The 252,076-nt window shown below is 38.7% G+C and overlaps 3 protein-coding genes and 1 long non-coding RNA gene across 4 annotated transcripts; 1 reads left to right on the top strand and 3 right to left on the bottom strand.

Annotated features, from left to right (window-relative positions):
* Positions 1-35,464: 35,464 nt before the first annotated feature.
* On the bottom strand, positions 35,465-36,190 carry LOC134540571 (uncharacterized). The gene is made up of 2 exons (XR_010076462.1): positions 36,053-36,190; positions 35,465-35,960 (listed from the first exon to the last, which is right to left on the bottom strand). It is a non-coding gene; the product is annotated as an uncharacterized LOC134540571 (long non-coding RNA).
* Positions 36,191-66,704: 30,514 nt separating this feature from the next.
* LOC134540817 (tribbles homolog 2) lies at positions 66,705-205,214 on the top strand. The gene is made up of 5 exons (XM_063383765.1): positions 66,705-66,924; positions 67,143-67,658; positions 113,732-114,021; positions 199,060-199,255; positions 201,442-205,214. Exons 2-5 carry the CDS (start codon positions 67,365-67,367, stop codon positions 201,676-201,678), a joined length of 1,017 nt encoding a protein of 338 aa, XP_063239835.1. The 5' UTR covers positions 66,705-66,924; positions 67,143-67,364; the 3' UTR covers positions 201,679-205,214.
* Positions 107,531-108,436, bottom strand: LOC134540911 (uncharacterized). Its single transcript, XM_063383984.1, has 2 exons — positions 108,364-108,436; positions 107,531-107,706 (listed from the first exon to the last, which is right to left on the bottom strand). The coding sequence occupies exons 1-2, from the start codon at positions 108,434-108,436 to the stop codon at positions 107,531-107,533; spliced, it is 249 nt and encodes an 82-aa protein (XP_063240054.1).
* Positions 205,215-212,926: 7,712 nt separating the features above from the next.
* Positions 212,927-247,952, bottom strand: LOC134540874 (NADH dehydrogenase [ubiquinone] flavoprotein 1, mitochondrial). The gene is made up of 9 exons (XM_063383896.1): positions 247,434-247,952; positions 244,969-245,039; positions 238,660-238,804; positions 236,285-236,378; positions 233,274-233,472; positions 231,981-232,211; positions 228,501-228,733; positions 226,241-226,559; positions 212,927-213,638 (listed from the first exon to the last, which is right to left on the bottom strand). Exons 1-9 carry the CDS (start codon positions 247,531-247,533, stop codon positions 213,555-213,557), a joined length of 1,476 nt encoding a protein of 491 aa, XP_063239966.1. The 5' UTR covers positions 247,534-247,952; the 3' UTR covers positions 212,927-213,554.
* Positions 247,953-252,076: the final 4,124 nt, after the last annotated feature.

The following is a 252,076-nucleotide window of genomic DNA, read 5'->3' as shown; positions in this document are numbered from 1 at the left end:
TTGGTACGTAATGGCTATTAACATTGTTTAAAATTTTTACCTGTTTGTCTAGTCGTCTCTTTGTTTGTTCCAGGATCAATTGTAAACTACTTTACAGATTTTGGTATAACTATATTTATTAGTAAGGTTTTTGGGTAACTGAAAAACTAGGTTATATATAGACAGGACCTCACCCTTAGGGGTGAAATGGTTTCAAGGTAATTAATTAAATCTCCGAAACTAATCAAGCATAAGAAAATACATTAAATAACAATAATAAACACACCAAATATAGCCACGCATTGATTTTACTATCTCGTGAAATTCAACCTCTTAGGGGTGTAAAAGTGTTAACTATTCTATTTAAATGAAATATTAATAAATCCGAATATATTATAACTAGAAGTTTGAAACTAAGACCGAACAACCTGCATGTAGAGTTAAGGAGCCTGCCTACCTGCCGTGAAAGTTGTGATGTAGAAGTTCAGGAGAATCGTTTTTTCACAGAAAATATTAGTCATGAGATTGTGTGTTTCACATATAAAAGAGATTATGGTACCTCACACTAAGGATAAATGGTTTCAGCTATATCAGTTTCTTTAGTAATTAGAAAATAGGGACTTAACATTGCAAAGTAGCGCCTTTTCCGGCTTGTGTTATGCTGTTTTTTTTTTGTTATATTTACTTGAAACCATTTAACCTAAGTAGATCTATCCTTTATCTTTCGATCCCGCGACTATTTGCACCTTGTTACAACTGAAATTGTTTTAGAAAAACGGTTTTTTCTACTACGTGTTTTGCGTGAATTTGCTCCCCGACTTGTGGCGCCGCCACGGCCGCTTGACCTTGGATGATGTGCCGGGAGGAAGGGGGACCTCCATGCTGCCTCTTCTTCCCGTCCTCTTTCAGTTGTGCTTCGCTCGCCCGGACTGAATACCCACCCCGGCTAGGCCGGGCCTGTGGACACCAGACCGGGCTGAGTACACGTGTATTCCACAGTTGTGCTTCGCTCGCCCGGACTGAATACCCACCCCGGCTAGGCCGGGCCTGTGGACACCACACTGGGCTGAGTACACGTGTATTCCACAGTTGTGCTTCGCTCGCCCGGACTGAATACCCACCCCGGCTAGGCCGGGCCTGTGGACACCAGACCGGGCTGAGTACACGTGTATTCCACAGTTGTGCTTCGCTCGCCCGCACTGAATACCCACCCCGGCTAGGCCGGGCCTGTGGACACCACACTGGGCTGAGTACACGTGTATTCCACAGTTGTGCTTCGCTCGCCCGGACTGAATACCCACCCCGGCTAGGCCGGGCCTGTGGACACCACACTGGGCTGAGTACACGTGTATTCCACAGTTGTGCTTCGCTCGCCCGCACTGAATACCCACCCCGGCTAGGCCGGGCCTGTGGACACCAGACCGGGCTGAGTACACGTGTATTCCACAGTTGTGCTTCGCTCGCCCGGACTGAATACCCACCCCGGCTAGGCCGGGCCTGTGGACACCACACTGGGCTGAGTACACGTGTATTCCACAGTTGTGCTTCGCTCGCCCGCACTGAATACCCACCCCGGCTAGGCCGGGCCTGTGGACACCAGACCGGGCTGAGTACACGTGTATTCCACAGTTGTGCTTCGCTCGCCCGGACTGAATACCCACCCCGGCTAGGCCGGGCCTGTGGACACCACACTGGGCTGAGTACACGTGTATTCCACAGTTGTGTTGAGGCCGAACGGCATATTTTTCACCCATTCATTTGAGGAGGAAAAAGGAGGTAAGTATTGATTTATTTTAAAAAAACAAACATTTCTTCAAAACTAAAAAAAAAATGGACGTAACACATTTGGTAAGAATAATGAAAGATAATAAACCACTATTATTTTTTTACCACTTTGCTGCATGGTGCATGGTGCATACTTCCAAAACTTTTCTTGTAACTACCAAGTCATACTTATGCAGTATACCATAGCCACCTGCCTGGCAGTGTACTTTTGCCATAGACAGGCGCCACAACTATGCTCTGCATTTAACTAGGATGAGAGCTGACTAATGTAATTTTTTATTAATACTTTATTTTTTATGTTTTTTATTCAATAAGACTTGTAAGTGGTAACTATTTGTATACAGCAAAATGTGAGATGCGAACATCTTTATGCCAACTTCTCTGCATACATTTTAAAACAATTTAACCAATAAGATATGTAATTAACTTCAGTAAAGTAGATGACTTGTGTTTATGGTGTAATCACTAGGATAGGTTTTTTTTAAATACAATACATAGTTATATAACCAATATAATGTGTGGTTTCATCATCATTTACATAACTTGGAGAATGTACAGTCGATGAGGACGAACCTTTAAGGCTCAAGAGCGATGCTGATTTGCTGCTGTCGTACCAACTCCAATTCGTTACGCTAATTGAGGACTTGTAACGCATCGCGCGCAGAGGAGGGGGAAGCGCCGCCATTTTGAAGTCATTTTGCTGCATTTCGAGACTTCCATTTAGTATAACTTTTGACTCGGAGAAGCTACGACGTTCGTTTAGGTTTCAATTGTCAGCTGTTGTCAAAATCTATCGTTGGCATGTATAAAACATTAGTGTAAACTAGTAAGAGTGAATATATATGGTGTTAAAATAAAATTAATAATCATCCAAAATATATAATGTCGGCTTATAGGCGACTCTTAGTGTTTTTCAAAAATGATTTTTTTATGTGTCCCTGGCAGAGACCAGTGGTGATGGAGTGTGTTTAAGGTGGGGGGTGAATAGTCCCGAGATGTGGTGAGTTCAGGTGCGGCCGAAGAGCTTCTATAGTCGAGCGGCGAGTCGGGCCGAGGTGGGCTGCGGCCGAGGGTCTTGGGGCGAACCTCCCTCGAAGCTTTGAATATATATACTGTATAGAAGTCGCCAGCCCAGGTTAAATTTTCTAATACGGTTTTGAGGTAGTTGGTTAATTCACCGCCGCAATCGCCACCATCTCTAGGGCATCGACTTGTGGTGGTCCCTAGCGGTCAAGTTTCGAACTCTTCAAACACCCCTTCCCCCTCCCGTTGAACGACGTTGAGCTGCAGTGAATGATGGATGAGGGGTGCGGGGAATGACAGCGGGCGACAGCGCTGCGCTCTAACGTGTAAATAACAACTAAGACGATACAGGGCGTTACGGCAGCGCACTGCAGCGGTGAAGTTCCCAAGCTGCTCATCATACGCTTTTGAAAAACGTAGAGTAAATCCTATCCACTCGCGACTTCTATACAGTATATATATTCAAAGCTCGAAGTAAGGCTCCGGGGGCAGGCGGTTGGGGAGGAATGTCGATGGAGATGAGGGAGTGGGGGTTTGACTTGATGGGGGTAGAGGAGTTCAGTAGACGGTAGGTGATCTGGGGAGTAGGGGACAGGGGGAAAGATGAAGGAGTGGAGGGGGCTGTAGGTCGGACTAGGCTCCACTGGGCCAGATGAGAAGTACCCCAGTTGATATTCCAGTAGGGGCTTTTCTTCCTTACCCTGCCTGGAGTGTCTTCGACCTGACCTCTTGCTTGGCATGAACGAGAAGGGACTCGAGGAAGGGGGGAGGGGCAGGCGAGCAAGAAGGAGCCTAGTGTGTAGCTAGAGCGAAATCCTCGAAAGGCCACTCCAACGACGAGGGAAAGAGGGAGAGAGGAAGTTTTTTTTTTTTTTTAGTTAGGATGAACTTGGTCATCCCTGAATACAAACACCCTTTATTTACAAAGGTACAAACACAGTTTACATACACTTAACCCGACGGCTAGTCCGTCCCTTTAAGCAATACATCAATATAAACAACAATAAGAGCATACATAACACAATACACAAAACATCACAGCAATATTACAGGGAAAAATATAAAAACCCTGCGTTAATCTAATTGGTACAGTACATCATAATGCTGCAGTAGGTACTCAGTGGTTAAATATACATCAATATAATAAACATGGCATTAGATAACATTACATAATCAGGCAAACATATTATTTTAGCAAAGGGACAGCACACTCAATACAAAATACCAAAAGGCGGAAGCGGCGCGCAGTAGGGGTACACCAACACAGGTTCCTTGCAGCGCGGGCTGCATCTTCGCTCACGGGAGCAGGAGGCACTCAGCACATGTAGAAAAACACACAGGCCATGACGCGGAGGAGCACAGCTGGCCACCACACAGTACTATGACGGGGGGGACAGCAGGTGGCTGCACGCTAGGGCTAGGGCGGACGTTCGAGGCTGAAGTCTCGGAGGCGCCGATGAGGGTGCCAGACGGTCGGGTCGTAGTCAGCCGAAGACGAGACGAGGGGGTGTTAGTGGCGCGGCGTGCGGGAGTAGAAGTCCCGGGCCAGCGACGTGACGAGATCGCTGGGATGAGGGGAGCCGGTGACCTCGCACAGCTCGGGAAGAGGAGTGCGGACAGAACGGCCGGCGACGTGACGAGATCGCTGGGATGAGGGGAGCCGGTGACCTCGTACAGCTCGGGAAGAGGAGTGCGGGCAGAACGGCCGGCGACGTGACGAGATCGCTGGGATGAGGGGAGCCGGTGACCTCGCACAGCTCGGGAAGAGGAGTGCGGACAGAACGGCCGGCGACGTGACGAGATCGCTGGGATGAGGGGAGCCGGTGACCTCGCACAGCTCGGGAAGAGGAGTGCGGACAGAACGGCCGGCGACGTGACGAGATCGCTGGGATGAGGGGAGCCGGTGACCTCGCACAGCTCGGGAAGAGGAGTGCGGACAGAACGGCCGGCGACGTGACGAGATCGCTGGGATGAGGGGAGCCGGTGACCTCGCACAGCTCGGGGAGAGGCGTGCGGACAGAACGGCCGGCGACGTGACGAGATCGCTGGGATGAGGGGAGCCGGTGACCTCGCACAGCTCGGGAAGAGGAGTGCGGACAGAACGGCCGGCGACGTGACGAGATCGCTGGGATGAGGGGAGCCGGTGACCTCGCACAGCTCGGGAAGAGGAGTGCGGACAGAACGGCCGGCGACGTGACGAGATCGCTGGGATGAGGGGAGCCGGTGACCTCGCACAGCTCGGGAAGAGGAGTGCGGACAGAACGGCCGGCGACGTGACGAGATCGCTGGGATGAGGGGAGCCGGTGACCTCGCACAGCTCGGGGAGAGGCGTGCGGACAGAACGGCCGGCGACGAGATGGAGACAGTAGTTGTAGGTGGATGCGATAGGCCGGAAACAGATCTAAGGAACATAGGCTCACACCACGGCACCGTACATCAGAAACAAGAGTCTAGCGACAGCAATGCTACCGTCCTGCAACTGGCAGCAAATGCCGATCCTCTCCGAAGTTGGCCGATCGGGAGCGCCTACCCCCTGGATGTTTGATTTCCAAGTATCTTTAATGTAACTATCCTAACCAAATCAACCGTCCACAAAGTTTTAAAGTATTTATAATGTAGCTAACCTAACCTAATTGACCATTAGTTATGTCCTTATCTGAAAATTACAATTTAATTAATAAATTTACTTTTATTTGCATTCATTATTCAAATATATTTATTACTTTTGAAATTATACGTGCTCGTATTTATTTTTACAAGTACAAAAAAAATTCGCATGTGCCGGGATTCGAACCGGCAACCTTACGATAGCGCCGCTAAGCGCTCAGCCACGAGGCCATATTTGACGAAAAGAAGTTTCAGATGACATATATGATCGTGCCGCCGGCCCCGGAACGAGCGTAAGCGGTGCGGCAGTTGCAGGAAGGTAGTTGCTGTCGCTAGACTCTTCTCATCAGAATGGGGAGGACGAGCGTGCGCCAGAGGAGAAGACGGAGTGAAGGAAACAAAGACAAGTAGAGCTCAGATACCATTTGGACTATTTTTTACCTAGATTGTTTAAGAGTAAGAACTCTCTGCTTGATCGATTTTTTTTTCCTAGCCTAAGTTAATTCTAAGTGTGTAGGGGAGGGTCCAGGTTAGGGGAGGACCTAAGTGTGTCTCAGGCCGAAGCCTATACACTCTACCATGCGGGTTTTTAACCATGCAGGACAAGGGCGCGAGCATCGTGTGCTATTGGGGTTTACTGGCCAGCCATGGCTGCGATTGGCGCCATAACTGACGCCCCATTGGTCGCCTTTATGTCCCCCAGCTTTACAAATTGGTCAGTGAGACACCATTATAATATACTGTTATACATCATATCACAGCATACTGTATATTATTAAGTAAATATTTACAACCCTTATATATATTACATATGACAAATAATTAGTGCCAGAGTTCATTGCGGCAAAGGCACAATAATTATTTAGTCTGTTTGTCCATAAATCTGTTGTTGCCATCTATGGGTGCTTGCTGCACTAACGTCCCATAGAGGTGCCAGTTAGGATATGTGTATAATGTCTTTCAGACTGGGGTCTGTTCCTAAAACGAGCGGTTTACTGGCCGAGGTCAGAATAAGGGATAAGACAGATTATAACATACATAAAAAAAGTATTTTATAGTTTGTATAGAAAATATTACCTGTTACGTTCAAGTATTCATGTACAACACACGGCCGTGTCCATGACACAGTCATGACATTTATGAATGGACGATTCTTAGCACACTCTCTCTCTCTTCTCATGTCGACGAGCATTGCTGTTGTTCGAGAAAATCTTTCCGCAGTAACACACAGCTATGCACTTTTGGTGTTCTTCATTGGCATCCGTCGAGGTTTCCTCTGCAAAAGGCACTGAATTCCATTATAGTCTCTTCCAGTGTTTTCGGTGACTACTATGAACCTTTCATTGGTGTCTCCGCAGCTGTTGCTGTCGTTGTCATCAGGATCTCCTCTGCAGTTCGGTTTCGCTTCCATTGGGGTATGCACCGTAGATTGTAGGCCTTCTAGCGTGATAAAATAAATACACAAAATTCTGGTTTTTACTAGAACTCTATACTTGTTCAACAAAGGAGAAGTTCACAAGAGCTGGCAGAAGCTGTTTTTCTAATTTTTAATTCTTTTTTTATATTATTCTCATGTTTTTTCTGTGATTTTCTGATATAATGGAAAATGTGTGCTATATATCTCCGTGTGCCCCTGATTATTCCTGCCGAGACTTTTGCTGATATTCTACTAGTGCTTCTGGCTATTTCTGAGAAATCTATGTCTGCAAGATTTTTATTTTTTTTTTTTTTTTACTTCAAGAGTCACGCAACTTTTCTGATGTGACAACGTCTAATAAATTGATGAACGCCGGCTGCAAGCACAAAAAAGTACCCGTAATGCACATTGTACCGTTATGCTGTGTCCTGTTATGCTCATTGTACGCTTACGCCGCATCTATCTCTCTTCCACTCGATTGGAACAACCATCGATTTGACTTTTTCGAGGCACATTAAACTTGAAACACTTCTATTAGTTTCCTACTTTTCCTATTATCGTCCTATCCTTAACAGAATAACACAGAATGGAAGAAGTTAAATAGAAAACATGTATAAAAGTTATAGTTAAAATAATCTGTTCGTTAAAGTAGTAAACATATTTGAATTAATAAGTGCAAATAAATGTAAATTTATCAATTAAATTGTAGATTTCATTTCACTCCTTCTTTGTATCCATACAAAATAGTGATAGTTAAATAAAAATGATTCAATTTTATTCATAAAAGTATGCAATCATTTCATTAATGTTTTGTTATGACGTTGTCACGTTAAACTATCATCCGTAAACCAATTTTACAGACAACCAATTTTTTTTGCATTCCATTTAAATTTTGAATATGAAGGAAGAACTTCCTTCCCCTTTGTGTCTAGTGAAAGCCTTCCTTCTTTTGTGATCGTTAGTGAGCATCCCGCATCCCACATAAAATAAATAAATAATTTTTACCTTAACACAAAATGTAAAGACCTCTGTTGGCAAGAATTGGGGCTATTAACAACAAGTACTTTTGCATGAGATAAATTAACTCCGCAGCTGAATGGAGTCAACGACAGTTAGAGTCTAGTCGTAGCCCCGTATAATTGTAGCCTCGTAGGATTATATCCTCGTAGACTTGTAGCCAAGTAGTCTTGTAGCTTCGTAGCCTCCTATTCTTGTAGCTAAATAGCAGCTAGGCCTAAGACATCGTGAGACAAAGAAAGCTGAAGCCAAAAACTGCTGGAGTCAAATGACTGTTAAAGCCATAGACTGTTGCAGGCCTAAAACATTTTGGAGCCAAATATTTTTTGCATCATTGTCTGTTGGAGCCAATAAATTTAGGAGTCATATGACTGCTGGAGCCAATGACTGCTGGAGCCGATAACTGTTGGAAGCATTATATCCTGTCGTAAACTTGACGAACGCATCCTTTTGAGTTGAATGTACGTAAAAATGTACATCGTTTTCGGTAAATGTCCGTATACAAGAATGTAGTATCATATCCGACTGATGGGACAGAGCCATTCTGATGAGATCGTATTTTACCAAGATGCAATTTCATCCAAATTGGTGTCCTTTTCGTTTAATGTTTTTTTTTTTATTTTTAATTTTTACTGTGCTTCCGAATGTGCTTATAAATGCACTTCCTTTTTTTTCGAATATGCATTTGATCAAAAAATTCAAATGGAGTCAGTTGGAGTCAAATGTAGATGGAGCGGTTGGAGCAATTAGAGCAATTGAAGCACTTGGACCTATTTAAGCAGTTGGAACAATTGGGGCACTTCCAGTCTAATGTTCCAGGGCTGTTGGGAACGTATCAGCACCTGGCATAAGACATCTCTCACGAGATAGCATACCCCACCTCCATATTTTCCAGGAAAACCGCTCAGAGCAAAACCTCGGTCATTAACAGTGTCTCCTCAAACACACCTCGCTCGCCGGCGAAAGGCCTGCTACCGCCATCTCGCGGCGATAATGACAACTACATAACTTAAGTCCCGCGAACTGTAGCAGCCGTCACATCTCCTCTCCCTAGTTACCTTTTAACCCGACAGAGCGCGAACCAGTTGGTACCATAAGGACCAGGCTTATGCTAGATCCCCCTCGCAGGACTTCTGTGTAGTAACACCGAGTCAGTACCACATGTTCCCCGACAGAGCGTTCTGTTTTCAGAGCACGATTAACCCCCGATGGCCCGTAAGTTCCCATTAACCTTCGTTATTTATTTACATGATAATGTCTTATAAAACGATGAACGCCAGCTGCACACACGAAAAAGCATGACTCATTGTCATGTTCCACCTGAGCCAAGCTTGCAGTAACCGGCCATCCACCGTGGGAGAAAATCTTCTATAATATCCCTCCTCCCCTGTCCTCATACATACCAAATACATTTACTGCGGGCTTTTGAAAAACAGCAATATAAAAAAAATTGATTTATTTGTCCAATATCGACTTTTCAATTTTAACAATTTATTGACAATGATTTGATTTCAGTTTATTGCTATAACTAATTGTTCGTGATTATATTTAAACAAATTATTTCAATTAAAATTGCAAAAACTTTTTATAATATTCGAAAATGAATAAGTATTCAATTTTTCATCAAATTTTTCTTATGACATTATCACGTAAAATTATCGTCCGTAAACCGACTTTAGAGACAACCCTCCAACCCCTTTTTTTTTTGGTTGGCATAGCGAGCCCTCCGTGCGTTATTTCCAGCCAATCAGAGCCTAGTTCTCCGACTCCCTAAGCCTCTGTGCCTATGGCCCAACTTTAAACTACATGCAACCCTACAGATAGAGAGGATCGTTCTCCTGTCACCACCCCGCGGTCGCAACTCGCCGGAGTTTATCGACCGCGAATTTATTCGCAAGTTATCTAGCCGTGACTAAATTAAGGGATCTGTTCACTAATGTTGGGTACTGTTCCCTTATTTTATTTAATTTTTTTTATTATTTTCTTGTTGGCTAATCGCCATTAGTTCAGACTACTAGTTAATTTCGTACCATGTCACGTGCTGGGCTACAGCGACCGCTCTTGCAGCTTCTTCCGAGGGATTGATTCTCTTCATCCCACCCCCAAACTGGTTAGTGAATAATTCAACGTCCTTTTGGGCTATAGTTGCTTCCCCATTTGACCTTTTGCTCTAGCTTCTCAATTTGTTTTCTATTCTTGACCACCGGATCCCTTGTGGTTGGTTCCAGTGGGGTGTAAGCATTAGTGCAAGATTTGTGCAAGAATTAATTGAAGAGATGGCTTTTCTCTGGCTCGAGCACATCCCTGAAGCCTAATAAATTAATGCCTATCCCTCTGGAGTGAATGCTGCAAGTACCTCCTACTTCTAGCCACCGCCAGTGAACAGTAAACAATTTAATATTGTTAAATCAAATATTATGTATAAATCCGCACTGGTTGGACTAACAAATAATTCAATTTATTAATTAAATGTATTAATACTATTTTTATTTGTAAAACATGATTGTTATATTTGTAAAATTTGTAATCTATTTGTAGTTGATAACTTCTAACGGTCTGGGCCCCCACCATTAATTCTGATCATTGGAATTCTGTAGTTTCTAAGATTATCAAAAGAAAATGATGAACATTATTATTAACAATAAAAAGGGTAAGCATTAAGGACACACCCTTTTTTATTACTTCAAATGCGATCCACTTTTAAAGTTTTTATCGTGAGAACTAAGCTTGTAGAAGGGGGAGGGGGGGGGGGTTATTTCATCCTTGTGTTCGTCTGAGCATACTGTTGTTGGTTACGCCAAACTTAAAGCAGTTTCCAGCAGGGCTTCGATAACAAAATTTACATAAAGTTATATTTAACCACAGAAGGCAGTAACAAAGTTTGCAATGGTTGCTGGTATTGTAAGGTTAACAAGGTGGTGGCTTCATATAAAAATTTACAGAATTAAGATGTAACCAGAGAATACTAACTAAACATTATATTCTTAAAATTTGTCAGCACCCACATTTAGCACCATTCTGAGAATTGGTTTATCGATTAAGTTATCATATTTATTTTGTGTGTTATAATAGAATCTGCTGTTCACATGCCCAAACGTATGCTGGTAATAAAATGTCTAATTAAGAGCTGAAATAACTGTAGTTGTAAACAACCCACAAATAATCCCTAAATCCATGTTGAACAACTGTAATAATTTTATAAAAAGGGTTGGTCTCTTACTATCATAAGTTAGGTGTTTTGGAGTATAGAAGTTAGTAAGCAACAAATAGGCCTATTGAATTATTGGTGCATTTATGGAGGATGGATTAAAAGCATCTTGAGATACACTTAATTTTAAGCCATAGGTTGATGACACCTGTTGGTGCTCCCTCCGGTCACTTAGGCCATTACTGCCCATTGCCGTAGTGTCGACGTGTGCAGTTCAGTGTGCCGACCGGCCCGCGCCGCAACGATATATCGATAGATGCGAGATGGCGCTATCTATGCAGGACGAGGGAAAGTTTCGCCGATTTATGGATATAAATTTGGTAACAATTTACAGTAATACTTTTAATAACCTCAGAAGGCTTGTTTTGTCTGCATAAAATTTTTCACTGTGCAATTACGCCAAACTAGTTGGCCTGTCCGGTCTTTCAGTTTTGGCGCGCGGTATTCGCGCGGGAATGGTCCGGGCAGCTGCAAGCAGCCCGTGGCCTCATGAGTAGAACTCAACCCCCCGGGAGGGACGCACGCGCCGGGACACATAGAGCCTTCGCCAGCAACTCGACCCGTGCCAGACGAGCTTCTTTCACTCACCCGACAGGTCAGATACTGGGCAGCACCATGTACGAGAGTGGTTTGTTGAATAAACCCCGCGAGGGTACTTCATACTTTATTTCCGTACTCTCTGAACATTCCTGTAGTGACTAATTACTGTGTGTGTGACGCCTGAGACGGCCAGTAAGGGCACAAGAAGTCGACTCTGCCAACGTACCGCTGCCTCCAGCCACGTGGCCAACATCCCCCCTGAGATAGTCTCGTGTATCAGTGCAGGAAATCACTGATTGGCTCCGGGCACAACCGCAATAGTTCAATACGGATCCACGAGGCAGTGGGTTGGATGTTAAGGTTATTTCTGAAGTGATTAAAAATAATATATTTACAATAAAATAGTTTTAAAAATTATACTTCAGCCCTACAATTATTTTTACAATTTTTTTACAACATTTTTTTATTTTTATAATACACCCTACCTACCTCAAATAAAATATCATTTCAAATTCAGCTACTCAATACATATGTATATCATAAACTTTACTTCATAGAAATTATGAAGTAGCTCAAATATCATTTTGTTGAATTCATTGTAGATATTTAATATTTGAATGATTAATTAAAATCAAGATCTACTAAAAGGGTGAATATTACATTCCTTCACACGCTAATTTTAAATGCCAACAAAATTAAATTTATGTGTGTGTAAGTAATAGGTCACTGTTTCAAAGATTCACTAAATAATTTTCACGAATAGAAGTGACGTCCCCTAGCCCTAAGGTCCCTAGGTCCCTATCGAAGTATGTCCTGAACTTGCCCCAATTGCTCGCATAGCTCCAGTCGGAGAGAGAGTGGAGTTCAGGCCAACATTGCAGGGACCGGAAAGTGTAGGACTGGGAGGGGTTATGGTAGAGGTTGGAGGATCTGGTGGAGTTAGGCCTAGCGCACACAGAGCAACTGCTTTGCAACCACAGTTGCAAACCAGTTTGGCGCGCAACCTTTTGGTGACCTCGGCAATGTATTGGAGTGGGGAGACGCACACTGCGCGACCGGTTTGTGACGATCTCAAACCAGTCTGAAACCAGTCGCTTCCAATCGTGGGCCCGCGGTTGCAGTTGCGTTGCAGACTTCAGTCACACGTGATCACGGGGTGTTGTGTTGTTGTTTTGTTGGTTTTTTGACGGCCGCATATTGTTAAATTAATATGGGTGACCAAGAAATGAACATTAAGCTAGTTGGAGAAGTGGAGAAACATGAAGCACTGTACAATTACAAACTCCCAGACTATTCACGGAAAGATGTAACGGAGAAAGCATGGAAAGAAGTGGCAGCTGAAGTAAATATGCCAGGTAAGAAAAGGTTTTATTTTGTATTTTTCAGCGAAATATTGTTACTTAGATTCAATTTGAGTACAAATCGGTGCAAGGCACAATAATTTTTGAACGGGTGAATGTTTTACGTTCAATTTTACAGTGACCCTTATAAATTAAATTAGTAACCTAATAACTTTACTAAAGTGATAATCATACCATCAGTTTATAAATAACCACATTTTTCGTTAATTTCTTTGTATCCATCACAAATCTATTGTATAGTTTTTTTGTAATTTTAGCTTAAGTAAGGGTAGTTACACTGCTGCTTTCCACTGCCACGGTAAACTTGCAGAAAGGAAATGATTGGCCAGATAATTTCTCAGAGCAATCGCTGATGATCCATTGTTTACCACCAAGTCTCTTGTTTCAATACCGGTCGGACGTTGGGCTAGATTTTCACGTTGAGATATGTCTTGAGGCCTGTACTCAGCTCCTTCCTGCTTTCGAACAAAGTTATGTAGGATGCAAGCTGATCTCACTATGCTATTTACTGTTGAAGAATCACGACATCGTATTGGCCCATTTAAGACTGCAAACTTTTCTGTTGCCATTCCAAACACACATTCAATGGTTTTCCTTCCTCGGCTCAACCTGTAGTTAAATATTCGTTTAACATTGTCCAGTGTTTTACCTGAAAAAGGCCTCATAAGGTTCCGAGTCAGTGGGAAGGCTTCGTCTCCTACGAAATAGTATGGGAACGGTACGTTTTTTTCATCATACCGCAATGGTGATGGCAAGGGGATATTATCACCATGTGCCATCCAGAAGTTCATTACGCTTGCTTTGAAAATGCCTCCATCACTGTTACGCCCAGCATAACCTGGCTCAATAATTGTAAAGAGCCCATCGGCATCACAACATGCCAAAAGTACAGTTGAGTGGAAGTGCTTGTAATTGAAGTTTTCAGATCCAGTAAGTGGAAATTTTTCAATTCTTATGTGCTTACCGTCCAGTGCTCCAATGCAATTTGGAAGGTTCCATAGCAGCTCAAAACGATCAGCAATGTGGTTGAACATATCTTGAGTAGGAACAGGCATGTAAATATCCCTCAGTACGTTCCAGATAGCTTCTGAGGTTTCCTTGATAATTTTTCTAACTGTACTCTCACCTCTTGCAAAATATAAGGACACTGCCACAAATGTTTCACCAGTTCCCAAATATCTGCAACAGAAAAAAACATATAGGTTAGGTGAAACCTATTAAAATTATGATAATTTAATAGGTTTTACATAAAGAAAATATCTAATTTTTCATAAGATTTTATCTTTTTTTGTTTCAGTGCAAGATTGCAAAGAGAAGTGGAGAAATCTACGAACTGTCTTAATGAGAAGAATGAAACCTTCCCCTAGTGGTTCTGGGGGGAAGAAAAAGGCATACTACTTAGAAAATGCCATGCAGTTTTGTCTGCCATTCATAAAAACAGTAACTCCCCCCTCCCCCCTCTCCGGGAAACTTGCCTCCACAACCCAGCAATACCCAGTCTACAGTTCCTGAAATTGAAGGTTCTGAAACCCAAATTGATGACCCCATTCAGTTGGAAATCGATCCTACAGACGAAGGCCACTTTTCCCCAGAAATGTCTCCCTCAATTTTAAAGCATTCCCAACAGGCAGTGGAAATGCAATCCACAAGTTCAACATCAACCAATAGGCCTACTCAAATCCCAAAGAGAAAAGCCAAAAGTGCTGCGACCATAGCTATGACCAAACGGTAGCGGAGTACTTCAGGCAAAAAAGGGCAAAGCTACTATCAAAACCTGAGGCCGATGATACCAATCAGAAAATTGATCGACAGCAGGGGATCAAGATGTTCCTGCTCAGCTTGATTCCAGAATTAGAAGAATTGAGTGATTTACAAATCAAACGTTTCAAGCGACAGGTGTTGAGAGTGATTGATGACATAAGTTTCTCGGGACACCATCAACAGCAGCCACGGTCCTCATCAGGCCTCACCATCCTCACCTCACCGACGATGTCCGACTCAAGAGATTCACAAATAGACTTGACTCACATGTCGTCTGATGTAAATATCCAAACTGCAGATTTTTATAACGCTTTTTCACAAGGTCTTAATAGCTCAAACATGTAAATACTCAATATAAGTACTCAATGGTCATTTCTTATGTGGATATGTTTTATTCTTATGTAAATTTAAAATAACAATAAAGTTGACTTATTAAACTTACCTCAGAGTGATCAGTAATCTTTCCTGTGCTGGAATACATTCCCTCAGGTGTGTGTCCATCTTCTCCAAGGAAGGGCCAACCAGTCTTGTTAGTTCCAAAAACGTATCTTTTGTCATTCGGTAAAAAGATTTAAACTTCCTATCTGACTGAGACAACTCTCTAGCTGCTACAAATAGCCTAGAGTTCACATTATTTCTTAAATAAGGGTGGACCCAATGCTCTCTTTGTGTCCTTCGCCGCCTTCGGTAAAGATAGTAGTTAATGACATCCTCTTCGTCTGAGTCTGATGACATGATAAGCACAAATTGTCAAGGCAATGCCTTAAAACACAGCGAACTAGGCCTACAAAATACTCCACTAATTACGCAACTGATTCACAACTGACCCGTTGACGTGTGCGGACAGAAGTTTTGTTTCAGTTACAAACTAGTTGCAGATGCAACTGGTTGCCGACTCTAGTTGCAGAACAGTTGCTCTGTGTGCGCTAGGCCTTAACATGGAAAAGCACTGGATGTCAGTTTCCACAAGCGGGTTTATTTCGCTGAAGCCCTATCGCAGCCTGGCCGACACGTTGCAGGACGACCGTTCTCCCCTACCGCGATCCGGACTCCCGAATTACAAAATAAGGAAGACGCGATCTTGTTGACGAGATTTATTACTGGAATGCCTGTCACAGCCTGGACGACCACGTCGTGAGACGGATGTTTCATCCACCCTGCGACCCGGACTCCGTAACATGTTAGTTCTCGCAGAGTGGAGTGAAGCAGGTCTGCTCCGCGCGGCAGCCTGTCAGCAACTGTCACTCTGCCTGACCGCGCGCACCGTTATGCGCAGGCTGCGAAGAAGGGGAAGGGGAAGCAGGCCGGCGTGGGAGAAAACGCGAGCGTGCGGCAGGCCAGGCTACGGATCTACACGCTAACATAGGAATAGAAATATTGTTACATACATAAAAATACAAATACAAATACAAATGAATGACACATTACAATACACAACATGATACAAAATACGTGGCCGTTCGTGAGGGGAGGGACGCGGGCGCCCGGGCACGCCAGGGGGGGAAGGAGGCAGTCGGAGACTGGACTTGGGAGACGGCAGACGTCTCCAAGACGGTGAGAGTGGGACGGGCGCGGTGTCTCGCTTTAGTTCAGGCCTTGCCGAGGAGAAGGAATATCACTTCTTACTGTCGTATTGTCATTCAGGCGAGTGTGTCACCTCGTCATTCAGTCGCGGTTTGCAGTTTGTCATTCTTCTCGCGTGCGTTTTTCTCCGGAGGTTTGCGAGTCGCGGAATACTGTTGTGGACTGGATATTCGCCCTTGCGTGTACAGTGAATTACGGGCCCTCCCGGGCACTGTTTTGACCGGTCAGTCATTCAGCTTATGGGGCGAGTCATAGAGAGTTCAAGTCTTAGCGGCGTGGGTATTGTTCATCACGAATGGGACGTCCCGTATTTTTCCAATACAGTATAAGTGCGCGGAACCAGGCTTCGCCCCACAGAAACAGTCACAGGCGGAAACACGGCCGCCCCCTGTAAAGGGTTCGATTTATCGTGTATAAAGAATCTGGAAACTGTCTTCGAGTGTGTCAATTGTTATCCTGGTGACTAAGTCCCTTGGCCACGCGGCCGAACCCCCCTCTACCGAACACTGAGTAGCCGGCAAAATAATATCATTTCAGGGGCTAGTCGATCAGGCGACGACAACTATCACTGCACTGGTAATGCAAGAGAGGGTTCTGACGAGGCATAACGGCATGAAGGAGACGGAGAGACACTTGGGTCGACGTCAAAAGCAAACACAAAATATTGAGCACAATAGCTGACCACCTCGCTTTTTATAGCAAAACCCAGCAGCAGACTAGCCTTCTATCAGCTATTCCAGATCCAGATATAAACAAACAACATGGCAGCTATAGCCAATGAGCTATCCTTAAGTACCTATACATGATCGAAGATACTAAGCATTAAAGGACGTTTATCATCTGTCCCCCAAATTATCACATTATGCATGAGATGGTTAAAATCAAGTTTCAAGTTGTTTCACTAGGAAAAATTAAATTGTTTGAAAGACTGACTAGAAACATATGTGTATACATATTGTCTATCTCGTTTTAATTTTCCTTTGCCAGATTTATACTATCAAAAAAATTAAGCAATTTTGTGTTCTTTCAGGAAAAAAAAAATATGGTGCAAATTTAATATTTCATGGTAGATTAAACTGATGTTAAAGCTGTCTGTTAATTAGTATTTCAGTATTTCAATCTTATAATACATTTTTATTTGCAACCATATATTAATCCAGTATATTGAAAGATTATATACTAGCCATGCAACTGAAAGACAAACAATCTTTTAACATATATGTATATATACATATATAAATAATTTTGTTAATGATAGGTAGAGGTTTCTACTCGAAAATATGTTAGACTTTCGGTTTAAACAGTAAATATAAGGCAATAAATGTGATAAAATAGTTGTGCAGAGCAGTAATATAAAACAGTATAATTGCGCGGCATCATAAACTGAAACAAACATGGCTTCCTTGTTAATTCACTGAACATCCAATTGGTATGTTCTCTAGTAAAGCTAGGAATGCGCGTAGCTGGCAATACACAAAGTAGTTTTAGACTATTAAACTAACAAAATTATATGCGTATATATACAAGAATGCATATAAATTGTGCGTCATTATTATTTTTTAAGTAGTAAATATATTTTGTTTGAATAAAATCGTAAAATAAAATTAATACCGATGATGTTAATAATAATAACGCTAATGATTAGTTCAACTGTACCTATTAATATAAAATCAATTATTATTCAAAATAATAACATCTTGACTCTTTAATATCAATTGGAATTATTTGAATATGGATTCACTTCCATTATTGTTACTGTGATCCATCAGCTGCGCGGCTCCTGGATCAGCATCTCTTCACCCCCAGCAATCCCTCACCCCCCCTCCACCCAACAAGTAGCCGGGACCTTCAAGAACCTCCGTGTTGGCGGGGTCCAGCATCGTCATGTTCTTCATCTTTGTGTTTATGTTCTGTACAGTGTTCTTGTCAACTGCCTTGTATGTATCTTTATGTATTAAATGATGTTTTTGTGTGTGGGCCCCTAGGGGCCCCACTTGTTAAAAAAAAAAAAAAAAAAAAAAAAAAAAAAAAAAAACTTCCATTATTGTTACTGTGATAATAGTAGGGATGCAACATCGCTCTTAAAAACATCGATATCACGAACATCGATTTTAGGGATGTAACATCGCTCTTAAAACCATCGATATCACGAACATCTATGTTCTAACGAAAAAGCATCGATGTCAAAAAACATCGTTCTGACAACCGATACATCGATGTTTTAACCGATGTTTTTAAATATCAGGAAAAACATGCCAAAATGATTTAAATTCTAGTATGTAGCCAAAAACCATACCTACTACAGGTTCCTGACCACAATATCCACAACCCATTTAGAGTCGTGTCTCATGCAGAACAAAAACATGTATGTATTAAAAGCAAAGTCTGCTACCAAAAACTTAAAAATCCGCATGAACTACTTGACCAGCTCTCAGTAAACTTCAAAGAGTTGTGGACAAATTTAAATGACTACAACTTCACAACATTAGCAGAAATAAAGGTAAACATTAAGGAAAGAAGCAATATGCATAACATGGCAAAATTTAAATACTTAAGTATTTTCACTTGACTTTTAATCCCTAACGAAAAAACAAAACGGTAAAAATGACAAAAAAATCATACAAAGAAATATAATATTTACATTTACTAAAAAATGGAAGAAAATTCTCTGATAAAAATTACACAGAAGCATCACAAAAAAAAATAAGGGTTACAGTCAAGGTCAGAGTTACAGTTATGTAAAAATAGCTGTCAAAATTATCCAGCAACATTAATATAAAATATAGATGTGCCCGTCTTTCTTTAAAAAAAGAAAGAAAAACAAAGCATTTATATCTTAAAATGAATTTTGAGAAAATAGTTTCAATAAACACCTATTTATATTAAAACAATCACTAATCTAACAGCAAACATTAAATGCTTTTCGTAAGCAGACCCCCACTCGGATGTCTTGAGTAGTTTTCAAATCACGTTGTTTTTTCCTGAAGCTCTGCACACTGTATGTGTGCCCGAGCAGACTGCAGTCTTAAGACACAGGCTTACTTAAAATAAAATTATCCTTGTTTTTTATGTCATTAGTTATCATTTAATGAATATATTGTAAATAGTACAGATCATGAGAGATCTATCTATCCAAAAACATTTAGTTTTCAAGAAACTTTTTTTTAGTTTTCGATACTTATAAAACTTACATTTGTAAGTATAAATAAATGTTGTAAATGCTAAACCAGTTTGGTTGATATCCTTATCATTTTTTTCCAGTATTTTAAGACGTCTAAAATCATTTAAAAAATAACTATTTTTTTACACAATTTATTTTTAATTGAAAAAAAAAATGGAAAAAGCATGAAGTGTATGTGCAGGTTAAAAGGTAACATTAATTTTCTCGATAGAGCTAGCGAGACCGTATCAGTACCAATCAATAGCTTGTATGTACAACAAGCTATGAAATTGTCCATAAAGTCTCGCTGCTTTTCCCCTTTATTTTTTCAACATTTATAAGAAAATTCTTATGTTAACAATTTTTTTTAACGGTATATATTTTTTCCAAATGATTTTACACATCTTAAAGTACTGGAAACAAATTTATACTGAAATCAACCAAATAGTTCAATAATTACAACATTTTTGATACGGTACCTACTTATAAATGTAGGTTTCTATAGTAAGTATAAACAGTTAAAAAAATTGTATCTTAAAAACTAAATGTCATATCGTAATGTATTTTTATATATTCAATAAATATTCCTGAAATGATAGCCAAAATATTATAATAAACTAGGGTAATTTTAATGATGAACGATGTCGATGTTTTTGGACATTTTCGTCGATGCATCGGCAATGTATCGCTCTTGAAAACATCGATGCTAACATCGATGTTTCATGAACGATACATCGATGTTTTGAAAACATCGATGTATCGTTTGCATCCCTAATCGATGTTCAAACGAAAAAGCATCGATGTCAAAAAACATCGTTCTGACAACCGATACATCGATGTTTTAACCGATGTTTTTAAATATCAGGAAAAACATGCCAAAATGATGTAAACTATGGTATGTAGCCTAAAACCATACCTACTACAGATTCCTGACCACAATATCCACAACCTAATTACAGTCGAGTCTCGTGCAGTACAAAAACATGTATTAAAAGCAAATTCTGCTACCAAAAACAGCCTATTTCTGAAGAATGGAAAAGCCTTTGATCTGTGTATCGTAAGTGAGCACACTATCTAGGGCGAAAGAGCGTTTGAGTGTAGCAGAAGCAGAAGTAAAGGTAAACATTAAAGGGCATGTCCATAATGTAAATGTATGTAAAGCTGGCCGTCTGTTCTGGGTTTATGAGTGTCAGTGAGGCGGGATGATAAGCGCGACACTCGCTGGTGCTTCTAGCGCAGTGTCTCCTCTGGACTGGCGCGTGGTTTTCTCGTCGTCACAGGATAACTGAGAGAACTGAGCGGTGACCGTGACATTATATGGCCGAGAAATGAAGATAAAGGTGTACTGCACTGCCCTTAAGTGGTTTAAAGATTCTGTATCGGTTGTTTTATCCCTAAAAATTACTCCGAAAACACGCCTTTTAGCCATTTTCACTCTACTAAAAACACATTTTAAAAACTTAATCCGAATTCAAAAGTACCTTTTGGCATTGAGCGAACACTTAATTGCTTTTTGTAAACAGACCCCACTCTGATATCTTGAGTAGTTTTCAAATCACGTTGGTTTTTCCTGAAGCTCTGTTCACCGTGTGTGTTCCCGGGCAGACTGCAGCCTTAAGACACAGGCTTACTTAAAATAATATTACCCTAGTTTTTTTATGTTTTTAGTTATCATTTCATGAATATATTGTAAATAGTACAGATCATGAGAGATCTATTTATCCAAAAACCATTGCAATACGACATTTAGTTTTCAAGAAACTTTTTTTTAATTTTCGATACTTATAAAACTTACACTTTTAAGTATAAATAAAAGTAGGTAAATGCTAATCCATTTTGGTTGGTATCCTTATCATTTTTTCCCAGTATTTTAAGAAGTCCAAACTCATTTAAAAAATAACTATTTTTCTACACAATTTATTTTTAATTAAAAAAATAGAGAAAAAGCATGAAGTGTATGTGCAGGTTTAAAATGTAACATTAATTTTCTCGATAGAGCTAGCGAGACCGTATCAGTACCAGTGGCGTATCCAGAATTTGTGTATGGGGGGGTGTTAAGAAGCATGCCCCCCCCCCCCCCCCCGAATAAACCAGGTTGTCCGGGGGTCCTCCCCGGGAAAATTTGGATTTTAAGGTGTAAAATAGTGCTATTTTAACAGTTTTCGGTTGTTAAATTTAAATATTGTAATGGTAAAAATTTTATTCATTTAAATATGAAATTTGTTTGAGTGATGAATAAGAAATTAATTAAAGATTTGGTGCTAAGGGGGGGGGGGGGTTGACCCCCCCCCCCCCCCCGGCTAAGCCCCTGATCAGTACCAATCAATAGCTTGTATTTACAACAAGCTATGAAATTGTCCGTAAAGTCTCGCTGCTTTTTCCCTATATTTTTCAAAATTTTAAAGAAAATTCTTATGTAATCAAATTTTTTTAACGGTATTCATTTTTTTCCAAATGATTTTACACATCTTAACGTACTGGGAAAAATTTATACTGAAATCAACCAAACTGTTTAGTATTTACAACATTTATGATACCTACCTACTTAAAAATGTAGGTTTTTATAGTAAGTATAGACAGTTATAAAAATTGTACCTTAAAAACTATATGTCGTATCGTAATGTTTTTTTATATATTCAATAAATATTCATGAAATGATAGCCAAAATATTATAAAAAACTAAGGGAATTTTAATGATGAACGATGTCGATGTTTTTGGACTTTTTCGTCGATGCATCGGCGATGTATCGCTCTTCAAAACATCGATGCTAACATCGATGTTTCATGAACGATACATCGATGTTTTCAAAACATCGATGTATCGTTTGCATCCCTAGATAATAGTGAGTAGCTGATACCAGAATTAATGCGATATAAGAGTATTCGTATAGGTTACTTCACTCAGTGATGTCACCACCGTCTTAAAGATGTTTCAGGTTTCGTTAGGCACGTACTTTGTTAAAAAGGTATCAGGTTTCTCTTTCCATACTACATCTTCGTAGTCGAAAAAAGTATCGGTGTTTGAGGTGCGTTGTTACAGCAATATTCGGTATCTGTTCCAACCTGTTAATGATTAGAGGTGGGTTGTTACAGCTATTTTCGGTTTCTGTTCCAACCTAATACTAATACAGTAATGTACTAGCAACAAGTAGCTGATATTTCTGTATCAGTTAGAGCAGTAGCGGTCCCAGGACCGTGCGACCAGAAGGAGAATCTGATACATTATTTATCACGCCCGGTAATTCTCTAGCTATGTTACTCTCATGTCCGCCTGATACAGCCAGTATCAATCAGTTCAACATTCACTGCAGTTCGTCCTGGCCGTGTATTACCATGTACATTGTTGCGGGCTGTCATGCTTTGTACTTAGTTAGTATCTTTATAGTGAAATAAGGAATGGATAAGTGCAGGAAAAGGACTTCATTTGTGTGGAATTTTTTCACGGAAAATAATGAGTTTGCTAATTTAAAAGTGTGTAAACAAAAACTGAGTTATAAATCATCAAGCGAGAAAGTCAAAAAACTTGTTTTTGTAAATGCCAATAAGAAATATTGTAAATAGTGACTGAACTTGACTTATTGTGTCTGACCGATGTTCCCGAACATCAAACGTGTAAGTTAAGAAAATAATGCAATACTTACTTGTTAAATAGTGACTGAACTTGCAAAGTGTTTTTTTTTTATCTATATTAGCACTGCTATCTGCCTGATGTAACTCAAATGTCTATTGATATAGTATGCTCACTAATGTACCTATGTTTTTTTATTTTTTATTTTTGATAAAATCGTAATCTTTTAATGTATGAAAACACTAGTTACTAATTGTTTTCGAAAAAATAAAGTCCATATGTTGATTACATCTGTTATTAGGGTCAACTGAGAATTTATTTGCATTTTCATAGCTGTTAGGTGCACAAATATAAATATTATATATTTTATTAATGTACTTATTAATATTAAAATTTCATTAGTTTTATTATTGAACGAGACGGTGCACGCACTGCGCACTGAGCGTACTTTGATGTGGGACAATAAACCAAACGACTTGTAACAATTTCGCTCTGCGCCTCTCCTTCAACGCCTTCCCCTGCGCTTCCTCCCCTACATTCTTTCCCTTCTTTATCACTTATTCGTCGTGCCGTTCCCTCCCCTTTCACAAGCTCCGCCCAAGTGACCGTCATCTGCGATCGGGTTCTGCGCACATTGGCCATAGTGTTGTTCCAGGCGAATTCTAAACTGATACTAAAGTACCTGATACTTTAATAGTGTACTCGTTTGCAGTTCCCGATACATGCATTTATCAGTTACAAAGTATCAGGTTGATACTTTGCGACCCACCTCTATTACTGAAACAGTAATGTACTAGTTACAAGTAACTGATACTTCTGTATTAGCTAGAGCATTAGCGATCCCAGGAAGCAACAAGTTTTCAGCATTCTCGTTACAGGTTAAAAGCTCCGCGTACGCAGACCGTGCGACCGTAAGGAGAATCTGATTTATTATTTATCACGCCCAGTAATTCTTTACCTCTGTTACGCTCATGCCTGCTAATACAGCCAGTATCAATCAGTTTAACATTCACTGCAGTTCGTCCTGGCCATGCATTACCACGTACATTGTTGTGGGCTGTCATGCTTTGTAGTTAGTATCTTTATAGTGAAATAAGGAATGGATAAGTGCAGGAAAAAGACTTAATTTGTGTGGAATTTTTTCAAGGAAAATAATGAGTTTGCTAAGTGTAATTTGTGTAAACAAAAACTGAGTTATAAATCATCATCGACTAATCTGAAGAAACATTTGAAATGCAAACATCCAACAGTACAGTTACCTGATCAGAATCACGATAGTTTAACATCACTATCACTGTCCAGAAGTAGGAGCGATGATCGACACTCGTACAACTACCCACATCTCAAGAGAGTAGTCCTAGAGAAGTTTGCTACAGTAGCTACCTCTGTACCTTGTGAACGATTGTTCTCAAAAACTGGAATTATTGTGTCTGATCGACGTTCCCGAAAATCAAGCGAGAAAGTAAAGAAACTTGTTTTTCTAAATGCCAATAAGAAATATTGTAAATAGTGACTGAACTTGACTTATTTTGTCTGAGCGATGTTCCCGAACATTAAACGTGTAAGTTAAGAAAATAATGCAATACGTACTTATTTGTTAAATAGTGACTGAACTTGCAAAGTGTTTGAGTATTCATTAGCAAATGAATACATTGACAATTCGGAGAGATTGTTTGCAATTATTTTATTCGTCAACTGACTACAATATGCATAAATTAACACGAACGACTACTTGACTGTGTTTACATAGGCCGGCCATCTTGACATTACTGGTCTATATTCATGACATCCTCCCTTTTCCAACGAGTCTATTCCAGTGCTATCTTGACAGTCTGACAATTACTAATTCTACTTCTAAATACACAGTACCCTAGGCTGGTATTACTTTAACTTTACATTACATGTTCATTTTGGATGGAGGAATCACATATCATCCGCTGCGAGTCTGCTTAGGGATAGGTGTGTCCATGCTTGAGTTCCTTTGGCTGAAACTGGTGTTCGTGGCAGGGTTCCTATGCTGGAGGTTTTCCTTGAACCCCAGGAAGTCCGGAGAAGTGCTCCTATCCGACGTGTGTGGTTGTGCCGCTTCGCCCGCTGGGTGTGGTGTCACTTCCTCTTCGTCCTTACTATTTTCCCTTGGAATGTGCGGCATTCTCCGATGTACGTGGTTGCTGAGAGTCACGGAGGAGGGACCCGAGGGTTTGATGAACCACGAGTTTCTCCTATATCTACCAGTGGGTGTGTCGATGATGTACGAGCGTGCCTCTGGTACTGGTTGAACAATTTTTGCAGGAACCCAATTCCTGTGTGCTTCCCGGTAAAGGACTTCGTCTTCTGGTAAAAGAGTAGGTGGCTTTGATTTGTTTTTGTTGAACGTTTGTGTTTCTGCTTGTCGTAAAAATTTGAGGTTATTTGCAACACCTTTTACTAGTGCTGGTAGCAGCAACTTCTCACTGGTTGGAAGCAGCGTTTTTGTCCTGCGGCCCATGAGGCGTTGGGCTGGAGAGCCAAGCCTTCCTCGAGGGGTGTTCCTGTGGTGCAAGAGGGCAAGCATTGTGTCTGTCATGTCTATGCTGCATTTGCACAATACATTTTTAGCCTCTTGGACATATCGCTCCGCTAACCCATTTGAACGGGGAAAATGGGGGCTGGAGATGCGGTGTGAGAAGTTCCACTCTTTTTGGAATTTTCCAAATTCAAAGGAGGTGAACTGTGGGCCTCCATCAGTCCTAAGTTCGTCTGGAATCCCCTGTTGAGCAAACCATCATTTCAGTTCCTTGATAACTGATCACTTGTAGTTGATTGTAGATGTATAAAATCAAAGTAGCCTGAATAACTATCTGCTATGACGAGGAAGTTGTCACCCTTTGTCTGAAATAGATCCGATGCCACGTACATCCACGGACGAGATGGGATGAGTTCTGCACTGAGGCATTCTTGTGGAGGGTCCTGTTGTGACCGGTTGCAGGTAGCGCACTTTTGGACAAATTCTGTGATGTCCTGCGTCATTCCTGGCCAGAACACATGGTCCCGTGCGAGCTGTAAGGTACCTAGGATGCTCTTATGTGGACGATGTAAGTGTGACAGCACCAGTGATTTCATGCTACTTGGGATGAGGGTGCGCATCCCTTTGAAAATTATGTCCTTGTACACTGCTAAAGTTTCTCGATAAGTCCAATATTTACACAGGCATTCTGGTAGGAGTTCCTGTTTGGACGGCCATCCCTTCAGTATAGTTGCCCGTAAGGTGAATAGATCGTCACAATTGTTATTGGCTTCTAGCAACTCCATAGTGCGCTCCTTTGACAATGGCATTAAGACATGGATTTCAAATGTGGTTGGACTGTCTGTTTCTGGAATGTTGTGGCAGTCTCTGCTTAATGCATCGGCTATGTACAATTGCGCTCCTCTTTTGTACGTTACTGTGGGGTGATATGGCAATACCTCGAACAGAATGCTTTGCAGTCTGGCAGGTGCGTCCAGGAGTGGCTTTTTGAAAATGGCCTCCAGAGGTTTATGGTCAGTCTCAATTAGTAGGTTTGTGTATCCCCAAATATAATGGTGAAATTTTTTACATGCTGTTAGTATGGCCAGGGCTTCCTTTTCCATTTGGCTATAATTTAGCTGAGCCTTTGTCAGTGCCTTTGATGCATAGGCAATGGGCTGATCTTCTTGCATCAGAACTGATGCTACTGAGTGGCTGCTTGCATCTACTGATAAGGTAAATGGTTTGTGGTGATCATAATATGTTAATACTGGGGGATTCTTGAGGCAGATTTTTAGTGTCTCGAAGGCTTTATTCTGCTCTTGTCCCCAGTGCCAAGCGACATTTTTCTCCAAGAGCTGTCGCAGGGGTGTCGATATTTCTGACACCTTTGGTATGAACTTGGACAAGTAGTTCACCATGCCAAGAAATCTCTGTAACTCTTGCACTGTTGTGGGTTTCTTTATTTGCTCGATAGCATCCACTTTTTCGGGGTCTGGCGAGAGTCCTTGTTGGCTTATGATGTGACCCAGGAATTTGACTTGCTCTCTATTGAAACAGCATTTACTGGCATTTAGCTTCAGCCCCGCATCTTTGAGTTTGGATATTACAGTCGTTGTAAGGGATTCCAGTTTTTCCTTATGTCTTGCAAGAGATGAGTCATTACTTGCTGAAATTCCTCTGGAGCTGAGGCTAGGCCAAACGGCATGCGTTTGCAAGCATATCGGCCCCAGGGTGTTGCAAAGGTCAAGTATTTATAAGTCCTTTCTGATACTTCTTTTTGCCAGAATCCTTTTCTACAATCTAATAGTGTAAAGTATTTGGATTAATTTAAGCGGGTCGCAATTTCCTCCAGCGTCTGAAGTGGGAAGTGCCGTCTTTTCAGGTTTTTGTTTATGTCAGAGGGATCAATGCATATTCTAACTTGACCTTCCTTGCGTACAACAGCCATGAGCGAGACCGCCAGGGTGGGTTCAGTAATGGGTGTGATGATGTTGCCATTTACCATACTGTCAAGCTCTTCTTTGACCTTGTCCCTTATAGGATAGGGTACTTTCCGAGGTGGGTGTACTTTGAGGTAAGGTTGGTCTACTAAGTCTATATCATAAACAAAACCCTTAAGGCGCCCTATACCCTCAAATAATTCATCACATGTGTCCACAATTTCCATGTGTTTAACAAACTGTAAGCTTTCACATGTTTTCCTTCCAAGTACACATTGGTGTCCCTTCTCGACAATCAGAAACTTAATCACTACTACTGTCTTTCTGCTCGTTACTACTGTTGAGTGTATTTCACCCAGCACTTCCACTGCGTCTTTACTAAAGGACAAGAGGCACTTGGTTTTTGATGGGACAATTTCCAGCTTACATTTGTGAGCAATGGAATCAGTTATGACATTGCACTGTGCGCCAGTATCTAGCTTGAAGTTTACCTTGTATTTATTTTGTAGGGTCAATGTTTCCATCCAGTCAAACTCTGCTTCGGACCTGGCCAAACATGACACTAGAAACACTTCCTCCGAGTCTTCTAATTGGCCGGTGTTCTGCTGCTGTTCTACTTGTGAATTCACACTTGTAAGTGTTGTAACTTGCCTGGAATTGCACATGTGTGCAAAGTGCCCTAGTTTCTCGCATTTTCTGCAAGACTTCCCAAACGCCGGACATGATCTCCTTTGATGGGAAGTGCCGCACCTGGAACACTCAAACTGTGGTGACCGATTCCTTTCTGTTCCTCTTGATGAAGGCCTTCCTTTTCTATGTCTTTCCATGCGGAGGGCTTCAACTGCTGGTGCATTATCCGTCTTCATCGTTAGTAATTGCTGTTTTGTTAGTTCTGCAGCTCTGCAAATTTTTAGTGCCTGGTCAAAGGTTAACTTTTCTTCAGCTAGCAGTCGTCCACGTACGGAATCCCTGTAAATGCCCACCACTATTTTATCCCTCAAAAGGCTATTTGTCAATTCCTGGAAGTCACATTTTCCCCCTTGATTTATGACAGAAGTCAGGAAATCATCAAAGGGCTGGTTGTCCATTTGCACAATCTTGTTGAAGATATGCCGTTCATAGGTTATGTTCGATTTAGGAGAGAAATATGCATCAAATTTTGTTTTGATCTCTGTTAAATTTCTTTCTTCTGCCTGTGTGAGTGAGAAGGTATTATATATATTAGCTGCATCTGGGCCTAATATTGTCATGAAGGTGGCAACTTGTACTTCTGGACTTTTTTTCATGAGGTTAGTTGCGACAGAATACCATTCAAACTGTTTACTCCATAATTTCCACGCATTCGCCATACCTTGTTCTGTAATTACTAATGGTTTGGGTGGTTTTAAGCTTACCCCCGACGATTTCTTATTAACTGTTCACATTAGTTGTATGTTTGTTTAACTCTTCATAACACACTCCCGGGTTTCGGCACCATGTATTCATTAGCAAATGAATACATTGACAATTCGGAGAGATTGTTTGCAATTAATTTATTCGTCAACTGACTACAATATGCATACATTAATACGAACGACCACTTGACTGTGTTTACATAAGCCGGCCATCTTGACATTACTGGTCTATATTCATGACAGTTTGTATTTTTTATCGATATTGGCACTGCTATCTGCCTGATGTAACTCAAATGTCTATTGATATAGTATGCTCACTAATGTACCTATCTGTTTTTTTTACTTTTAATTTTTGATAAAATCGTAATCTTTTAATGTATGAAAACACTAGTTACTAATTGTTTTCGAAAAAAGAAAGTCCATATGTTAATTACATCTGTTATTAGGGTCAACTGAGAATTTATTTGCATTTTCATAGCTGTTAGGTGCACAAATATAAATATTATATATTTTATTAATGTACTTTTAATATTTAAATTTCATTAGTTTGATTATTGAACGAGATGGTATTTTAGCTTTGCTCCCTAGATCGTAGATTCACATATCTATCACACAAGGTTGATGGCTCTAGAACCAGTGTCCTTGGTCTTGTATCGCTATTAGCGTACTAGCTAGAGTCTTCAATCTTCGCAAGAAGCACGCACTGCGCACTGAGCGTACTTTGATGTGGGACAATAAAAAAAACAACTTGTAACAATTTCGCTCTGCGCCTCTCCTTCAACGCCTTCCCCTGCGATTCCTCCCCTACATTCTTTCCCTTCTTTATCCCTTATTCGTCATGCCGCTCCCTCCCCTTTCACAAGCTCCGCCCAAGTGATCGTCATCTGCGATCGGGTTCTGCGCACATTGGCCGTGGTGTTGTTCCAGGCGAATAGGCGAATCTTAAACTCATACTAAAGTGCTTGGCACATGAATAGTTTTCTCGTAAGCAGTACCTGATACAGGCGTGTATCAGTTAAAAAGTAGCAGGTTGATAATCTGCGACCCACCTCTAATCGGTGTTCTCTTTCCACGCCTTTCTTAATCTGCAGAGCTACAAAGAAAAGCTATCAGATAAATTACTAGAGATGAGCGGTATTACCGATAACTGGTAAAAATAATGGTTACGAAAAATAACCGTTATGTTACGTTCCTGAATCTCTAATAACCGGTTATCAAGAACGAGAGAATCTTACTGATGCGTGCTTTAGAGTAACCTATATAGGTTACTCTAGCGTGGTTGAACACATCGCCCGATCTAGCGAGTAAATACAATACTATGATTCTTTTGTGTAGTAGCTAGCAAGGAGAATGCTAGGTGTCGCCATATGTGCATTTATTTTGCGTAAAACCTGCTGAAACGAAATTTTTTCTTATTAAGAGTTATGATGATTGGACATAATAACACTAATCAGAGTTTTGCTTATTAATTTACGATACCATGTCGAGTAATCAAAACTTATTTGCTATAATTAATAACGAAAATTTAAAAGCCTTTCTTGGAAAACGTTCATATAAAGATCACATACCGTTATATCGATTTAACGAAAATGTCGATATCATATTTTACCTTACAGTTCTCGGTATTTAATAACCGTTTAGCGTTTAGAAGTTCTTGGGATTTGTTGAACATATACAGTTCTTGCTATCGATAGTATCGATTTTCAGACAGCTACAAGTGTTTTAATTAAACTGTCTAATAGACATTATCTATTCACAGGGGCTCCCCCTTCACAGTTCTCGGTTATACAACATTCGTTTAGCAGTTTATTTTTTATCTTCTTTAAATAGTTAATTTCCAATTACAAACTGCCTTCAGTTTTATTTAAAGTATTATTATTTTCGGTAATGTAATAACGTCCCTCTGCTTTAGGTCCCTGTTTCCCCGTTTGCGTAAATGCCCTGTCTTGCCCGTGCAGCTCTCGCCAGTGAGGTGTGGGTCCAGGCCAACGTGGCCGGAACCGGGAAATACGGGACCTGGAGGGAATTTTAGGTGAGGAGGAAGAATGGTAGGCAGTTCCAAGGATAACTCGGTGTTGAATGTTCCACGAGCTCCTTTTACTGTCGCTTAGAGAGCCTGCCGCAGCCTGGCGGATCCGTCGCGGAACGAGCGCCCTCCCCGCTACGACCCGGACTCCCGGAAGAAAGTCTCGTCCGTTAACACGTCCCGACACAAACTGGGAAGTTATTCCCGTAACAATGGCCCCGATTAAGATTGCTCCGTAATGATGCGCAACGCGTGCGCGTTCCGTCACGTAAAAGTCTCGTACCGACTGCGAGGTTCAGCGGTCCGTAACCGCGCGTACACGGCCTATGACGGTCGTCTGGTGATGTACCGGAAAACTCGTAAAACTCAACAGGGTGAGCGATTCAACGGATGCAGCTCTGCTGCAGCGACAACCCGTGAAGTTACACTGTCGTCGGACCACGGACTCAAAAGACGCGCCTCACGAGCAGCGCAGAGCGGCGTGCATGTCTGTCCTCGATCGCGCCCTGAACACCACTGCCCATAAAGTAAATAAAGTACTAGTACAGAGTGGACACTCAATGCTATTGCAGTTCTACGTTTTTTTTTTATTCAGAAATGCTCTAGTTGCTATACAAAAACGCAAACTTGACAAACATTAAAACGAAGTTGCAATGGCTAAAAACCGAGATAAAGTACCCTCTGGAGCAAGACTTACGTTTCAAATTATAAGTAAATTTTAATTTAAATACAACATTGATCGTAGAAAGTACAATTTGCAGTAATATGCTTAAAACACTAATTTGAATAGTAGGGAAATTTGCAGCTTTAACTGAATGTTGGCGAGCTTCTGACTTTTTCCGTGCATGCACTAATATTTATAAAAATATTGATTTTATTTATTTTTTTCCCCTTATAAGGAAATCATTTAACTAAATATCGGTAAACGTAACATAAAATGATTTAGGAGAGCAATATTTTTAAAACAATAAGTAAATTTCTTACCTTCGGGACAGTGTTTGCCTTAACCTCATTTCGGTTAAAAATGTTTTGTTTACGTATCATAACATTTGTAAAAATGCATATAACATGTAACATATTTTCGGATTATATTAAATTGCTGCATTTTTTTATGTCCAAGAAACAATTTCTGTTCTAGTAGAATCACGTTGATTGAAGTTAAGGTTAGGATTTTCGTAGGTACCTACCGAATTGCATTACAAATCGCAAACAAAACTAATGCATAAAAAAAGTGCAGAAGTATTTAATCATTAACACAGGCAATGTGTATTTCTGGCAAATTTAACTGCCTAAGTTGTACAATTTTCCCACAAAAACTGAAATGAAGCTGTTACCAATGGCATTTAATTCTTTATGGATTAGGTGAAAGTACAAATCATTCTCGTATCTTCACTTCTTGAGACAGGTGTATAGCAATTGTTAAGGGAAAAAACCCTTAATTTCAACATAAAAATTTAAAAGACACTTCATTTTATCGCAACCCTCACCTCGGTAATTGTTCCGTATCACGTATCCAAGTTTATCCCTTGATCCTGTTGGCATGATCATGTATGATTTATCGGATGGCACATGATGCTTGCTGTTTTAATTAATGTTAAAACAGCAAGAATCATTACCACAGGATCATGACATTAGTATCAAGGGATAGACTTGGATACGCAATACAAAATTTTTACCCACACCTCCCTCTCGACCTAAAAATAAAATTCATACAAAACATTTAGACAAATTAAAGTACATAAGTAGCAAGTTTGAGCAGAATTTGAGACTCATTGACATTTAGAACAGTACCTAGGTATTAATGTATTGTGTGCTTGTCCTCAACGTGCGACTACACACTGCCTAAAAAGAGGAAATTCTGTAGGGCATGAAAACAAAATGCTCATCACTATTTTAATAACACAAAACTTTTATTTTGTTTCGTTTTAATAATTTACACATACCTAGTTTCGTCAAGCGGAAACTTAAAGTAAAGTTAATTATTATTATCTATTATCTTGTTGTACCAGTAGTTAACACAACACGTAGCCGAATCAGGCATGTTTCATAACAGTGATTTATAAAGTAGTTCATGAAATCATTGATATTATTTAACGAGATTACTATTTCAACATGATTGAAACAAAATTTCCTTAGAATTTTTTTATTAAACCTAATATTGCTTAATTCAACGCCGACGCCATTAATTATGGTGTTGTTAGATAAACAAGTGGTTCAACATGCCAACGAAAATTTGATTATTTTCTTTTAGGTAAATATATTATTTTAATTTCAACAATACCAATTTATGCCATAAATTTGATAAAATGTTAAAACAAATGTAATATTTATTTAATAAACGTGGTATTTTGATTATAATTTTCGTGCTCAGATGTTGGATAAAACTGTATAGCAACTAGAAAAATGCGATTGCCTTGCCCTATGAAGTGTCCCCCCCCCCCCCTTGCCACTGCCCTTCCCCGCCCGCCAGCGGAACGACACCCGCGGGCCGCGGAGGAGGGGAGGAGAAATCGGCCGGCGTGGGAGAGGCCCACCCCGCGACGCGCCAGGCTGCGATTACATTACTGGCACGGCGAAACACTTGAGAAAAATCACAGAATTATTTACACAACTTAGCGAGACATTAATCAAAAAGCGAATTTACACATCAGTTAATTAGTTACGATTACAAAATATACACAATTGTTGAGGCTCGTGATCGTTTAAAAACTACATAAAAAGCATACCTATTTACACACAAAAAGAAGCCCACTGGCACACTAGGCCGCACGCGGGTGCGTCCCTGACCGTCGCACTACACAGTCGGTGCACTAGTATTGCAAGAGAGGACGTTGACGAGGCATAACGGCCTGAAGGAGCCGAGGAGACACTTGGGTCGACGTCAGTACTAATGTGATGTTTTAAAGAGCTTTTGAGACAACCAGACAATGAAAACTAAATACAACAGACGGAAAACAAGTGACAATTTGAATGTTTTTATTCCGGTCAGTACTGAGCATGCACTGTGCAAAATTTGTAAGCATAAGTTGTGTTACAAAAGTACAACAAATAATTTACTAAAACACTATCGTCTGAAACTTCCCACTGTAATTTTACCAGTGAGCACACCTACATCAACTACCAGCACTGCAATTGCAACAATTATTTATCTAGCGAATGTAAGTAATAATTATTTTTGAAATTAAAATTACAATTGTTAGATTCCAGTGTTATAAACCGAACCAACCATTCAGACATTTCTTGTGTGAGCGCGGAAAATATTTATTTCTAATTAAAGTTTCATATTACTAGGTATTCTGAAAAAGAAAAATGATTCTGTAGATTACTAGGTATTCTGTAGATGCAACTATTGCGTAGCCATACCAATGGTGCGACTTGCGGAAAATTTTTATGTTTAATAAACAGGGGGTAAATGAAAAACAATTCAAAATATTCCTACTACCCAATTCGATTTATTTAATTTAAAACTATCTTAATATTATTTTAAACCTTGGTCCAAAGCATATTTTTATACCACCACAAAATAGAGAAAGGGATTAAAAATATTGTTCGAAGTTCAACAAATTCATAACTAGGTACTTTAGAAGGAACAATATTTTTGTTAAAAAATTTTTTTAAACATGGATGCATTGATAACTAAAATAGAAACATTTTTGCTGCATAGAATACGAGAAAGTGTTTAATCGATCATTTTAATATTGGTGAACATAAAGAATGTTTTGTTAATTAAAATTCAATTTTTTTTTAAGAAGTTTATAGAAGTTACCAGAAAATTTTCAGAAGAAATAGTTACTTCGGAATCTACCTATGGCTGTAGGCTGTACCGAAAGGAATTGTTTTGTGGAAATTATAGTTTTTGCATAAGTAATAATTTTTTATTTCACAGAATTACAATTTGCCTGTCATTTTTTAATTAATAGGTACTCTCATATTTGAAATATGTTTCAGAATTTCACTTGTGATGATGAAGCCTTTGAAGATGAACCTGAGCAGGTCAGTGAATCTGACTTGACTGTGATTGTGCTACCTGATAAAGCTTCTTGCAGTTCGGCAGGCAATGCAGATGCAACAGCCGAACAATTGGCATTGCTTGTTGCGACAACATGTAATACTGGGAAAGCAAACAGCTGCCCTCTCACTTCATTCAAGCCTTCTCATCAAGAAAAAATATCTTCATTTTTACCGAAAAAAACTGACAAGGGCGAAAAAAAAAAAAAAAAAAAACATAGATGACAAACGTATGAAGCTTTTCACGAAAGACTTCCGGCCATTTATAGTTGCCGAGGACGAAGGATTTAAAGAATTTGTTTGTGCATTAAATCCTTCCTACTGTGACATATATTTTGACTGAAAGGCATTCATCCGTTTTAGCATCCTACATAACCTCAATGTGTGGCATTAGAAGTTACCCATAGACATTATAACATATGAAAGTTTCAGATATGTCGGATCGTTTACATTTACTGTACTACCTATGTTAATCAAAGGATTTGTATAAATTACTATAGGGAAATAAGAACATATTGCCATTTATAACAAACATAATATGTTCAAAAGAATTAAGACATATTGACATAAACAACTGGGAAACAAAATAACACGCAAATATCAGATTGGTGCTGGTTGTAATTATAGGCCTTTGTAAAAACAACAATGTAAAACAAACATCAACAAAACAATTAACATATTAACAGAACATTATTGAGTATTATATATTAAGTAACGAGCTCGTGGACAACTAGGTACGTACCAGTATTTATATTAGATTTAAGTAAAAACAGTTTAAGTTACTGAACAAATATTATTAAAAAAATTAATTCATCTAACAAATATTAAATTATTGAAGTCTTCTTATAATTCTTTCTTCAGTATGAAAATTAATTGCCGGAAATGTTCCCAAGTGTAGAAATCCGTATAATTTCGTTGATTCAAGTTCAATAATAGAAACTTGCATGATGATCACGCAGAAGTTGAAAACAGTTACATAACCTTAAAATAATAATAATGAAATTTCTGGCCTTTGTTTTGAAGAGGTCAATTCCCAAAAATGAATTTAGATTCCTGGAACACCAAAGCCAGGATGAAACCCATGACTCGAACCGCTATGGAATGAAACCACAAAAATATTAACCTCCATTCATAAAAAATAATCATCATGGGATACACTTTTCACACAGACGAAACATTTACTCACACAAAACGGCGGTAACAGATAGGTTGTTACATTTTATGAAGGTTTTTACATCCGCACCAAAAAATTACAGGCCAAATGGCCGAAAAGAAATTGAAAAAGGCAAGTTAAGTCTTTTTCGTTTGGCACGACAGAAATCATAGAGTTTACAATAAGTAGAGGGTATACAAACAAAACAAAATATTCATAGAACCAGTATTGTAGTAGTTAGTGTTTCCCTTACACTTTTGATTATAATAGAAACAAACACATTTAAGACATTATTAATTAAATAACTACACAAAACTTTAAGTTAATGAAAACATGTAAAGATAAATAAATATTAAATACAATCTTTGCATAAACTATTTTATATTTATTTAACGTGAAATATTAAAAAAATGCGAATAAATTAATAACTCATAAAATCACGAGTGCCATTCCTAGAAACGGCACACTACCAACTTCCTTCCAGGCATGTAATTTCAAAAACCTCACTACCATCCATGTACGAAGAATGTCTTGATAATATGAAGAATTTAATTAAATTGGGGAACAGTTTTTGAATAACTACTGACTGTTGGACTTCGGTAAACACTGACAGTTATATTGCACTCACTGTACATTTTCTCAACGAACAGTTTAAATTGATCTCATTATTATTAGTGTTCAGAAATGAACTTCTCACACACAAGTTAAAAATTGGTATCTGAGATTAAGAGGATTGTTACATATTGGGGGGGGGGGGGGGGAGATGAGGATAAAATCCTCATAGCAGTATCGGATAATGCGAGTAACATAAAAAATGATATTTCTAAGGAATTGAATTGGTAACATTTCGGTTGCTTTGCACATGCAATTAATCTGATAGTGAATGATGCTCTACAAGAAAAATATACTTTGGGAAATAATAGAAATATTACATACCTAATTATGAAAATATGATCTATATTCTGAAATGATGCCAATATCTGTTTTACTGCAGTTCTTCCCAATTAACTTGGTATACAATTTACACTCGTATGTTACTAGGCGTTATGATGGACTACATCTTCCGTCCGTCCGTCGACAAGCCGAGCAATTCTTAATCATGCGCTGGTCTGTTTTTTTATTTAAATTTCTAATATTTCTAAACTAAATTAAAAATATTGTTGCCCATTTCGAGAGAAGCTGTGCATCAAATGAAATGTTGATGACATGCCAAAAAAATCTTGAAGGAAAACCATTGAAATTAATTCAAGATGTGATTACAAGGTGGAACTCTACTTACTTCATGCTAGAACGATTTATGAAACTAGAGACTGCCATAAGAAGAACTATTGCTCTATTGGACAAAGATCTTTCTATACTAACAGCTGATGAGTGGAAGGTAGGCAGTCAACTGTGTCAGGGTTTGAAACCTTTCGAAACTGTCACAGCTACTTTAAGTGGAGATAAGTATTGTTCAGCATCACTTGTAATTTCACTGACAAATGGATTGCAAAATGTGTGTACCAGTTGCGAAAAAAAAACTTAGATGCTTCATGAATGAAAGTTATTGAAAACCTGCAAAGAGGACTTGAAAAAAGGCTTAGTAATATTGAAAACAGTACTACATTATCTGTATGCACATTTTAGGATCCACGGTTCAAATCAATTGCATTCTCTAATGCAAAAAGTGCTGAAAATATAAAAAAAAAGTTATTTTTGCCTTATCGAGAAACTTAACAACTGCCATGAAATCGAAGTCAAAATAAATGCATTCTCATAAAACTGACACTAAATCATGCCACCAGCCCCATCTGACCAGGATGACGAACTTTCAGTGTGGCACATATTCGACAAAACTGTGGCTGTAAACAAGCCCAGGGGAACACCTACATCTCGGGTTTTGGTTGAAGTTCAGCATTTCGATGAAGACATTCTTTGAAGACAGAGCAGCCCACTGGAATGGTGGAAAGACAATGCTCACATTTTCCCCCAATTATCTACATTGGCTAGAGAAAGGTTGTGTGCATTGAGCACATCTGTCCCATGCGAAAGGCTTTTCTCAAAAGCTGGACTAATTTTGTCAGACTGTAGGAGTAGATTGGGAAAAAAAACTGAAAATGTTTCTATTTTTGAACTCGAATGCAGGCTGGTCAATAAAATAATTCTCCTAATATTTGGGTGATTAAAACTGCAAATAGGATATGGTATGGTTGAAATATTTATAAAGATCTGTGATCAGAAGTGTGTTTGTAAATTTAATATCATTGAATCATTGTGTATCAAGCATATTTTATGATTTTATATAATTCATTGTTTATTATTCAAATATTCAGTATAGTGTCACTACTCACTAAAATTAAGAATTATATTAGTACCTTTGAATTTGTCAATTTTAAAACCATAGTTTTAAGCTGAATTGTAATATGTAAATTTGTTGTATATCTGTTTAGTTTATAGAGATTGAATAATAGTAAATATATATATACAATTTGGCTTCAATTTATACCATGTAAAATTGCTATTACCATGCTTTAATTTTGAATTACATAATCGTTCAAATACTTAATCAAAGAACACACGGTTTTAAGTTCAATACAGAAAATTATATAAATAATGCTCTGAAAATTCACGATACTCCAGAACATTGCTCTTGTGTTAAGAGGCCTATACAAACAGTCTTCAGGGCATGATTGTATGGCCTATTGTTAAGAAGAAATTGCAGCTTACCATTATAGATAAAACTGTCATGTTTTTTTTTTTGTGTGTATAGGGAAATGATGAATGGGTCGATCTATAAATTAAATAATGCTTTTTAAAATTCGTAACATAGGTAAAATTATATCCGAATGTGTTGTTTTACACAGCTGTTTTATGTATCGTGTGTAATACATACAAAAAAAGTAGACACACACAACGATAGAGTATTAATGGTTAATTAAAATGGTGTAAAAAAATACATAGGTCACCACTTAAAAACTCCCAGCATTCTTCTACGACAAAATGCATTTCCGCACATTTATTCTGCCGGGAAGTGTCTCCCTCGCGCGGCGTATTCTTCAGCCGGCTACTGGAGCCGAGGAGTGGGGCGAGCGCCTGCTGTGAAGGCAGCGGAGGGGAAGTTCGTCTGACGGCTGCTCGGTCGCCTTATCAGCGCGTCGGGTATCGCAATAAGCACATGTGTTCACAGGAAAAGTGTCTACCGCTGAGGCCGCCTGGTCGGGAAGTAATAAATTCTAGGATTCAGGAAGTTATTCACAGAGAAAACCTCAACCATTTCACCATATCGCACGGCGAGAAGATTCAGTAAGGCACACTCGGAGCCAAGTGGAGGTTATCTGTAAGCGGAAAAAGTTGTGCGACTGTTATTTTTACCCCTTGTTAAATCGATATTTGGCTTTGTAACAGCATCGAGAAGCCTATTGAATTATTGGTGCTTTAATGGAGGATGAATTAAAAGCATCTTGAGATACACTTCATTTTGAAGCCTTAGGTAAATGACATCTGTTTGTGCTCGCTCCGGTCACTTAGGCCATTACTGCCCATTGTCGTGGTGTCGACGTGTGCAGTGCAGTGTGCCGACCGGCCCGCGCCGCAACGATATATCGACAGATGCGAGATGGTGCTATCGATGCAGGACGAGGGAAAACTTCGCCGAATTATGGATATAAATTCGGTAACAATTTACAGTAATATTTTTAAAAACCTCAGAAGGCTTGTTTTGTCTGCTAAAAATTTTTCACTGTGCAATTACGCCAAACTAGTTGGCCTGGACGGTCTTTCAGTTTTGGCGCGCGGAATTCGCGCGGGAACGGTCCGGGCAGCTACGAGTGGCCAGTAGAACTCACCATTAGAACTCAACCCTCCGGGAGGGACGCACGCGACGGGACACGTGGAGCCTTCGCCAGCAACTCGATGCGCGCCAGACGAGCTTCTCTCATGCACCGGACAGGTCAGCTACTGGGCAGTACCATGAACGAGAGTGTTTTGTAGAATAAACCCCACAAGTGTATTTCATTGTTTATTTCCGTACTCTCTGAACATTCCTGTAGTGACTAATTACTGTGTGTGTGACGCCTGAGACGGCTAGTAAGGGCACAAGAAGTCGACTCTGCCGACGTACCGCTGCCTCCAGCCACGTTGTCAACATCCCCCCTGAGATAGTCTCGTGTATCAGTGCAGGAAATCACTGATTGGCGCCGGGCACAACCGCAATCATTCAATACGGATCCATGAGGCAATGGGTTAGACGTCAAGGTTATTGCTGATGTGATTAAAAATAATATATTTACATTAAATTGGTTTTAAAAATTGTACTTCAGCCCTACAATTATTTATACATAACATAATACACCCTACCTACCTTAAAGTAAAGATCATTTCAAATTCAGCTATTCAATACATAGGTATATCATAAACGTTAGTTCATAGAAATTATGAAGTAGCCCAAATATTATTTTGTTGAAATTATTGTAGATAATTAATATTTTAAAGATTAATTAAAATCAAGATATATTGAAAAGGTGAGATATTTCAATCCTTCACACGCTAATTTTAAATGCCAACAGAATTAAAATTATGTGTGTGTGTAAGTAATTGGTCACTGTTTAAAAGATTCCCTAACTAAGCTTCACGAATAAATGCAAACACAAAATATTGAGCACGATAGCTGGCCACCTCGCTTTTTATAGCAAATCCCAGCAGCAGACTAGCCTTCTATCAGCTATTCCAGATCCAGATGTTAACAAACAACAGGGCAGCTATAGCCAATGAGCTATCCTTAAGTAGCTATACAGTACACGATCGAAGATCTAAGCATTTAAGGACATTTATCATCTGTCCCCCAAATGATCACACTATGCATGAAATGGTTGAAATCAAGTTTCAAGTTGTTTCACTAGGAAAAATTAAATTGTTTGAAAGACTGACTAGAAACATATGTGTATTCATATTGGCCCTTTTCGTTATTAATTTTCATTTGCCAGATTTATACTACAAAAAAATTAGGCAATTTTGTGTTCTTTTAGAAAACAAAATTATAGTGCAAATTTAATTTTTCATGGTAGATTTAACTGATGTTAAAGCTGTCTGTTAATTAGTATTTCAGTATTTCAATCTTATAATACATTTTTACATGCAAACCATATATTAATCCAGTATGTTGAAAGTTTATATACTAGCCATGCAACTGAAAGCCAAACAATCTTTTAACATACATGTATATATACATATATAAGTTAATGATAGGTAGAGGTTTCTACTCGAAAATATACAAGACTTTTGGTTTAAACAGTAAATATGAGGCAACAAATGTGATAAAAGAGTTGTGCAGGACAGTAATATAAAACAGTATAATTGCGCGGCATCATAAACTGAACCAATCATGGCTTCCTTGTTAACTCACTGAACATCCAAATGGTATGTTCTCTAGTAAAACTAGGATTGCGCATAGCTGGCAATAGAGTGAGTCAGAAGCTATATTAGATTGAATAGCTTTAGACTATTAAACTAACAAAAATGTATGCGTATATATACAAAAATGCATATAATTGGCGATTTATTAGTATTATTTAGCTATTAAATACATTTTGATTAAATAATTCGTAAAATGAAATTAATACCGGCTATGTTAATAATTAACATGCTTGCTATTAGTGTAAATATACCTATTTATAAAAATTCATTACACTACCTATACATTCACTCTATTTTGGTCAAATCTTAAATAATTTTCTGAGTGGTAGAATTCCACTTTTCGTTATCGTTACTAGCTAGTAAACATTATAATCTGTTTGCCATACCACACTAATCCATCAATTATGGAAATTTCTTTAATGATAATTTTAGTTTCGATTGTAAATGAAATAGTGATGGGCAGAACGGTTCTTTTGACCGAACCGGTACTTTCGGATCAGTTCCGTGAAAGATTCGTTCAGAACGATTCGTTCATCTCGGTCATTTCGTTCTTTTCTGTGAATAGGATCTGGCTCTTTTATCAGGTGTCGTAACTCGTTCATCCTTTAGAGTATTGGCTACGTGTTTGCTTCCAGCCTCCCCTCGTTATCGCGTGACCCGATAACGAGAAAAGGCTGGATCGCGTGGGTGGTTATATTTATCTACTCTGCATGGGTAAATGAAATTTCAAACGTCTAGTTGTATAATGACTGTTATAAAATTATTGACTGTTGATCGCTGCAAATGCTTCATGCAGTGATTCTATATAATACGGGAGCATTAAATCTAAGAATGTTAGGTACGAAAGTGATCTTTCTTAACTTTAATTTGTAATCGCACTATTATAGCTAGTACTTGAACATTGCTTTTCGTAGCCAGTGAATCACAGTTGCGTATATGAAACAAGATTATTTATATTGTATTACTTTTTAAGTTACAAATATTAATATACAGGCTATTTACACTCTAGAGAGAGTAAAGTGTTTACATGTAGACCAACACATTTAGAGAAAAAAAGACAAAAATTGAATACTACTACTGCGATTCAGTATGAAGAGAGAAAAATGAAATAGGTACATTAATTAACACCTAAATGGTAAGTGTGAACATTTGTAGTTACTTTCCCTGTTATTTTTAATTCATGTTTTTTTTTTCCCCCAAATTTGTGTATGTGAATGTGAAAACGCAATTTTAAACCACTACTTAACAGTTGACATTTTCAGGTATAGATACTTTTCATGTTACCCTATTTTATTTGATCAGTTATCGTTTGCTCTTATGAACATGCTCACGCTGTGATTACTAATTCTTCAGACTCCTGACGTCATGAATCATTTCACGAACGAATCAGACCGGGCGCGTGGCCGCTTCTCTCATCTCGTTCTCTCCGCGTTTTCGTTCTTCCGAATCTTTCAAGGTACCGGCTCTCAAAGAGCCGGTTCTCTCGTTCTCTCCGCATTTTCGTTCTACCGAATCTTTCAAGGTACCGGCTCTCAAAGAGCCGGTTCTTTACATCGCGAACGAATCGCAAGATTTCGTTCTCTCAAAGATTCGTTCTTTTTGAACGAATCGTTAACGAACGACCCATCACTAATATGAAACTATATACAATTTGATTAATCGCATGATTATGATGCATTGTCAGAGTGACAATGATTGAAACCTTTGACATAATTTAACTCATATTTCGCTAAAATTTGATGTGTATATGCTTTATTTTAACCTACCTGCCACTTCTTAATAGTGTTAGATAATCAAGAATTGGTTAAAATTTCGACCGCGAGCAGATAACTCCGTCTTTCGCGAATAAAGAACTATTTCGGGCTATCGGGAAATAAGAACTGTTTCGGTGGATCGCGAATAAAGAACTCTTTCGGGCTATAATAAAAAACTGTTTCTCTCGATCGCGAATAGAGAACTGTTTCGGTCGATCGCGAATCGAGAACTGATCTGTCGATCTCGAAATTATAACTGTTTATGTGATTGCGAGTACAAAAATTTTTACTTCAAATATTAGCAGATAGCTCTGTTCGGTTTATAACACTGCACTCTAACACTTGTAATTTTAATTTCAAAAATAATTATTACTTACATTCGCTGGATTAATAATTGTTGCATTTTCAGTGCTGGTAGTTGAAGTAGGTCTGGTCACTGGTAAAATTACGAGATGTTTCAGACGATAGTGTTTTCGTAAATTATTTGTTGTACTTTTGTAACACAACTTATGCTTACAAATTTTTAACACAGTGCATGCTCAGTACTGACCGGAATAAAAAAGTTCCAAATGTTACTTGTTTTCCGTCTGTTGTATTTAGTATCCATTGTCTGGTTGTCTCAAAAGCTCTTTAAAACACCACGTTAGTACATTACCGAAAACATAGGCGTGCGCACGGTAGGTGCCACAGGTGCCTTGGCACCACCATTAGGGTTAACGTTATTTTATTTTTTACAAGCAGAAATAATACATACTTACAAAAAACCGTATTATTTCCAAAAAAAATATGTTTTCCAATCGTGTCGAGTTACAGATATGTGCTCATAACACTATCAGTATATCAATTATCAATCGAACCAACTATACACACGGAAACAAGCCAGGTGCAATTACTTGTGTTGTACACGCGGGCCGCGTCTACGAAACTTCTGAAATGTAAATACTTCTCCTAGTTCTCCTCGAATTACATAGAATGCGCGCTCGGTGTCCACTGTTCACTCCACTCGGCAGGCGCACGGAATAATAGCCGCCGTCCGCCAGGTAGCACTACTGTGTAGTGTTTACTCTTACTGTTTACTCATCAGTTTACTGTTCTAATGAGTACACGAGTACAGCCTGTGTTTGTTACGTGGATCACTCATTAATTAATTATCATTTTATTTTCACTAGTTGACAGTTGTTATAGTTCGTTAATTGCTGTATATATCTGTCTGTAGGATGTATAAATAGGTGATTAAAATTAAAAAGCCGGATCCCGAAAAGGATTACTCGATGACTTATATGCCGTAAAACGGGGTGTCTTTAGCCACCCTGAGGTGACTTTATACCACATAAAGAAAAAAGTTTAAATTCAACTAATTTAATACTTATTATGTTAATTCATATTTATTATTCATGTGTTCGATAGATACACAAACTATTAAGTGAAAAATATGTATGAGTCCCAATAATTATATTTTTTATGTTGGTTATACTGCTTGTTTACTTACTTGTTACATTGCATGTATTTTGTTTTTATCTGAAACTTTTATCTGCCGTTTAACCTAGTTATAATGCTGTGGGCTTGGTAAGTGTTTAATTCCATTATTTATTTGTTTGACTTTAGGTTTTAGTAACACATTTTCATTTATTCTTTCATTTGTTTGTCATACTAGCCTTTAACCAAAAATATGTCTTTAAAATAGCTATTTGGGGTGTCTTTGTCCTGAGACAAAGTCACCCCATACTGATAATATTTTAATTGGATTTTTAAAAAAATATTTTTTTTTTTGTGTAATGTGTGCATTCTACATGAACAATAACTTTATTATTTCATTATTTCTTACTTTACTGTTGCAGAAGAAGTGACACCATCATAAAATGCCACGTGTGTACAAAAAAAGGTGGGAAGTAGGAACTACTGCAACTACACCTCAGAGACACTTGAAAAATACCTTCATGCAGTGAGAAATGGCACTGTCAGCCAACCAAAAGCCTAAAGAAAGTACAAAATTCCTATAGCCAAATTAAAAAATAAATTAAAGAACAAGCACGGAAGAACTGTGGGGGGTCAGAAAGTTTTTTCTGACAATGAGGAGGAAATTTTTGTTCAACACCTGATTAAATTGTCAGAATTTGGTTTCCCTGTTACTGAAGATGATTTCCGACAAATGGTCAAGCAGTACATAAACAAGAAGGGGGCAAATATTTCTTGCTTTAAAGACAACACACCAGGGGCAGATTGGGTAAAGCGATTCTTAAGGGATCACCATGAGGTCAGCGTTCGAATAGCTCAGAATGTAAAGAGGGCAAGGGCAGGTGTTTCAGCCGAAACATTATCAAATTACATTGACCATTTGAAGCAGGAGATAGATGGTGTTCCACCATCTAATATCTGGAATTATGATGAGTCCAACCTTACCGACAATCCTGGAAACAAAAAAGCCATTTGCAGGAGGGGCATGAAGTACCCTGATCGAGTTTGCAACTTCAGCAAAACATCAACATCAGTGATGTTTTGTGGGAGTGCAGAGAGAAATCTGCTACCTCCATACATAGTTTTTAAAGCTGAACACATGTTGTCATCCTGGATTGTTGATGGTCCAAGTGGAGCAAGATACAACCGGTCAAAATCTGGTTGGTTTGATTCGACAATTTTCGAGGATTGGTTTCAGTCATTGTTTCTTCCTGCTGTGAGGCACTTACAAGGACCCCTATTTCTTGTTGGTGACAACCTTTCTTCACACATCAGCATGGATGTTTTGAAGATTTGTGAAGAGAAAAATATCAAATTCATATGTTTGCCCCCCAATGCAACACATATTGCGCAACCACTTGACGTGGCTGTGTTTGCCCCGATGAAGCGTGCCTGGCGCAAGATTTTATCGGAGTGGCGGGAGACGTTAGAAGGACACAAATACGCCACTATTCCCAAAGAAAAATTACCAGCACTGCTGAAGAAACTGATGCTACATTTGGAGGTGAGCATTGCAGCAAACCTTCAAGCAGGCTTTGAGAAATGTGGCATTTACCCACTCAGCAAGCAGAAGTTGCTTGACAGGCTTCCAAATCCTGATGTTGTAGACCCTGATTTGATAGGTGCTGCTTACATGGAATCACTTGAGTCCAAAAGGAAGGAGATAATTGGTGATGCACCTCGCCAGAGAAGAAGGAAGCTCACCATAACTCCTGGACGAAGAATTAGTGTCGTTGATGTACTACCTTCTGTTTCAGCACCACCACAACCATCCACATCACAGAAGAGAAGAGCTCAGCGACTCATCTCTGAAGACTCATCAGATGAAGACTCTGTAATGGTCATAAATTCGTGTTTTGGCATTTATTCTTCTGAAGATGATTTCAATGACTCTACTCCGCAACAAAAGGAGATAACACAGCAGCAAAATATTGAAGACATTTGTGCAATTGATGACTTTGTGATCGTGCTGCACAATGGCAACAAGTACCCTGGCAAGATTGTGCAATTTGACAACGATGGTCCCACAGTCCTATGCCCTGAAAAGGGAAATACATCATGGCATTGGCCACAACACAAAGATGAGATGCACTACAACTGGGATAGCGTTTCGAAGAAAATACCACCACCAAAACCAGTCTCAAAAAGGAGGAATAATATGTTCTTGGTTCCCTAACTTGATATTTTTGAGTGAAATTTTCTTCTTCTGTATATGGCATTCTTTATTCGCTGTGTTATTCATTCTGATGTGTTATTTATGTTGGTATAATTTATCAGCATTTTTTTTTAAATTGTCAGTGTCTTTGAAAAATTTGCAGAAAACCTACAATTATGTCATTAAAAGTTATAATTATTATGTATTCTTGCCTCACAAACATGTTTACTTAGGTTAATAAACATTGTTTTACCCACTGAAAGGGTCACTTTGTCTCACATGTAAGTTTTCAATTGTTGGGATAAAGTCACCCTACCTCAAGGTGCCTTTATCCCATTATTTAAAAAATTAATAAAGTTAAGGGGAAAAATTTAAAAAAGGAAATACACTGTGAAATCGATTCCTCAGAATTCCTACTGTAAGAATAAAATGTTACTTTAAAAATATTATTATTATTATTTCATACATTTATTTTAAAAATAAAGAAAGAAGTGGCAAAAAACGAGCCAAAGTCACCCCGCTTTAGGCTCGGGTCCGTGAATGATAGGGCTGTTGTGTAATCTGGCACCACCACTACTGAAGTCCTGCGCACGCCTATGACCGAAAATAATAATACTTTAAAAAAAACTGAAGGCAGTTTGTAACTGGAACTTAACTATTTGAAGAAGATAAAAAATAAACTGCTAAACGAATATTGTATAACCGAGAAATGTGAAGGGGGAGCCCCTGTGAATAGATAATGTATATTAGACAGTTTAATTAAAATACTTCTAGCTGTTTGAAAATCGATACTATCGATAGCAAGAACTGTGTATGTTCAACAATTCCCAAGAACTTCTAAATGCTAAACGGTTATTAAAAACCGAGAACTGTAAGGTAAAATATGGTATCGACATTTTGGTTAAAATCGATATAACGGTATGAGATCTTTATATGAACGTTTTCCAAGAAAGACTTAACTATTCATTATTAATTATATAAAAAAATTTTTTTTGATTACTCGACATGGGATCGTAAATTAATAAACAAAACTCTGATTAGTGTTATTATGTCAATCATCTTATCTCTAAATATGAAAAAACTTCGTTCCAGCAGGTTTTACGCAAAATAAATGCACATATGGCGACACCTAGCATTCTCCTTGCTAGCTACTACACAACACAAAAGTTATCATCATAGTATTTCGTCGCTAGATCAGGCGTTGTGTTCAACCAAGCTCAGTTTATATTCTCTCGTTCTTGGTAACCGGTTATCAGAGATCCAGGAACGTAACGTAACCGTTATTTCTTCGTAACCATTATTTTAACTGGTTATCGGTAATACCGCTCATCTCTACTATTATCCTTTAGTTTATATGTTAATTTATTGATGTTTTATTTATGTATTTTAAAGTGAGAGTGACCATACAAAGCTTAATTTAAGTAAGAATTATTTAGTGTTACATTTTTATCGTCATGATTCTCCTTCTGTCCAGTGATGTTAGATAGACAGTGCTTCTGTAATGGTACATTGGTAAATATATAGTACATAAAAATAAGTCTAAAACTCTAGAAATTTTGAGTTTTCATTGCTCAACACATGATTGAATTTTACACTAATGATATAAAAAGGCCTATAAATGGTATATTTATATATATAAATTAGCTCATGCTTTTAAAATGACAAAATTATGAACGTTTGGCACTGAAACACTGGCACAATGATTATTCACTATCAGAATTAAAAGAAAATATGTCTGTGACAGTTGGTGTGTTATCGTATGTAGGATGTTCCTTGGAATCAGATTCGTGATACAGGTGTGTTCCTGTTATCCTCTTCAACATCTCGTCAGATGGCTGGAAATTACTGCAGCAAGCACCAGTTTTTTCTTTCACACACTGTGATGCTAGCACAATTCCATTAACAGTCTCTGTTACAAGACGATTCCTGGTCTTGGTCTTGATGAGATTTATCTTACTAAATATGTGCTAATAATCAGCATTCGAGTGGGGAAGAGATAATACTGTGAGAGAAAAATTAGGCAATGCACAAAACATTATCATCTTCATTCTTGAATTTCAGCAACTTATCCCAGAACTTGTCAGGTTCTTCCTTTTTAGCGATATCATCTGCTAAAGTTTCGAATGGTAGGCGCCTCTATTCATCATCAATTTGTTGCATTTCGCACATCTCCATAGGTTTTGCTCTCTTCACTTGGTTTGCAAGATCCAGACGAAATGGGAGTTGTAATGCGTTCCTTCTGCGACAAAGCTTTCTTTGGATGCAATACAGAAATGAAATCATACATGGGATCTGCAAAATCAAATTGTCGTTTTATTCCTTGACACTCTTTTATGAAGAAGTCTCGACATTTCGTCCGTAAGTTTTCGATCAGATCGGGCCTATCTTGAACACTTTGCTTATTTATTTCTGTCATCACACCTACACCAAGATAGATGTTTTGAAATTGCAAAAAATGCTGTTCAGACTCCGGACAGATAGACCACAGAAGTGTGTGTGCTACATAGTCTTGTTCCATATATGCACAATGTAATTCCTGGTAGGAACTTGCCATCTTCTCTTTTAGAACAGTAAGTAGTACTTTTTCAGACTGGAAGTACTTATTCACTGAAACAAACTTTGGAAGTACCCACTTCAGGAAAAGATAAAATAATTTCATGAATGGGTCCCGGAGAGCATTGAATATTTCTTCGGCAGCAATGGTACGGTCTTCTTGCCACTTATCTGAGAAGAATAAAAGCAATGCCTCCCATTGTTCTATTACTTTCTCCACTACAGCAAAAAAAAAAAAACAGCCATCTAGTTTGTGCAGGGTGTTATAACTTGTGCACCTTGATTTCCATAAATTTTTGGAAATCTGAAAGTTGAGATTGCCGTTTTGCACTGCATTTCATGTAGTTGTATGCTTCACTTGCAGACCGATGAAGAGAGTGGCAAACACATTTCATTACAATGATCCCTGGACAAGATTTTTTCAAATGACTTGCCACCGAATTATGTTCGCCAACCATTGTTTAAGCATAATCTGATTCAAAAACGATTATATTTTCATTTGGAATGCAATAATCAGAAAAAAATTTCATTATGATCTCGTACAGATGTGCTCCTGTTGCTCCTTGCTCAGCAGAGGCTGCATCACAAGATGGAAACACTTCTGCGAGATCCCAAAACTGGCTTACCACTCGCCCAATAAACGAATCATAAAAATGCACCACAACACATGAAGTTTTTGTAGCACCTATATCAGTTGATTCGTCTGTCAAAATAGAAAACTTTACCAGCTTCAACTTTTCTGAAAGTTCATGTTTATGTGTAGCACCAATAACATTTTTCACAACAGCAGTAGCCTTATTTCTTTTCATGACCATGCCTTGGGCTATTTTAGAGTCAGGGAAATTCAGTTTCATTACTTCTACTAAATGATCCATCGCAGAGAAAGGAATACACGATGATGTCATCCAGGTACGCTAGGGCGAACTGCCCGATGTAGCTCTCTACCACTCGGGTCATCATGCACTGGAAGGTGGAAGGGGCACACTTCAGGCCGAACGGCATGGTGCAGAACTGGAACCACCGCCCATCTGGCACCGCGAACACCGTCTTCTGCAATCCTTATTTCTGCTTCTTTTACCTGCTTTTGATGAGGTGTAACAGATTTACTCTGGTTTAAGAAAAAACTCATACAGTTTACTGATTTCATGTTCGCATCCTTCATAGATTTTGAATGTTTGCCCGAGTTTCCATGCAGTTTTAAAACAGATATGTCAGCTTTCATTACAACATTACAAATTTTACATTTTGCTTTAAAACAGTCTCCCAGGAATGGACTCACCCACAGTTACATGTCATCCAATTTTTCCCATTCCCGACGATATTTCTGAACACGTTTTTTTTATCACTTTTGAGAGCACATTTTTTCTTAACAGGAGAATGTACTCCAGGATCATCACTATCTTCTCCGCATGAACTCATTATGTTAGCACACACTACCTCTAATCTCTAAACACAACACTAAAAAGGCAGCTAGCAATATAAACTTTTGATAATTCCGATAATTCCGACTTTATAAAATATTATTACGGAACAGATATCACTCAACCGGCGAGGCGAGGTAACTAACTACTGAAAACAATCAACAATGTACTGTAATTCGTTTCATGTTCAGTGTGATAAGCTTTCCCGCGTTTCCTTCCCCCTTCCCTTTAAGATTTGAGCAACGCGGGAACTGCCGTCATATGATCTGACAGTCCCGGCAGCCCAGTGGGAGTATTATATTACAGATAAGTAAGCAGGCGTGTGAACAGGCGACACTACGAAATTAGAATATACACTGGGCACATTTTATCTACAAGGAAGCCGATATGGCGAATATAATATACAAAAATAATCACCAGAAACCTAATGGATAGTAAGATTATGGTACATTTGCGTACCATGACGACCTCGCCATGGTACATGGTACACTAGGTCCAATTATGATACAAGTACCATGAAAATGGTACGTCTAACAACCCTGCTTCTGTCTGGTACCTCATATCATTCTATGTTATATTAGAGCTAGAGGTAGAGGTGGGTTGTTACAGCAATTATCGGTATCTGTTCCAACCTGTTACTGATACAGTTGAAGTGGATGCCACTTCAAACCGCGCGCCACCGACAGCCTCCGTTCCTTTCCCCCTCCCACACTGCCGCCGCCTTCCCCTTCCTTCCTCCCCTTTGCCGATTACAGTGACGTCACTGGGATTATAAATTGGTGGGCCCCCTGTGGCCTTGGGTCTGTTCCGGTCCGGAGGTGTCGCGACATGGTTTTGGTATGTATGCTCAAGCAGTCGTAACTTTAAATTAGTGTGAAGTGGCCATGCTCTTGTTGTTTAGGTAGCTTAAATTCTCCTGAGGTTAGGGTTTTATATTCTAAATCCTGTTTCGGCAGCCACTTTTAGAAAATTTGGTTTTGGTTTCCTGTGTCTGCTTCGTTTGCTTTGATGTTAATTTTCTGTTTGATGTACGACTGCTGCGCGATACCCGAACCATGGCGCGACACCCCCAGAATTAATATTCACATTCTTATTGTTGCCTTAAGTATCGATTACATTGACTGGCCCTGCTTGTACAAGAATGTACATTTTATTCATTGTTGTTGGCCGTAAATAGTTGCTCTATTTTATCACTTGGCTATGGCCATTGGATCGGACAGACCATGAGCACGAGCACCCTGAATCTCCTCGCGAGGAGCAGTTAGTTTGACCAACTCGGTTCTGTGTCATAAATTGTGTTGTTTTTATGAGTTAGTTTGTTAAATTTGGCTTGCTTTGTATAGTAATGTAGGGGTCTCGTTAGGCGTTAACCTCTTGATATATATTTGTATACGTTGCCTATGGCTTGATATTGTCCTCACGAGCGGGATTATTATATATGAACTTTTATATTTATTGCAATACTATGCGAATATTTGTCATGACTATGTGTCGAAAAGTAGTCTCGAATACGATGACTTATACCTCTAAATGCATCATAAATGTGAAAGGTTAATGCAATTTCATATTGATTATAAACAATAAATTGTATAATTATTTTTGTATATTTGGTTGTGTTTTACGTTTCCATCCCTTGTTCACTAAATTTCACAACATGTTTTACTTTCTGCCATGACCCATTTAGCTGGGTTTTATTCAAATTTATTAATTGTATAATTTTGTTTGTAGCTGCACAGTAATGTACTAGTTACAAGTAACTGATACTTCTGTATCAGCTAGAGCAGTAGCGGTCTCAGGAAGCAACAAGGTATCAGCATTCTCGTTACAGGTTACACATCCTCCGTGCCGTCATCACCAGCGTAAAAAGGTATCGGTGTTCTCTTTCCACGCCTTTCGTAATCTGCTTCCCCCCCCCCCTTCACGTCATACTTCATTCCCCCCTTTTCGACGTTAAATAGTATTTCTCACTCTCTTCCAACCTCCCCTCCATGTTCTTACTTCTCTCCAACAGTAAAAAAAAAAAGCTCCGCGAATGCAGACCATGCGACCCTAAGGAGAATCTGATACATTATTTATCACGCCCGGTAATTCTCTACCTCTGTTACGCTCATGCCCGCCTAATACAGCCAGTATCAATCAGTTAAACGTTCACTGCAGTTCGTCCTGGCTGTGTATTACCACGTACATTGTTGCGGGCTGTCATGCTTTGTAGTTAGTATCTTTATAATGAAATAAGGAATGGATAAGTGCAAGAAAAATACTTAATTTATGTGGAATTTTTTCACGGAAATTAATGAGTTTGCTAAGTGTACTTTGTGTAAACAAAAACTGAGTTATAAATCATCATCGACTAATCTGAAGAAACATGCACAGCTGATCAGAATGAAGATAGTTTAACATCACTATCACTGTCCAGAAGTAGGAGCGATGATCCAGACATCGCAAATACCACACTCTACCTCAGCCAAAAAAAGATTCGGCCAGATATAGGAATTCCTTCTACAAGCAGTTCGTCGGTTCCCAAACAAGCTGTGTTGGAAAGAACCAATGTGCATGACTGTAAAGTAAGCAGTGGCGTAGCCAGGATTTGTGTATGGGGGGTGTTAAGAAGCATTTCCCCCCCCCCCCTGTATTAAAGCGGGGTGGTCCGGGGGTCATCCCCTGGGAAAATTAGGATTTTAAGATGTAAAATAGTGCTATTTTAGCAGTTTTCAGTTCTTAAATTTAAATATTGTAATGGCAAAAATTTTATTAATTTTAATATGAAATTTGTTTGAGTGATGAATAAGAAATTAATTAAAGATTTGATGATAAAGGGGGGGGGGGGGGGTTGAACCCCTAACCCCCCCCCCCCCCCCCCCCCTTGTTACATCCCTGAAAGTAAGTGATTTTGTTGTAAGAAAACTTTCTGTTTCTGCTAAGAAGAAAATTGATGACCAACTGTTAAATTTATTTACTGTAGATTTTCAACCATTCTCAGTTGTTGAGGACGAAGGATTTCGAGGATTTGTTTATGCACTAAATCCGTCGTATACATTGCCAAGTAGGAAAACTATAAGAAACACATTGTTACCAACTGCTTATGAAACTGTGTACAATAGCATTCAAGAAATATTAACAACTACTGAAATTAGTTCTGTCACACTAACAACAGATTGTTGGACTTCGAAAAAAGAAAGCCCATATGTTGATTACATCTGTTATTAGGGTCAACTGATTATTTATTTTCATTTTCATAGTTGTTAGGTGCACAAATATAAATATTATATCTTTTATTAATGTACTTTTTAATATTAAAATTTCATTAGTATTTTTATTGAACGAGACGGTGTATTAGATTTGCTCCCTAGATCGTAGAGCCACATTCCTATCACCTAAGGATGATGGATCTGGAAACAGTGTCCTTGGTCTTGTATCGCTATTAGCGTACTAACTAGAGTCTTCAGTCTTCGCAAGAAGCACGCACTGCGCACTGAGCGTACTTTGATGTGGGACAATAAACGAAACGACTGGTAACAATTTCGCTCTGCGACTCTCCTTCAACGCCTTCCCCTGTGCTTCCTCCCCTACATTCTTTCCCTTCTTTATCCCTTATTCGTCGTTCCTGCTCCCTCCCCTTTCACAAGCTCCGCCCAAGTGACCGTCATCTGCGATCGGGTTCTGCGCACATTGGCCGTGGTGTTGTTCCAGGCGAATTTTGAACTGATACTAAAGTACTTGATACTTGAATAGTGTACTCGTTTGCAGTACCTGATACATGCGTGTATCAGTTACAAAGTAGCTGGTTGTTACTCTGCAACCCACCTCTATCTAGAGGTGTGGACGGTATTTCTTCACGGCCCACACCACTGCTAAGGCACTCATGCTCGTTGCTGTGGTACCGCTTTTCCGCCGAGCTGAACTTCGCGCTGCGTAGTCCACCACCTGTCTCTCACTGTGGTCGTCCACCTGATACAGCACTACTCCGGTGCCCAGGGAGCTTGCGTCCGTCTGGAGGACGAGTGGGCGCTCGGGGTCAATGCGGGCCAGAGTGTGGCACCGCGTGAACATGTCCTTGATGGCCTCAAACGCCGCCTGAGCGGATGTGCCCCAGTGATAGCGGACTTGCGGCGATAGCAGGTCTGTTAGGGGCACGATGACCTGGGAAAAGTTTGGAATGTAGTTTCGGAGCCAGTTTAGCAACTCGATGATGTGCTGCAGCTGCTTCCGGATGGCGGGTTTTCTGCCATCTCGATCTGTTGGAGGTGACCTATTTGGGGTCGGTTCCCCTCCGCGTTGACCACGTGGCTCAGGAAGTCGACCTCGGTGGCTCCAAGGTGGCATTTGGCCGGGTTGGCTGTCAGGTGGTTTGTGGCCAACCGCTCCAATACCAAGGACAGATGGCAGCAGTGGTCCTCCCAGCTCTCCGAGTACACGATGATGTCATCCAGGTATGCTAGGGCGAACTGCTCGATGTAGCTCTCTACCACTCGGGTCATCATGCACTGGAAGGTGGAAGGGGCACACTTCAGGCCGAACGGCATGGTGCAGAACTGGAACCACCGCCCATCTGGCACCGCGAACACCGTCTTCTCTCGGTCCCTGCGCCGTATGGGCACCTGAGAAAGCCGGAATTCAGGTCAAGAGTGCCGAAGACCTGGGCCCTTCCTAAGCTGGCTGCGGCTGCCTCGACGCTAATCAGGGGGGGATGGGGGTGCTGACGGTCATGGCATTTAACGGACAGAAGTCCACTCAGAACCGGTTGGTCCCATCTTTTTTGTACAATGCATGCATTGTACCGGCTGTGTGACAGCTCGATGACCCCACTGTGCAGAATCTCGTCCACCTGCTCCCGGATGGTCCGCTGCTCGTGGAACCTGTAGCTGCGAGGTGAGTCAAACACTGGGTTATTGGTCAGAGTGGGTATGCGGTGTTCGGCGACGGTGGTCCGCCTTAGGGGCCGTTTACAGCAAACACTTCGGGTAGGGTGGTGAGGACCTTGTTTACCTCAGCCTTGTATGCGGGGGGACGTCGTGGTGCATGTCCGCTAGGGTCAGTATCATGTCCTTTTGGAGGGGCGTCTGTCCTAGGGCGTACACCACATATCTCTCCGCCCATCCCGGGTTGAGGTGGGGAGGTCCCAGCTCCAAGACCGCGGCTTGCTGGGCTAGCCAGGGGAGTCCAAGCACCACCTCCTCGCACAAATCCTGCACTTCCACTGCGGACACGAGCAGTTAAATTCCTGGGTACTCACCACGATCTCGGCGTGTCCCAGCATTCGCCCAGCGTGTGTGGTGGTGGCCAGGCGTAGATCGCCGCCGCCCGGGCACAACACGCCTGCGGGCACAAACGAGGGGAGCAAGAATACGTCGCTCACTCCGGTGTCGATGAGCGCGGCGGCTGGCCGCGCGTTGAGCTTCATGGGAATGCAAAACAAGTTGTCCAGCAGCCCAGCTGTCCCAAGGTCGGGAGGGCGTGTCCCTCTGTCCCTCTCCGAGTGTGGGGCTGTGGGCCTGTGTGGGGGGGGGGGCACTAATCCCAGTACCCCGGGAGCCGTTTACCGGCGCCGGCGAGTTGGTGCATTGCAGCGGGGGTGGTATGGGGGTGTGTCCTGTGTTGCCGTGTTCCGCCGGGCTTCCAGTGTGCTGTGATTCCCTCGGGCACTCGCGGCTAGGCCGCGCCTGCAGGCCCGCTGAAAGTTTCGCTCTGTTTCGCACGCCTCCTGCATGTAATCCACTACGCAACCCGGGTTCGCAAAATACACACCGAGTCGACGTGAGCAGCGATGAAATTAAAAAAAGGTTAAGGTATTAAAATGACTGCAGACGACCGGTCGGTGAAACAAAGTGAAAGGCTCTTCACGGACACACGTCTTGACCCGGCGCGGAGTGGTTGGAGACTGCCCAACATGGCCGCCTTGCAAGGGAGGGAAAGTTTTACCTTCTTTGTGAGTCGGGGCCAAAAACTTATATTAATTTAATTTACTCTATTATAATCTAAAAACACGTTCCAGGTGCCCAATTAAAAGGTAGCACCTGGTAATTGGGTGCTTAAGGCTTAACAATGGTTTTAGAGTATTTAATGATTTAAATTGTGACATCAATTTGGCGACTGTAAATTTACTAACATGTTGTCTCACTGTGAATTGTTTTAGAGGGATTTCTCCTAGCCTGACTCGATCATAGTCACAGGCACTTTAATTAAGGCCAGTGGCCGTGGTGAATGTTAATGAGGTTTGTTGTCTGCTCCGTGCGTGCGGTGCTCGCACGGAGTGGCTACGACGCACTTGTTTCATGTCGGGTAATTAGTAATTTTGTCCTAATGGCTTTTCCCTTAATTGTTTTATGGGTTCGAACCCCCGGGGTTCCGTGCCATTAAGTTTCTTTACGTCTATTGGGATCACACCCGAGGCGCTCGCCTGACTCATTCCCGCTGGCATGGGGGTGCACTCCGAAAATGGGATCGGGTACTAGTGGTGCGGAGCACGGGCTTAGAGGCCATGGTCGCACGACGTCTGTCTCTCTCTCTCTCTCTCTCTCTCTCTCTCTCTATATATATATATATATATATATATATATATATATACACACACATTATAAATATATATGTTAGCTAAGTTTTTTATATTAATACTAATTTTCGAATGTATCTTTTCTTGTATGTGGGATGTTGGGTAAGGTTTGGAATTGGTCTAAATCATTGCTGCAAACATAAATTTAAAAAAAGTTTGCAAATTATGAGAATATAGGATACACTCTTCAGAAAACCTCAAAACCTATCTCTGCATCTGGGCTCAGATCAGTTGCTAATCCGTTCTGCATGTTTAATACACGCATGGTAGACTGTAAAAGCTTGGGCTAGGAAAAAAATAATCTCAGTAGGTAACTTTAACCTGATGATGGTGACTGTAATTTTTAACCGAAACGTTGGTGATACATTCGCTTTAGATGTGGCTACAACCCAGAAGCCAGGCTACTTCAGACAATAGTTGAGAAAGACTTAGATCTTTATTATAAATTTATATTGTCAAATTTCAATGATTTGAATCATTACCGTAAAGTATATAATTAAATGGAAAGCTAGGAGTTAATAAATACCTAGGTCGTTTATAAAGACTATCTTAAATGAATAGATATTTTTGTAAGTAATTGTCCTTTAGATTAATTTAATTTTTTTTTGGAAATAACTACAACTATGGTAATACTTTCAATAAACCCTATGTGTTATCAATACGAAACTACAAAAATTCAACCAATTTTGAGTTGTTTTTTTTTAATTCTCTGTAAACGAAGGACACCAATCATAAGTTTGCATATTCGGGCCCGCTAGTACCCCCTAAAATTTGTGGAACACTGTACCTCTCTTCCCTAACCAAGCAAGTACTAACACAGTTATGAAAGTATAGTTGGTTTTATTGTTTCCACAGTGAATTGTGTGCACTAACTGAAAGCTTATGATACTTGCACATCATCTCTGTTTTGTCATGCAACCATGGTTATAAGCGGAAACAAAAGTCCGGAGTGGGCCGGTAACACACAAAACCCGTCTGGCCGTGTGCCATGTGGCACAAGGCTTTCACAAAATAAGGGGTTAAGGTCTCCCTTTCGAAAATTTCAGGGCGTTCGTAAAACTCGAAAAAAAATGTTTTACAAAGAATGATTAACTATTTAAAGTAATGAACAAAGTCTACCAAAATAAATGGTGGAACTCAATAGGAATTGGTCCATACCCGACAGTGGCGGAACTGAAGTGGGTGCTTCAGAGACACCATTTCCATGCACAAAGAGGGGAGTGATTTCACACAAAATAAACAAATTTAAATATCTCACTGCTAATCTGTCTTGCTGTTGTTTACAAATATATTACATGCCATGGTTAGCCATATTGTTTGTATGCATTTACAATATAACCTAAACATTTAAATAAATTAGCACTGACGCCATCCCCACTGCCTGTCTCAAAATTACTATATTTAAATTACGTGAACAAGGATTTTTTTGACTCGAGGGCGGGGTTCTTTGCCTCGTGGCTGCATGCAAGGACGCGTCGATCAAGGACTCCCCGGGCTGTTTAGGCCACCCAGGATGCCGTAATTATTAAAAAGCACACGTAAATGTAACTGGTTTTATTGATAAGTCACATGATACAGTACTTCACTTGGTACAGTACATCTTCACGTAACTGGCCGTATCACCGTCTACCTTCTCATCTCCGCACACACGTCCCTCGATTGGCGGTACTGATTCACGTCTAGCGGAATTCCTGAGGACTACCTCACCGAGGGTCGCGGGCTACCCTGAGATTGATAGTGGTGACGATGAAGGCACGTGGAGAATTTAGCTTTTAAGGAGAGTGGTAGTCCAGATGGTGAAATATAAGGATAGCTTATTAGTCACTTAATAAATGGCTTAGACAAAACACTGAAATTATACACTACGCCAGGCTGATGGCGGAAACTAATCCTAACATCAAGGGTTCGTCCTCATGGTGGCGTGGGGCCACGTTAAGCTGGGTGCGGGGCGGTGATACCTGACGTGGAACTCACTCGCGGCCGCGGCACATCCCAGGGACTGATGCGTTAGAGAATCAATGTTCGCTTTAGGCGCAATGCCGCCCCGCGTGGGCAAAGTTCAGTTCTCCTGACGGAGTTATTAAGGCGTGAAGCGCTGGCACCTCGGCGGGCTGCCCAAAACAATAGAAATACGTATTACTCTAAACGACTCGTGGGCGAGTCACACACATTTAGTAAAAAAACCGTACGACACGTCATACGGTCGATTTAGGGCCGGCCGTAGAGCGGAAGAACACGGATTTGAAAATATTACCTATTGAAGGTACATGCTGATTTTGGCGTGAGAGGTGAGGGCTCCACGTGCGCGGAGCTGCCGGCCCTGATGAGTGCTGGAAGGCTACTGACGATTCTCCTTGGCAACCTGGCCAGGGAGGGGAAGAATTTCCGCGGGAAGCTACGGAGCGCGGGAAGATGTTGATGGCCAGTTTTGTGATATCAAAACATTTACATTAACATTAAATAATTATTTAAGACTATTCAATACATAAAAGTTTTTAGTTACTTGTTTTAATTATAAATGCATGTGCACTATATCTCAGTTGCGCATTGCCACACCTGGCCAGGTGCTTTGCACAACACAGCCGGCTGTAACTAGCGTCACGCCGTTCGATACACTGCACTTCCTACGCTGCTCGGCACGTGCAGGCATGTTCGTTATACATGCTCTAATTCAGGTGTTTAGGACACATAACGGCCTGTACTCTCAGAGGGAGCACCGACGGCGGCGTCAGCACATTAACATTTAAATGTCTAATGCAATAATGCTCGGAGGCGTGTCCGTATCATACCCACCCGAGTTTTGCAGGTAAATGCCGGGCTTTGTTCTTCAAGTGCACGGGGTTGACTATGCAGACGAATTTTGTCCCACTCCTTCAAGTCCAGTACTTCGTCCTGTACATGCGGGTAGCAGGACAGCAGGTCGGGCATCTGATTGTCCTTGCCTGAAATGTGTTCAACCTCAAAGTCAAATGACTGAAGGAACATCGCCCAGCGAAACAAGTATCCTTTCTGTTCCTGCAGTGTATGCAGCCAGGTAAGATACCGATTGTCTGTCAGGAGGATGTACTTCCTGTCTTCTAAGTGGGGGCGATATTTTTTCACTGCTTAAACCACAGCCAATCACTACTGCTCGTTACTGTAATACCGAACTTAGCACTCGCATAATCAACTACTAGTCTCTTCCCTTGCAAGGCCACGTGAAACAGGATGGCACCTACTCCCAGTGCACTCGCTTCTGTTTGTAGGAACAATGGGCATTCTTGGTCAACGCGGGCTAGCGTGTGGCAGCGCGTGAACACGTCCTTGATCTGGTTGAAGACTTGCTGTGTGCTTGGGTTCCACCATTAATGCGTTTGGGGAGACAGTAGGGCCGTGAGTGGCGCGATTATGTTAGAGAAATCGGGGATGTAGCCGTGTAGCCAGTTAATAACTCCTATAAACTGTTGTAGCTGTTTTTTTTGTTCAAGACACCTCAGCTTCCGCGATGTGCGAGTTGAGGGCGGTTTCCATCCCCGCTGATGATGTGGCCCAGGAAGTCTACCTCCCATGTCCCGATATTACATTTCCCTCGGTTGGTTGTCAGGTTGTGGATTGCTCACCTCTCCAACTCTAAATCCAGATGACAACAGTGGTCTTTATAGGTCTCTGAAAATTCAATTACTTTGTCAGTGTGTGCAAGGGAAAAATGACCGATATATATTTCCAAATAGTCATCATGGCCTGAAAAGTGACTGGTGCACATTTAAGTCCAAAAGGTTTACGTCGTACCGACCATGGCCTTTAACCCCGTGCTCCGCATCGCCAGTACCGGATCCCATTTTCGGAGCGCACCCCTAGCCCAGCCAGAATGAATCAAGCGAGCGCCCCGGGCATGACCTCAATTAACTGAATTAAACATCAGGACACGAAACCCCGGGGGCTCGACTACGGAAAACAATTCCCAAACGAGGCATTAAGACAAAATTAATTAATCACAAGCAGTGAGCAAGTGCGTCGTAGAGACTCAGTGCGTGCATGACACACACGGAACAGAAAGCAAACCTCGTTACTAGCCACAGCGGCTACTGGCCTTGATTAATTGGCCTGTGATAGAAGTCTAGCCAAACTAAAGAAATTCAAACCCAAACAGTGCACATTGAGACAATTTATAGTTAAATGTACAGTTGCCAACTTGGTGCCGCTTTTTAAATTATTAAATCATTGAAAACAACTGTTAAGCCTTAGGCAACTATTTACCAGGTGCAAAGTATTAATCAAGCACTTGGAACATGTTATTTACTGATAGTATAACAAATTAGGTTATTATAAGTTTTTGGCACCGACTCACAAAGAAGGTGAAAGTGGCCTCCCTTGCGAAGCGGCCATCTTTTGGCAGTCTCCAACCACTTCGCGCCGGGAACAGACGTGTGTCCATGGGCAGCATTCAAGTTAGTTTCACTGATTATTTTTATTCTTTTTATTCTTATTTATTTTATTATTTTATATTTTATCCTTTTACATATTAATTCACCGCTGCTCACATCGACTCGGTGTGTATTTTGCGGAACCGGGCCTATCCCGACTGTATTCGTTGTGATACCGCGCTGCATATCGGATCACGAAACTTACTGTACTAGCCGACTCCAGCGAGAGATTTTTATTTAAGGACGCCGTGCATATGCCTGCCGGCTGCACTATCACGTAAGTGTTACTCAGAACTTAGGAGCCCGCTCATCGAGCCCCCCCACCCCCCTGCACCCGTTAACTTTCGGCACTGGCCGTCTCCAGCGAACATTGACCCACGTCCCGCGAGACTGCCGCGGTAATCATTTCAGTGTCGCGTAGTGTTGTGTTTTTTTTTTTGTTTTTTGATCGCTTTGTAAGTGTAACTGTGTAACCGCTAGATGTTGCCAAGTGTTGGTGAGAGTGTTTGTAGCAGGACTGAACCGCAGAGCGAACATTTAGAGCGTACCGTGTACCCACGCAGACCCCAGGTGAAGCTCTTAAATTAAAATTAATTCTCGCCAACTTGTGTTAGAATCATTTCCGTAGTCTTCCGTCCTCCACACGGCCGAGCGGCCTTCACAGCCAAGGGAAAACCATTCAGGTTAGATTTCAAGCCATGTACCTGGCGGGGCATGCAGGGCCAGAGTACCCACGACCCGACATAAACAGCCTAGCAGCCTGCTAGCCTGGCGCCCCTCCGGACAACAACAGCATCGCGAGGCCCATAGCGCCCATCAGGTACCTCCTACGCCTTTCACAGAGGTCGGGTGACGGCAAGGTATGGTGCGGTACTGGAATCACCTGCCATCTGGCACTGTAAATACAGTATTATCCCTGTCCTCCCATCGTATGGTCACTTACCTGTGGCTGGATTTCAGGTCTAGAGTGTTAAACATGCAGGCCCTACCTTGTCCGACATCGGCCGTTGATCAGGGGCCAGAAGTCAGCACCGAACCTCAGTGGTCCATCTTTCTTGGATGCTATCCCTATACCATCATTGTAAGGACTGCTGGAGGGTTCTATTACTCTGTCCTGTAGCATTTCTTTCACTTGTTCTCGAATTATGTGTTGCTCCTGAAACCTTAGAGGGGAGGGGGGGAGGATGCCCTTGTAGATAGGCTGATAAGTGGTGATAGGAATGTGATGTTAAACCACTATAGTGAGCTTCAGTGGGTAAGGTTATAGTAAACACATCTTGCTGCTCACACAGCACCTTGTTTACCTAGTTCTGATTCTCTGGGGGGCACATTGTGCTGTATGTCGCTTAGAGTTGACGCCGCCATCAGTGCTCCCTCTGAGAGCACAGGCTGCTATGTGTCCTCAACACCTGATCAGTGCCGTGCCTCGAACACGCCTGTGCGTGCAACGTAGTGCAGTGCCCCGAACGGCATGACGTCAGTCACGGCCGCCTACGTGTGCAAAGCACCCGGCCGGGTGTGGCACTGCGCAACTAAATAATTTGTTCATGCATTCGATAAAACAAACAAAAACTAATACTTGTAAAATAACTAATAATTAATGTTAATTTAATAAGCATTTTGTAAACAAAGATAATTCACAAAACTGGCCGAAATCATCTTCCCGTGCTCCGCAGTTTTCCCGCGGAATTTTCCCCCTCCCTGGCCCCAGTGGCCAGGGAGGTTAGTCAGTCGCCATCCAGCACTCGTCCGGGCCGGCAGCTCCACGCATGGGGAGCCTTCACACTTCGCGCCTTCCTCACCATTAACATGCAATAGGTAATTATAGCCAAACAGTTTCTATAGCTCCCCGGTCGGCCCCAACCGGCCGTGCGATAGTTCGCGCGGTCCTTCAATATAATGAGTGACCCGCCATCGGGTCTTTTCTTGTACTACGTAATTTAAATCAGTGACCCTCCGTGGCACCGGCACCTCACGCAATTGAAACTCCCGACAGGGAATTTGTTCATCGCCCACGTGGGGCGGCACTGCGCCAAACGCGAAACCAAGTGTACGGACGAATCAGCAACTGGGACGTGCCACGGTCACGGCCGCGATATCCAGACGGATTCCGCCGTGACCGTACCCAGCATAACGTGGCCCTCGCCACCACGCGGAGTAGCCGCCATTGTGTGACCCGCACCCGGGACTAGCCATAGTGATTATAGTGTATTGTTTTGTGTTAAGTAACTTTGTAAGACCAACCGTAAACGTATCTCGCGTTACGTCACAACTTTCACGTGTGCAGGAACCGACGTGCCGCTCACTCGAGCATTCATTTCGCAACTCGCCGGGTAACTACTCCTCTTAATGTACTAGTCGCCGGACCACCGAGTGACGATAATGAGTACCGCCAAGTGAGGGTGGTGTAGGCAGAGTGGAGGTCGACGATGATGCGGCCAGTTGCGTGAGAGTGCCATATGTAACGTGTGCGACGCAATAAATCAGTTAAAATTACGTGTGTATCTTTTCTACTATGGCGTCCTGGGAGGCCTTAACAGCCCGGGGAGCCCTATGCTGATGCGTCCCTGCCTGCAGCCACGAGGCCAGGAACCCCGCCCTTGAGATCAAAATTAACCAACACCCCTTTTATTAACGTAACGTCGAACAGGCAGCGGGGACGGCGTCAGAGTTAACACGTCGCCACCTGACAGGGGGCTTGCCCCATCGTGTGAACTGTGAAGTGCTCATTTATATCCACATTGATGCAGGCGGGACTCATTTACAGCACTGCATTATGCTTTGCTACCTATGGTTGACCTTGTATGAGCTCCTCTCGCAGGTCCTGTACTACAACTGCTGGATGTAAGTATTTAACAGCCTTAGGCTTATCTTCACATCCGTGTGCCTTAGCATTTGGCCAGCTTGCGTGGTTGTGGCCAAACACAGCTGGCCATGGTGTGGGCGTATCGTCCCGGGCAGCACGATAGCTGGGTGGATGAACACTTTGCTCACCCCAGTGTCTATCAGTGCAGGTACATGTGCACTACCCACCTCCACTGGAATGCGTAGTAGAATGTCTGCTGTCAGTATCAGCTGTTTAGGGTAGGTTGCGGCACTTCTGCGGTCCTTGCGCCGATGGAGGCTGTGTTTCCTGCGCGAAGTACAGGGAGCTCAGGAACGATTCGAGCTGAGTGTTGTGGCTTTATCCCACAGTGAATAATCTCCATTTTCTTAAATGCTACAATGGTGATGAAATTATAATTAACATTTACTAATTAAAAAAAAATAATAATGTTTGAGGCAAACATCGAGTGGATTTATATCCACCTGTCACTATGGACGAACACACATGCAAACTCTATACCCGCACGGTTGACTATCGATTTATCGGCCGCAGGGCCATCCCACACAGTTGCATCTTTGACTCTGGGCGCGGTCTAGGGATGCGTTCCACCAGCGGGGAATAAGAACTGGCGGGGTGGGGTACCTTTCTGCCACAGGAGGTACGACGTCAAGCTCTTGTTTGAATATTTTTTTCTTTTAAGACTTCGAAAATTGATTATTCTGATGTGTTTCTGGTTAATTTGTGCTATTATATGAGTATATTAATATGTATTTACGATTATAAATATATTTACTGCCATTTTTGGTGGCTTGGAATGGATTGTTGTATTATCATTACATTATATATTAAAGTTCAATATTAGTTATATACTTATATTATTTAAATATAAGTTATTTTTAAGTTATAAACTAAAGTTAAACATCCTCGATTCTGGATTGTGTATGGATTCTAATTTAAAAGCTGAAATGTTTCCATTTTTATGTTCAGTAGTAGCCATGTGTCCGGTTTTTCAAGTAGTTTTTTGTAACCAATTTCACCATGGATAAAAATATTACGTTATATTACGAATTCAAAACGATCACAAACAGAAAACAATTTCAAAATGCAGATGATACCTACGAACACAAAATTTCAACTCAAATAACATGGCCGTTTTCTCGCCCTTTTTTGTTAGTTGGAATTAACGGCCACTAATTCAATCATAAAATGGATAATATGCTCGTCGACGTACAGGTTAAGTTTATAATTCTAAATTTTTTCAGTCGTAAACCCATCTTTACAATCTGATGCCAGTGGGTACTTTCCGCCAGCGCGGCACATAGAGGACAGTACTGAGAACCGAGCGTTGATAATGACCACGGCAGTGTGACGTTAACGTCAACTTATGTCCAAAACTATGTTCTTTAAATTGTTGAGCTGCAAAAAAATTATAACCTATAGAGAGCTGTGACTAATACCATTGAATATATATATTCAATGCTAATACTAAATTAGTAATAATATGATGTTTGTGTTTAATATGATTTAATATCTAAATATTAATACCTCAATGGTCGCATAAAATAATTTATTTACTATATTATTGATCTGGTAACAGCTGGCTGTTTAAAGAAAGCATATGTTAATACTTTATAATATGTGAAACTTTTGTTTTGTATTTATAAATTAAATTTATACATAATAAATGGGATGTATTTTTGATTCTGCTATTATTACTTTTTTTTAAAAAATCCTTTTTTGCTTCATAAAATATTTGGCGCACTTTGTCACAGCATTTTTTTGGAATGAAAATGTTGAATATTCTATTGATAATGTACACATTGTGAAACTTAAATGAGGAAATACGCAAACGTCAGTAATACTGATAATTTATCATGAAATAAACGAGAAATTTACTCAGATTTCGTAGTAGGTATAAATAATGCGTAGAATGTTACACAGTGTGGCTACACAATGGAGTAAAAAATAGTTCTGATTCTAGAAAAGTTTATTTTTTATTTTTGTACATATGAAACTATTTGTAACCAATTAAGTTCTAAATTAAATTTTGTTTTAAAACTAATAATGTTATTTTTTTGAAACCTTTGAGATTTTTAAGTAGTTTTATATTTGTTTTAGCGTAGTGATACAAATTGCTTTAGTTGTGTTAAGAATCGGTTAACCAATCAGGGACTACCAAGCACTCCACTCGTGTACAGGCTGTCAGTTGCACAATGGCGTGCGAAGTGTTGAGTTGGTGTAGTGGAAGCTGTTTCTGAGCGACGAACCGGCCCAAAAGTTGGCCAGCCGGGAAGCGGAGAAGTTCTCAGAGGGCCAGACGAACATCCCTCGTAGTACCGACTAGCAAATTTTTGGAAACGACGATCTCTCAGGAACAGACTTTCCAATCAAAACAAGTAAGAATACATACACACAACCTGCTGGTTTTTATTTATTTATAAATATTTGTCCATCCACTATCGTTTATTGTTTCTTACATTTTTAAAATTATTTTGTAATTCAGAAATCTTTGTCAATGCAATGATTATAACTGTACGCCATTGTGTGAGTACTTGCGTCATAAAAATGGTTTGAAAATTGTTCGATGTTCTGATTTTTTTTTTTTTTTTTACAGATGTTGGCTGTGTTAACCTCGTAATTTCTAGGAGTATGACTTGCTTCACTGGATTACAAACGAAGATTCGACTGTCATGAGATACTGTTGCGTCATTATTTCGCGCGAGTGCTTTACAATTTGAGGCCCTGAAGTTGTAAAGTTGAAGTGTTTTTTTTTTTTTTCCACCGAAGACCGTGCGTGCGCGCGCGTAGCTAAGTTGAGGTTAAGTCAGCCGGGGTTATGACGTGTGTGGTGTCTAGTCGAGTGCAAGTGGTAGCCGCCGCACCGCCGCCGCCGCGACTCAAGCATGGCCACGACCAGCCGCAGCCGGGGGCGGAGTCCCCGGACGGCGTGGAGTGCGACCTGCCCCAGCCGTGCCCCGGCCTGCCGCCCTCGACGCCCCTGCCCCCGACGGCGGGCCAGCCCCTCGCCGCCTCCTTGGTCGGCAACAAGTACCTCATCCTGGAGCCCGTGGAGGGCAGCTCGCTGCACCGGTGCGTCAACGTCCACACGCAGGAGGAGTACGTCTGCAAGGTGAGTCTGTCGCAGAACACGCACTTTATTTATTTATTTTTAACAATCCACCTCTAGATCCCCTTGCAAGCATTTACGTCTGTGAGTCCCCAAACCAATTTTCTATCAGAACAACTTTTTCTATTTGTTTATGTATATTTAATAATACCCCTCTAGATCCCCTTACAAGAATGACACTTGAGGATGTGGGCTTAGTCATATTAACAAAAATATGCATACATGCAGTATACACATACATACATGTACATTAGGTTCACACCACAAATTCATCGATACTCCCCCAGGCATGTAATCCCGCTAGGGCGTGATCCTGGTTAGGAGAAAGATTGGTCTTTTACATGCCTGACACTGTTACCAGTGCCTAACATGGGTTCCGAGAACCGGGAAATAGATTCGCCATTTCCAATCGCAGCATGTTACTGGAGAGCGCACGGCTAGGTCGAGAGGTTGAGGAGACCCATCCCAACTTCGGCCCCACCGACCCGCCCCCAGCTCCGCCGTAAACCCCCAGACCTCCAACAGAGCCAGCCCCCTCTGTGGGATCTGAGCAGCACTGACACGGAACCATACCTCTCACATCCCTGGGACCCCTCGGTCACCCAGTTGCTCGTGATCCAGCCGAGGCCTATCCAACCTCTACTAGCTCAGCAGGCTAGTACCCGAGCTTAAGTAGCTCAACACTTCCACTCGTCAGTAAATATGTAGTTGAGCGGTATTTGCGAAAAAAAATGTTAAAAATCTGAAAATATTTTTATTGTATGCTCTTCAACTTCCTGTTTTCATTTAAAGCGGCAGAGATAATAAATTCCAAATACTTTAGGAGATATCACCGTTCTTATTTGGCTATACAAGACTAATCATTCGATCGTCACAATTTTTTTTATTGCCATGTGCTTGTGAATGCCTAATTAATGATAATGGTCGATTAGGTCAGGTCAGTTACATTATAAATACTTTGAAACTAAGCGTACATTAAAAATAATATTAATTAATTTTGATAGTTCTTTAGTTTCAAAGTATTTATAATGTAACTGACCTGACCTAATCGACCATTATCATTAATTAGGCATTCACAAGCACATGGCAATAAAAAAAATTGTGGCGGTCGAATGATTACAGTCTTGTATAGCAAAATAAGAACTGTGATATCTCCTAAAGTATTTTGAATTTATTATCTCCGCCGCTTTTAATGAAAAGAGGAAGCTGAAGAGCATACAATAAAAATATTTTCAGATTTTTAACATTTTTTTTTTGCAAATACCGCTCAACTACATATTTACCTTTTTTAGTGTTACCGTCTAACATCAAGACAAAATACATATTAATAAAATTAAATCAAAAGGCCTGTATTAAATAATGACACTAGTGAACAGTGTGTCATTTATCGTGTGTTCAAGCGAATCCAAGTCCATCTCTTGATCGTAGTGAAATGAACCTGAATACATTGACCCTGTTTGCTTTTTTAATTTATTACATCGAAAGATCCTGGATACAACAAAAATTGTGATGTAACAATGTGTAATGATTGTATTATAAAATCAGATAAAATTCCGAAAATTATTATTTTTTACTTCCTAACATTGTTTGTATTGTAATATCATTTAGGAAGAGGCTTCAGAAATTGGTAGATCATGCCATCAGGATCAAGATATAAAGTTTTAATATTGCCCATTGAGTTTACAATACAGCAATAATATCTAGCGAAAGCATTAATTATTCCTGAACGGAAGAGAAATTACAAAAGAATAAAATTTAAAAAATCGGACATGTAACATTCAATTAGCGTGTATGAATCAATACCACACATCATAATCAAATAGGACAATCAAACAAGTTCTGTTAGAACATCCTTCCTACTCTCTGATAGAATTCTTTGACCTAATAACAGATAAGAAAACTAAACTCTGGTAAATTTGATTTAAATACATCACAAAACGAGGAGAAAAATATTGAGTTTATTAAACCAACTCTTCACTCTGAGCTTTAGACTTCAGTTTATACAATTTCTTATGTACCCATGTTTTTTTTTTTTTTTTTTAAATTTCTCTTTCTTACTTTTGAATTGTAAAAGTACTCTGTAATATTTCGTTTTTGTGGTTGTACAGTTTCTTTGTATATATGTATATATTTGTATTAATTGACTTGTTCTATATCCCGGAGTCCTTACCTCCATATGGGATCTACAGAACAAAAATTGAATAAATAAAAATAAAAATACAGCAGGGTGCCACACAAGGTGGTGATAGAGAAGGTTGGAAGTCTGATAAGAGGACGGTAGGGTGGTGACTTGTACAGGGGACTTTGTGAGGGATAGGGAACCGGGTGAAGGTGGGAATGGAATGTTCAGAAGGGGACGTACGACAGGGGGCACCGCAGGGGAGCGATATGTGGCCCTGCTGTTCCTAATCATGATGAGTGATGTTGGGGAGGAATTGGCTTGCAAACTGAGACTGTTCGCTGATGACCGCATGATCTGTGAAACTGTGGGGGAAGCGGCACGCCTGCAGGAAGACTAGAAGAAGCTGTAAGTTTGGTCGAGGGCAAGTGGAATGGGGATAAATACCAACAAAACGAACATGGACGGATTTACAAGGAGAAGGAAGGTTGCTAAGGGGGAAGAGACTCGGGAGGCAGGGCCATACAAGTACCTGGGAGTGGCCCCACAGAGCGACCCAGGCTGGGGCAAGCAGGTGCAGCGGGCGGTAGAGGGCTGATTGCTGGGACACTGAAGGGGACAGGATGGAGAGTAAAGGAGAAGGCGTATTCACTGTTGGTGAGGCCAATGCTTGAATGTGCAGCGTCAATCTGGGACCCATACCTAGGGATATAAATTAAGGAACAGGAGAAGGTGCGACATAGAGCGGCCAGATGGACGGTGGGGAGGTGGAGGGAAGGGGCGAAGGGTGAGACGCATAGGCCATCGGTAGAGACCTGTAAAATTCGCGATTTCAAATCCCTAAAGGATAGACTCCATGATCCTCTATGCACTCGTGCAAATTACATCTGCTGATTGGTTACTGACTCGTAACACCTATTGACTGGAATGATCGTGATTCGCTAATTCTTCTGTTAAAGATTTTTCTTTGGCCCAGAGTCCTTCAGATAAACTGTGGCCCAATCACTATAGCAATATAATGTCAAAAGTATTTGGACTCCATCCCAGATCGCGAAATGAATCCGCAAATTTTACAGGTCTCTAGCCATCGGTGATGAAGGAGCTGGGGTGGGACACACTTCACAGGAGGAAAGTAGAGAGATTGGTGAAGTTGACAAGGGGCGAGGGGGGCGGGGGACACTGGGAGACAGGTTGAACAAAGAGGTGTACAAAGGTAGGAAGGATCATGGGTGGAAGATTCAGAGAGAGTGGAGAAGAACAGAAAGAGGAAGACAAGTATTCCTGGTGAGGGAGTGGAATGGGATTGAGGGAAAGATACTGGATGTGAGAAGAGGAAAGAATCAGAGGAAGAGGCTTCAGAAATCGGACAAGTAAGGACGGGGCCTTCGTGCCAATGGGCAGAAACCCAATCGCAAGTTTAACCATCTATAAAAATCAATGCTCGTATTGCGAAAACACTTGAGTGCATGTGTTGATTAAACGGAGCGAGAGAAACTTGTTTTCTCTGTCACAAGAGGTTTGCAGTGAGGTTTTATTTTTTTTTTTTCTTGAATCGCTCTGTCTAGCTGTTTTTATTTGTGAATCAAATTAATCTGAAACTTTAAGAACCAATACATTTTTTTTTTGTTTTAACATATTTTTTGTATTTTACAGTTATGTATTTATTAATAATAGCAAAACATTCATGTATTGAAAATATGATAATTTCTTAAGCGTGATGACTTATTTGAGAAAAATAGAGGAAATAAACTGGAAATTGTATTTTTTTTAAACCTACTTCATTTAGAATAACTCTAAACAGTCTTTTTGAAATATTAAAATATCACTAACCCAGCCTTCCAACCTTTTGCACGATTTTATGTACAGACAATTCATTTCATTATGTACATATGCATATATATACCCTGAAGTGGAGGTGTGTAAACATAACAATGTCTGTTCAATTCACAATGGCAGGAAATTGTGAGTTCACTCTGGAATGCGACTATCATAAGTTTGCAATATATTCTAGCAAGTATTTATTTTATTTTTAAATCTCTTGTTGACTTATAGCAAAATATTAAGTAAGGATTAAAATTGTGCAGGCTACAAAATATGGTTGTACCAAATATTCATTATGATACACAGACTTGCACATCTAATGGATGACAAAAATGTTCCCGGCACATAAAATCTATTACAGTTGCAAATGTGACCCATTATTCTTCATGAATATGTCAACATTCCACTTCCATACATAACACAAGTAACTAGCTTTGTCATCCTAGCATATGTGATTTTGGGTTAACTTTAGCTGAACTAGCTTTCCTTAGAGTTTTTTTTGTAACTCATTTAGCTTTAATTCCACACAAATTATTTTATAAAATCAAAGATACTAAAGGTAATATTGTTTTAAAAAGAAATAAGCCTGCCAACCATTTAATTCCCATCATTTTTCTCACCAGTCAAACTAAAATGGTTGATAAAGTCACCTGGCAGTTAAAGTACAATAATTTGTGGAATAGATGTTACCTAACCTAGCACTGGTGCGCTGACCCGTGTTAGAATAAAAATTCCTGAACGGGTGTTTTTGAGTTCATTGCCATCCTCAGCAGTTTCATAAAATGACATCGTAGTGTTTCAAATGGTATTCTGTTAGTTTACCGCTAAAATGTTTGGTTAGGGTAGTTCCACTGAAAATACCTACTAAATGCAGTTTTGTGAGACATCGAAAACGTTAGGTGAAAAATAAAATTGAATTAGTTTGTTTTCCCTTCAGTTGCCTAAAAAAAAATAAAAAAAATAAAAAAAAAAAACTGTGCGGAAGTCACTGGGAATTACTGCTAATCCCATAGTAAGTGCATGAAAGCATTCGCTGATAACCTATCGTTCGTGGGTGACTCGCACAGGAACTCCGCTAATCTGGCACTGCGAGAGAATCAATCAATGGGCTTAACTGCTCAGCTGTACTCGGGGTGAAATTTTAAGTGAATGCTGTCCAGACAAGAACTAGGTTAAGTTATTGTCTGTGTTGTCTGCAAAAAAAGAAAGGTAACAAAAATTTATAAAATTAATTTTATTAAATCTCGACATTTTTTGTTATGTTAGACTGTGCAATATTGCAAGTATGTTACCAGTCAGCAGTTGGCGAGGTTTGCTTGGCTGTAATAAAAATACTGTAAAATCTTGCTAACGGTTAATTAGGAATTACTTATTTAAATGTAACCATTTTTTCTGACAATTTTATGTTGTTATTAATGTATGTAGTCATCTTAACTTACCCAATTGTAAATAAAACAATGAACTACCAGAAAGTAGTAAGTATATCACTGATGCCATTTTACGGAATAATTAGAAAAAAAATTGGAACTAAAATAAAACTCATCAATTTTTTGCATTGTATTTGTTTTCCAGATGCACATCTTTCCTTAGTAATTTACCTTGTGTGAATTATGATTTATAACAATTCTATCCACACACTATTCTCAAGTAATCTGCTGTACAAGAAAATGTTAATGCAGCAAAATTTTTGGTAATAGTTCTTTATTGCACGCCCAGTTTATATCAAAGCTTATTAATGCATATCTTCAAAATAAAAAAATAAAAAATTTGGTAAATCCACAGTTTCAAATTACAAATATACTCAACTGCTTACTTTATTTCAATAGTTTATGTTAAAAAACAAAACATTTGCTCCAGGGAACTATGTTCCTCAAAGTTTTGTACAAATTTTCAATTTGTACTTTTTTTTTTTTGGTATATGGTGTGTTATGTTTCAGTGTCAAATGTTGTATTGACTCTCATTTCTGTGTTATTTCAGTTTTATCACAATTTTTCGTGAAATATTGTCACTACTAATACTACCTAATCTAGTAGTTCAATAGACAATATTAGTCATGTTTATTATCTTCTTCCACTTGATATGTTCTGAAACAACTCTGTAGTTACTGCTATACAGAACTTAGGTATATTTGACTTTTGCTACCTACTAAACAAAAAATCTCAAGTATGTTCTATGGTCCAATTTTGAATGTTGGGGGTGTGGGGGGGGGGGGGGGGGAGAAACACTTTTTTTCTTATCCTTTTACAGGGTTCCTACGCCTTATTAATATCCTTAAAAGTCCTTAATATGTCTTTAATTGAATAAATGCTCTTAGAAGTCCTTAAATTTCATTAGGAATTCTTAATAAAGACAGTGTGAAAGTAATGGATGAATCCAGACATTTTAACTTAATTTTTTTTCTGACTTGGCAGCAAACAACACTTTGCAAATGCCCAGTTAATGGTGAATTTTGGACCACATGATTTTATTTTATATAAAAAAAATAAAGTTAATTTTTCACTTTTCTGTATATACCACTTTTTAGTAAAAAGTTTTTTTTTTTTTTTTTTATGTTTTACTGTATTGTGTTGTAAACTTATATAAGTAGGTAAATGTAATTTTATGATCAAATTAATTAATGCTTGTGTTAGATATTTGTTCGAGAAATAATTCTGAACAATTGGAGGGAAATAAAAGGGTTTGGGAGAATGTGAGGTAATCTATAAGAATTGAATTTAACAAAAAAATTATTTGTTTTGCATTAACAATTTAATATTGTTCTTTTTTCTTAAGTGATTTTGTGATGATAAAAATAGTTTTCTTCTTGATAGTGGTGCAGGCGATGAATTACTTGTGATTGCACAAGAAGGTACCAACATGTTTCAATACTGTTTCTATATTGTGATGAAATGAATTTTTTCATACAAAAAAACTATTTTTGAACTATTTATGAATATTTATATTACAGCAATATTTTTAAAGAATTATGAATGCACCCCACTTAGTGCATAAAGTTTACAAAAAAAAAATTCAGAATTCTGTGCTCACAGCATTGAATTTTCTTCAGTTAACACGTTAACAGGAAACAAATGGTTAAGTTTTGCACAAGACTTGACCAGTAAATGCGTTAATTTTTAGGGTTTGTGCTTACTTCACCTTCACCTTGAAGATTTTGTAAGTTTCATGGCGTAAAACATTTTAAGGTTCAATTTCATTAGTTGTATTGAATTTTTTTTTCCTGCCATTACCTATGGATTTTAACGAAAGAATATTCTTATAAAAGAAATTTTCTGTCAGCCACTTAGCTGTGAAAACCCAGAAGATGAACTTTATAGTGAGTGACTACAATGTGATTAGTCAGGCAAAAATTTAAGGTGTTTGCCTGACTTCGCGAACAGAGCAAAATGTTTAAATTTAGTCTAGCAAAAAAAAATTTCTAAAAAATCACAATGATGGGCACTTTCGAAGAAATTGTCCTAGATGAAAATAATATAATAGCGGATGAAGTTAAACACAATGGCAAACATTACATCATTTTTATGTATTTTTTCACATTGAATCCTGAAATATATTCCTGTATCCACCTTCTTAACGGTCTTCCACAAGAATTGTCAGTTTCGGCTGATGTAAAAAAAAGCATTGTGGGTTTGTTTACTAACTGTACTCATTAAGACATTTTGGTTTTTTTTAAAATTTAGAGTAGATAGTAATTTGGAACAAAACATATTTAAATGCATTCATGAACTATCAAGCACTTGCTGTATTGAAACTCAGGACCTGCATCTCTGTGCTGTGCTCCGATTTCTGTTTGCGGCCAATCAGCACATTACGTCAGCGCCATAGAATAACTGACATTTTTAATTTTTGCATTTCAAATATAAATAAAGTGAAACTTATTCGACTAGTACTGATTTGCAAGGAAATTCTTTTGTAGTTTATTATTCCTAAACGTTAGACAAAACCGTGAAATTAAAATGCTTGGATTTATTTGAACAACTGTTTTTGTAAATAATAGCTGGCCAAATTGAAACATTTGAAACGGAAATATATTTGGAATGATTCGAACGGCTGTGTTGAGTGTAAATAATAGCTGACCAAATTCAAACATTGGAAACAGAAATCTATTCGGAATTATTCGAACGGCTGTGTTGAGTGTAAATAATAGCTGACCAAATTCAAAAATTTCAAACAGAAATCTATTCGGAATGATTCGAATGGCTGTGTTGAGTGTAAATAATAGCTGACCAAATTCAAAAAAATTTCAAACTGAAATCTATTCGGAATGATATTTAGAATATTTCGAACGGCTGTGTTGAGTGTAAATAATAGCTGACCAAATTCAAACATTTGAAACAGAAATCTATTCGGAATTATTCGAACGGCTGTGTTGAGTGTAAATAATAGCTGACCAAATTCAAAAATTTCAAACAGTAATCTATTCGGAATGATTCGAATGGCTGTGTTGAGTGTAAATAATAGCTGACCAAATTCAAACATTTGAAACAGAAATCTATTCGGAATTATTCGAACGGCTGTGTTGAGTGTAAATAATAGCTGACCAAATTCAAAAATTTCAAACAGAAATCTATTCGGAATGATTCGAATGGCTGTGTTGAGTGTAAATAATAGCTGACCAAATTCAAAAAAATTTCAAACTGAAATCTATTCGGAATGATATTTAGAATATTTCGAACGGCTGTGTTGAGTGTAAATAATAGCTGACCAAATTCAAACATTTGAAACAGAAATCTATTCGGAATTATTCGAACGGCTGTGTTGAGTGTAAATAATAGCTGACCAAATTCAAAAATTTCAAACAGAAATCTATTCGGAATGATTCGAATGGCTGTGTTGAGTGTAAATAATAGCTGACCAAATTCAAACATTTGAAACAGAAATCTATTCGGAATTATTCGAACGGCTGTGTTGAGTGTAAATAATAGCTGACCAAATTCAAAAATTTCAAACAGAAATCTATTCGGAATGATTCGAATGGCTGTGTTGAGTGTAAATAATAGCTGACCAAATTCAAAAAAATTTCAAACGGAAATCTATCCGGAATGATTCGAACTGCTGTGTTTTGAGTGCGAATTCAGCTTCGACTTATGTACCGTGCTATGCATCTGTCAATGTTGGCTTATCGCTGTAACTGTCCGTGGGTAAATACTGTGTTGATTGTGTCCGGGGTCTGTAGTCAGTCCTCATATTATGTTTTAGTCCCGTGCCGTGTTGAAGCACTGATGACGTATCGCCGTTGCTTCTCTCGGTCGCCGTTATCGCGCCTATGTTTTTCATTGAGGGAGAGGTTGGTGGGTCGAAGGGGGGGGGGGAGGGATACGTGTTCACTGATGGTTGGTACTCTTGGTGCTGCGTAGCACCGCCCCGCTGCTATCCAAGGTCGACGGCGCGTACTCTAGCGACTGTTACCAGACAGCTCCGTGCGGACTGGGCAGTGTTGCGTGTTGCGTCATCCTCGGTCACGTGGCGCAAAACGCGCGACGCACATCCCCCAAGCAGGGATGCCAACTTTAGGTTTTCCCCTCCAAATTAAGTGGGAACCAAGATGTAAAGGTTTGTTTTAGCGGGTACATTATTTAAGAAAAAAATTATTTTTGAGGGCGTGAAATGAAAGTGTATATCTTGAAGAAAAAAAAAACCATCAAACACAAGTGGCGCTGGTGGCTGAATTTCGCACTAAGACCAACAACAACTTGGTCAGGAAAATTCCGTTTTTTTTTTACATGCTTTATATTAGCTTCACCTGTATGTTTGTCTGTCCGTCTGTAACTCTTTCGACTAAGAGTGAGTGACTCATCACTGTAAAATGTCCCACCCTTTTCATTACTTTCGTTAGCCGAGCGGTCTAAGGCGCGCGACTTCTGTGACGTCAGTGTTTCGGATTCAGCGATCGTGGGTTCTACTCCCGGCCACGCCGAAAAACAAAGAAATGTTTTTTTTTTTTCCCGGTAAATTCTAAGATTATAACCATACATCTAACTGTAAATGATTCGGAGAGACTTTACCATTTCTTTGTGACGTTGCAACTCCAGATAGTTATCTCAGATGGTAATAGGTAGTGTCGGTAACTCATTTCCCTATGATAATTATACATAAATATAGTTTAAAAAACTAAAAAAACATGCTTTTAAAGAATATCAAACTAAAAAGTTAAAAATAAATATAGTTTAAAAAACTAAAAAACATGCTTTTAAAGAATATCAAACTAAAAAGTTAAAAATAAATATAGTTTAAAAAACTAAAGAAACATGCTTTTAAAGATTATCAAACTAAAAAGTAAAAAATAATTTTAAAATTAAATTTATGACACTAGTATATAAGCAATACTAGTATAAATGAGAAAAAAGCATGGGGCGCTTAATATTCAAAAAATATGGCACAAAGCGCCTCAAGCTTTTTTCTCATTTATACTAGTATTGCTTATATACTATTGTCATAAATTTAATTTTAAAATTATTTTTTACTTTTTAGTTTGATAATCTTTAAAAGCATGTTTCTTTAGTTTTTTAAACTATATTTATTTTTTTACCTTTACCGTTCAACGTTTTCACGTTGTAAGTTGTGTCCGTTAGTTTGTTGTCTACTCGCGAGTTTTATTGGTTTGCAAAGTAAGTCGTTTTTTTATCTGTGGTGCCAAGGAATAAAAAAATAAAACACGAATAATAATTAATTATTCGTGTTCAAATCTTTTCCAGAATGCTATATATATATCAGCAAAAATATACGAAATGCTGGGAGACCGATCCGGAACTTCAATGTTAGTAAACGTGTATTCTTTAAACAGAAATTTAATTCGTACAGATATATAATTGTAGATACTGGATGTTATTTTTCAAATTCATTATGCTCTGTTTGGTTAGAAAAATAAGGAAATGTAAACACGCATAATCTATATTGAAAGTGAAAAACGAGGTTAAAGAGAAAATAATTTTAGCTCTCAAACGTGGTGTACAGTGAACACTGTAGAGGTTTTTGACGTGACAACGTCTAATAAATCGATGAACGCCGGCTGCACGCACGAAAAAAGTGTCCCGTTACGCTCATTGTACGCTTGCGCCGCATCTATCTCTCTTCCACCCGATTGGAACAACCACAACCATCGATGTGAGTTTTTCCAGGCACATTAAACTTGATACACTCCCATTCGTTTCCTACTTTTCCTATCATCGTCGTATCCTTAACAGAATAACACAGATTGGAAGAAGTTAAATAGCAAACATGTATAAAAGTTATAGTTAAAATAATCTCTTCGTTAAAGTAATAAACATATTTGAATTAATGAGTGCAAATAAAAGTAAATTTATCAATTAAATTGTAGATTTAATTTCACTCCTTTGTATCCTTACAAAATAGTGATAATTCAATAAAAATGATTCAATTTTATTCATAAAAGTATGGAATCATTTCATCAATGTTTTGTTATGACGTTGTCACGTTAAACTATCGTCCGTAAACCGACTTTACAGATAACCAATTTTTTTTTTTAACCGGGAGGGATGTTGGATTCGCGAAGTTGGCTACACTGGCGCGCGCGGCAGGTTCGGGACACTGACTTGAGTCGCTAGCGTCGTTTGCGCAAGCGCCGAGACCTTGTCTCCTCCCCACCCTCTGTCCATCACCCTTCCCCTCTTTTCCCCCCACTCTTCCCCCATACCACCTTGTCTTCTGACGTCATACGCCCGCGTCGTGAATACTCGGTCGTAGCGCGGTTCAGATCTTTTGTTCGAGTGTTTGCGCAAAAAATAAAACATAACCTAAAACCTAACCTAAACTAACCTAACCACTGTCAGAAAAATCCTGAACGGCTGCTCATCCAAGGGGCAACAATTCAGACAACCTTTCAAAAACACTACTGTCAGAAAAATCCTGAAGGGCTGTTCTTCCAAGGGGCAACAATTGAGTTCCTCCCCCCCCCCCCCCCCCGCATTGCTTTGGGTGGCACTGGTTGTTTCGGGGGCGACTTTTTTGTCGTTTCCCCGCCGGGCTGCCAGCCAGCCTAGTGTTACTGTGCTTGACAGTGGTAAAGAGATTATGGCCCAGTCATGCTTGTTCCCCCCCCCCTTCCCACTCCACTGTCGACTTGGATGAGACTTGCTATCAGCGCTGCTCAAGGTGGGTTTACGATTGAAAATTAAGAATTAAGACTTAAGACTTAGTCGTGTACTTACCATATGACTATGTAAACTAGTGGAATGGTTTATGATTGTCGTGTGTGAATTTTGACGGGTTATATTTCATATTTTTCGTTAAGACTTAAGGGAAGCGACCAATCACAACAAACCGGAACCTTTCAACCGGAAGTTTATGTCTTATTATTGGACCGAGCGAGGCAGTATTTTGGGTTAGAATCCGTATATTTGTCATTTGTAATCATCATCCATTTCGAAAAATATATATCCCATTTGTCAATAACCTATTTCAAACCTGCTTCTCCATTTCGAACAATGGCCGACCATGTGTTTCGTGCTGCGATTGGTTGGAATTAACGACTTCTATGTCAATCGTAAACTGGAAAATGTAGTTTTGACTTAATCGTGTGCTCGATCAAAAGTTATAATTCTTAAGGAAATCGATCGTAAACCCAGCTTCAGTCACGGTAGCACGCGGACAGTGCATGGCCAGTGACAACTCGTGTGTTAACAGTTCTCTTGAGGCGAAGGCCTCGCCATTATCTGTTCCTCTGAACCGAACATGCCCGTCACGATTGCGAAACTTCACAAAAGGGTTCTAAAAAAAATGTAGTTCCAATATATGCGTGCAATTAAATTTTTTTACTTATGGTGTTTTTTTTTTCGAGAGAGAGAAACAGGTACAAAACACAGACAGATTTATTTTTGACTCAACTAAATAATTTTTTAGATTCTTAAATACTTTTAACATTTTTTTTTTTTAGTAAGTTACTATGTTATGTTTCGATGAAAGAAAAAAAAAGCGAACTTCAAGACTCAATTTTGAATTTAAAAATAAATTGCCAAATATGGTCTTAACCCGGCATACTTGCCAACTTGTACGATTTACCCGTAAAATGTACGGAAAATCGTGTTACAGTACGATTGTACGGCCATATCTGTTATTTTACTGGCTATGCGACATTTTACACTATTTAAATAAATTTGGAAGTTTTTGGTATCGTATCACCGACGGGATGTCAGGTTCAAACAAAAAAAAATCCGTTTCTCCATTAGCTGCTACAAGCTAATCATCGCGCAGGTTCATTGGTTTGTTTACCTTTGTAGGCTGTTTGTTTGCAGACTTTGAATAAGTGTCCAAAATGGCAGTGTTTTTGTTTGGATAAAAAATTTTAAAGTTATATAATCCATAGTTCTTTTTTAGCTCTTATAAAATCTACTGCTTAGTGCTACATGAATAAATATTTAGAGATGCGTATGTTGTAATTACCTTTGTGGCATCAGTACGAACATATTAATGTTTGCTATATGAGCGGGAAAACCAAGCAGTATGTACTTTCAGGCATTCAGAGCCGTGTATGTGCAATATTTTCTGTATATTATAAAGGTAGTATGTATGCTTTCTGTATGGTTTGTATAGTGATATAAGCATTGTCTACGACGGAATTTTTTTTATTAAAAATCATGGCAAAACAACGAAAACACTACAGTAATACGTAAAATGGTGACGAAAACAAGGAAATTCAGAATTATTTGTGAAAACTAAAAGCGTGGATAGTGCCATCATTATAAGTGAGTGTTCGCGAATTTTATTGTCAAACATAACCTACTAAGAAAGCAACTGCAGCATCACTCAAGCATTTCCCTTAAGGAAAAGATAGTACCTACCTAAGTGTTGTAAATAAGTTTATATATTTTAGTACACACCTAGATATGAACAGATGAATTGAGTGCAGGTGTTGATGGGTGCAATATTGTGTAAAGTACTATTAGAAGATGTGTGTGAACTATGAAATTTACAAACCAGATTTTTAAGGTTATTTAAAAGCTATACTATTTTTATTATTTTTTCTGAAAATATTTTGATTTTGATATTATAAAATGTACAAAAATTAGTAATATTCCAGGTTTAGTCGTAGAACAAACAAATTGATATGTTTGATTTACGGCAAAATTAACCATTTAAATTTTTATACTGGATGGGAATTTCAAAATTTGGCAAGTATGTTAACGTTAATTTGGCCCTGAGGTACAGAAATAATAGTGTGTGATGCGTGGTAAACAATTTAAACTACATTAGTATTATAAGTATTAGCCTTTTGCGAAAAAAAAAAATTGGTTATCTCTCTGTGATGTGTGCAATATTTTTTAACTTAAGCACTATTTAAGGCCGGTATTCCAAGAACCAAAAATGAAAAGGGTTTAGGTGTGTAATATGCTACAACTGTACCCTAACATAATTCCTAGTGCACGATAGGACACGACCAGTTTTTTTTTTTTTTTTGGGAACGTATTTTGGGGTCCTATTCGTTGCCGGATATGTTGCCCAAATTCCACGCACGCCTAGAGAATAACTGTTTGGTTGATTTGGCCCAGATGGCGGGCCCGCTTGTGCCAACCCTGAACTAGGAACGGGTCGTTACCACAACGCCGAACGTGCAATAACGCCGAATACCATAACGCCGAATGCCAAATTGACCGCAACGCCGACAGCTAGAAAACTGCTGTGTACCACAACGCCGAAATACAGTAACGCCGAAAAATGTTGCTGCGGGGAAGGGGGGGTGGGGGAGGCGGGCCACAGGAGCAAAATGAAAAACAACTGAATGAATTTTTGTGTGCTAACCTTACCTAACCTAACCTTTGTGGCAGTCCTGCAATGACATTTTTCGGCGTTGTGGTACACAGCAATTTTCTAGCTGTCCGCGTTGTAGTCAATTTGGCATTCGGCGGTATGGTTTTCGGCGTTATTGTACGTTCGGCGTTGTGGTACGTCCCCACTAGGAACCATACCAGAGTTTGTCCGAAAAACCACGATAAACCAGCATGGGATTAGCGTCACAGCGAGTCGATTCCAAGTCATCCGTCTTAACCACTACGATGCCTCGCTCCAAGCAGCTCTGTAAATGTTTTTTTTTATAACCCGGTTTAAGTTTAAACGAGATATTTTTACTACCTTAGTTACTTTGGTTCTCAGCATGTTTAAATAAAAGTCATACACATCCCTCTCATGTTGAACCATTACAACATTATAACCATTACAACATCATAGATGTTACATGTTGAACCATTACATCATAGAACTGTGGTCCAGAAGATCTGCACTTCTGACCGGGACTTTAACCACATGAAAAGAAGAGTATTCTGGGTGTCGCAAAAAAAAAATGGCGTTTGCGACGCGCGCAAGTGAGTAGTGAGAACAGAGCGTTCCAGGGACAGTAGTGCGCGTACGAGGACAAACAAGGCGGGCGAGTTACTGCCTGGTCAACACATCCTGCGACACGTGTAAATGCAAGAGTATAGTCACGTTAGTATTTCCATTTCGAACAGACATCGGGTGGTGAAACAAGGGACTTGTGTAAATGTTATTGATTAGTAGATACATGCAAAATTCGCGGTTTCGATGGTCTTCAGGATAGACTGCACATACCCCTGTACACTCGGGCAAATAACGCAAGTTCATTGGCTGCCGACTTGTATGTCGTCTCAGCTGGTTTGTCTGTGATTCGATCCTTCTTTTGTTGAGGGTTTATTACTGGTTGAGATTCGTCCAGATGAACAGTAAGCCAATAGCAAAATTATCTAAGAGGTATATGTGTTTGAATTCTAGCCTATCACCGAATGAATCCGCGAATTTTGCAGGTCTCTATTGATTAGTCAAGACGTTGAAATAATTGCTTTATCCTTCGAACCACGCGTTTCTCAGTATCGTGAGTTTTCGGAGCGGTCTGTGTACTTGGAAGGGAAGCCTTCTTTTCACAGACGAGAGAGCCAAACGCCCGATCGTGGCGATCGTGCATCTTCGGTTTTATTTTTGTTCATTGTAAATAAATATGGCGGTGTTGATAAAAAAGATACTAATAGTCAATTAGGTTAGGTTGGCTACATTATAAATACTTTAAAACATTGTGGACGGTTGATTTGGTTAGGATAGCTACATTAAAGATACGGGGGGGAAAAAACATGAACTTCGGGTAACTTCGGGTTTTGGCTCTCTCGTCTGTGAAAAGAAGGCTTCCCTTACTTGGAAGGGCTCCCCCCTGACGCGCCTTTTCTTTCTTTGTTGTGACAACCTTGTGAAGTCGAGTCCTGTATTTTTTTGTGTGGTTGGTACGGACCGGTCCGGCGGGGCAGGTCTCAGAGTGCGGGCGGGGTTGCCCGGCGACTGCCGCCACCTGCGCTGACGCAACTATCCCTGTTCTCCTGGCGCGTCCACACGAGTCTCTCTTCGCTTGGTCATGACACACACACACACTATAACACTAACACACTATAACACACAAACACTTAACACACAAACACACACTGACACACACACCTAGACACACACACCTAGACACACACACACCTAGACACACACACACCTAGACACACACACACCTAGACACACACACACCTAGACACACACACACCTAGACACACACACACCTAGACACACACACACCTAGACACACACACACCTAGACACACACACACCTAGACACACACACACCTAGACACACACACACCTAGACACACACACACCTAGCCACACACACCTAGACACACACACCTAGACACACACACCTAGACACACACACCTAGACACACACACCTAGACACACACACTCTGATACACACACACCTAGACACACACACCTAGACACACACACCTAGACACACACACCTAGACACACACACCTTGACACACACACACCTAGACACACACACACCTAGACACACACACACCTAGACACACACACCTAGACACACACACAGATACACACACAGATACACACACACTGACAGCGCCAACATATTTGTGTGAAAACCTGGCGTCGTCATCACGTCAGTCCGATAGATGGCAGGCGGTAGTAGGTTTGCCGAGTATGAACAACATAGCTGGTAAATACACACGGTACCAACATTGTGATAACGAAAATAACTTTATTTCTTATCTCTTGGAACAACTTTTAAAATCATGCAGATTTATGATAAGATTCACACATCCGGTGCTTCAAATTTCTTGAAAAGAAGTGAATCGTTCGATTTTAACGATTTATCCATGAAGTATTGCGTAGTTACACCTCTTGCCGCTAGGTTATTTTTCACTCACTCGCGTGTTTTGTTGTTAGAGAGTGGTCCTGTGTTACTCTCGTGTATTTCCTTGACATATGAGCCCCCCCCCCCCCCCCCACCACCCTACTACCACACAATAATTTAACGTAGACCAAGTGTAGCCAAGGAAATAAAATTTTGAGTATGTAGAAATATAGAGTATTATGACAAAAGAAAGACACTGAACTTTGCAAGAGTATGCAGAAAAAATACACGAATAATAGTAAAAAAGCTTTCTTTTTAGATATAATTGATTGGCTTTGTTCCCTGTATTTTTTTGACTACGTGTACAGACTTGATACCAGCCCACAAACCACAAGGAACGTTCACAAGCATAGAAGTTTAAGTCTTTGGCCGTTTTCGATCAAGTACGCAGTTGTGTACTTGAGACCTCGTGTAACTTCACTTGCATTTGTGGTTTATTGGATTACTATGATTAACCAAAATTACTCAGTCTTTTTTTGACGTGACAACGTCTAATAAATCGATGAACGCCGGCTGCACGCACGAAAAAGTGTCCCGTTACGCACATTGTCCCTTTACGCTGTGTCCCGTTACGCTCATTGTACGATTGCGCCGCATCTATCTTTCTTCCACTCGATTGGAACAACCATCGATTTAACTTTTTCGAGGCACATTAAACTTGAAACACTCCCATTCGTTCCCTACTTTTCCTATCATCGTCCTATCCTTAACAGAGTAACACATGTATAAAAGTTATAGTTAAAATATTCTCTTCGTTAAAGTAATAAACATATTTGAATTAATGAGTGCAAATAAAAGTAAATTTATCAATTAAATTGTAGATTTCATTTCACTCCTTCTTTGTATCCATACAAAATAGTGATAATTCAATAAAAATGATTCAATTTTATTCATAAAAGTATGCAATCATTTCATCAATGTTTTGTTATGACGTTGTCACGTTAAACTATCGTCCGTAAACCGACTTCACAGAGAACCAATTTTTTAAATCTATTACTGTCACAGGAATTTAAGGAATTTGCTACAGGCATGTACTTCCGGCGAGTTCAGACACGGCTTATGTCTTGGTTTAAAAAATTACGTAAGAACGCCAGGCGCGAAACGTGCAACAGCCGCATTGTTTGAGTACCGGTTTACAAACTAAGCAAGGCGCAACAACGCAACGCAAATATTGTTCGACTTCCAACTGTCTTGTGTTTTGCCGTGCGTTTCAGACCGTCATATCTCAAACAGAGGAGTGCAGAAAACGAGACGTTATGTGCATGTTAGCCCACGAAATTATTTTTAGTATAATCAATTTACAATTGTAATACTTTCGTTCAGTGAAAGATTATGACACTTTTAAATCAAATTATTGACAATTTATTTGTATTTCATGATGAATATGAATCATAAAAATACCAGGGTAGACATGTCTTTCAGCTGTTTTACAATTTTTAGTTATAGGGTTGGTGTCGTCTTTCGACTTGGCGTGCTTTATGAACGACTGTTATTTTGATGTTTTGGTTGTGTGTTACGCTGTTCCTTCGCTGCATTCCTGGTAGTTTATAAATCCGGTCTAAAGCCTGTTTTTCAAGAGACAAATGTGAGGATTCAGCGCACCATAGGACACAACCAGTCTCTTTTAGGGAACGGATTTCGGTGTCCTATCCCTGGGAAGCCTAAGATGTACATGAAGTTCTGTCCCTGCCCGAACACGCCCGAATATTCACCTTCGGCCAACCTCGGGTTTATTTATATATATTTATATTTCTCTGTTTATTTTAATGTAGCTATACTAACCTAACTAACCGTCCATAGTGTTTTAAAATGTAGCTAACCTAACCGACCACTTTTAATATTTGAATTCATTTTTCCTGCGCAAAAATAAAACATCCCGAGGTTGGCCGAAGGTGAATATTCGGGCGTGTTCGGGCAGGGACAGAACTTGATGTACATGTTAGGCTTCCCGCATACGTATGTACCATGCGCACGACTTGTGCGTAGTCGGTTTACAGTTTAAATATTACGGTTAATTTCAGCCAATGAAATGTTCGCGATGTATCAGACATCTGTTGGCAGCGTTAGTAACTATCATCTACCAAGTGATTATTCCGTGACATCCGACCAGTATTTTTTTATTTAACAATTTAAGCTAGTGACTTAAAAGTAATCGCATTAATTAATTTTTAAAAGCAAGAATTACTGCCAATTTCCTACCACGATATGATTGATAAGTACAAACCGTTTTTCTAATCCCGCCAAAATGGCTTCATACTTTGTTCTCGTTGGTTGCTGCGTCATGCGTCCGTAACAGAAGTAAAAATATATTAATCTCCCTTTTATGCGCACGACTGTCCTATGCGCTGTTGTGAATCAGTATGTTCGAACCAGAGACTAGGAAAGGATATACAGATGGAGTGTTGGCCGTCAGACATGAAGCAATTTTGACGTGACAACTCTAATAAATCGATGAACGCCGGCTGCACGCACGAAAAAGTGTCCCGTTACGTACATTGTCCGTTACGCTGTGTCCCGTTACGCTCATTGTGCGCTTGCGCCGCATCTATCTCTCTTCCACTCGATTGGAACAACCATCGATTTCACTTTTTCAAGGCACATTAAACATGAAACACTCCCATTCGTTTCCTACTTTTCCTATCATCGTCCTATCCTTAACAGAATAACACATATTGGAAGAAGTTAAATAGCAAACATGTATAAAAGTTATAGTTAAAATAATCTCTTAGTTCAAGTAATAAACATATTTGAATTAATGAGTGCAAATAAAAGTAAATTTATCAATTAAATTGTAGATTTCATTTCACTCCTTTGTATCCATACAAAATAGTGATAATTCAATAAAAATGATTCAATTTTATTCATAAAAGTATGCAATAATTTAATCAATGTTTTGTTATGACGTCACGTTTAACTATCGTCCGTAAACCGACTTTACAGACAACCAATTTCCCCCCCCCCCCCCCCGCAAATACATTTTCTGATTTTCACATACCAATATGGCTGACGTTTGTTTGTATTTTTATCAGCTGTTATAGCGTGCTTTCATTAAAGGCTGTTATTAGATCAAAATATTACCGGTCAATATGTTTATGTACATTAAAAATCCAAAACTAATCTTCATAATACAGATGTAATAATGAGAATATATTTTTTAAAAATTTAACCTCCAATACAGGTACAGTTGATACATTTGTAAACAAACAACCGCCATATTGGTACGTGTAGTAAGTAGCCTACACTGAAATTCTCCTTGCCTTTTTGTTTCGGACCTTATGCTCCGGCTGTGTTCCAAATAGGTAAAAATTCGTGCTCACGTACTCGCTCTCGGAAGTGACGTCACGAGAGTGTTGTTCCATATAGTCGAGTGCGAGAACGAGAACGAGTGCGCATATCGAGTGTTTTTGAATGCATGCTCGTTGCATACTCTGGTAACCATTGTTTGTTTACGTTTACGTCTGGACTATTGATCTAAACAATGGTAAATGAACAATGCACGTTTCATTTAAGTAGCTGTTCGTAATTAAACAACACGCGATGTCATGTTATCTGTAAGACGTGGAACAAATATGCAACAAAGATTAACAAGTATGATACCGGTAATAGCACGGAAATTGACCCGGAGGTACAGGTTAGGTTAGTTAATTTTAACATGATGAAACATAAACATATACATACATGAATTTAGGTGATGGATTAACCAACTTACATGTCTTAATGAAGCAGTTTGCATTATACATTGTTGTAGGAAACCTCATACGCAAATAATACCTTAACCTACTACATGGGTGTGTTTACTTTGGAGTATGGTTGTGTTCCAAATGGCGAGTATGCATGGAGCATGCATTTTGCACGCAAGGAATTGTGGGTGTGAGTATGAGCACGAGAGCAAGTGCGAGTGCAAGTGCGAGTGCGAATTATTTGGAACACAGCCCTCCATGTGTATATTTACCCTAATCTCTGATTCGAACACATGGCGGTCAAATGTCCTGTGCGCATGATCTACGTAACTGTTATTTTTTTTTTATGATAAAACAGTGTTAAGTGTTCTTCGCACAGTTGAAATCACTTTTACTATGTAACTAGTCCGTCAAGTAGATAAATTTATATTACTAACGTAAAACTTTGTACTAGAACCACTATCCCGAGTTTTTTTTTTTCTTCTGGTAGTTACGGGCCCATCCAACAGATGTCGCGCCAAACATGGGTTTCAGTTTCCACTGCAGGAGTCGCACTTCTGTGTCTCAGGTGTGTTTTCTCGGGAAGCCATCATTTCACAGACCAGAGAGCCACACCCGAAGTTCATGCTCGCTTTTTTTTCCCCGTTCTATCTCATTGTATAAACCGGTGTGGCAATAAATTTTGCGGTCGATTAGGATAGGTTAGCTACGTTATAAATACTTTAAAACATTGTGGATGGTTGGTTATACTAGGTAAGTATAGCTACATTTAAAATACTGTGAAATCATTTTATGGTTGCTTAGCAAATAACTTTTTAATATGTAGCTATCCAGGGCTAGGAAACCGTTTACATGATTTCACAGTAGGTATTACCAAATCAACCGTCCACAATGTTTTATAGTACCTATTTATAATGTAGCTAACCTAACCTAATTGACCATTAGTTATCACGAGTTGTCCAAAATAAACATTCACGGAATATTGGGCGTCCCGAGAATATTTGTGGAAGGCAAAGACTTCCTAGATTTTATACGGTATGAAAAATATACAAAAATATACAAATACAATTAGGTATTTTCCTCTAAAACAATTAAAGATAAATACCGTTGCCTTGTTTATGGTCTTTCCTTTTATCAACACCGCCATATTTATTTACAATGAACAAAAAAAAACCGAAGATGCACGATCGGTAGGGACCGGAAAAATTCGCGGGTTCAATGACCTGTAGGATGAACTCCATAGTTCTACGTACACTCGGTCACATGTGACAAACTCATTGGCTGCTGTCTTGTGAGACGTCCCAACGTAGCAGCCTGTGATTCGATACAGCTTTGGTTGGGTGTTTCTCATTGACTCAGAATCATCTAGGTGAGTCGTGAGACAATAACAGAGACTGCATTGCGGTATAACAATTTGTATTTTAGCCTGTCGCGAAATGAACTCGCGAATTTTTCCGGTCTCTAACGATCGGGCATTTGGCTCTCTCGTCTGTGAGAAGAAGGCTTCCCTGTTCGGTGGCCCAGGTGTGTTGTCTTCTCCCTGCTGTGCGCCTGTGCGCTTCTTGCGCCGACCTGCTCTGTGCCCAGCCGGTGCCGGTGTACCAACTCCCGCCGACAATAACGCGGGTGGGGTTGGCCAACCTGGCCCGTTGCTGCAACTCACAAATACCGAATGTCGACATTTCGCGGCGCGGATTGGTAACGCCGCTTATGCCACACACACACTCGCTCCCCTCCACAGTGTTGCCAACACTTGCAGCCAACTGCTGTCCCGTCGGTCGTTTCATTTTCCTGTCCGTTTTCACGGTAGCACACCCCTCCCTTTTTTTTTTGTTTCGCCTCAATTTTTTCTCAACAAATATTTTTTTCTAATAATTATTTAATATCGTTAAAAAAAAAGCCAAAGTGTTCATAGGCCTTCAGTAAAGACCTGGCAATAAAATGTGACCCAACAAAAAACTAAAGAGCCTGACGGGATATAAATTCACAGGAAAATTCTTTAATGATGCCCGCCTTGTGAACTTTAAACTTAATGCTTCGTCCATTTTTGATGTGTGAACGTATTAGCTCTCGGTGAACGGTATTTGTTAGGAGTAATTTCGTGATTGTAAATGAATTCGCATGGGGCGGAAATGTGTAATCACGGTGCTGACATTTGTTGCTGATGGCGCGTACGAAGTTCGCAAAGCCAAAGGAAAACTTAATAGTATTAAACTATGTATAGTCAGTATTTTAATAAAATTCCTTGTCGAAAATCATGTTCAAAGTGTTTTTTTTCTTTTATTTGAACTGTTTTGTTGTATAGTTTAAAATTTCAGTCTGCGAATCCTAGCGGCGGTTGCGGAAACTACTTGTGATTCGCGTCCAGAAATGTATTAGAAAAAATCATTTGCGTACATTCATAAAGCTGGGCATTATTTTAAAGAATTATACGTTAACTTTAGTATCAATAGTTTAATAGAATAAGTGTATTGGCACATGAGAACACGTGAAGTTGCTCGTTTCTGAGCTTAAATTTTACAACTCTGGCGAGTACTGGAAAACTTGATCACTTTTTTAAATCCACATATCCACATATTTAGCCCCGTGGATGAATATTTTAAAAGTGCCACCATAGAAGTAAGCTTTGTATCATTAGCCAGCAGTGTATGCACGGGGTGTTAGAACAATCTGAAATGTTTCGTTCGAGGCAAACAGGTTTGACATACGCCTCTGATTGACGGTTGAGTGTTGAGAGTATAAACAGTCCCTTGCGAACAAATGCGTGATGGAGGGAGTATGTTGCTGACACAAGTTCGTGTAATATTTTTTTACCGTCTGCAAGAAAAAAAAAGGGGGGGGGGGTTGTCTGTAAAGTCGGTTTACGGACGATAATTTTACGTGGTAACATCATAAGAAAACATTGATGAAAAATTGCATACTTTTTAATTTTCAAATATTATTTACAGTTTTCTGCAAATTTAATTTAAATAATTTGTTTGAATATAATCACGAACAATTAGTTAAAAAGCCCGCCTCAACCTGTTTGATATTATAGATGATTTTCTCGCACGGTGGTTGGCCGCCGGTTCTTGCACGCTCGGCTCAGGCGAAACGTGACAATGAGTCATGCTTTTTGTGCGTGCAGCCGTCGTTCATCGATTTATAAGACGTTATCACGTCAAAAAAAGAACATTAACAAATAAATATTTTGTTGTTTCAGAATTGATGCTGGCGGCTATTCTCTAAAGGAGGCACGCTTGCTCAAATAAGTAGGACTCACAGCACGTTCATTTCGATGGACACTAGACAGACAGTCTGTCTTGGAGTATGAACGTTCTGTGCATCAACTGCAGTGTGACCATACGTTTTTCTCGTTTGTAAAAAATGTTTACTTGGCCCATTCAGGTCAAGATTTTATATTTACAGTAATTACAGATAACTTGTAGACTTTTTTCAATTGTTTAACTTTCATGAAATGAAAAATATATACAGCGCATACTTTTATGCTTAATTAGCTGCCGAAGTTACATTTTTAAGGTTTTTGGGTTGTCAAAATAAAGAGAATTAAATTTATTGCAGAACTGAAACTTTTAAGGTTTAACTGCAATGCCCCTGGCAACTTCAAGAAAGGTTTGAGTTTCTTCCATTTCAAAATTCTCAAATTTGTTACGATTTTGACAGCCAAGAAACATGAAATGAGTTTTTGTGATAGAAATGCAAACCATATCATGAAGTAGCCACTGGCATTGCAGTTAAACCTAAAAAAAAGTTTCAGTTCTGCAATAAATTAAATTCTCCTTATTTCTACAACCGCAAAAAATTAAAACTGTAACTTTGGCAGCTAATTATGCAAAAAGAAGTATGCGCTGCATATATCTATCATTTCGTGAAAATTAAACAATTGGAAATTTCTAAAAGTTGATCAGTGATTAATATAAATATAAAATCATGACCTGAAATGGGGAGACACCCCCTTTAACATTACTGGGAAGCCTCCTTTCCTTACCAGACGCGAATTAAGTTTCAGAAAAGAGGCAACTTTTAGGTCGCAAACGTGAAGTAGTTCGGGCGTTCCGTGTGAATGAGTCCTAGATCCTGTACTCTTCTTGGTTAAGGGGGAAGCCTTCATTTCACAGACGGGAGAGCCACATCCGAAGTTCATGCTCGCTTTTTTCCCCGTTATATCTCATTGTATAAACCGGTGTAGCATTAAATTTTGCTGTCGATTAGGATAGGTTAGCTACATTATAAATACTTTAAAACATAGTGGGTGGTTGGTTATATTAGGTAAGTATAGCTACATTAAAAAATACTGTAAAATCATTTTATGGTTGCTTAGCAAATGACTTTTTAATATTTAGCTATCCAGGGCTAGGAAACCGTTTACATGATTTCACAGTATCTTTAATGTAGCTATCCAAACCAAATCAACCGTCCACAATGTTTTAAAGTATTTATAATGTAGCTAACCTAACCTAATTGACCATTAGTTATCATGAGTTGTCCAAAATAAACATTCACGGAATATGGGGCGTTCCGAGAATATTTGTGGAAGACAAAGACTTCCTAGATTTTATACGGTATGAAAAATATACAAATCCACGAAGTACGTTTCTTCAATTAGGTATTTTCCTCTAAAAACAATTACAAATAAATACCGTTGCCTTATTTATGGTCTTTCTTTTCATCAACACCGCCATATTTATTTACAATGAACAAAAAACACCCGAAGATGCACGATCGTGCGTTTGTCTCTCTCGTCTGTGAAAAGAAGGCTTCCCCTTGGTTGAGCTCGGGATGAGAATGTGTGGCGAGTTCATGTTGTTTTTCCCGGCCCAATCCGGCAACACGGGACGGGACAGGACGGGACATGGTTGGTGGGAGAGGTGGTGTTACGTATCTACTCAACCGAGGCTGCCCGCTGATCGGCCGAGAACCAAGGTCAGGCACCTGGTAACTGGTCTGTTCCCTCCCCCCCTCTTCTCCCTTTGTCTCTCTCAAGGCCAGTGTTGCCAGACGCCTGCCAGAGTCACACACTCGCCTCTCAGGTACCGGTACACGGTTTCGGGGACGCACCACAACGCCGAAATATCACAACGCCCTAAAATGTCATTGCAGGACTGCCACAAAGGTTAGGTTAGACTAGGTTAGGTTAGACTAGGTTAGACTATGTTAGGTTAGACTAGGTTAGGATAGGTTAGGCTAGGTAAGGTTAGGTTTGATTGTGGTACTTCGGCGTTAAGGTACATTTAAGAAACACACACAAATTCATTCAGTTGCTATTTCGGCGTTGTGGTACGCAGCAGTTTTCTAGCTGTCGGCGTTGTGGTCAATTTTGACATTCGGCGTTATGGTAACGACCCCACGGTTTCCATTCCCCCTCCCCTCCCCCTCAAACTTGGTACGTTAAAATACCAGGATTTTTTTCCCCTTACAATATAAAACATACTCAGATTATTAAGCTAAGTGATCTGTAGAATTATTTGCTTAATTCACGTTGCGTTTTATACCCGTTACATTGTTTTTTTTTTTATTTTAGTCTTGACTTGTATGTAATTACGTCAATTTGAAGTGAAAACTTCTTTAGCCGCGTTGAGCAATTTTTGTTTTTGGTAGGGGCAAAACTCATGGGTTCGCGTCACCGACATGCTAGCGACGTGTTGCGCCAGACTGGCGAATCGCAGCGGCCTGTTTACATGTATACGCATATATATACACTAGTACATTGTATATACTCGACTGTATCATGTGCGTGTTGGACTCTTTTTTGGATGGGTAAAATCTTGTGAGTTCGCATCACCGACATGCTGTAGTAGCAGTAAGTGAAGTTGATTTGACCACGTGAATACATGACCTAGGTCTGAAATAACTGGTCACTGGTAAGTCATAGCTAGGTAATGAATTTTGACGTAATTTTTTCATACCACTAATATCTGTTGTGACTAAAAAATTATGTAAGTATAAATTTTATCATGCTGACATCGTACTGATATGCTACCAATTTTTTTTCTTACGTACGTTTGACGTAGAAGCGATGTCATATTACACATTCAAAAACAAAGTTTTAAGTTATCACTTCTGTTTACAGTCCCCATGACTGGCCTTTTTATTTTATGGGAGTTGGGATGGAAAGGGAAGGTAAGGACTAGTCAATGGGTATTTTACTAATTATGAATGGCGTGTAACTATGAATTAATATACTGTTAATAAGCTACTTGGTGATAAAGTTTTGTTTAGGCGTTGTACTAGGATACTAAGCTAGATACCAGTATTTGAAATGTGTCTGGTGTAATAATTTCGTATGTACTCGCAATCTGGCAACATGGCACAGCCGGCTCCGTTGTAGAATGTCAAGGCCGCATGGTCCGTTCTGTGTGGGTTGCGGGGGGGGGGGGGGGTGAAATCAGATTTCGATTTCACGAAATTAATATTTGTGAACATTTGGCTAAAATATTTATTTTTCCCTAGAGTGCGTTTCTGGCGAATAGTGTGCTGCATTCCGCAAGATGATAAATGTTTCATTAAAAAAAAAATTGGTTGTCTGTAAAGTCGGTTAACGGACGATAGTTTAACGTGACAACGTCATAACAAAACATTGATTAAATGATTGCATACTTATATGAATAAAATTGATTCATTTTTATTTTAATAATAAAAGAATAAATACTTGAAATTATACTAGTAATCAGATTTTTAAAATGCAAGAATAATTATTAACTTTTCACTTCACTTTATAAACAGTCGACGAAACAGTTCACGTGTAGATGTAAGTTGTGTGCTGCCGCTGTCTTTCTTCTCCTCGGACGCATAGGCCAATCGAGTGGAAGAGAGATAGATGCGGCGCAAGCGTACAATGAGCGTAACGGGGCACAGCGTATCGGAACAATGAGCGTAACGGGACACAGCTTATCGGAACAATGAGCGTAACGGGACACAGCGCAACGGAACAATGTGCGTAAGGGGACACTTTTTCGTGCGTGCAGCCGGCGTTCATCGATTTATTAGACGTTGTCACGTCAAAAAAACACGAAAACCACAGTACTTGCTTGCTCAAACTAATGTTCCGTGGCACATACTCCCAGGTTATCTTACAGTTGACGCATGTTACGGTAAAGTCCCGAAATAAGCATCAATACTGTACACTTGAATCACGTGTAAATTGTTCCTGAAAATGTTTTTAGCAATCTAACGTGAAAACAGAACATTCTTGGTAATTAGTTTTTTTATTCTATCTTTATTTAGTTCAGTTATTTATAACCTAGAAAAAAATTCAGCACTAGGACAACAACAGTTTTCTTTGGTTAAGAAACTGTGCTTAATGAAATATTGTGCATACCCTTGTGTTCCATCTTCAAGACTGTCTATGCTGTTACTGACAATGCTGTATGCAGTGAACTATTTCTTCAGCTCCGGATTCAGCCTGGGGAAATACTTCGCGTTTGAGTCGTATGTATGTTTTCAACACTACACTTTAATCTCGTAGATTTTTTTGACGTGACAACGTCTAATAAATCGATTAACGCCGGCTGCACGCACTAAAAATTGTCCCGTTACGTACATTGTCCCGTTTCGCTGTGTCCCATTACGCTCATTTTATATTGCTATTTGCTAACCTGAACCTCCTAGCATTGCGACGGAGTCTGTGTCGTAATTCTGTTTTCATGCATTTCAATGTAACATTTTCATTGCTCTTTGCTAACCCGTTCCTCCTAGCATTGCTGCAGAGTCCGTGGCGCAAATATATTATTTTTGACTGCATCTTGGTGTTGGGTATGCCATTTTCCTTCACATCATCCTTCAAACACTCCCATTCGTTTCCTACTTTTCCTATAATCGTCTTATCCTTAACAGAATAACACAGATTGTAAGAAGTTAATTAGCATACATGTATAAAAGGTATAGTTAAAATAATCTCTTCGTTAAAGCAATAAACATATTTGAATTAATGAGTGCAAATAAAAGTACATTTATCAATTAAATTGTAGATTTAATTTCACTCCTTATTTGTATCCATACAAAATAGTGATAATTCAATAAAAATTATTCAATTTTATTCATAAAATGATGCAATCATTTCATAAATGTTTTGTTATGACGTTGTCACGTTAAACTATCGTCCGTAAACCGACTTTACAGACAACCAATTTTTTTTCTTTCAAACTTTATTTTGATTGAATTATTCTTAATTGTACCATAAATGTGTGGTTGGCAAACAAAAGTTTTATGCGTTTCACATCCGTCCCTGTGCTTATCAGGAAACGTTTGCGAAATCGGCGATAACTCACGCAGTAAATATAATCGCCCTAACACGCTTTTACGCAAGAGATGGCAACATGCGAGGTATTTATCTGTGGCGAAGAACTGAAAAAAAAAAAAAAATTATACTAATGGCTGGAAGTGTTCACGTGACACAGCTGTGGTTTTCACGTGACACAGCAGTGGTTTTCACGTGATAGCTAAATCTCGATAAGCCTTCCTGTTAAGGAGAAGGTATTGTCTAAAACGTGTACCGATGTTCTTAATGCGCAGTATCGTATTTTCATCGCGTCACTAAAATTTGCGCAGTTACCTGGTGTCTATTAACGTGCTCTCTTATACACGGTGATAAGTTTTCGCCTTTGTAATGATGACTTTAATATTTTAATTCGAATTAATGTAGTAGTGAATATTTTCATATAATTGCATTTTTTTTTTTAGTTTAATCTTTGGGGGAAAACACATGTGTTATCTTAGTATTTAAAAAAAATTGTTTACCGTGTCGTGTCTCTTTAAAATAAAGAGAATGCTCATTAAGTTCAACTATTAGCAATGATAAAAAGTTTTTGATATAAATTTTGTATGGAAATTTTATACTAGCTGATTTACTCGTGCTTTGCTAGACATAATACACTACTCGTTGGTTCTCCTATGTATAAGGCATTAATAATTTAATATCAGTTGCCAGGAGACGAAAAAAGAAAATCAAAAATGTACTAGCGAAATTCCATCATCAAGAAGTACCAGAATTATGTTTTAAGGGGCACGAGAATTGGGAATGGGGGGGGGTGGTTTTCCGAAAGATCACGTAAACGTTGACATTCCATTGTTTTCGGAGGTCAAATATGCAAAATTTTGGTCAAGATCGGAGTAAAACTGTAGATTTGTGTAAAATCAAATAAACTGCAAATCTTCTGTGTATATTTGGTATCACATTTGAGAATGTAAAAAAGAGTTTCGTAGCTAGACTGGCCAGATTGCGTAGCATCGGTGCCCAACAAACATTGTTGCTAGTAGTTGCAAAGTTCTGCAACATAGTGATTGGCGCCTAGCATGGCGGCCTTTAGCTCAGTAGCACGATCTTCGTTTTCTCGATAAGTATATTTAATTTATTTCACTATAGCACCTATCTATATAAATAAAATGTGAATGTTCGTTCAGAATATTAAATCTCGGAAAGTTCTTCACCGATTGTTTTGAAATTTTGACACAAACGTTGCATTCGAATACGCGCGTGTTTTTTTATATACCTATGTCACAGGTATGTGAAGTTAAAAAAATATATATAAATGAATTTTTGTGTGTTTGTGTTATGTTACGTAAATATATATAGTTAGGTATATATAAACTTTGTTAGAGGTACGTATATAGATATATAACGAGATGTAGAGAGATATAGATAAGGAGATAGATTGGATATGGGTAGAGAGTTAGAGAGGGATTTATATTTAGAGAAATATAGTGACCTTTATAGAGGGACATATGTAGAGATATAAGGAGTAATAGAGAAATGCTTTGTTAAGTGTACCTACTTCAAATAAATTACAAACAAAAAAAATTGAAATGGGTATAACAACGCATGCAAAACTGTGCGTGTTACTGTTTCCTCAAACAATTCTGCCATTTGGAACACGCCAAATCTCTGAACGAAATATGAAGTTCTTAACAGGTAGCGCTATCTATGCAGGGATTACCTCTTCAGCGCTCTCTGCGCTGCTGGTTGAAGGCACTCACAGCTGACTGTATGGAATACTAGTATCTATTTTTTTTGTAACCAGAGCATGCTCACACAGTGTCTTATTCTTTCGTTCATCTATCTATCTATCTATCTCGGTTCTATTTTTTTTTATGGGCGGTAGGGACGAATCATCTCACAATTAGGAGAACCGAAAAACGAGCCCGGCAACGTATATTGCACATTGCTCTCTATACATCTCTTTGGCCAAGTGCCTATTCTCTGTCCTTGTCGCGTCAGAAACGTTTCACAACAATGTTTCATGAAAGAAGGTTGCACTAAAATTCGGCCTTGTAATTTTACTCTCGTCGCCGTTTCACGTCAATGAAACTTTTGTTACCGGATAAATCCGCGAGATCCCCATGTCTCTTGTGTGTTGGTGATCCAGCCAGGGTTGCCGAACCTCGAGAAAAAGTACAGACGCCGTGAAGTATTTACGGGCGGTCGTGAATGAAGCAATATGTCGTCAACGCAGAAAATCGAAAGCGAAAACCGTTTTTTTTTTCTTCTCTCCCTACCGTGCGGGGGCGTGGGCGCTGGGCGATGTTCGATTGTTGCATTGTCGGGCCCGCAGGTGTTGCAACATCTGGCCGCGCCCTGGCGCTGCGATCGCGGGTTGTTGCGAGACGGCAGTGGATCCACACGCTTCTCGGAAACTCCAGGGCGTTTCGAAGGCGCATCTCGCCGTTTCACAACTTAAAACTAAGGGGCGACTGAAATGCTGCCCCTTGGAAGGGCAGCCCTTCGGGATTTTTCTGACAGTAGTGTTTTTTGAAAGGTTGTCTGAACTGTTGCCTCTTGGATGGGATCCTCTTGGATGGACAGCTCTTCAGTATTTTTTCTGACAGTTGTTAGTTTGTAAAGCGACTGGAAGGACAGCCCTTCCAGTATCTTAAAATGTGTCTATTTTCGTAATTTTATAATCCTGAATTATTTCCTCTTGGAAGGGCAGCCCATCAGAATTTTTCTGACAGTGGTGTTTTTGAAAGTTTGTCTGAATAGTTGCCCCTTGGAAGGGCAGCCCATCAGGATTTCTCTGACAGTTAGTTTGTAAAGTGACATAACCTAACCTAACTAACCTAACCACTGTCAGAAAAATCCTGAAGGGCTGCCCATCCAAGGGGCAACAATTCAGAAAACCTTTCAAAAACACTACTGTCAGAAAAATCCTGATGGGCTGCCCTTCCAAGGGGCAAGTTTTCAGTATTATTTAAACACTTAAAGAAACATGTTTTCAGAAATTGGATGTGCTGCCCTTCCAGTCGCTGTACTAGCAAACCATTGCCAGAAAAATACTGAAGGGCTGCCCTTCCAAGGGGCAACAATTCAGCTCCCCCTAAACTAATATTCGGAACTAAGCTGCATGCTCATTTTAGCAGTTCATGAAAATTTTCGAAAAAAAAAAAAAAAAAAAAAAAAAAAACATTTATTTCGGCGCTCTATATTTTACTGCGCTCTGTTCTTCTCGAGAAACAACGTCGGGACATCGCAACTGTAGCGACGATGCGACGACATTCACGTCGGGACCAGGGATGCCAACTTGGGGGTTTCCCCCCCAAATTTAGGGGTAACCAAGATGTAATGGGAGTTTGTTTGTAGGGGGTACATTTATTTAGGAGGATTTTTTTTTAGCGAGTACATTATTTAAGAAATTTTTGTTAGGGCTTGAAGTTAAAGTGTATATCTTGAAAACAAAGTGAAAAAAAAAAGAAAAAAGAACAGCAACACAAGTGGCGCTGGTGGCTGAATTTCGCACTGACCAGCAAAAACAACTTGCTGGTCAAGAGAATTCCGTTTTTTACTTTTACCGTTCAACGTTTTCACGTTGTCAGTTGACCGTTAGTTTGTTGTGTACTCGCGAGTTTTATTGGATTGCAAAGTAAGTCGTTTATGGTTTTTTTCTGTGGTGCCAAGGAATTTAAAAAAAAATAAACAAGAATAATAATTATTTATGTTCAAATCTTCTCCAGAAAGAAAAAAAAATCTTCAAAAATATACGAAATTTTGGGAGACCGATCCAGAACTTCAAGGTTAGTAAATATGTATTCTTTAAACCGAAATTAAATTCTTACATATATAAAATTGTAGATACTGAATGTTATTTTTCAAAATTATTATGCTCTGTTTGGGTAGGGAAAAAAAGAAATCTATGGTTCAAGAGAGAGAGAGAGAGAGAGTATGTGAATGTGTGTATGTATGTATGTGTGTGTATATGTGTGTATGTATGTATATATAATATATAATATATATAGCTCTCAAACAGGATGTGCAATGAAAACATTATGGGTTATTAATCGAAATCTAGGGGGATTTGAGGTTGGTCGTAGGGGGAACATTCTGTAGGAGTTGGCATCACTGTCGTCGAGGCCCTGTCACGCTCTCCAGGTTTGAGGGTTATAGCGTCATAGAAAACCTCATTAGCGTAGCCGTGTTTGTCTGTCAAGTTGGATGACTTGAATTCCATCAAATATTTTACGTATAGGACGGGTTCTGAAATAGGTATGTTGGACGCAATTGGCCAATCGAAATCGTTCCCAGCGAAAACAAATGACATCCGTTTCCGTCATGATTCTCTGAAATGGCGAAAACACGGGCCTTTGAAGATGTTATAAAAGTGAAATAACCAAAATTAGGTTTATATCATTGTCGGACGCCATTTTATGTGTAAAAAATAAAACTATTTTTCTATATCTTTCAAAAATCACAGCCATTTTTTTATTATATAACAAACATTCTTAATTAAACTTATATGTAAAAAAATGCATAGGTATAATAAGCTCATAAATTTCATCCAACATTGCGATGCAGTATTTAATTTCAAAATTGAGATTACAATTGAAAAGTTTTAAGATAGCTCAGACCCAAAAATAAAATTTGATAGTGTGACACGATTAAAAAAAAAAAAAAAAATTGGAGATGGAGAAAATTGGAAGCTATTTTCCGTTCAATACTACCTTTCGACTCTGTTCTCGAATATATTTGGAAACAAATATTTGAACAGCAGGACAGGACATTTACGGAGTGATAGGACGCTACCAGAGAACCAAACAAAGCACAAATCGCCGTACAATCGGTGAAGTAGCTGTGAATATTAATGGTGGTTTGCTCCTTTTACGAATTAGAATTTCTGTCGTAAAAACAGTCATTTTGTAAAAAAAAAAAAAAAAAAAAAACCCAAACCAAACTTCCGCAAATATGGCGCAACAATTTGCTGAAGACAAAAACGCTTCAGACAATAACCATTTTATCATGCAAAACATGGCCACCTCTTGATTTCTGCTATTAGTGCTTTCTTCGTTTTGGCTTGCGTGCTTTGTTGCCAGATATACCCCATAGAGCACAAAACCTTTATACGCAACTTTATGATGTAGGTAACGAAAACATTTAAAAATTTTATTTGTAAAAATTTGGTAATGTAAAAATTTGTAATTTTATTATATTTCATAAACAGCATTATCTGATAATATAAGATTTTTTATTTTTAACGATATTTATTTGAAAGGCGCCATCTTTGTTTCACCAGTTTTTTTTATTTATTTATTGTTTTTATTTTACTATAGAGCATAATTTCATGGATTGCGTCACGCTCTGCATTATTGTAAAGAATTGTACGTTAAATTTCGTGTCCTAGTTTCGTATTTATGAGTGTATCTGCAACATGTGAACACGTTGTTTGCGCGTTACAGAGGTTAGATGTCACGTTTCTTTTGGCGAGTTCTGAAAGACTCGTACACATTATTTTTTTTGACGTGGCGTCTAATAAATCGATGAACGCCGGCTGCACGCACGAAAAAGGATGACTCATTGTCCCGTTACGATTTGTCCCGTTACGCTCGTACGCTTGCGCCGCATCTATCTATCTTCCACTCGATTGGAACAACCATCGATTTGACTTTTTCGAGGCACATTAAACTTGAAACACTCCCATTCGTTTCCTACTTTTCCTATCATCGTCCTATCCTCAACAGAATAACACAGATTGGAAGAAGTTAAATAGCAAACATGTATAAAAGTTATAGTTAAAATAATCTCTTCGTTAAAGTAATAAACATATTAAAATTAATGAGTGCAAATAAAAGTAAATTTATCAATTAAATTGTAGATTTAATAATTTCACTCCTTCTTTGTATCCATACAAAATAGTGATTTAAATAAAAATGATTCAATTTTATTCATAAAAGTATGCAATAATTTCATCAATGTTTTGTTATGACGTTGTCACGTTAAACTATCGTCCGTAAACCGACTTTACAGACAACCATTTTTTTCTATTTTTTTTTTTACAGAAACATTTGCCACTAAACGCAAAACTGCGCAGTTACACGCGCGAACTGTAGCGTGAAAATTTTGATTTCGCGCGCATCCAGACACCACTCCACTGGCCGAGAGGGCGCGCGATTCCAGTGACGTGACGTGACGTGACGTGACATGACATGACTAGGGACCGGAAAAATTCGCGGGTTCAATGACCTGTAGGATGAACTCCATAGTTCTACGTACACTCGGTCACATGTGACCCACTTATTGGTTGCTGTCTTGTGAGACGTCCCAACGTAGCAGCCTGTGATTCGATACAGCTTTGGTTGGGTGTTTCTCATTGGCTCAGAGTCATCTAGGTGAGTTGTGAGCCAATAACAGAGACTGCATTGCGGTATAACTATTTGTATTTTAGCCTATCGCGAAATTAACTCGCGAATTTTTCCGGTCTCTAGACATGACACATGACATGACACGTTAACGCTAGTCTACAGTTAGCTATACCAGTGCCGTCAAGTAATGCTTAGGGGCGGGCATTTTTCGCGAATAAAGCTGAACGCCTGTTAGACTGCAACAAGGTATTCGCGCACCAGCGGTTTCTTCCTTGTGATTGGCGGCCGTCTGCGAGAGAAGTCGTTGCCTTATTTGACCGAGCCACTCAGGACGCGTTTGCTTCCTGCTGAATTACTGTGATTTGTGTTTTAACAATCGCCATGTACCTGAAAGAAACTCGCACAATCACGAAACACAGACGATAATACAGTGTTTAAACTTTCAGCTGGTCTCGGAATCTTTTAGCGAAATATGCATGGCCCTAGTAATGCTGATTTTTCGCAGACATTACTGATGTGGATGTCCAGTTACGGAAATAACAGCGAAACCTCATTAATACAGACCCTGTTAATACAAAACTCTCATGTTAATACAAAGTGTTTTCACAGTCCCTAGTAGTTACATAGGAGTTATAATGCAAATGATTTTTTTACTGCAAAAGTGGGGTTATTATTTAGTTTCAACTAAAATAATACTAATGTTATTATTTTGGTCCAGTGTAGTTTTGAGGGAAAAAAGCCTAGAAACTACATATTTTTCGAAAAGATGGTATTTCATTTTAGGTAGTTTCTAATCCTTTGCTTTATTCTTCTATAATAAATCCTCTAAAAGTAGTACAATATAAATTATGTTAAAAAAAAACTCACACACCACATTTGTATTGGTGCTGTATAAAATTGTGTGCAAGTTTCTTGTGTTATATGTGTATTGTATTAAATGAAAAAAAAATACACACTTACTTGAATTTCATTTAGAAATAATATATAATTGTGATTCAGTTTTGCAATAATTTGGGTTATACAAACCTCGTTATTGCAAAGCGACCAAATTATAGTCCCTTCAGGTTTGATTGTACAAAGTGTTTTTTTTTTATTAAGGAAGCAGAGAGACTTAACGATACGTCAGGAATATAGTGTGTCTTATGAACTCTTCGTGAAATAAATTTTCACGTATATAGCCCGTTCATTGTTGGCTGCATGAATGAGAGAATTATTTTGGGGAAATCCAGTTCATATAACTAGGTGTGCTATAAGAAACAATTTCACGTATAGATTCAAGTATTGAATATTTAATATAAATCCGGAAACTTATTTTTGTTTTTATTTAAACATATGGCGGTTCGTTGACTGTAAATTTTTAAATGGTTAATGGTGGTATTAGCTCATATGTGTACGTCTGAAAATTGGCAGTACTGCGACACGCATTAACTACCAGAGATTAGGAAAGGATATATGGAAGGAGCATTAGCCATCAGACATGAAGCAATTTTTTTTCCCCAATTTTGTTTCTTCATAATTTTCACATAACAATATGGCGGACTTTTTTATGTTTGCATCAGCTGTTCTAGCCTTCTTTTACTAACGACTGTAGTTAAAAGCTGTTCAAAAGTCCAAAAACGAATCTCGTCATACAAATGTGATGACATGAGTTTACATTTTTCTCCGATTTAACCTGCAATGCAGGTACAGCTGATTCATTTGTACGTGTAGTACCTACACTTTTGGGTTCACCCCCCCCCCCCCCTTTTCGCGTCTAGAATCGGACCTTATGCTCCGTCTGTATATTTCCCTGATCTCTGTTAGCTGCCGGTTGTTCACCAAAAACACTGTTTGACAGAACAGCATAGGCGTAGAGACACGTGTGTCAGTGGTAGTGGTTTTGAGAACTGTCAGATGCGAGACGAAACACGCGAGACAGACGATTTGACAGAACAGCATAGGGGTAGAGACACGTGTACCAGTGGTAGTGGTTTCGAGAACTGTCGGATGTGAGACGAGACACGCGAGACAGAAGAGACAGACGATTTGACAGAACAGCAGAGGCGTAGAGATACGTGTGCCAGTGGTAGTGGTTTTGAGAACTGTCAGATGTGAGACGAGACAGACGATTTGATAGAACAGCAGTGGCGTAGAGACACGTGTGCCAGTGGTAGTAGTTTCGAGAACTGTCGGATGTGAGACGAGACACGCGAGACAGACGAGACAGACGATTTGACAGAACAGCAGAGGCGTAGAGATACGTGTGCCAGTGGTAGTGGTTTTGAGAACTGTCGGATGTGAGACGAGACACGCGAGACAGACGAGACAGACGATTTGACAGAACAGCAGAGGCGTAGAGATACGTGTGCCAGTGGTAGTGGTTTTGAGAACTGTCAGATGTGAGACGAGACAGACGATTTGATAGAACAGCAGTGGCGTAGAGACACGTGTGCCAGTGGTAGTAGTTTCGAGAACTGTCGGATGTGAGACGAGACACGCGAGACAGACGAGACAGACGATTTGACAGAACAGCAGAGGCGTAGAGACACGTGTGCGAGTGGTAGTAGTTTTGAGAACTGTCAGATGCGAGACGAAACACGCGAGACAGACGAGACAGACGATTTGACAGAACAGCAGTGGCGTAGAGACACGTGTACCAGTGGTAGTGGTTTTGAAAACTGTCGGATGTGAGACGAGACATAACGAGACAGACCACGCCGCTGACTCGGGCGGAAGTGGTGGCGGGTGGGCGGGCGACGAGTCCTTGTCTGCGCAGCCTCCCGTTTCCGGTCTGAGGGACGGTTTCCCATCTCCGCTTCCTGCTCGGCTCGGCTCGGCTCGGCTCGTCTTCATTCATCTCCGGGGACGCTGCCCCGTGCTTGTTAACTCCCACGCACCCGTAAATACTTACTTCCTGTTTCCTTCTATACCAGCCACTGGGCTTCCCTACGTTCTTCGAGCGGTTCTTGCAAGAAAGACTGTTTCAAGACGTTGTTTATGACACACACACACACACCATGTATGTCATAAGTAGAGACCTGCAAAATTCGCAGATTCATTGACCTCCACAGTCCTTTAAATACTCGCGGAAACGACACCTGTTCATAGGCTACGGTTAGTGTTTCCCATTGGCTCACAGTTCCCCGGATAAAATGTGGGCCAGTCGCAGAAGCGGTACGAAGATATAGTTGTTTTTGATGCTAGCCTATCGCGAAATGAATCCGCATATTTTGCATGTCTCTAGTCATAAGAAACCTCGATAAAACATTTTAAAAAAATGAATATACAAACACACAGAAAAAAAAGCTTAGATCGGTCGAAGTCACAAAATTAAAAAAAAAAAAAAAAATTGGTTTGTCTTTAAAGTCGGTTTACGGACGATAGTTTAACGTGACGTCATAACAAAACATTGATGAAATGATTGCATACTTTTATGAACAACATTGAATAATTTTTATTGAATTATCACTATTTTTTATGGATACAAAGGAGGAGTAAACTGAAATATACAATTTAATTGATAAATTTACTTTTATTTGCACTCATTGATTCAAATATGTTTATTACTTTAACGAACAGATTATTTTAACTATAAATTTTATACATGTTTGCTATTTAACTTCTTCCAATCTGTGTTATTCTGTTAAGGATAGGACGATGATAGGAAAAGTAGGAAACAAATTGGAGTGTTACAAGTTTAATGTGCCTCGAAAAAGTCAAATCTATGGTTGTTCCAATCGAGTGGAAGAGAGATAGATGCGGCGCAAGCGTAAAATGAGCGTAACGGGACAATGAGTAATCCTTTTTCTTGCGTGCAGCCGGCGTTCATCGATTTATTAGACGTTGTCACGTCGAAAATAATAATTACATCACAGACGGACAAAATGGGCCAACAGCGACGAGACAGTAGCGCGTATGCAGTTTTAAACTATTTCTTGATGATGGACCATCGGAGCGTAGAAAGATCGAAGCGTTCCGACCTGAAGCGAGATAGTAAATTACGTAAAGTGCCATTCACGACCTGGATATGTTTTTTTTAGGCACTAAAGTCCGGATAATGTTTCAATTTTTTGGTTGAAGGGCCTTCAAAAAATTGTTTAATTGCATGACATTAAAAAAAAAAACTCTTAGACGTCGTCTGGGATATGTTGTATTTTAGCATGAAAATCGATTGTGTTTTATAACAGGATCCTGCCATCGTCAAATGGAAAGGCGTCAGTGGTCCAAGACTGTAATTTGGCCCTTTTGACAGCTAAAAGTGCATCTGTCAGTTTATTAGTCCTCCGTATTCTAGTATATCTACAACCCGATGTGCTCCTTTCTCGATTCTTCCCCACATTCCTCTCCTCATTTTCGTGCCTGTGTGTTTCCTCGTGTTATTTCTGCGCGCCACATGTTGCAAAAATTTATATTTAGAGCGTCGGCCTTTTTTTCGCAGGCCGGCGCCGAAAGCGGGCTAGTAGGGCAGTGTAACGGTTCGTGCGTGTGTGGAGATATAGCACTTCCTACCTGGCTCTCTCGCTCTTCCTGCGTATCAGTCTATCTCTTACCCACTCGGCCTCTCTCTCTGGCTTCTTCGTCTTCTTTATACATGCTCTCTTGCTCTCTGTCATCTTTATACATGCTCTCTTTGTCTCTGACTTCTTTATACATGCTCTCTTTGTCTCTGTCTTCTTATTATCTGCTCTCTTTGTCTCTGTTTTCTTCACATCTCCTCTCTTTGTCTCCGTATTCTTCATTTCTCCTCTCTTTGTCTTTGTCTTCTTTATATCTGCTCTCTTTTTGTCTCTGTATTCTTTATCTCTGCTCTCTTTTTATCTTTGTCTTCTTTATCTCTGCTCTCTTTGTCTTCTTTCTCTGTGGTGCCTATGTGTCTCGTTTTATCTTGTGCTATCTTTTTGCCTTTTCGTCTTCCTTGAATCTGGCATATATATCTCTTTCTCTGTGGTGCCTTTGTGTCTTGTTTTATCCTGTGCTGTCTTTGCGTCTGTTTCTCTTCGTTGGCTCTGTGTAGGTATATCTTCTTTTACACTGGCATGTATATAACTTTTCTCTCTTTGTCTTCTCTCCCTCTGTGTTGCCTTGTGTGTGTGTGTTTGTTTTATCCTTTGCTGTGTTTGTCTCTGCGTGTGCTCCTGAGGTATTGAGGTCGGCAGACGGCTGGCCGTGGGCCGGGGGCGGGTATCGCGGCCAGGACCAGGGGCGGGGGGATGCGCCCTCGTTTCGCCAACCCCCTCCCACTTGCTCCCCCCTCCCTACCTCATCCACCTGGGTCCAGTACACTGTCAGCTAGGCGCTCCTGCATTGCTGTACCTGCTCTATCTCTCTGCGTCCTCGCCCCTGTTCTTATCATCCTTCTCTTTGCTCTCTTTTGTCTTCTTTCTCTCCGCTACCTTGTTGACTTGTTTCATACTGTCTCTCCTCGCCCCTGTTCTTATCATCCTTCTCTTCTCTCTTCCGTTGTCTTCTTTCTCTCCGCTACCTTGTTGACTTGTTTCATCCTGTGTGTCCTCGCCCCTGTTCTTGTCATCCTTCTCTTTGTCTTCTTTCTCTCCGCTACCTTTGTCTCTTGTTTTATCCTGTGCTGTCGTTGCCTCTATTTGTCTTCTTTGTTTCTGTGTTTGCTCACCAGGTAATATAAAAATTTATTCCCCCCCCCCCCTTTTTTTTTACACTTTAATTATCATGTACACTTAATTAACCAGGAAATTTAGCATTCACGAAAGCAAGCTTGTATGAACTGTACTGAACGTACTGAACCTTGTTTTTCGAGTTGTGAAAGCCCAGGCAAGTGTAATTACAAACAATTTCGTGACGTATCCCCATTAGATAGATGATCATGGGTAAAAAAAAACTGTCGATAAATTTTGAGACGAGATATATGCCGTGGTACATTTACGAGTAAAAAACAATGATATTTATGTAATAGTAAGAAAAAGTCGATAAAACGAAATAACCAACCTGGCCACAAAAAATATAAACACGTATTTGCAATATGGCGCAAAAGCTGTATTCATATTTCATGTTTCTCTAAAGTTGCTGTAATATTTAATACTTATTGTAACTTTGAGTAAATTAAAAATGCACACATGCTAAGACCAAATATTAATATCTGTAAGTTTAAAGTATTTTTTATAAAGTACAACCAACATCCTGAGTAAAATAAAATGTATCATAGAAACGTGTACAAGTAATTTATAAAAGAAAATAAACTAGGTCAACATAACGTGTGTCCTTGACACACAACACTTCAGACCTTCACAAGATATAACAGCTCAAGAATAATTTATGTATGCATGGTCATTAAAAAAAATTATGGGGAAGGGGGGGGGGGGCGCTTTCGCCTTGTCAAGGATGTGTGTGTGTTTGTGAAGCCTGATGATAAGTTCGACATTCGCTGGTGTCTTAAGCACAGTATCGCCTCTAAGGCGCACATGAAATGGTGTGCATGGGACAAGTATGAGATTTGAACGTTATCCATGACATAATATAGCTAAAGATCTAAAAACACTCGTTTTAGCGATCTTCACTCTTGTAAAAAAAAATGCAGTTTAATACTTATTACGGTAATTAAACTACTTATCCGCCCTCGCTGTATCATTTAATGCTTTTAGTAAACAGATTGCACTCTTGACATTTTCAAATCGCCCGGTTTTCTTCTGAAGCTCCACACATAATTAAGTGTCCCCGGATGGAAGTAAACTTGAAATTGTAAACCTAGGTAGCGAACGAATAACATGTGTTCTCATTTTGCAAAAACACTACGAAACTCGGCCACGAAAATTTAACGTAGAATGCTTTTAAAAAAATTGGTTGTCTGTAAAGTCGGTTTACGGATGATAGTTTAACGCGACGTCATAAGAAAACATTGATGAAATGATTGCATACTTTTATGAATAAAATTGAATCATTTTTATTGAATTATCACTATTTTGTATGGATACAAAGAAGGAGTGAAATGAAATTTACAATTTAATTGATAAATTTACTTTTATTTGCACTCATTAATTCAAATATGTTTATTACTTTAACGAAGAGATTATTTTAACTATAACTTTTATACATGTTTGCTATTTATCTTCTTCCAATCTGTGTTATTCTTTTAAGGATAGGACGATGATAGGAAAAGTAGGAAACGAATGGGAGTGTTTCAAGTTTAATGTGCCTCGAAAAAGTGAAATCGATGGTTGTTCCAATCGAGTGGAAGAGAGATAGATGCGGCGCAAGCGTACAATGAGCGTAACGGGACAATGTGCGCAACGGGACACTTTTTCGTGCGTGCAGCCGGCGTTCATCGATTTATTAGACGTTGTCACGTCAATAATTCCGAGCGTGATAAATACACATGTAAATTGTGTTTTCAACCACATTTTATAGACGCGAAGCACATGTAGTTTCCGCAACCGCCGCTAGAAATTCGTCGACGTTATTGAAACATTTGATTAGCAGACAGAAAATTTAAACTATACAGTGAAACTGCTCCGACTAAAGCGAAAAAAAAAAAAAAAAGAATTTAAACAATACCAAACCCCCGGCTCTGTACCTGATTTTCGACAAGGAATTTCATTAAAATAACTGTCCATCTTGTTGAAATTTACTAAACGATTAATGCCATAAAGTTTCCCTTTGGCTTTGTGAACTTTTTGTGGTTCGCGCCATCCGCCACAGTTGGCAGCACCGTAGTTGTCGCACATTTCCGTTTCGTCTGACTTCCGTTCCATTCACGAAAATACTCTTGCCGAAAGCCGTTCACCGAGAGGTAGGATGTAACACGTCCATTATTGAAAACTAGTCAAATAAGTTTAACGAACTCAAAAGTTAGAGCAAACAATTCGTTTCAAATTCAAACCATTTAACAGTTTGAATTTTTTTTTAAAAAATGAACAGTGACGCCAACCCCACAAGTCCTTAATGACTCCTACATTCGAAACGCCGACGAAATAAGTTATTTGGCACGAATTATTTTTAAACTGGTAAACTAAAATCAGATTTCTTCATCGAAGTCACATTATTCAACATTAAATTTACTTCGTTTAATGTAGCTTTTTCACGTATGACACAAGCCTTCTCCACGGTCTTCAATACAGCCGGTGTAGACCCTATCTAGCGACGACCCCCTGCTTGTCTCTTGGTAGAATTATTATTCGTGAATTTATTTTAACTGCATGTTGTCTGATTGGCGGGAGTCGACCCGCCACTGATGGCAGCCACGGTGCACTCTGAGCAGAGGGGGGTAGGGGAGGGGAGAGTTCGTAGCCGTCGCCTGCAGGCCCGTAAACAAGTTGCGCAAAAAAAATGGCGACCTCGTCTAAATCGCGGAGTGACGTAATCGCAGGCTTCGGGCCGTTGTACAATCGCCCCCGTCGCGCGGAGAGGGGATGATAACACCCCCCCCCCCCCTCTTCCCGGGCTGGCCTGCGGGCGACAGTGCCTCTCCGCATGGCAAGGGTGTACGCAGGATTTCCTTTCCTTTATTGGAGTGGTAGGGGTGAGGGGTTTCTATATCCCTCTCCCCCTTGCAGGGCCGGCGCGTCCATACAGGCGAACTAGGCAACCGCCCAGGGCGCCAAGTAGCTGGGGGCGGCGCAGCACGACACACAACTGATATAATTATGTTTAACGATTATTGCAACCAGGTGAAAATGGATTTTTGTAACAGTTTGGAATGTTTATATTGATATAAGTAATTATTTAAAGTCCACGGTGACCTGTTTATGATTTGTAATAAGTAAAAAGGAAAAAAAAAACACAAGCCTGCTTACATTTGATTGTTGACAAAATATTAGGCTTACGTGATGTATTTTGAGGCAAGGACGATTTTGTTTGGGGTGTCCTGCCGGGGGGGGGGGGGGGTCATTAAGGTTTTTCGCCTAGGGCGCCAATTTACCTTGCACCGGCCCTGCCCCCTTGGCTCTTGTTGCTGTTGGGTGGAACTTGGGAACTAATCACAGGCTTGGGTCAAACGCCTCGTGATACTCCTGGGCTGGAGTTTACTTTGAGTAGACCACAGGTTAGCCGCCTAGCTCTGATAGCTTGCAGGGCATAGCAGTTCTTGTCACAGGCGACGGGCGTGCATCAAAGCGGGGGTAAGACGAGCCTGCATGCTGGCTCGCAAAGACTCGGCACAAATCAGATCTGGCGCTGGGAACGGATTGGGGGAGACTGGCCTGACTAAGGTTAAGTGGGATTGTGCAGAGAGTGGAAAAAGTTTTAAATTTTAGTTATAAAATTACTGATAAAATTATGGTTCAAAATTTAAATTTAAAATTGTGCCAAAAAATGCTAATTGGCGGCACATCAGGAGTGTTATCTGTTTCAGTGAGGCGGACCCTCGCTAGTATTTCTAGCACGTTATCGCTTCTAAGCGCAAGGCTGCGAAATGGCGCACGGTCTTCTCGTCGTCCATAGGACGACTATGACATTCGAGCGGTGACAGTAACATTATATGGCCCAGAAATGAAGGTAGAGGTGCAATGAGAGCTTAAGTGCTTTCAAGAATCTGTACGAATGTTTTTCATGACTATAAATCACTCTGAAAACACAGTTTTAACTCTTCTGAAAAATACTGTTTTAAAACTTAATCCGAAATTGAAACTACATTACGGCCCTCAGCGAAATATGGAAAATGCTTTTCGTAAATAGTCCCATCTCGGATATCTCGAGTAGTTTTGAAATCACGTTTTCCCTGCAGCTCTTGCGCACCATGTGCGTGCCCGGGTAGGCCGGGGCCTGAAGGTGGAGTGGATGTCAGTGATTTTTAGTTAATATAAAGGCAAATTTAATTTCAGACCTGGTATAAACTCTGAATGTTTATTCATGTGCTGTATAGTTTGGAATTAACCGCTTGCAATGATTGTTGTGGCTGTAAAGGTTATATCACTCCTCATTTTCACCCGATAAAGTCGGTTGGTGGGAACTTCTACATGTCATGACTAACCAATCTATCCCCAGTGTGCGTCTTCTGTAATCGAGCTCGCGGGACCATCGGCGAGGGTGGCGCGCATGCATTGATTGTTTGTGGGTGTCAAGGTTGCCTCACTCTTTTCTCTCTTTTCTCCCCCTAAAAAGGGGTGGGGAGCTGCGTCATATGGGCGGTGGGCTGCGACGTAGGGGAGGGGAGCTGCGACGTAGGGGCGGGAGCTGTGACTAAGGGGTGGTGGGTGGGCTGCGACGTAGGGGTGGTGGGCTGCGACGTAGGGGCGGGGGGCTGCGCCGTAGGGGCGGGGGGGCTGCGCCGTAGGGGCGGGGGGCTGCGCCGTAGGGGCGGGGGGCTGCGCCGTAGGGGCGGGGGGCTGCGCCGTAGGGGCGGGGAGCTGCGCCGTAGGGGCGGGGAGCATCGCCGTAGGGGCGGGGGGCTGCGACGTAGGGGCGGTGGGCTGCGACGTAGGGGCGGTGGGCTGCGCCGTAGGGGCGGGGAGCTTCGCCGTAGGGGCGGGCAGCTCCGACGTGGGGGCGGGGGGCTGCGCCGTAGGGGCGGGGAGCTGTGACTAAGGGGTGGTGGGCTGCGACGTAGGGGTGGTGGGCTGCGACGTAGGGGTGGTGGGCTGCGACCTAGGGGCGGGGGGCTGCGCCGTAGGGGCGGGGAGCATCGCCGTAGGGGCGGAGAGCTGCGTGATGTAAGGGCGGGGCGCTGCGACAGGCCCCGCCCACGAGTCCCGCCCCAGTGGTGGAGGCCTGTACGCGAGCGCGCGCCCCGGGTGTTGCAGGTGGCGGGCGGCGAGGGCTCGGCGCTGCTGGCAGCGCACTGCCGCCTGGACGCGCACCCGCACGTCAGCTCGCTGCACGAGGTGCTGCACGGGCGCGGCCGCATGTGCCTGGTGTTCCCCGTGTCGCACGGCGACCTGCACTCGCACGTGCGCGCGTGCCGGCGCCTGCGCGAGCCCGAGGCGCGGCGCCTGTTCCGCCAGGTGGCGGGCGCCGTGCGCGCGTGCCACGACCGGGGGCTCGTGCTGCGCGACCTCAAGCTGCGCAAGTTCGTGTTCGCCGACCCGCTCAGGTACGCCCTCTCAACGCCCACTCGTAAACATGCAGTTTTTTTTTTACACCTTGTCAACAACATTCTCACTTAATTAACCACGAAATTCACCACTCACGAAAGCTAGCTTGTATGTGAGTGCATCTAGTCACTTCAAATTAGGTACATGCGGTATTTTGACGATTGTAAACATTTGTAAAAGTATAATAACTGAGAAATAAAATCTATAAAATATAACCTAAGAAACTTTACGTTAGTTATATAAAGATGAAAGTTAAAAAGAGCAATTTATTAAAATTCAATATTATGTATAAACAAAAAACGTATAATTTATTATAAATTATAACATTGTTACGTGAATAAATGAAAATATAATTAAATAAAAATTAATTATAGTTAAAAATTAGTCAAATTAGGCCTCTAATTGGTTTGTATTTTGTATTTATTATATTGACAACTATGTTCAACTCACTGCTATATTAAAAAATTACCTTGCCCGGGGGCCGGGGGTGGAGGGGGAATCGAAATCCCGACCTTCGCGTTATTAGCACGACGCTCTAAGGTTTTGGAGTGGTTGTTTGGAAAACATTGCAGTCGCCATCATACCTACTGATGGTGGTTGTTACAAGTTCTTTTGCCAGCAGACCAGCTACTGTGATTGGCCCACCGCTGCAGCCAATCTGGAACAACTTGTAATTATAACCTCAGTGGGTAACTTACCCTGATGATGGCGACTGCAGTGTCGACCGAAACGTCGGTGATGTATTCGCTTTGGACGTGTCTAAAACCCAGAAGTCAAGCTACTTTAGAAAATAGTTGATTATATTGAGGCACTATTTAAGGTTCTTTAAATGTTTTCTTGAAAAAAAAATATATATTTTTTGTGACATCCTGCCTTATGCCTCCGAAGTACACACATATATATAATTCTGTGTTACAAGTAGAACATTACACCTCAAATTTCCACTTTAAAGTAACACAATGGAAGTTCACACTGGAGTTTTCGCAATTTTAAAAACGTTTTACGAAAAAAATACTGTGAGATTTTATATTTTTCTCTCTACTTTGGTCGTTACGCCATATCCATCACACCCCTTCTAAAACATCGAGCGCCCCACTCCAGAGCACTACACTCTTTTTTTTTTATTCGCTATACTCTGATGAGCATGCATGGTTCGTACTCTCTTGTCCATCCAAAAATTAAGAATTTTTTTTACTATCCATTTACTTCATAGTCTTCACCACTATCAAGAGGTAGAAAACTATTTGTAATATAACAAAATGCATCAAAAAAATTTAAATGTTAGTGAGATATTACTTTTCGTTGGTTAGTTCAATTGTTACAGATAAGACCCTATTGTCCAGCATTACCTCTGTAACACACATCTAACCCACTTGTAGTGCTGATCTGAAATTCTTAACCTTAACATTTTATCACGAATTACATTGGGAGTATCACGTTGTCCACATTCCAGAAAGTCGAGGAAAATCAAAAGAAAGTTGTTACTGGTGAGGGAAATTCGGTGATTTTACTCGAAATCCTGGTAAAAGTGATGGGAAATTCCCGAGTCATGCTCTAGTGTGCAATCCACCCAGACTGTGAGAATTTTTTTTTTCCTGATGGTGTTTTAGCGAAGGTCTAGTCATATACACTGTAAAACGGTGTCCAAGATTCTGTTTGGAATTTTTTTAAAAAAAGTGGAGACAGAGAATGGGGCCATCTGTGGGGATGGTGGAGGTTGGATTTATTTATCTTTGAAATTATCTTTGAAAGATTTGTGCAATGGGAGTGCATGACTTGATGTAAGCTTTTGGACATACGCCATTGCTAAGCACATGTATGTATGTCTGTGGAAGAAAACTACAAAAAACCAAAAGACAAAAAAAAAACACAATTTACGCAAAAATTGCTGTTGTCAACAGGATATATACACCACATGATATTCCATAACAGGAATATGGTCAACAAACAAAGAAAAAAAAATGGATTTATTTTATTTATTTCAGAAAAGTGTAAAAATAGGTGCAGTGTAGTGAATAAATGAACAAATGTTGTCCAGGGAAGATTTTCGGGGGAGATGTAAGGTCACATGGAGAGCGAGGCTGGAAGAGACTTGGACGGGTCGTTACCACAACGCCGAAATACCACAACGCCGAACGTACAATAACGCCGAACACCATAACGCCGAATGTCAAATTGACCGCAACGCCGACAGCTAGAAAACTGCTGTGTACCAAAACGCCGAAAAAATGTCATTGCAGGACTGCCACAAAGGTTAGGTTAGGTAAGGTTAGCAACACAAATTCATTCAGTTGTTTTTCATTTTGCTCCTGTGGCCCCCCTCCCCGCAGCAACATTTTTCGGCGTTACTGTATTTTGGGCGTTGTTGGTACACAGCAGTTTTCTAGCTGTCGGCGTTGCGGTCAATTTGGCATTCGGCGTTATTGTACGTTCGGCGTTGTGGTAAGGACCCGACTCGGACCAGGTCTAGCGGATGGTGACGTCACCACCGGCTAGGCGGTCCAGGGGCAGAGTGCGAGTTCCAACTCGCCGGCTTGCACAACGGGGCGGTCGGGGCGTCGGGGCGTATGTAGATGTGCCTTACAGTCGGCCAGTTGCGCCATCTTCCCACACATCACACACACACACACACACACACACACACACACACACACACACACACACGAGGCGGCGAGGCGGCCACTGGTACTGCAGCGTCACCAACACAGTCCATCATTTTGGAAAACAAGCGGCAGGCGAATGTGTTCATTTCCCCCCCCCCCCCTCACCCCTTCTCCCAATTTTTCCCAAAGAATGAAATTCTTCTACGTACGCTCCTGGTCAAGATAACATTAACTGTGTCCCAAAACCCAATTGTCAAGCCGAGAATGAACGACTGTCCTGAATTTCTGGAATTAAAAAAAAAAATTGATCGTAATTTTTTGAGTTTAATATGCAATTTTTTTTACCTTTAAAAATTCTAAAACCTCCAACCCTTTTCACCAGATTGTTGAATACTGTGCCTACAAATTTATATTTGTTACGCAATTTTTGGAAGAAAAAAAAACCTACTATTGATAACAATACAAACTTAAATCAACATCCTTTTTTTTTTTTGGGTGGAGGGGGGGTGGTAGGATTGTAACTTGGGTAATTCCCACCCGAGGCAAGAACTAATTTTTACGGCCACGTTTTTTTTCGTTTTTCAAACCAACCAATCCAAAACCTGTTCCGACGACACCTCATTATCACCGCCACGCATTAATTCCACTAATCCAAACATTTTTTTTGATTCACTTAGATGGTAAATAAATAGATTTATTTGCAGTCATTTCATTTATTATACATCGCAAGTTGGATAGTACGCAACAATTACCAGTTTTTAAATACTTGATATACAGTATGTATGTTTCAAATGCACTACACATTTGTATAATATTTAATTAAACAAAATTCTACAATAACACCAGACTTGTCCCTGATTAAAAATAATTTCATTTAAATAATCGGGTCCAACAATGATTGTATAACTTGATATAATCAAACACATATGCGTACAGCGTTCCATCAAAAAAAAAAATTTCCCCCATATAATTTGCAATATACTAGTTTTTCAGATGCAACATGGAAAGCGTATACCAACCGTGATAAGGACTTAGACATGCCGAATGTGTATTTCAATTTTTTTTTGACGTGAATACGTATTTTAAAATTGCTTCCATAGTGGGAGGCAATTCAAAATACGAATGATAACAAAATCGGGGGATACAGTTTGGTGTTGCAGCGTGTTGCAGCTACATAACTATCATCTTCATCCCAAAATTTAATTTTACCTCTGGATAGCTAAAGTATCAAAAAATTCGTTACGCTAAGTGAGGACTGTGACGCATCGCGCGCGATGGAGGGGGAAGCGCCGCCATTTTGAGGTCATTTTGCTGCGTTTCGAGATTTCCATTTATTATAACTTTTGACTCGGAGAAGCTACGACGTTCGTTTGGGTTTCAATCGTCAGCTCTCGTCAAAATCTATGAATTGCATATATATAACACATTAGTTGTAAAATAGTTACAGTGAATATATGTGGTGTTAAAATAAAAAATATATATCACGTATTTTATATTTTGTATGGGAAATATTACCTGTTACGTACACGTATTCACGGCCGTGTTCATGGCGGGAAGCCTTCTTTTCACAGACGAGAGAGCCACACCCGAAGTTCCCCGAAGTTCATGCTCGCTTTTTTTTTCCGTACCACAACAGGTGTATTTATCTGGGGGGGAAAAATTCGCGGGCTTTAGTCTCCAAATGCGCGGGTTTAACTTATAAGATGTCATTCTTAAAATTAGCAAGAAGTGATTATAAATACTTTAAAACATTGTGGATGGTTGGTTATATTAGGTAAGTAGGTATAGCTACATTAAAAATACTGTAAAATCATTTTATGGTTGCTTAGCAAATAACTTTTTAATATGTAGCTATCCAGCGCTAGGAAACCGTTTAAATGATTTCACAGTATCTTTAATGTAGCTATCCTAACCAAATCAACCGTCCACAATGTTTGAAGGTATTTATAATGTAGCTAACCTTACCTAATTGGCCATTAGTTATCATGAGTTGTCCATCCTCAAAAAACAATTACAAATATATACCGTTGCCATGTTTATGGTCTTTCCTTTCATCAACACCGCCATATTTATTTACAATAAAAAAACACCACAAATGATTAATTGAACCCAAAAAAAATTGGTTGTCTGTAAAGTCGGTTTACGGACGATAGTTTAACGTGACAACGTCATAACAAAACATTGATTTTAAAAACGTATGTAGTACGCCATGTGTATTTCTTATAGTGGTAGGCGGGAAATTAAAAACCGTACCGATTGTGCTGAAAATCGGTGGACGATCGTTAAATTACATAATATTAATAATTCAAACGACGAAGATATGATTGAAAAGTCAAATCGAGGGTGGTTCCAATCGAGTGGAAGAGAGATGCCACGCATGCGTACAATGAGCATAACAGGACACAACCATGGTGGGACTTCCGTAGTGGGACAATGTGCGTTACGGGACACTTTTTCGTGCGTGCAGCCGGCGTTCATCGATTTGTTAGACGTTGTCAAGTCAAAAACCCGAAGATGCACGATCGGGCGTTTGGCTCTCTCGTCTCTGAAAAGAAGGCTTCCCGTTCATGACACAGCCACGCCTTTTTTTTTTCCCTCGTAAAGCCCAGGTGCTCCATGCACCACGTGATTGGAGAGGCTGTGAGGGCCGGAAACATCTGCCTCGAAACGGGCCGGAAGTCGGGTTGTTCGGGCCCTTTTTGTGTACCCCTCCCTTCTCTCTTTCCACTCTCAGAACCCCGCAGGCGCCCCTTTTCGGCGTTTGTTACACGTTTCCTGTGCCCCCCCCCCCTCCCAACTCTTTTCGCTTGTTCCGTCTTCCCTTTTCTGCGTCCTCAGATACTATTGCTTGAATCCGTGTGTGAATTTGGCGAGTGACTGGTTTTAACGTAGTAGCGCCTATTTTTTTTAAAATACTATTTGCTGTATGTTTAATCACTTTCCTTTTCATGTATGTCTTTGCTTAATTTTTAATTACTTTAAATTAGTTATGGTTGAATCTTTTGTAATAGTTAATATTTGAACATTAAGTTAAAAAATTTTAATTTGTTCTCTTGATATTTGGTCAACATCTTCTTATATCATGCTTTATTTTTAATATTCCACTATTCGATGTGATTGCAGAAAAGTGGTTGAGTGTAAGAAAAGGCGTGCCGCTTTAACTTCGCTTCGCCACCAATAAAGACGATGAATAAATTAATAAATAAATAAAATAAATGTCCTGTAGGCTACTTCGTTTCCTTTTGCTCGGAATTGGTTTTTCGATGAGTAACAGCTTAGCTCTCGGTTGTGCGGCTCTTGGTCGGAGTAATTTCTTGAATGGAAAGGAAGTCTCGTGGATCCGGAATATGTAAGCGCGGCAATGGCGGCTTCAGGATTACTTTTCGGGAGGGGCTATCGCACAAAGAAAGGTCGTAGTTGAAAAAAAAATTAAAGTGATCAGATATTGGCCTCGGAATATTATTTACAAATTAAAGGGTTTCAAATACATAACCTTAGTAGCTCCATGTAACTTTTGATGAGATAAAAGTTCAACATATGAAATTAAATATTTAAGTAAACATAAACATACACTAATCAATAAAATTGGTCTCGGGAGGGGCTACCGCCCCCACCGCCCCCCCCCCCCTTCTGGAACCGCGCTTGAAGCACGGTAATCAAAGGGAAACCTTATAGTGTTTTACTGTTTAATGAATGTTAACAAGATGGGCTGTATTTTCGTAAAATTCCTTGTCGAAAATCAGGTCCAAAGCCGGGGTTTAGTAATTTTTTTCCTTTCAATTCTTTAAAGCATTTATCGTAGCCGTTTAGTCATATATATTTTTAATTTTCGCTCTGCAATTCGTCGAATGATTCGATAGTCAACGGAATTGCCCCGGCAGCGAATTCTAGCGGCGTGTGCGGAAACTACGTGTGATCCGCGTCGAGGAACGTAAGTCGAAAACACGATTGGCTTCATCACGCTCGGTTTTAATTTTTTAAGGAATCCTGCGTTAGATTTCGTGTCTCGAGTTTCGTATTATAACTGTGTTTGCGACATCAGAACACGTGAATTTGCTCGTTCACACAACTTCACACGTGTTAAACAAATGCGATGAAGTTAAAGCCAAATACTAGACTCTACAAAACAATATTTAAAAAAAAAATTATACAGTTTTGTGAACCATTTAATTTTTAAAATGCCAAAATAAGTTTCAGGATTTATATTTATGTTAATTACTTTACAAAACGTTTGTTTACTTTCCTGTTGCAAGAGACAGATTTATTGTGAGAAACGCTGATACACAACGATATTTCAGGCGTGTCATTAATATTCTCTTGTTTCCGTAACTGTGTTACTGAAACAAAAGTGATTACGTTAAAATCCGTAAAACTTGCCAGCTTTGTGGTGACAAGGCTGATACACCAACGTTTGCGATCGAGACGGAGGCTTGATCGGACAACACCGTAGCAAGTATGCCATTAACTATGTCGTCGCAGCAGTAGCGGAGCGGGCCTAGTGGACAACAATTTAATACACGCTCGAATTCCGACTCGAAAGGGCGGTATTCCAAGAAGTTCTGTTGAGGTGACGAATATGCACCGACTTGTTGGGACACGACTGTAACCTAACTCGCGGGCCGTATTCTAGGACGTATCCAAACCGAATCCCACTAAGGGAACAAATCGTCAGCCGTTTTAATAAACCGTGCCCTGCGCGAGGCTAGGAACTGGTTTCAACGCATTCTGGCGTACGTTGCGCATCCGGGAAGCCTAAGATGTACATCAAGTTCTGTCCCTGCCCGAACACGCTCGAATATTCACCTTCGGCCAACCTCGGGATTATTTATATATATTTATATTTCTCTGTTTATTTTAATGTAGCTATACTAACCTAACTAACCGTAACCTAACTGACCACTTTTAATATTTTAATTAATTTTTCCTGCGCAAAAATGAAACAAATCCCGAGGTTGGCCGAAGGTATTCGGGCAGGGACAGAGCTTGATGTACATCTTAGGCTTCCCTTACGCATCCAACGGTACGATTGTTCGGGGGGAAAAAAATACTAGAGATAGCAGCACCATAGCATAAAAATGGAACTGACTTTCTAATGTTATCAAAAAATATATATATATTAAGTTGCGTTTATTTCTTATGACCGTCAAAGTGTACACAATATAATCCGTTAGTATTTTTTTGTCTTTTATGCATATATATATATACACACACACACACACACACACACACACACGGTTTTTCATTTTGTAAGATTTGCATTTTTTTTTGTTTTTACGTCCTTTTGGATTTTTATATTTTATTCTTATTTTGTGGTCGTCTTAATTTCTTGCTGCTTAAATCATCGGTCCATAGCACAGTTTAAAGTGTTTGTTGTATCCACGGCAGGCGTTATAGTGTGTTTTATTATGTATCATTTGTCCTTTTGTGTTTATCGATTATAACCTCCGCAAGAAGAGACAATTTCGTCTGGAATTGCTGTTTGTTTGCTTCGCAAGGTTTGTGTGTATTATTATTCCATTGTGTGTGTGTATATTTGGCCTTACGGCCTCTTAATCACTATACTTCACTACATAGTATAAAACAAAGTCGCTTCCCGCTATCTGTCTGTCACTATGTATGCTTAACTCTTTAAAACTACGCAACGGATTTTGATGCGGTTTTTTTTTTAATAGATAGATTGATTCAAGAGGAAGGTTTATGTTTATAATACATGCATAATATAGTAGAGAAACACTGATAATTTTAGAGTTTTCTAATGTGATGTAAATAAACACATTTTTTTTGCGCTTACATTGCAAACGCTGACTGAACCCTACGAGATCGATCAAAATAATGTACTACAGTATTGTACACCTTAAAAAGGTCTAAAAAAACGTCCGCGATGGTATATGTCTATCTCTCATGGATAGCCCACAATAACCATTTTTTATCCTTTACGTTTTACGAGAAATAATGGCTTATTTACGAAGCGATTTTAAGCAATACTGAGAGATTGGCCTTCATCCGTAATAAACTAAATTGAGAGCAGAAAGTTATTATTATTATTAAATCAATATTACATAAAGACATTCTGCAGTATATTTAGTATCAGCTTTGCACGGGTGCAAAGCTGATACTAAATATACTGCAGAATGTCTTTATGTAATATTGATTTAATAATAATAATAATAATAATAATAATTTTATGCCTGGTCCACGCAGCCTGGTGGACAGCGAGGTGCTAGGACGGGAAGCCTTCATTTCACAGACGAGAGAGCCACACCCGAAGTTCCCCGAAGTTCACGCACGCTTTTTTCTCCCCGTTCTATCTCATTGTATAAACCGGTGTGGCATTAAATTTTGCGATCGATTATGATAGGTTAGCTACATTATAAATACTTTAAAACATTGTGGATGGTTGGGTTATATTAGGTAAGTATAGCTACATTAAAAAAATACTGTAAAAGCATTTTATGGTTGCATAGCAAATTAACTTTTTTAATATGTAGCTATTCAGGGCTAGGAAACCGTTTACATGATTTCACAGTATCTTTAATGTAGCTATCCTAACCAAATCAACCGTCCACAATGTTTTAAAGTATCTATAATGTAGCTAACCGAACCTAATTGACCGTTAGTTATCATGAGTTGTCCAAAATAAAACATTCACGGAATATGGGGCGTCCCGAGAATATTTGTGGAAGACAAAGACTTCCTAGATTTTATACGGTATGAAAAATATACAAATCCACGAAGTACGCTTCTTCAATTAGGTATTTTCCTCTAAAAACAATTGCAAATAAATACCGTTGCATTGTTTATGGTCTTTCCTCTTATCAACACCGCCATATTTATTACCAATGAACAAAAAAAATAAATAACCGAAGATGCACGATCGGGCGTGTGGCTCTCTCGTCTGTGGATAGAAGGCTGAAGGCTTCCCGAGGTGCTAGGACCACCGCGCGCGAGGGTTTTGATGGGTCAGGGGGGCGGGGTCGGCCTGCCCTGCCCGGAGGTAACGGTGCGGTGTCGGGCCGAGGATGTGTTATGGTTTACGGCGCGTGTCGCAAGGTAACGGCGGGTCCGTCCATGGCCGTCCATGGCCGTCCATGGCCGTCTGGCACACACGCACGTAGGCCACCGTCCATCGGCCATCAGGTCCCGCCGGGAGACCCATTTCCGAGACTGAGACCTGGTTTTTGACGTGACAACGTCTAATAAATCGATGAACGCCGGCTGCACGCCCGAAAAAAGGATGACTCATTTTTTCCCGTTACGCTGTGTCCCGTTACGCTCATTGTACGCTTGGCGCCGCATCTATCTCTCTTCCACTCGATTGGAACAATCATCGATTTGACTTTTTCGAGGCACATTAAACTTGAAACGCTCCCGTTCGTTTCCTACTTCTCCTATCATCGTCCTATCCTTGACAGAATAACACAGATTGGAAGAAGTTAAATAGCAAACGTGTATAAAAGTTATAGTTAAAATAATCTCGTCGTTAAAGTAGTAAACAAATTTGAATTAATGAGTGCAAATAAAAGTAAATTTATCAATTAAATTGTAGATTTCTTTTCACTCCTTCTTTGTATCCATACAAAATAGTGATAATTCTATAAAAATGATTCAATTTTATTCATAAAAGTATGCAATCATTTCATCAATGTTTTGTTATGACGTTGTCACGTTAAACTATCGTCTGTAAACCGACTTTACAGACAAACAATTTTTTTTTTACTGATTTTCAATATGTGTACTTATAGCTATCCGACACACGTCCAACCTAAAGTCCAATTGTTCAAACATTTCACACTTTGGTTATCACGTCCGGAGTAAGGGAAGTAATAATCTATTCAATTCTGTGTCTGAACTCTGGCAAATCATTAGGTAGCGGCGGAACGTAGACACGATCTTTTATAAACACCCAAAGAAAAAAAAAATATCGCACGGCGTTTGTCAGTTGAACGCGGAGGAAAGCGAAAAAAGAGCTCTGATGTCTTGGCCATTACGACCAATTCAACAGTCAGGTACTTGTACGTTCAACCACGCTCGTACAAAGAGATTCCAGTGGGGAATGTTTGCCAAATAAAGTTTACCTGTTCATCCTCTATAACTGATTGGGGAAAGAGTACCGTTCTTTCGCGGTGCAAGAGAGAAAAACAACAAAGCAGTATTCGCGCATGCGCTTAAACTTAAACCGGTTTGAGTTAATCTCTAACTGTGACCTTGAACCAACGCTTTACGAAGCTTACAGTTGGTACTGTAGGATTTTAGTACTGGGACATAGTTTTACGGGCGTGCTGTACATGTCGGAGGATGTCTGAGGATGTAACACTTCATCCAGACCATCATCTGTCTCCTGTAAATTCCTACACGTATAATGCATGCCGATTTGCATCCCGCATGAATGCGCCCAGGTTTTTTTTTTCCCTGTGTCTATGCAGGTTTTACCTGGGCCCAACCTATCTCTAGTTATAGTCTAGATTTAAGAGTGAGGGGAGTTAGTCATGGCGCCAATCGCTGCCATGGCTGGCCAATCCCCTCTCTAGCACACGATGCATGCGACCCTCTCCCTGCATGGCTAATCCCAGCATGACCAGGCGTGTAGGCTTCGGCCTGAGACGCACCTAGGTCCCTCCCTAACCCGGACCCCTCCAAAAATACACTTAGTTTTAGCTTTGAATATATATACTGTATAGAAGTCGCGAGTGGATAGGATTTACTCTACGTTTTTCAGAAGCGTAGGATGAGCAGCTTGGGAACTTCACCGCTGCAGTGCGCTGCCGTAACGCCCTGTATCGTCTTAGTTGTTGTTTACACGTTAGAACGCAGCACTGTCGTCCGCTGTCATTCTCCGCACCCCCCATCCATCATTCACTGCAGCTCGAGGTCGTTCAACGGAAGGGGGAATAGGGGTGTTTGAAGAGTTCGACACTTGTCCGCTAGGGTACCACCACAAGTCGATGCCCTAGAGATGGTGGTGATTGCGGCGGTGAATTAACCAACTACCTCAAAACCTTATTAGAAATTTTAACCTGGGCTGGCGACTTCTATACAGTATATATATTCAAAGGTTTTAGTTAGGTTAGAAAAAAATCGGAGCATGTTGGAGGCTCCACAGCGCACGTCGCAGACGGCAAGCCTGGATCCCCCCCCCCCCCCCCTTTTCTCCTCTTCCAGCGGGCTGACATTGGCCCAGCGGCGTGCTATGTGTGTCAAGGCGCGCTTCGAGGCTGGCTGCGCATTGGCCCGCCGTGTCACTTGGCAACTGCAGCCAAGTTGGCAACACTTGACTACACTGGCCACACAGTGTTCCCCAACGTTCTGTTTTCTTTCGCGTCTAAAGGCCCCCCCGCCCACCCGGACCTTTGAATATATATACTGTATAGAAGTCGCCAGCCCAGGTTAAAATTTCTAATACGTTTTTGAGGTAGTTGGTTAATTCACCGCCGCAATCGCCACCATCTCTAGGGGCATCGACTTGTGGTGGTCCCTAGCGGACAGGTGTCGAACTCTTCAAACACCCCTTCCCCCTCCCGTTGAACGAACTTGAGCTGCAGTGAATGATGGGGGGGGGGGGGGAGAATGATAGCGGGCGACAGTCCTGCGCTCTAACGTGCAAATAACAACTAAGACGATACAGGGCGTTACGGCAGCGCACTGCAGCGGTGAAGTTCCCAAGCTGCTCTCATACGCTTCTGAAAAACGTAGAGTAAATCCTATCCACTCGTGACTTCTATACAGTATGTATATATATATATATATATTTATTTATTTATTTATTTATTTATTTATTCAAAGCCCGGGCACACACACGGTGCGCAGATCTTCAGGAAAAACAACGCGATTTAAAAACTACTCGAGATATCAGAAAGGGGTCTGCTTACGAAAAGCATTTAAGAGTTCACTGAGGGCCGAAAAGTACTTTTGATTTTGGATTAAGTTTTTAAATTGTATTTTCAGAGGAGTTAAAATGGTTAAAACGCCTGTTTTCAGAGTAATTTTTAGGCGTAAAACAACCATTACAGATTCTTGAAAGCACTTAAGGGACTTGCATTACGTCTTTATCTTCATTTCTCCGCAAAATAATGTTACGGTCACCGCTCATATGCACGACGAGAAGACTGCGCGCCAGTCCAGAGGAGACACCGCGCTAGAAGCACCAGCGAGCGTCGCGCTTATCATCCCGCCTCACTAACACACACACACCCCTGACGAGGCGGGCAACTTAACATCTTAGCTCTCGGTTAGGAGTCATTTCGTGAATGCAAAGAAGTCTCGTGGGGCGATCCTGCCGTCTGTGACGCATGGCCGCAAAACCAAAGTTCACAAAGCCAAAGGAAAAACTTTATAGTATTAAATTTTTAATGAATTTTTAACAAGATGAACAGTATTCTTATAAAAAATTTCTTGTTGAAAGCCTTTGGTTTATTGTTTTTTTACAAGTCTTCGTTTTTTGCAGTCTTCTAATCGTTTTGACTCTATAGTTGACGTCGTTTCTCCTTCAACGAATTCTAGCGGCGGGTGCAGAAACTACGTGTGATTCGTGTCCAGAAATGTAGTTGAAAACACAATTTGTGTATATAATTATCACGCTCGGCGTTATTTTAAAGAATTGTACGTTGAATTTCGTGTCCCAGTTTCGCATTATAAGTGTGTTTGAAACATGTGAACACATGAGTTTGCTCGTTACTGAAGTTACATGTTGCACATATATGGCGAGTACTGAATTGAATAGCCCACAATATTTATATATATATATAATATTTTTATGGCACTCAGTTTATCGTGGAAGTTATAGCTACCGGAATATGCTGTCTTGGTTTCAACAGTTTGTATATCATAACCATTTTAGATTATTCGGACTTAAAAATATTTTCCTTTGATATGACATTAAGAGCCGTGTCGACCTTGGCACTCATACAGTGTGCAGAGCATAAGGAAAAATTACATATGGTTTGAAAACAACTGAAGTTTTCCTCTTTTTTTAAATTTAGTCTATAAACTAAATCTTTAAAATAATGAAAATTGCTAGCTACGTATTTTGAAAATAATTTTTAATAATAAAAAACTCAATTTGGATTCCTTAAAGCACTCGGTGACTTGCATTACAACTTTGTTTCCTTTACTTCTTTTCGCTCCGCGCTACCAAGGTGTGTGTGGTTTTGCGTAATGCCGCGCTACCAAGATATATCTGGTTCTGCGTTGCGCCACGCTACCAAGGTGTCTTCGGCTCTGCATCGTGCCGCGCTACCAAGGTGTGTGTGGTTTTGCGCAATGCCGCGCTACCAAGGTGTATCAGGTTCTGCGTCGTGCCACGCTAACAAGGTGTGTTCGGTACTGTGCCGCGCCGCGCTACCAAGGTGTGTTCGGTGCTGCGCCGCGCCGCGCTACCAAGGTGTATCAGGTTCTGCGTCGTGCCACGCTAACAAGGTGTGTTCGGTACTGTGCCGCGCCGCGCTACCAAGGTGTGTTCGGTGCTGCGCCGCGCCGCGCTACCAAGGTGTATCAGGTTCTGCGTCGTGCCACGCTAACAAGGTGTGTTCGGTACTGTGCCGCGCCGCGCTACCAAGGTGTGTTCGGTGCTGCGCCGCGCCGCGCTACCAAGGTGTATCAGGTTCTGCGTCGTGCCACGCTAACAAGGTGTGTTCGGTACTGTGCCGCGCCGCGCTACCAAGGTGTGTTCGGTGCTGCTCCGCGCCGCGTTACGAAGGTGTGTTCGGCGCTGCGCTGCGCCGCGCCGCGTGGCCGAGGTGTGGCCGGCGGGGCAGCCAAGGCCTGCGCGTGGTGCAACTTCCTGTCCGTGAGACAGACCCCGCTCCCCGCTCCCCGCGTCCTGGCGTGACGAAAGCACGTCGGCCGCGGCGAAAATGTTGCGGTCCTCCGCGGCGAAGGTCAGTCCTGCTCGCTCTGCCCTGCAGGTGGCGTTTATCTGAACAGGGCCGGCGCGTCCATACAGGCTTTGAATATATATACTGTATAGAAGTCGCCAGCCCAGGTTAAAATTTATAATACGGTTTTGAGGTAGTTGGTTAATTCATCACCGCAATCGCCACCATCTCTAGGGCATCGACTTGTGGTGGTCCCTAGCGGACAGGTGTCGAACTCTTCAAACACCCCTTCCCCCTCCCGTTGAACGAGCTTGAGCTGCAGTGAATGATGGATGAGGGGTGCGGGGAATGACAGCGGGCGACAGAGCTGCGCTCTAACGTGTAAATAACAACTAAGACGATACAGGGAGTTACGGCGGCGCACTGCAGCGGTGAAGTTCCCATGCTGCTCATCATACGCTCCTGAAAAACGTAGAGTAAATCCTATCCACTCGCGACTTCTATACAGTATATATATTCAAATATACAGGCGAACCAGGCAACCGCCTAGGGCGCCAAGTAGCTGGGGGCGGCGCAGCACGGCACACAACAACTGATATATGTTTAACGATTATTGCAACCAGATGAAAATGGATTTTTGTAACAGTTTGGAATGTTTATATTGATATAAGTAATTATTTAAAGTCCACGGTGACCTGTTTATGATTTGTAATAAGTAAAAAAGTAAAAAAAAAAAAAACACAAGCCTGCTTACATTTGATTGTTGACAAAATATTAGGCTTACGTGATGTATTTTGAGGCAAGGAAATTTTTTTTTGGGGTGTCCGGCCCAGGGGGGGGGGGACATTAAGGTTTTTCGCCTAGGGCGCCAATTTACCTTGCACCAGCCCTGATCTGAAACGATACAAATGGAAATGAAATAAATCCACATATACCGCAATGAGTCGGAAAACTAATATAACAAATAAAATCACTTAATACAATACAAATTGAATAATTATTTGTACCTAAATGTAATAAAATTAATAAAATGAAGTAATATTACGTGGAAAAAAAATCAAATGAACCCATATATAACTAAATAAACGTACTTTAATAGAATCGAATTTCAATGATTAAATGCTTGAATTGTAACGGAATAAATCAAAGAAAAGAACTAAAATGTGTGGTAAAATTTCCTAACTGTACATTTTGATGTAAAATAACCGAAATAATCTTAAACTATACAGATGGAAATGAAATAAATTTATCCGGCACTGTCGACACACGGCCATGCCGAAAGTCAATACAGTTTCAGTGTCCGTAACTGAACCTCTCATTCCCACGCCATTACCGTTCTGTGAGTTGCTGTGAATCGGTAGGTTGGAAATCAAGGAGCGGTCTAATCTTTGTGCACACGATCAGCGATTACTCTTGTTGTTTCTAGTGATGTGTAACATCTTAGCTCTGGGTACACAGTATTTGTTGGGAGTGACCTCTGTGAATGGAATGGAAGTCGCATGGAACGGATTATCTTCAGCCACGGTGCTGCCATCTGTCAGGGGTTGGTTGTGAACAAAAAGTTCACAAAAAAAATTGGTTGGTCTGTAAAGTCGGTTTACGGACGATAGTTTTGACGTGACGTCATAACAAAACATTGATGAAATGATTGCATACTTTCATGAATAAAATTGAAACATTTTTATTGAATTATCACTATTTTGTATAGATGCAGAGAAGGAGTGAAATGAAATCTACAATTTAATTGATACATTTACTTATATTTGCACTCATTAATTCAAATATGTTTATTACTTTAACGATTAGATTATTTTACTTATAACTTTTATACGTGTTTGCTATTTAACTTCTTCCAATCTGTGTTATTCTGTTAAGGATAGGACGATGATAGGAAAAGTAGGAAACGAATGGGAGTGTTTGAAGTTTAATGTGCCTCGAAAAAGGTTCCAGTTGTTCCAATCGAGTGGAAGAGAGATAGATGCGGCGCAAGTGTACGATGAGCCTAACGGGACAATGTGCGTAACGGGAAACCTTTTTCGTGCGTGCAGCCGGCGTTCATCGATTTATTAGACGTTGTCACGTCAAAATATTTAACAATCCTAGGAAGTACACGTTTGTTTCTTTGACGTGGGCTGGGGTTTCACCCTTGCATGGTAGAGGGAACCAGTGCTCTTCCTACAATGTCATTCTTGACTTCTCTCCCTCTGTTCGCTTTCCGCAGTAGCGACATATTTTTTTCGCAAGTGGAAAACGTGTTGGACGTCACCTTATCTTTTAATTCCCTCCCATCTCCCTTTTTATTTCATTTTCCCAGTTTTCTTTCTCATTTTGATTTCTGTCGGTTGTCCATTATCATCTCTCCGCTCAACGCCGTGTTCAGATACGCTGACTTGAAAATCAGTCATTCTTATCTCATTTTGGCTCTTTCTAACTGTGATTTTTCTGCCTTCCTCTTACTTTATCTCAATCTTTTTTTATCTTTGTCTTTTTATCTTTCATTTACTTTTTTTTTCTTCGGTCTCCTTTTTTTATTTCTCTCTTTCACGCTTTCTTCTGTCCTGTATTTGATATATTTCTCACGTTTTCTCTTTCTTGTTTTATCGCTCTACTTTGTTTCTCTTCGCCTCTCGACAAAGACGCGCAGTAGCAGCTGACGTGAGCCAGCAGCCAGCAGTACGTGTCGCTCATCACGTGTCACACGTCACCGGGCGTGACGTCACTGGTTAGTGAGTGGCCGCCAGGTGGCGCAACGCCGTAGCCTCTTTGCTCCGTCGCCGCCGCCATTTTGGAGTTCTTTGTGTCAGTGCAGTATCTCTGCTAGCGAGGCGGGATGATAAGCGCGACGCTCGCTGGTGCTTCTAGCGCGGTGTCTCCTCTGGACTGGCGCGCAGTCTTCTCCCAGTGCATATTAGTGATGGGTCGTTCGTTAACGATTCGTTCAAAAAGAACGAATCTTTGAGAGAACGAAATCTTGCGATTCGTTCGCGATGTAAAGAACCGGCTCTTTGAGAGCCGGTACCTTGAAAGATTCGGAAGAACGAAAACGCGGAGAGAACGAGATGAGAGAACCGGTCACGCGCCCGGTCTGATTCGTTCGTAAAATGATTCATGACGTCAGGAGTCTGAAGAATTAGTAATCACAGCGTGCGCATGTTCACAAGAGCAAACGATAACTGATCAAATAAAATAGGGTAACATGAAAAGTATCTATACCTGAAAATGTCAACTGTTAAGTAGTGGTTTAAAATTGCTTTTTCACATTCACATACACAAATTTGGAAATAAAAAACTAAAAAAACAAAAAAAACCGTATGAATTAAAAAATAACAGGGAAAGTAACTACAAATGTTCACACTTACCATTTTTGGGTTAATTAATGTACTTCATTTGTTTCTCTTCATACTGAATTGCAGTAGTATTAAATTTTTGTCTTTTTTCTCTAAATGTGTTGGTCTACATGTAAACACTTTACTGTCACTAGAGTGTAAATAGCATATATATTAATATATGTAACTTAAAAAGTAATAAAATATAAATCATCTTGTTTCATATACGCAACTGTGATTCACTGGCTACGGAAAGCAATGTTCAAATTCAAATACAAAAACACGTACGTAATACTCTAAAGGATGAACGAGTTACGACACCTGATAAAAGAGCCAGATCCCATACACAGAAAAGAACGAATTGACCGAGATGAACGAATCGTTCTGAACGAATCATCTCACGGTACTGATCCAAAAGAACCGATTCGGTCAAAAGATCCGTTCTGCCCATCACTAGTGCATATGAGCGGTGACCGTGACATTACGTGGCCGAGATACGAAGATAAAGGTGTAATGCAAGTCCCTTAAGTGCTTTCAAAAACCTGTACTTGTTGTTTTACACCTAAAAATTATTCAAAAAACATGCGTTTTAGCAATTTTGACTCTTCTAAAAATACATTTTAAAATTTTAATCAGAAATTGAAAGTACTTTTCGACCATCAGCGAATTCCTAGATTCTTTTCGTAAGCAGACCCCCCACTCGGATGTCTTGAGTAGTTTTGAAATCGTGTTGTTTGTTCCTGAAGCTCTGTGCACCGTGTGTGTGCCCGGGTGGGCGGGGGCCTTAATGGCGCCCGCCTCGTCAGGGGTGTGTGTGTGTGTGTGTGTGTGTGTGTGTGTGTGTGTGTGTGTGTGTGTGTGTGTGTGTGTGTGTGTGTGTGTGTGTGTTAGTGAGGCGGGATGATAAGCGCGACGCTCGCTGGTGCTTCTAGCGCGGTGTCTCCTCTGGACAACACAATCTAAGGGATGATATGTTATTCATAATACGGAAGTATTAGTTATATCCAGTATTTAAAAAAAAAAACTGTTCAAATTCCTGCCCTTTCGGAGTTTGTGCATTAGTGAACCTTTCCATATTTAAGTTTTATGTATCTTTCAGGAGGCAATAAGGGTAAAGTTACGGTGATGATCGTGTCCATAAAAAAAAGGTGAAATGTAAATACATAAATACGCTTTTTGAGTTGCGATTTATTTCAAGGTCTGAGGACCATGCAACGCAAAAACTAGGGAGACATTAGCTGTAAGTCGGACCACGGTAAGAAATAGTCTTTCTTCGGAGTCCACTTTAAAGCAGTCGCGACGGCGGGTTTTTTCTCTCGCCGGAAGGAGTTGTTTTCCACGATGAAGTGTTTGAATTGTTTTCGTCTCGCGGTTTTTGTTTTTCGTGGCGCGCCGCAGTCTCGAGTTCGTGACTTCGCGCCGCCGGTTGTCGTTAGACGACGTGTTGTCCCGGGAAGTGCGGCTGTTTGCGTGTCGCAGCCGCCCAGGGTCTCCACAAGGAAAAAATATTTCGTAACAACTTAGGCGAGAAAAAAGTACTAGATTAGAAAAAAAAAAGTACTAAATTATAATTTGTTATGGTTTTTAACAATTTAGGAAGTTATTATGACATTGCAATGCTCAAAGTTAAATATCACACCACACATACATACATTCCATATTTTTTTTTTTAAATAATTACGCTTAATAATAAAACATATTTGAGTTACAATAATATTATTATATTAAAGAAAAATGTACTAGATCTGTACTAAACCACTAATAAAGTTATAAAAGTACTAGATCTAGTAGGAAAGCACTAATAAAGTTATAAAAGTACTAGATCTAGTAGGAAAGCACTAATAAAGTTATAAAAGTACTAGATCTAGTAGGAAAGCACTAATAAAGTTATAAAAGTACTAGATATAGTAGGAAAGCACTAATAAAGTTATAAAAGTACTAGATCTAGTAGGAAAGCACTAATAAAGTTATAAAAGTACTAGATCTAGTAGGAAAGCACTAATAAAGTTATAAAAGTACTAGATCTAGTAGGAAAGCACTAATAAAGTTATAAAAGTACTAGATCTAGTAGGAAAGCACTAATAAAGTTATAAAAGTACTAGATCTAGTAGGAAAGCACTAATAAAGTTATAAAAGTACTAGATCTAGTAGGAAAGCACTAATAAAGTTATAAAAGTACTAGATATAGTAGGAAAGCACTAATAAAGTTATAAAAGTACTAGATCTAGTAGGAAAGCACTAATAAAGTTATAAAAGTACTAGATCTAGTAGGAAAGCACTAATAAAGTTATAAAAGTACTAGATCTAGTAGGAAAGCACTAATAAAGTTATAAAAGTACTAGATCTAGTAGGAAAGCACTAATAAAGTTATAAAAGTACTAGATCTAGTAGGAAAGCACTAATAAAGTTATAAAAGTACTAGATCTAGTAGGAAAGCACTAATAAAGTTATAAAAGTACTAGATATAGTAGGAAAGCACTAATAAAGTTATAAAAGTACTAGATCTAGTAGGAAAGTACCAACTGTGGAGACCCTGCAGCCGCCTGCCTGCAGACCCCAACACTCCAGGGGCACCCTCTCCTTGTAGACGGGGGGGGGGGGGGGGAGATCACTCGCCGGAACAAGTCACCGCTACTCGATCAAAACTGCCCAGCACAAACCAAGAGCCCGCGCCCTTGGTTCGATGCCACACCCGGACACAGACAGGCGCAGACAAGCGCAGACAGGCATGCGGGGCGACTGGTCTGAGCCCGGGGGGAGATGGCTCCACCAGTTTGTGGGTTCTAGGAAGGTTTGTTTGACTCGAGGTCTCTTTTTGACCTGTCAACACTCGGGGCGCCCTTTTCCTTGAAGCAGCATGGCGGATGGTCGTTCTACTCGCGGGGGCAAGTTGCTCTCAGGTCACTCAGGTCATGCTCTCGATGCTCCTCCTCTCGATGAAGAGTTGCGAGGGCAAGTCGTCTGCTGGTTGTTTTGGCGCGACTTTCACGATGGAGTCAGTATGTTATCAAGCTACATTTGGTGATGACGGTCATATTTTAATTAGATGACGACATTGAAGCGGAAAAACATTTCAATATAACTTATTTGGCGTCCTTTATTAAAAAATCACAAGATTTGCAATCGTTTCCTAGTACAGGTTAGCTTATGCATACCACAAGCGGTTTAAAGTGAAAAAGCAATATTTATATAGGTATTTTTACCTTCTTCAAGCTCTCTCATAATTTGTAGTCCAATATATGGTAAATCAATAACAACTTCATCTTCATATGAATCTTCATTTCCAAACAAATTTCTCACGATGTCTGCTATATTTTCCGCCATCATTGTTTTACAACAAACAGCGTTTTCTTCGTGTATTAAAAGTTACCGACTCTTTTTGCCCTCAGGTCAACTCGCTCCCAACTCTTTCAACTCCCGAGGAGCACGAGATACCTCGAGTCAAACAAACCTGGAGTCTCGGCGGACTGGAGACAGTTTGGAAACACGCTGGCTGTTTCCGTCTTCCTGCCGTGTGTCGCAATGCCTCGTCCGCGGTGTTGTTGCTTTGGGAGTGACTGTTGTTGCTGCGAGCGCGTTCTCACTTCGTTGTATTAGTAGCAGGGTTGGAGGGGCGAAAAAAAAAAAGTTATTTTTTAACCTAACAATCTGTTGTTCTAATGTTCGCAAGCTTTCACGGCCATTGTCTGAAGTAGCTTTGGCTTCTGGGTTGTAGCCGCGTCCTTGGCGAATATAAAATAACCGACGTTTCGGTGAATTATTCGCTCAAGGACGCGGCGACAACCCAGAAGCCAAGCTACTTCAATCTGTTTGATTTTGAAGTTATACTTCTAATGCGACTTCCAACAAGGTTGCGTTAAACGTTTAACGCTACCATGGAGAATTATTTGCATGCAATTAAAAACTATTTTTTAATGATGCCAAAGAAGTATAACGTCTCACGCGCGTACCTAAGTACACGCACCCTTTTTTTTTTGTTTAAACCAGCCTTTTTTTATCACATCAGTTATTTTTGGTTCTCAGCATGTTCAACCAGAAAAATAACTGAAATCCAGCAAATCTGTAACCAACATAAAGGAGTATTTCCTCACAGGAGGAGGATTCTCCATAGAACGGGTGTTTCTCACAGATGCGGGATTTACAGCACAGTCGGGAGATTTCCCACAAAATAGGATTATTTTTTTAAAAATAATACATTTTTAATTTCCTCTTTTTTAATATTTTGACTACAATTTTAGAGTAGCATTTAACTGGGTATGATTTACATTACTCAGATGATTAAAATGATAAGGTCTTGATTAGTATATTTTTTATTTTTTCCCGTAAATTACATTAATCAGCAATATATTGTTATAAGAATGGAATTAGTACTTTTAATTAAAATTTATTAAGATATTCTATTCATAAATACTAAAAAAAAAAAAAAAACACTTGTTCTAAACCATGGTTTTGACTGGTTTAAATCAGCCAACCCTGATTGGTAGTATGCTTTTAGGGTGTACGCGCCTTACAATAACACAGCGCCCTGGTAGGCCAATTGCGAGCGTGGGTTTCCATTTTCGCCGAGTCGAACATAAAAAAAATGTACAAGAAACATTCAACCTTTTAAATGTTTAATTCATGAATAAAGTTTCCAGAATCAACACACATTGTTTTTTTATTTATATAGCAGACCTGCCAACTCTCACGATTTTGGTGTGAGGCTTACGATTTTAAGGTCCATCTCACGCCCTCACGCCAAAATAGTGTTTCCTCACGATTTTTCGGGGCCCCAAGATTTTGTTTGTAAAAGTTACAAAACAAGTCTTACGAAAGCTTACAGTAACGAGTTTCCATCAATACTCGAGTCACGTAAAGGAAGCAATTTTGCGTTTTGTAGCGTGTGCCGTGCTGATTTTTCTATCTCGCATAGTGGAAGAGGAGACATTGTGAAACATGTCACTACAAAAAAACACAACTAACACGTGAAGTGTATTGCTTCCAATAAAAAAAATTAATTTTGCTGTGAACAGTGATAATAATGTTACACGAGCAGAATGTTATTTTACATCTTTTTTAGTTGCGGCCCTGCATGATCACTATCGACAGCGCTAAATTATGTTCAACTAAATTAAATCTGCAACCTATAATTTGTTGAAATAAATTTTGAAGCAGAGACCATGTAACATATGTACAGGTGTGTCACTTAAATTTAAAGATTCTCATGTGTTTTTTTTATATCTAACCTTTATTTATGGGTCTGAAAATTTTTATCGAGTACCTCATGATTTTTTAAATTTGAATGTTGGCAGGTCTGATATAGTTACGGTTTAAAAGTACAATATTTTGAGAGAATGGTTACAGGATATGTACGCAGGAAAAAAAATTGACCTAGTAAACTTCGGTGGTTATCAGTGTTTGAAAATTTTAATTTACTTTATTTCCTATAGTATTTTTCTTCGAATCTTTTTCGTCGAATATTGAATCCTTCAAGTACCAAGTGTTTGATGGTATTTGAGGATATGATTCGCCCATCTGTAACATATGTATTTATATACTGTGTGTATTTATATATTTGGCAAGTGTTCGGAGGTCTGTGAACCATGTTAAAAAAGACTACGTGGAAACCATATTGGCGATTGCGATACGCAGTCTTTATTCAAAACGTGCCTTCAAAAACCTTCTCGTCACGGAAAATGCGCGCGTGTTTTTATCACACTTCAGAGGAAATTAGTGCTTTGATAAGAGAAGTTGCTGGCGGAAGTTTCGTCAGTTTTTTTTTCCTGCCGGTGGTGTTCCTGGTAATTTGTTTTTTTTTTATTTAGGGGGGGGGGGAGTTTTATCTGACGCAAGAACCATGCGTGGGCGTGGTTGGTGGAGTTTTTCCAAGGGCTCGAGTGACGTCATCGGGAATCTGGCCGACTGTCAACACCGCGAGGTCGTGTCTCTCTCTCTCTCTCCCTCTCCCTCCTTCTCTCTTTCCTTCTCTCTCTCTCTTATTTACTCTTTCCTCTTTTCTCTTTTTCTCTCTCCTCTCCCTCTCCTCTTTCTCTCCTTCTCTCTTTTCTCTTTCTCTCTCTTTCTCTCTCTTTCTGTGTGTGTGTGTCCGCGCGCTCACACACACACACACACACACACACACACACACACACACGCACGGTGACTAGGTCTCTAAAGTCACGATGTAAAACATTATGATGTACATTGGCCGTTGTTAGTTTACACTGTGTGTCATGAAAGAAACCTTTGAAGATCGGACAGACATAAGATGAATACAAAAACACACACAAGACAACCCAGCAAAAAAAAGGGGGGGGGGGGGGGGGGCTGGTTGTCTGTAAAGTCTGTTTACGGACGATAATTTTACGTGATAACGTCATAAAAAAAACATTGTTGAAAAATTGCATACTTTTTAATTTTCAAATATTATTTACAGTTTTTTGCAAATTTAATTTAAATAATTTGTTTGAATATAATCACGAACAATTAGTTAAAAAAGCCCGCCTTAAACTGTTTGATATTATGGAAGATTTTCTCGCACGGTGGTTGGCTTGTTCTTGCACGCTCGGCTCAGGCGGAACGTGACAATTTTTTTCGTGCGTGCAGCCGGCGTGCATCGATTTATAAGACGTTATCACGTCAAAAATAAATAGTGCGTGGAGTCCCTCCGCGCGGAAGAAGTGAAACTTCGTAATGTGGAAAAGAAATTAGGAAGGGGTAGAAATTGATTTTTAGTGAAATCATATTGTTTCTTTAAGACAAACTTTGTTAACATTGCTTACAATTCACAATTGATCGTATCTTTTAATTATTATTTTCGAGTGGAGAAATATCCCAATCTATAACATTTACAATGGGATTATGATAACTAAAGTAAGATACGAAATGTTTGAGTTCTCTTTTTTTTTTTTTTTTTTTCAATATTTCTTGCAAAAAACTGCATCAATGGTAGTTCCCCCTTTGGTTTTCCCGACGCTCACACTGTTTACTTCGCTGTATAGCAAGAATACCACGCGCATGTGCTTGGGATCTACCGACTCACTCTCTTTCTCTCTCTCTCCTACTTTATACCTTTGTGTATCTTTCTTTCTCTCTCCCTCTTGCGTTGGAATATTGGACGCTACTCGTTGCTAACGCTCGCGCTGGCCTGTAACAGGTAAACTACGCGCATGCGTTCGAGTGCCACGCATTCACTCTCGCTCTGTCTCTTTCTATTCCCCCTCCCCAGGAGCGTTGCTTTCATACCCCTTCCATGGTAGCGTTAAACGTTTAACGCAACCTTGTTGGAAGTCGCATTAGTAGGGACCGGAAAAATTCGCGGGTTCAATGACCTGTAGGATGAACTCCATAGTTCTACGTACACTCGGTCAAATGCCGCCCACTCATTGGCTGCTGTCTTGTGAGACGTTCCAGCGTAGCAGCCTGTGATTCGATAAAGCTTCGGTTGGGTGTTTCTCATTGGCCCAGAGTCATCCGTCTGAGTTGTGAACCAATAGCAGAGGCAGCACTGTGGTATAACGATTTGAATTTTAGCCTATCGCGAAATGAATTCGCGAATTTTTCCGGTCTCTACGCATTAGAAGTTTCACTTCAAAAAAAAAGTATGTCAAATGTTAAACGCGTAGACGGCACAGTGAGCTCCGTGGAAGTAAACTAGTCGGAACATCGCCACAGCACAGACGAACACTGGGCTGACAACGAAGGAACAGATGCAACAACACATTGTGCAACACTAGTGACAGACAGAGGAACCCAACGATCATCACAACGACAATACAGATCACGAACATGCGAGCCCAGCGTTGGAATCAAACTAATATTCTTGGCCACACGACAACACAGACGAAAGAAAAAAAAATAGGCTTCTTAAAGACGCTAAAGTTGCGACGTTTCGGGAACTGTGATCTGTTCCCGCCTACGGGCACATTTGACATTGTCTGTCTGTGATTGTGTTTTATTCATTTTGTGACGTGACAACGTCTAATAAATCGATGAACACCGGCTGCACGCACGGAAAAGTGTCCCGTTAGGCACATTGTCCCGTTACTCGGTGTCCCGTTACGCTCATTGTACGCTGGCGCCGCATCTGTCTCTCTTTCACTCGATTGGAACAACCATCGATTTGACTTTTTCGAGGCACATTTAACTTGAAACACTCCCATTCGTTTCCTACTTTTCCTATCATCGTCCTATCCTTAACAGAATAACACAGATTGGAAGAAGTTAAATAGCAAACATGTATAAAAGTTATAGTTAAAATAATCTTTGCATTAAAGTAATAAACATATTTGAATTATCGAGTGCAAATAAAAGTAAATTTATCAATTAAATTGTAGATTTCATTTCATTCCTTCTTTGTATCCATACAAAATAGTGAATTCAATAAAAATGATTAAATTTTATTCATAAAAGTATGCAATCATTTCATAAATGTTTTGTTATGACGTCACGTTAAACTTTCGTCCGTAAACCGACTTTACAGACAACCAATTTTCTTGTTCGTTCGTTAGGTTCATAATCATTATTCGAGGAAGAAAGTTTCGCTCGTAATTCGAACTCGTCCCAGAGAATCGAATTTGTGGGGGGAAAAAAGGAGGGGGGGGGGGGGTTAGTGTCATGTGAACGTGGAGGCAAACGAAAAAAAAGAGCTATGTCGTCTCGACCATTACGACCAGTCCCAACGGCCAGGGACTTCGACGTTCAACCACTCTCGTTCGAAGGAATTTCATTCCATTGGGGAGGGGGCTCTAAAACTGTTTCAGTGGCTCTTTAATTGTGACCTTGAAACAACACTACAACGCTTACAGTTGAAACTATTAGTTGGGACATTATTTTATGGACACACTGTGTGTGTTTTGTTTGTGTGTGTTTGTTTGTGTGTGTGTGGACTTAGGATATCATCCGAGGACTTGCGCATGATATTTCAGCGTGGATCCGAGGACCTTTGGCAATCCGAGGACCTCCCCCAGGTCCTCGGATTAAAAGACCTCGGATTCACGCTGTTCTGTCAACCTAGTGTGTGAAAACATGATTTTTAAATTTTTTTTTGAGGTCCTCGGATAGACCGTAGAGAATCAAGTATGTAGTGTGTGTGTGTTACCACCACGTCGCGCTAGTATCGTTGTCACTTACACTCCTTTACACACGGTGTGTATCCCATGTTTCTCAACGCTCCAAACGAGGACATTTCGCTCGAGTTTACACACATCTAATACACATCTCCGTAGTGTCTAACGCTGGTTGCGAGGACGTGGTGGACGTCTCTCATTTCACACATTACGAAGCCACAGACGCATGATCCGAGGACCTTAACTGGGTGCCATTTCAGGCGTATACATGTAAGCTGTGCTACATGAACAATTAATTCTTTATTACGCGTTACTTTACAACCTTTATCTTACATTCAAATCATAAACTTCTTAGTAGGAATATGTATTATTAGAAATAGGCCCTATGTATTTTTAATTTTATTTGGAAGTCATAATTACCCTAAGCCTTCGAACATGAACATTAAAACATAAAAATAATATTTTTAAAAAACCGAACGGACCTAAAAAAACACAACAAAATACTATAGGTACTAGAAATCGAAAAATAAATAATTACAATCATAATATTTTATTAAAATTATAGGTAATATGTTTGGATACGAATTTTCACATTGTAATTGTATAAACAATAAAATTGTATAAACAATACAATAAATTGCAATGTGACAGTTCTTGTCCAAACATAATTATTACCTATAATTTTAATAAAATATTATAATTGGTAGGTGCTACCTACTAATCGTTTTAAAGTCGGTGCCAAACCAAATATTTATATATATGTATATGTATGTATATATATGTATATTTATATATGTATATATATAAATATATATATATATATGTACCCATGTGAAATGCGGACCTATAACTTCAAACACACAAAGGCATTTACACTGTAATCAGAAGACCTTGCATTTTCTGGTGTTAAACGAAGAACTTGTAAGTATAGTGTGTTAGATGATATAAATGTACCCATATGAAAAGAGGACCTATGGCTTCAAACACACGTTGGTATTTAAACTGCAATCAGAAGACCTTGCATATTCTGGTGTTAAACGAGGACTTGTAGGCACAGTGTGTTAATATGATATAAATATACCCATATTAAGTGCGGACCTATGGCTTCAAACACACGTTGGTATTTACACTGCAATCGGAGGACCTTGCATATTCTGGTGTTAAACGAGGACTTGTAGGCACAGTGTGTTAATATGATATAAATATACCCATATTAAGTGCGGACCTATAGCTTCACACACACGTTGGTATTTACACTGCTATCAGAGGGCCTTGCATTTTATGGTGGTAAACGAGGACTTGTACGTTGTACGAACAGTGATTTTATATGTTATACATATGTATATATATATGTATGTGTGTGTACGTATATATACACCCAAATGGTGTGTGGACGTTTTAAGCTTGTTCAATTTAGCCTACTGGATGCGGTTAAACATAAAAGTTGCAACCATTTGAATACAAGAGCTGAAATTTGCGTTTTCCTGGAATGTATAAAACGCTGTTTTACAAACGAATTTTGCCTTCTTAGTTGTTATTTCAGATTCGTGTAGTGCAGTCCATACACGAATATTTTCGGACATTCACTGCAACCGTCTATACAAGTTTACTTTATCGCCGATGTCAGTAAGTAAAAAGTCAGGGGCATCAAATAGTCTATTTTTATGCTTCTGAACGCTTTGACTTAACCAATGTTTTTTTAATACTTCTGGCAATTTGCTTCCTCCCCCCCTCCTCCATCATACTGCTCATCCCTAGAAAATAAATAAAAATAATTTACGTAACCTACGTTGTTTCATTAAACAAATATATTTTTTGGGAAAAAAGTTTATTATTGAACAACATATTTCTTAAGATAAATTTACCGCCCCGAAAATATTTTACTGTGTGTTTCATTACGTTCATGGGAATTTGATTATAAATATGTATTTTTACGAGAAAAAGTACAACACTACTTGCAATAGTTTTATAATGATGACAAATTATAATTTTTATGAAACTTGCAAATGGTATTTCAGTGAATGTTGTTGCTATCGTTTCTCACAGTGATGTTCAAACGCAGTCTGTTTTATCACGGCTCGGGAACACCGTAAGGATCACAGTATTCTTCCGCCTTAGCGTTGTGTCACAAGTGGCCATACGTAGCGAAAACACAATATGGCCGCCTTTGAGATAATAAATGTATATGTAAGGATAAATAAACAGTTATTCAGATATTCTTGAGAAATTCTCACTTTCACGCCTTGGTAAAATAAACAGAATAACTTTGACATAGACAACGCTGTGTAGTTCTGCAAAATTACACCTATAGATACTTGTGTTTGCGTATCATAATAATATGAACTCAAATATATAACTAAGTAACTTCCATGAACGTTTGTAGGACTTGAACTAAACTCATTTTTGCCGGCCTCTTTACGTATTTTATAGCAAAAGACCATTCGGGAGATGGTTTGTGACGTACTTGACGTAAGTTAGATGAGATCAGTTTTTAAAACGTTCCCATTTTATGTTCCCGGCATCAAGTGGTGAAGTGATTGATATCAACAATTGTATTAACTTTGGTTTTAACAGAACAGCACGTGTATTAAAGTAGGTTATTTATTTTGAGATATGTAGTATTTAATCACATAAAGTAACTCTTTAAAGGAGATAATAATTAATGGCTTTATGGTTATTTCAACTGTCAATAATGACACCGCATGGCTAACATCATCACTGCTTTCAGCCTGTGGCCGGGTCCAGAAAACATGGATGCCAATCCTAAAATATAATGTTTAACAGCTCCCGCACTAGACGGCCAAGTTGCCGTGGCCAGTTCGCCGCGACCTGAGAGTGCGTGGCAACTACTGAGAGAGCACACACTTGTCCGCGGCGGCCAGGCTCAGGCGTGTCGCTACGACTTGAAGGTGGATGCAGACCATGTCATTTGTGTGATTAGTCGCCTAGTGTGCGGGAGCTGTAAGGATGAATGACGAGAATATAAAAACAAATAACTTACCCGTGCGAATAAAACATTTTATCTTGATCAGACATCGAATGGTAATATAATAATGGGGTAGTATGTAAATGCAAGTATTTATTAATGCAAAGTATTGAAAATATAGTACCAACAGATTTTGGCCGTATCGAATATTTATTTTTACACTTCTTACAGTTAAAATCTTCAATAACAATGTTAGAAGTTATAATGTGATAATCGTTTACTTTTTGGCTGTATGTGCCTGATACAAACATAAATAGGCCTACCATTGAATATACGAACTCGTGAAAAAACCACGTGGTAAAGAGGTTCTGGGAAATATAAACCTGCCCTTTAAAGCGTCTGACCTTGTGCTTTATTAATGGTCATTGTTATGCCTACTTTTCTTGGGAATTATTTCCTCATCATTTGTAAATACATTCCTCATCATTTGGAAATACAAAGTTGTATAATAAATTGTGAGTATAATGCGGAGTCTATGAGCAAAGTTGCTGTGTAAATGCAAATCATACATTTTGATGAAGTACAATGGGAGATTTAGCGTAACGGCAAAGAAACACCTATGAGAAATAATATATAGCCTAACAGCAGACAATATCAGTGTTATTGGGGTTTAGATAAATATAAAGTAACATTGCAAACTCTATATAAATAAGTAATGAAAAAATTAAATAAGTTATGTTACAAATTAAGTTATAAAAGTATGTGGAACTTACTTCGGTTAATTCGCTTCAACAGCTGTCATGCATGTAAGATTATTTATATAGCTATGGCAATCTCAAAAATGGCGTAGACTTGTGACCAAAATAAGGCATTTATAAACATGTTTTTATAATAATTTAATTCAAAACATTAATTTTTGTAAATTGTCTATATACGTTATTAAATCATTAATTTTGAAGTTGTAAGGAAGGTATGGCGAACTGACCAAAAACATCTTTGAGAAACTATCTATCTATCTATCTATCTTATCTATCTACCTATCTATCTATATATATAATCTGGGCGACTAGATCTTTTCATTATGGAGACCTGGATTTCCTGAAATAATAGAGTGTATTGTTATTTTTAGTCGAATTTTTTTAAAATAAAATAATGGCTTGTGAAACCCTAGAAAAAAATACAATCTATGAAATAAACATAACTGTAAAATTATTGAAATCATAAAAGAAAAAGCAATATAATTACTAAATATTTTAACAAAATAATAATTTTAAATTATTTTCACATTAATTTAAAAATTGAAAACGAAAATAGTTATGAATTTCTTTCTTTTATTTGGTTATTGTAGAGGTTTAACTTGACTGATTTTTATAACTTTACAATCAATTTTTTCTTTCCATATAATTTTATTTTAAAGCCCATTTTTTATGAAGAAAGTTAAAAATTTTAAAACTAAATATTGTTTTTTTTTTTTACTTTCTCTGTACTTCAGGTCACCATAATGAAAATATTTAGACGACATAACAAACCCCGTTGTATTCTTTGAGGTCGCTCAAATTCTATTTTTGTATTTATATTTTCGTGAGTCATGCACGTTGATACTTTTCCTATCCTCTTAAGAAGATTTCGAAGTCGCATGGTTGAATCATTCGAATCCAGACCGGCTGCCGGACAGGTATCCATATGCAAAATAAATCTTCGCACCGTTATCACCATTGTGATTAAAGAAACTGAGAGTTTCAAGAGCTTTGTAGAGGAATGGCGTAAATATTTATTTTATATTTAAAAATGAAGAATTTCCAAATAGTATAGGTTCCAGACTAGTCATTTAATCAACTTAACAGTCAAAACACAGAATAAACACAGCAAGCACATTTCTAATGGAGACATAGAGGGCCCGAGGCTCCAGCACGCGTCTGGGCGCAGTCTCAGCAGGAGAGGAGGCGTAGGCAGGCTGCGTTGCTAACTCCTTCCTGGAATGTTACCAACCCTTTCGCAAGGTCATCCTCTCACGTCTTCTTCTCACGCGTTGCGCGCGTGGTGCAAAACTAAGACTTTCCGAATAACATGCATGTTTGAGAAATGTGTTTCACTTACACATTTAAATTTTCTGCTGTAGTTCTTAGGAATGTATTTTAAAATTATTATTTACCTCTCTTTAAGTTATTTTATTAATAATAATTGTTTAGAAACAAATTTTAATTCATAACATGATAATGGAATGTTGTCTATAAATTATTTATTTGTTATTATAATCGCTCTTGTTTATAGCCAGCAAAGGCACACGAAATATACCAATCGTAAATAATGTAAGAAACTTATCTACTTAAAAGCCATTAAAAAATTTAAACCACTAAACCTATTTGTTGTTGAAATTTATGTTTTTAACTTCTCACTAGATAATGTTGTGGTACACGGACGTGTTAATACGGTTAACTGTTGGAAACAAAACTTGCATAACCTTTTGGTTTTCTAAAACTAGCCCCTAACAAATAATTTTATAATGAATAGTATTTATTACACTCGCGCTATAAAAAATTGGACTAAAATGTGTACTAGAAAATAAGTATATTACTGAAATAAATACAGTGCATTTAAATAACTTAGCAACTGTATTGATCTGTTAAGTTGCGTTGACATATTCACCCCCGCTTATCATAAAATTATTTACTTTAATTTAGTAATACTAACTTTAGGTATGTTGAATAACACTTTTATAGTAATATTTAAAAACGTGCTTTTAATTACTCGCATTTGTTTTATAGTTAAACTGTTAAAAAATCAGATTCGAAATACAAGAGGTACGCACAATGTACCATTCGTTACTTAACCACAGTGATTTTAATTAGGAAGGCCGGTATTTCTGTTAATTTCCACTTCGCATAAACGAAGGAAACGCGTAATTTAACCGACTGTTCCCTATAGATTTGATCATTTACAAAGGTAAGTAAAATAATATACAGGACCAAGGAAAATTTTGGAAGTAAAAAATAAAATTTTCAAAGAGAAGATAAATCAAGGATCATGATTGTGAAACGAAAGAAAATATTTATTACATGTGTTGATATTATCTATAATAGGTAATATTTTCCTAAGCCATATTAATTATTTTTATTTTTTATTTGTAATGTATGACTGTTATTATATTCTTCTTTATATGTAGGAAGCTGAGATACCATGGAGAAAATCTCATTTAGTAACCAACCTATGTAAGTGTTTTATTGTTGGAGACTATTGCTGGTGTATTCAAGGAAATTTTGCTCCATTGACATAAGTACGTCTATTAATAGAGAAAGGATTTAAGATCATGGATATATGTGCCGTTAGTGGAATGAAGAAGAACTTATGCTATCCAGTGTGAGTAAGAATTCAAAAAAACTTCGGCTGAAGGTTTATCACGAAAAAATAACCCATAAATGTACAACTGATGGTTATTAGTGCTTTCCAAATATGATATACGCCTTTAAGTTGGAGATGAACAAATCGTTTATTGCAAATAATAGATCAAGTATTAAGGATAAATGCGTTTATTGTCTGCATAAAGTTTAATTTCAAAAATTCTGCAGTCATAACAAAACTCGTCGCTGTCAACAGGACGTATTCATAAAGGTATCTTCATAACTAAATGCTGGTCTCTTATTACAGATGCCAGGTTAATTTATGTTACAAATTTCTGTAGAGATTTTTGTCATTTTTAATTTAAAGTAGAATCCCGGCGGACTCGCAGAAAAACTAATCTAATTTCTCCGACTAAGCACCTGGGGATTGGTCATTAAATGTAAAGATCAAGGCTTGCTGCGTCCTACAGCGCAAATCAAGTGCACAGCCGAAGAGTTCGTGGCGCTTCTGCCGCGTGCCGTATCTAATTGCTGTTGGTTCGGCCGGTCGCACAGTCAGGAGCGAAGTAAAACCACGGCTAGACTATGTGTGCCTATCTTGCTACTGGGTAGGTAGCTGGTGACAGCTTACAAACCTCTCCACTCCCCTCCCCCAACGAACACAATAAACTTATATTACAGAAAAACAACAGGACCCGTCTTAACTCCACTACCTGTGATCTTGAAGCCAAGCCGAGCCCGGCCTGCGTATGTTGATGACTTCATTTTTACGATATTTCTCTACTATAAATGCTATTTCTGTAGATTTTATCTTTAGAACTCTCTTGCATTTGTAGTTCTCCTACAACAAAATGAATGTAGACAGCTGCGAAACTGCTAATAATTAACACTTACGCAACATTTTACGCCCGTTATATTACACTTTATAAATATCAGTTACACATATCTGTGACAGAACAACACACGCAAAATAAATATTATATTCAATTAGCAGTACTACCATTCAATGGTACTACCTATTAACCAATACTTATTGAGAGAAAATGAAAAATAAGCAAGGGGGGGGGGATGGGGAAGAATTAATATAGCGTGTAAGCCTGAGCCTGGCGATAGTGGGCTTTGAATCACTTGTGTGACTTGTGTGCCGACTCGGTGCTGTGAGGAGTGAAGTCTCTCTTGGGGGATCGGCTCGAGCATCGCAAGCCAGAACATCACCAGTGACTTGTGCAATCTGTGGTGTGTTCACCATGGAATGCAGTTGTTTTGATCCGCGGGAGGAAAAGAAGGGTGGGCATGAGAGCGACAGATTGTTTTTCTGGAAGTCCCTCGTGAAAGCCGCGTAGTGCTTGCTGTATGTAATAAATAGCGACAAAAGTTTTATTATCTGTTTAAAATATAGTTTCCTCAAGGGTTGATCAAACACGAGAGAGCCCCAAGTAAACCCACCGAGCGTCGGCTACATTCACCACATTTCTTAGTTAGGAAAATTAATAATTTTTATCCAGTCCGTGCTTCATCAAACCAAATTTTTTTTTAATACTAAAACCTGTGAAATGAAATGCAAGTACACGGGTTGGACGAATGTTAACTTTAATTTTATACTAGGTCTATAATGTACACGGACGCAAATGAAAAATTTTGCTGTTAGTCTGTAATACATTGTGAGTGGGAATCGCAAACACATTTTTTACCCCGTTGAAGGAAAGCCCTAGATCCGTCCTGGGCATGGGTTGGATTCCTCGTCAATAGAGTGGGATTTTGTATTATGCCTCTGTTTAAATAGGTTGGGATGAATTATGGATTATAGCTATTAATTTGTAAGGGATTGTGTGTAATCTTTGAAGCACAAAAATCAAACTTTCTTTTTCAAGTTTTTCACATAAATTTCACGACGTTATGTGACAGTGTCACATGAAAACGCTCTTATCTTTGTGTTAATATATATGAAAGTTTGCAAGTCATCTAAAAATATAATATAAGTTACATTTTAAGAATTTTTCATTATTTAAAATTTTTTTAGCGACTCTGATTTTTATGAACTTCGTAAGTAACTGTCACCAAAACTACGTAGCACACGCGTTATATGTAGGTATTTAGTTAAATTTGTAAATAAAATAAATATTATTTATGAGTTTTTATTTTACGTAACAATATAAAATGAATAAACAAATGAAAATTGTAAACTATTCATACTGTGCAGTTTAAATTGGTTGAAATAAAATGAACAAAATATTCTTGGTGTTATAAATTACTTCCAAAATCTGTTACAATAAATTGAAAGAATTCCAATACTATTCATGTTACTGATGTGGACGAAGTGTGCGTATGTGTGTTATGTATGTAGTGTTATGTAGTGTGTTATGTTTTGTATGTACAGACTGTTGGAAAAAGCTAAATTATTAGTCATGCAATAGACCTTTTGTAATATTTGAAGTTTAAGAATATACTTAACAAAATTATGAAACATGTATTCTATGAAAAGGCTCCATTGCTTAGCATATTATTATTTTTTCCATGTTACAATGGTAGTGTTATTCTGCAGCTGTCACTAAAATAGTTTTATTTTTATATGATAATTTAGTCCTAGTTTCAAATCTAAGTAAACTATCTGATGATAATTTATTTATTATTTAGACTTATTATGTTATTGTTACTGGAAAATTGTTGGATATGTTTATTATTAGATTATTTTTAAACATGACTTGGTTAAAACGTCAAACAGAATTTTTCACAGCGTGTGAATTTTACAACCAGTAACAAGTTGACTTTTATCTAAACAAATGTTTTTCATGTACAATCTTCAGGTCATAGAAAATAGGAATGAGATAAGCTCATAATAATAAAACAACACTTATTTATTTTAAAGCAGACGGAAAGCTAGTTTTGTTAAGTTAACTATCGACTGACTTCAGTCAAAAATGAAACTAAGGCCGGCTACATTTTTATCTCGGGCGTAGGTATAAATTTTGTGTGACCTATTTCTCAAAGGGGCTGAAATTATTTGTAATGAATTGTTTCAAACCCATTGTCTATACATTTAAAAAATCAAGTATTGTATAAAATATATTTTTATAAAAATGTTGAACTTTTTAATTGGCAAATATTTTTTTCTAAAGATAGCTATGAACTGTATTATCGAGCGAGCCTGCTTTTCAGTCTAAATGCCATGTATTTAATTATTAGATGCAAGCTTGGTTATGTAGCTGTGGCAGTAGGCCCTAATATATACTTAGCACTGGAAATTAGAACTTCTATGGCAATAAAGGTTAATGAAAATTTTAAATAAATACTATCCTTGCATTTACTGTAAACTAAAGAAGCTTATCTAAGATGAGTAGTATCATTAAAAATGATTATTAATTTCAAAATTTTATTCTCTATGATAACTAAGAAATAATATCATATACCTGAAACTTAAATAAGTACTTTGAAACTTCACGTTTAAAGTGTTTAAGAAGGCGTTGGTGATGCTTAGGTATTTAACCATTTTTGTCAAAAAAATAATTTATATCGGCATGAAGGATGGAAAATCTAAAGCGAAAGGTTTTAAGTTTTTTTAAAATAATTCGTTAAATAAAGGTAGAACAAAAAAAAAGTGTCCTGGAGCACAAGTCAGAATCGCAGAAAGTCTCCATCTAACACCGTGTGGGCCGCGCCAACGGCGTTAGGGCCATAACTGTCCCGGCGCGGCGGAGTAACGGGAACATGGTTGGAAGTCGTGATGTCACGGGGAAGCCCAGGGGGTCGTCACAAGATAGGTCTCACGATGTGCTTATTTAACACTAACGATTCGTCTGTACTAATATCAAAATGCCATTCACATTTAGAGTTAAATTATATATATATTACACCCAAGAAAATAAAGTTTACTATTCAAGCTTTAAGGAAACCATTTAACAAATGGTTTTAAATAAAAAAAAGTAAATCAACAAATGTTACACGGTCAGGGTGAAGTCCTTGTAATTTTTTTAATCGAGCTCAAGAAAATATCGTTTTATTTGGCAAACGTCTGGCTTATGAATTAAATAAAAAATAAACAGGATGCATAGATGTTAAATAATGGGAATTGCATCAAATATAAATGAGCAGCGTTACCTCGACAAAAATTTGTATTTCAATACAGACATGTATATTAATATTTTTGTGCCCATGTGTATATTAATGTAACAATCGAGTGTTTGAAGGCACTAATTTTAAATTCCTATTTGCATTTTTACGATATTTATAACAACTTCTATCAATAATGTATTTCAATATATGGGAATTTATGTAAATTAATAAAGTTATTTTAGAACCCAAAGATGTTAATGGAGTGTGAATCAAGTATTTTATAATCTAAACACATTTAATCTGTAATAAAACATTAAACAAAGACTTAACTTTTTTGACATGAATATCAAGACAAGGAAATACAACGTAAGACTTTTTTATTTAAACGTATATGTGTATTAAAGTACCAAATCCTGTACTGGATGAATTCCGAAGAAAACCTAGAATTTAATATATTTTGGGTCAAAATTAAATCATTTGGTTTTATGCTGTGTTAGTAGCGTCAGAATCATTTATAGCCGATAGTAGCAGAAGGAGGGGGGGGGGGGACAGAAATCATGTTTATTCTAAGGGTGAAATCTCTGTCTACTTTTATATTCCTTGGGCTGGTTTTTAGCAACATGCGGTCAGACAACACGTGCCTTCCTGCTAAATTACTGTTGTTTTGGAAATCTTTGAGTTTTTATAGAAGCTTTAGTAAAATAATTATTTTACCGTTAGCAGCTGCTCTCTTGAGAGATTTTGTGTTTTCAATTGCTATCGTGTCAACAAGAGAGCGCTTTACAGTTCTCTCGTTGGATGAAACAAAAGGTGATGCTAGAATGTGTTACAATCAAAAGGAAGACAAAGCAAGTAATAGGCACAATTACAAACTCCGGATTTGAAAATTTAAAGAGAATGGAAAAATCTGGGTTTCAAGTCTGCTGTTGTGTTAGGGGATGATGACGTCAAAGATAGTGGAAAAACCGTAAAAATTTATCCACAGTAACCTTAACACTTAAGCAGACAAACATCGTGTGATTAGAAAAAAGTGTACCTAAAACATACATAATGTTTTTGAAAGTATATATATTTACACCAATTTAGATATTCGTGGCGGAGTGAAAGAGTGTGTTAGGTCATGGCTTAGTAACTTAAGGTTCGTATCTATACGCGTGAGAACTCGGTATGTGTCCGGATAACCTTGAACGGAACGCCCTGGAGGCGGAGTTTGTAGCTGGGGGCGTCACCGTTCTGGGCTCGCCGCGTATCTACAGTAGGTAGGGAGGGGATGACGGCGCGTTACCCCCCCCCCCCCCCTCACGCTTGGACAGTCGGCTGCAGGCGCCGTGGAGGAAGGAGGGCTGGTCTCCACCGCCAGTTCTGAGAATGTACCTGTGTTTGGCTTTCGTCCCATCAGTTGTATGCTACTACGTAGGCTATGCACATTAGACCTAGCCCAGGAATATAGGCAAATGACTATAATCTATGGCAAATTTGTCGAAAGCTTAACTTTTGCACAGCTGTACAATTTAATTTGTCTAACAACATATCAAAACTTTACCGTTTAAAACTGAGTGTGTAATGTCAAAAACGTGCAATGAAGACATTGTTGAAATTTATACGCAGTGTACTGAAAAATTATTTCCCGCTCACACAATTTCTGTCACAGAAATTGAACAACAATAATAATACAAACTGAAAACTTCATGCTAAGGACGTATACATGAATTGACCGTAATTTCTATCCAACGCTACTCTGTAAAGCGATAAATTCCTGAAATTAAAGTTTTTTGTTATGGTTACTGGAAATTAAATATTATTTGAAAATATTCGTACGTCCTTGCAAAATACATGCTAAAGACACACTTCTAAAACTGTTTTTGAGATTTCCCTCTGCTTTACCTTTGTGTGACATGTAGCTGACCTTGTATTATATTAAAAATATTCATGTTTCTTATTTATAGCGACATAATTCATTTTATCATCGGAAAACGTCAGGTACTTCAGTTTTCCTTCGTTCGTGGTTTCTCTTAGATCCTTTTCGTATGCTGATGCTGGGCACTTTATTTCCACTATTGTATGACTTCCAATGAGGCCATCAGGTGCAGCACCGATGAAGGGGTGATTTTATTCTGCTTCAATTAACTAAAACTATTATGTGGAAACAGAAACAATCGGTGAATATTCACTAATTCATTTGTGAAATATTGACACTTTTAAACGAAATCTGTTAATATTCACTGTTTTAACATACATTATTTTCACAGATTCAAATAGTTAAAACTGCTTCATCCATCTTTGTGAATTAGTGAACTTTCAATAATTCAGCTTTAGAGTGTATGCTGTCAAAATCATACTGGCGCAAAATTAGAACTGTCAAAAATTAGCTTTTTTTTTTAAACTGATACAGAGGTAATACATATCTTTTTGGATGTCTGTGTTCTGGCCGTCACATCTATATCCATGCTGATAAATTGAAACTGAGATAGACGCAATTGGATATTTAGGTATGTTAACTTATACGAATAGATTACAATACGAAGAATAAAAACGGATATAGAACAAATGTTACACTACTGTTACAGAATGATAGTAGTGAAATGTAGGCCTATATTTACTTAGCTACCTACAGAAAGTGAGGGAGGGTAAAAATGTCACAGTGAAAGTATGAAACGTGCTCAGGAGGAAAGACAAATAAAAAAGAAAGCAAGTTAATGATATGAATAACTGTGCCCCTGCGAAACTTACTTATTACGAGAGGTTCCTTTTGCCTGTGCATACTCAGTCAAGTAAGATATACATATAAAATTTAATTTGTATATGTAATTTGGTAAATTAGGAAGTTATTTTTTAATTTTATTAAATAATTTCAGATATCCTAAATCTGTTACAAATAACCAAGGTAAAAAAGGATTTAGTTTATGATGAATTAATATGTTGGGATTTTTGTAAATTTCTGAGTTTTCTGCAATTACGTATTTTGCAGAAACTTGATATTGTATGCCTTACTTCATTTTTATGTGTATATATTAATATATATTTATTTATACGGTAGAATTACGCTAATCCGGACGCCGCTAGTCCGGACATCCGGTTAATACAGACGAATCTTTAAAAAAAGTGTTGTGGCACAGAAAAACGAGAAATTACAATTCTAAGAGAGGGTCCGCTTGCTCTCAGTCGCCTGAAGTCTTATATACATATGTACTTTATGATGAATAAACGTTAGTTTCATCAATTATATATATATATATATATATATATATATGTGTGTGGGTCATTCCACGCAAAAGGGGAAATTTCATATCCCAGCCTCATTTCTTAAATAAAATATTGTCCAATAAACGTGACAATTTTTTTAATAATGTACTATAAATTGTTTTAAAAGACAGTAAACTTGAAATGTCAGATAATTTAAAAAAAATGTATTTAAAAAAATAGTTTAGCCTGGAAATATCATTCCCTCACTGTTCCCCAACCACAGTTAACATGTTGTGACACAATTTCTTTTTGAAAGTTATGAGCAATGAGATTTCATAATTATTAGGGTTAATCCAAACAATTAAAAGTTTTAGAAAATGTGTACATTTCATTTTTCCTACCTATCGTCTTAAAAATAAAAAAAGTTAAATTATGTCCCCATGTTCGGGTATCATTCCCTCACATCTCGATGTTAACTAATTTTCTGGTCAGTAGATGCCTATGAAGTCCATTGCTAGTGAGTCAGTACATAGCTATCTTAGTTGTTGATGTGAAGCTGTGATAGTTTCAGGCTCAATGGTGATTATTAATTTTTTTATAAATTCAATAAGTTTTGAAATTTAATGAGTATTTTTTCTACACATCATTCCCTCACAAATCATTAATCAGCTGTAAGTAAAGTAAAAAATTTAGTTTTAATAGTTTTACGTAACAATAAATGGGTATTTCCCCAAACTGTAAGGAAAAGTTTAACAAGTTCAACCTGCTGTGTTTGAGGAACAGTTAACTACAATTTCATCATTCCCTCACCATCATTCCCTCACTATGAGGGAATGATGAGTGTTGTGAGGGAATGATGTCCAATGTACACAAGAAACCATCGGACTTGGTAAGAGAGCTTTGTTGTTGCAAAGACAATTTAGCTTGTCTTCAGAGAAAATGCAATGCTTGCAAGAGCAAGACTATTTACTATGAAATCATAGATCCTGAGCAAGAAGTCAAAGTAAAAAAGTGGATGGTAAAAGTGCAATGGATAGAGGTTAAAGGCCAAAAAAAGAAGGTAAGTAAACCATTAAAAGAAGAGTTTATTATTGATGTAAGATCATTGGTAACTGAGCTGGAAACTATCTTTCCTAGATACCTTCTCCATATAGGAAATATTGCACACCAGTACAAGACTCTAAATGCAGCAAAAAATCGGTTGGATGAAAGTTCTGCATTTATTCATATAGACTTTAGTGAGAACTATAATTGCAAATTCAGTGAAGAAATACAGGCTGTTCATTTTGGTGGAGGAAGGGAACAAATTACCCTTCACACTGGTGTATTTTATCTTAAACAAGAAAATTGAAGGCAAACTTTCGTCCTGTGTCAAGGCACATCCATTTTATTCATTGAGCAAGTCATTGAGACATGATGCATTTTCGGTTTGGGCTCATCTTAAGCCTGTTTTCGAGTGGGCATTCCAACAAAATATCAACTTGACAAACATACACATACAGAGTGATGTGAGTTGTTACACAGTATAGGAATAAAACAATGTTCTGCATATAAAAAAAAACTAAGTCATATATTTCCCAACATTTCAATTTTTACTTGGAACTACACCGAGTCAGGGCACGGTAAAGGTGCTCCTGATGGTATTGGGGGAACGTTGAAATGAACTGCTGACCGCATAGTTGCGCAAGGCAAATATGTTGAAAATTTTGAGTGCCTTACAAATGTACTGAAACAGCATTATCCAGGTGTGAAGATTTTTGAAATTCAACACAAAGACATTAGTGCAATGGAAGATCTAGCCAAACATGCAGGAAATGTTAAGTGTTTCGCCGGCACATTGAAAGTGCATCAGGTTATGTTCAATTCGGCTTTTCCAGTTCTACATTTCAGAAGTTTAAGTTGTTTTGAATGCAAAAGTGAATGCTCTCACTTCCACTTGGGCAAAGGTTTTTAACTTGAAACATCTGCAGCTACCAGTAATGTAATGCAAGACAAACCAGAAAGCAAAACATCTGGTCCTTCTTCCAGAAACCCCAATAAAGATACTATACTTTTTCTACCTACAGAGACTGACAAATCTGTTTTGTTAGGCTCAAAGAAAAACCTCCGATATGAAGATGTATATTCATCATCGGATGAAGATGATAATCTAGGGACCAAAAACTCTCTTCCACTCGGAAGTTTTGTCCTAGTTCGTTTTAGCAGTGACAAGAAGAAAAAGAACACAACAAAAAATTTGCCAGTTCCTGGGAATTATCCAAAGTTGTGTAAAAAACAATGAAATCGAAGTCATGTTTTTGAAAAATTCTTGTGGGGACAATACATTATTTTATGTAGATGAAAATGATGTATGTTTTGTATCTGTTAAACAAATTGTTGCCACTTTCACAACTCCTATTGTTATTAACAAAGGGTGTAGGATTTTTTATAAATTTAAAGACCCAATTCGAGTCTTCTAATGACATGCCAAGGCTTTATTTTCCCTTCAGATATTGTAATTTGTGGTAAGATAAATATAGTGTACGTAGTTTGTAAAACTAGATTCAAATTGTAATTTAAACTTGGCATAGCAAACTCACGAGACTGATTACATGCTGTTTTAGCAACTGATTATGCTTAAATTAGTATTTTAATATTGAAAGTTGTACATTATTCAATTGAAAATTATGTAACTTTGGTTAAGAAACAAACATGTTGCCAAGGAAACCAGAATATCAGAACCGAATCATTCCCTCATTCTACATTTATCATTCCCTCACACGTCATTCCCTCACCCATCATTCCCTCACATCAGAGAGAAATATTTTATTTTATAAATGTGTTGAAATTCAATATTGTTCACTGCCCATATAAGTAGTCAGTTACTGAGGTCTTCTGGTTCACTTTGACTAAATAAAAACCATTTTCAAAAAAATTTTTTTTACAACTGTCTCACAATATATATTTGCCCTATTACATGGAATGACCCATATATATACTTTTTGGCTATAAAGCTTGTTTTTGAAACATTTTAAAGTGGTTTTCGTTTCATCCGGACATTCGGTGATCCAGACAGGGTCCGGTTCCGACAAGTCCCTATTAGCGAGACTCTATCTACTGTATATAATAATATTTTTTTGTTATGGAAGTTGTATTACCTGCGATTAATCTGAGACTACATAGTTTTAAAACGTGGACACACGTTGATTTTTTTTTAATTTCAGAAAAGAGCAGATTTGTTATCAGAACTAGAATTCTATCATAGGTTATGAGCATGTTATAGATAACATCAATATTATGAAACACTTAATTTTGAATTATGTCCTGAAGTTTTTGACGAGTTACAAAAACACGTTTTAATGGATTTCTGGCATGCTGCAAACTTTAAGGTTTTGGTTACATCAGATTTCGGTAAACGTTTTAGGTGTACTACCGGTCCTGAGTAACAGAGAAGGTATATTACAAGTATTTGCCAGTGATAATTCCAGTTGTATACAAAATAAAATAGCCGAACAAAAACATTGCATTTTTTTAGTGACTGAAATTAATTGCAGTAGGTTATTGCAAAACCACATTCTAACTCAAATTATGTAGGAAGACGGTATGCACAGAATCTTATATTTTTGCAACTTCAGTTTTTATTTGGTTTGACAAATACTTTATAATGTGTTTGAAAACAAATAAGAAAAAAAGGTTGGTAATTATATGTAATGTGCCAAGTCCAGCAGGCTGTGGTGGAATTCTACCATGCCATCACACGGGGAATAATCATTGAGAGAAATGTTTACAATAATTAATGGCAATCATAAACAGAACAAACATGAGACGTAATATTTTCATCCTAAAATATCACGAGGAACATTTTCATAAGGCCTTGTTTTAAAAAATTCATAGGCCTACGTATCTACATAGTTCTCTTATTGTTGCTGATAATAACTACCACATCGCCACGAGCACTGTTCCATTAACTGCTCATGTGCTGACCAAATAATAAGCCAAAACATTGAAATTGTTATTGCAACTACGGTAAAAGGATTATTTTATATGGTAGTTAATTTTTTAGATTCCCCATTTTTGCTTTTGAATAGCTATGGTAGACCGAGAAGATGTTTAACAGACAATTATGTCCCATGACCTCTTTAAATACTCATCCACATGTAAATAGTAGGTCTTACATACTCTACACGGTTGATGATCGAGGAGTTACACACCAGTTTCCATATTTTTTTCCCCCTTATAAAATATCGTCATTTAAAACGCAACAAGTCAGTACAAAGATGTAGGTACGCAAAGTAAAACAACAAAAGGGTAATTTGGTGATAATAAGTCAGCAATTACTAGACCTGCAACTGCATAAAACTTCCACTTTATGTTTATACAGTAATTACATCGTCACTTTTTCTGAAACTGTGTGACACAATAATTCCAATAAACAATACCTCATCTTTAATATGAGATGCAGACAAAGTTTTAGAATACACATTGTACTACTTATCACACAATATTACAATATGTTCACAATAACAACACTAAATGTCTGCATAGTTACAGCACTATCACACATACATTGGCATACTATTGATAAATTACAATATTAAATTAGCCTCCTAATTCTAACGCTTTGTAACAGATTATTTTGCGTTCGGCTTCTCTCTTATCACAACACTTGAATACATGGTTATTTATTCATATTCGTAGGCCTATTCATATAGCAAATGTAGCCAAATTGAAGAATCATTTCTTTCTGGCCTGCATATTCAAGGAAAATGATTCTTTTTCTCTGAGCGTTAATTTAACTTTAATGATTTGTTTGAAATTAAATTCAAAGTAGTATTAATTATATGCATAAGCTTTTGCAGAGATATTATGCTGACTTATTGTGCCAACATATAATGCATACAGAATGTCCTGAAACGGCAGTATAATAAAGCACACCACGATATTCCTGGACAAAATTGAAGACGAAAATGTTAGTGGCAAAATGTTGTACGGCAACATTTTTCGCATGCAAAGTGACAACACATCATGCCGGTTATTCCTCTCTTACGCTCAACAAATATAATAAAACTACCGTTCTAGCGAAAGATAATTTTTGGACTGACCATAATTTGAACCCGCGTACTCTGTTAGTATGAAACCTATTGAGCGCAAGAGGCGACTAACCGCATGCTGTGTTGCCACATTGTGTGAAAAAAACAGAAAAAATTGGTTGTCTGTAAAGTGGGTTTACGGATGATAGTTTAATGTGACGTCATAACAAAACGTTGATGAAATGATTGATCCAGAAGAAAATGAAATATCATATTCGGCCTGAGACTTAGCCGTAATAGGTTTTTGCAACCAAACCATTTAGGCATTTAAAATATTATATCCTTTGAGGAAGAAATTTTTTTAAAATATTTCTATCTTTTGTATGATAAATTCTACCTCTGCATACTTTTATGAATAAATTTGAATAATTTTTATTGAATTATCACTATTTTGTATGGATACAAAGAAGGAGTGAAATGAAATCTACAATTTAATTAATAAATTTACTTTTATTTCTGAGACGCACTTAGGTCCCTCCCTAACCCGGACCCCTCCAAAACACACTTAGTTTTTAGTTAGGTTAGGAAAAAAAAATAATAAACAGGACACATCCGTAGTGGGACAATTTTTCGTGCGTGCAGCCAGCGTTCATCGATTTATTAGACGTTGTCACGTCAAAAATGTTGTTATTTTGCCCACCATTCACGTGCGGTGTGCTTAATTTACGGCCGTTTCAGGACTTCCTGTACATAGTCTATAGTTTCTATATAGTCTATATATATTATTAAGTCACACAAAATATACCCTAGCCTACTCATTTATGAACATGTCATCATACAATTGATAGTTATAGCCACCTAATACTATAATCCAGTTTAGAATACTAATTAATGCATCACAGGATTTGCATCAAAATGCAAAATTAAAACACTAAGTGATATATATTTGGAGGAAAGATAAATTACTCTTGTTACATGACATCGGTGAACAGCATCCAAAATCCTACAATATTGATTAATAAACATTTACTCCTTAGAAAAACAGTTCTGCTAAGGCAGTTGTTTGTGATCTACAAATAATGTACATAATATTATAAACTTAATCAGGTAAAATGACTTATATGTCAGTCTACTACTTTTCCTATGCGCAGCATGTTCTTGCAGTCCCGCAGACTGTTACGGACTTGTTTGCATAATTTATTTCTTGTTGGAAAATGGGTCCCTAATCTCCATATTACATGTATGTCTGGGGTCGACAAGTTCTGGGAGCAAACATTCTTCATAGAACTTGACCAATTTAGGTTCCATTTCATTCTTCCAGAATATATCTACTCTTTCTATTCTTATAATAACCATTTCTTGTTCTTTTGATGTCCATATACCGAAAAGGCATACATTTTGATCTGTTATGTGGAGCTGTCCTTGTATTTGGTAATAATATTTGTTACATTTTTTCAGTTGTAATTCGTTTCCAACAAGTGACAGATATTTTATTTTCCCTTCGGCAACTGATTCCGCAACGTTTCTGCCAGCTGCTGAAGAAGGAAATTTAATTTCTACAAGCCCATCTTGTCCTTCTAGGGCGTCAGGTGTTGCTCCTAAAAAGATTCGTCTCAAGCCGAACGCTCCGCGCCCTCGCTTACACGCTCGGCTCAGGCGGAACGTGACAATGAGTCATGCTTTTTCGTGCGTGCAGCCGGCGTTCATCGATTTATAAGACGTTATCACGTCAAAAACATGTACGCCAATTTTTATTTTTTATTTTTAGGTTCAAAAGATAAGTTATATCAATATTTAAACCCAGGTTAGCACAGTTTAGTTAGTTATTCGGAGATAAAAGCATATTTTATTTATAATAATTGGTTTGCGTTATAAAAAAAAGGAACCTATGTCTTGACAATGCCCGTCTGTAACACAGTGGCGAGGCGTGAGGTTTACATGAGGGGAAGCAATAACTCCGTTCACACCAAAACATGATGAGGTTGGGGGGGGGGGGTCTGGGGGCCCTCCGCCGGGAAAATATGGATTTCAAGGTACAAAATGGTGCTACTTAAGTAGTTTTCTTAACTGAACATTGACTATTCCACAGGTAGAAAAATTGAAATTTTTTTTAAATACATTATTTTTGAAAAATAATGATTGACTTACATTATTCTGATAGTAAAATACCTACTCTACATTACTTATATACTAAGTGGGAGTGTAGTATCATCGTACGCCCACAAATCCCCCACGCACTGCCAGCCAACAGCCCGCGGGAGAGATGCGCGCGCCCCGAGAGACGACCGCCGACTGAAACGCGACATCGCCACCTACTTTTTTTTTTTTCCTAACCTAACTTAAACTAAGTGTATTTTAGAGGGGTCCGGGTTAGGGAGGGACCTAGGTGCGTCTCAGGCCGTAGCCTATACGCCTAGTCATGCTGGGATTAGCCATGCAGGGAGAGGGTCGCATGCATCGTGTGCTAGGAGGGGATTGGCCAGCCATGGCAACGATTGGCGCCATGACTAACTCCCCTCACTCTTAAATCTAGAATATAACTAGAGATAGGTTGGGCCCAGGTAAAACCTGCATAGACACAGGGAAAACCCTGGGCACATTCATGCGGGATGCAATTTGGCATGCATTACGTGTAGGAATTTACAGGAGACAGAGGATGGTCTGGATGAAGTGTTGGACAGAGTAGAAAAGAGTCTACCATGCGGGGGTTGGGCACTTGGACTCGTGGTCCGCTTTGCTTTTTATCCAGGACTGGATTTAGTGACCAGGGACGCAAGCGCCCCTGGTGGTGAGTGGTTACACTGACCACTCACTCCGCCGCCAGTCAGCACGACATCGCCACCTGCCGTGCCGAACTGTACCGGACATAGCCGAAGCAGTCGGCGGAAAAATTTCACCGTCTGCTTCGGCCATGTTCGCTCCAGTTCGGCAAGAAAGCGTTACCTTCGTAGCTTCTACCGCGTATTTTTCCAGCCAATCCCCTCTCTGAACCTTTGTACCATGCCACCCCCCTTCCGAAAGGAAACTACTGCGGCAGCCTTCCTGCTGAAAGCGATCCTACCAGCGCTTATAAACCTAGCAACGCTTCTAAAACAGCATGTTTTTGTGTCAACGAGTTCTTTTTTTATAGCGCACAGCGCACAGTATTGGGTCCCAAGAAGATAGTGTAAAAAATACATACACCTAACTGCACGAGCCAAAGTAAAATACTATTTTGAATAAAATATTTATTTAAAAAATACAATGTCTGGAAACTGCCTGGGCAAGCACTGCTTGCCTTGCTTGCCCTGACGAGACGCCACTGCTGTAACATCAAGTGTATCCCTAAAGTTACTCTTCTTTTTATGAGTGGGCACATTTATTTTCTTCACAAATTCAATACGTGAATTCATACCTTTCAGTGTTTCAATTGTGCTTTTATTTTAACTTTTTTTTTAACTAGTTTTCCACAGATTCCCGATGAAGAAGTTTTGACAAATTAAATGGGTGAAAAATCAGTCAATCTCTGAATGTTCAATGGTTCCGATTTGGAGTGTAGCATCAAATAATTTTTTTAATAATACAGGTACTCACATACATGTAACAGTTTAGAAGTAAATGCCATACCTTGCTTTCCTTTCGAAAAGATATAGCTGCTGTTTCATCTACTGTATTTGAGCTGATATCAGTGCAATTTTCGTCTATTACTTCGTTGTCAGTAACACGTGCGGACCAGTACAAAGCGCCTTCCTCTGTCTCCAGTAGCTGCAGGGGTGACTGAAGTAACGCGAAGGATTTAGGAGACGTCATGTACACACATTAAATAGTGATCTGAACATGGGGATTTATTTCAGATTAAAAGGTTTGAATAAAAACCAGTTTTAAGTTGATTTAACCAGTTAGAATGTCTAACATATGATATAAAAAGTATTTGAAGAAGATACATGCTGAATTGTTTGTTTAAAACAGACAAAATTATTTTAAAAAATTTAAACAATCAAACCTTACTTTTCATGTGACAGATTTTGTAAAATTTCGATTACAGCCAAAGTTGCTATTTGTTGCGAAAATAAAAATGCTGTAACTTCATTCAGTTCATAGGTGTCAAAGTTGCACGGTTTTTTTTTATTGGTAAAATTACTGATGATAAAATGAAAGCCAAAAATAACAAAGGCGAAAAACAGCACCTCTATACAGTGTTAACTTATAGTTTATCAACTATTTTGAATTTCATTGCATATTAGATTTAAAGAAAGTTAAATTAAAAATGAACCTCGGTTTTTATTGTTTGCTCAACTCACCATTCAAGGCATAGTATATATCATTTAATGTCTGCATGCTATTGCTCCACATTTATAATAGTATTCATAAGTGAAATTAAATGTACTCTACAATTATTATGTACAGTTCAATTTGGTTGTTCATAATACGGGAAAATCTAATTACCTAGGTGGGTACTTGCAGATTTTGAATCGATTTTTGTTTCTCGAATGTCTAAATAAACCCGAAGTTTAAACTTTCATTAAAAATTTTATAGTTGAACGAGTATTGGAGAATACATTTTTTTAACAGGAAACTTACTTGTTATACGTTTTTTGTGCCTGTATTTCGTTCTCCGTATAACTTGTTCCTGGTCGTGAACCTAACTGAATTTCTTCGTGCTCCTCAGTCAAACATCTTTCTGCATTCTGCCAAGTATCCTCTGTTACTGTAAGATTTTCTGATATTTTTTTGCACTTCCTGTGCATAGAAATATTATTTTTCACGTAAAAAACCTTTAATTACCATATATTACAAATTACAGATTTCTTCAGACGTAGACGTACACACTAACCTTTGCTTTTGATATGCAATGAAAGCAGTTGCTTTTCGTTTTCTTCGGTGTGCACTCAAATTCAATTGGCCCCATTTCCCCTTCCTTTTATCACATTTCTGTTTCATAGTCGTTCTTCTACTTACATTCAAGGAACACCAATGCGAACTACTTGTATAACAGCAAGCATTTCAAAATTACTATTTTTTCGTGCTAAACCATAACCATTAGTCGGACACATCACGTCAATGGAATTCATTCGCTCTAGCATAGGCAGACAGAAGCCTTGAGCACTGAAGATACCGGGGGTTTCCCGGAAAGCCACACGCTACCCCCTTTCACCCTCCCCCCTTGCCAGGCTCCCCAAACCTCACTTCCCCTACCGCGGCTTCAGGCTTCCCCCACCAACCTCGGTATCTCGGAAGCTTCATGCCTTCTCCCGCACAGGCAGCACAAAGCAGGCCCTAGCAGCACGAAAAATGTCCATCTGCGATTAAGAATTTCTAAACTATTGTCGCGGTAACCATATACTTTTAATATACCATTTTATTCGCAATAATGCGAACTTTAGTCCTATAGTTTTAATTTTGTGAAAATATTAATAAGTTACTCGTAAGATGAAGTTATTGTTTCTTACTTTTATGATTTTTTATATATTTTAAAAAGAACACATACACAATTTTGAAACTGTAGGTGGAATTTTATAAGTATCTTCTTGTGGCATAAAATTATTGAACTCTGTGTCTTGAATGGTTTACGAAAAAAGCTTTAGAAAAAAAAGAGATGTTCTTCGAGTTATTATGGGGCGTAGATACAGCCCTTAAACCAATCACGTTTTGTAAGTTGAAATCTATCTTAATTCAATATTTATTTGTTTCCAACTTACACAGATTTAATTTTTATTCTAACATTTACAGACTAAACATATTTTTTAAGTAAAACCTAATTATTTAATAGTCACCCTCGGGACCGGTCCTATGACGGATAATTTAATAGACGGACAATAGAAATTCAATTTCAAACGTGAACAGTTACATTTAAATATAAGTAAATAAGTAGTACGAGATTTTAAATTATTTGGGAAAAAAAGTAAGCCATTTTTAATTAGATAACATATATAGTAGTTTTATTTACCAATTTAGTATAACATAGTTTAATGTGCAATGTTGTACAATGTGTACATATGTACGGACTTTGGAGAATTTCTTTAAGTTAAATTGTTTACATCCTAATAAAAAGAAGTCATTTTCTTCTGTTTATTTGCAGCTCGAGCTTTATTCAAGCAATGTTCTGTTTTTTTTTTTTTTACGGAAACAGCATGAATAACGTTTCATAAAAAATCGCATACAAGTAGTGACGGATAACAGAGATAGTTGGTTAAAGTAGTTTTACTTATTTAGAATTGTTAAATTTTAACCTTGCCTTGCTTTATAAACATACCTACATACATATTTTTAGTGATATAATTTACATACTTAATATTCAATTAATATTTTAAAAACATACATTATTAAATATTATTTGTTATTTTTAAATGTACTAAAAATAAGGGCCGAGTTGGCATCCACTTGGTTAGGATCCCACTCTAATCATGTTGCAGTTCCTGCTGTCATCAACACTATAATAAGATAACCGTGCAACGAAAGTATTATTTAAGGGAATTTTCTTGATAATGTATAGCCTGCTAATTTAAATTATGCACGTCTTTTTACGTATAAATATTTTGTATAATTATTTTTTTGTAATATCAATAAATTATTAGATATAACTTTATGCGAAGATATGGGAATTGGTTTTGCACAAGTTCTCGTAGTCAATATCATGTAAGTAACGATAATAAAAACTGGATAGGGTAGATTTTTTTATGAAAATTAGTTCTCACAAAGTGAATTTGTGTCATCGAAACCAAACTTGCGCCCATATGCAAATGCAAGTTATTGCGTTCTTACATATGTACATGATATTATCTACTTAAGTCTTTAAAATGCAGTTTTAAAACGATAATCGCAAAAGGTAGGTATCGCAATTAAATTTTAATGCACTTTTACAGACAACTGTTAAGTCATTTCTGTAGACCTATATCAAAAATATAATAAAATATCATCTCTAGTTACCTGTACTATGAAAAATACCCTATTCCAGTTCTACTATCAGTTTTTCTTTCATTCGATGCCATTTTCTGTGACTATAAATAAATGCTGGTTATAAGAATTGACCATTCTGTCGGGAAAATAGAATTTGAGTTGTGAATTAACACTTTTACAAGTTGGGGTTTTCGAGATAGTTTGTTTTATATTTGTTGAGCTTTACTCAGAGTCATCCATTTCGGTACCTGGGTAAGTAAATAAATACAAAAGTGTTTGAAAAAACATTTTTGATTTTAATGCGTAGATGTGCGTTTCTTTATGAATCCATAAATACGAACAAACATATTATTTATTTATCGCTATTATGTTTTCACGCGTCGTATGTCATGTTCATTCCACCTCTTCATTATAGATGTATTAAAACAAGGGAAAAAAAATTAATTATCATTGCGAGTAAACAGTATTTTAGTAACAGTTAATCTTTTTTCCCTTTCTAATTTCTCTTACTTTCCAAGCTCACATACAAGATATCTCTTCTGTTGTTGGTGTGTGTATTGATACCAGTTTCAGGCAATGTTGGAAAAATGCAAGTGAGCTATCCCACACACAGCTACTGCGCTAATTTGGCAACGTTGCACTTGGTTAAGAATGGGTTGAGAGTACCTCATTACCTCCCTCCCTGCCTTCCTGCCTGCCTGCCTCCCTCCCACTCACCCAACCTCCCACCCTCCTTCACCCCTTCCCCGTCCTACTCCAACGCTTGAAATGTTTACGCTGTTTCAACACTTCGATTGGACATAAACACGTTTCAAGGAAACTAAATATATATTGTCTCACCTGATATACATTTTTCCTGACTATCCACGAAAAATGCTACTTTCATTAAGGGTTCTTGGAAGTAAGAACTTAAAATTTGTTTGTGGTAGGCAGTTTTCACTGATAAACTGAGCGCTTCATGTAAATATTTTTACAGAAATGACATCACAAAATACGTAATTTACCTATATTTACATCATAGGTATTTCAGTATTTAGGATCGGCACTTTTTTTTTTTTTTTTCACTTTTCCGGTGCCGAAAGTTTGCCCGATTTGTACCTTATCTTTTGTTGTAATGCAATATGATAAAATATTTTTTTATCTGTATATAAATAAATAACATTTATACACAATGTTCCACTCACTTCTCCCCAACCCACACAATGTGACAAGCCACCTGAACTAATGCCCCTTTGCCCAACCTCCTTAAATATATCCGGCTATGATATGCAAAACATTTAAACTAACGTTCTCCAACCCCATCTTCATTACTTATTTAAAACAGCGGCATGCTAATCAAATAAGAACACATAAGGGCATACATGGTGATAATCACATAGTTTTTATAAAACTTTATTATTGTTTTTAACACTTTCAAGTTGATATTCTTTATATGTTTCGAATATTTCATTTGTACATTTCACTCCCATAGAATTATACAACTTTCATGAAGTACTATAAAAACCATTATCGGAATGTATCTCGTCCTTAAAAGTTTTCGATCAAAGCAGAAACTAAAGTTATTCGAAGAATAACCTTAGCCTAAACTTACTGTACAGGTGCATTAAAGATGTATAAATACAAAAATTTTCTACTGTATAATCAGTTTCGTAAGTGTTCTCTATATTTAAACATATGAACATACATCTTTCTTTTCAAGACTGAACAGTGTCCAGTTGGTATTGAAGAAATTGACGTATCTATCTATCAATCTCTAGTTTCATCTACATGATAACAGAACTTTTAAAGTGTTGTCTGTGATTTGTTAGTGTTTTGTAGGAGAATAGATTATTCTATGGAGTAAATTTCAAAATCGCAGACCATAATTTTTTCATTTAGGAGATTCAAATGGAAAATGCACAAAAAACCATAACATTCTCAATAAAAAAAATAAAGGTTCAACCTTTTGAAGCAAGAGAAATTTCAAAATTAATAAAATTATGGCGACAAAAATACAATTTGGTATGTGATTATTATAAAAATCTCACATGTAAAAATTTAATTTATGTATGCTGATGACGAGGACTTTGTTTATAAGTACATTTTATTCCAATATTTATTTGGTATTTTTAGAAATTGGTACATTAGGAATCTAGGCATTTCAAAATAGAAAGGTTAGGGGAATGTATGAGTTTTTGTGGTAAGTTGGCGCACATTGGAAGGCCAAGTTTGGAAATAAATATCTGTTCACTGAGATGATTAGGACCAGGTAACGTTTTATGATTTTTCTCTACTTCGCATTGAAAGAAAAAAAACTGTCGAAAAACTGAAGTGTGAAAAAATATAATAGGCTTCCTGCCGCATCTGACCTTTAGAATTTGGTTCAATATTTCAATTTAATACTTTTTAATTTTTTTGTGATACTTGTTTATCTAATTTATGTTTACGTGACGTCATACATGTGTTCAAATAGCCCCTTGAGAAGCTGTTAGTTTTCGAAATTTTCGGACGCACAATTAAAGTAGGAGGTACTGGGTCATCGGTCCCTCCCAATATTTGAAGCTGGATCCGCCACTGAGTGACGAATAAGTTGTCAGCACTGGAGAGAATACACACGTGTTGAGGTGATTTTGTGTAGAGTCGCACGTTTCCACGAACTGCAAGTTGCGATGGAGCATGTTGACGAGCGGGCAGGGTGGAGTGAGGATGGTGGGGTGGAGGGGGACGGGAGTGGCGCCAGAAACACAAAAACACCACCACCCTGGAAACTGTGTAAAGGTCCTTAGATTGAGTGGTACAATACACAGTCCTCGGTTAAGTATTTAGTTCAAACCGGTGTGTAAATTTAACCAAATGGTCGTCTTATTAAACATATAATAGTATATCAAACTGTGTAAAGGTCCTTAAATTGAGTGGTACAATACACAGTCCTTGGTTTAGTATTGAGTTTAAACTGATGTGCAAATATAACCATGCAGTCCTCTTATTAAACATGGAACAGCATATAAACTTTGTAAAAGTCCTTATATTGAGTGATAAACGGCAAAATACTCGGTAAAATACTGAGTTTTTACTGGTGTGTAAATATAACCACGCGGTCCTCTTATTAAACATGGAACAGTATATCAAACTGTGTAAAGGTCCTTAGATTGAGTGGTACAATACACAGTCCTTGGTTTAGTATTGAGTTTAAACTGATGTGCAAATATAACCATGCGGTCCTCTTATTAAACATGGAACAGCATATAAACTTTGTAAAGGTCCTTATATTGAGTGATAAAAGACAAAATACTCGGTAAAATACTGAGTTTTTACTGGTGTGTAAATATAACCACGCGGTCCTCTTATTAAACATGGAACAGTATATCAAACTGTGTAAAGGTCCTTAGATTGAGTGGTACAATACACAGTCCTCGGTTAAGTATTGAGTTTAAACTGGTGTGTAAATGACCATGTGGTCCTCTTATTAAACATGGAACAGTATATAAACTTTGTAAAGGTCCTTATATTGAGTGATAAAAGACAAAATACTCGGTAAAATACTGAGTTTTTACTGGTGTGTAAATATAACCACGCGGTCCTCTTATTAAACATGGAACAGTATATCAAACTGTGTAAAGGTCCTTAGATTGAGTGGTACAATACACAGTCCTCGGTTAAGTATTGAGTTTAAACTGGTGTGTAAATGACCATGTGGTCCTCTTATTAAACATGGAACAGTATATAAAACTGTGTAACAGTCCTTAGGTTGAGTGGTACAGTACACAGTCCTCGTTTAAGTATTGAGCTTAAACTGATGTGTAAATGACCACGCGGTACTCTTATTTAACATGAAATAGTATATATCAAACTGTGTAAAAGTCCGTAGATTGATTGGTGCAGTACACAGTCTTCGGTTAAGAATTGATTTTAAGCTGGTGTGTAAATATAACCATGCGGTCTAAATATTAAACATGAAACAATATTCTAAACTATTTAATGTCCATTGTTTTTCGTAGAATATAGTTCTTATTTAAAGTTCGTAATTCAGTTTTTTCGTGAAACTAATAACATTCGTTTGGACAAAAATTTCGGAAAGTTTTATTCTCTTACCAAAAACTAATTATACCTTATTTTTTTTTAATTTTTATAAAATGTAACTGAATACATTTTTGTAATTGTATCACACTTATTATTGGTTGCACTGTTGTTTAAACATTTCGTTGAGAATTTATTTGTTGGTTTTTAAATATTTTATATGTTGAGATTTCTATGTTAATATGTATGAAAATTAAATTTTTCCTTTAATACGATAAGTAGGATATAGTTCTGACTTCTTATTCTTAAATCACTAGTTTTATCTAGTTTATTATTTAGGTTGGTTGAAACCTTCGTTCAATACCAGAAGAATTGATGTCTTCAAATAAAACATTAATTATTTTTTTTATATCGGAATTGGAACATATAGAACTGAAAAACGGGGTTCTACGGGTTCTCTTACAAATATTGAATTGTAATTCATAGTTCAAAATCTCAATTAATAGAAAAATTAATCATCATAACAATTTTTTCGTGAATAACATTTAAATAAATAAAGTTTTTGGAGCGAAATTTATGTTTTAATTCAGTTAAAAAATATATTTTTTTTTGTATGTTTACACAAATTCGGATAAGTGGTTTTATCAAAAAAAAAACTTTTACGGAAATTATAACATATAGGTATTTAGTAACGATGAAGCGAAGTCAAATGTAAATGGAGCAGCAGCGGGATTATAGAGGGAAGAAAACGGAAGAACCCCGAGAATCGACTCCGTATCACCTTAGCAAGGACCACTGGTTCGACTACACGACTAACAGGAACCCTGTCTTGTTGAAACATTTATACTGATTTTGCTAGTCCTGCAGTTAACTGTAAAACTTTACAGTCCTCGGATAATGCGCCAGACACACTTTGTGTGAAGGTCCTCAGTCTGACAGGTCCTCTGATATGCTTGCTAAAGTAATAGTCCTCGGAAGCTACGTTAGTGTTTGTGTATTCCCGTCCTCTATTTAAGGGTAAAAAATGGGGTCCTCGAATAGGGGCCTAAACACGTATAGGTGTGTGTGTGTGTGTATTATTTCGCGGATTAATTTCACTTCAGGCTAGACTCGACTATATATAGTCGAGAAGCCTAAGATGTCCATCAAGTTCTGTCCCTGCCCGAACACGCCCGAATATTCACCTTCGGCCAACCTCGGGATTTTTTTTTTTTTTTTTTTTTTTTAGCAGGAAATATGAATTCAAATATTAAAAGTGGTCGGTTAGGTTAGCTACATTAAAACACTTTAAAACACTACGGACGGTTAGTTATGTTAGTATAGCTACATTAAAATAAACAGAGAAATATAAATATATATAAGTAATCCCGAGGTTGGCCGAAGGTGAATATTCGGGCGTGTTCGGGCAGGGACAGAACTTGATGTACATCTTAGGCTTCCCATATATAGTCAAGCCTTGATTGATCATTTTTTGATAACAAGGTCGCCTTTAATGATTGGGTTGCCGATTCTCCTCGCTCGTGACTGGCTCAGGGTCTGGGAGGGCGCGCCCAGAGCTCTGGTTATGTCGTGTAAGTGACCCAGTTGTGTGTGAGCCCCGGGTCTACTTAGCTACCTAGTGAATCCGCGAGAAAACGATGGGAAGCCTTCATTTCACAGACGAGAGAGCCACACCCGAAGTTCCCCGAAGTTCATGCTCGCTTTTTTTCCCCCGTTCTATCTCATTGTATAAACCCGGTGCGGCATTACATTTTGCGGTCGATTAGGATAGGTTAGCTACATTATGAATACTTTAAAACATTGTGGATGGTTGGGTTATATTAGGTAAGTATAGCTACATTAAAAATACTGTGAAATCATTTTATGGTTGCTTAGCAAATAACTTTTTTAATATGTAGCTGTCCGGGGCTAGGAAACAGTTTACATGAATTCACAGTATCTTTAATGTAGCTATCCTAACGAAGTCAACCGTCCACAATGGTTTTAAGTATTTAAAGTATTTATAATGTAGCTAACTTAACCTAATTGACCATTAGTTATGAGTTACAATGAACAAAAAAAAAAACCGAAGATGCACGATCGGTCGTTTGGCTGTCTCGTCTGTGAAAAGGCTTCCCAAAAACGATCTGACAAGGAAAAAAAAAAAGCGCGTGTAACTTAGTGGACGTGATGGAAGTGAAGCTTCTTTGGCAATTCAAACATTGACTCATGAGTAGAGACCGGAAAAATTCGCGAGTTCATTTCGCGATAGGCTAAAATACAAATAGTTATACCGCAATGCAGTCTCTGTTATTGGCTCACAACTCACCTAGATGACTCTGAGCCAATGAGAAACACCCAACCAAAGCTGTATCGAATCACAGGCTGCTACGTTGGGACGTCTCACAAGACAGCAACCAATAAGTGGGTCACATTTGACCGAGTGTACGTAGAACTATGGAGTTCATCCTACAGGTCATTGAACTCGCGAATTTTTCCGGTCCCTACTCATAATTATATCGTAAGGGGTAAAACAGAGAGAAAGAAATTTTGCTAAAAATGATAAATTAACAGTAAATGTTACTCGGTTGAAATACAGTTTTTTTAAACCAAAATCGTATAACTCCCTGAATATTATAAATATCGTTCTGTTTGAACGTATTATAACTCGTAGTATTAATACAAAAAAAACTTAAATAAATTTTTGATACGACCAACCATAACTGCAAGGGGTTGAAGAAACAGAGGTCGAAAGACAGAAAAATTCATAATTCCCTTGGTAGGTAGACTGTAAAATCTTGAACAATAATTTGTAAATCTTATAAAAGTACGTAATTTTTTTTTACGTAACCAGCGATTTCTTCAAAGGGTATGGATAACGGGATGTAAAAAAAATCGTAACTCATTTAGTAGTTAACTGTCAAATCCTAAACAATAACTAAAATTTTGGCTGAATCAGTTTGTGATGAGATGAACTATTATTGTAAAAACAGGGGTTGATATTAAATAACCGAAACTTCCTTACTACTTTGACACCCAATTGTAATCGAAAGTTTCAGATGCGAATAAAAAAGGAAATTATATGGTTCTCCCATTGATGTTATTGTTACGAACGTGAGCAAGGCCGGGACACGTGCAGGTGCAGAGCTGGCTGGCGACTGCCGCAACACGATATGCGCCGCGCGCGCGCCTGGAAGATAACAAGGATTGTCGCTTCCCCCCTCCCCTCCTTCTCCTGACACCTGACAGCTGCGGATTGTAAGAAACGAGTGACTGGTGAAGCAACGTTTTTTTTTTTTTTTTTTTTTTTTTTTTTTTTTTTTTTTTTTAGTGTAATTGATTATTTGGCAATTTTATAAGATTAACTGTAAGTGACATGAGTAGCGGCAATAAATAAAACTGTGTAGTGTAATAAAATCTTTATCTGGGCTATCCTTTACGAACCAGCGGTAAATTGTAACATAATTTTTTTCATAGAAAAACCTTGACTGGGGTCATAAGGAAGAAGAAGAAAAATTGGTTGTATGTAAAGTCGGTTTACGGACGATAGTTTAACGTGACGTCATAAAAAAACATTGATAAAATGATTGCATACTTTTATGAATAAAATTGAATAATTGTTATTGAATTATCACTATTTTGTATGGATACAAAGAAGGAGTGAAATGAAATCTACAATTTAATTGATAAATTTACTTTCATTTGCACTCATTAATTCAAATATGTTTATTACTTCAACGAAGGGATTATTTTAACTATACCTTTTATACATGTTTGCTATTTAACTTGTTCCAATCTGTGTTATTCTGTTAAGGATAGGACGACGATAGGAAAAGTAGGAAACAAATGGGAGTGTTTCAAGTTTAATGTGCCTCGAAAAAATGAAATCGATGGCTGTTCCAATAGAGTGGAAGAGAGATAGATGCGGCGCAAGCGTACAATGAGCGTAACGGGACAATGTGCGTAACGGGACACTTTTCCGTGCGTGCAGCCGGCGTTGATCGATTTGTTGGACGTTGTCACGTCAAAATTGAATAAAATGGCGGGTTGGGGGTCGCGCGGGGTGGGCTAGTCGCGAGGGAAATACCCTCCCCCCCCCCTCCCCCCTCGACCCTGACGTGTGATGTGTACTCGCCGGCGGGGACGGGAGAGATAGCTTTTGATAGCTTATCCGCGGGGCGGACAGGAAGCGCAGAGTCCAGGCGTCGCCCGGCCAGTTGCGCCACCGCGGCGCTTGTCTCGATAACTGGCTCCCATCGGGCGCAGCGACATTTTGCCAACATTGATTTTTGTGTGTGTGTGTGTGTGTGTGTGATCGCATTTTAAGAATATTCACCGCTAATTTTTTTAAGATTATCTATTTTTTCATAACGGAACAACCAAAAAACACTATGTTAAAATGCTTTATCTGTAGAGACAGGAAAAATTCGCGAGTTCATTTCGCGATAGGCTGAAATACGAATAGTTATACCGCAGTGCGGTCTCTGTTATTGGCTCACGACTCACCTGGACGATTCTGAGCCAATGAGAAACACCCAACCAAAGCTGTATCGAATCACAGGCTGCTACGTTGGGACGTCTCGCAAGACAGCAGCCAATAAGTGGGTCACATTTGACCGAGTGTACGTAGAACTATGGAGTTCATCCTGCAGGTCATTGAACCAGCGAATTTTTCCGGTCCCTAGTAATCGTCACAGGACTAGCAGATATGTTCAGGATTTTCACGGGCCTTATGTGTAGGTTGTTATTGTATTTAATATGATTTCGTCAGCATAAGCCATTAATGGTTACACAATATGTCAAAAATAAACCCCAATAACGGACAAAAAGATGAATATATAAAACAGATGAATGTGCAAACACAGGGAGGAAAAAAGCCTACAAATCAGCCAATGTAAAAAAAAAAAGACAGCACAGAAAATTCCATGGAAGAAATTTCTCAATTATTGCACCACAGTCGGACAGAGACGGTAGAAACAAGGACAGTAAACGATCTGGGACAATAGTGACAACATACGGACCCAAATATTCATCTGTTTTGTAATATCCATATTTTTTTCTTCTGTTATTGAGGTGTTTTATGGCATTCAGTGTAACCAGCAATAGCGAGTGTTCACAAAAACATCTTAAATCAATCTTTCCCATTTCCAAAACCGTTCAAAGAATGCTATTATTGAAATCAGACGTAACTTTTAGAGAATGATTAACAATATTCCAAATTATATGTAACATTTATAAAAAAATACAGATTTTTACAGTGTTAGAATCACTTTAACAATGAAATACCCATATTTTAAGTAGTTTTAAATGCTCGTTATGTTAGTTAGATGCTCAAATGAGGTTTTTTATTTCATCGAAATTATTTCCCGTATCAGAAAGACATTATTTTAAAACAAAACTTTTCTTGTTTCCTGCTGCTTCTGTTTTGTAATATTAAATACCAGTATGTGTTTTGCAGTCGTTATAAATCAATAGCAATGAGCTGCTGTCTTGTGGCAACTGCATCATCCATCAACTATTCGCTCGCTGTGTGGCAGTCGATAGTAGCGACTCTGTATCGTTCCAACCCACTAGAGACCTGTAAAATTCGCGATTTCAAATCCCTAAAGGATAGACTCAATGATCTTCTATGCACTCGTGCAAATTACATCTCCTGATTGGTTACCGACTCGTAACATGTGTTGACTGGAATGATCGTGATTGCGCTAATTCTTCTGTTAAAGATTTTCCATTGGCCCAGAGTCCTTCAGATAAACTGTGGCCCAATCACTGAAGCAAAATAATGTCAAAAGTATTTGGATTCTATCCTGTCGCGAAATGAATCCGCGAAATTTACAGGTATCTCTCTACAACCCACCAATAGATAGGGACCGGAAAAATTCGCGGGTTCAATGACCTGTAGGATGAACTCCATAGTTCTACGTACACTCGGTCAAATGCCACCCACTCATTGGCTGCTGTCTTGTGAGACGTTCCAGCGTAGCAGCCTGTGATTCGATAAAGCTTTGGTCGGCTGTTTCTCATTGGCCCAGAGTCATCCAGGTGAGTTGTGAATAGGGTTACCAGACACTGATAACAAAAAAGGACATTCACCTCGCAAAAGGAGGACAATATATATATATATATATATATATATATATATATATATATATATATATATATATATATATATATATTAAAAAGCCACGAATTAATTACAATGGAGTAAGATATTTTACAATGTTTTGGCATTTAATACAGTTTCAGTATAAAGAATCAAACAAACTACGCATATACAGCATATTAAAAACACGTGCTTCTGCATGTGCTGCTACCTGTCAAGCTGTCATAGAACTACTTACTAGTGGGGTGAACCTGCGGACAGCGCATTAGCGCGCACCGCGCGCTTTACTCAAGAGTGTAACTGCAGGAATTATCTCACTTTATAAAAAAGCCGGACATTTTGGAGCATTAAGGAAAATCCGGCCGGACGCAAAAAAAAATACATAAAAAGGAGGACAAGTCCTCCTTTTGCCGGACGTCTGGTAACCCTAGTTGTGAACCAGTAACAGAGGCAGCACTGAGGTATAACGATTTGTATTTTAGCCTATCGCGAAATGTATTCGCGAATTTTTCCGGTCTCATACCAATAGAGGTTCACCCGACATTTCCTCACCGCTGCGGACGCAGACTGGATGTGTGTGTGTACGATCCCAGTGTCGTTCGAGAGTAACTGGGTTAGAGATGATTGGAGCTTTGAATATATATACTGTATAGAAGTCGCGAGTGGATAGGATTTACTCTACGTTTTTCAGAAGCGTATGATGAGCAGCTTGGGAACTTCACCGCTGCAGTGCGCCGCCGTAACGCCCTGTATCGTCTTAGTTGTTATTTACACGTTAGAGCGCAGCGCTGTCGCCCGCTGTCATTCCCCCGCACCGCGCATCCATCATTCACTGCAGCTCGAGGTCGTTCAACGGGAGGGGGAAGGGGTGTTTGAAGAGTTGGACACTTGTCCGCTAGGGACCACCACAAGTCGATGCCCTATAGATGGTGGCGATTGCGGCGGTGAATTAACCAACTACCTCAAAACCGTATTAGAAATGTTAACCTGGGCTGGCGACTTCTATACAGTATATATATTCAAAGATTGGAGCGTGGACCGAAGAGCAGTGTGGTGCAAGTGGCCGTTACGCCCTTGCACAAGACCACGTGACCGGCCTAGTGTCGCGCGTGGCCCGAGACTTCCGCTGGCCTTATCTCTCGACGAGACCACACGATTTGTTTTCTCCCTAGCCTAACTAAAACTAAGTGTATTTTAAGTAAAAATCGAGATCAATTTTAATCATTAATTCATAATGCAAATAAATTGTACACACGGGAACTTAACTTCGCTTATATAAATACCCACTTGAGAAGTTTATAAAAACAGTTTCTATCACCAATATTCACAATAAATAAAAATGTTTTAATGATATGGACCAGTATTCAACATCGGACACTAAAGTATAACATTTAAAACCACATATGTAATTTTTATTTGTAGGTAGCTGTTTTTCAACTTGTGAAAATTTCTTTTTTTGGTGCGCGCGCATCGTTATAATTCACTCATTTTATAATAACGCGCCTAAAGAAGTGTGGCTTCAAAAAAAAATGGCGTGTGGCTGTGTCATGGACACGGCCGTGTGTTGTACGCGAATACGAGTAAGTAACAGGTAATATTTGCTATACAAAATATAAAATACGCTATTTTATGTATGTTATAATAATGTTTTTTAATATATTTTAACAACCTATATATTCACCGTAACTATTTTACTCTAATGTTTCATATATGCAGTCGATAGATTTCGACGAGAGCTGATGATTGCAACACAAACGAACATCGTAGCTTCTCAGAGTCAAAAGTCATAGGTACTAAATGGAAATCTCGAAACGCAGCAAAAAAAGACCTCAAAATGGCGGCGCTTCCCCCTCCACCGCGCGCGAATGCGTCACAGTCCTCACTTAGCGTAACGAACTCTTTGATCCTTTAGCTATCCGGCGGTGAAATTAAATTTTCGGATGGAGATATGTAGCTGCAACGCCGAACTGTATCCACTGATTTTATCATTATTTAGACGTGACATCTTATAAATCGATGAACGCCCGGTTGCACGCAAGAAAAAGTGTCCCGTAACGCACATTGTCCCACTAAGATGTGTCCCGTTATGCCCAATGTACGCTTGTGCCGCATCTCTCTTCCACTCGATTGGAACAACCATCGATTTGACTTATCAATCATATTTTCGTCGTTTGAATTATTAATATTATGTAATTTAACGATCGTCCACCGATTTTCAGCACAATCGGTACGGTTATTTAAAAGTAATGTTGAATTTTCAAATACGTTTTTGTACGAACAATGGTGTTTTACAGTTACACATAATAATTCTAATTACACCCGGGATCTTTTGCATAATGTTTTAAAATATATTGTAACACATTATAAATAAGTTTGGTGCAATTGGGATGCGTATTTGTTATAAAATCGTATTATAAAAATTACTAATATTATTCCCCTACCGTGCTGCCATCTACGGTGACGGACGCGAACCGAACGTATCGTGCTATCTACCCGCTTCCGCGACAACCAGGCACTCGTTAATACATATTTTCCTTTGTTTATCGCGAGGGGCGTTATTATTAATGAATTATAAATAAAATTTCGAGCCCGGGGTCACAATTGCATATCATTTTTGAGCACTGGAAGACATAAAAACGTAAAATATTCTCACGAATTTTAATCTCGGCCCCAGCGCACCACGAGCGTCTGGGTTGGAGATTAAAGCCGAAATTCTTATTTAAACTTAATAATACTTATTTTATTAACTCCAAGGCCATTTTTATTAAATTTTCCTTTTAATTACACGACGAACAAACTTCGTCGTTAAATGTGTAATTGCGAAAAAGCGTAAAACATTCTCGACGCTCTTGAAGTTAAATAGCAAACATGTATAAAAGGTATAGTTAAAATAATCTCTTCGTTGAAGTGATAAACATATTTGTATTAATGAGTGCAAATAAAAGTAAATGTATCAATTAAATTGTAGATTTCATTTCACTCCTTCTTTGCATCCGTACAAAATAGTGATGATTCAATAAAAATGTTTTGTTATGACGTTGTCACGTTAAACTATCGTCCGTAAACCGACTTTACAGACAACCAATTTTTTTTTTTTTTTTTTTTTAATTGCCTCCCGCTGGGGAAGCCATTGTAAAGACGTTGCGCCGCTACAGTCGTGGGGCCGGGAGCTGCCGGGGGGCGTAGCGCCGGGAGCCAGCGAGGGTGGTCGACCTGTCCGCGGGGGAAAGTCGCGGAGAGAGTTCCCGGGGCTGCGGCCAGTCAGCGACCCCCTGGCCGCGGCGCGCTGTTGCCACATCGCCCGCCGGCGTCTCTCTCCCGGAACCACAACTGCCCGAGGTGTCCGACTGGTGGCTCTTCACAAAAAAAAAAACTAAAAAAATGGTTGTCAGTAAAGTAGGTTTACGGACGATAGTTTAGCGTGACAACGTCATAACAAAACATTGATGAAATGATTGCATACTTCTATGAATAAAATTGAATCTTTTTTTTTTTTGAATTATCACTAATTTGTATGGATACAAAGAATGAGTGAAATGAAATAACAATTTAATTGTAAAATTTTCTTCTATTTGCACTCATTAATTCAAATATGTTTATTACTTTAACGAAGAGATTATTTCAACTGTAACTTTTATACATGTTTGCTATTTAACTTCTTCCAATCTGTGTTATTCTGTTAAGGATAGGACGATGATAGGAAAAGTAGGAAACGAATGGGAGTGTTTCAAGTTTAATGTGCCTCGAAAAGGTCAAATCGATGGTTGTTCCAATCGAGTGGAAGAGAGATAGATGCGGCGCAAGCGTACATTGAGCGTAACGGGACAATGTGCTTAACGGGACACTTTTTCCTGCGTGCAGCCGGCGTTCATCGATTTATTAGACGTTGACACGTCAAAAAAAAAATTCGAGTAAACGCCTATCGCTGATAAAGTAATTCTGTTCCGCATTTAATTTTTTTGACGTGATAACGTCTTGTAAATCGATGATCTCAGGCTGCACGCACGAAAAAGAATGGCCCATTGTCACGTTCCGCCTGTGCCGAGCGTGCAAGAACCGGCCAACCACCGTGCGAGAAAATCTTCTATAATATCAAACAGGTTAAGGTATGCAATTTTTTCATCAATGTATTCTTATGACGTTATCACGTAAAATTATCGTCCGTAAACCGACTTTTCAGACAACCCCCTTTTTTTTTATCTTTTTTTTTTTATGTGATTGGTCTTGCCTTTGCTGTTCATCTTAAGGGTCCTTTGGATCAAGTCCGCCATGGATTTTTCAGGCCTTCGGGAGAAAACATTTTATGAAGAAACCTGAGGTTCGAAAAATATTCTAAAGATATATTTGAAGAACTTATACTATTACCTGTGTTCATTAGAAAGTGATTTTGCATTTTAATTTTTTTCAACCGAGTTATTCAGTGTTTAATTAAACAAAAAAAAGTTTTTGCTGTGAAATGTTTAGAGGAAATTAATGTCATACAAACATGCGCATTGCGATTACGAACATTTTGATGTATATAAAACTTATAGTCGTCACTGAAACTTTTGAGGAAAAGCGTTTCTTCTATATGAATTGAAGCCCTGGAAAGAGTCGCGCGCGGCGGCAAGCCGTGGCAGCGAGAGTTAGCGGGAAGAAGGCATGGCCTCGGGGGCGCGTGGGGGGGAGCTAGCGGTCGAGGGGTGGGGAGCTGGGGCGGTAGGGGAGGCAGCGACCACGCTCAGACCACGGGTCTAGCTGTCTCATCGACTGCACAGCCTTCTTCCCACGCTTCTGTGGATTGAGTTACTATTCAAGAATCTTCGTCAGGAGAATACGCATAACTGAAGAAATTTCGTTATGAATGCAGACTACAGAAAAGGGAATAAGAAAAGACTGCACCTTTTTGCACGTCGCAAGAAAAGGAAAGGAACTCAGTTTTTGGAGTCCCGAGCAAAATAAGTATTTTATATTTGTAATTGGTTAAATCTTATAAATTAGGAAAACTTAGCAATTGAGAATATATAATAATATTATTTTTTTAGATTTCAATGGCTGTCAGTAGTTTTATATTTTACGTAAAGATATTACTTGAATGCTGATTAACAACATGTGAAAACTAGGCTTGAATGATACTGAGCCATTTTTATATAATGTGAAAATTTTAACGTTGCTATTTTTTCACAGAAATGTAAAATTACCATAGTTGAAACTGATGATGCCATTTTTTATTTGCTGAATCGCTAGAGAAATGTATTTTATTGGCATTTAATTTCAATATTTTTATCACTACTTCCTTTATTTTATTCAGCAAACGGCAAAGTTTACTGGAAACAACGTAAAGCAACTTCGAGGTACCTCAAGTTCCTGATACCAGCTGCGAACTGATTGACAGCGCCGATCCCACCGATCCCAACCATAGTGAACCGTGACTACTCAAGCAAAAATCCTACTTCATTTCTTTGTAGGCCTACTCAATGACGTGAGAACCGGGGAGAGGGGTTACAGCCCTCTCCTGAAAACCGAGTGGGGAAGCGAAATGGTAATATGTTGGACGCGCATTCGGGAGGACACGGGTTCTATTCCCGGTCGAGTGATTACGGCCTCGGGTACGGATCTCCGTGTCATGACACGACCGCTGCCAGATGAATGGGTCGGCGACGACTCCAAAGAGAAATATATATAAAGGTTGGTACTAAATTTACAGGAAAGACGTGTTATTTCTTGAAGTGAAGATATATCTTTATATATATATATAAAATGTGAATTAAATCGGAAAACTACATTGTAGCCAATGGTATTATATTAATCTGGCAATATGTAATTCGTATGTTTTACAGGCGTCAGGATGATATATAAGTTGAAGCATTTCATAAAAATAAAGCCGTATAAATTTCACAAAATTTGGTCTCACAGTAATCTTCATATTTAATGTTTGTAACTTGATGCCTTTCCAAGCTCAACCAAAAAGAAATCATATTTCTATATTTTGTTTGAGACGCTTTACATAGCATCCGCCATTTTTTGGGAACAAATGCGTATCATTTATGTTAGTAATATACTGTAAACATTACCTACCTATGCAATTTTAAGACTATTAATTATTAGACTTTATAAATTTGCGATTAATACTGGTCAGCTATAATATACATTTATGTGGCAATACTAGTTTTAGGTCGACTGTGACCATATATCTCGTTCACTGAAATGAAGTATTTTAATGTTATCCTATTTTAACGCTGAGGCAGTTTGGAATTCAGAAATATGTGTAACACTAACTTATTGCCCAGTGTGCTACTTGAAATAACTCAGATATAAAGCGTGGCGTTAGTTTTTTTTTCATGAATCTGACGGGGAAAAAAGAAAAAGAAAAGATAAAGAACTCTTTGAAACATTTCTTGAAAGACAGATATCTCGAGCTGCTTACGTTAACAGGTTTTGGACTTAGGCTGATGACAGAACATTCAAAGTTTGGTATTCACCTTGAAATGTGGATTTTCGCTCAAAATTTGCTTATTTCCTTTTAAATGGCCATTGCCATCAAACCTTTTCTAATTTTTCCCCATTTTTCTTATTTTCCTTTAACACCCCTTCCCCCCAAAAAATAGCGTTGGGCTTATAGAGGCTGCAGATTAAAATATCACCTCATTTTACTAGCTACTTCCTACTACATAAGTATTTAAAAAATAATTTACTTTTTTATATTTAGGTCGTCACAGGTCGTAACATACACTGTTCTACAGCCTGTGCCACCACATGAACTACCTATTTTTTTCCATTTCTTCTTTTGTGGAAGACGGTGGAAGTTCATCTGTGAACTTAGAACGCTGTGCTGAAGAAACGATTGTGTTGCCAAACAAAATAGATTTTCATGTAACACTGTTTGCAGAAACCTCAGAAAACACAAGGAAAGAGGTATGTCTAATTAACACTAAATGTACTGATGTTTGGTGTGAACACAATGCATATAACGTAAAAGAATATTAATATGTGGCGTAAATTAATTCTTCAGTTAACTTTTTTTTTTGGTTGGCATAACAGCTATGTTATAGGTTAAGCATTATTTGGTTAAACATATTACAGATGTAAAATGCTCTATGTCCTGATGATGCTCTAATATAATAGGTCTACAACAGTTAAATTGGACATAGCAAATTCTTCAATTAAATGATATTTTCGTTTTGTTGGTATACATATTTTGTTATATCTTGTATTACTTTGTTAAAGATAATGTCTTTAATGTTCACACTCTTACTATTTTCGGTCGAAATTAAAACATCATTTGTTTTAATCGCCTTAAAATTCAATTAATTTAGCTTTCAATATACTTTTTTTCGGAATCTTACTTTTGTTTACATAAGTTTAATGTAAGTGTTTTTCATTTTTTACTACTACTTACTATTTTTCAAAAGCATACTGTTTTTTTTCTTCTGTTTTCTCGAATGTTCCTTTTTGGCACTTAGCCCCTAACCAAAATGTTAAATTTTCAATTATCTACGAAAATATTGACAAATAATTCCTTCAAATGTACGGCCTAGTCATCTTGGAATGACCTACTGGAGAGTTTGAGACTGTTTTATACCATAATGTAATTTTACCTCCATGAACAGTTGAAATGGTTTGTGCAAACGCATGTATGTGCAAAAATGAAAACCTTTTATACCTATCATATTAAAAACCTAGGAATAAGGCCCGGCCCATTCAGTGTTTGCGCTAATTTATTGTTTGCGTCAAATGTAACATTTAGTAACCTTGGACGTTGTTGTTTGTATTACAAATTGTGTTACCAACATGGTTACAAACTATAATTCAAAATACAACACTCAGCTCTTGTTATTTTCAGAATGGTTACTCGTCTAAGGTCAATGAACCCATGATGTCCCATGTCTTTAATATTAAATAATTGCTCAAAATAAATTAGATACAAATTAGGCCTACTTGAAATTCCATTTTATAAAACATAAAACATTAAAGATTTATAGTTTCGGCGTTAAGTTCAGTTTTCTAGGTTCAGTGTAAGGCTGAATATGAATAGCAGAAGGTGTTAACCATTGGCTGTAGGGAGTTTCTTTCTAAGTATTTCATAATGTATATGTTTATAAAGAGAATAATAGCATATACAGATAATTCCAGCTCCACCTCCTCAAATAAATACAAGGCATCAGCACGTGAATTTCAAATTTGTTTTGTGAAGTTCTTTGTGAAAATTGAACCACATATCGTGCCGTACAATTTTTTTTTTTTGAAAACCACCATTCAAAAGGTAAAAGGATCTGGCTCCTAAATTAACGATACATAGGCTATTTGTCCCTAATATTTCTGAAGATGCTAATTTAGGTCTTATCGGCAGTAAGAACACTCAGAATTGTAATATAAGTAAAATTATTCTCTTTCTATTATTTGAGGAAAAAAGAAGTCCCTAAACTAATTTTGGCTATAAACAATGTGGAAAACTGAGGTGCCTCATAATTTTGGGTCGGGTCGGTAATGGACAAGAACTTAACTTCATGCAATATTTTCGTAACAGTATTATTATATGCCATGGTATTTGCTTTCAAAGGTATGTATAGAATTTTTTTCGCAAAGCGATTATATATCAGAGATAGATTTCTGGATATTTTCTGAAGTAATTTTGTGTGAGACGAGACAAACACCTGTTGAGTTCTATATTCAGATCATATGTATTTTACTGATAGAATTATACGATAATACAATAAAAACTATTTTAGTATATACTTAAATAAATAGAAGCACAATGTGTCCTTCGAACAGCGAAATATGATGTGTATAATGCGACAACGAACAAAAGAGCGTTCACAGATTTTCCTCTGCGCATCCACAGACTTCCCCTACCACGGTGGGAAAAAAGGGGTGGCAAACCAACCCGTCACGCCTGAGCCCGTCTTACACGAACACCAACGGCGTACTTATGCATTTCATTTCATCATTTGACCACAGTGGCAACTAAATTGCGCCTCACAATTTTTAAATTAGTTTTCCAGATCAAAGTCTATGTCCCTCATGGCATAGCATTATTGTTATTGTTTTTCCCATTTTGATGTTTAATTTCATGATGGTGTTTTGATTGAAGATTCATGTATCGACTCGTCTTTTAAATCACAAACATTTAAAACTTTTAATATATATATGTAAAGGCTCATTCAAATGCATGGCTAAAAAAACTTAGATTCACCGAGTCTAATTTATTATGTAGGAAGTTAAAAATTATATTTGCGCAAAGATTATACCGAAGTGGTTTAGAATCCATTTTAAATGTAAGTACTGCTTCAAAACATTGAAACAGGCATAGAAAATAACCACTTCGTAAACAAGGAAAAAAAGATAGCCCACAATTAACATACTCACCTATTCCGAATCACAAAGACTGCTTTCCTCACTGTCTGTATCGCTTGCAGTGTCCGTGTCTCTTGAACATCCGACATTTATTATTATTTTATCAATTTCAATGTCAATTCTCCTGTCACTGCTAAAATAGTCCAATATTTTTCACATGCTTGCAACACTCTTTCCATTTGTCCACAGAATAGATACTGAACAATTCCTCACACAATTTTCTTTTATCATCTAGCGATGAAGAGATTCCTTCCCGAATTATGTTTTTGATGTCTGCCCATACCAGATCAGTCGGATTCAACTCAGCATGGTATGGAGGCAGGCGAATGACATCATAGCCACACTCCATGATTAACGCATCTATTTTAAATTGTTTCTTTACTGGCGCACTTTTTACTAAAAGCAGAAGACTCTTTGGTCATTGTTAAAGAGAATGGAATATTGTTTTTTGCTAGCCAGTTTTGTATGTCTTGTTTTAAGGATGATGCTGTATGTGTTTTGTTTAGCTGTGCATTATGATAACTGGCGTTGTCCAGAACTACAACACATTTTTCAGGTAAATTTGGCAGTAATTTACTTTACACCCACATTGAAAAATTTTCAAAATTCATATCATCGTGGTAGTCTCCAGATTTTTGTTTTGACTTAAAAACTTAAAAATAAGTAAATCATTCGGAACAAAGCCTTCTTCTCCACCCGCATGAACAATAATTAATCTTGGACCTTTCCCAATGGATTCTGTGACGCCTATTTCCGTATCTGACTGCCAACAAGAACTTACGCTGTGTGTAGCATGAACATAAGTTTCGTCAACATAAACTACGGTTCTGCCAGCCTCACGTAACTCACGCATTTGTTCAAGATAGCGCCCTCTCCAAGCAGCTATTTCTGGCTTTTCAATCAAAATCTTTCTCTTCGATTGACACTTTTCCAGCGAAACACTAACCTATTCAACAACTTTCGCAAGTATTCCCTGCTACAGTTCAAAACATTGTCTTCTTGCAAAGCCTTAGTCAACTTATTTAATGTCCTTACTGTATAAAACTCTTGAATTTTTCTCCGCACGGCACCACATGTAAAATCGTCTACTTCGATTATTTTCCTATGCTCTGTTTTCTTACGCGTCGGTGTCGAAAAAGCTAAACTGGTTTTGCTCGTTAATCTCGCCTTACCTTCTGCTAGAATTCGTCTATCTGTTGATACTGAGACACCTGTTGCAGCACTTGTTGTTTCAGCGACATTGTACGTCAATTTATACAACTGTTTTTGTCTACTGAGATGTGTTGCAACATTGTAAACAATCTCACGAGCTTTTCCCCGCACTGGCGTGCTAGATTTAATACGTGATTTAAATCCCGAAGTAGAAGCCATTACGTAGATCGGTTCATGTAATACGGACTGTGAGGCAGCCGAGCGCGAAGGTGATATCAGCCATACAGCGGCTCCATTACTAACCCCCTTCACTTCCTGACGCGCTCATCATGTGACTGTCTGCTGGCAGTGAGATCTGCGCAGGTTCTTTTCCTTGTTGTCGCACTATAGCTTGCATGGTAAATATTTTTTCTTTGTGAAGATCAATCTCCAAGTTTTGTCCTTCGTAATGGTGTAATAAATTTCCTTCCATTCTGATGGTATATTCGGAATTTTGCAGTCTTCACAAATATTAGTATTCATTGATAAAGGTTTCTCCCATTCTTTATGTAATACTAAATGCAGAATAAACATAATGGTAATGATGTTATCTTATTCAGGACTTTATTTTACTTTAAGATGCTATAATCGTGTTGCAATCTACAGAACGAGATACCTGAGGTCGAATTTCTCGAAATTAATAATGACTTTGGGAAAATAATGAAAAACATATTCTTATTGAGATGCTTGAAATAGACAATGCAAAATACATTTTTTACAAATGTGATGAAGAACCTCTTGTAATAGAAAATGAATGCTCTTTTACATCAGGAACAGATACAGTAACAATTCCTCTTCATGGAGTTAGAATGGTAGAAATAGAATACTTCCTGAAAAGAATCACTGAAATCTCAAATCACAATCCACACTGTGGATGTTCTTTGCGCAATATGAATGTTTATAAAGAAATCCCCAATGATAAGTCTCCTACTTTTGTAATGTATTGTAATATGTGTAATCAAAAATTCACTTACGTACAGAGGATCCAGTTAAAGACAAGACACATTTAGATGTAAATTCAAGAGCCGTTGCTGGGATGATGAGTATAGGCGGAGGTCATTCGCATATCGAAGAGTTTTGCTCATCTATAGGCATTCCTGTCATGTCATCCAAAACTTATACCAAGGTTCGCAACAAAATATGTAATGCATGGGAGAAAGCTGCTCTACAAGAAATGGAGAAGGCAATAAGAGAAGAAGCAGCTTTAGCAGTAGAGAGAGATGTGAGTGCAGATGGTACTCCTATTTTAACTGTTGTAGCAAATGGTTGCTGGTCAAAACGTTCATATAGATGTCAATACAATGCTCTTTATGGTGTTACAGCAATAGTGGGGTATTCTACAAAAAAAAAAGTTCTGTTTATGGGAGTTAGAAACAAGTTTTGCTTTGTCTGTAGTCGAAGTCTTGATGGAGAGATTCCTGACCACACCAGCTACAAAAACTGAACTGGCAGCTCAGCAAGTATGGAAGCAAGTATTATCGTAGAGGGATTTAAACAAAGTGAAACTGTATATGGTGTTATATTTGGTAAGCTTATATCCGATGGAGACAGCAGTTGCTACACAAAAATTCTGGAAGCTAGACCCTATGCAAAGATAACAGTAGAAAAAATTGATTGCCGTAATCACCTCCTGAGGAATTACTGCAATAAATTGAAAGTACTGTGCGAGCAGGCAAAAATTGCTAAACCAACACTCAGAAAAAATGTACGAAGTAAGATTTTGAAACTGCGAGGGGCCATCACCGAAGCTATTAAAAATTATGTGTAAGTAATGGGTAAATTTACACTTACTTTGTTGGATGCAATTTAATAACAAAAGAGAGTTCTTTACACATACAAATGTGGATTATAATACACTCGATCACGTGAGGGTAGAAATACGCATACATCGGTGAAGATACAGCTGCCACCTACATTGGTGTAAAATTATATATTTGTTATATTTTGTACAAATGACTGTTGAAAGTACTATTTTTTTTTTTTTTTTTGTGAAAAGGCTTTCATTAAGCTGAATAGTGTTACGTGAAATCCGCCAAATTTCTGTGACCCTATAATCGTTTCATAACGTAAAGTTTTTTAAAAAGCGCATGGGCTTAGCAAAACCAGTACAATTATTACATAAAATTCATTTGTAAGGAATACTTTATGACAATTATTTCAGTGTTTATAAATTGACAGTAAAAACCTATGTAAATACAATATTTCATTTAAAAAATCCTGTGTTTGTACTCACTCTAGAACTGCTGTTGTAGCTATCAGCACACATTTTTTTATAAATGTAACTTAATGGAATTAGTTTATTGGTTTAAAATTTGCCAATTCTAATAGGTCTTTAGAAAAGTAGAATTTTGGTTTGTTGTATCATTTAAAAATATATGTTGTCTGAAATATTAGTGTTGTATTTAATTTGTAACTCCTTAATACGAAATTTTAGGAAAAAATTAAAACATGGAAGGTAAAACTAAGGAGAGAAGAAGGGGTGACATGTGTTTTAAAACAATATTATATATCTCAATAATCTGGAGACTATCGTTTTTTTTTTTTGGTTGCATAATATTGCCTAAATAAACGCACGTTCCCTTACCTAACTTTTCGAATTTTCGAAATTCAACAATAATTAGAGATGTGAAAAGAAGAAAAAAATTACAGAACTCCCGAAAGTGAACGTGGTAATGGAGAAACGATTCAAAAGTAGTTAATTTTTTGCTAATCTATCAATAAATATACCTCATTGGGACTGGACCAGTTTAGAGACAATAAATCTGACAACCTCGTTCATCCATTAGTTTCCACGAGCGTTTAAAAAAAAAAAAAAATTATCATACGGTCGCTACTGGGATAGCGAGCGAGAGGCGCTGTACCTGCCGCCGCGACAGTCCGCCAGCCCCTCGCTCTTGGGGTGCCTAGCGGACAATGACGGAGGGGAAGGGACAAGCCGGGCGGCTCGCACCCCCACCACTGCAACAGTCTTTAGGTGCGTCACTAGGGTAGACCACGCCCCCGACCCTACACCACGCCTCCCGGACTGCTCGAACACGTGGCATGGAGAGCTCTTCTCGCGGAGACCATACGCCCAAAGGACCCTTAAACTCGTTGACTGCAGTGGGTTAGGGTTTCTGTGGGCGACCGTTATGAGCAGAAGCATTTAAGGGGTATTTTGGGTTTTAAGGTTTGCCCTAGACCCAGCAGTGAAGGTAGTCAGTTGCCGCGCCTCGAGTTTTTTTTTTGGGTTGGGGGAGGGGGGGGGGGTGGCAAAGGGCAGGAAAGAAATCTCCGAGAACGTATAGGTTCCTTGCATAAAAAAAAAAAAAGGTTACCGACTTTAATCTCACCGGACTGCGTGGAATCCCCCCCTTTTTTTTCCCAAGATGGCCGACCACCCCCTCGTGAGTCGTATTATAATCTTAATAGAATAGCAGTTTATAGTGATAGGCTACCACAAGTTGTTTTCCACGTTAAGTCATTGGCGTCTATTTATTTATTTTTATTTTTGGGGGGATGATTACAGCTGTAATGACGCTGTCAGTATACGCTATGGCACGTGCTTCGGAAATGTCTTATCGTATGTCGTCTGCCTTGAAGGAATGCAAATTTTTCGAATTTTTTAAAAAAAAGTTTTTAACAGTCGTCGTGTTTCTATCTCTCTCCCTGTTGAAACTTGTGTCAGCGATATTTATATCGTGGAATGAGTGTTATTTTGGCCTGACGTGGAGATTGATTAAACAGAGTCGTGGATTTCTTATCGCCACGGCTTCGACGTGCGGGTGGGGAGGGGGAAGTTTTGTTCATTGTCGGACTGCAGCTGCCTCGTAGAGATGACAGCAGAGTGCCCGTGTTTCAGATAAGACACGGTGTTTCTGATGTGGCGCGTATTTCCGTGACACACGTCATGTGTCGGCGCCGTGCTGAGCGCAGGCTGGAGAATCGGAAGACGGTCGTTTGTTGGATTTTCGTGGAGTGATAATCTTAAAAAAGAAAACCTTCAACACTGCAGACCGATCACGAACACACACACTCCATAATTAAATTAATCACCGCCCCGCATTCCACGTTTACGTGCCAATGCGCGGGTTCAATGACCTGTAGGATGAACTCCATAGTTCTACGTACACTCGGTCAAATGTGACCCACATTGGCTGCTGTCTTGTGATACGTCCCAACGTAGCAGCCTGTGATTCGATACAGCTTTGGTTGGGTGTTTCTCATTGGCTCAGAATCATCCAGGTGAGTTGTGAGCCAATAACAGAGACCGCATTGCGGTATAACTATTTGTATTTTAGCCTATCGCGAAATGAACTCGCGAATTTTTCCTGTCTCTATAGATAGTATGCGACGCTTCTGAGCCACGGTAGTTGGAAGACTGCATTCACAGGGGTTGAGAGCCACGCCCGAACAAATCCGAAGTTCTCCGAAGTATGCCGATCAACATGTTGCAACTAAGCGAGTACTTTAAATAATGCCAACTTGCATAACCAGCTTTTCATTTTGGTTTCTACAAGCTAACTTAACGTAAACCAACCAACCATCCCGTGAAATATAATAAAGAACTATTATTTAGTACGATGACCGAACCTAACCTAACCTAACTTTTTTTTACTTCGGTGAACATTGGAATTTTTCTCGTGCTGTCTGATTATTAATATACCTGTTTAGGTTCATCTTAGGGTCTTATCTGTTTGACATCAGCTGATTAAGGCGTGTTTTCTGTGTGTTTTTTTTATCTTTTTCATTTCTTATTTCGCATTTAAGAATTTTTTCCCCGGGTGAATGACGGTGTGTCCAAGAAATTGTATGAAATGAAAATTCCCCATTGCAGGAAAAATATTTAAAGAACGTATGACGGTATTTTGTGACGCAAGAAAGTTCGAAAGGCGATCACTGTAAGGAGCAAATAGACGTTTCCACGTCAAAAATAGTTAATTAGAAGATATTTTTGATGAACAGCGGTTAGTGAATGACGGGGACGCACCACAACGCCGAAATGCCAAATTGACCGCAACGTCGACAGCTAGAAAACTGCTGTGTACCACAACGCCGAAATACACTAACGCCGAAAAATGTCATTGCAGGACTGCCACAAAGGTTAGGTTGGACTAGGTTAGGCTAGGATAGGCTAGGTTAGGTAAGGTTAGGTTTGATTGTGGTATTTCGGCGTTGTGGTACACAGCAGTTTTCTAGCTGTCGGCATTGTGGTCAATTTTGACATTCGGCTTTATGGTATTTCGGCGTTGTGGTTACGACCCGGCGCCGAGTGATCCACGCTTGTTCGTCTGCGGGAGAGGTTATGTTAGGCTAGCTGCGTCACATTAATTAAAATCACACACAATTTAGGTTTCCGCACGCGTAAGCAATCGTAACAATGAACGATTGGTTAGGTTAGTTGCAGTTTCGTCACGACAAAATAAGTTGAAAACATCTAGGTATACGAATGTAGGTCTAAAGTGCTTTCCCAAGTAAAAAAGTTGGGACTGGATAAATATTTTATTGTAAATAACACAGAGCGTCTGGATTCTGTTTGATGGCGTGGTGGTGGCGACCCGAGAATGACGCGCCGCTGGTGTTGGCAGTGCGCGCGGCAGTTGGGGCGGGTGTTGCCCCTGGAGGCAAGTCGGGCGCCACTTTCCCCCGGTTCACGGTCGCCGGCCGCCTTTCCCCGGGATCCGCCCCGCGGCTGTCGACCCCGGATTCTCCCGTGTCGCTTTCCCCCGGCCCAGGCGATGGCCGGTTGTTTTTTTTTTTTTTACGTTTACGTTTGTCAACCGCCTGTCGGGCACGTCTGGCAACACTGTAATGCTGGTCGAGGGAGCCGAGCTAGTGGACGGTATAGCTAGAGACCGGGAAAATTCGCGAGTTCATTTCGCGATAGGCTAAAATACAAAATAATAGTTATACCGCAATGCAGTCTCTGTTATTGGCTCACAACTCACCTAGATGATTCTGAGCCAATGAGAAACACCCAACCAAAGCTTTGCCGAATCACAGGCTGCTACGCTGGGACGTCTCACAAGACAGCAGCCAATGAGTGGGGGTCACATCTGACCCGAGTGTACGCAGAACTATGGAGTTCGTCCTACAGGTCATTGAACCCGCGAATTTTTCCGGTCCCTAGGTATAGCTGATTGCTGTTGGCCATGTCTGGCAACACTGTAATGCTGGTCGAGGGAGTTGAGCTAGTGTCGATGTCCCAGGCTGGCTGACCGCTGACGGGGCGTGTCTGTAGCCACGGCGCAGGCAATTACACTACCCCCCCCCCCCCCCCACTCCCTCCTTCTTCTTGTACGGTCTTCCGGCCCCAGAGCGATAACACCGAGCCGACATGTTTCATATTCATTTATTCCACGTCGCTTGACGTTACTTCGGCCGATAACCTGCACGCTACTGTTTTTTCAAGCCCCAGTTATCCTGGACGATATGTTACTAGCGACTCTTCCACTGTCACTCGCTTGCTTGCAGGGAAAAGTGTGTTTTTTTTGACGTGACAACGTCTAATAAATCGATGAACGCCGGCTGCACGCACGAAAAAGTGTCCCGTTACGCACATTGTTCCGTTACGCTGTGTCCCGTTACGCCCATTGTATGCTTGCGCCGCATCTATCTCTCTTCCACTCGATTGGCCTATGCGTCCGAGGAGAAGAAAGACAGCGGCAGCACACAACTTACATCTACACGTGAACTGTTTCGTCGACTGGTTATAAAGTGAAGTGAAAAGTTAATGTGGTTTTCATTGCTTATTACAACAACAATTTCGGCAATAAAGGTTAATTATTCTTGCATTTTAAAAGTCTGATTACTAGTATGATTTCAATAATTTATACTTTTATTATTAAAATAAAAATGATTCAGTTTTATTCATAAAAGTATGCAATCATTTCATCAATTGACGTGGTCACGTTAAACTATCGTCCGTAAACCGACTTTACAGACAACCAATTTTTTTGTAGTTGGTTTTGTATTTTATTTTTCGGTCTAAATTAAACTTGTATGCGGGAACATCACAATAGCGCGGCAGATGCGATGCAGCGGTAAAATATCCCATTATTGTGTGAACATGCGTTTTGTTTTACCGCGCGGCAAACGGAAACCGAAAAATTAAAAACCAGATAGTAAAATGTTTCTTGCCATCTTGCTACGTATGCGATCACCATACATGTTTGCAAGTTTCAACGGATCTGTTGGATAATAAAACAGTTTTTTATTCCATATATTGTACGAATGAATTTAACACACACAAACCTCAGAAGTAACAAAATTCGCGCACGCGACGCGACGCGATGTAAATAGAAAATTCTATATTCGGAAAATCTGTCGCGCTGATCAACCGTCCACAGTGTTTTAAAGTATTTATAATGTAGCTAACCTAACCTAATTGACCATTAGTTATCACGAGTTACAATGAACAAAAAAAATAAAACCGAAGATGCACGATTGGACGTTTGGCTCTCTCGTCTGTGAAAAGAAGGCATGGCGCGAACAGTGCGTGTCGCAATCTTCCGAAAATGGACACCTACAGGCCGATTCCAAAGTTTGGCGAAACACGGCGTCTGGCTACACACACCTCCTGCGCCACTCTGCAAGTTCACGAGTGTTCGCGATTAGGATCACTAGCGGTGACCTTTCACAGCTCGAAGATGACTGTTGGTGAATATCTGGTTGAGGTGTTTTGTGGCCCAACAGCAAATGCGAGACAGCCATAGGAATGAATATACAGGAAAATTAATCTCTTGACAGATGGAAATGACGAGGAAAATGAAATAACCAACTGGACATTTTGTGACGGAGCCTTAATCGGTGTGGTGAAAGGAAAATAACGCATGGAAAAGAGCATTGAAGAACCCGAAATGCAAAACAGAAAATCACGCAACTATTTTTTTTTTTTTACGAAATACTACGTATATTATACTTGGATCATAACCTGTCGGTACAAGGTACTGCGTCGAAAGCTCTCTGCAGTATCTAAATGCGTTGGGGCCAGTGGCGGATATCCAAGGGGGGCCACCAGGGGCAAGTGCCCCCCCCCCTCCCGAAAAACTAGTTGTCTGCTACATTAATATTGCCAACAAAAATGATTGTTTCTGAAACCAATAAAATATTATTAATGAATTTCTTGTAGAATCATAAAATCTGGTGGTTGGATGTTATGTGTAGTGTGAGTAGATTAAACATTTTTTCTCTGGCTATTCTGAAATCCTAGAGTGCCCCCTCCGAGGTGAACCTCTGGATCCGCCACTGGTTGGGGATCTTGTGTGACCCCCGCAAGATCAGTTTAGGGTTAGTGACGTAATTGTTTTGAAGCTAAGAAGAAACTTAATGTCTCTGTTTCTTGCATATTTAGCTTTCAGTGACTAATTGCCGTACGTAAGATTAGCCCTGCGATATTTCTTAGAGCCTAATGTATTATTGAAGTGAAAACTTCTATAGGAAGGTTTGGATAGTGAGTAAATTCATGTAAGTCGTCATAAACATGGTCACGTGACGTGTTAACAATAGCACTATAGCTGTATCTGAATAGTGGCCTAATGGATCCCTTAGCATAAGGAGAAACGCTATTTTCAAAAAAGTCTAGATATATATTTATACAACACAAGAAACTCCAATAAATTGAGGATAACAGGTCATAATACCAGTCAGTATGAAAAGGGCACAAATTACATAGGCATAACAATTTACAACTTATTGCCACAAAATGTCACAAATATAATCGATTTACCTATATTCAAAAGAACAATCAAACAAGTTCTGTTAGAACATCCTTCCTACTCTCTGATAGAATTCTTTGCCCTAATAACAGATAAGAAAACTAAACTCTGGTAAATTTTATTTAAATACATCACTTGCTCTATATCCTGGAGTCCTTACCTCCATATGGGATCTATAGAACAAAAATTGAATAAATAAAAAATAAAAAAATTAGCTAAGGGATCCTATTGTGAACATAACCCTTTAAAAACGAGTGTGTGATACGAGATAGTTAATCAAAATGGATTTTGAACTAGAAGATAAACACGTAAAATGTAACTATGGTATGTATAAATACTTATACTATAAGTATATGTTTAAAAAAAATTCACATAAACAGTAAATTAATTTGATTTGTAGGAACAAGTGCCCGATTCAAATTTTCTTCCATATTTCAATTCCCAACAATAATTTAAATCATCCGAAATTGTTTAGAAATTTGAATGTTCATTTACGTTTTACTTGCCCACCTTTAGATGTCATGAATATAAAATGCAAATCCACATTAGTTCAATGACAAACCAACAGGTAGTGCTAGCTGCACCTATAACTATTCGGATATCGTACATCCTTTAGAATGTATCCTTTAAATTGTGGGTGCATTTGTTTAGGGATGTAGGGACGTGAACTTAATGGACGCATCCCTAGGTATTCGGATACAGCCTGTCTGTTCCTATTAGTGTTCAAATTGTTTTTCGTTCAATTTTTATTTTAAATATTAAGTATACGATTACTGTGCAGTAAAAAGTGAGTATAAAATATATTAATATTCTCATATAGATATATAGTTTGAATAACGAAGAGAAAACGGAGTCTTTGTAGCAATATCACCAGAAATTAAGAACATCATTATTTATTTTTTTAATACCTACAATTACTATGCAATGCATATTTTATAGTAATTTAGGAGTTATATTACTAACGTGATAAAACAAATTTGTTGTGTGATAATATTTTTTTTCGTAAAAATTGCGAAAAAGTCTCTGATTTTTATTTTAAAAAAAAATATTTTCTTATGTTACACAATTATGTTTTACATAGTTAGTATTTCTTATTTCAAATTATATTTGTATTTTCTTAATTCTATTATTTAATATTAATAATAGTTTCTTTGATTTTCAAATTTTAATTTAAGATCAAACAATTAATTTGGATATCCAAAAATAACAACTGTTTGTTTATAAGTTTTCTCTTCTGTCGGCAATCCCCATGACTGCTTTGAAATATTTTTTTTACATGAGGACTTTAATCAGTTGCTGAACTGAGTATGATATTTTATGTTATGTTTTATATAATTCAGGTGAATTGGTTGAGGCACGCTGGTTTTCCGCCCCTGGCCAAAATCGTTGACCTATGTTGTTGCAGCCGGAAGACTATGTTCAGGTCTGTTTCTTAGGCCAAATACTGATGCAGACTGCTGTACAGTGGAAAAGTTTTAGTCCGCCATTGGACGGAGTATTGACCAACAATGTCATACATGACAAAATCGTGTCTCGTGGCCAGCAGATGATAGTTTGTCGAGGTTATGAAATGTGGTCTCTCTTTCAGTGGCAGATATAGGATTTTTTTTTTTTCAAAAAAAAGGGGGGGGGGGGGCATTAAAAAAAATTTCACATTAGTATTGATTCCAACACACTGATTGACACATGGGGCCTATAAGTAGTAGTGGTTTCTCACACAGTTGAAATAGCAGGTGTTGTAACATCTTACCCTTGCATCATCCAAAATAACATAGGTACTGCATACACTGGTATTATGCAAATTTTTTCCCCCAACTTCCCATATGTGTCTGCCACCACTGGTATCTTTGTGTGTATGAGTTTGCGCAATTTACTGCTTCGTATTTTAAAATGTCGATAAAAGCATGTGTCTACTGGTGTACCGCCAGTCTAAAAAAAACAAAGTGAGTAGTCTTTCAGAACTCGCCAGAGATGCGTAACATCTAACCGCGGTATGGAGCAAATTCGTGTGTTCTCATCTTGCAAATACACTTATATTACGAAACTGGGACGCAAAATTTAACTTGGTAAATATACTCAAAATTGTGTTTTCAGCCACATTTCTTCATTCGAATCACACATAATTTTCGCACTGCCACCAGAATTTGCTGCCGAAGAAGCTACATCGACTATTAAATTATTTGATTAGCAGAACGAAATTTAACATTATTTAATAAAACAGCTCCGTTAAAAGAAAAAAAAAGACTTTAAATACTAAAACCCCCAACTTTGGATCTGATTTTCGATTTAGAAATATCATTAAATATTTCCCAACTTGATAAAATTAATGAAACAGTTAATACTGTAAAGTTTTCCTGTGGCTTTGTTAACTTTGGTTTGCTCTGTCTGCCACAGGTGGTGCCGTGATTAACACATTTCCGTTTTGTGCGATTTCCGTTACATTCGCGAAATTACTCCTAACAGATGCCGTTATAACGAGATAACTGGCTTAGCTTGAACGCACGTGTGTGTGAAGTAGGCAGTATGTTTGGTTAGCGTAAATTAATTGGTAATTAAATCTAAATAGTTATTTATACTGCTTGTAGAGTATAATTATATAATCTTCAATCTTCCATTTAACAATATCTTGCAGGCATTATAATTTAAAATCACAACTCACAATACTACACTCAAATTTCAAACCAACAGCCATCAGAAACTATGGAGAGAGATGTCTTGCGACACTTGAAAAAAACTTCCCTTGGAGCCATGCTCGGTGGTGGTGTTACCGTACAGGACTGGAACGTGGGAGAGTGCTCGCAGGACACATCTGCAGCTGGAGTGTCTGGAGGACGCAGTGCTCGGTGGTGATGTTGCCGTACAGGACTGGAACGTGGGAGAGTGCTCGCAGGACACATCTGCAGCTGGAGTGTCTGGAGGACGCAGTGCTCGGTGGTGATGTTGCCGTACAGGACTGGAACGTGGGAGAGTGCTCGCAGGACACATCTGCAGCTGGAGTGTCTGGAGGACGCAGTGCTCGGTGGTGATGTTGCCGTACAGGACTGGAACTTGGGAGAGTGCTCGCAGGACACATCTGCAGCTGGAGTGTCTGGAGGACGCAGTGCTCGGTGGTGATGTTGCCGTACAGGACTGGAACGTGGGAGAGTGCTCGCAGGACACATCTGCAGCTGGAGTGTCTGGAGGACGCAGTGCTCGGTGGTGATGTTGCCGTACAGGACTGGAACGTGGGAGAGTGCTCGCAGGACATCTCTGCAGCTGGAGTGTCTGGAGGACGCAGTGCTCGGTGGTGATGTTGCCGTACAGGACTGGAACGTGGGAGAGTGCTCGCAGGACACATCTGCAGCTGGAGTGTCTGGAGGACGCAGTGCTCGGTGGTGATGTTGCCGTACAGGACTGGAACGTGGGAGAGTGCTCGCAGGACACATCTGCAGCTGGAGTGTCTGGAGGACGCAGTGCTCGGTGGTGATGTTGCCGTACAGGACTGGAACGTGGGAGAGTGCTCGCAGGACATCTCTGGAGGACTCCGTGCTAGGTGGAGTGCTGCACGGGTGGTGTGGTGGTGTGCTCGCAGGACGCAGCTGCGGCTGGAGTCGCTGGAGGACGCGGTGGTGCTGGAGGACCCCGAGGACGACTCGCTCCAGGACAAGCGCGGCTGCCCCGCCTACGTGAGCCCGGAGATCCTGCGCAGCCACGCGCGCTACTCGGGCCGCGCCGCCGACATGTGGAGCCTGGGCGTCATCCTCTACACCATGCTGGTCGGCAGGTACCTACCGCTCAAACCAATCCATTCATTTGCAAGTTTTTATGAAGCTACATAAAATGAAATAAAAAAAAAATTGTCTGTAAAGTCGGTTTACCAACGATAGTTTAACGTGACGACGTCATAACCAGGGGCGAAGACGGGGGGGGGGGGGGGTTAGGTGTTCAAACCACCCCCCTTCCCCCCCTTTTAGCACACAAATCTTTAATTAATTTCTTATTCATCACTGAAACAAATTTCATATTAAAATTAATAAAAATTTTACCATTGCAATATTTAAATTTAAGTACCGAAAACTGGCTGAAATAGCACTATTTTACACCTTAAAATCCAAATTTTCCCAGGGGGAGGACCCCCCGGACCCCCCCGCTTTAATACAGGGGGGGCCCGCATGCTTCTTAACAACCTCCATACACAAATCCTGGCTACGCCACTGGTCATAACAAAACATTGATGAAAATGATTCCATACTTTAATGAATAAAATTAAATCAGTTTTATTTTAATAATAAAAGAATAAATACTTGAAATTATACTAGTAATCAGATTTTTAAAATGCTAACAATAATTAACCTTTATTGCCGAAATTGTTGTTGTAATAAGCAATGAAAAACACATAAACTTTTCACTTCACTTTATAAACAGTCGAGTGGAAGAGAGATAGATGCGGTGCAAGTGTACAATGAGCGTAACGGGACACAGCGTAACTGAACAATGTGCATAATGGGACACCTTTTCGTGCGTGCAGCCGGCGTTCAGCGATTTATTAGACATTGTCACGTCAATAAAAAAATTGAAAAAATTATTGATAGTATTTATTCTTTGTTTTATAACAAGTTATTTTGAATTACTAAATAATTTAATTGTGCAGTGTGGTATAATTGATTGTGTGTGTTATTTTGGATTGTGTCTAAAGACTATACATCAATCAGTGGCATAACAGGGTACAAAGTCATCCTACAAACTAAGCATTACCATTGTCACACATTTTGAATGTGCTTAAATCGAATGAGCATAATTCTGTGTTTGACATCACGTTTAAAATTTACCTTTTATTATTATTACTTTGCAAGATAACACTGGTTGTTATGGCATATAACAATACGCCACTGCTGCACATACCTGTAGATACGTGTATGTATACTTTATCTGTGGCTTTTAGTTAAAGTTATTCAATATTTAACAGTGTGACAATAGAGAGCCACAATATTTTGCAGATTCATTTCACTCCAGGCTAGCTAGACTTAACACACCTGTATGTATTCAATATTTTTAGTGTGTTAATTGGTTAATAATGAGGTCTCGTCATTTATTGGGTTGAATGTGATTGGGTAACAACTTAGCCTTGTTTATAACTGACTGTCATCAAGCGAACTGTAGACCAATAATAACATGAAGCAGACATCTGCTTTGCTACCAGTATATCCACAAAATAGCCATGCTTCTAGACATAGATAGTTTTTCTGTACCTTTCAACTCTGAGGCTCTACCTTGGTAGCACAGGGTTCATACACCTCCTTAATATCCTTAAAAAGTCATTAAATATCACTAATAATCCTCTAAAAACTCCTTAATAAAACCGATGTCTTGCAAGTAATGTATAAATGTTGGTATTTGAATGTTCCGGTGTTTCCGACTAGGCAGTAAACAGGAGCTTTGTGCATGCCCAGTACAATTGACGAATTTCAAGCCACGTGATATATATTTTACGTATTAAAATTAATTTTTTTTTTCTTCATAGTTTGTATCTCACCCTTAAACCAAAAAAGGCATGTTTTATTGTCTTTGAAAAACTTAAAAAAAAAGATTTAATTTGTGATCGCAGTAAATGGTAGGAGTATAAAATTCAGATGGACACTGCTTGTGTTAGATATGTTAAAGACGTAATTCTGGATAATAATGGCTTGTCTGTAACAAACTAAATTATTTTTTTGTGAATTGACTATTTAACATTGTTATTTTGTTGATGTGATGAAGGCGATGAGGTGAAGGGGTCCCTCAAGATGGTACGAACCATGTGGGGCTGTCTCGTTCCAGACGTAGTTCTGGATAATGATGGCTTGTCTGTAACAAACTGAAATATTTTTTTTTTTGTGAATTGACTATTTAACATAGTTATTTTGTTGGTGTGATGGGAGGCGATGAAGTACCGCGTGAGCAGCACAATACCGCGCTGTCGTTGCCCGCCAGGTACCCGTTCAACGACAGCGAGCACGCCAGCCTGTTCGCCAAGATCAGCCGGGGCCACTTCGTGATGCCCGAGTGCCTGTCGGCGCGGGCGCGGTGCCTCATCGGGCACCTGCTGCGGCGCGTGCCCTCGGAGCGGCTGAGCGCGGAGGACGTGCTGCTCCACCCCTGGCTGGCGCGCGAGGACGGCTGCGAGACGCCATGCCGCGCCGACCAGCTCGTTCCGGACGTCGACGACGCCTGAGCGTCGCGCCGGCCCTTCAGACATTCCTTCCCGCCCTGATCCACCCCAGCGAGACACCAACGATGCGTTATCAGTAGAGCCACGGAATTTTCGCGCATTCATTCAGTCCAAGCTAGGATGCAAACACCTCCACACTGTCGCGCTGTGTTCGTGATCGGCACGCAGCTGTCCGGACACGCCCCCTCCGAGACCGTGAGCCAACGACGCCCGGCCACGAGAGAAGTATGCGAATCAGCTAGTGCCAAACAACAAGGGTAAAAGATGTTCTCGCCGAGAAATCAACCGATGGGGAAAGTAAACAATGGGTCGAGCACGCCTTTAACTTTGAATTCTTGTCCTGAGGCCTTGAGGAATCCGCGAAATTTCCAGGACTCTAGAGTAATTAGTTTCTGTGTTTTGTTTCCCAACTTAATTCCTGCCGAGGAAGACTTATCGTGTTATGTTTGTACATCTGACAATTGCGATCGTGGCTTTTTTTTTTTTTGTTACATCGCAGTCCTGGGGGTTTTTTCTGCGACCGGTGTTCCGCAATGGTGTACGTCTGTGGTTTCTCCACAAGCTATTCACCCCCCGCACATGAAACCAGACGTTCTGAGAACATCGTGAAATTGTGAAAATTTATTACATTTGGCTCTTTGCAGGTTTTCGTTTCAAACTTCAGTCTTTAAAGCTAGTTCAAGAAAACATCATTATTTTGTTCGCTGTGCAGTTCCCTGTGCCAAATGTTGGGATGGGAGGCCAGGCACCAGCGCTGTGTCGGTCTGCGAATGAAGTGATTTGTGCATTGACTGATCCGTTTTTGTTGTTTGTGTCGAAATGCCCTTTCTTTTGACCCCAAACGCAAGCTTAAAATTTTTTTTTTTTTTTTTAAGTGAGAAATATTTGTTGTGTGTAGACTGTAGCTAATAAACAATCTTGTGTGTGACTGTGGTGTTAGTGACACTTGTGCTGAGTTGCGAAATTTGTTCCTTTGTTAAAGACTTCAGCGCTTGTGTTTTTTTTTTTTTTTTTGTGTCTAGCTGTCTGATTTTAGCATGTACAGGTGTTCTTGTTTCTGAGCACATAATTTATCGAGAGTTTGTTTTCCAGAAAGGCCTATTTTTTTTATGTTGATTGTTTTCCTTCACAAGAATTTCTAACAAATTACATATGTCTAATGGATCAAAGAATTGTTCTCACTCGGACATGCGACTCTACCATACGTACTAATAGATTATCAAAGAGTGTTGAATGAATATTATTGACGTTGCTGTTTATATTTGCCTTCAGAAAGAAATTTGGCTGTTAATTTCACTGAGTTATGTGCTAAGTCTTGTGGAAGTCAAGCAGCTACTAATGAACTAATGAATGATACGGCCAAAAACTGAAATTTCCACGAGTGCTTGTACCTTCTTCCTTAAATCATTACTAGAGACCTGAAAAATTTGCGGTTTCATTTCGTGTTATGCTAAAATTCAAATAATTATACCTTAGTGCTGCTTCTGTCATTGGTTCACTGTTAATCTGGAGGACTGAGGGCCAATTAGAGACCCTCACTCATAGAAGTGTCGAATCACAGGCCACCCAGTCGAGACGACTCGCAAGTCAGCAGCCAATGAACAGTTGGCATTTGCCCGAGTTTGTAGATGATATTGGAGTCTATCCTGGAGGTCATTGAACCCGCGAATTTTTCCGGTCTCTAATCATTACAACAGTGTGGTTGTGTTGGTCACAAGTTAAGGCACCTGCTTACCCAGTACTGTGAGCGGCCAGGCACCAAGGAGCAACAGTGACCCAAGTAACACGCACGTCTGCAGCGTAGCAACCTACTGGTGTGAAACTAGGGGGGTTATGTTAAATTTTATAGCCCACTATGTCAGCAGTTTCTTTCTACATGCCTATGATAATCTTGATTCTAAAACCTGAGTGTCTTGCCGTATCTTTTAATGCCGATTTTTTACATAGCCTTTCCAAATTCTCAAATAATTCAAGAAATTTGCCAGCATAGTAAAATAAAATAATTTTTGTCCGAAGCTATATCGTAAAACGATTAGTTGACCTAAAAAGTTTCAGTTCTGTAATCTATTTGCTTTATCTTTGTGCACCCCAAAATGTTAATAGTTAATGCAGTGTTTTTTTTACATACAAAACATCAAATGTTGACCTGAAGTAGGATGCAACCCCCTTAACACATGTTTCCAAGAAGTAAAAGGAGCTACCTACGCAAGTTTCTTGCTACTACTTAGTAGTCTTCCTCGGGTGCTATGCAAAGCCAGGCTTGACAGTGGACTGTTACATCTAATGTTTCGCAATAACAAACAGTTGTCTAATTCTCGCAACCTCTCCTAGTGCCCAGGTATGCAGCCCTCTTACAGTACTGTTGACGATCATGTTTGTTCAAACTGCTCGATTGTTCTTTCAAGTACAAGGGCAGTCACGTATCGCTGGAAAAAATAATTACTGTAGGTACTTTCAGTTGTAAATTGTTATTTTTGATTTTATTTATTTGAATTTTTTTTATTTTTATGCCTTGTAAAGCTGGTGTTTATTTTGAAAAGATTAGTGATAAAATATTTTGGATCAATGTCTGTAAAAACATTTTAGGTTAAATGTATCTTGTTGTATTCGGGGAAACCATCGTGTTAATTTATTTTCGAAAATAATTTATTATTTGCGATGGAAATATCACATAGTGAAGATTGTCAACGTAATTCTGATTTATTTTCACCAGTGGATTTCTTGTGTATGAACCTGTAAGTATATCTAAAGGTACAAAATCTTGCATGTAGAGCCTGGATTTAAAAAGAGGGTGTTTGTGTGATGCATATTGTTACTTTGAAACCTGTAGAGATGAGGAGTCTGTAATTCTGCCTGACACTCTGAATGCAGCTGAAGGCTTCAAGGTTTGCTCGAGTGAAGACTGAACCAGATGTTTGTGAATGTTTGCTCTCTTGGTGTACTTCCAGAAGTGACATAGCTGTACGTGTTTCGTGCGTGCGTTGTGTCGAGCGTAAGTCGATCAGCTCAGTACGTGGGGCATGATGTCAACATGATGTCAGTTGAATTCAGATGACCTCGATGCTGTAGTCTTGAACAAAGACTGCAGTGTGATTAGTTTTGAGGTTCAGTGTGATAGGAACATCCTGTCCCACGTATTGTGCCATTTGATTTTCTTGCAAATATTTTTGTTTGTTTAATGAAAGCAATTGGAACTACCATCGACACAATGCTGTGCAAAATTTCGCTTGCAGAGTGCAGTCATAAATTGTACAATATGTGTTATAAATATTGTCACCTTGGTACCATGAACCATAAGGTAAATATCTTTAAAAGGGAATTTGTTTTTTTTTAACTGATTGGTTCAAGTAATTTTTCCAACATTTAACTTTCTCTCTGGTTTCAAAGACCAAGGTCAGTTATGAGGTATTTTTCCATGTTAATTTAGTTCTAGTTAATTGTCATGAAATGTGCACATTAACTACTAGAAAAAATATACTTGTGAAGAATAGGACTGGAAAATAATGCTGGAAATAAAGACTGAATTTTGAGAATTGTTAGTGGAAATTTTTATTTACTTTAGGCAATCCACTTTTAATTCCTTAAGCTTGATTGTGTAATGAATTTAAGTTCAATTGTGTGTCTTCAAGTAATGAAAGAAAGTTGATATTTTACTCAAATTAAATTATTATTAGATTTTTTTTGATGAGATAAATATAAGTTGCAAATATATTCGGAACTTTTCTAATAATTCTAGTTGAAAATCTGAGTAGAGTATTAACTGCGTTAAAAATTATGCTACCAACAACAAATGTAGTTCATGGTCTACCAAATTAGTTGTTCCGGATATGTATATTTTTTTTTAGTTTTCCGATTTGCGAGTCGAAAGTTAGGCCTGCAGAAAGACTAGCATGGGACAATCCATGTCAATTCAACCAATGGAAAAAAAATTACGTCTTAGCATTTCCTTTATTTTAGGCACAGTGTTAGTATTAGCTAAGTAGATGACTATTGTGAAATTGTAATTTTTTTGGAATGTTTGTTTTTGAGTTATGAATTTATGAAATTCCAAAAAAATTTAAATTCTGCAGCACAAGGAAATCTTTAAACTGTTCTAGTTAGAGAACTGTTAAACTTAGAATACTGAAATTTGTGGCATTTTGTTTAGTTTTGTATGGCATTTCATAAAATATATAACTCAACATGGTTACATTTTACATTAAATCTTTTTTTACTTCAAAAGTTTCAAAAAAATTTTTTTATGAAACTCAAAAACGGAATTTTCAATTTTTTTGAAAAAAATTTATTTTATTCATACTTTTATTGACTACCTATATACCAAATTTGAACATGGTATTCCAATGCTATCTTACTAAAAAATATTTTTGTCTGTGTCAATGTATGTAAACTTTTGTAACAAAGAAAATCACTTAAATTATAAATAAATAATTACTTTACTAATAAACTTAAATAATATATGGTTACATCTCACAAAATTTGTCTTGTCACTTAGTCAGACTTCTTGGCTCAGTGGTTGGAGTTCCTGACCGATGGCCTTCAGTCAGTTATAGTCATCATCATCATCATCATCATCATCATCATCATCATCATCATCATCATCATCACCACTTAGACAATACTTTGGTTACTGTTCTTGAATTATTAGTATAAGAGATTTATCTTTTTGGACAGAATTTGTGAAGCTGTAGTCATCTCCTGTTGAGGTACACTGTAAGTTCTACCTGTGGCTGTTATTGGATTAATTTTACAAATAATATAGTTTTTCGGTACCGTCAAAATGTCTGCTCTCCTTGGGTACATAAATGAAAACGAAGGACCACTTGGATGAAGAAAAGAAACAGTAACTTATTCTTCAACTTCATTTTTTGAAAGAACACATGCCATCCACCATTGTTTATCATAGGTGCATGCAACAAAACCTACTATCTCTTCAAATGGTACATCTTCAACAACAGGACTAATTTGAACTTTGTGCACTTCAGATTTGTCAGAATATGAATAGATTTTTGGCTCAAGTGTATCTGTTGTAAGAGGAATATATGCATGGAATTTTTGAGTTCCTACTACAGCTGTTGATTCTTCAAATCTAATTTTCAGCAATTTTTCTTCTTCAACATACTCCTCATTTGCCACATCGAAAAAAGTCACTGAGGGTATGTTTCTTATTCCCCACTGAAAAAGTTGAAATGGTGTCAATATGTGGTTGTCTGTTGGATTTTGAAGACTGACCTTGGCTGCAAGTCTCTTAACTGTACCTGCTACTCCATCACACACTCCTTTGCCATGAGAGGTTGCGTAATAATGCCATTCAGCTTTGAGTCCATCAAAATCTTCACCATGGTGACACAGATTTGAAAAGTTCTTTCTGTTTTTATATTGTGCAGCTGAGCCATCAGAGAAATAGTACAACTTTGTTAAATTGGGCAGAAACTTTTCAAGAAGCCAATAAGTTTTTTTTGAAAAACATGAACAAGGACTGTGTTATGGGCTAAACAATCTGAAATAAATACAAAACTTTTATGAAGAAGAACTTGTTTTTCTGTTTCAGTGTCTGTATTCTTGTAGTACACCACAAATGGATGGACAGTAGCCATGGAGTTGTTCCAATGGAACCCTTGAGCTTCATCTTGCAGAACAAACGAATAGTTTTCTGCGAAGTCGCATGTTATCACAGCTTCATTTTCTCTCAATGAAGATTTCTTCTCAGCAAAAAATTGTGATTGCTGTTTTGCAATGAAGTCATGTTTCTTCAGGTGTACTAACTGGATACAAAATTCGTCAACAAATTCATCGGTTGGTTTACGTAATGTTTCAAAAGAACAACGATCAACAGTTACCCATTTTTTATAACTAATGTTCTCAATCATATCTTCCTCGAGACAACCCATTAATGCTTCTTTAAAATCATTAATTGTTGGACAGTAATCACATTCATCAAGGAAGCACAGTTGAATTGGTGGGTTGCACATTATTTGTGACAGATATTCTTGATACGTCTTCAGTGAATTTTCCAACCCAGGTAGTGTAATTTTATGCAAGTTTCCACCCACAATCATTAATTTTACGTTTTGGTGCGCAGTGCAAACACATACACAATGTGTGCCAATAGCACCAGCTATTACACAGTTCTTGGGTCTCAGTTCTGCAAATTTGGAGAAACCAATTTTTAACTCGGGGAGTTTGGACTTAAATAGGCAATGCACTTCTCTCAAGTTTGATAATATTAACCTTTTTTGAACGTGAATAGGTTTTCCATTAGCATCTTTTCCCATTGAGACATAATCTTTCAAACCAGGCATTTGCCTACTAACATCATCACTGCAATAGAATTCCTTTACTTGTGTTGCTGTTTCTCGTGACAAGACTTTCCCAGGTTTTGGATCTGGTGTAGACAAAACCCCTTTCACTTCTAATAGTTGTTTTGCTTTTCGTGCAGTGTAATTGCTTACACCAAACTCGCTTTCAATTTTGGCACAAGACCAACTTTTGGGTAAAATTGTTAAAATTTGTAATCTTTCACTTTTACTTGCAGTTGTAAATTTTTCTTTCAGCTGATCTACAATTTCTGTTTGAGATCCTTCGCAATTACATTCCTTAACTTTTCCCGCATTTTTAAAAAAAGTTTCATCAATCTTTTGTTTTATTTTTTCACTCTTTTCTTTGCAGTATCTTTTTTGACTTTTACATTTACTTTGTGAAACAGGTGACTCTCCAATAGAGGTTAAAGATGCATTTAAATAATGTAGACCTTTTTCAACATCCATGTATGATTCAGTTTCACCTTGACTACAACTTTGTTTTTCAGTGTCATCTTCAACAATGCCTAATTCATTGCTTTCAGTTGCATTAGAGACACTATGTTTTTCCTTACCTAACTGTAAGCGGCAGGAAGTACAAATTTTCATACCATCTTCAATGCTATAACCTAAGTAAGTCATCCATAAAGTAACATTTCTCAAGTCTTTGGAAATCCAATGTCCATTCTTTTTTAAAGGATTACAACAGTATTTTGACCACTTTTTATCCATGGTATACTCCAATGATCATTTCTTACTATGATGAATGAGCACAATTAACTATACTCAAGTATTAAATACACACAACCTCTCAATATTGTTCACTCAACAAAAATATCAATATTGTTCACCCAAAAAACAATCACCATTAAAAAAATCACTACAAAAATCTTAGTCTAAAGCTTCAAAGCTTCATAAAAGATGAGTTATGTAAGCACTTGGTAAACCTCCATAAACCCTTTTGTCTCTCCCAAAACACAATATGACAGAACAGGCAGTGATGCCAGGCTTCAAGGAAGTATTTCCTTCGACTATCAAAAAATCCCTCACCGCATGAAAAATTTCCCACTTCAAGTTTAAGTTGAATATAACAATTATTAAAAGGGACCATTTAATACAAAACAAATTGTAAAAATTCCACGTAAATTATTTATCATCCTAACTGTCATTCAATGTTTTCTTCAGTTATTGATGTGCAACCTGACCTAAACAAAAAAATAATTTTGTTAAGATACCATTGGAATACCATATTGAAATTTGGTATATATGTAGTCAATAAAGGTATGAAAAATATATATTTTTTTCAAAACAATTGAAAATTCCGTTTTTGAGTTTTAAAAAAAATGTTTTTTGAAATTTTTGACGAAATAACGGCTTTATGTAACCATGTTGTGTTATATATTTTATGAAATGCCATACAAAACTAAACAAAATGCCACAAATTTCAGTATTCTAAGTTTAACGGTTCTCTAACTATAACAGTTTAAAGATTTCCTAGTGCTGCATAATTTACAATTCTTTTGGAATTTAAAAAATTCATAACTCAAAAACCAACATACCAAAAAAATTAAAATTTTACCATCATGCTTGTGATAGGTAGTACAACATGCATAAAAAATTTTATTAAAATCTGAAACCTTGACATTAATTTTTATTTATTTATTGGTCGATTTGATATGGATTGTCCCGCATAGAAAATGCAACGGGAGACCCGCTGAGGTGTCGAAACATACGGACTGGCGAGATGCTGTGGTGTAATCGCGACGTGCAGGGCACCACGTAGACTGCATGGGTCAGTCGTGAGATGGATGCCGTCCAGATGTGTTGCTAATCTGTGCCTTGTTTGGAAAACTGCGGATTGACTGTTGGCGAGTGCAACCCGCCCAGTTCATTTTATGAAAACTTAGGTTACCATATTTTCACAATTGTGCATTCTGCCTTAAAAAGAACCATGAAAACAAATAATCAACTGTAATTTAGTAAATCCAATGGCAATTTTTGAGAAACTTGGGCATCCAATGGTTGATTGTACAGTGCGTCCATAAATGAATGTCCCGGTTGAAAAATTTAACAGTATCAGCCATAAGCATTGTATTGTGTTGGTTCAAGGTCTCGAAGAGTAAAGCAGTGTTAGGTAAGTGCTTGCAGCGCCACCTACGCAAAATGGCGACTCCTGGCCATAATTAGTAGAGGGAGTTACTTGTACCATTGAAACTGGGACATTATTTAATGAACACCCTATACATATTGTAGTCATATAGTCAACAAGTTCATTAGAAAGAAGTAACATGGTTATTCATTATTTATATTGTTTTAAAGTGTAACCCGCAACGGTCGCGAGTTCTTGCTGGAACTATTTTTTAAGAACTGTATAAGAATTTTTTAAGGCTTTAAAGGCATTTTAATTACCTATATAGTTAATTATTTTGGTTTAGTTTGTAAGTAATTAAGTTTTGTTAAGCGGTATTCTTTTTTTATATATATTTTATTATATGATTTTGAAATTCATGCACATTTCAAGTTTTCAAGGCACAAAATTATGTTTTTTAATAAGAATAACTCTTCTAAACTGCATTTTGGTGAAATTACATTTTACACAAACTACTGCTATTTTCTGATGAAGTAGTTCGTCTGTACAAACTAAAACAGGAAAAAAAATTCTGGGCATTTATTACGTCATTTACGTTTACCATAAAATTGGTCGGAAGATGTATACCAAATTCAATCAATAGAAAAATAAAATAAAAATAAAAAATTAGGTAAAATTAACATCTCGTAAGCAACGTCTCGATAAATTGGATGCACTTAGTATGTAGGTACATATTTAACATCATACTCACTCTACATTTACACCTAAACAACTTCTGTAAAATAAGGTCACTGCCATATTGAAAATGCAAATTCCCAAGAATGATAAAGGTATTCAATTGTTACGGTGATCAGCCACCAATTTTCAATGTGTCCATGGTCGTCAAAATTAATCAAAGTTGGCGAAACCACTTTACAGCAGAACTGCCACCTATTAGCAAACTGTAAAAATATTGCGGAACTTTAGTTAATTTGAAATAAAATTCTAATACCATCAAAAGTCTGGGTTTGACATGACCTATAAAACTAGCAGACATATTATCTGCAAGTGATAATTAAATTTCCGGCGACAAGTAATTCAAGCATAATTCCAGGTTTTTTCCCCGACGACAAAATTCCATGCATATTTCCAGCTTTCCCCGAAATTCGAGGCTGGTGGCCGCACTGTAATAATACGAGTGTTGAGTTTGTCAGGAAATGAACGTTTTCGAACAATAAAAAAAAAAAGTGGAAATTACTGAAATTGAAAAGGTGTTTGAAAATAATATTTTTAAGATAGTTACTTTAGCATGCTTTTAATTCTTTTGCAAAAGGATTTTATACACTGAAGAATTTATACGAAAGTTATCTAAAAGAAATGAGACAGATATCTTTAAAAATAAATACGTTAGCGTGTTCGGGGTTTGTGACGTGGCCAGTGAGTCAGTAGGGGATTGGGTAGTAACGTATGTAAGTAGGGGGAAGAGTAGTGTTGGGCACCATCGACTAATTTCCACTATCGAATAATCATTGATACCGTACCATCGAATAATTCGATAGTTTTAGTTGAATAACTTTTAATTTGTTGCAAGCTGCAACGATGTTAATAGTGAATGCTGAAAATGTCTGAACGACTGTAAACTGTTCCAATTATTTTCAACCTGCAAAGATAAAAAAATTTTTAAAATACAAATTTTGAAACCATAATTACCGGCAATGAGTTTACATAAGGAAAATTACAAGAGTACCGTATATATCATAAGGGTGTAGACTAAAATAATAGTAATATTGTTTAAAATTAGTCTAATGAACAAAGGTCTTTTCAATAAATTCTTCATATCAAATATTGAGAGATGAAAGTAGTACAAAAATAAAATTGTTCATATTAAACTATAACCACTATAACTGCTGTGCTTAAAAAAATGTTACTAACATAATCTCGAAAATTGTAATAATCGGATTACATCTTAAGACATGCCTTGCATAACAAATTAAACTTAAAATATAAAACTTGGCTTGCAGATGAATCTAAAACAGTGCAATAGGAAATATGATACTAATAAATCATTTATTAGAAACTGTAAATTCACTTCGTAAATTATTTGTCCTCCTGTGTGGTATAATGCTAACTTTAAACCAACCTAACCATATCAAATCCACTTAAAGTGAATCAGTTTGTTTAAAGTTTTTATTTAGTGAAATTTCTTAGTGTTCATTGTCATATTAATCACAACTACCAGATGAGTGGAAATTCTGAATCACTTTTTCTGGAAAAATATAAATTACAAAATACATGTTTTTTTTATTTCATGGTATGTTTTGGAATTATCGTCTAAGAAGGCGTAGTGGTACATAATTCAATTTTTTTTACAAATACTGTGATATTGTGAGAATGGTTGGTTAGGTTAGGTTAGCGACAGTTTAAATACTTTAAAACGTAGATAGTTTTATTAGGTTTGTTTAGCTACAGTAAAAATACTGCAAAATCTTTTGAAATCTAAGTAGGAATTACTGTCTTAATATCTAGCTAACCAGCCATTTACAGAGTTTTGCAGTAGTTTTATGTAGCTAACCTAACCTACCATTCTAAATTTGAACATTATTTTTATGTAGCTAACCTACCATTTTTATATTGTGCAATTTTTTGTAGGTACTTAACGTAACTAAGTATGTACTTGTTAAAATTATCAAATACTGGTAAACTACTTTAAGTATAAAAATTCCCTTTTAAATAATGATTATAAAAATATGCTAGGAAGTGGACAAAATTAATTTTTGAATTTTTATTTAAATGTTTTTAGAAATGCTTTGTGCTTGTATAACCCATAAGTTAACTGAAAAAATTGCTAACTAATAACTGTAAACGCGAACTTGCTACTGGAGTAAGGTTTTATTTTTTAAACATTATTCAACCAACAATTTTATTTTCGAAATACACCAACAAATGATACATGGATTTGTGATATAGCAGCACTATCCACACTACACACATCACCCACACACACCACCACACCCACACTTACTACATATACCATACACCAGACACCACTCACACAGCTCCCTAACCAAACACTTACTACACACAACACTAAACCACACACACCACCCAATCACACATCAAACTCTCACCCCCACACTCACACTACCCACATCACATAAGTTTGCTATACACCTTCGAAGTAGCAGTGCCCTTGATTTTAGACAGCTGTTTGTTTAACAATGTTCCTTTTTATTTGTAGATTAATAATCAGGCTTTAAAAAACCACATCAAACATTTGCACCACCACATTGTCAGCCAAGTGCAGACTTATCATTTAGTGTTGAAATAAACACCCCAAAGTGCAGTCTGTTCGTTCAATGACATAATTTTATTATTAAAAAAAAAAAAAAAATCAGGCTACAACTTAATACTGCCAATGCAACACTATGCAGGATAAGTGCAGTTTACACTCAGTTTTATTTATATTACACGCTATTTACAAAATAATTCCTGGGTGTTTGGCCAACACAAGCCACTCAGTTGCTGGCTGCCACGGCCTGCTTCTCGTGGAACTTCTTCATGCGAGCCTCCAGCTCCGGGCGGAAGTGTCTTATCAGCCCCTGGAACACGACCAGACGACTCTGAACTAGTACAACGGAAACTATAATCGTACACACGCAATTTAAAAACTGCTCGCAATATCACAGTGGGGGTCTGTCTACTAAAAGCATTTAAGGATACGCTGAGGGCGAATGAGTTATTTTTCGTAGTTTTTAAACTGTATCTTCAGGAGTGAAAATGGCTAAAATGCATGTTTCCAGTTCCTTTTTTAGGAATGAAAAACATTAACTGATATCTGAAAGCACTCCAAGGACTTGCATTACACCTGCATCTTCATTTCTCAGCCATATATGTTATGGTTATCATTAAAATTAGTGGTGCACCGATATGACTTTACCGATTACCGATTATGAGAGCAATAATCGGCAGATACCGATTCAGTTACCGATTATAATGAAGAAATTTTTTTAAGTGTAATAACGCACACAAAATTTTTTATCCCCATGTGAATTTAATAACAAGAAAAGGTAAAATTGAGAATACAGTTATAATAACAGTATAAATATATATAAAATATACTATTAAGTCATTGAAAGGGGAAATTAAATTAACTTCTATTTAAATATTTGTTATTCTAAACAACTTGAACTACAGTCTAATAATTGTAATTTACAATGGGTAAGTTTTTGTTGCGGAAAACTAAAATTATTATCGACTATCACATAAGGTTGCATCAAGAAATTACTGTTTAACAATGTAAACATGCTGATTTATTTTGTTCACTTGAGTTTATAGAAAAATGTTTCCACACTTCACTTTTTTTTTTCTCCCTACTCGCCATCTCACTATAATTATATAAAAATGACTAAAAACCAATTCTAGCACATGTGATTTTATTTATGTTGACTGAATATATAAAATTATAAATACTTTTTCACTTTTCACGTCACATACAAATAACAAACGGATAATGTTACCAAAGACGCCCATGAGTTTGTAAAACGCAGTGATAAAAACTAGAAGGTATCAGGACCACGATTTTGAACCGCTACTACGACTCGAAAAGATCGATTGTCATAGAATCCACTGCAACTGTTTGTGGTATTTTGATTGCGTGCCATCTATTTTACTTCTCTGGCTATACGTAATGTACAAGGCCACTAAACAAAAGACGAAACGTAAATAAACGTGTAGGAAAAATGCATTTTTTATTGTTTGAGGCAATGAGATTTATTAAACTTAACGAAATATCTGTAATTATGATATGACGCAGTTAGATGAATTTTGTAATATATACAAATATTACCGTATTTCGTCCTGAAATGTGTAACAAAATATTACACGGTAAAAACCTACTTAATTACGCCGGGACGTAAATAATCGGCAAAGTAATCGTTAAGATAATCGCCGATTATGATTAATCGGTAAGTAACCATAATCGCCGATTACGATTCATCGGTATCCGCATCGGTGCACCACTAATTAAAATATCATAGTTGCCCCATGCACGACGAGAAGACTGGTTGCCACTTCAGAGCCTTGCGCTTAGATGCGATACCGCACTAGAAGCACCAGCGAGCATCACGCGGGGCTCACCTCAAGTCTAGGCTTGCCTCAACGTCAAAACAATTACTATTTTGTTTCCTCCACTGCATTCTGACTATCAAACAGAAAATTAAATTATGTAGAATTTGAAATGCAAGAAACTCTAGAATCATTAGCACCGTGCCAAGAGTCAAATTTTGTTTCATATTATTTTTTTTTCTAGAACTTACTTATAGAATTTAATTATAAACATTATTAAAATTCAGTATACTTAATGTTTTACTTAAAAATCCCCTTATTTAGCAGAATATTTTTAAAAATGAAAGTAATTTTGATATGAAGGCAACTTGTTATAATGTTACTTGCACCACCAGTACAGTAAAAAGAGCTAGTACACATTGGCTCAATTTCGTGGCATACATCTACAATGAAACAATTGCTGAACAATCAGCATCAAGGATTCATAACAAAAAAAAAAAAAAAAAAAATTCCCCCACCCCCCAACCTCATAAACATAACTGTAGTCTAGGGGTGTGCGAATAGTGGATTTTGATGGTCGAATATTTTCGAATCGAATAGTAAAATTTTCGAATCGAATGCGAATAGTTTCGAAGTCGAATAGTTGTAATATATATATTTTTTATAATATGTTACCACACTGAACAATGGCAGGTTTTCATATATTTAGTTTATACAAGATATTTTCTGTGAATGAAACCACAAAAAAAAGTTCACTTAGTACTTTTAAGAGTTATTGAGGACATGAATTTTTATTTCATATATAATAATATTTAATAATTATCTATTGTTTTTCCTTTCGGTTACCACTTGTTTACCGTCTGGCTTTTGAAACCAAGTTGGTTTAATGTACGATGATTTTGGTTTGGTTTTTTTCTTCAAATGAACCTTTTAAAAATACATTGCGGTTATGTTAGTAAGAATGTAAAAATACTTTGGAAATTACATTAGAAGATGGTGAAAACCGAAGCTCTTGGAACCACCACGAGAAATAAAAAACAGTCATGTAAATACCGTATTGGCCCGAATATAAAGCGACCATTTTTACACAAAAGAGATATGAAAATTGGAAGTTGCCTTATTTTCGCACCCAAGACGTCAGCACCGCAAACAATAGTTCCAAGCTGAAAGCTACAGTAGAAACATTGTTAAAATGTTCACGATTTTTATATTAACTAAAACTTCGTTACCTCACACAGGGAAAACAATAAATCCACCCAATATTGCAGTCATTCACAATTGTTTAAAGCTGAAAATTAAAATATTTGTTCTTCAGTAAAACTGTGAATGTCGAAGCATCTTAAAATGGCAATGTTTTATTACACAATTCATATTTGTACTTTGTGTACAATCGCGTGTTAACATTTACGGTAATTTAATTTCAGATTTTTAACGGAAATATTTCTACTAAAATATCACAGCTATTTTCAGAACGATTGTTTACGTTTACAAACAGCAAATGATAAGAACATTTAGGATGTTATGTTTGGAAATTCACGGCTGCCAACTGTCTTTCCACAATATTTCTTTGTTGTAAAACGAACATTGCCGAACACGTACGAAGACGCCATATTTACAGGAATTTGGTACGTTGCTTCAAAAGCTATTTTAATAATTTTACAGTAATCCACTCTTTATTTATGTAAAAACCTTTCAAACAACATAATTATCATAGATTATTCTTTAAAATTCATAGGACAGAGACACTCTGTCAGAGAGTAATATGGAAAAATATTCGCGGTCACGTCACTGAAGTTTTTCATGGCCGTATGCTTCACCATGGCAGCTAGCCCCTTGTTTTGTTCCGGCAAGCTGCATTCTTTGTTTGCTTTGTTACGTTTAACACACTACTAAATAGTAATATGTAGCTTAAGTGAAACGGAAAGTTAAATGCGGTATACATAAATGCAAAAAGGATTTATCAATACAAAATGTATGTCTAATGAATTTTTAAACATTTCTTTGGCCTCCTGAAACTGCAGGTCGCCTTATATTCGGGCCAATACGGTATTCACAATTTTAAATTTTGCTATTCGACTTACGAATCCGAATAGTTCGTCAGTTACTATTTGCAACTATTCGTGTTTACGAATATTCGCACACCCCTACTGTAGTCACAACGTGTACTTTAAAACTTAACTTAATTCATAATGCAAGGTAAAGTAATTTATAAGTAATAAGTGTTGTTTTAAACATCACTTAATGGTGATTATCACTTCAAAATAATTTTTATTTCTCACTGTAATTTCAACCAACAATTATGTACCCATCACTTTGTTTCATCAATGCCCCAATACCAGCTGCAGGAAATTCTTTATGGTTGTTCTCAGCCACACCAGGACACACTACTGAACTATCGTTACGGACAACATTATACAGTAAACTGTGATGAAACCGAAATAACACCATAATGCATGCCAATGCTATCCTGAAATGCTGCGACATGTTTTTGGAGTAGATAATCACAGTGACAGACCGACAGGATGCGCTCCCGCGCTTGCCGTCAGCGATGTTTATTTTGACAGCTCAAGCAATTATCCACGACCCTTCACAGCGTAAAAAAAAAAAAAAGTTCGAATGCAGATGGAAAAGTAACTATGCAGTAAAATAAATATATTTACGGCCCTGCTAAATTTTTCTATTCAATAAAATTCGAGGTATTAGTGATTTTTCAGCAGAAACTGCTGTGTGACTAATAAACAAATTGTATCATAATAACTAGTGTTGGGCCGATTCCTAAAATATACCGATTCCGATTCCATTTTCGATTCTTAAATTAAAGGGTCGATTCTTCGAATCCGATTCCGATTCCTTAATTTTTATCTGACAATGTTCAACAGAGTAATATACTAAGAAAAAAAAAAGGTAGTTTATGATTTTAAAAATGTAATTGCGTTGTGTTTCATTTTCTGTGCAGAAATTAACATTATATACAGCTTATATAATGTTAAAAAGTATGTTCATTACCATCAAGTTACGCTACCTTGAATTTCTAGCACAATTTGGCCTTTTAACCTTGCATATAGTTAGACAAAACACGTGTTCAAACACTGCCAATAATCAAAGATGTCTTATGACGTAAATTGTAAATAATGTTATAACTTAACCAACCTTAGATACCTTACATCATCAACTCAATTAATTAATTGCAAAAAAAGAGGTTTGTACGGTTAGGTTAAGAATTTTATTTTCAAGCACAATTAAATAATAATCCAAATAAATTGACAATATAACCTCGTTTATACATATTTCAAGGGACCAGGGCAAAAAAAAAATAAAAAGAGGGCAATTTAAAAATAAAACTTTATTATCTCATTATGATGGAAATGACAAGAAACAAATATGCACCACACTAAAATAAAATGTCAGAGATGCTTACGTTTTAATATATTACCTAGATCTTAATTATCTCACTTGTTGAAAAGAATAAATCCATCCAGTCTTGCAGTTCTTCACAACCGTAAAGAGAAAATAAATTTTCGGTTCTTGAGTAAGAAAGTTCTGTGCATTTTTAGAATCTCAAAATTTCCACATTTTATGGTGAGATTTTCTTACACAAAATGTTTAAACGCTTGAAATAATCGCGTGTTAACATTTAATTCATTTCAGAAATTTATCGGAAACAATTCTGTTAAACTAACATAACTACTTTAAAAAAAATTGTTTATGTTTGGTAATAAAAATTTACGAACGTTTCAGCAGCAATGTTTGGAATTTCAGATTAGCAAACTGCCTTTCCAAAATATATCTAACGTAAAACGAGCATCGCTGAACACGCACAAGAACGCCGATTTACAGCAATTTGGTTATGTTGCTTTTAAACTTACAGTAGAACCCTGTTATAATGAATCTGAAGGGACTAGTTTATATGTTCACTATAGAGGGGAAACTTTATATCTGGGAAAACTTTTATATTGGCAATACATACTCAAAAGCATAATCTTAACTACACATAGGCCTAAGCCAAGAAAAGAACGAATGAAAATACTCAAAGCAACAGTTTTATGAGCAAATGCAGATATTATTTTTAATACACTACACATGTACAAACTTTCTATTAATGGTTCTTCGACATCGGCGTATTTTCCTTTTTTCAGGCGTTTAATACTCTGTGACGTATTCGCAGCTTGAGAAAGAAGATTGTTCAGCTTGTTTTATATTGTATTTAATGTGGATGTTGCAATTCCCAGTTCCTTTGATATTAACACGTGCGGGACAGTGGGGTTGGAGTCTACCTTTTTAATAATGTCCACTTTATCTCGCACAGATAATGCCTTACGTTTTTTTAACGCGTTTTTCACCCTTTTTTATGTTCGTATTTCTTATTGAAGCACATTTGCAGCTTAATAACACGAAATTCTTTTTACCGTCAAAAGTAAATAAACGAAAAATAACGAGTCTGGCGCATCAAAGATCACTACATATCATTTAGTATCGCAGTTGCTAAAGCTGGAACGAAAATTTCTTCCTCGATCAAAATGTCCGAAACGTGAACGATAAAAATGAGACGTAAAAAAATTGAATTTGCTGCTATAATGTACATACGTATTTGTGTGGCTGTAATTTATGTTTAATTTTGATAACTTATTAAATGTACACGCGTTCGCCCATTCTTTAACTATGCAGGGAAAACTATTTTTTATTTTCACCAAACTGAGCACCATTTCTGGCTACACGTAGTCTACCGAGGCCACGCGATTACGACTTGTTTATTAAATTATAGAGGTGTAAAAGTAACGAAAAAATGTGTACCCGTATGTATTCGTTACTATAACAATCAGTACTCGTTACTTTCGTATCGTTACTCGTTACTTCTGATACCGCATAACATGGCACATGCTATGTTATGTAACAGCAACGAATCGAGTCGTATTTCGTACGCGTACAGTATGACGTCGCGTAAATAAAAATAAATCGAATATAAACAATTAAAAATATTTGATAATTAACAGCTTTTGTTAACCAAGAAACAATTAAATCTCATTAGAGCGGCTTTATTATAATATATCTTTTAATATAAGAACATAAAACGTGAAAATACACGATAATAAAAAACAAAAACATACATATTTATAATTTGTAAAAAATACTTTCTTACATTGTTTCTGTTCGAATCTAAAACTTTGTCTACACACACAATACCTTTAATAAACAGTAAAAAACTTGGAAGACGAATTTCCAAATTATACTTTTATTAATAAACAAACATCGTTCTTTGTAACGAATAAGCGCGCGCATGCGTAAAACATACGAAAGATGCGAGTAACGAAATGCATTCGTGTGTAACGTTTCGTTACTAGTTACTAGATGCCGCACCCGTTACTCAGTAACGAATACATACGGTTTGCTACAGCTCTATTAAATTATGAACAGTGGACAATGGAGTAGCATATTGGGGAGAAAAACGTTAATGTGATCCAGAATAGACGTTTTGTAAAAATACTTGTAATTATATGAAAATATTTGAGATAAATGTGCATTATGTCGGCAAAATTTGTTCGTGGTACACGGGAAAACGTATCAACATTGACAAAAGTTGTGCGCTATATCCAATAAATTAATACATAACCTCACATCATTTTGCCGGGACCGAGACGGAAATTCACTATAAACGGGAATTCATTATAGGCGGGTTCACTATAAACGGGTTCTACTGTATTTTAATATGGTCGCAGTAATCCACTGTGAATTTGGGTAAAATCTCATTCAAAAATTATATCATTTTAATTCTTTAAAGGTTAAAGTGCAGAGATGTGAAACATCTTAATTTTCACGTTCACGTCACCAAAGATTTTGTTCATGGCCGTATCGTTTACCATGGCAGGTAACACAAAAAAAAATTAGGTTGTTTACAATGGCAAATGTAGCTGCCATGATCAAATAGTTAACGTTTACATTATTTTACTTGCCGTTTATGTTTACATAATTTTCTTTAAACATTTATGGTTTTGTCTAATTATTTTTGAAGGTTTACTATTTATTAAATGCAGCGCTGCTGCAACGTAATTTCCGAAGAATGCTCTTGCTTAAAGCGGGAAAGTAGATAATGCATTATTTTTGTACTGTAGGGAAAGTGGCGGTGCAAGTAAATAAATACGTTAATCACCGTTTTTTGTAAATCACTTCCGTAAAAAAAGATTGTATTATGTAGTTTAAAAATTATATTTGCGTGCATTTTAATATTTTCTTACGTTGTGTAGGAGAAGTATTTTGCAAACTTAAAAACAATGCAAGAATCGGTGATGGTTGATTCCAAAACCATTGTATTCTGAATCCCACGATTATACCGGAATCGGTGGAACCGACCGATTCCGGAATCGGAATCGACCCATCACTAATAATAACTTATAAAGTATTTATTAACGGCGAAACACAGTCCTATAAGCCCATAAAAATATTATTTTACCGAGAATGGACTATACAACCTGGCTTTTGCCGCACGCGGTGGAGGAGGGGAGGAGGATGCTGAGTTTCTCACGCAGAAGGTAAGCTACCACAGTGGCTTTTTGTTGGGGGGGGGGGGGGGGGGGTAAGATAACATGACAGCTGAGACAGCTTTAGCTCGGCTAGACACTGCCGCGAGGACAGTCTAGAGGGGTGGTATCTTTTTTTAGCCGTCTTTTGTATGCCTGCCTGCTTACAGTACAGCTCTCGCCAAGATAAACGTGAACACATAGCGCCCAACAAAGTGTAACAGACTTGTTTTTCAGCCGATTTTACTCAAATTTTCGACTTTCTCTGCTCAAATTTTTCACGGTTTCTCAAAAACGGTCATATAAACGGAATGGACGCATCAGAGGGGAGTCGCATCAATTGCAAAAAAAAAATCCTCAAAAATTTTAAAAAATTTTTCTTCACACATAGACCGCACTTAATTCCCCCCCCCCCCCCCCCCCCCGCAAATCTGGTAAAATTGCCGCGACCTATATGCGAGTATATATTATGTTGTTTGATATTTCATCACTTATTTGTAACACAATTTTACATTAATGATGTTGGTACATTTTTTAAACACACAAAATATTACTAACTTATATTTTATTTTTCCAAGTAGTTCTGTTTTTTTACAGTATCCCCACTCTAGCCTGCAGTGTGGAAGTAATTGGGTGCTTTCTTAACTTAATTGCATTTTAAGAGGCAGAAAAAATTAAAAAATGTATCTTTCTCACAGTCTTCAAAAATGTATCAGGTCAAAAAAAAATTAACCTACAGGTGTATTCAATTCAGATATTTTTTTTTTGTTAGTGAATTCATGCCACATTATAAATCTCAAGACAAAAACATTCCATATTTCAGTTATATAATATTTTTTAAATCCTAAAATGCATTTTCCCAGAAAGTGACACATCAAAAATTGATCAGCTACAAAGTTTTTTGCTATTACGGAATGACAGGGGATCGAACGCATGAAAGATGTTCACGTGTTTTTAAAAGCAACACCGTCTCAATTGCTTCTACACTTTTTTGTATCCTCAGCTGTGAACACGTGACTATCAGTGGAAGAGCGTGCTTAATAGAGACTCGCTCCAAACTGCTTGTTAACAGGAAGCAAGACAGTGTGTTTAGAGAAGTGAGGTTCTGTCCTGCAAGCAAGTTCAAAGATGAAAAGGCTTCCTTCGACACACATTCCTGAATACCCGCCCGCCAGTTAGTGCCGTGTCTCGTGACCGAGCGCTACACTTTTGAGGGATTATTTATTCACATATGTATGAGATTTATTTTCTGCCTTGTGTGAATTACTTAACGGTAAACTATGGAAGGTGCAACAACAAAGAGAAACTACATTGGTAGGTTACGAGCGAATCAGCGCAAGATTATGCTGCAAGTACACTAGAGTCCCGTTATAGTGAGGTGTCACAGTTCCGGGTTTGATCCTCGCTATAACCGTGTCCTCGCTATAACCGAATTGGACAAATTTTGGCCCCCAAAAAATAAAAATTAACCGAAAATAGCATAAAAATTGTGTTTGAACCTGTATAATTGGAAAATAACAAGTTTTAATAACGAAATCTTACGGATGCGATCACCGATTGCGTCATACCACGCCACGTAAGTATAGCATCTCTGCCCGCAATCGAATACTCGGCTTGGCCCGCGGCCGACGCAGCATTGTCCTGCTATCTATCGTCGACGCGGGCTGTCTGCTGGCGGCCATGATGGTTCGGGATGTAGCTAACAGGTGGTGCTAGTGTAGCGCGACGATTTAATTCCTTACAAAAAAAGTAGGAGTGCGGGAACGCACGTACGCCTCAAACGAAATAGTCGCTTGAAAACTATACCTTTTTCATTGAAAGGAACCTATAAACTTTTTTTGAAAATAAATTTGGGATTAAACTCAAACCATCACCACCCCCTTCCCGGACAGATACCCCAACAACTGACCGAAACAAAACCAGAAAACTGTCCTAGCGATTCGGAAATAAATACGGTAGTGCCTACTATTTGTCAGATAGTAAAATAAATAACGTGACGTGTTTGTAAACGTGTCACGACAAATAATTCCAAACAAGTTTATAAATATTTGTGTATTATTAACGCGATCAATTAGCAACAAGTATAAAGACGGCTCTAACTTTTTTGCCCTAACATAGTTATAAACAATGTTATTATTCGTTAATGAAAATGTCCCAGCAAATTAATTAAAAGCATTTATATTTTAAAAAAAGTGCGCATTGTTATGTTTATTGGCGGGAAAAAATATATTTTGTCCATTTTCTAAATAATAAGAAATGCGTACAAGTATATGTATATTCAAAGGCTTGGTTTATTCGAGTAGAGCTTGAAGCCAAGCGGAAGTTTGATAAAAGAAAGAAAGGACGGGATTCTATTTTTAAAGCCACGCACTTAGGTGGCGACTGCAAGGCTGAAGAATATGACAGGTGTCAACGGCAAGATGTCTAGTGGCGAGCGAGAGGGGTGGAGATAAGGCAGACAAATAACCAAGGCGCACTTCACACGATCACACCGTAAATTCCTCAAAAAGACATCGTTATAGCCGTGTTCTCGCTATTACCGTGCTCGCTATAACGGGATTCTACTGTATTCTAGTATTTTCCAAAAAAAAAAAAAAGTGTGTGAACAATGCAATTAAGGAATCTTTCGTCAGCGGTAGCGACAGTGACTGAAATGTATGTGTTGTTATTGATTTCTTCAACAAGCTCACTTTACAATTATTACATGAATTTGTATCAATGAAAGTATGTTCTTTAAATGATTCGTGCAATGGGGAATCTTGATTTATTGCAGTTTTTTTTGACATACACCATTGCAGTTTTGCACTCTTTGTCATGGAAATATTAAAAAATAAAATAAAAATATGATTATAAAAATTTACAGAAAACAAGACTGAATCAGCTGATGTCGGACAAACGGAACCAACGATGAAACTAAACAAATATACACAACGACGACAGCACATACAAAAAATGTTCAACATATAAATATCAGACAGCACAAGGATTCCGTTGAAGGAACTTAGTCATGGAAAAAATAATATAACAACGCAGTTGAACACGGTGGGCTAACAACGAGACAGATTAAATGCAGGCAGACAACAAACCTGGAAAACGCAGCAAACACATAAACACAGCTATAAAGATAAACAAGTACCTACTATGGACGAACACAGAAGATTTCCAATGAGAACAGTTTTTATTTTGGGAATTTTTTCATGACAAACAGTGCAAAACTGCAATGGCGTATGTTCAAAATACTTCATTAAAAATGAAAGTGTGTGAACTTTTTCTTGTTGTAAGTTGGGTTAAAAAAAAAGTGTTTATTTATTACAAATATATAATCATGATAGTATAAAATATTATAAATTAAAATGAGTTCTTAAAATGGTTCTGGTGCAATCAGAATTCCAAAGAAACACATCTGAAATTCGTAATGTGTTAAGAGATTTGGCAACAGCGCGTCCCATAAGTCGTGTACTGCAATCCAAGCGTGGGACGTCTATAGAAATGCTTATTAATGATTTTATTGTATAAGTGCATCATGTGTGTGTCAATCAAAATTGACTATTTTGGTGAAATAAGTACTAATAAATATTTTATGTATCATATCTGTTGAATAATACAATATTTTAATGAGTAAAGACAGTGTATAAAAATAAAAACAATAACACAGAAACCTACTGAGTCAAAAACAAACTTGTCCCTATCCATCACACATCATCAAACTCTGCTGCCATTTTGAAACTGAATTAAGCATGCGAGCGAATGCTACCTAGTCAGTACGAAATGAAAATGAACAACCTAAATCTGGATGATGCTACCAACTGTTAACAAGTACTTGCTAGGTACTACTTTAAGATACATTCTATCAATTTTCCATACTTTATAACTAGTAAAGGTGTCTTAAGGGCGCGGTCTAGTTGGGTTGTACGTGTGTTAGTGAGGCCGGACGATAAGCGCGACGCTCGCCGATTTTTTCTAGCGCAGTATTGCAATGCTAGGTTCTGAAATGGCGCGAATTCTCTTCGTCGTCACAGGAAAACAGTGAAATTTGAGCGGTGACCGTTACATCATATGGCGGAGAAATGAAGATAAAGGTGTGAGGCAAGGCTCTTAAGTGCTTTCAAGAATCTGTACCGGATGTTTTACGCCTAAAAATTACTCTGAAAACACGTGTTTAAGCCATTTTAACTCTTCTAAAAATACAGTTTAAAAACTTCATCCAGAATCAAAAGTCCTTTTCGGCCCTCGGAGAATTCTTAAATGCTTTTCGTAAGCAGACCTCCCTCGGATATCTTGAGTAGTTTTTAAATCTTGTAGTTTTACAGCCAGGCAGGCTTTGTTTAATTCATTGAAACATTTATATTGTTATAAAAATTCAGTTTGAGAATTTTTTTTTTTCTATTTTTTTTTTTTTTTTTTTTTTTATACTAATGGCACAATCATCACTAGCTTGTGTGTGTCCAGGATTGTGACTAAAACACTGTAATAGATAAATATCAAGCTATGAATACATCATTGGTACAAATTCACAATAAACCCACTTGACACTGCAAATATTTAACGTTTCCAACGTTCATGCAAATGCGAGAATGTCGTCACGGACACGGGGAAGTAGCCGGGGGCAAGCGCGCACGCCTCACCTGCACCGGCCAGGCCGCGCCGTCGCCCAGCGCGCAGATGGTGTGGCCCTCGATCTGCTTGCTCAGCTCCCACAGCATGTCGATCTCGTCCGGCCGCGCGTCGCCCGTCACGAAGCGGTGCATCATCTTGTTCATCCAGCTGATGCCCTCGCGGCACGGCGTGCACTGGCCGCACGACTCGTGCTTGTAGAACTCGATGAGGCGCGCTATGGCCTTAACCACGTCCGTCTGCTTGTTCATGACGATGACGGCGGCCGTGCCCAGGCTCGTCTGCACGGCCACCAGCCCGTCGAAGTCCATGATGGCCTCGTCGCAGGCGCTGCGGCACGGCACGACACCTCGCTCGCCTCGCACGGCACTGCCTTTGAATATATATACTGTATAGAAGTCGCGAGTGGAAAGGATTTACTCTACGTTTTTCAGGAGCGTATGATGAGCAGCTTGGGACCTTCACCGCTGCAGGGCGCTGCCGTAACGCCCTGTATCGTCTTAGTTGTTATTTACACGTTAGAGCGCAGCACTGTCACCCGCTGTCATCCCCCGCACCTCTCATTAATCATTCACCGCAGCTCAAGGTCGTTCAACGGGAGGGGGAAGGGGTGTTTGAAGAGTTCGACACTTGTCCGCTAGGGACCACCACAAGTCGATGCCCTAGAGATGGTGGCGATTGCGGCGGTGAATTAACCAACTACCTCAAAACCGTATTAGAAATTTTAACCTGGGCTGGCGACTTCTATACAGTATATATATATTCAAAGACACTGCTGTGCGGAGTGGGACACAAACCACTTCCATGCAGGGTCTGATGTTAGATGCAGCAAGTGGGACTCATTCATAAAAAAAATTTGAATGGGAATGAAGCATGTACAAAGCCAACAAGTTTTATTGAGAAATTCGGATATGTTAACAACAAATAATCTGCAAATAGGATTAAAAATGATTTTAAAAATATACTCTATTTAATCGTATATAATCAGTTTGATAAACAAAACAATTTTCAGACATAAATTTTTTGGCTTTGCCAAGTTTTTTTTTTTTTAAATTTTCTCGCATTTTACACCGCTCAATTATGATTCCTCATACATCTCTTTTTTTTCCCATTTACTATATTCTGCATCAATTTTTTTTTAAACTAACGTGAAGTGTGAAAAAAAATGCTCACCGTGTGTTTATATTTTATTCATAAATATTCAATATTCATGAATAAGTTGATATTTTGATTTAAAAAATAAAACATGATTCGCAGAAGCCTACTCAATGTTTTTTTTAATCAAACTTAACGTGTTCAACTAGGGTCATTAGGGAACTAAAAAACTACACTTTAAGGTTCAAGAAATGGATCTTGAACTAAAGTAACCTGTGTGAAGCTTCTACTAAGCGAATCTATCAAAGCTCTTTTTAATATTCTATTTGACTTCACCAGGAAATTTGCTATTTGTTTTATTTGAAGCTTCGGTTGTATTGCAGCTCGCCAGAAACATGAAATGAATCTTCGACTAGATCACTTCACGTCTGTTGGCTGGGGCCAGGCCGAAGAGTAAGCCCAACGTCACCCACCCGGGATAACGTGTACTCAATGCAGGACTTATTATTTATTTTTTAGTATCGAGCAACAGGAAGCTCTGAAGACCAACTGGAACTGTGGAATTGTAAATTTTCATCAGAACACAATCCGATCAGTATAAAAACTTTTCCAATTCATAAACTTTGACCTGAGGACTGAACTGTGGTTGGTACGATGTGCAAGTTTTTAATTTTAAAGTAATAGACAAAGGAAGTTTCAAAAAAAAAAATTTTTTTTTAAATAAAAACATTATCAAACTTAAAACACTATCTTTATGTATCAAAAACAGTAAGTTTTGAAATGTATTAGTTATTTTTCTGGGTTGTATTGCCGGGCCAACCTGGAATGTAACAAGTGCAATATCAAATCATCCACAAATATCAAATTACCACGATTAATGAATATCAAATCATCCACAAATATCAAATTACGCCGAATAATGAATATCAAATTATCCACAAATATCAAATTACTACGAATACTGAATATCAAATCATCCACAAATATCAAATTACCACGATTAATGAATATCAAATCATCCACAAATGTCAGATTACCACGAATACTGAATATCAAATCATCCACAGATATCAAATAACCAAGAATACTGAATATTAAATCATCCACAGATATCAAATCACCACGGATACTGAATACCAAGTGACCACGGGTAATGACGGGAGGACCGGGAGCTACCTCTTGGGGATGAGCGGCGTGGAGGAGCCGCCCGGGATGACGGCCAGCAGGTTGTCCCAGCCGCCCGTCACGCCGCCCGCGTGCCGCTCTATCAGCTCCCGCAGCGGCACCGACATCTCCTCCTCCACCGTGCAAGGGGTCGCCACGTGGCCCGAGATGTTGAACAGCTTGGTGCCGGAGTTGCGCGCCCGCCCCAGCCCCACGAACCACGACCCCCCGCGCCGGCAGATCGTCTGCGGGCACAACGCTCGCTCGCGTCTCCTTCACGCTGGTGACACACACCTGCCAACTTGCCGACAACACCGGCGGCAAGATTTAAAAAAAAATTATTCAATCAATGAAACACTGCAACAGACGCCCCTCGAAGTAACGCCCCAATTCGTTCCCGTACAACAAAGCACCGATCGAAATGGCGCTTTTCCGTAAGAGAGTCTAATCTCAAGCCAAATACATAATTATTTTCCAATCAGGTAAAGTGCAAATGCTGAAAAACCATTTTAATCAAGTCACTACTTCATTAAAATTAATCTACAGTACTAATACACTTATGTCTAAATACATTTGAAGTACATTTAAATGAACGATGACTAACATTTTGAGATTAAAAAACCTTAAAATTAATACAGTAAAACCTCGTATTTACGTTCTCGTTATTTACGTTTTCCCGCAAATAACGTCATTTTATGTAGGTCCGTTTTATTGTACATTAACTTTCGTGTTGCATTTTCCCTGAAATTACACCGCTACGTAACCAAAAAACCCGGAATGTACGTTTCAAAACACGGTAAAAATGTAAATACTCGTCACGTTAGTCATAGATGTGAAAAGTTTGAAGTAGTTCGCCTATTGTCTGTAACCTTTCGTTTTGATGTATCGACAAGTTCTATGGTGCCTCTCCTCTACTAACGTTTTAATCTTTGCTGCCATAGAGAACTTTCGTAGCAGAACCACAAACGGTTTTATTTATGGTGTCATAGAGCACTCTCGTAGCAGAGCATAGTCCGAAGCGCTGAGCTATCGATACTACCGGAAAGCGCTCATACACAGTACGTATATTTAGTAGTGCTGCATTATGTACAGTACATATCTATGATGGCTTTCATTGTTTACATTAGTCAACGTCCGTTTTGGTTAGCACGTGTTTTTTTATCGTTCACAATATTATTTATGGCAAGATTTTGATTGAAGATGGATAGGTATAAAGTTCCACGAAATACTTTATCTATTGAAGATAAAATTAAAATTATTGAGAAGTTTGACAAGCATGTGGGTACCCGAGTGGTTTTGGCCAAGGAACTGAATATTCCTGTTAGTACTTTAATGTGTTGTAAACAACTATTGTTTGTCTTGTAGCACCAGTAAATGCTGATACATTTTTTTAAGCTAAAATTTAGCATTAACTGCCAATAAAAGTGCTTTCCCACAATTTACACTTTCCCGCAATTTACACTTTTTCCTTGGGGTTCCTTGAAAAGTGCAAATAAGGGGTTTTACTGTACATTGTTTACATGATAGGGCTTGGGCATAACATTCCGATGTTGCATTTCTGAGTTACATAATGTTTTTGATATAGTAAATACATTTCAGTTATTAATAAGATTGAAAAAAAAAAGCATAAACTTAACATTTTCTATTATTACAAAGATTATTTAAGCTGTTAATATTAATTCCCAACTCTGTTGTTTGATATATGTGTTTCTGCCATGATTTGCCACATGCGCATCCTGGTGGGCACGAGGTCAAATAACTCTGAAAGCTTCTGGCTTTACTCTCCAGAGAGGCATGGCGGGATATAAACGTTTCCTGAACACTCAGGCGGTGTCGGAAATAAATACACAAATGAAGGACGTGAACAACCGTTACGGAAAGAGCAAAATATTGTTTGTTGACTTGTCACGTTATTAATTCGTTGCATTACCAATTCACCGCATTCTGCTTGATGCTACACATGCGCTGTTGCTATTGTGCATGCACAGAAATAAAAAGTAAAAAAAAACATTTTTGTTTGTGGTTTATGCAAATATGGCCACAGATAACCCGAAACCAGAAAACCAGCACCGGGAGTTTACTGTATGAGTGAAGAAGAAGAAGTAGAAGAATTTAAGTTTTGTAAAAACATTCTACCAATTAACTTAATTAAAAATAAAAATAAATTCACATGTCGAGGCCATAAACAATTTCTTTTTGTGTCACGTATCATGAGTGCTCCTTGAAGTGCTAAACAATCATTCCCAGAGCAATGTCCCCTTTGGCTTGTGGCAGACACAAGCATATATCTTGGGACAGCTTCTGTGGAGATATATAATGAGTAGAGGCACTGGAAAATAGCGTTTATAATGGCTGTTCGTAGCATTTATATTTTGCCATATAGCATTTATAAAGCTTTAATTTTAATTCTTCTCCCAGTTTATGCGGATGTTGCAAGTTTTGCACATAAGTATGTTAGTGTCACTAACATAGAAATGATGTGACTTGTATTGCTCTGCACACTGCAAGTGAATGCACAGTAACAGATTTTGTCCGTCCCATAATGGTAAAAAAAAAAAATATATTTTATAGTTCTAACTGCATTGCACGCGAACGCAATGCAGAAAACCGACTTTAATAACCTTAATTTTATTGTGAATAGCAGCGCAATATTTTATTTTCACAGATTACCGTTTATTTTTCGAGTTAGGAAATTAGGAAAACACTAGGTATGTTCAACAAATGAGCGACAAAAGCAGAGAGCTACTTTGCTGCCATCTTTTTTTCCCGTTAAAGTGCTAACGAATTTGACTGAAGTAGATTTTCGTAATTATTTTTTTGTAGTTGCCAAATATAAGCTGCGTGTGTTGTAAACTTAAATAAATGCATTTTTATATTTTACATGCTGTCATTTAACAGTAAATAATTTTATTGCTTGTGTTAATATCACGCACGCACACGTTGGCAAACATGGCCGCTTCAATGTTTTCACATTCTTTCCCGTGGAAATATTCATGCACGTAAATAAACGTCTCTCTTTAATTGTTTACATTTGTTTGGGTCGTACATTACGTTTGCCGTTAACCAAGTTTCCGCGCGAGCCTATGCGTATTTAAATTGTTTTTCGTGTTATTTACATGATTCATAGATCGTGTTGATTGTTTACATGGCTCGCCATCATCACCGTTTATTAGGTAATCTTCAAACACGGTAAGAAGATGCATAAAATAAAGAATCTTCTTAATTGTATGAGGTTAGGCCATTAATAATAAGAAATGGTTTATTTTAAAATATTAGGTAAACCTAATATTTACTGGAAATTTTAATATTACTTGAAAGTTTAATAATTACTTCTAAAAAAACCGGATTGTAGCGTTTATTCGTCGGTAAACCATTTTGTAGCTATTATTCGCGCCTATATAGTTTTTACAATTTTCCAGTGCCTCTAATAATGAGGTCCATATCGACCACAACGGTGCCTCTTCCTCAGATACCGACTGCAGCGGCGCTCACCGGGGCGACGGCGACAGTCTCCACGTTGGTGACGGTGGTGGGGCAGCCGAACACGCCCACGTCGGCCGGGAAGGGCGGCTTGAGGCGCGGCTTGCCCTGCTTGCCCTCCAGCGACTCAATCAGCGCCGTCTCCTCCCCGCAGATGTAGGCCCCCGCGCCGCGGTGCATGAACACGTCGAAGTCGTAGCCCGAGCCGCACGCGTCCTTGCCCAGGAAGCCAGCCTGGTACGCCTGCGACCACCCACAACTCTGCTCTTCCTGCCTCATCCACGACCAACACATTCAAGGGAGAGACAACCTGTTTCAACAGGATTTTTAAACAACCTTCTAATAAAATTTTCTTACATATATCTTATATCACACGGTCAATTCAGTCCACTTAAAATATGGTCACAAGTTCTGGTTTCAAAATTTTGTTGCAAGGCTTACTCTAAACAACAAATATTTGTGGTTATGGTGTGGTTAGGGGGTTTGGAGCTTGTTCGAGGGCGTGACTCATTCAGGTAAATACGGTAAGATTCCTTAATTCTGTAACTGAACGTCCCTGGCAGTAATTTAATTTTAGGATTTTGATTTAATCAAACCATAGACCCTGTGTGTAACTCATTGGATAATGTTAAGACTTCTTAAATGGAAGTTATTTTCACGCTTCAAGTTGGTCCCAATAGCAGTCGAAATTCAGCGCACTTACACGAAATGCAATATAGCATGGTGCTTCACTAAACTAATTTTCCAAAATTAAATCCCGGTTTGGCTCTCAGCGAGGGAAATGCGGCAGACACGGGCGTGAACCTTTCGGTTTTCTCAGCATACTCCTGTTCCCTCTACCAAGGCGTTTTCCTGATGCATGAGTTTCACCGCCAAACATCACTGTTAACGAGGTGTTAAGCCTTATTCAGTCAGTGTCGATAAAAAAATAATCTCAATCAATGTTTTAAATTTTCAGGAACAAAGTTCGGTATGCCCAGCATAAAAAAAAAAAATCCCAGACTTCTCCAGATCTTTCATAATTTTTCACTCACCAAAACTCCGTTAATATTACCAACGCCAATAAATCCCACTACTACCCAACACTGCTACAGCTGTAATGAAATCGTCGAATGAGAAAGAAATTTCCGCCTGAACTATGCACAAAGTGATTTTTCTCAATTCCACTACTTCCCAACACTGCTACAGCTGTAATGAAATTGTTGAATGAGAAAGATACGGTATTTCCGCCTGAACCATGCACAGACACCCCGAGGCCCCGTCACGGATGTAATCCAGCCTCACGGCGGGGGACGAGCGACCCACCTCGCAGATGGCCACCTGCATGTTGGACGCCTCGTTGTAGAACTCCCCGCGGATGTAGATGTAGGCGGCGCGGGCGCCCATGGCCCGCCCCGCCACCAGGCAGCCCTCCACCAGCTTGTGCGGGTCGTGGCGCATGATCTCGCGGTCCTTGCAGGTGCCGGGCTCCCCCTCGTCCGCGTTCACCACCAGGTACTTGGGCCTGCCGCCCCCAACACTCTCACTCTCTCGCTGCCGCATCCAACAACTCTCACTGCCGCCACCAACACCACTCACTTCCGCCTCCAACACCACTCACTGCCGCCACCAACACCACTCACTCTCTCACTGCCACCACCACCACTCACTGCTGCCACCAACACCACTCACTGCCACATCCACCACAACTCACTGCCACATCCAACACCTCTCACTGCCACCACCACCACTCACTGCCACCACCACCACTCACTGCCGCCACCAACACCACTCACTGCCACATCCACCACAACTCACTGCCACATCCAACACCACTCACTGCCACATCCAACACCACTCACTGCCACATCCAACACCACTCACTGCCACATCCACCACAACTCACTGCCACATCCAACACCTCTCACTGCCACCACCACCACTCACTGCCACCACCACCACTCACTGCCGCCACCAACACCACTCACTGCCACATCCACCACAACTCACTGCCACATCCAACACCACTCACTGCCACATCCAACACCACTCACTGCCACATCCAACACCACTCACTGCCACATCCACCACAACTCACTGCCACATCCAACACCTCTCACTGCCACCACCACCACTCACTGCCACCACCACCACTCACTGCCGCCACCAACACCACTCACTGCCACATACACCACAACTCACTGCCACATCCAACACCACTCACTGCCACATCCAACACCACTCACTGCCACATCCAACACCACTCACTGCCACATCCAACACCACTCACTGCCACATCCAACACCACTCACTGCCGCCACCAACACTATCACTGCCGCCACCAACACTCTCACTGCCACGTCCAACACCAATCACTGCCACATCCAACACCAATCACTGCCACATCCAACACCACTCACTGCCACATCCAACACCACTCACTGCCACATCCAACACCACTCACTGCCACATCCAACACCACTCACTGCTGCCACGTCCAACACTCTCACTGCCACATCCAACACCTCTCACTGCTGCCACCAACATTATCACTGCCACATCCAACACCTCTCACTGCCACATCCAACACCACTCACTGCTGCCACCAACACTATCACTGCCACATCCAACACCACTCACTGCCGCCATCAACACTCTCACTGCCGCCACCAACACCACTCACTGCCACATCCAACACCACTCACTGCCGCCACCAACACCACTCACTGCCACATCCAACACCACTCACTGCCGCCACCAACTCTCACTGCCACCACCAACAACTCTCACTGCCACATCCTACACTCTTACTCTCTTACTGTCTTTGGAAGTCCAGGAACTGTGCGGTATCTACCAGCCAACTAACAACCTAAAAAAAAACCTTAACTTTTTGAAAGTAAATGTTGGCAACTTTGATTTATTTGTGGTCGTTCGTTGCTGTGATACGGAAAAACGTGTTTAAGACAACTTGGCTCAAAACGTTTTAACCGTCTAATATAGCACCAAAAGTTTCACATGCCGTTAACCGTAACAATTATTACAAAATATAATATTTTGCCATAATACCTAATACGCTAATCCGTTAACACAATAATTCCATAAATTATAATTAAGAATGTTTGCAAAAACATTTTTATTCGTGTAATCGTATTAATACTAAAAGTATTTATGTATATAATTTTCTTATATTAAAAAAAATTTTTTTGATGTTGGCATTTCTCAACCACACAGTTTTTTAGTGACCATATTCCACTTATACATTTGCACCCCTCTGCCTGCCACCCCTACCCTGGTGCCCCTGTGACCACACACCTTCGACTCCACCGTCTGACCTCCATCTACAGTCCACCATTTTCCCTGTTTTCCCCGTCTCCATCCGTACTGCAAACCCCACCCAGGATGTCCACAAACACCAAGTGAACCATTTCAGGACTTTTAAACAACCTTCCAATAAAATTTTCTTACAAATATTTTATATCACATGGTCATTTCAGTCCACTTAAAATATGGTCGCAAGTTCTGGTTTCAAAATTTTGGTGCAAGGCTTACTCTAAACAATAAATATTTGTGGTTATGGTGTGGTTGTGGAGCTTGTTCGAGGGCGTGATTCATTCCGGTAAATACGGTAAGATTCCTTAATTCTGTAACTGAACGTCCCTGGCAGTAATAATTACGGTAAATCTGTCACACTTGGCAGCACAGAGATCCCCGTCCATTAGACACAACTTTTGAGGACTAAAACAGATTTAAAAAATGTGGTGTGGCTGTGTCATGGACATGGCCATGGACGTGTGTTGTACATGAATACGTGTACGTACCAGATAATATTTTCTATACAAAATATAAAAAAACGCTATTTTATGTATTTTATCATGTTTGAACACTAGAAGTTGCGTATAGGCCAACATTATATATTTTTTATTTTTTTTTTTTATTATTTTAACACCATATATATATATATTCACTGTAACTATTTTACACTAATGTTTTACATATGCAATCGATAGATTTTTACGAGAGCTGACGACTGAAACTCAAAACAAACGTCTTAGCTTCTCCGAATCAAAAGTTATACTGAATGGAAATCTCGAAACGCAGCAAAATGACCTCAAAATGGCGGCGCTTCCCCTTCCACCGCACACGATGCGTCACAAGTCCTCACTTAGCGTAACGAATTCTTTGATCCTTTAGCTATCCAGTGGTGTAATTAAATTTTGGATGGAGATGATAGATATGTAGCTGCAACACTCCGATTTTGTTATCATTCGTTTTTTTAATTGCTTCCCACTATGGAAGCAATTTTAAAGAGGTGTTCACGTAAAAAAAAAGAGACTGACCTGCCATCTGACGGCTTGTTCATGAAGCTCCACTTGAGTCCGGACGGGAAGCCCGCCCCGCCTCGGCCGCGCAACCCCGACGTCTTGACTTCATCTGAAGCAACCAGCACCAGCCAATCAGCTGCGACGCCTGCCTCGTCAATATCAGGATCACCGAGACAGCGTCGAGTGAGACTATTAACGGAGAATCATTGGTGGGGGGGGAACAGGACAACTTTCAGGCAAGCAGCAACGTCTGCCATGGGCCAGTTCACAGAAGTGCAAGTTTCAAACCAACAAGTACACGCGCGTCACAAACTTGTATACTACTAAAGCTCGAAAGACAAGTAAGTTAGTTTACATGTTCGCTAATAACATGTGGTCGAGTTCTTTCCCAACCGAGTTGAAGAAAAAAACAATCCTTTTCAGCACAGCCTACAGGCGTAGGTAGATTTCAAAGCACATATTTCTTCTGGAAATATTTTGGAAACTTCTATAAACTCCTGGAACATTTTAAGAACTTAATGTAGCCTACATAACATCCTATATGTTGTCCAAAATTTAAAAAAAAAAAAGTTGATTTAATATTTTTCCATGCAGCAAAAAAAATTTTAACGTTTTTAACTTAATGCATCCAGCATTGGATGTCTTAACAAATTTCATATTATGCCTACTGAGGCATGGATCATTTTAAGTATATTTGTTCATTAATATGCAAATAAAAAAAAACATTTCATAAAAAAAATATAGCACAGAAAAATCCTGTTTTAAATATGAAATTGGTCTGAAAATAAAACCATAAAATCTTGAATCTACATTAGATAAACCTGGAAATGTAAGTAAATGACCATAACTCTTCAGTAGCCACCGCATACTTCCCCTTCAAACAATTGTAAAATAAGAACCTCAAGCCAAACTCCAAATTAAAAATAAATTGGTCACTAATGTGCCAAATATGGAAGATAAGGAATATTCTGTGCAAAAAATATATATTTTTTTTAATCCACCCTTTGAAACAAAAGCTTTTGGTACTACCTACTCTTAACGAGTATAATGATTACAAAAGGATGCAAAAGTTTTCATTTTAAAAGAGAATAGCAATCTTTTAATATTTTCAAAATACCTTCTCTATATGTTCAACTGTGCATGTTAATCTCGCCCGAGACCATGTACCTATTTATTTTGTGCCATTTGGAAATGATTTGGGCAAAATTTTGTCCGTTATTGTGTCCATGCTAAAGGTGTACAACTAATTTTGATTTAGAGTTCAGCGGGGCCGCTCTTGATGTCCCAACACAGCCCGTCTTATCTGCCCTAGGGTAGATTTTCTGTTGTGTCATTTTATTGTTAATTCATTTTATTGTTTGATTGTGCTTGTTCTATCTTCATTTCCTGTTATTTTGTTTCTATGTCTGTTTGACTGTGTCTGCATTTGTTACTGTTCGTTCCATGTCTGTCACTGCAAGTATGTGGCAGGTCACCTTTCGAGAGTTGGCCAATCACGGAGTCCCTACTTGTTGTAGTGCTTGACCGCTCTTGGTACCGACGGGAGGGGTTGTGCACGTATTTGCTGTGACCTTTTTGTCATTTTGTCCTTTTGCCATTGGTCATTTTGTCCTTGGTTGTCCTCGTCTGTAAGTGTCATGCCCGCCATAAACGTGAAACACGCCCACGGCTGTTGGCGGGCACGTAAAAAACGTACAGTAAATAAATAAATGATGGTTTTGGGGCCTACAAGATAACTGCAACAGGTAGTATTGCTTCAAAATATACCTAAAAAAAATTGGTTGTCTGTAAAGTCGGTTTACGGACGATAGTTTAACGTGACAACGTCATAACAAAACATTGATGAAATGATTGCATTCTTTTATGAAAAAAAATTGAATCTATTTTATTGAATTATCACTATTTTGTATGGATAAAGAGAAGGAGTGAAATGAAATCTACAATTTAATTGATAAATCTACTTTTATTTGCACTCATTATTTCAAATAATATGTTTATTACTTTAACGAAGAGATTATTTTAACTATAACTTTTATACATGTTTGCTATTTAACTTCTTCCAATCTGTGTTAATCTGTTAAGGATAGGACGATGATAGGAAAAGTAGGAAACGAATGGGAGTGTTTCAAGTTTAATGTGCCTCGAAAAAAGTCAAATCGATGGTTGTTCCAATCGAGTGGAAGAGAGATAGATGCGGCGCAAGCGTACAATGAGCGCAACGGTACAAAGCGTAATGGGACAATGTGCGTAACGGGACAACGAGTCATCTTTCTTCGTGCGTGCAGCCGGTGTTCATCGATTTATTAGACGTTGTCACGTCAAAAAATAAGTGCCACTAGCCACTCACAATTTAATTAAATATTCATAAACGTTGCCAGGCGAACACTCACTGATGATCCAGTCCGCCCCCTTCAGGACGATCTCCTTGGTCTTGTACCAGTCGCCCCGCTTGAGCGCGCCCTTCAGCCGCCAGTCGTGCCGGCCGTACAGGTTCGTGAAGATGCGGTCCTGGTCGCTGAGCGGGCCGTACTTGGCCTGGGAACAACAATGCACATCAAGGCACGGCAGCGCGCACGCTGCGTTGGTCACTTTTCACCTTCTGGTTCATCTCAAATGTTTCCACCAGATATTTACCAACCACTAGTGTAGTAAAAAGACCAACCAAACGAGTGTCAATAATCATGTTAAAAGTGTGCAACATTTTTGGGCCCGTGCGAATACTAGTTCTTTAATGCGAAGCAAATATAAAATCTAATGTTTAAAAATTCGCAGATTCGAACAGAACTGAGAATATTGTTCTCAGTGAAGCTGTATTACATTTATTTTATCAAATACAGGATTGAAGTAAAAAAAAAAATATATTACCAAACATTTTTGTAATGCTTGGACTGATTAAGTTATTAACCAATTGGGCCCTATATATATTAACATCATTCAATAAAATTATAAAATAATCAAGCATCATATTAATATTGAGCATTCATAAAAGCCTTCTCATGATTTTTTTAAGTAACCAACTTTATTCAAACAAAACATATACAACACAAAAAAAAAAATATTTTTTTCAAAAGCAAATCTTAAGCTTCCAATTCTTTAATTTAAAGCTTTGCGAAAAATGCAAAGCTTCACATAGTGTGCGAAGCTTTGCATCACAACCGAAGCTTTAAATGAAACAAATATCAAATTTCCTGACGAAGTCAATACAAATTTAAAAAAAAAAAACTTTCAGTTGATTCTTTTAGCTGAAACTTCGCACAGGCTAAGATGTTTTGCAGCTCGCAAAAACGTTTAGTAAATAACTTGATGATGAAATTTGAGACAAAACATACTATCAAGTGAGCTATCGTGATGAGTTTGCAGAACAGCTCTTCAAAAAAAATAGTTATGACAAGAAAATGAAATCACCAACAGAACCTTGCACACACAAAAGCAGAGCCCAGTAACCTAAATGTTAAAGGGGCAAAAAATGTAGCTGTGAATGACACTAACTTGATATTTTACATGAACATTAAGACTGTCAATAACCAATATCAGCAGGTCTCTACAAAATCTCTGAAACTTTAGGAGCTAGGCACAAAATATAGGAGCCAGTGATAAAAATAAATAAATAAATAAATAAATAAAAGAGTAAGTGTAAACGTGATTGAAGTGAAACTTCATTGGCACAATTAAAACCTCGACTCGTAAGTATATCTCTTTGGCAAAGTACATATTCTGTATCCTTTTTGCATCAGAAAACGTTGCATTAAAATTTGGCCTTGAAATTTTACTCTCATCACAAGAAGTTTAACATCATAAATACTTTTGTGAGGAGTTCTACTTTTAAGCCGAGGCCACACAAAAAGCTGCGCTAGGCGGCCAGACAGGACAGTCTAGTTCGCGATGTCGGAGAGACGCATGCCGTGGGATTCCAGCGGTGATTCCGACGATGATAATATTCTGCTTGCTCTCACAGCAGGTAAACGTAAAAAGAGGGTTCATGAAGTTAATCTACAAAGAAAATAATTTGAAGAATTTTATCATTTGATGAAGTACCTAGTTGCTTGTGAGGAGAAAAACAAATTCATGGATTATTTCAGAATAAATATAACTCATTTGATGGCATTCCCTCGGATTCAAATCCCAGATATTGTCCTGCTTTCTATATTCTTCCATCAATTTATTCCATAAATATTTTCATAACCTTTCAATGAACTTTTCCGTCGACATGACTATTTAAAGTGTAACACTGAAACAAAACACCCCAAAACGCAAACTCAGAAGTACAGCCCAATTCCGCATGAAAACAAATGTTCTGGGTTATGTGCGCATGCGCAAAGTCAGTGACGTTTCGAAGAACAGCCGAAAACCAAACACCTGGCAACGTCGCCGACATAGCAAACACAGCTGTGTGTGGCCAGTGACATCCTGAGATGCAGCTGGCTGTATTTTACCCGCGTAGCAAACATCGCGAACACAGCGAGCACAATGCCCCGTGCGGCCGAAGCTTTAGATTGTACATTAACATTGAAGACGGTGGGACTACACAGTATTTATATAGAAACTCGGTACAACCAGTAATTAAGAGTTAACTTACAGCAATTTAATCCTGTCCCAGTTTCTTCGACACAGTCATTTCTGTGCTACAAAAATTTTGTAACAACCAAATATGCTTATATTTTCAAAACCCCTGTGTAGTTACATTTTGTATCTTGGCAGAAGTTAGTCGCCAGCAAGGAAAAGTTAGGCATCTTGGCAGCTCGGTGCTTGGAAATTGTAGAGATCAGAATATTAGTTACCTAATTCTCTTTACATTGCAACATTTCTATCAATAAGTAATAAAACTTAAGCAGCCTTTGAATCATTTTCAAAATTGAAGATTTACTTTTTAGGTTGGTTAGGTACTGTGGATTCGTCGTACCCCAAGTATTAGTTTAGTAACCAAAAACTTGCCTTTAGGAATGTTTTGTAACTCCAGTGCAATTAAATAACATGTACAAGTTTAATTTTTCATGCTCAGCTTGAAAAGGAATGTTTGGTTCAAACAGAGAGGCAGACCTCATGAAGACATCTGCAGAGACACTGAGCCGTCTCAGCTCCGTGAATTAAGGCCTCTGCTCTTTCATGTCTGCTCTGTCTCGCTAAGGTCGCTGCCAATGACTGATAGCGCAGGAAATTTAATTTTGATTATGAATGTCAAATACCCAAAGGTGCATTAAAATTTTTTTTTAAAAGTATTTGTGAATGTTGAATTTCAGTGACAGTACATTCGAAATACGTAATTGTATGCATGCAACATGCTAAGCACCTTCATGACTCCAAACCAGGTAAGTGTAGGTTTTTTTCTTTTGCATTTTTGCATTTAAGTCTGTGGTGTTGAATCTTTTTCTGGAAGGACAGATATTTTTGGGGGCTTCAAGGGCGTAGATCCTGGGGAGGGGGCGGAGGGCCCGGGACCCCTGAATCAAAAAGACCCTCTCTGGGGGAGGGGGCGGGAACTTGCAAAATCATAAATGTGAAACGGGAAAGGTAAACATTATCCTGCAGGCCCCCTTGGGAATCACTACAGAATTTCACCAATCAGATTAAGTATATTCTGCAGTCGCTAGTTTCTTGCCAATTTAGGTGATTGTAACTGAAGTGAAAAATTGGTTATGTTAAGCAGCAAAATTTTAACTACTGTAAATTAGTCAAAATGTATGAATTCTTGCAAAAAAAAAAATAATAATGTGATTTTTGTATTCCCAAAGAATTTTGAAAAATCTGCTTGAAAATTACTGGCTTTGGAGTTAAGGGAAACTGTGTGGTTTTGTGAATTTAACAAAAAGTAAATATAAAAAGAAAAATTATTAACATGCTGTAATTAAATATTATAACATGATAAAGATTTTAGCATAATTATTTTTGATTATTTTCACCTAAAAAAAAAAAACCTTTTTCCAGGATAACCAGGCAACATTAGCAGTATCCCAAAATTCATTTTCCAAACCTTAACTTCAATTTTAATTTTATTTTACGATCAGCAGTTTTTAACTTTAACACGCTTATCAGCACATGAACTCAGTGGTCTCCTACAGATCTTCCTGAACCACCAGCCTACTAAGATACGTCTTCCCCAAAACAAGTGATTAAGACTGTCTCACAAGGAAAGTATTTAATTTTCATGCCATTACTCTGCTATAAGGCTATTTCTGTACATTTTAACATGGTATCTTTTGCATTTGCTGTTCTGTCACAAATATCACAAATAGGCATAATATATAAGTATATATAAGGGTAAAATGGCACTCATAATAGAAACCTAAATGTTAGTTTTGGTAAATATGTAGTTGAGCGGTATTTGCGAAAAAAAAAATGTTAAAAATCCGAAAATACATTTATTAGATGCTCTTCAACTTCCTATTTTCATTAAAAGCGGCGGAGATAAGAAATTCCAAATACTTTAGGAGATATCGCCGTTCTTATTTTGCTATACAAGACCTGGGTAATCAATCGACCGCAGCCATTTTTTTTATTGCCGTGTGTTTGTGAATGCCTAATTAATGAAAATGTTCGATTAGGTTAGGTCAGTTACATTATAAATACTTTGAAACTAAGCGTACATTAAAAATAATATGAATTAATTTCAATGGTTCTTTAGTTTTAAAGTATTTATAATGTAACTGACCTGACCTAACAAACCGGAACAAAGGATGAACAGTAACAACTCACGTAAAATTTTTTTGTTACTTATTACTTGCGCAACAATAACAAATAAGACTTTAAAATTAGAAACGTTAAAAACTCGCCTAAGTTGGAGGCGGTAATTAAACACTGTTTTAAACAATAAATGAACTAAATTATCACGTATTGGTTCATTTGAATTCTGGCCTGTCACGAACAATCACGTGACATCATTATCCAATTAAAAAATAGATAATCGTAAACAAGAAACAATGGTGAATTACACATGAATGCACTGGTATAACTGTTATGAAATTTAAAAATTGGATATCTCCTAAAGTATTTGGAATTTCTTATCTCCGCCGCTTTCAATGAAAAGAGGAAGTTGAAGAGCATCTAATAAAGGTATTTTTGGATTTTTAACTTTTTTTTCCGCAAATACCGCTCAACTACATATGATGAAATTAAAAAATTAGATATCTCCTTAAGTATTTGGAATTTCTTACCTCCGCCGCTTTTAATGAAAAGAGGAAGTTAAAGAGCATAGAATAAAAGTATTTTCGGATTTTTAACATTTTTTTCGCAAATACCGCCCAACTACATACTTACCTTAGTTTTACCTGCTATGTCAAAATTTCTATGAAAAAGAAGTAGTAAAATTAATAATCAATAATAAACACCCATTTTTTAACTCTTAAATTGTTGGCAATAGTTTACCTAAACCCTAAAAAAAAATGTTATCTTTGCCTTACAAAAGGTAATCAGCGAGGGCATGCACATTTAATTAAAACTGTGAAACATGTAACAAGTCACCATTGAGCCCGGCTGAGACGACGACTGTTCCTTGCACAAGCAAAAACATTTGAAGAACACATCGATGACTGTTGCAGGTACTGGGGTGAAAAATTCTGTTAAAGAGTTACATAATTTTTCCAAGAACTGTTACTCTTCGCACTTAAATATAAAAGTTGAACTGCCTCTACACTTTTTATTCTCTTTGCGACCGAAAATACATGCTATTGCCGAGCTGCCGAGACGGCACGACCTTTCAGCCCAGCCACGGCATGACGGCTTAAAGAAACAAAGCACATTATACAAAGCTTACAGAAAAATTCTCGACTGGGTACTTCCCCGAAATACTGCTTTACGATTGGCTACTCATACTATTCTTACCGCTACTATTCCCTCTCAAAGGGACTTCCCCTGGTTCACTCGCATGTCTCCGTCCTTCTCTCACGACTTGGTCTCCTTCTAATCCAATACACAATCCTAGGATTCCCCAGTCCTGGCGAACATCTGTCTCTCTTTTACACAGATTGCAATAAATTATTGTCTATCGCTTTGGCGCCGCAGTGTCGCAATATGTCCTCCTTTATTTTTTTCCCACAGCATTGTCTTACCGCTCTAGACACATCACAACCACACCACCACGATCATATACGTAAAATTTTCATTGTAAAATTAATATTTAAATGAAACAAAACATTGAAATTCACACTTGCATACCTAATAACCTAACCAACCAAATAAAAAAAATCAGTAAAAAATATAGTTAAAAGGCTTTTCCAAACAAAAACAACCAAACATAAAAATTATTACAAGAATATTACTAATATTAAACTACAAGTATAATAACTAGGTCACTCTGAAGCCATATAATCTTCTGATCTCTTCCGAATGACAAAATATAATATTCATTCCTTCAACAAATGCTTGTAATAGGTGTGGAGGGAAAGATCTGACAACATTACAAACACTTTCCAAAAGTTCCTAGTTAGCATTTTCCTACTTCATATTTTTAATCATAATTTTCCACTTGGCCAACAAAAATTAAGTACTTTAAATCCGTTCAGAAGTTTTTTCTGATCCGGGTATTCTTTAGACTCTCAATTTTCAAACTCATTAACTTTAATGACACAGACAAAACTAAATAATGCTAAGCCATAGTGTGGAAACAAGCGTATCCTGAGCATGACAACATATTTCACTATCACGGCCATACACTATAGTCGGTGCGTGTAACTGTAGCAAGGGCTTTCCTCAGGGCGTGAACTTACCTTGGACGGGGGCGCATTCGTGGTGTTGGTTCGACGCTGCAATACGACCGTCGGAGGGCAGTTGAAGTAGCCTGCGAAACGTCACTTGCAATCACATATACTTTGTCATACCCAAGGCAAAATGTGCTACACAACTGTAACGAAGCCGAATGTGTTCGGATCCCTTACATGATAGACAAGAACTCTTAAGGCCTGGCCACAATATATATAGTATAAACACTTTCACAACACAGAACTAGCACAGAAGCCTGTCTACAACAAACATACCCTTAACCCCATTCTTTTGTGTATTTTGGTTGTTTTGGCCTTAAAAGAATTAATAATGCTGTAGTTAGTAGTGAGTAATTATAAGGAAAAAAATTAGTGTTTACAGAATCAAATCTATATAATACCACAAGCGTTGCAATATTAAATGCAGAAATAAATTATTACTTCTACAGAAATTTGAATGTGATATTTATAGCTTAACTACATTGTTAGTTGGTAAATATGTAACGATGGGTGTACTGTAAAGAGAAGTTGTATCCGAATAGTGGCCTAATGGATCCCTTAGCTAAGGGATCCCTAGATAGTGCATCGTAATGGACGCGGCCATCTTTGAGTTGTATCCGAATTCTCACAAGGAATGTCGATGCATCCTCTCATGCGTCCACTAGTTCGAGATTTTTAGGGATGCGAGACTCGCGTCCACTGATACGTCCATACATCCCTTAGCTTTGTGTGATACGAGATAGTTAATCAAAATGGATTTTGAACTAGAAGATAAACACGTGAAATGTAACTATGGTATTTATAAATACTTATACCATAATTATATGTTTACCTACATAATTCACATAAACAATAAATTAATTTGATTTGAAGGAACAACAAGTCCCCAATTCAAATTTTCTTCCATATTTAAATTCCCAATGATAATTGAAATCATCCGAGATTGTTTACAATTTTGAATGTTCATTTACGTTTTACTGGCCCACCTTAGATGTCATGAATATAAAATGCCAATCCACTTAGTACAATGACAAACCAACAGGTAGTGCTAGCTGTAAAAAAAATTCGGATATCGTACATACTTTAGAATGCATCCTTTGAACTGTGGTTGCATTTGTTTAGGGATGCAGGGACGTGAACTTAAAGGACGCATCCCTAGGTATTCGGATACAGCCAGAGACTTCCGAACTTGGAGCCACAACTTGAGAGCTACCAGCGACTACTGAATGAGTGGCCATTCACATAGCTTCAGTCGCCATCATTGGATGTGCGGCTGTGTTTGCCAATTATTTCTCCTCCTACTAGAGTTAGTTTATCAATGAAACATCTATCGTGCAAAAATAATAAACACAAGATGATCCTGAAAATTTTGATACTCTGGTACATGATGCTTGCCGTTTTAATTTAGTACATCAAAAGATCCTGGACATAACATTTATTGTGATATAACAATAAATTATGATCTTAAGTTGAATTAAAAGAGAAATAATTTTGTACTCAATTTATGATCATTATTCAATGTTATACAAGTTTTTGACGTAATAAATTAAAACAGATAGCATCATGTACCACAGGATCATGCCAACAGGATCAAGAGATTAATTTGGACACGTGATACGGAACTTTTAAACACAAGAAAATAATATTCTGCAGAACCTAGTCAATTTTCTTACTTATTAATTAAAGCTCTCAAATGATGACTTAGTAAAATATTCAGAGCTTTTGACTAGCCAAAAATATCAAAGTTTCAGCAATAACAAAAACATAGTATTAAACAAGAGTTAAACCTACAGCAAACTCTACTAAACACTAACACCAGACTAGCGTGAATGCTTATCACAATGCACGATTAAAAGAGTCAGATTGAATTACCAGGAGTTCAACTGTTATGTTTAATATTGTTGTACTTGTGAAATACTTGTTTATTGTGGCCGAGCCTTAATGGTCCATAGTCTGTGATTGGTTCATTTAAAGCCTTATGAACAAGTTAATATAGACAACCTACAAAATGCTAGAGTAGGGGGTAGTCAAATAAGACATATGGAAATTGGTGACCATTCTCTCTTTCCTATTGTCCTTTGTTCAAAATATCTATTTTGAGGTTTACAGTTATGCACTATGATCGCAATCTAGCATTAAAAAATGTTACAATTTCGATGCATTAAAAAATATAGCACATGGATATAACCAAAAACAACTACCTAGGTAGTATTATTAAGACACAAAATTTAGGGAAAATTCCCCACAACTTTTAACACAATTTTCTATAAATCATTTCAATTGTGAACATATAAAATATATACCAAAGAAAGTAAATGTTCCATATCGTTTATTCTAGGATAAATAAGATATTTGCCCTCATTGGTTACGTAATAAATAAAATAACCCATACAAGAACAAAAGTTATTATGAAGGCAACTTAGTTAAGCAATTTCACCAATTCTAAGACATTTACGTAATTCAAAGTCCCGTACCCAGTTGAAGTTTTGAAATTGTATTCCAGCGAACCAGACTGCCAGCCATCCTTCTTGTTTGGTGCTGAAGGAGATCTATCAGTCTAGCCAACGATTTCATGTGAAATGTATTTTATTATTTGCTATAATCATGTTAAGAGTATTTAATACATTATTATGCCAAACATACCTCAAAAAAAAAATTTCACGCACATTTTGATATTCATGCCAAATTAATTAGTAAAATTTTATCAAAAATTTAATGAAAAGGGTTTCCGAAACGGTAGCCTACAACTCAGATAGTTTCGGTTCCCTACCACGTTCGTGAAACTTCGGATTTCTCTCAAAAATTGAAAATAAAAAAATCGAAGGGTTCGGTTAGGTTAGGTCAGTCACAACATGCTTGTTTTCATTGGAAACTTCTGATTTAGCGGCTGAAGTGGCGTTAATACCAAAACGTAAAACTTAGGAAATCTTCGGAAATTCTTTTAGGGAAACGAAACTACGTGAGTTGTAGGCTTCCCGTTTCCGAAATATGTCATAGATCTCAGCCCATGAATGACACTAAACGACTTTGTAAAAGTAGCAAATCATACTTGTATATATATATAGACGCCTCTGTCGGTGCTCCCTCTGAGAGCACAGGCCGTTATGTGTCCTCAACACCTGAACCAGTGCCAGTGCTACAAACACGCCCGCGCGTGTAGCATAGTGCAGGGGGGAGCAGTGCCTCGAACGGCGTGACGTAAGTCACGGCCGGCCGTATACACAAAGCGCCCGGCCGGGTGTGGCAATGCGCAAAAGGGAATTCAGTGCATATGCAATTTAAATAACAAACACGAACTAAAACTTTTAATGTGTTGAATATTTCTTATTAATTAATTTATGAAGTTGTACACTCTTGTCGTTCACAAAAATGGCCGGCATCATCTTCCCGCGCTCCGTAGCTTCCCACGGATTTTCCTCCCCTCCCTGGCCGGGTTGCCAGGGAGAATCGTCAGTAGCTTTCCAGTACTCACCAGGGCCGGCAGCCCCGCGCACGTGGGGCCTCCAACTTTTTGCGCCTGATCCAACATGTAACGTCCATAGGTAATATTTCTAAATCTACTTTAATCAGCTCCACGGTCGGCCCTAAACCCGGCCGAATGACATGTCATATGGTCCGTCAATAAAATGTGTGACTCGACTACGAGTCAAGTTCGTGTGTTACATAATTATTAGTGTATGGTAAACTTTGTTACCATACTTAAGTGTTAGTGTTAGGGTTCGTCATCAACCATGCATAATCGTCAATTGTAGTGTTTTGTCAATCAGTGTCTAATCAGTAACTAGTGAACTCTTTTGTAATGTGCCGTCCGGGCTACCACGTCCTAATCACTAAATTCGCCGCGTACCCTAATCGTCGTCGCTGTAGCTCTCAGGATAGCCTGCGCCCCTCGATGTGGTAGTCTCCCGGAATACCGCCAGACGCTAACCAGTACCGCCAATCGAGGGCCGTGTGAGCGGAGTGGAGGTCGACGATGATACAGCCAGTCATGTGAAAGTGTATTGTGCGAAGCGAAATACTGTAACGTGTGACGCAACAATAAAACCAATTACGTTCACGTGTGTTTTTTAATAGTACGGCATCCTGGGTGGCCATAACAACCCGGGGGCCCTTTGTAGACCCGTCCCTGCCTGCAGTTACGAGGCAAAGAAACCCGCCCTCGAGACCAAATTCAAGTTAACGTAATTTAATTATAATAATTTCAGGACGGGCAATGGGGATGGCATATATATATATATATATATATATATATATATATATATATATATATATAAGTGATTCGAATGCAGGTATGCATTACTAAATAATAAATTTGATTTTTATTGAATTGATTTCCCCATGTACATCAAGCAAGTGTGGGTCTTTGAGAGACAAAACTCTACAGTCTCTATAAATATATAAACTCTTGGAGACACATGCAAGGTGGTACTGTTCTGATTGGCTGAACTGAGAAGGGAAAATTACTTTAACTATTTTCATCCAATTTTTTTCCTGATTACGAACTGTTAAAGGCTAGTAAGTACACAGGTAACCTCAAACTGCAGAAAACTGCATATATCCAATCAATACTTTAAGGCATTTGGCGGACGATATTGTGTATCTGGTCTGGCTCATCTGGAGTGCCCTGAACCACACATGTAGTATTGTGTCCACGTGCTCCTTACGTGAAGAAATGCATGGGGAGAAAGGCAATCCCTGGGGAAGAATGCAAAGCATTGGTCTTCGAGTTTTATATCAACCATCTATGGACAAGCTACCAATAGTCTACTGCGACTTTGAGGCTATGCTAACCATATCTATCTGATCCACCCGATTCCTGAATTAAGTCTTTTCAGAATCATCTGTGGTACTAACATCTGACTGGTCGCAGGAGGCCATTATAAATCGAGGCAAAGATGCTTTGAACAAGTTCATGCGGCTGGTTGTTGATATAGGTAGGAAGGTCAAGGTAATATTTTGACGTACCGACCAGAGGCCATTAAGCCCGGCCTCGACCCGCCAGTATTGGCTCCCGCTGGTGAAACTTACCCCTCGCAAATTCAACCCGGGTCAAACGCGGTGTACATACGCAAGTACTCCCAGTGTATAAATTTTGTCACGATACTGAACCTGATACAAACAACCGATAATAATTCACGGAGTAAGCTCATCAAGCCATCCCCTTAAATTAACACATGATAAGAAATGTGCATCGTAGAGCACGAGTGTTAGCCCCCTCCGGGCACAGTGTTTAATGTACGCCCTTAATTCTCATCGCGGCCTAGAGCCTTATTTTAAGTAAGAAACAAGGTGCTGAAGCAATATCCAGAACAAACCCACAAACATAAACATAACCAGTGGGTTTTACCAACTAGTCAGTAGTCTTTAAGTTGACTCAACTTTTTAAAAAATATTTGTTCAATTTCTTAAACTAAGCTTTAATCAATATTTCATAATACATTTAATGTCAGCATTGCCGTCATCCGGGTTCTCGAGTTCGAGAACGGGCGTGTATCCTAGCGGGAAAACTGGCTGTTAGTGAAATGTGTTCTGGGAGGGCGCCAGGCTGGCTCTGCATCTAACCAAGTTTGGGTTCTGTGGGTGTGTTGCCCCTGTGGGGCCCGCTAGGACCGTTGGCTGTTGGAGGGATCCCTGGCTGTTAACACATCACAGGCCCTGTGCAGCATAACACACTGAATCCTAGCTGGGGAAGGGAGACTCAACACAATAACATACACGGATTCGAACTTTATACTGTCGGTGACACGTCGCGCACGGAGTGTGTGGAGTGGACGTTTAATTGGTTCAACAGTTACAATTACAGTTTACACTTACACGACGTACATTGAATTACCCTACGAAATTACATTGAATTAACATTGAGTGCTCTGACGCACTGTCACTAATCTAAGCCCTTACGCCAGTCGAGGTTAAGGGGGAGGTTGATTGGAGACGGCCAATCCCGAAAATTGCTAGTGTGGCGGCACCCGGGTCCACCTGCGTGGACCGCTGTCCGCAGTTAAATTAGATGCAAGTTCTATGCGTAGCTGTCGTCGGTGCCTGTGCACTCGACGTTTAACGAAAATTCACTTGTAGCGGGAGTCGGCCCGTGCCGTATGCTGAACTGCCCCACGTAATGTCTAGTGCGGGGAGTTTATCATTAAGCTGCAGGGTTAGGCCCTACACTGTAAAAAGACCGGGGACGCACGGGGGGTTTATGCAACGAGAAAATATTTGGTTTAAATGACTATAGTTACCAGCAATAATGTTCAGTGGAGACAAAGGGCGATGACTCCCCGTCGAACGCACGTCCGCCCTGGTTCGCGACTCGCTCGGTACTGGCGTCTAGCCTTGGCGCGAGGGAAGGTCTCAGCGTTCTCTCGCGCCAAAGTTTCTAAAGTTCCATTATTCGGAAATTATTTTAATAACAATAAACTGAGAGTGATTCTAAATTCGTACATTAATTATTAATGAGTAATCTAATTGGCAGATACTCTTTAAGAATTATGGTTAACAAATTTACGTAAATTAAGTTTAAATAATAATAGTCACACCAGAGACTGTTCGTCACTTGCTGACTGCTCCAGTGGCTAGTTACAGACAAACAAAGGGGGGGGGGGATATTTATGTTGACACAACACTATAATTAATTAAGGCTGAAGGCCGCAAAGGGGGCACTCACACATTTGTTAATGTAAGTTCACACGTGAGTGACTCGGGCACTCCTGCGTCGTACTTTCCTTAGGTGGGGGATTTAATTACTAGTGTAGTTATAATTAAATTATGTCTGATTATTCGAGAACAGGGGTTGTGGTGTTTAACTAATTAGGCACGGCCCTTGATTCTACCTTGGTATCGAAGGCTCGCCTGACTCGGGTGGGGCATGGCTAGGGTTGCGTTCCGTTAGCAGGGTCAGATACTGGCGGGTGCAGGTCGGGCTTTGGGGTGGCCTTCGGCCGGACGACGTCAGCATTAATATTCAAACAAGGGTCATGTAAAATAAACAAGTAAGTTTTCAATTCAAAACCGAATAACGGTAATTTCTTTTCTTCACTCGTGGTTTGGCGTGCGGAGTAACTGTTCCCCCCTTCCTCCCCTCCCCCTTGCGCGACAGCCCCCTCCGGCAGTCTAGATCAGC

The sequence above is a fragment of the Bacillus rossius genome, chromosome 17 (genome assembly GCF_032445375.1).
Source record: "Bacillus rossius redtenbacheri isolate Brsri chromosome 17, Brsri_v3, whole genome shotgun sequence".
NCBI classification, from domain to species: domain Eukaryota; kingdom Metazoa; phylum Arthropoda; class Insecta; order Phasmatodea; family Bacillidae; genus Bacillus; species Bacillus rossius.
Note: the sequence above shows the minus strand (reverse complement) of the source record. Positions and strands in the feature narration are given on the sequence as shown.

Excerpts from the sequence above, each read along its gene's own strand:
- LOC134540817 (XM_063383765.1), top strand. The coding sequence starts at position 67,365 with ATGACGTGTGTGGTGTCTAGTCGAGTGCAAGTGGTAGCCGCCGCACCG. Across the intron at positions 67,659-113,731 it reads AGGAGGAGTACGTCTGCAAG|GTGGCGGGCGGCGAGGGCTC; the intron begins GTGAGTCTGTCG and ends CGGGTGTTGCAG. Across the intron at positions 114,022-199,059 it reads GTGTTCGCCGACCCGCTCAG|GACGCAGCTGCGGCTGGAGT; the intron begins GTACGCCCTCTC and ends GTGTGCTCGCAG.
- LOC134540911 (XM_063383984.1), bottom strand. The coding sequence starts at position 108,436 with ATGAAACAAGTCAACAAGGTAGCGGAGAGAAAGAAGACAAAAGAGAGC. Across the intron at positions 107,707-108,363 it reads GAAGGATGATAAGAACAGGG|ATAATAAGAAGACAGAGACA; the intron begins GCGAGGACGCAG and ends CAAAGAGAGCAG.
- LOC134540874 (XM_063383896.1), bottom strand. The coding sequence starts at position 247,533 with ATGAAATCGTTGGCTAGACTGATAGATCTCCTTCAGCACCAAACAAGA. Across the intron at positions 233,473-236,284 it reads AACAAGCCGTCAGATGGCAG|GCCCAAGTACCTGGTGGTGA; the intron begins GTCAGTCTCTTT and ends TGGGGGCGGCAG. Across the intron at positions 226,560-228,500 it reads ACGCCGCTCATCCCCAAGAG|CGCCTGCGACGAGGCCATCA; the intron begins GTAGCTCCCGGT and ends GCCGTGCCGCAG.